Raw genomic sequence first — 243,793 nt, forward strand, 5'->3', positions numbered from 1 at the left:
GAGCACAGGTTCAGTAGTTGCAGCATGTGGCACGTGGGCTTAGTTGCCCTGTGGCATGTGGGATCTTCCTGGACTAGGGCTGGAACCTGTGTCCCCTGCATTGGTAGGCGGATTCTTAAACCACTGCACCACCAGGGAAGTCCCAGGATTATGTTATCTTGATTGACTCCCTCTTGTAATCATGAAATGACCTTCTTTACCTCTGGTAACATTTTTTGCTCCAAAATATATTTCAATATTAATATATCTCCAGCTTTCTTTTGACTAGTGTTAGCATAGTATTTTTCCCATCAATCCATTTTTAACCTATTTGTATAGTTATATTTAAAGTGTTTTTCTTATAGGCAACATACAGTTGGGGCTTGCTTTTTTATGCAATTTAGTAATCTCTGCCCTTTAGTTTAGGCATTAAGAAACTTCACATTTAATGTGCTTAATTTTAACGTGCTCAGATATTTTTCTATTTGACCCAGCTATTCTTTGTTCCCTTTTTCTTCTTTTCCTGCCTCCTTTTCATTAATTAAATATTTTATGATCCCATTTGTCACCTTTGTTGATTTATTAGCTATAACTCTTTGTTTTCTCTTTGTTTTGTTTTAATAGTTGCTTCTGGGTTTATAGAATACATCTTTAATTTATCACAGTCTTCCTTCAAGTAATATGCCATTTAATTTATAGAATAAGAACTTTACAATAGTATACACTCATTCCTTTACTGCCAACATTTGTGCTATTGTTGTTATGCATTTTACATTTACATATACTATAAATTCCACATTACATTGTAGTTATTTTAATATTAACAGTAAACTCATTAAGAGAATTTTAAATAATATAAATATGTATTGCATATACTTACTATATAGTTACCATTTTGAATGATTTTCACTACTTTCTGTGGATTCAAAATTCCATCTGGTGTCATTTTCCTTCTGTCTAATCAACTTCTGTTAGCATTTCTTTTAGTGTAGGTGCGCTAGTAATGAATTCCCTCAGCTTTTATATGTCTGAAAAAGTCTGTATTTTGCTGTTAGTTTAAATGATATTTTTGCTGAATATAAAATTCTAGGTTGACAGGCTTTTATTTAATCATACTGTATGTCAAAGGTGTTGTTGCTTGTACTTCTGATTAAAAAAATCTGCTATTGTCCTCATCTTTGTTCCTCTGTGTGTCTTTTTTCTCTTGTTGCTTTTTTTAAAAATTTATTTATTTATTTTATTGGCTGTGTTGGGTCTTTTTTTAAAAATTTATTTATTTATTTAATTTATTTATTGGCTGCGTTGGGTCTTCATTGCTGCACACGGGCTTTCTCTAGTTGCTGAGAGTAGGGGTTGCTCTTCATCGTGGTGTGCAGTCTCCTCATCGTAGTGGCTTCTCTTGTTATGGAGCACAGTCCCTAGGTGTGTGGGCTTCAATAGTTGTGGCACATAGGCTCAATAGTTGTGGCTCACGGGCTCTACAGCACAGGCTCAATAGTTGTGGCACACAGGTTTAGTTGCTCCGTGGCATGTGCAATCTTCCCAGAGTAGGGCTCGAACCCGTGTCCCCTGCATTGGCAGGCTGATTCTTAACCACTGCACCACCTAGGAAGTCCTGTGTTGGGTCTTTATTGTTGTGCATGGGCTTTCTTTAGTTGTGGTGAGCAGGGGCTACTCTTCATTGTGGTGCTCAGGCTCCTCATTGCCATGGCTTCTCTTGTTGTGGAGCACAGGTTCTAGGTGTGTGGGCTTCAGCAGTTGGAGCACATGGGCTCAATAGTTGTGGCTCACGGGCTTAATTGCTCCGTGGCATGTGGGATCTTCCCGGAGCAGGGATCAAACCCGTGTCTGCTGCATTGGCAGGCAGATTCTTAACCACTGTGCCACCTAGGAAGCCCTCTCTTTTTGCTTTTTAAATTTTCTCTTTATCAATGCTTTTGAGCAATTATATCATGATATGCTTTGATGTCATTTTCTTCATGTTTCTTATTCTTGGAGCTCATCGAGCTTCTTAATCTGTACCTTTATATTCATCACTATTTGTAGTCTGAGAACATACTTTGTAAGTTTTTGATTTTTTAAAATTTATCAACACTTGCTTTATTTTCTGGCCCAGAATATGGTCTATCCTGATGAATGTTCCATGGGCACTTGAAAAAAAATAATATTCTACAATTGTTGGATGCCAAAGTGTTTGATAATGTTGTTGAAATCTTTCATATCCTCACTATTGTTATAATAATTCTATCAATTACCAGGAGAGTAAAAACTATGGCTGTAGATTTATCTTTTTCTCCATCAATTTTTGCTTTGTGTATTTTGAAGCTCTATTTTTGCACATATTCACAATTATAATTGTTTCGTCTTCCTGATGAATTGATCCAATTTTCATTACAAAATGTACTTCATCTCTGATAATACCTCTTGCCTTAACACCTATATTATCTGATATTATATAGATAGTACAGCTTTCTTATAATTAGTGCTTTTACAAAGTACATTCCTTTCCAGCCTTTTACTTTCAACCTTTTTCTCACTTGTAGACAGCAGTGTCCACAGAAAGCAGACACCTGTACATACCAGTTAATTAACTTTTGTTCTTTTAACCAGTCTGAAAACTTGTGCCTTTAATTGAAATATTTAGTTCTACATGTAATTTTTTTAATTTTTATTTCCATCAATGTTGTACATCCTCATGAGTTTTGGGTTTGTTTGTTTGTTTTGTTTTTGTTTTGTTTGTTTTGGCTGCGCTGGGTCTTCATTGTGGTATGTGGGCTTCTCTAGTTGCAGCACACAGGCTTCTCTAGTAGTGGTGCACGGGCTCCAGATCCTGAGGGCTCAGTAGTTGCAGTGCGTGGGCTTAGCTGTCCCACGGCATGTGGGATCTTCATTCCCTGACCAGGGATGGAACCCATGTCCCAAACTGGAAGGCAGATTCCCTTAACCACTGGACCACCAGAGAAGTCCCTCTAACATTATTTTTGACATGGCTGTCTTTAGATAGCCACTTTATTATTTGCTGTCTATTCGTCCTGTTTTCTTTTTCTCTGTCCTTTTGTCTTCTTTGGAGTTAATCAAAATATCTTTAGTATTCCATTTTAATTACTCTATTGAACTTTCTTCTCTTTCCAACATTTTATTATGAAAAATGTCAAACACACCAAAAAGTCAAAAAAGTTTTTGAGTGAACATTCACATGCCTACCATCAACAGTTTCTAATCCTATGGAAAAGAATAGAAAAGACCCATTTGGTCAACCAACCTTCCACATTGAATGCCTAATCTCTCGATTTAAACAGGGTAGAGGTAAACACATCAAAAGGGTCGCATTAATAGAAATGTAATTTTCAGAATTTTGGAAGTGAGACTCCCCCATCTTTATATATATCAAGTCTTTAGCGTGAGAGGGATCAGGACAGTCTGGACTGTGTCCAGAGTGGATGACCAGGACAAGGCAGTGACTGGATGCTGGGTCATTATGAGGAAGGAACTGACTGTGCTATCTGTGCTATACCCAGGGAAGAACAGAGGGAGTTAAGGAGAGACATTTGTAGGTCAAGCCTTCCACCCTTGGCGAGGAGGGGGAATCTGTCTTTGGGAGAGTCCAAAGCCAGGACTAGATAGATAGATAGATGCTCCAGGGAAATAAATGTGGCTTCAATAAAAGGCGCAGCTAACAAGAAAAGGTCCCAAAGATGGGCAAGACTATCAAGAGATAGTGAATTCCCCCGTCACTTGAGGTATGCAAGCATTCATTCATTCAACAATATTTATTGAGCCTTTATATGGCAGGCACTGGACTAGGCACTGCAGATCAGGTGGTGAATAAAAGACAGGCATCTTGTCCTCATGAGGTGGTAAATATTAAATGATCCCACAAAATTATAACTATCAATATTGATGCATGCAGGACATGTGCTCTGGAAAAAATTGGAGAACAGGATTAAATGTCTTCTAACTCTGAAACTAAACAGCATAGAAAAAGGAAGCCCTATATAAGAGATGGCTTCTATTATTATGTTATTATTAACATTATTACTATTATGTGTTCTACTGTTCATTCATTTCACATTTCCACATTTGGCTGTAAAAGGAGGCAGAGCCACATGAGATGGGTCTTTGCCCTTCAAGTGGAAGGGTCGCCCTGTTACAGACAATCCAATGCGAGGGGAAGTGAGGCACTGGCTACCCAGGAAGCAGTTGGAGGCAAGGGGGTGGGGGTGGAGGGGTCCTGAGGTGGGGGAAACGGTGGGGGGTCGGGGGAGCTCACTGGAGTACTGGGAGTGAGTTGGATCTTGAAGGGCAAGGAGAAAGCTGCTGTGTGTTGATTCCCCTCATTCCCCTCTGAAGACCTCCAGCAAAACTTGACAAATGTGAGGTGTCCCCCCCTCTCTCTACCCTCCTCCCCATCTCCCAGCCTCATCCCCCACCCACTTGGTGAGAAAGGGTTTCCGCTCAGCTGGGCCCCTCAACCAATTAACACTCTTTGCATCTGAAAAGCTCAAATCAGCTTCTCAGAGGTGTTAGAGATCAGAGCAATTAAGGTCTCTTTCTAATGCAAATTCTAAACCCGAAATTGAGTGTTTGTCTCCTTGAAAAATTAGGGTACCAAGTTCTATGAGGAGATAGTGAAATTCAGCAAGGGGAGGTGGTGGCTTCAAGAACTAGAAGCCAATTTGCTGGGATGCTCTCCAGAAATATTTGATTCAATTAAATAAAAATTTACTCCGCATGGCAGCGGAAGTGATATTCTTTAAACGCGATCCTCTCTCTCCCATGCACTTGCATTAAAATCCAAAGCCCTCACCACAGTCTCAAAGCCCCACAGAATCTGACCCTTGCCTCCCCCACAACTTCATCTCAGGCTCCTTTATAAAGTGCTTGTCACACTTTGTAATTATTTTATTTACTGGTTGGTCTCCCCCACATCATTAAGTAAATACATCGTCGTTACTGCTCACCCTGGAGCACAATATATAAAGTTGTCCAAGTGAAAAACAGCTCGATTGCATATCAGCGCTTGCAATTTGGAATGTGCCTTAGAGCCATTCGGAATAGGGCTCATATTCAAAACAACAGTGTTTTCCCCTCAACACCATCATCCCTTCTTGGTCCACAGTGTACCCTGGCCATTGTAGTAGCATCAGCCGTCACTGACCTCTAGCTGTATCTCAGAGCTCACTTTTCTGGAGAACAACTAACTGCTCTTTCTTTGAGATGCCCCTTAGTGTCCCAAACACTCTTCACAAATGGCTAATTTTTAAGTTGGACACTACTCACAAACAACCTTCAAAGGCAAAGAAAATTCCTCCAGCCATGGGAACAAACAGAGAGAAACGACATTTTACTTAACTAAGTTGTTTACTTTTCTTTTTCCTGTCTCCCCAGTTGGAAAGCACGGAAAGCGGGAACCTGTGTCTATCTCAGTAGCACCCAGAACAGTGCCTGGCACTTGATGGATATTCCAGAAATATAAATATTTTGAATAAATGGATTCTGAAACTCCCCATGTATAGGCTCAGTGCCAATACAATGGGTGCAGAGGTGGACAAACCCAGATTTAGCCTTGGAGGAGCTCATAGCCCAGTGGGGGTTCCCACAGGACCAAGGACTCATTTGTTCACTAAGCATTTGAGCGCCCCTACAGTGGAGTCAGAACCTCAGTGCAAAGAGACACAACATAAGCAAATTCCACCATGTGAGTTGGGGGCGGGGGGGAGGGAGGAGGGAAAGGAATCAAGAAATAACCGTCTTCCTGCTGTGGGCAATTCCCTCGGCTAGGAGGGATCCGAACACCTCCTTTGGTCATCAAGCATTGTTGGAACCAGGTACTGCTTTAGGAACTGAGATACACTAATGAATTAAGGCTGCCCTAGTCCTCAAGTGAATCAGTCCAATAGATGGTAAAAATAGGCAAAAACAAAATAAAAAGACCATACCATAATACTATGTCACATGGTAACAACAGAAATATTTATGAGTCCAAACCTCTCACAGAAGTGAAGACGATTTGCCACAGAGAGAACAGTGAGATTTATTAGAAAAGACAATTCTGAGCTGGGTTTTGACAGCTGAATAGGAGTTTTCCCTGCAGACAAAGGAGAGGAGAATGGCATTCCAGGCTGAGGGCAAACCAGGTGCAAAGGCATAGAAATGTAAAGCAGCATGATGTGTTTGAGGAACTGCAAGCCATTTGCGAGTCTTGCTAAAGTGTAAAGTGAAAAGGGAGATCTGGAGGCAGGAGAAGTAGCTGGATGCAGATGTTGTGAGGTTTCACCTGGACTTTATGCCTCATGCTACAGGGGACCAGTGTTGGGGTTTAATCACAAGAATGATGAGTCAGCTTTTGCCACATAATAAACCACCCCAAATCGCAATGATTTAAAAACAACAATCAGTGTTCATGACTTACCCATCTGGGGTCAGCTAGGGGCTGGCTGGTTCTGGCTGGGCTTTGATGAACTGGTTCAGTTCTTCATGAGTCTCTTATCTTCCTGCTGTGACCATAGGTCAGCTTTAGCATGTCTTGCTCATGGCAATGGCAGAGGCACAAGAGTGCAAAAGGAGACATGCAAGACATCTTGAGGCCTGGGCTCAGACCTGGCACATTATCGCTTCCAACTCATTCTGTTGACCAAAGGACATCACGTGGCCTGGTCTGGATTCAAAGGCATGCGCCTGCAAAGTCATATGAGGAAGGACGTGAGCATAGGGAGCAGGGAGCACTGAGGAACAGGTCTGTCAATGTGCTCCAGCACAAGCAATGAGGTCAGATCTATGCATTGGGTCTCTTGGCCACAATGCAGAGGGTGGATTAGAGGGATAAGGTGGTTTCAGAGATTCAGGCCTGACCTAAACAAATGCCCCAGGATCCCACGATTCGCTCTTCCCTCTATTACTATGTACCGAGATTTAGCCAGATCAGGCAAAGGGGAGGCTTGTCTTTAGTCTTTTGTTCGATTCTAAGAGCTCAGCCTGAGTACTTTGCTGCTTGCAGCAGTGAATAAGAAGGCTTTGAAATAAGCAGATAAAGGCTAATATTCAATAAACTAGAGAAGAAGGGTTTTCTTTAACTCTCTTGGAAAAGACATCTCTGAGACAAAAACAGAGCTGAGCTGCAATATTGGATAAGCCCCACTGATCACAAGAAAACCTAACATAGGTAATTGACTATTGGCAAATGCAACAGAACCAAATAAAGCAAGTAATTAACAATTATTGTGCTTGGAGGTAATGGAACTACAAATCCAGGCTGCCTAGGTGTTTGTCTCAGGCATTGATAAGAACAAAGTGTTTGTTGGTGGGTGAGTAACCCAGGTGTGAAATTCATTTTATTAGACTAGATCTAAAAATAGCCTTGAATCAGAGAGTGGAAAAGAACAAAATTCATCCCCACCTGCTCACTGGGGCACACGGGGAATAAACTCAAAGCTCTGGTTTTTGTTTAAAAAGAGGGAATTATGGTAGATTGTTTGCAAAAGTGACCCCCATTATTTCCCTTCCTGTATCTATGCTGCTTCGCAGATGTGACTTCCCATCTCTTCCCATCAAGACATGGAATCTGTTTCCCCACCCCATGAGACTGACTAGCTTTGACGAATAGACTGTGGCAGAGGTGACACTGTGCTAATTCCAAGCCTTAGCCTCAAGAGGCCTTGCACTTTGCCACTTGCTTTCTTGGGACTCTTGTCCCTGCCATGTGAACAAGTCCAGGCAAGGCTGCTAGAGATAAGTTAACGTCTACTCAATTGTCCCAGTAGAGGCCCCAAAACATGTGAAGAGCTCAGCCAAAATCAGCAAAGCCAGCCACAGCTGACCACAGAAGCGGGAGGGATGCCAGCTGAGTCCAGAAAACCTACTGGTTGAGCCCAACCTAAATGGCCAACCTACAGAATCTTGAGGTTAATAAACGGGTTTTTTTTAAGTCACTAAATTTTATAGCAATTTGTTAACAGTAATAGATAATAGATATAAGAATATTCTGCATCAAAACAAGTGGAAATAAGCTGGTACTTCAATAAAACACAACAATCTAAAGATCTGAAGAAACAGAAGAAAAGGGAAAAACAAACACAACAATCACCACTACTAATCACTGTGCACCTACTGTCTACTGGGTACTTTGTATATCTGAAACTGTGCTGAGTACTTTATGTATTCCATGCAGGAATCTGATTATCTCATTGTCAGAATTCTGCAAGGCAGAGTTATTTTCATCATTTTGCAAGTGGGGCAGATGAGGAAACTGAGCCTGGGAAGACAGTTTATGCAACTTGCCCAAGGTCACTCAGCTATTGTTTTCTTCACCTGAGGCAAGTGGGGCTTCTCAGAGGCTGAGAGGCCTGGGCCACTTCCAATTTTTGAGATGCTTTGTATATTGGTAAATGAAGACATGAAGAAACAATTACACAAATGGTGACATATTTTAAATCTTTACATTTATTAAGTGATCACTTTTAATATCAAAGAAAAAGGCAATGCAGTATAACTGCTAATCAGAAAATAATCATGCATTTATTTTAAAAGCATGTTAATTTATAGTAAACCACAAGCAGTGTGATTCGGTAATGAGAAGCAAATGCTACTTTGCTTTCATCAGGTCAGGGTACATTTGTGATGGGACATTACCCATGTAACCTCCCTCGGAGATAACATCAAAAGATGAAATACGAGGCCTTTGATGAGGTCAGCCCAGCCACAGGGCACCCCCAGCACAGCACAGCCCGCAGGAGAGGCCTCTGCATGGGCCAAAGGAATTCATTCTAAACCCTCAAGCAGCCCTCGGCTGAGGGATGAGCTTCCAGGGAGGGCCCTTACAGAAACTGAATTTCCTGCTCTCATCAGAGAATTAAGCCATCTTTGTTTTCTATCACAAAATGACTGCATTCTAAGATGTTTCATTCCACTATGTCCAGGCTCACCCAGAACCAAGCAAAGTAGGGATTTACCAAGAAGCCAGACAACATTGCCAGTCAACACAGAGAAGGGGATAAGGATGCAGGACTCTATATGGTCCAGAGGGTTGAGAAGGCTTCTCAGAGATAACTTTAAGGCTGGATTTTGAAGCATGCATAGGAGTCTGCTGGGTGGAGGAGAGCATGCCTGGCAGCTGGAAGAGTGCTGGCAAAGGTATGCGGTTAAGAAAAGACATGTACAACTAGGAATGGTGCAGAGGCCAGTGTAACTACAGCCCAGGGTAGGTGGGGGAGTGTGGAGGCAGATGAGGCCAGAGAGGATATTGGGGGAAAACAGTGGAGGGTATTTTACCCTAGAAGGCAGCCAAGTCTCAGTCCCTTGCGGGTATGGCCTCTTGCTGCCAAGGAGGAACCTCAGTCCTGGAACACAGCTATGCACCCAGAATAAATCCCTACAGACCTGATTCTGTCTGCTCCTTGCAGTAGCCCATCCACTGTCCTCTTTCCCAAAGACTTCAACCATCCCCCCTCTGCATGTCCCCCCTTGCTCTCCTGCAAGCTGCTGCAAGCCAAGTGTTCCTTGGAATCTAAATCCTGTATTTCTCCACTAATCTGCATAATTTACAAACCAACTCTGAGGTTTTTCACACGGACTATTCTATTTAGAACAAAAAAATGTAACAAGGTTTTGAAGTAGCAGCCTCACAGCTTTTTCATAATTTTACAAACTTGAGAGTAGAGAATGGCCAAGATGGTTGGCTTGAAAGCAGAAGAATGACTGAAGTGACCTAGAAGCATTAAGTCTTGGCATCTGGAGCCATCAGGGCCCCCTGGGATCACCAAGTCAAGGGATGGAAAATATATGACATATGGACCACCCTCCTCCCATCTGGTGCTCAGGGCAGACATTGCTCATCTATTACCGTACACTCTTTGGCTGAGCCCAGAAACAACCGAATCCTCCTGTACTCACCACTGTGGGCAGCCTCTACCCATTGGAGTCAGCCATAAATGAAAACCAGCTGGTCATTCCTGATGGTTTCCATTACACCCAATTCACAGAAGAGAAAACGGAGGCACAAGGATGGTAAGGGACCTGTCCGAGGAGGGCTTTCCTGTCCCTTTGGGCGGAGCTTTCACCTACACCACATGGCCTCCCAGTTTCCACATGGCTGCAGAGGACGAACACTTTCATGCTTCAACTATAATTCAGGGAATGACTCCAGCATATGGGGTAGAGTTTTACAAGCAACATCATTTTTCTTTTGTTTCCAGTTTAAGTTGTTATTTGGCCATGCTTTGAAATGTAGATTTTTATTATCATAATAAAGGAACACACAAACAGTAGATTCTGCCCACACAGAATAAAACCCTAAGAAATTCATTCATTCATCCATGGGCTAGGCAGGGTGCTGGGCACTGAGTTTATAAGAATACAAAGTACATCCCAGGTGCCCAGGGAGCTAAAATGCTCAAATCTCACATTCTGCTTAGCTTGGGGGAAGGTACTCAGTTCAACTCCTCCATCCTAGGGCTGAAGGGACCCAAAGATTCCACACATGCCACCCCTCATCCTGTGCAATCTTCCCTTGAGCCTTTTAACAGGCCCTTGTCCACACACCTCCAATGATGGGGAGACCACTGCCTCCCAAGGCTGCCCATTGGAACTTCAAATTGTTCTGCCTCCTACAAATTCTTTCTTATGTTAAAGGAAAATGGGCCTCCGCACGTCCTCCATGAACTGGTCCTGCCTTTGTCCCATGGGGAACTAACTTTCTGGGGACCCAAGAGAGAATGTTGAGGGGGAGGATTATCCAGTGACAGAGAGACAAGAAAAGGGGAGAGGGAAGGTACTAAAACCATTCTTCCCAATTTACGGTGTGGCAAGACCATTTCATATCCTTGCTCATAATTCTTACTCATATCAGTAGAACATCATCGTGCCCATTCTGCCCTGGTATATGCTGAGATCCTTGTAAACTCAGCTCCTTCAGAAGGCCCAAAATGCATTCTCTATGGGATCCTGTGCAAGAGAGCTCGTTGCTATGGTAACAATTGAATGTAAATTTCCCAGAACCTCTAACTAAACTATTAATCAGAAAGATGAAGAAAGGGCCAGGGAGGTAAATAAATCAGTTAAGAAATATGCTCCTACCAGGAAGGACAGGGAACAGGGCCACCCCAACTGGCTGAGGCAATAACTCATCCCTCCCTTTGATTCTTTAAATACAGAAGGAGGGGTGGCTAGAGCCCAAGGGGATGCTATCTTACTCCCCTTTCCAATTGTTTTGTCTGTCATTCTTCTGAAATCAGAGAGGCTTGAATGGTGAAAGCTGCACCTGGCATCCCAGTGAAGAGTAAGGACGAGCCCCCCTACTAGTAGGAATATCAAAGGTAAAAATGTTTGACCCTGCCTGAAAAAAAAGTTCTGGTCAGCTTGAAAGAAGCATTCTCCTGAAGTGTGGTGATGATAGCGGGATTACATTCAGTACTGATGGATAATAGAAGGATTAGAGTGATGGAGCCCAAATTTTAACTAGAAGTTTGTGGGATTCGTTTGTTGTTTTTTTTTCACCAGGACTTTATCTTGCTTTCTTTAATGTTTATATTGGCTCTTAATAAGGATTATTATGGGAAGGCTTACTAAGCTTCTTTGAAGTAAAGTAGACCCACCTAAAACCTGGTGGGTCCCACCACGCAGCTCCTTGGGGTGGTGGGGGGGGGGGAGGAGTGGGAGTGCTTGCTCTAATTAAAACGCTCCTGGGAGGAAAGGAACAAAGGGTACTCTCCAGTGCACACAGAAGCCTGCAAAGCGACCATCCATGTGACCAAGAAGGGATCTCAGACCTCAGGACAGGGAGAGGGACATTCAAGGTAAGCATGGTGGGCTCCACTGTGACTGCGTCCCTGCCGACCAGGCGCAATGGTGGCCCCACCCCTGGCTTAAGTGGAAGGGACTATGGCAAGCAGGAGGAGTGCGCTGGAGAGGAACAGCCCTGGCTCCATGGCAAACTCAGCCTGGAATCGGGCAAAGCTCTTCCCATGTCTGGGCCTCGGTTTCCCAAACTGTACAAGGATGGGCCTGGGGTGACTGAGGTCAAAGTCACCATGTAGCTGGCAGTAATGGGCCTTGATGCAAAGTTTAACATGGGACCCTCTTGCCCTACCTTTTGTTTCTCCTTCAAGGGGAAAAAGGGGTTTAATCAAGGGTGTCATCCTTGGGCAAGAGAAGTGGGGGCCGGGGAGGAGGGAATCCCACCTCAAAAGCCACACTGGGGGAGATCTTACCAGGGACTAGAGAGAGATGCCTCCAGGACTCTGACAGAGAGGCCCCCGAAGGCTTCTTTGGTGCTCTCTGACTCTAAAATTTAAGTCTCTTAACTGAGAAATGAGGAAAGAAAGGTGATAGAGGATAGAAGGGGATTTCCACCCTGTAGGCCAAGGTTGAATTAAAGTCACAAAGTGAAAATCCAAGGGCACGCTCCCCCACAGGGCAAGTCTTCACCCCAGAAAAAAGCATTTGGCTACACAAGCCACTTTGCCTGCTGCCTTCTGTAAGCATCCTCAGAGTACTATTTTAAGCTCATCAAAGCAAGGAAGCCTTGCAGGGAGCACTGAGGCCCAGAGAGGGGAATGATGGACCCACAGCCTCACAGTGAGCAGGTGGGAGAGGCGGGACTCACACTCTGGTCCTCTCCCCGCCAAGACCTATGCAGTTTCCACTGCCAAATATCCTTACACTGTCTTCCCTGGGCTCTTGCTATAATTCATGTACATTGTACAGTGAAAATGGCAGGGAGAGATCCTGCAGGGATTGGTAATTTTTCACCATGGGTGGCACAGAGTCTTCCCTGTTCCCTGGAGGAGGGAAATGAAGGGTTGATTAACTATTCGAAACATCCCTGCCTATGGACCATGTAATAAGTGCCTCGTCCATCTTCCAGGCATGAGGACAGACATTTGGTCTGCTAATCCAGTGTGGCCAGCCTCTCCAAGGCTGCTCTCGCTGGCGGCTGGGCGCCATTTTGTCTGATGAGTTAGGAATTGAGGCAAGCTCCCCGCACTTGCTCCCACTACTGCTCGACTGATTACATGGGGCCTCGCCCCTTGCTTTAATGTTCTAACGCGGAAAGAGCAACCTGCAACAGTCCAAGAAGCTCGGAGGGTCTGCTGAGCACCTAGCCATTCCCCTGACTCTTTCAGCATATTTCTTGGATCTGAATAAATCATCAGAAAGTAGGTGTAGGATCTGCACATCTCCACACCCTGAACTGTGATCTCTGCTCTGCTGTCCGCTTAGCAGGAGGAAATCTAGAAGGAGGAGGCATGGGAGAACATTCTAGCATCTTGCATAAAAATCAACAATGGACATTATTGACCTGTTAAGCAATGCCCCCTATTTGGGTATGGAATTAGTGCTCAGTGTCATCTGTTTCTCTCAGCCAACAAGAGCTCTGTGAATTACTGGACTTTCTCTTTGCTTTGGCCACTAGAAAGCTCAGCGTTAAATGCAGTTCCATGGTTCTAGATGCAAGTTTGCCGGCACACTCAGTGTGGTTACTCACCTCCCTTTTAGGAAATATTTTAAACTATTGTATCATGTGTGTTCCTTTTTTAAAAAATAATGGCTATGAATTTATCATTTTGCCCTACAAACTTGCTTATGTTATTGGAAAGTTTCTGTATTTCTTTCTTATAGAAAATTTTCTTGGGAAAGAAGATGGAGTGGACATTTATTTTTGCCTCACAGTATCCATCTTCAAAAGCCACAGCCAAGATTTTCCTCTGGGGGCCCATGCACCCCACTTTTAGTCCAGATGATCTGGGTAGACCCTTACTCTCTGGCCCAGCAATTGGCATTGCATTCCTTAGGCCACTGTGACTGGGTTGAAACGACCCCTTAATCTAAAGTAGTCCAGTCAGAATGGACATCAGAACTTCTGATGGGAATGCTGGGCAAAGAGTCTTGTCCCTTTCTGCTGAGTTTGAGCATGAAAGGATGTAGGCCCAAGGAGTGCTAGAAGTCATCTTATAACTCAAAGGGGAAAGCCCATCTGAGAATGCGTCAAACTTGACGAGGAGGAACTGAGAGAAAGAGACAGGAATGCATCCTGACGCTATTTGAGCCCCTATATCCAGCTGTTCCTGAGCCAATACACTCACTTTGGGTCAGATTTCCAGTGACTTGCAGCCCAAGACCCCTGAGCTTCCAGGGCTGGGGAAGGCTGTTCATTGTACCTGTGCCTCCAAGTCACCCTCTCTCAAACCCCCTCCTCAGGAGACCACAGGTGTCCCTGTGACCAGTTTGGTATCCTTTCTATGGAGGTGAGGATAGTCACGATCACACCAGAGCCTCTTTGGCGCCCTAATACAAGGACAGTCAGACTTTGTTGATGACCTCCCAGATCCTCCTTTCTGAGCGACTCTCAGTGGCCTCCCCTCCAGTGAAGACTGAAGTACAGTCTTGTCCTCTCTCCTCTCAGGTTCTCATTCCCTCCTTTCACTGTCTGCTGATGGCTCCCAAGTCTCTCTCCAGCCGGGCTTCTCTGGAGCTCCCCAGCTGGGTGCTCCTTGCTCCAGGCATCTCAGTCTCAACATCTCCCACCTCTGCGAGGGCACCCCGGTCATGGCAGTTTAATGACTCAGGACATGTCTTTTCTCACTCATACTCTGACTCTACCTGATTGATCACCAAGTCCAGGCAGACATCTACCCAATGTCCCTGGAGTCTACTTCTACTCCCAGTTCCTACTGTTTCTGCTTCAGTTCAGGCTAAACCCTGGTCTTCACACTGCTGGTACCCCTCCCCGCTCCAACTTACTCCCCATGCTTCCATCTGAAATTCCTAAAATGCTCCCTTACCTTGCAGTTTCCCTGCTCATAATCCTCAAGGCGTCCCTGTCACCCAACTCCTCCCCTACACGACTTGGTCCCACAGTAAGAATACTCCAGTATAAAGTTCATCTTTTCCCACAAATGCCTCATACTTTTCTACCTCCACATCCTTGCTCCCTCAATCTCAACCAACTGAACTCCTACTCACCTGTCAAAGCCTAGCTTCAATGCCCCTTCTTCTACAGAATCTTTTAACCATCCCTACCTTAAGAGTCAACTTATTCAACTTATAGACTGCCATAGATACATATGTACCCAATCCACTGCTAGGACAATTATTTTATAAAGTCACACAGGCCCACCCTTGACTATTTAAGAACACAGGACAAGTAAAAGAGGAGTCTTGCAGCCCACAGCACCTGCTCCCCTCTTTCCACCCTCTTGCCTGACTCCATCCTGCACTGTAAGGATCTTGTGTACATGTAAGGTTCTTTTTTAAGCCTTCATGCCCAAGATCCACCCCACACCCCCATAAGCCCTTCCTTATTCTCACAGTCACACTTTGATCATCCTTTGGGGGTAGGGGTGTAACAGTTTTGCAGAAGAGCCCAGTACAAGCCCTGGATGCAGGCTTGGTTCCTCTGGGCAAGAAATCCCAAGGTAGGGAGTGCCAGAGTGAGGTGCAGAAAGGGCCTGGACTCTGAGTGATCCTCATCACTTATAGGGAGTACCAGAGGAGAAGGGCAGAGCCACAGCCTCTGCAGTAGAGCTTCTCACACTTGTATGCACATGATGGGGAGACCCTGCATTTATAACAAACTCCTGGGGGATGCAGATGCTGCCGGCCACAGACCACTCTGGGAGGAGCAAGGGACTGGAGTGCCAGGCCCAGGTCCAAAGGTGGATGGACACTACATTAGCTGTACGATGTCTTCTTTGCCACTTGATGAGTCAAATACATTAGGAGCTATGGTTCTCCAGGATGAGGGAAAGAGCTCAGGAACAATAGTTCCTCACCTCCATAGCTCCTGGGTCCTCCCTGCAGCCAACGGAGGCAATGACCAGGAAGGCTGGTAGACTTGGGCCTCCTGACTCTAAGTCCAGGACTTTTGTCTACTTGGTGCTATGAGGAGCCCACCAGACCCTGCAAGCAGGTAGTAGAAGCAAATCAGGCCATTTCCTGTGTGCATATGACTGCTCATGAAAGCAAACCTCACCATCAAAACTGCAGAACTAGAATGACCCCAGGTGGCATCTTGGGGATTTGAAGGTGGGGAGACACTGCGCTCCCCCCAGGGGTCTCCTTTCCCCTGCTCTCTCTCATGCTCTAATTTCACACCCCAGCTAACTACTCCACTCTCTTCTCCCCTTAGCAATATTGCTACCATCACCACTGGGCCCCCTTCCAGCTGTTGCGGCCCCTGCAATAAGATGTGACATGAAGGCTGGGAAGCAGGGGTGGGGGTGAGGAAGGGCAGTGCCTCCTTCCCTCTGGTTGTTCTTGTAGTCTTAATAAACCACTTGAGTGTGTGTGTGTGTATATATATATATATATATATCTTCTTGCCTGGGGTCACTGAGCTTCAGGACTGAAAGTGCTCTTGTACAATTCTCTCGCTTTAAAGATGGGGAAACTGAGGCCCAGAAAGGGGTGGTGACTTGCCTGAAGTCCTACAACAAGTTAGGATGGAGCCTTGGCTATGACCCAGGTCTTCCCACTCCCAGTGCAGCTCTGCCCACTGCCCCACACTGCTTCTGGTTAAACCCACCCCTCACCCACCTTGGGCATATAAGAGACCTCCCCCACTTAACATCTGAATGAGTTTCAGCAAGCCGCTTCACCTAGCTGAGCCTCAGTTTCCTTACTGCTCAGAGGAGAGGAGCAAGTCCCACTCCTAGAGTCATGGGGAGGACTTGGGGAGCCAGTACAGGGCCTGGAAGCGTGAAGTAATATGATTAAGTAAAGAAACAGTCCTTGTATTAGTTCCCTTTGGCTGCTATGACAAATCACCACAAACCGAGTGGCTTAAAACAACACAAATTTCTTGTAGTTTTGGAGGTCAGAAGTTTGAAATGGTTCTCACTGGACTAAAATCAAGGTTTTGGCAGGGCTGCATTCCTTTCTGGAAGCTCTAGGGGAGAATCTTTTTTCTGGCCTTTTTAGCTTCTAAAGAGGCTCATGGTCCCCCTCCTTCTTCAAGGTGAATGATGGCTAGTTGGGTCTTTCTCATACGCCATTATTCCCATACGCCTCTTCTGCCTGCCTCTTACTTAGAAGGACTCTCGTGATTACACGGGGCCCACCTGAATGTCCAGCATGCTCTCTCTCTCCATCACAAGGTCAGCTGATTAGCATCTTTAATCCCATCTGCAACCGTAATTCTCCTTTGCTATGTAACATAGCATATTCACAGGTTTTGGGGATTAGGATGTGGGAGGCCATTATTCTGCCTATCACGGTCCTAAATCATCTGGGAACTTGGAGAACCTAAGGAAAACAAGGGCTTCGCTTGAAGAAAAATACACACAAAAAACATTTTAGCACGTAATCTCAGGGGATTCATGAGCACCCAAGCATGGACTCTGGTATGAACTCTTGGACTAAAAGGAGGATACGGGTCCCCCACCCTTTACGGCAATTGTCGTTAAGTATCTTTTAGAGTACACCCACAAGCACGTGTGCCTACATGTGCACACACACACACACACCCTCCTGCACACACGTGTGGACATGTATACATGTGCCTATACCTGCACGCATGCTCTGTGTGCACATAAGCACACTTACACTGATACACACACGTACATAGACATATACACACCACACAATTCTCCTACAGAAAAAGCAAGACCTTTGTTGGCTTCTCTGTGTAAGATGCAGCCAGGAAGGCACAGGAAAAGTCTACTCCTGCTTTACGTCTCCAACCAGCTCATTTCACCTCCACCCTAGCCCCTTGGGGTCTGTGGCCATTCTGTGCTTGTCACTGACATTCATCAGTGACCCCCGGCAGGTCTCCCCTGGTGGAAAGTGAAGGCCAGCTGCTGCCTGGCACGAGCCCTGTGGCTTGTTTTCTGCAGGGTGTTCAGCTTGCAAAGCTGCTTCCCTGAGGCTTCGGCTTGAGTTACTGTTCTCTACATTCGTTTTTCTGAGTGGCGACACTTTAGGGGCCCCAGCTCTTACACCTGTGCATTCAGAGCCAAAGATGGAATTGATAGAGGCTACTCACAAGGAAGACAAGAGGGTCTGACTGCACCCAGGCTCCCACATGTACTGCACACTCACTCTTGGACATGCCCATCAACACAGGGTTTCACACAAACACACACACACACACACACACACACAAACACGGATCTATTTCTGACAAGGCTGTCTATCAAGACACCACGGAAATCCAGCCCCCTGCACACATGTGCATCTCCAGCATGGCAGGTCCCAAAGAAGAGGAAGTCACAAGGGGAAGAGTGGCCTGGCCCCTTCCTCGGCAGCCAAATACACATAGTTGCCCCAAGCCAACCTCCTACACAAGCTCATTCTCTCACCCCCACAGTTCCAGGCTCCTTTGAGTTCCACTTCTTCCGCCAGAGTTCCCACCTCATCCTAGGTCCCAGTCTCCAGGTTCAGCTGTCAGTCACCATTTACTTTGCACGAGTTCTGCCACTTGATAGAGTAGTGAATGCTCCAAGTCTCAAGAGTAAAGGGAAGCGGGGTGAGATCGCTGTGATCTAGCCTCAGGTGAAATATCTAAAGTCTGGCATACTTTTGAGCCCACAAAAGATGGTTCTTGTTGGCATATCTCCAGTAACTAATTATGTAAAAAGATATCACTTTCCTTCCCAGACTTGAGTCATGTCCCAAAAACCTTGTTCTCTTTATTGCATTAACTCTGAAAGGGGCACAGTCCCAGAGGGGAGGAGAACTAACTGAGGCCCCCACCCCCACCCCTCAGCTGGAGTTGGATCCCTGTGGTTGGTCTCAGTGGGCCCTCACCTTCCCAGAGACACACAGCTCACTGGTCTACAGGAATGCAGCACACCCTTCTGGCAGCTCTTCAGAGGACAACAGTCCATAACCAGTTGGTGATAAGGTCTTTCCACACCTGGGGGAAGGGGCAGCTGGGCGGTGGTGGCACCTGGTCCCTGTACGGCTCATGCCAGTTAGCTCTGTGACAACCATTGGGCCACGGACAATGGCATGCTCCTGGAGGCGTGGCTTAGGGGAGCACTGAGGAGCTACCTGGGGTTTCCTGCTCTCAGCTTCTTTGTCCAGAGCATTTCAGCCCTGGCTGGGAATGACATAGAGATGGCGGCTCTTGGCTCAAGGTGGAGGCACTGCAGGGAGGACCTCTATATGGGGGCATGGAAAAGAGGCTGGAGGAGAACATCGAGGCCAGAGAGAAAGAGTGGAGAGGAGAGGGCAGTGCAGCAGAGACTACTCACTAGGCAATGTCATAGTTATTCCCCTTCTTCCTGGTTTTCCAGTTAACAATGTGCCCAGGCTCCATTACAGCCATCAGTGACCACAGCGTATAGTCATGACCCATGAGATGTAAGCAGAAGTCATTTGGGTGGGTTTCCAAGAAAGCCTTTTTAGTACTGTCTGTCCTCGGGTCCCACTCTGGGTCCCATGATTTAGTGGACCTTGTATATCATGCAAGCACACACACGTGCACACACAAGCACACACATTTCCTAATGAACACAAAAACAGTCTCTGTCATTTGGGATCACATGCTTAACACTGACACAAGCAATACATGCCCTAAACATCTGTTCTTATTACAAACACCGCTCAGGCACCAGGGAAATACGCTTCCACATCCCTTGCCCTGTTTCCTTGAAATAATACTGAGTCTGGAAATTCTGTGTCTGCACCTGATGACACTGGAGATGAATGCTGCTTCTGAAATCAGGAAGGACTGAGTGTCAGAAGAGCTTAGGTAATGGTGAAAATTGTTAATTCCTTTCCAGCACAGAGCATGAATGTTATATTCTTACAGACCAAAGTATCATTTCCCTGTTGTGCCAAGCCTCCATTTCCTTGCTCCTTTCCCAGTTCCAATCCCTTTTCTGGAGGTACTCACTATTAGCAGGGCATTCACAGCAGTTGCACATGGCAGCTGAAGAACATGTTGCCATACTCAACAATTCCTATCACTCTCAAATTTGTATACGTGTAAGTCTAAACAGAATGTACACAAAGCATGTGAGACATTTACCTTGGCAATCATGTAGATGTTGACTGACAGAATGCCAAGTTTTACTTTTATAGAAATGTTTAATAAGATTTGTTTAACTAAATTTTTAAAAATAAAATAAATGTGTTTTAAAAATATTGCTATACATGAATTGTAATTTATATTTTACCTTTTAATTGTTAAATAATTATGACTTTAGAAAAAATAACTTCTCTAGAATATGTATATGAGAAATGATTTTAATTCTTTGGTTTTTATGTTCACTTATTTTTTATTGCTTTTGTTGTCATCTTTTTTTTTTCCTTTGGCTGCGCCGCACAGCTTTCAGGATCTTAGGGATGAAACCTGTACCCCCTGCAGTGGAAGCACAGAGTCCTAACCACTGCACCACCAGGGTACTCCTTATGTTCACTTATTTTTAACTAACACTTTTGATTAAAATATATCCAAATTCTGTATACTTCACTACGATTACATTTTATGTTTTAATCCTTTAGATCAGCGGTTGGCAAACTTTTTCTTAAAGGGCCAGAAAGCAAATATTTCAGGCTCATAGGCTATACAGTTTCTGTCACAACTATTCAACTCTGACACTGTAACATGAAAACAGCTGTGGAAAATATGTAAAAAAATGAGCCTGGCTGAGTGCCAACAAAACTTTATCTACAAAAACAGGCAACAGATCTGCCGGTCAGAGTTTGCCAACCTCTGCTTTAGATCATTATATCATTACTGGCAATAGAATACAAATTTGTGAAAACCTTGATGATAACATAATTATTGAATTTTCCTGAGAAGCAAAAAAAAATTATGGAATATATAATAACTTATGAATTATGTGCACCTTGATTTTATTATTCATTCAGACTTTGCTAGCTTATCAACAGACTACTCAGGTATATTCAGTCAATTGTCCTTGGTGCTTTGTTGATTTTCAGTCATATAAAAATTATAGCTTGACATATATTCTAGATTTTGTCATTTTGAAGGTATTTTTGTCACAGCAATAAGATGAAGATATGTTATTTAATAGTCTGCTGGCTTGAATTAACAACTTTTTTTTTTATGTTTTTCTTTTTTATTATTATTATTATTTTTGGGGGGGTACACCAAGTTCAATCAACTGTTTTTATACACATATCCCCGTATTCCCTCCCTTCCTTGACTCCCCACCCCTCCAGTCCCCCCCACCCTCCCCACCCCAGTCCTCTAAGGCATCGTCCATCCTCGAGTTGGACTCCCTTTGTTATACAACAACTTCCCACTGACTATCTATTTTACAGTTGGTAGTATATATATGTCTGTGCTACTCTCTCACTTCGTCTGTTTCCCCTTCACCCCCTGCCCCCTCCCATACCTCGAGTTCTCCAGTCCATTCTCTGTATCTGAGTCCTTGGTCTTGTCACTGAGTTCATCAGTACCATTTTTAGATTCCATATATATGAGTTAGCATACAATATTTGTCCTTCTGTTAACAACTTTTAAATATTATAGATAAACATACAGTAGCTAGGTCTCCCTTCGTACACTTGTCCTGGTCCTTGCAAATATCTGGAGCAGCCTGAGCCCTTTAGGAGGTGACAGGCTTGTTGGCTTTCCCTTTCACCATTTTGACCTTCCTGCTTTCCTGGAACATAGACATGATGGTTGGAGTCTGGCTACTATATTGCCACCATGAAGATGAGGCCAAGTCACTGGCAGAAACTTACGCCTGACAGCACTAAACCCAATTTAGAAACCACCCACCCCCAGACCCTTACTATGTGAAGAAAATGAATCACTGTTGTTAGGTTATTTGGGTTTTCTGTTATAAGCAGCCAAACACAAATTCCAACTGGGAGGTGGCTCTCCCTCCACAGTTCTTCTGATGCAGCTATCACAGCTCCCATCACAGGCTGGTATGCATCACAGTACATTCATTCATTCATTTGAAACACATTCACAAGGGCCTATTCTGTGCCAGGGCCCAAAGTAATTCTGGGGCTACAGTGAGGGACTGGAGAGAAATATGGGGAGAGAGCTTCAGAAGAAGCTCACAGCCTCCTGATGGAGACAAGCATGGAAACAATTACAATGTATCCTTGACTTTCTATGGTGTTTGTTAAAAAATATGTCAGAAACCATAAGTCTGGGCTGGTATGGCAGCTCTGGCTATGAAGTTGTCAGGGTCCCAGGCTTCCTCTCTCTTGTTGCGCTGTCATCCTAGGGTTTCCCCATTCACCTGGTCCAAAATGACTCACCATATGTCCATATTCCAGCCAGCTAGGAGGAGCAGAGGAGAACATGCCTCTTCCCTTTAAGGGCACAACCTCCAGGTTGCACACATCACTTACATCCCATTGGGCAGAACTTTATTACACAGCTTTATTAACTTTATTAACTAGCTGCAGGGAAGTCTGGGAAATGTAGTCTTTCTTCTGGGCAGACATATGTTCAGCCAAAAAAACCTCAACTATCTATTATACACACGAAAGAAAAATCAGCCATTACTGTCACACTTTCCACAACACTTCTGAACCCCCAAAATAATGAACTCAGATATGTAGGCTCATGATTTATAGAATTACACTCCCAACAAGACACTGGTATTTAATGTTCTCACTTGCCCCGTATCACCACTACTAGTTAACTGCCTTTTGAAGATTTCATTAAAGTTTTGTTCATCTCCATTTATTATATATATGTGCACACATACACATCAACAAACAAAAAAGTAAAACAACGTTTTTATCACTTAAATAGAGTCATTCCCTAAGTGATGAACTGAGAACACCAAAACTTCAGTGGGAATTGGAAGCCAGGCAGTCAGCTAGGTTCACTCACTAGCTCAGTATCTTGGTTCAGCATGTTGGCTTTACAACCCAGGATTCCAGCCAAAACTATCTGTATTATGCCTGTGAATCCTTTGAGCTGAGGTGGGCATATAAGTGAAGCAGTCCATTTTAATGTTGCTATTTTCATTCCAAGGACATTTCCATGTGGTACTTTTACCAGGTCATTTTGAGCTGTATCAAAACGTAAAAGCTGTTTGTTTTCTGTGTAAACCCACCTTTAATCCCACCCTATCTCTCAGCTTCAATCCACTTCTTGCTCTACTCCCGCTTCACTCATGGTCATTCAACTGCAAAATTTATGACCACAGCAAATGGCCCATGATAAATGGGCCCTGGTGAAATATCTGTAAATCCACCATTCTTCTCCCATGGGAGATTTAATAAAAATGAACTCAGATAAAAATACTCATTAAGAGACTGATAGACAGTGCTTAATTTATAATTAATACATGAGAAAATTATGGTCTCTTTCTCAAGGGTACTTGAAAATATTTGTGTCATAATTTTTTACCAGCATCAAAATTGTTCCATCAATTCTCATATTTTAATAATGCCTGTGATGGGGTTTTTCTTTATACACAGAGACAGTATTCTGGGTCTCTTTTGGGTTGGTCCCTGCACTGGCAAATTTCCAGATGGCTTTGACTGGGCTGACATTTTTAGTCACTACCCTTCATTTTCCTTTATGACCTGACCTAACATTAGTAGAAATAATGAGGTTTAGTAGGTTTATTTTTGACAACTTTGGTGGCTTTAAATAAGGGTCTTTGACCCAATTTTTAAATGGCTGCAGATTTTAAGGAGTATTATCTACTAAAGCGTCAAATGGAACCTCTGGGTCAACAGTTGCCAAAAACAGAATCATTTGAGATACAAGGGGAAAATTCAAACCTTTTCTGTTTGGTTCTTTTAACACTTCCTTAGCTAATGTCTTTTACAGTTTTGAGGGGCACTAAATGGAAAATATTTTTAGTTCTCAAGAAGACTGAGCTGGGTGACATCTAGTGTGTCCTGCTCCCAAATCATTACCACACACACTCAATTTTCTCATCTGTGAAAGGGAATAATAGTAGTAGCTAATTCCCAGTGTTCGAAGATTAAGTTAAGACATGGAAAGTGCTTAGCATGATGCCTGGCACATAATAAATGCTCAGTGGATGATAGTTATTGTTCTGTTGTTATTCTTTAGGGCAAAGTTATGTCATAAATTTTTTTTTGTTTTTTGTTTTTAATAAATTTATTTATTTATTTACTTATTGGCTGTGTTGGGTCTCGTTGCTGCACATGGGCTTTGTCTAGTTGCAGCGAGCAGGGGCTATTCTTCGTTGTAGTGTGTGGGCTCCTCATTGCCGTGGCTTCTTTTGTTGTGGAGCAACAGTGGTTCAGTGACTGACAGTGCATTCCCCCGATGCAGTGCACTGAAAGAGACCAGTGTAGTTTTTATGTGATTCCTGCCAAGAAAGCATGACCTAAGCCTGCACACGAGAAAACATTGGATGGACCAAGGCCGAGGAACCTGCTCCAGCATGAAAGGCCTGTACCATTTAAAACTGTCGGGGATGTGCATAAGTAGGAAAGACTAGGGGATGGCTCCAGATTGAAGAAGACTAAAGAGACTTGATTATTAAGTGCAACATGTCAGCCTGGGTTGGTCCTGGACCAGAGAGGGAACAGAGACTCTGTGGGACAGCTGACGACAATGGGAGTTCTCTGTACAACTGATTCTGCAACTTTTCACTAAATTTGAAATTATTTCAAAATGAATTATTATTATGAAAACATGTCTGTATGTTTCTTCATGTCTTGAGGAGGCAATGGGGTCCAAACTGGAAACATAATTGTTTCATTTTAGCTGAAACTATACACCTGCTGCAAGGGAGTGGCCACCAGCCTGCATGTAGCTTCTGGTGACTCCAGGTAACATGAGATCATTAGGCAAATAGCAAACTCTAAGTCAAACCACTTCTGCTCACCAAGGATTAACAGCTAAAGAAATTGCCATCCTGGGAGGGAGGGGATATGGAGATATATGTACAAATACAACTGATTCACTTTGCTGTACAGCAAAAACTGGCACAACAGTGTAAAGCAATTGGAATATTTTATAATATAATATTTTATTGGAATATTTTAATGGAATATTTTATAATATAAAATATTGCAAATATTTTCTTTCTATCCAAATATATATTTTTATTGGAATAAATTATATTCCAATAAAGAGCTTAAAAAAAACAAAAAAAAAAAAGAAATTGCCATCCTAACCTAAACAAATAAAAACCAAACAAAATGAGTAAAATGTCTCATACACATATTGGACACAGGATACAAGACTGTGATTCCAGACTCAGGAAAAACCACAGCTGAGGCTACAGTTATCCCAGCTGACTGCCTGGAGGGAATTTCCAAGCCACAGCAAAGGGAGGGGGATCCAAACCAAGACCAGCAAACCTACTGTGTTGAGGGACAGATCAGAGTTCAAGGAGGCAGAGGCAGCTAGAACAGCAGTACAGAATGCCAAAGATGGCAGAGGTGCTCCGAGGGAGCTCCAGAGACCCACAGCAGACACACCTAGAAAGCAGATCTGTGGTTGCCCATGACTGAGGGTGTGCAAAGGGAATTGGCTGTAAAAAAAATGCCAGGAATGTTTTGGGAATGACAGAAAAGTTGTATACCTTGATTGTGGTGGTGGTGGTTACATGACTGAAAACATCTGTCAAAACCCATTGAACTGTACACTTAAAATTGGAGATAGTGTATATAAATTATATAACAATAGAACTGTCTATAAATCAAGCAGCAAACTCACTTGTGGCCTTGAGATGTCTAGAAGCCATGTTCGTGTTTGCCCTGATCATCTCTGGCCTCACCTTCACTGGACCACATTTTTTTGCTGTTTCAGTGTTCAGCAATTTCCCTTTTCCGTTCTTGGAAGCACCTTAAACAGCTCCATTGAGAACTATAGATGGAGCCTGAAGAGTTTCTCAAATGCAATTCTTGTCACCTTAAACTTTGAGACTCTCTTCCACATTCAAAAAATTGTTCACCCGTGGCTGAACTTCCTCTGCTGCCACAGAATGATGCAAGTTGGCTTTTTAGTCACATGAAACACCCTTGTCACCACCCCAAAATCAAATGGCTTCTTTAAGGTTAAGTCTATCAAAGCAGCAAACAGACATTACCTTTGTCCTATTGGCTTCTGTTTGGCACCTGTGCTAGAGGAATAAAAATGCCTTGTGTGAATAGGTTCCCAAACTACTGCCAAAACTTTTCTTTTGACCTGTTGTTGTGATAAATTGCATCAATGCACTTCCTACACTGAGTCATCTTTACATTCTTGAAATAAAACTGACTTGACGATAAGGTATTATTCTTCTGACATACCACTGGATTGAACACTATTTTATCTGGGATTTATACCTCTGTGTTCTTAAGTGTATAACGAGTTTAGCAAACAGTCTGAAGTCAGCAGGGCATAAACATAAAATGGTTTTGTGTGTTTTTTTTTTTTTTGTCCATTTGCTTACCTTCAAACAAATTCTGTCAAATCCCTCCTTCCTGCTTCATATTGGCATTTGAACAGATCACATGGCTTTCTGGTCACTTTTAGTTTTTAAAAAGTCCAGGCCAGGGACTTCCCTGGTGGCGCAGTGGTTAAGAACCTGCCTGCCAATGCAGGGGACATGGGTTCCATCCCTGGCCTGGGAAGATCCCACGTGCCACAGAGCAACTAAGCCCATGCACCACAACTACTGAGCCTGTGCTCTAGAGCCCATAAGCCACGACTACTGAGCCCATGTGCTGCAACTACTGAAGTCCACGTGCCTAGAGCCTGTGCTCTGCAACAAGAGAAGCCACCGCAGTGAGAAGCATGTGCGCCACAACGAAGAGTAGCCCCCACTCTCTGCAACCAGAGAAAGCCTGTGCACAGCAACAAAGATCCAAAGCAGCCAAAAAATAACAATTCAAAAAAAAAAAAACAAGGGAGGGAGGGAATGTGGGGATATGTGTATAAATACAGCTGATTAACTTTGGTGTACCTCAAAAACTGGCACAAGAGTGTAAAGCAATTATTTTCCAATAAAAAAAAAAGTCTAGGCCAACCTATTACAGGTTTAAAACTTCTATTACAATATAGGCAACGTCACATCCAAGTCCACTGTCAAGAACGTTTCCTTACCTAAGACTGCTGAGAAATGTTTAGGGCTCAGAACCCCACAGAAGAGCTTCAGAAGTGTGCAGGCACCTACAAATACTATTTGATCCTCTTCATTGCCAGTGTGAGTTACAGCAGGCTGAGGACGACATTCAGAACACCTGGAACAGCAGATTTCCTTTGGCAAGATCAAGGTGGTGACCACGGTCGCCTTGGGCAGAAACCTACTTGTAAAGTACAAAGACAATCCGCACCAGGCTGGCAAGGAGTTTCTGGGAGACGTTACGGATCTCTGATCCACCAACCGCCTGAGGAGGAAGTGAATGAAATGCCCTGAAATGAGCCACGTTCACCTGGAGACTGGCCGTGGTGGTCTCGGAGATACTCCCCTGCTCCATGGATCCACACTTGGCCTGCTCACCACCCTCAAGCGAAATATGGAAGAAACAAAGTGCTGATGCAGGCTACAATATGGACAACCCCGAAAAACCTAATACTAAGTGAAAGAGACCAGTCTCAAAAGACCATATACTACAGGATTCCATTCATCTGAAAGTCCAGATTAGGGAAATCTATAGCAACAGAGTAGGTTAGGGGTTGCTCAGGACAGGGGGATGCGGGAAGTGGGAGATAGAGGGATGATAGCTGAAGGATACAGGGTTTCTTTATTTTTGAGATGATGAAAATGTTCTAATATTGACTATGGTGATGGTTACACATATCGGTGAATTTACTAAAAACCACTGAATGTGGTACTCAGTTTTAACAGGTGAATTGTATGGTATGCGAATTATTTTTCAATAAAGTTATTGAGAGAGAGAGAGAGAGACACTCCCAACTACAGCATACAAGAAAAGCAATTTGCTAAGGTACAATAGATCCCTATCTGTAGGTGTGAGATGTCTGAATTCATAGTGACCGTCTGATTCATGCAGCGGCATAGCTGGGAAGGTTGGAATCAGTGATCATGAGACATAAAGCACATCCAAGTCCTCAGAAGTATGGGAGGAAGGGGATCATGACTACTGGGGTACTCAGGCCTAAGGGTATCCCCTGCCCCCCAGGTCACAGGGCTCCTCTTCCTGCCCTCCCCTCTCTGAGAATCACTTACTTGGTGCTGGTCTGGGGACAACAAAGGGAGACAGAAAAGGAATATTTCTATGAAAAATAATAATTTTTGCCTGCAGTTGACACCCTGTGGTAGCAAAAGGCTGTTTCTTAGAAATTAACTCTGAAGTCATGTTTCCTCTGGATTTCCAATATCAGAGCTTCTTCCCAGCCCTGGCTGTGCTGCAGGGGCCCATGCACTGGCAGCTTCCCTGCAGTGGGAATAAACAGCAGAAACTTCAGAGCTGGGATTTGTCTCCTTTCTTTGCCTCTGATTGGAATGAAGACTTGCTGAGGGACATGAGCTTCCTGGTGACCCTCACCCTTGCCCCTTCACCCACTCCCACTGGGAAGAGGTCCTGCCGTGCCTTAGCCCTATGACCGTCAACTAGAAGAGAAAAGAGTTCAGCCAAGGTAAGGGTAAGGCCCCTCATGGAGCTTAGGGGGAGTAGGATAAGTAAGTGATGTTTTCATCACAGGGATCTAGGAGGTTTTAGTCTTCTCCTCGGTGGTGACTCAAATGGAGGTTTTTGCCAAAATTGTTCCATTCATAGAGAGGTGTTGAGAAAAAGGCTCCTTTTGTGCATGCCCCCTCTTTTCTATCACATTCAACAAAGGGAGAGCCATTGTGGACCCCACTGTTGAGAGGCCAGGGTAATTCCCTAATTCCAGTGAAGGGGCCTGGGAGCAGCAATACCCCAACGGCAATGAGCACAGCTATTGCCCAGATTTTGACTTCTAAATACCAGTCTCCACTAAAAGGAACAAGGACTCCTTGGAGAAATGGGTAACTTCAGGGTTTAGAAAGGGAAAGTACAAATGAGCCTGGAAAGTAAGGAAGAACTCAAAGAATGATGGAGGCACTGGTTCCTACCAGTTTAAAGGCACTACCAAACACCACATCTACTGGCCAATCCCTTATCTACCGTCTGTCTCTATGAATTTGCTTATTCTAGGTACTTCATGTAAATGGAATCATGAGAATTTGTTCTCCTACGTCTGGCTTCTTTTAATTAACATAATGTATTCAAGTTTCATCCATATTGTAGCATGCATCAGAACGTCATTCCTTTTTATGGGAGAATAATATTCCTTTCTATCTATACACCACATTTTGTTTATTTATTCATGTGTTGATGGACACTTGGCTTGTTCCCACATTTTGACTATTGTGAATAATGTAGCTATGAACATTGGCATACAAGTATCCATTTGAGTTCATGCTTTCAACTCTTTAGGTACATACCTATGAGTGGAATTGATGGATCCCATTTGCTTTTTTAATTCCTGTTTCACTTTGTTTTGAAAGTTTCTCTTATAAATAGCATACCATCTAAGAATTTTTGTCTTAAGGAAATGTAATCCACTTACCTTAATTGTTGTAACATATATTTAGTATTATATCTATCACCTAAAGATAACTAAAAGCTTTTTTTTCTGATAAGAACTTTTAAAACCTATTCTCCTTGTCAAAAGGCACAACCTCCCAGTTATAAAATAAATGTCATAGGATGTAATGTACAGCATGGTGACTATAGCTAATAATATTGGATTGCATGTTTGAAAGTTACTAAGAGAGTAGATCTTGAAAGACCTAAAGATTATTTTAACACTTTCTTGCTCTTTCTAGTGTTTGCTGTTTGGTGTGGGATCATGTATTCTTTGCTTTTTATCTTCCCTAGAGAGAGAGAGAGACAGAGAGACAGAGTATACACACATACATATTACATTATATCTCACGTATTATACATTATAATGTATCTTATTTTATGTTACAATGTATATAATGTATATATATATGATATGTATAATGTATCTTATAATTTTTTAAAAAGTATTCTTTAATTCACATTTTTTCTAAGTATCAGACAAGAGTAAAGGGGTACTTTCTGAGTCCTCTTTGCCTCTTTTTGAGAATATTTTTAACTTTCACTATTTTGTACCACTTTTATAACTTATATTTTTCCCTGTTTAATGGGCACTTGCTCCCTGTCCTTTTGTACCAGGGCTTCCCCACTCTTGGGTTCTTAAATTTGCTTCATCTCTTGACAATTTTTAACAATTTTTCAAGTTCCTCATCCAAAAGGCTACAAGGTGGTATGTTCTTTAAACTTTTACATATTTGAGAGTATCTTTCTTGAGACTTCAAACATTAAATGTACCATGGTGGGGCATCGAATAATTGGATTGCAATCTTTTTCTTTATTCTTTTGAAAACTGAGGGCAACAAGAGTCTGAAGCCAGTCTGATTTCTCTTCCTTTGTAGGTTCCTCTTTATTCTGGGTATATACTTGCAGGATTTTTAAGATCCTGCTTCTTCAAACATTTTTATGAGGTGTCTAGGTATAGTTCCATCTTCAGCAATGTTTGCCTGGCACACATTGGTCTCTTCTGAGCTACGCACTCAGGATTCCTTCTGTTTTCTCTTGTCTATTAGATGATTGCTTCTCTCCCACCTCACCCACAGAAGCATGGAGTGTCTACGTCGTACTGCTTTATTCTCTGGTCTGTATACCTACCTTGTCATTTTAATTTCTTTATCTTTTCCCCTGCATTTTTGATGAGAGTTTTCAACCTTGACCTCTATAGCACTGATTTAATATTTTACAGCACAAATTATATTCTTTAATTTCACCAAGGGATTACTGGTGAGTTTTAATTCTGTGATTACATCTTTAGTTTCTATCACAGTGTTTCCTTTTCTCATTAATTCCTTTTTCATTTAATTTTTTTTTTAATCTCATTCTGTGGCTTTTTAAAGAATGTCTGTCCCTCTATTCCTATGGCTTGAAAGCCTTTATTTCACAGGGGCCATATCTTTTGATATATGTAACAGAACATTGAATAGGTTTTTCTTTATTGATCCAGAGTTGATGTTAAGACCCAAAATGAGGATGAAGGGCTGGGTGCCCAAGTTCAGGGGATGCAGCCCCTGTAGACCCCAGACTTGATCCTATGAATTTGTCTCCTTGGGGGATTCAGGGCATTCGTGGGGCCCCTGAACAGACAGCCAGGCCTGCATTTCTGAGAATGCTCCCACAGAGGAATGACAAAGTCCTACTACCTAGCTTCCCTCCTTCCCTTGAGGCTGGTAAAGCAGACCTTCCAGAGCCTAGGAATCTTCTTTTACAGGAAAAAGCTCTAGGGCTTCAACCAGTCAACATCATCCCTGGAGGGAAACTCAGCCTTTTCCCCAGCTTCAAACTCCTTTGCTTTTCTCCCCAGCACTTCCTCCTTGCCTCAGCCTGGGAACAAAGACATTTGAACAAATCCACAGGAACATGCTAACTGGCTAACAACTCAGGCTCCCATTGCCCTGAGGGGGTCATAGGCCTGTTGGGCACTGCCAGGGGAAGAGAAAAAAATGAACACCTTGGCAATAGCACCCGTGCCTAGATTTTAATGTATTCAAATATGTCCCCTCAAGGAGTTTGCAGGCCCTTAGGGGTACAGGGAGTCTGAGCTGAAACAATTTCTCCTAATTGCTGAAGCAGACACCCAAATAGAATCCTGGATATGAGGCTCCCATATGGAAACTGGCTTGCTCTGGCTATAGGGTTGGCAGAGACCCCCACTGTAAGTCAGGGTCTGCCAAATTGGGTTTCTCAGAGCACTACTTCCACAGAATGTCAACAGGTATTTTTGAAAATAGGATTCCAGTGAAAATAAATTTGAGATATGCATAGTAAACAGAGGGTCAGTTTCCTTTCTGCAGGACCTCTTGGCGTCTTGCGTACTAATGGCCTATTATTCAGTCAGTCATTCTGCATATACTGAGCATCTACTGTGCACCAAGCACTGTGGAAACCGGCGAGATTCCACACAGTCTGCGCCTGCAAGCAGCTCACAGCCAAGCATTCCAACAGCTTTAGAACTCAAATCCTGGTCTGGGCCAGTAGCAGCAAGGCCAACTGAAAACTTGTTAGAAATGCAGACCTCCACACCTACTGAATCAAAATCTGCATTTTAAAAAGTTCCCCAGGTGATTCATGTACATTAAAGTATGAGAAGCCTGGAATAACACATTGCTAGGGAAGAAAAAGAAGGTAAGGAAAAGGGCTACTCTGGGAAGCTCAAGACCTTTTGCTGTGGAGCCCAAGTAAAACAGCAAGCAGCAGAGCTGGGGAGTGGCTCACTGCCTCACTCCAGCATGGACCCAGAGAGGCTCTACTCAGGAGGACTGAGAAGAACACAGTTCCATTTTGGCACCAGTATTGGTTAAAGTAAGGTTCAGCTTTGAGGAAAAGACAAGCCCTAAAAATAGTGTCTTAAACAAGATAAAAGTTTATTCTTCTCTTACTTTTGAGAAGTCCAACAATCAGAAATACTGGGCTGGTATGGCATACCATAGGATCAGGAACCCATGTTCCTTCTATCTTGCTACTCTACCTTGCATTCCTAAAGTTGACTCATGGTCCTATGTGACTGCTGGACTTCCAGCTATTACAGCTGCATTCCAGCAAGCAAGAAGTAATATAGGGGATCTCTTCCTACTTTTAATGGCACTTCCTTAAGGTTTATATACCATCCCTATTTATATTCTATTGTGCGGACACGTGTGGGACATGCTCAGGGAACAACCTGGAGAGAATTTAAGAGGTGGCTGAAGAACTAGCAGAATTTAAGTTATTATTGTTAATGTAACTTCCTTTGCACCCACAGTGAGTGAAGACCAGGGAATTAAGGAGACTGTTTCCATAGGTTCATTATCCAGAGAGAATGAGATGGCTGGACACAGTTCTCCAACTTCGTTGCTTTGAAAGTTGGATAGGGTCATCTACTCAATGGTTTCTAAATAATGATAATAACATTAAGTTCATGGGGAGACTTTTCTGAACTAAAATTTTTTATTTGATACATTTCTTAAGATTAGTACTTGCAACTAGTGCTCGTCTACTTTTGAGCAAAGATTTTTTTTAACAAAAATAAGTGAACAAGTGGCAAATGGAGAAATGAATATTAATGGGAAACAGAATAAAATTGCAAGTTCAACAACTTTTCCAGGAGCGTATGGTTTTTACTATATTTTGCACACATAGAACAGAGTCATGTTTCCTACAGGTAAACTGTTTCTCGTTCTCATCTGCATCATGAACTTAAATATGCTGAAATTTCCCAGGAAACTACGAAGGGTACAATGATATCCAGACACTTCATCTTGGAATGGAGATGAGGTCCACTGCTTTAGGCCAAGGCCAAGGCAGGCCCTGAAATCTGCAAGGCCGAATCAAAGGAATCCACTGTCCTCTGTGGCCCAAACCAGAAGCCTAGGGTCATGTCAGAGTTGCCCTCTCCCTCACCCACACACCCCAGCAGTTACAAGGCCTGCTCAGGCCCCCAAATTCCTCCTTCTGTTCCCCCTGCACTCTGAGAGGCAGGAGAGCATGTGGCAAAGGGTGTGGACTCTGGAGCTCAACTGCCTGGTGAAAATCTTGGCTTGATTTAGTAGCTGTGTGGCCAAAGGCAAGTGTCCTAACTGCTCTGGGCCTCAGTTTTCACATCAGTGAAGTGGGGATAATAATAGCACTTAGCACCAAGGGCTGTGGAGGGTAAAGGAGTCCATGGACCCAAAGCCACTGAAAGAAGGCCTGGCTCACAAAAGCTATGGTGGCCTATAGCTATGGCCACCACCTTAAACAATGGAGGCCAATAACATCTCCTCAAGGCCAAGGTCTAAACCACTAAACAGCAAAAACAGCAAGTGCCCAAAGCCTTGAACCCTTCACTCACTCATTCAGAAAATTCCAGGGGCTTATTGTGAACCACAGAATTAAGTACAAGCTTCTAACCATCCTATTTGATGCTCTTTGTGATATGGAGCTCAATAGATGTCCAAGGAGGGAGGAAGAGAACAACCACAGCAACAACAAAAATGCAGGAAAGGAAGAAAAAGATGAACTAGAGGACTCCATCATCAGCTCTGCTCATTGGCTACTATCCTAAATAAGTGGTCAAGTTAGCAAATTATTTATTGACGTGTGCTTCTTCCACATCAATCATTTGATTAAATTGGTCATCTCAGGAGAATCTAGTCCCTGTGCATTTCAAAACCTAGACTATAAATGGGTTAATGTCAAAAGTAACTTACCACTCTGAGATAGGCATTTGGGACTTTCTCTGTAACTGCCCCAGGAGGACACAGCTCTGCAGATGCCCTAGTTCAGGGCCCTCAACTAGTCACTCCATAGCTGAACACCACCAATATAATGGGACTTGAGGGAGGCAGAGACATCACAGAATTTGGCTATAGTTGCTCTTCTGAACAAATCAGAGGTACCCAAGGGTAAGGGGACCAAATGTCCCAGTTTTAACAGAGAAAGTCCTGCGTCTCAGGAAACCCTTCAGTCCTGGGCAAACCAGGATGGTTGGTCCCTGTATAGACATCAGTGGATTTAGACAGGCTTTCAGAAATCCATGTTTGTTCTGAGAAGACACCAAAAGAATCAAAATTCCTCAGGACTGTAGTCTAAGGCAGGGTTCATGGTAAACTTGCTGCCTAAAGCTTCTGGGAACCTAGTTGCTTCTAATGAGGACCCTCAGTGTTAAGTGAAGTTGGGTTGAATGTGGTCAGCCTGGAGTAGGGATTATTGTTAGAATGAACAGGGCAGCTTTCACCTCTCTACACTTTATGCACAGGCCTCCCCCACAGACCAGTTAAATCAGAATCTCTGCATGAGGGACCCAGGCAACAGTGTTTTAAAGTCTCACCTGGTGATTACAATGCACAGCCAAGTCTGAGAGCCAGTGATCTAGAGCAGTGATCTGCAGATTTTTTTTTTAAGGACCAGAGAGTGAATATTTTAGGCCTCATAGGTGATATGGTCTCTGTCACTCAACCCTGCTGTTGTATAGCAAAGTAGCTACAGAAAACGTAAACAAACTCGTGTGGACATGTGCCAATTACGGCCACCTCAGAGTTGCACAGGTTTCCCATGCTGGAAAGAGCCACAAGCTTAGCCTGAAGTTCTGCTGTTGCCATCTTGAAATTCTTAATCATTTTTGAACAAAGGATCCCACATTCTCTTGCTACCCTGGTCTCTGCAAATTGTGTTGCTGGCCTTGGTGCCAAAAAAACTCGATTTATAAAAACAGGAGGAGAGCCAGATTTGCCTGGTGAGCTGTAGTTTGCCGACCCTGATATACAGAGCCTTGCTCCCAGAGTGAAATCTCCTCGGAGTATGGAGTGGAGACTGGCAGCATCAGCTCTGCCTGATGGCTTGTTAGAAATGCCGACTCTCGGGTCCCACCCCAGACCTGCTGAACCAGAATCTGCATTTTTGGCAAGATTCCTGGTGGTTCCCGTGCACATTAGTTTGAAAAGCACCGTCCAAGGAAAGGGGTTCAAGAATGAGGTTCCTCACAGGAATGGGGATGGTGAATGAGGCAGGGATGTTGCTTGAAGCTGACTCCTCAAAGGTCTGTGTGTGTGTATGTGTGTGTGTGTGTGCACACGTGCACACACACACACAGGTATGTGAAAATAATCAAAGAAACACCAGCTCTTGGTGTGCTTGCAACAGAGCCAAGCTACGGGAAACACTTTGTCCTCAATATACACGAACACACTCATGTTCACATTCATTCATTCATGCACACATGTTCTCTCACGCATGCAGTAACCTATGTCCACACCCAGGGCCACAGTTAGAGGCGCGCTGGCTCGCTCACCCACACACACATGCACATCTAGGCCTGAGCAGGGGCCACCTCCTGGACCCCACATCTGTCGCCCTCTCCTGAGTGACAGTGGTGGTGCCATGTCAGGAGCACTCAGAAGTCCATTTCCAGGTGTAGTAGTGCACATGTTGCTATCCTGGCCAGTATGTGGCGGTCTCCAGATCTTCCCAGATTGCTGGAATTATGCTGAACCCTCCCACTCATCTGTGGCAACTCATTCCCAGAACAGCCTCAGGACAAGTGAATCACCACAGTGTTTGTCATCTTGCCACTGGGTGGCTTCTATCTCTACCCTACCTCACAGGACATGAGTTGAAGGACCTCCTTTTTCAGTTGAAAGATGTCTTAGAGATCATTCCTTCTGACCTCAATGTGCAGAAGGGAGACTGAGGCCCAGAGAGGGATAGAATTTGCCCAAGGTCACCCAGCAAGTCAAAGGCGGAGCTGAACTTGAACCCTACCTAACTCTAGGGCCAGGGCTCCTCCTACCTCATGGCCCCCAAAATAAGCCCCTCTCTCGCTACTGCTAGAGTCATGATCCTACTGCTGGGCCTTCCTGGAAAAGTTAGGGGGGACCAGCACAAGATAACAGCTATGAGTGGCCAAGAATGCCCAGTGACATGCCAACCGCAGTCAAGAGGGGCCAGAGGTGCTGCTGTCCAGGCTGTGAGGTGCCTATATTCACTGCCCTCATTTCCCCATGCAGGCCCCTCAAGTGAGTTACTATTCCTAGATTCCTGGAGCTCAGGGTGATGGAACCAGGGGAGGGAGTGGGCAGAGAGGCGGGCAGGGAGGAAGCCACTAGAAAATAAAATATATCTCAGTCCTTCCATAAATAACCTTTTTTGCTCCCCATGACTGCTCTGCCCCCTACCAGGTCCACCCATTCTCCTTACCTGATGTCCAGATCCATGACAGGTGCAAGAGTACCAAAAGGAATCAGAGCTGGGGCTACCACCTCCCCCCAAAACCCACCACTGCAACCCAGTATGGGAGGAGCAGAAAGAACTCATTGGAGGGGTGTTTTCCAGAGGAGGGGATACTCCAGCAAGGCTGGCAGGGGTTATCCCGTGAAGCGGGAAGGAGGGGCATTCTAGGAAGAGGGCAGGCAGGTACAAAGGCCAGGAGGAACGAGTGCTCTGATGGGTCATTTAGCATGAGTGGGCAGAAATGCAAGGAGGAGAGGACAGAGAAGAAAAGCCCAGAGATATATATCATGGAGGCAGGAGAAGGGCAGCACGGAGGAAGGGCAGCCTGGGACCCAGAAGCACTCTGGTGGTCCTCAGGGCTAAACTTGATCCCAAGTCAGCCTCATCACAAGCCTGCCAGAAACAGTATACTAAAGAAGAACAAAGTCAGTCCTCCCTTAGTACCAAAGCGGAAACTGAAGCCCAGAGAGAGAGGTGGAGACTCACCCAAGGTCATGTTGCTGGCAGAAGCAGTGTGAACACCAGAACCTCAGCCCCCTAACTAATGATCTGATTATCAGGTCAAATCATTCCTCGCTGCTTGCAAGTTCTGCCCATGCCAAGCTGGGGTATCAAGACATTCCTACGGAAAGTGGTAAGAGCACAAGGTTGTGGATGACGGTAGCTGTTCTTTGCAAGAAAGAGCTCACTGAGAGCAGAGATGGGAGCCCAGGAGAGATCTTCGGCTGAGCAGTCGTTGGTTCCCACAAGGCCTGATGTTCCAGAAAGTGCACACCTTGAATACCCAGGCCTGTGACCCTAGGGTAGCACACCACCCAGGGGCAGCTCCAGGAGGATGCTTCCTCTGGTCTGCCTCCCTTTGCATAGTGAGGGGAGAGGGGGGAGACCCCATGGCCCCTCCAGCTCCGAGGCTGGGTGAGGCCCTCAGCCTGCCGAAGCCTCTGGAAACAGAGCAGGCAGCTTGAGGTCCCGTCTGTTGTTGTGTGTACTGGGTCAGGAGAGTTATCTCAGGAGATAAGAAGCAACTATATTTAGCATTTTCTGCCCCATATATGATTCAGCTGGAAAAAGAATGTCACCTTCACTGTAAAAATCAATTGTAATAAGGGAAATACTTCTATACTCAACAAAATTCTCAGCCTCAGGATACACAAGCATTAATTAATAATGCTGACATTCCATCTTTTCTGTCACCCCCAACCCCAATTCAACAGGAGGACACAGGGTCAAAGAATCCCATGGTGGGAGGGACAGGAAATATTCCTCCAGAAGGGGTCCCTGTGCTCTACTAACAGACCGCCCCCTAAACTCCTGGAGCAGCACTGGCCGTGGCACAAAAGTAGGGAAGGGAGCAGGTTATCCCAGAAGATAGGCAGAAGGGACCTGCCAAAGTCCAAGCAAAGCCCTTAGCTGCCCAACTCAGCACAGGCATCAACAAGGTGACCCAACACAGATTTGCCCTCTCTGACTCAGTTTCCCCATCTGTATGATAAAGAGGGAGTTGGCTCTTCCGGTTATTATATTCTGTAACTCTGCAGTCTAGACCCAGCTGGCAAACTATAGCCTGCAGAAAAAATCAATCCCATAGCTATTTCTGCATGGCCTGTGAGCTAAGAATTATTTTGACATTTTTAAAGGGCTGTAAAAAAAAGAGAGACAGACAAAGAGAGAGAGAGGTAGGAAGGAAGGAAGGAAGGAAGGAAGGAAGGAAGGAAGGGAGGAAATCACAAGGAAGGCTATGTGACAAAGCGTATATATGGCCTGCAAGACCTTAAATAAACTATCTAGCCCTTTACAGGAAGTTTGTTGATCTCTGCTTTTCGATGTTGGGTCTGTGCTCTTTCCCCATTAGAGTTCATAGAACTCTCTGGAACTCTGTGGGATAAGTAGGATTTCTCATAGCTCTGCAATTGATGTTTAATTCTCCCATTGTCCTGTGGCTCCAAGGCACTCCTAGACCTTAGCGTGTAGCAGATCTTCAGTCTAAATGAATGAGATCTATGCTTCTTGCATTCTTGTAGCCTATATGCACACCACTCAGGCTGAGTAGTTACTTCTGCATAATGGAGACTCTAACCATAGGCTTATTTTATCCAATTAATCATCATCGAGGTCTTTACTAGGATTCCATGCTAGGCTGGTGCTCGGTCCACGAGGAGCTCATAGTCCGATGAGAAAGATCAGACAAATGACAATAATACAAGCTAGACCATGCAGATAGGTACAGAAAGGAAGAGAAAGTGAAACGCACACACAAAAGAAGGAGGCAGTTAAATCTGAAGAGAATTAACATGCCACTAGATAAATGGGCAAAAGCAGGAAAAGACAATGCACAAAAGGGAATATACTCTAATAAAACAAATATATGGGAAAATCTTCAGCCTTACTAGTAGCCAGAAAAATGCTAATAAAAATTACAGAGATATCTTTTTATGATTATTAAAATCGTAAAAAATCTATTTCAAGTCATAATGCTCAGTGCTCTCAGTGGTACAATGAAATGGCTCACTCACACAATGGGAGTGAAATTGAATAACTCTTTGAAATCAATTTGGTAATAATATCATATATAAAATTGCACAAACTTTATGATCCAGCCATCCCACTTTAAGAATTGGACCAAAGAAAATAATTCAAAATAAGGAAAAGTTTATATGCTAATACATGCAATGACCACTGTAGCAGTTATTTGCAGGCAATATAAAATCTCACCATGGGATTCTCTTCCCAGGATCCCTTTTCTACACCAGCTACCTGGTTATTCAAGGATGACCCACATTTAGTAGAATGTGACCCTGCTTCTAACTACACAAGGAGTCTGCTCCTGAGAAAGAGGGACCAGTCTCTGAGGGGTGGCTGGATTAACACACGTAAAGCTTGTGTGTGATGTGTGGGTGTTTTCTGCCACATGGACAGGAAAATCAGAGGAAGCAGACCAGCTGGGGAAAGGAGGAAAGAATGAAGTTGACACAGACTTAGGATAATGCGTCATGGTATTTGCCTCCCTGTTTTGGGGGTCCCCAAGGCCCACTCAGAAGCTTATCATTGGCTTCTGTGAGATGCCCCAGTATCCTCTGCATCAAGATCCCCTTTCTGCTGAAGCTCGTTTAGGTTGAGTCTCTGTCACTTAGAACCAAAAGGTTAGTAACACACAATGGAATGATGCACAACCATTAAAAACTGTGATGAGATAATGGAAGCAGATAGGAGAAAAGCCTTTTGACCTAACACGGATAAAAAAGAAATCAGCTACAACATTACAAGTGTGCTACATATTCCAAACACGTGGACAGAGAAACTAGAAAGGAATACGTAAAAATGATAAAAGTTGTGCCAGCAGTGGGATATTTAGTGATTATTCTCTCTGTTACCATACTGCTGCATTGCTTAAAGTTAAGAAAAAATTCTGAGTGAGGAGATGAGTCATAAACTAAAACAACTGTGTTGCTGAGTGAAACAGTGCCTGCTGCCCAGACAGAAGGTAGATACAGGGCCATGGAACCCAAAGGAAAGATATTTTTAACTACCTCCACTAGAGAGTCAGAGGAAAAGCCATGAAGGACACAACATTTGAAAGAGGCTTTCAGCAACAAGAAGAACAAGGAACAAGGTATCCAGGCGAGGAGGGAATTGAGACAGAGAGAAAGAGAAACAAAGGCTTGGAGGTGGAAGAGCATCATGTTCGGAGAAAGAAGAGCCATTCCCCATGGCAAGAGCAGAAGGACAGAGTGAAGATCAGTAGGAAATGGGTTACACTGCAGAGGTTTTAAACTGGAGAGCTTTGGGTCACATTGGCCCATTTTTTTTTTATTCAGTCAACACAGTGATCACACATTTCTAAATTAGTTGCTATGCCTTCATCTCTAACCCTACTCCTCTCAATTCTGCATTGTGATGCTGGACCTGAGACTATGTTGTTGTTGGGCTTGGCTATTTGGCATCTTCTTAGCCTCTGTCAAAAGGGGGCACTAGAGGGAGGCCACAAGGTAGAGGAGAAAGGAAAACACATTGCAGGTGGGAGTATTTGCCGATTTGGCTTTAACCTATAGGTTTGACTGTTCACATACTATATGATCCAGCAGTGCCACTCTAAGGTAGGTCTTTGAGAAATCTCCACGTGCACTGGGTGACATGTCCAAGAATGTTCATTGCAGCATTATTCACAGTAGCAAAATACTAGACGCAAACTAAATATCCAACAGCAAAAGAACAGATCAATAATATGTGGCATTCCACACAATGGAATATTATACAGTGGAGAAAATGAATTTACTATAGCTATATGTATCAACACAGATGGATTTTAGAAAAAAACAATGAGTTTAAAGAAGAATTCACAGAAGATAATATAGAGTATGATACTATTTTTATGAAGTTCAAATGCTGGCAAAAGTAAATAACATATGGCTTTGGAATCTACATATATGTGCTAAAACTATTAGAAAATAGGAAGGAAATGACAAACACCAAAATCTGGACTGTGGTCACCCCTGGAGGAAGGAGATAAGATAGGGAAGATGCACCCAGACACATGCAAGAATGCCAGGAAAATTCTAGTTCCAAAGGTGGGTCACAAAGTGTTAATTTTACTATTAGGCTTTGCCATGAATATATACATCACAAAGACTGTTTTTATGTGTGTATGTGTGTGTGTAGACATATATGCATATACATATAATTACATAATAAACATCTTGAAAAATTCAACCACAAACTAACTTGTGAGCAACAAATAGTGTCCTCAGGTGATCCCTGTGGGCTCTGCCCACAAACATATCCATGACTGAGGGCCGGGAGTGGATGGAAGATGGTAGGCTGGACCCTGGCCAGCACCACATCCAGGTATCCCACCTGTCTGCAGCATCCACAGGCATGACGACTCCTGAGGGAAGCAGGGAGAGCCTTGGCCTGGAAGTCTGAGACCCTGGGTTTCCAGCTCTGCCTCTAATTACTGGGAGACTTTGGTCAAGCCCCTCAGCCTCACTTTCCCCATTTGTTCAATGGGTAGTCAGAGTAGGTGCTTGCTCAGAGCCTTTGTTCTTAGTGTTGTTGACTGACCTGGTACCTTGATGGTAAGATCTGCTGAGAGCTCAACAGTGCAGCCACAATGATCTGGGGGACTTTGGGTAAGTTACTTGACTTCTCGCTGCTTGGTTTCCTCAAATGTTAAATGAGAATAAAACTATTATCTGTCTTACAGGGGTGTTGAGGATTGAAGGAAATGATATTAGTAAAGTATCTAGCACAGAATCTAGAAAGAGGGAGTCCCTAATAGATGACAGCCACGGTGTTAGGAAGACCAAGCAGCCAGGTAACCACACCCATGCCTTATAGGGTGTCCCCCCACACTGCCATACTCCAAGAGGTGACACCCAGCCAGGGTCTTTCCAGCTTTAGCTTTAACCATTGCTGGAACTGATCACATCACTTCTGCCATCTCTTTGTTACCTCCTCAGCCTGGCATCCAATCCCCTCCAAAGCCAAACCCCAACCTCCTGTCCTGACTGCTCCCTCGTATCACCCTGTAACGTGGCTCATGCCTTGGATGTGCCCTCTGGCTCCTGCACCACTCCCATCCCCTATCTGGGACATCATTTTCCCAACTCTGTCTCTCCTGGGACAAAATTCTCTTCCACTGAGGTTCAGTAGGAATGGGCCCTCTTCCAAGAAGTCTTTTCTGATCTTGGCACCAAGGGATATAACCATGCCCTTGTCCCATGCCCCTCCACCCCCTCATTTCTGCCCCAGCTCTTCGTGCTCGTCTCAGGACGACAAGCTCTGCATCCCAGCATCATGGCTGTTTGTGTCTGCCCGAGACAACAGACACGAGAGGCCCTGGAGAGCACAGCTGCAGCTGACAGTGTCTGAGTCTACTCGGCTACACTGGCATGGATTACCACCCCGCTTCTAAAGCAAGGTGCTGGTCCTATTCACCTGAGGTTTGCGCCACGGAAAAAAATTGCATGCTCTCTGTAATAAAGCTCATTTGCCCACACATGTCCATGGTCAACAAGAAGTCCCTCCACCTCCCTTGGATGGCACAAGAAGCCCCCAGGTTTATATAGTCCAGGTCTTGGGGCCACTGCCCCTCATGGTCACGGCTGCCTATGTTCTTGCTCAGACCTGTGGGGCCATCCAAAATCAGGTCACTCTGCTGGTCATCCTACTCCCCTCTGCCCCAAGAAAAGCCATCGGGATGAGGAGACAGTCTCTGCTGAGGCTCCTGGGGCTCCCGGACTCCCATTCAGCCACCCCCACCCCAGGCCATTCCCTCAGGAGCCATGTTGTGGTGAGGTCAGGCCTCTCCATGCGATTAGGAACCCACCACGCCACCACCCTTCCCAGGGTAGAGACAGGGGAGGGGAAACAGGCAAGCAGTGTATCCTACGGTTGCACACTCCTTTTTCCAACCCCCAGAGCACAAAACCTACACCCTCTCTGCAGACCTCCCCCCTCACATCCCCCCGGGTAACCATCCCCATTCAAGGAGAGCCTCAGTTAACCTCCACAAGGCCAATTCTCCACTCTGGCCAGAGGACACCAGTAAACCTGCTTCCTTCCCCAACCAATGGTTAAACAAAGTAAAAGTCCCATACCTTTGGAAAAACAGACCAGTTCCTCCCTGGGTAGGGATACGCAGGGCTATGGTAAAGCCTGGAGAGAAGACGCTTTTATTCCTTCTGCAAAGCCCACAGGAGTCAACAAAACAAGACACCAATTAATTTCTCAGTATTTCTGTCTGTTTCATAGCCAGTGTTAGCCAAAATCCAATCTAGCCCACTTTAAAAGAATAATCTTATCTTCCTCATCCCATAAAATATAAGCTAAAAGGATAGAAAGCTGCACACAGCCGGTAAGTAATGATCTTCAGAGTGGCAGGAAAAATTCTCCGTAACAACTCCGTAAGAGTTGTTAAAATGCATCCTGTTCCCCTCGGAACTCTGTGGTTGGCTGAGGACTGAGCCCAAAGATATCCAGGCTCTCATCCTGAAACCTGGGAATGTCACCTGATATGGCAAAGGGGCTTCACGGGTGTGATTAAGTTAAAGGTGTTGAGTTGGGGAGACTATCCTGGATTATCCAGGCAGGCCCTAAATGTGATCACAAGGAAGCTTATGAGAGCGAAGCAGAGGGAGATTTGACACAGACCAGGAAAAGGCAATGTGACCTCGGAAGCAGAGTTTGGAGTGATGCAGCCACAAGCCAAGAAATGCCCACAGTCACCAGAAGCTGGAAGAGGAAAGGAAATGGAGTATCCCCTTGAGCATTCTGAGGGATGGGGGTTAGCTCTATAAGACTCAATTTGGGGACTTCCCTGGTGGTCCAGTGGTAAAGAATCTGCCTTCCAACTCAGGGGACTCAGGTTCAATCCCTGGTCGGGGAACTGAGATCCCATATGCCGCAGTGCCCTGCGTGCCTCAACTAGAGAAGCCTGTGCACCGCAACTACAGAGCCCATGGGCCCTGGAGCCTGTGCGCCACAACTAGAAAGAAGTCTGTGTGTGGCAACGAAAGACCCTGCACGCCTCAACGAAGATCCCGCATGCTACAACTAAGATCTGATGCAGACAAAATAAATTAATTAATTAAAAAAAAAGACTCAATTTGGATTTTTGATCTCCAGAACTCTAAGAGTATAAATTTCTGTTTCTTAAGCTACTAAGTTTGAGGTAATTTATTAGAGCAGCCACAGGGAACTAGGACAAACCCTGACTGCCAGGGACCTGACTTCAGTGGCAGCAACCTTCTTAGCCTCGGAGGCCTGGATAATTAGTTTCTCCCTGATTTATCTATAGGGTATAAAGAATTTGTTTCTAGGAAGAAGTGGGGAGTGAAACTGAATAGGTAAACTGAGGCCAGATCGTGAAAGACCTTAAACAAGTTAAAAATTATGGTCCTGGACTTCCTAGATGGCTTAGTGGTTAAGAATCCACTTGCCAATGCAGGGGACACGGGTTCGAGCCCTGCTCTGGGAAGATTCCACATGCCACGGAGCAACTAAGCCCGTGCGCCACAACTATTGAGCCTGTGCTCTAGAGCCTGTGAGCCACAACTATTGAGCCCATGTGCCACAACTATTGAAGCCCATGTGCCTAGAGCCCGTGCTCCACAATAACAGAAGCCACTACAATGAGGAGCCCGCGCACCACAATGAAGAGTAGCCCCTGCTCTCAGCAACTAGAGAAAGCCCATGTGCAGCAATGAAGACCCAACACAGCCAATAAATAAATAAAATAAATAAATTAAAAAAAAACAAAAACAAAAAAAATTATGGTCCTTACCCTGAAGTTTCTGGGAAACCGTAGAAGGTTTGGAATAGGGAAATGATATGAATAGATGTTTAAAATACACCTCAGGTTAGTAGAAAAGGAAATGGGAGGCACAAAACCACATGCAAGGATACAGGGAAGAGTGGTTGCAATAACACAGAAAAGGAACGAGGATGAATGGAGCCTGGACGAGAGGACAGGTGGAGGGATGCCCACAAAGGCCTTAATCTGGCAGAGAAAGTGAAGAGGAGGGATGTAGAAAGAGAGCAGGTAATTTCCACAAACTACAATCCAGGTTCCAGCAGATTCAGGTGACACACACAGGAAAAGGAAGCCATTTGATCACACCGCCCTGGATGTGTTTTTAAATGGCAAAAGCCAACCAACATAATTCACTTAAAAAGAGAAACTCTTTTTTGTTGTTGTTGTTTTTTACTTTTTTGGCACACGGAGTTAGTTGCTCTGCGGCATGTAGGATCTTCCTAGAGCAGGGATTGAACCCATGTCCTCTGCATTGGCAGGTGGATTCTTAACCACTGCGCCACCTAGGAAGCCTGAGAAATGCTTTTAAATTCCAAGAAGACCAGCACGATTCTGACTGGTCCAATGATCAGTGAAATCCAGATTGCACACTTGCTTTTGAGCCGAATTTTGAAGAGCATCCAGCTGCATTTCACATGGCCCTTATGTGATCAACCCAAGCACACAGATGTGGGGCTTTTACAAGAGAGGCGGCCTGGGAAAGAGGAAGACCCTTCGGGCTGAGTTGCAGGAGCTCATGGGTTCAGTCCTGGCTCTGCCACTGGCTGTGTGACCTCAGGCACGTCCTTGCCCCTCTCTGGGCCTGTCTCCCCCTAGATCAGCAGTGTTAAAACTCGGTGGCAGAGCTCTTGAATTCTGAAGAGGCGCCCAGGGGCCATATAGTCCTGGGAACTGCAGGGAGAGGGTGGAGTCCCTCTCCCGCCCTAAGGAGGGCTGGCCCCTTGTTGTCCTCCTTTGGCTGACATTTACTGACTACTCACTATCTGCTAAGCACAGTTCTAAGGCCCTACTTATAGTACTTGTTTGGCAGGTGAGGAAACTGAGGCACAGAGAGATGAAATGGCTTGCTCAAGGCTGCAGAGCTGAGAGAGGACAGAACTGGGATGTGAACACACACAGTCTGGCTCCAGGGCCTGCGGTTTCAGAGGCTTATTTCATGTGCCGAGTTTCGTGCTCTCCCTCCTCTGTGCTCGCAGAGTTCCGGGTTGTCCTCCAACACCCCCCTAACACACTGTCCACTTAGCTCTCCCCAGCCACATTGGGAGTGCTCTGAGGATCAGCACTGAGTCAGGTTCACCTCTGTCCCCCCACAGCACAGCCTGAACATGGACTTGGCTCTTGGTGACCATTACCAGGCGGCTGTCAAATGAAGGTCTTCTAAATGGAGTCAGAGGGAGCTCAGCAATGAAGTGGATTCTCTGCCCACTCGCTGGGCACTGCCTCTGTACCAAACCCTGTACTGGCGCTGTGGACGAAGAGAGGAATCCAACAGGCCCCTGACCTCCAGCAGCCCAGCCTGGCCAAGTAGACAGATCTGGAAGCTGATAACAGAAACCCTGTATGCTATTGTCTAGTGTCACCCAGACAAACCCCACTACATTGGAGAAATAATAACAAGATCATACGAAAACTGCCTGTGCCCCCGACAACCACCACACCCACCCCAGACTTGGAGCCTGGCTGGCCGTGGGAGAGGGCAGGCAGATGGTGACACCGGCAGGTCAGTCCCCCTCCACCCTGCCGCACGGGGCCCTTCCTTCCCTCATTCAGCCAGACACGATTGAGCAGTGCCAGGGCTGGCCCTGGGGGGCACAGACAAGATGGATCAGACACAGTCCCTGCCCTCGGGGATCTCACAGGCCAGTGGGCATGGTGAGCTGCAGACACATAACTGCCCCACTAACATGCAAGACTCAGACACCGACAAAGCACCTCCAGACGCCAGGTTGGGGAGACTCATTCGTGAATCACAACTGCTAAACACACATTTAACCAAACCTTGATTTTACAGGTTCAGAAACTGTGTGCCAAAGTAGGGAGGGGGCTTGCCCGTGGCCACACAGAGATCAGTGGCAGAACCAGGACGGGAACCCAAGCATTCTCTCCCTCTTCACACCACACCCCTTTCCCCACTTTGGAAGGTAGAAATCTTGAGGACTTAATACCTGCTCTCCCAGCAGTTGCTGAGATATGGGGAGCAACAGACAAAAGAACTCTGTGCTCCCATTCCGGACACCCACCCCCCAGGCCCACATGGACAGCTGCCACAGCCCTGGTGCAGTACCACTGCTGTCTTACCCATCTCAGACCAGGGCCTGCCTGGGGATCTGGCCCCTGAACTTCACAACTGCTCCCAGAGTTTGTCACCTGCTCAGGCACTTCTGTCCAGGGCAGGAATCTTGGGGAAGGGGAGGAGGAGGAGGCAGGGGCTCCCACTTGCTGAGCACCTACTAGGTGCTGGGATGGTGCTAAGACCTTATTGTGTGTTATCTCTATTCATCCTCATGACTCTTGTCTGGGTCGGTAGGATGACCCCACCTTTCAGATAAGGAGACTCAGGCTCAAAGAGGGGCTGTGGGGGGTCATTGCTGGACAATCACCAAGCTCTGCAAGCCAGAAAGGGTCTCGGCTTTACGCTAAAGGCCCGCGGGACTCACCGCTCATTTGTGAATGCCATTTCCTGTAGCTTCGTTCCCTTAGTCACAGCTGGGCTTCCTTATACAAGTGCAGGACTTGGGGTTCACACAGCATGTTCTCATCAGGCAACTCTCTGAGCCCCAAAGTCCTGAGAAGGAGGAAGGGGAAAGTCAGCTTCCCATTTCACAGAGGAGGAAGCTGGGGCCCAAGAGCCAGTAGGTGGCTGAGCTAGACCCCGGTCTCCCAGGCCAGTGTTCTCTGAGAACCCTAGACCCAAAGTTAATTTTTTGCCAAGAAAACTTTGGGGTTCATTGTGATCCTGGGTTGAGATGGCAGGAAAGGAGAAAGCTGCCAATAGCTTTCCACAAAGGAGGAGAGGTAGTGGAGGTATCAAGCAGGGTTCAGGGTGGGTCAGGGACTCCAGACAGAGACACCTGGTCCTGGGTCCCTCAGCCTGACTCACACTATTGGTCAGACCCAGTCATTCAGGACCATGGCTGTCCCCAGATGGAGCCAGCATCATTGCATAAACAGGCCCCATTCTCAGCCCTCTTTGTAGTGCAAGTAGATACTATGATGGGTTGCAGTTGGGGGTAGGGCACAAGCTGATTGTGGGAGAGTGTTGAGACTTCAAGAGAAGCTCCCAGAGGCAGTGCATGTGGTCAGCAGGAGCAGGGGCTCTGGAGGCAGATGGAATGTACCCTCAGGTAAGGGGCTTAGCACCCCTGAGCCTCAGTTTCCTCATCTGTAAGGTGGGGATGATGTAGACACCACCTCTGAATGGCTGTGAGGACTGGGTGAGTTAATGCACGTAAAGCACTGAGTATGGTCCCTGGTGAGCAGGGAGAACTCAGGGGACAAGAGGTGCTATGGGTAGTAACAGCGGCATGAGTGGTGTCAACAGTGGTGTCCCCAGAATGCATAGAGGCCACAGGTTTCAGACTGGGTCTGCAGGGCCTTGGGGCTCCGAGGAGGTACCCCAGAGCTCAGGGGCCACTAGACATGGTGGAATCAGGCAGGGCTGTTCCTGGAAGGGAGCAGAGCCTGGGGCAATTCAACTAATGCAGAGGCTACCTTATCAAGTATGTAAATAATGAATGTCACAAAAAGTAGGTGTGCTTAATGGTGTCAGTCTTAGTACAGTACAGTCAGCAGTGCCCCGTGGCACCCCCGCCTCTCCGCTCATGCAAGGGACCTAGGGATGTAGAGAAGTGCCAAATATTTTTGCTCATACTCTGCTCCCAGCACCTAGCACAGAGCCAGCCACCTAGTAGGCCCTCAGTGATTTTTATTGGATGAAAGAACAATCAGGCATAACTCTGACTCCAGTCAAAGGAGAGCCTCTCTTTTCTGTTTTACATAACAGGCTTCAATGTAGATTTTCCTTTGAACAGGAAAGGGTTTTTAAAAAATAAAATTGAAATCCAATGATCTAGTTCATGTTCCTCCTTTTACAGAAAGTCAGAAGGACTTGCCCAAAGGCACACAGCTCAGCAGCATAGTCAGCGAGTTCCCACGGACTCAGGCTTTCTCTTCCACCCTGTTAGGTCATCTTCCAGGATGCTGAGGCTGTGGGGCCAATAGCGGGGCTGAACCGGGCACTGCTGGAGCTGAAGCCTCTGAGTGCCTGATGCCAGAAGTGCAGGGAGGGTGAGGATTCTCCAATTGCTCCCATTGCTGGAAATGGACCTCCACTGCAGTCAGAGGTAGCGTCCAAGATTTATGCACCAGGATGTTTATCATCATGTTATTTACAACATTGAAAAGTTGGAAATGACCTAGAAACAGGTTAATAAATTATGCCACAACCTTTCAATGGAATATAATGCAGCTACCTAAATTCATCTCTTTGGAGACTGTTAAATGGTAAATTAGAATCAAATCAAGATTCAAACCTCTTAAGGCTGACACCAATTTTTTAAAATACATATATACTGGAAAAAAAAGAAGAAGAAGAAGGCTTGTTGGAAATATATCCTAATGTTAAGAATGGTTATTTCTGGAGAGGTTGGAAGGGGGTGGTTAATAGCTGACTTTTTTTTTTCTGCTACATACTTTTCTGTATTTTCCAAATTTTCTACAATAAACTTAGAGTCAGAAAGGGAAAAAAATTAAGATTCCCTGACCAGGGCCAGCTCCCCCTAAGAGGGCCAAGTCTCACTCATCCTTTGATCCAGTGAATATTCACTCAACATCTTGTTTCAGGCCCTTGTGTCTCCAGACGTTGGAAATGTCTCAGCTTAAAGGCACACAGATGCCATTTTTAATCAATTTCATGAGTCAGTCACCGTATATTAACAGGCTGTCTCTTAACTGCTCAACCAACCATAAGAGATTCTGAAAATGTTGTAGTACATATTTTGTATTTAGGAAAGCAATTTAAATGTTCAAGCTTTAAAGCCCCAAAAGATATTATTTGTGCCTTTTGCATGCTGTAGACTGTTCTTTGTTTTCTAAGAAGGAATCATTCCAGCTCTTTCCCCTGCATACACTGAAGGTTCTTTTTCCTTCCACCTGATCTTATCACTGGTGCTAACAGTCCCTGGTGTACTGTGTGATTTTGAACCAGTTACTTGACCTCTCTGGCCTTCAGTGTCCCCTTCTATAAGGGCTTTTCCAGCTTGAGATTCTTAGCTTCTCTCAGTTTCTTGGTGGTAGGCAGTTTCCAGTGTCAAAATGAAGAGTTTCAGTCTACAGACCCCTTGACTGTATCCTTATAAGATACCCCTCAAATTCTGGGCTGTTGATTTCTATATCGAGACTTCCAAGTGTTTCAAAGAAGTGGCATCCTTCAGGGGCGATGCTAAGATAAAATCAGCATCCTAAATGGGCAAATCATTCTGATCTAAATCTTTATGGGCTCCCAGTGCCTCATTAAACGTCCAAGGCCCTCAGGCTCTGAATCACAGCTCCTCTTCCCTCGCAGCCCTTCAGGAGGACTTCTGATTACCCCATAAATTACGTGGTGTCAGAGGGTATCTGCAGGCCCTTCATCTTGCAATCTAGCCGCCAACGTTTTTATGGGATATGGATCCTGCCAGGCTCCCACTCTCCTCCATCCCCATGGTTACCAGGGAGGGCCCAGCGGAACATCTTCCTTGGAGCACTAGCTCACTCTCCACTGATGTTTCTCCCCTCCCAGGAATGCATTAAATCCTGCGGAATGGAGAGTTCTTTCTACCAGAGACCTTTGTTCTCAGCTCTCCTGCCAAAATGAAGTCGGGGACTTGTGGATCCTGCTGCTTCAATGAAACTGAATGACTTTCCAGGTACTCCTACCCCTCTCGGGAGCTCCAAAGGGCTTTCCCAGGGGCCAGAACCCCAGTCTCAGGCCAGACCCCAAATAGTAGGCATGGTGACCAGCCAGCCAAGCACCATAATGATGGAGCCATCAAAAAAAACATCAGGTCAGGCAAGCCATAAAAACATCAAGTGTAAAGAAGGTCAAAATCCTCTCAGTTCACACCCTAGGCTCAAAATCTCTGTCTCTCAGCTCCAAGGGGCTTGCTTTTGATTCCCACACCTGGAATGCCTCCATCTCACCCTTCTGGCCACTTAGGTCCATTGCCTACTGTGTTACTTGGGTTTTCCCAGATGTTGACCATGAGACAAGAATTCAGGCATAAATATATATTTGGGAGGTGAGCACCCACTGGAGGCAGGAAAGGGAAGGCAGCCACTAAGGGTGCGTGGTCCAGCTTCGACCCACTGGGGAACTCTAGGAGTCAGAGTTCTCCAACTGCCCTCAGTCATTGGTTGGAGGATGCTGGGGAGGACACCTAGTTCTCTGGCACTTCTGACCTGCCATGGGCTCTAGCCAGCAGGATAAGGCCCTGGGAAAAGAGATGCAGATGCTGACACTGGAAAGCAGGTGGTCATCACAATGGGAAGGGCACAGGGATCCTCTGCTACAGCTGCTTAGACACCTGGCAAGCAGCTCACATCCCCTGGGAAGCTGTTCTGGCTACCACGTCCTGTGCAGAGTTAGGCCAGCTTGATCCCCTTTTGTAAACGTGCCTCCCTGTGAGAGCGCAGGGACTGTGTGGACCCTGCGCCCCAGGGAAGAAAGTGAGTGCCCTCACAGCCAGTGGCTATGAGGACAGGACCCACCTGCTGATATCACCAGGTCTGATGGTCTTTCTCCACCCTGATGCCCCTCCATTGCCAGGGCTGAGGTGATACATTTGCTCTCTCAAAAAGATTTGGGGAATCCAGAGGTGCCTGCTTGATGACGCATCTCATTGGTTGCCTTCCCTTCCCTACCTTCCCTTCTAGCTCTCCTACTACTTGCACTCAGGTCTACCTCTGGGGAACTCAAATAAAGATAGTAGGCAATGGGCAGAAATGGTCAGAGATATGAGATGGGAGCACCTATACAGACTGTATAGCAAGACCGAATAGTATAAAAATGTCAGTCCTTCCCAAATTAAATTCTCTGCTTAATACAATCCAATCAAAAACACAGTGGAACAACATTTAGAACTTAATTTTAAAAAAAACTTTAAGTTAATGTATCAGTTTCCTGTTGCTGCTATAACAAATTTCTACAAACTTAGTGGCTTAAAATAACACAGATTTATTCTCCTACAGTTCTGGAGGACCAGACATCTGCGGTGAAGCTTAAGGAGCTAACATCAAGATGTTGGCAGGGCTTGTTTCTTACGAAGGCACCAGGAGATAATCTGCTCCTTGCCTCTTCCAGCTTCTAGAGGCTGCCTATATTTCTTGGCTTGAGGATCCATCATCTTCCCTCCCTGCTAGTCCTGCCTCCCTCTTGTGAGAAGCCTTGTGATTATATTGAGCCCATTTGGATAATCCAAGATAATCTTCCCATATCAAGATCCTTAAGTTAAACACATCTGCAGAATCCCCTTTGCCATGTAAGGTAACATTCACAGGTTCCAAGGATTAGGACACATACATCTTTTGGAGGCAATTATTCAGCCTACTACAGCTAGATTAGACAAATAAATGCATTGGAATTGCTAAGAAACTTTTGATGAAATAAAGGGGAATGAAAGTAAAGTTGCTTACTAGATAAACTCTAAAACTCTAATAGTTAAAAGTATACTATGAGTAGAAAAATCAACAGTAAGACAGTAGCATAGAAATAGATCCAATTATATGTTAAAGATTGATTTAAGATAAATGTGGTAAATCAAATAAGTGGGTAAAGAAAAAAGTGATTATTCAATATATAGTTCAGTTGATTAATTTTATGAGGACAAATACTTTCCTTACAACTTAAAACAAACAAAAAAAATTATAGGTAGATTAAAGCGTTTAATGTTTAGGAGTTTAATCAGTAAAGTGGTAGAAGGAAATATAAGTAAAAATATTTACTAGCTTTTGGTATTAAGAAGAATTTCTCAGTGTAAAAGCAATAAAATTCATAAAAGAAAAATTAATGAATTTGACTACATTAAATTTAAAGTCTCTAAGTCAAATTTACTATTACATGAATGGCTAACAAGCTCATGGAAAAGTGTTCGATGTCCTAAGTCACTAGGGAAATGAAAATTATTATTACTGTGAGACACCACTAACCCACTAAAATGACTAAAATTTTAAAGACTTACAACAGCAAATATTGACAAGGATATGGAGGAACTAGCACCTCACGTACTGCTGGTAGGAATGTAAAATGGTATAATCACTTTGGAAAAATAGTTTGGCAATTTCTAAAAAGTTAAATATATACTTACTATATAATTCAGCAATTCCATTCTTAGATATTTACCCAGGAAAAATTAAAACATATGTCTACAAAAAGACTGGTGCAAGAACGTGCATTGGAGCATTATTCATAATAGTTAAATACTAGAAACAACCCAAATGTCAACGGGCAGGAGAATGAATAAACTGTGGTGTATTCGTACAAAGGCAGGGGTACCTCTAAGCAACAAAAAGGAATAAAGTGTATCAACAGTAACAACATGGCTGGATTTCCAAAATGTTATGTTGAGTGAAAGAAGCCAGCCAAAGAAAAATACACACTTCATGATTCCCTTTGCATGAAATGCTAGCACAAGCAAGAGGGATCTATGGTGATAGAAATCAGAGCAGTGGTTGCCTCTGGCAGAGCAGACGGGAGCTGAGGATTGACTGGGAAGGGTCACAGGGAAACTTTCTGGAGTAATAGAAATATTCTATGTTTTGATAGAAATGTGGGTTACACTGGTATATGCATTTGTCAAAACTCATCAAATGTAACATGCTCTGTGCATCTCAATAACAAAAAGTGAAAAAAAAATTAGTAGACAAAAATTAGAAATAATATTTGTTAAAAATGACAGTCTAACTGTAATATATAAAGATTATTTGGAAATGAATAAAATTTAACATCCCAAAAGGAAAAGAAAAGTAAATGTGAAAAATTTCCTCCAAAAGAGGGACTACACATACACACATACACCTGAATTTGAGAAATGATAAAAGAGGTCTTTATATATAAAAAATAGTGATAAAAGAAATACAAATGAAAACAACTCTAGATATTAAATTAATCAACAAAGATTGTTCAATAATGGTGGAACTAAATAGCTGGCTGACCTGAAACTAACGAAACATTGTAAATCAACTATAGCCCAATATAAAATAAAAATTTAAATAAATAAATGGCTGTCTGGATAAACCTGGGGAAGGGTATTCAATAACCAATAACAGTAGCAATAATCCTCCCTCATCCCAACCTTTTCTCTACTCTATAGCACTGGCCTTGGAAGAAGGCCTCAACAGCAGACATGGTAACACCCAGGTTGGAATTCTGAAATACAGCCACGGCTACCCGGGTCACCCAGGGTTTCATGGAGAAGCTCAGAGATGAAGAACCCTTGAGCCCAGCATGCTCTCTGTGCTGACCATGGATTTTTATCCTTACTCACAAATTCCTTCCCACCCTCTCTCATCTCTGCAACCCACAGTCATTACCTAGCCTTTCAGTTCTCAGTCTACACTACTCTAAGTCTTTTCAACCACTGCCACCCTCAAGTTCTCATGAAAGAGACTGATTTGATAATCTGATATCAGTCAATAATGTCCCAGAAGGTCACAGAGCCTGAGGAAATAAGGGTTTCCCTGATAACACATCATCTTATTTTCTTTGTATAAGAATGTGCTATCCATCAAATGAGCAGAGAAGAGGGAAAGGCAATTCAGAGAGGTGAAATTCAGTTAATTAACAAACATACATAAAACATTCAACTTCGTTGGTAATAAAAAATAGAAATGAAATTAAGACCCTATTTCTACCTATAAAATTAGCAAAAATTAATTTTTATTAACAAACCCAAGCTAATAAGAGTATAATGAAATTAGGGGTACTGTGTATTGTACTGCCCCTTGAGAAAGTAATTTGACAATATGTATTGAGGCATAAAAACGTCCACACTATTGACCCAGCAATTCATCTTCTGAAATGGTACATTAAGAAAAAAGTCTAAAAGAAGAATAGAAAAAAGCTTTATGTACAAAGATATTCACAGTCATTTGGAAACAACATAAATAACCCACAAGAATATAGTTAAGTAAATTAGGACACATACATAAAATGAAACATTCTATAGGCCTTAAATGAGTGTGACTCATTAGAAATGGAAAAAGCAATTCACTGAAAAATGATCAGCCACCCTAGTGATTAAATAAATGCAATTAAAGCAATAGAGATACACCATTTTTCACTTTTCAGACTAGTAAAGATTAAAAATTTTGTTAATGTCCTCCTGGGACAATGGGAGCATGCTCATTTACTGTTCGTGGGAGTGTAAATATTGTGTGCATGTGTGTGTGTGTGTGTGTGTGTGTGTGTGTGTGTGTGTGAACTATCCAAGCATACAGAAAAAACATGGACAGGAATATAATAAACATCTGCATATCTCCAACTCAGATTTTGAAATATTAACATCTATAGCACCTCTTTGAAGAGCAATTTGTCATTAGCTATCACTCTTTTAAAACTATATACTCATATATTCCAATAATTCCATTTAATAATATATATTCTCTTTGAATGTATATATTATTATATACTCGAACAATTCCATTCCTAGGAATTTAAGGTACAAAAATAGTTCTTTCTGTGCACAAAGATACCTGTAGTAAAATGTACACTGAAGTATTATTTCTAATGGCAATAGATTGGAGACAACAGTAAGTTCACACAGTGGAGAACTGGTTGAACAGACCCTGCTTCATGCCACAATAGAACACCATCCTGCTTTGGAACAGAATGAGTGATCTCAGTATATGCTAATAAGGAAGTATCTCTAAGATACATCATTGAGTGAAAAAAGTAAGGTGCAGAACAGAATGCATTGTAGAATCCCACTTGTCTATTTTTAAATATATGCATATATACATTTACATATGCATGAAAAGTTTTTGGAAGAATTCCCAAGAAAACTTTAAAAAGCAGTTACCTTGAGGAAGGCATCCTGGTTGAAAACGGAGAAGACATTTTACATCTTTATTCCTTCCTGAATTGTTTGCATTCTGTTTTATCATACACAAATGTTATTTTTGTAATTAAAAACTAATTTTAAAAGATAAGTATAAATACTGTAAAGCAAATGGGAAATGCACATGCTATAATATTGTTGCCAAAACAAGAGGAATTGCGCACTCTGCATGTAGTGTGGCTGTGTGCAAGGGGTCTTTTGGAGACAAAGGTAATCCTGCTGCGTCTGCCCTTAATTCCAGCCCTGCCCAACGCCTCCAGCATCTCGTCACTGTCCCTAAACTTCAACCTCTCCCTTAAGCACTAACACATGATCAAGTATCTCCTCATGAAGACAAAAACAAAAACTCAACAACCTCTCTGGTTCCCTCACTCTCTTGTTCCTCTCATAGCCTCTCCAAACTGGCTTCCATCCCACCCCTCCCTGGCTTTTTCCAAGCTTCTCAGTAGCTTAATTGCTACATCATGGACACCTTTCCACTGCTGACTCACTGGAGCTATCTGCAGTGAATCACATCATCACTTCCTCCTTGAAATATCTCCTCCTGGGTTTGGGTTGACCTAGACCCTCTGTGCTTGTGCTGCTCCTGGACAACTCTTAATTGCCAGTCTTCTGCCTGCATTCTTGCCCTGAACTTGCGCAGGTTGAGCCTTAGTCCTCTTCTCTCATCTCTCTGCAGTCTCCTGAGGTGAACTCATCCACTCCTCCAGCTTCAGAATCACCACCTGTGCAATGAAGCTGCCCAGACATAGCCCTTGAATGCCGTACTGTTCGTCGGCCCACATGCATCCCCAGCAGCAACATCCCACTTCTACCTCAGAGAATTCCTCTCTCCCCACTCAGCATGGTCATAGTGGAACTGCCAATCATACTAGCAGTCCATCCTGTGCCCCAGTGCTGAGTACCCTTATCCATATCTAGTCCTGGCCAATCAAAGTTCTCCTAGGACTTTGCTGCTGGCAGAAATTTGCCTCTTTCCACTGGAGATACCAAGCCTGTCTGATAGAGAGAGGCTACAAGCAGAATGAAGTCAAGCAGAGACCACAGCGTAACTGAGATGTGGTCAGACAGACAAAGCTCCAACATCATTGAACCCCTAGATGCAGCCATGCCTAACAGGACCAATCATCCTTTGGACTTTCCACTTACATGAGCCAAAAAATTGCCTTTTTGGCTTCATGCAGTTAAAGTTGGAATTCTCTCTCTCACAACTAGAAAAACCCTGGCTAATATACTCCCAAATCTATACCCGAAACTTCAAATTCATAAACACAACAGTCTGCTGGAAATCTCCACTTGGGAGCCACTGTTCACCTCAGGCCAGAACTAAACATGTCTTCCCCTCCCCGAGCAGACCTGCTCCTCCATCTGTGTCTCTTTTCTCAGCCTCTCCAGCCGCTAGACACCCAGGCAAAAGCTGAGCCAATAGGAAGCTTAAAATGACAGCTCTTTCTACCCTGTTTGAGATTTTCCAATTCAATTGTTAAAGCATCAAATATTCAGTTGTACAAGCTCCAGGAAACTAGGTTAAAATGGCATCCTTAGAAAGAGTGAGGATCAGCTGAACAGGAGCTGTGCGTTGATGCCTCAAGCAACTACTTTCCAAAAGGTTAGACTTGCTCCCACTTCACTGGCCCAGAAATCATTGCTAATGAGTCCACACAGATTGGATTTCACTTTTCTCAAACCTAATACTTTTAGCTAATGGCAGTCCCAACACTGCCATTAGAGGTGACTTGCTAATCACTGCACACCTCCCACCCCACCACTCCACTCTTCAAGAACCTTCTGTGCACCTCCTCCTCCAAAATGCTCCAGCCATCCGAGATCCACGCCATTCCCTGGACATGATGCACAGGTTCCTGCCCCTGGGGCTCCTCTGACTCCTGTCCCTCGTCCTTCTACTTCCACCTCCTCTCTGCTTCCATTCTCCCAAGGTGTGGCTCAAACTCTGTCTCATCTGGGATGTCTTTGTGACACCTTCTTGCCCAAATAGGAAAAAATGTCCTCTTACTCCAAAACCCAAAGTACTCGTTTGTATCTCTGATGCCTCTAAGAACATACTGCTTTTGGCCTGTGTGTTCACACAGCTTATCTCTCCAGGGAGGTTGTCAAGTCTACTTGAAGCCTTGCCTGAGGCTGGATGGATGTCTTCCTCCTCCAGCTCCCATTGCAAAGGGGCACGTCTCCCTTACACTGCCTATCACAGTGACTGTCACCGCCTCTTCCCAAATCCGACTCTCCTCTTGGAGTGCAGGGCCAGGCAGACTCATCTCTGTCCTCATGACAAGACCAGATGCAAGAAGGACCCCTGATGCCTTTGCCTGATGCCCTCTAGTACTGTCCACCTAACTGGATGCCCAGGTGCCTGTGGGAGCGTGAATCAATTGAACTCAGCCAGAAAGGAGCAGTTGCTGCTTTATCTAGGGCAAGAGAGGTGAGAGGACACAGTGGGAGTCCTCTGGGGGCACCAGAAATCAAGGCTAAATGCACTGGGCTGGTCACCCCTTCAACTTCTGACAGCCCCTGCCCTGGGATCCTGATGACAGGTTTGCACAAACATATCACACTGAAAGCTGCCAAGCCTTCTCCCTTAAAAACACTTCAGGAGCTAGAAGAAAAATCAGGGAAGACAAGGAGGAGCAGCTGAGAAGAGAAAAATCAAAAGAGCCAGGTGTCGAAGAACCAAGGAAACAGTTTCAAGAAAAAGAAAGTGATCTGCAGGGCCAAATGCTGCATCCAGGGAGAGGTCTGGAGAAGGAGCCTAAAGACACTGGCTCCCCTGACCTAAAAAGGAAGGGCAACTTGGCTGGCAGGGGATGGGGAGGGCAGGGTAAGTGCAGAACCACTGGAATCCTTCAGACCTGCTCCTATAACTAACAGAAGGAGAAACTCTAATGCCACTTTTCTGCAAAGTCCTCTCTGCCTTCACTGCCCAACTTGCTATCACCTCTCCACAAGCTGTCCCTCAGATGTCTCCAGATGGGAAGGATTGCCCCATCCTCTGAGCCTAATGCTTTGACTCTTGTCAAAACGAATTCTTCCTGCTGTATATCACAATTATATGTGGTCTATCCTGCCCTGTAAGCTATGAGAGCAGGATGGATGGCAGGTGCAGAGGAGGAAGGGCAGCAACTCCTGCAGACCCACTGTGTGCTGAGTCCAGGTCTGGATGCTCTCTCCACCTCTGATCTGAAAGCTCCTGGGGGCTGAGGAGCCTAAATGCACATGCCCCGGGCTCTGAAGGTGAGGTTCAAAGCAGCCGTCAGAGGCAAGATGTTTCTTTTCCTTTTAAAAACGTATCCATAATTGGACTTCCTAGGTGGCACAGTGGTTAAGAATCCGCCTGCCAATACAGGGGACATGGGTTCGATCCCTGCTCCAGGAAGATCCCACATGCCACGGAGCAACTAAGCCCGTGTGCCACAACTATTGAGCCTGCGCTCTAGAGTCCGTGAGCCACATCTATTGAGCCCATGTGCCACAACTACTGAAACCCGTGCACCTAGAGCCCGTGCTCCACCACAAGGAAAGCCACCGCAATGTGGAGCCCAAGTACCACAATGAAGAGTAGCCCCTGCTCACTGCCACTAGAGAAAGCCCGTGTGCAGCAATGAAGACCCAACACAGCCAATCAATCAATCAATTATAAAAGAAAAAAAAATTTAAAAATTAAAAGTAAAAATGTATGCACAAAATCAAAATGAGTTACTACTCACAACTTTAGGATGGCTACTATGAAAAAGAAAGAAACTAGCAAGTGTTGACTGGGATGTGGAGAAACTGGGACCTTATGCACTGTGATGGGAATGTAAAATGTTACAGCCAGTGTGGAAAGCAGTATTGGCAGTTCTCAAAAAATTAAAAATAGAACTACTATATGATCCAGCAATTCCACTTTGGGGTATACACCAAAAGAATTGAAAGAAGGGTCTCAAATCTTTGCATACCCATGTTCATAGCAGCATATTCACAATAGCCAGAAGGTAGAAGCAACCCAAGTATTCCACAGATGGATGAATGGATAAGCAAAATGTGGTATATACATACAATGGGGTGTTATTCAGCCTTAAAAGGAAGGAAATCCTGTCACACTCTATCACATGGAGGAAACTTGAGAACATTATGTTAAGTGAAATAAGCCATTCACAAAAAGGCAAATACTGTATTCCACTTATATGGAGTACTTAGAGTAGTCAGACTCATAGAGGCAGCAAGTAGAATGATGGTTGCCAGGAGCTGGGGGGAGGGGAGGATGAGAAGTTATTGTTTAATGGGTACAGAGTTTCAGTTTTGCAAGATGAAAGGAATTCTAGAGATTGATTGCACAACAATGTGAATATACTGATATATCCATCTAATTTCAATATAAAAATCATATATGATTTTTCTCTTCCAAAATCTTTTATAACAATTGATGCTCCAGGAAGGTGCTCTATGTTTATTCTGACCCAGGAGGGAAGCCCAGACACGAGAATCCCTATGAGGGGAGGCCATGTGTCTGACCCTCCCCTGTCCTCCCCATCCCCAAGGCTTCCGGTGCTGGACAGAACCTAACTCTGCCTACCTCAACTAGCTGATGGCAGAGCCAAGGCCAGGGAAGGAAAGCTAAGTGAGATGTTAGAATTTGACCAAAAGCAACTTCTTTGGTTGATGAATTAAGTTTCACAGAGCAATCCATTTTCTCTTTCCTTAGAGTAGTGATGTCTCTCTCCCGGCTCCCGGGTGGAGAAATAGCCTCACAAAACAGAGGCACTCGATTATGCTAACATAGCTTTTCCATAATTATGCATGGAGTGCTGAGGCCACTCTAGGATAAACTCATGACTGCAACCCGCTCCCTCTGCTGACTTCAATCTCAGCCCCTTCTTTCCACATATCACTGAAAGGAAGTTCCCAAAACAGGCCACTCAGCATCCCTATGCCAGACAAACCACTAAGCCACATAGGACAGAGTCAGACAAGTCTGACCCCATCACTTTCTTGTCCTCTATGGTCCCCAATTACCTTCAGGTCAAATCTGAAACTCTGCAGCCTTGTTCATAAGCCTCACCTCCTGCTACCTGCCCCATACACTGGAGGTTCCTAGTTCCCCTGAGCTTTTACACATTCTGCTCTCTCTCACTGATTGTAAAAATACTCTCATCCCAGAGCACCACCTCTTTCTCTCTTTTAGTCCTGGGGCACTTCCTGCCTTGCGCTTTGTTCTCAACTTTGATGGCTCTAAATCTGAGGCTGCTCACAGCTCAGCCCCAACAGGGTGTGGCATGCAGGAGATATCAACAAGCACTCTAAAGAAATCAACCAGCATAGGCTCCTGGAAGGAGGATCCCTTAAGCTCCCTGTGGTCTCTGTTCTTTGACAGAACCCAATACCCGATGTTTCAGGCCATGGGTGGATATCTCACCCAACCCCAGGATGGTGTAAGTCCTTCTGGGGATTTCTCCAACTGGACCCAAGGAAAGAGAAGGCATCTGTCCTTTGTGGCAAAGCGCTGAGCTACGGGACACTGGAAAATGGTCAGCGCTGTGTCCCCAACATGGAAGAAGCTGTCAGAGAATGGGGCTGACACACAAATAAGTGGAGATGAAAGACGGGAGGGGGGCCTGGCTGCATTCAAGTTCCTGTGTCCCTGAAGTCAACTTGAACATGATTTGTTGATGTGAGAGAGGCCCTTCCGTGATTTAGTGGCATAGCGAAGCCCAGTATCTTCCCGATAACCTCCTCTCCCTCTGTGCTCAACATATGTGAGCTGGGTTTCTGTGATAACCAGAAGCATCCTAACTGAGTGAACCAAATACATTCTGACTTTTGCCTCCGTCCTAAGGAATCCTGAAGTCAAGCTGGGAAGACTCCCTGTAGAAAGAGGTCCCATTTATGCCCCTCATGTGCATGGGGCAACAAGAAGTCTTGGCCATGCCTCTGCTCCTTCTTCACCTGCTCCAATCTCCCTCTACCTTCCCTTCTAGAGAATTCTATAAAATCCCAAAGGACCTATCCTAACAAGGGGCTACCTGTGCATCCTCCTTGGTTCCAGGAGTACAAGTCCAAAGGAGTGATGTACTCACCATTACTCACTTCTCGCCTGCCCAGACTTTGTCCTGAGACCTCACAAAGACAGCCTGGCCAGCAGAGAAGCCACTGGGAGGGAGGCCTGGGGTTGCTTCCACTGCTGGGCTTGGGTAAGGGGCATGGAAATGGGAAGGGTCTGTCTCAGATAATACACTGTATAAGCCAAGAGCTATTTGAAAGTCAATTTGAAGATCCCATCTCAGTGCTACCTCTCCAGCTCCTCATCTTTAATGAGATGAGACAAGATGAGACAAGATACAATAATTGGCAAGAGACAGCCTGAAGCACTGGAAAACCCCTGGCTGGTTCAGAAGCCTCAGGCTCTAGTCCCAGCTCTGCTCTGACTGGCCATGTGGCCAAGCTCAAGCCCCTTCCACTCTCTGGGCCTCTTTCTCCAGATGCAAAATGAGGGGGCTGGAAGATTTCGAAGGGCCCTTCTAACTCTGATGTTGGAGGATTCCCCTGTTACATGGAAAGGGAGAGGTAACAGGGAATTCCCAGAGTGGGAGGAGAGAATACAGTACAGACTACAAGGGTGTGGAGCCATATGGTAGGCTGGAATCCCAGTCCCAGGCACAGCCTGAGACCAATGCTTGCCACCCTAACCCAAGCCCTTCACTCCAGACAGCAGCGTGATGTGGGGGGCCCAAACCCAGAGATGAGGCCCTCATGAACAAGTTCTCAGTTCCAGCCCCAGAATGGAAGTCCCTGCAGCCTTTAAGGCATCTCTCTGCATCCTACTATGTCTCTTATCCCACTTCATCTTGGCCCTTTTGATGGCAGGGAGAAAGGCAGGGAGGAACAGGGGATAAGTCTGAAAAACAGGCATATTTGAGGGACGTTTTAGGCAATGGGGGAGGGGATATGAGTCTCCCCAGGGGACAGGAGCCCAGCTCTGCCACTGTCGGCTATGAGCCCCTCAAGCCGTCCCTTCCCCTCTCCATGCCCAGGACTCTGAACAATGAGGGTTGAGAACACTTGCCTGCTGAGGACCCTCCATGTCTGACAATCCAGGTCTCATTCTCCCGGGGATGGTGCGGCTTGATAACCTCATAATCTCATTTACTGGGGCATTTGATGACCATCCTGAAAACAGTCCTTTCCACTCAATTTACAATCTTCAGCCATCCGCAGACAGCCAAGGTGCCTTACAGATGAGACCTGTGCCACCTCCCCATGCCAACCCTGCCACAATTCCCATCCTCAGGATACAGGCCGCATCTTTTATGTGGCTCAGAGAAGTGGGGGGAGAGGAGTGTGGGCAGTAACAACCACCTCCCTGCCCCAGGAAAGGTGTGGCTCAGCAGCGCAGGCATCTGTGCTGTGGAAAGACCCCAGGACCTAAGAGTCAGCTGTGCGGTCTCAGGCTGGCCCAGAGATAGAGGAATGCACAGGGTCAGAAAAGGGGAGGCATGGTCCCCCCGCTTCTCTGCACCCAGAGCATCAGAGCTTCCTGCCAGACCCCATGTAAACTCCCTGAGTAAAAACTCCCACATATAAACATAGGCCCCAAGGCAGCCCAAATACGGGAAAAATTATTTGTGAATTATATCAACTGCACCTTCACTTTATGTAAATAGATGAAGAGTTTGTTCTACACCCACTAGACTCTGTCCTCTAAGATCTGAGCCCTGTCCTGGGACTTTGCTGATGTTCAGTCACTGAGATTGTAGGACTGTTTGTTACTGCGGTAACTTACCCTGACTAATATATTATCCAAAGTAAATACTAACTAGATTCATCTTTCCTTAACTGCACAGTGCCTGAGGTTCTCCTTGGTATTTTAAGGATTCCACAGGAAGCACTCCCATTTCTCGGGGTGGGGGGGTGGTCCTCTGTTCACTCTAGCTCTACGTGTCTGCATCCAGATCAATTACCCCTCATTCCCAGCATTTCATCACCAGCCTCCAGGTCTGGTCCTCTCCCCACAGCCCTTGAACCCACCCCCACTCCAGAATCATTAACCATTAAAGCCACATCTTCACTAAAGATCTGAGGGTCACAGCAGGAAATTACCTTACAGAATAAGAAAACATTTAAAATTAAACATCAGGCATCACTCTTTTTTTTTTTTTAATTGGGGTATAGTTGTTTTACAATGTTGTGTTAGTTTCTACTGTACAGCAAAGTGGAGTTCCCTAGGCTATACAGTAGGCTCTCATTAGTTATCTATTTTATACATATTAGTGTATGTATGTCAGTCCCAATCTCCCGGTTCATCCCACACCCCTCTTCCCTCCTGGGTGTCCATACGTTTGTTCTCTATGTCTGTGTCTCTATTTCTGTCTTGCAGACAAGTTCATCTGTGCCATTTTTCTAGATTTCACATATATGCGTTAATATACAATATTTGTTTTTCTCTTTCTGACTTACTTCACTCTGTATGACAGTCTCTAGGTCCATCCAAATCTCTACAAAGACCCAACTTCATTCCTTTTTATGGCTGAGTAATATCCCACTGTATTTATATACCACATCTTCCTTATCCATTCATCTGTTGATGGGCATTTAAGTTGCTTCCATGTCCTGGCTATTGTAAATAGTGCTGCAATGAACACTGGAGCGCATGTGGTCTTTTTGAGTTACGGTGTTCTCTGGGTATATGCCCAGTAGTGGGATTGCTGAGTCATATGGTAATTCTATTTTTAGTTTTTTAAGGAAACTCCATACTGTTCTCCATAGTGGCTGTATCAGTTTACATCCCCACCAACAGTGCAAGAGGGTTCCCTTTTCTCCACACCGTCTCCAGCGTTAATTGTTTGTAGATTTTTTGATGATGGTCATTCTGACCGGTGTGAGGTGATAAGTCATTGTAGTTTTGATTTGCATTTCTCTAATAATTAGTGATGTTGAACATCTTTTCCTGTGCCTCTTGGCCATCTGTAAAACATCAGGTGTCACTCTTACTAAAGCTTATCAGCCAAACATACCATAGGGAGTCCCTTATTGTTTCAGCTTCTGGTAAGCCTCCAGCCTCCTTACACTTAACTTATTCACTCAACAATACCAACTGTGCACCTTCCATGCTCTTGGCACCCCTCCTAAGTGCTGGGGACATGCAGAAAACGGCACAAAGTCCCCACTATTATGAAGCTTACTTTTTAGTAGGGACAGAAGACAAAAGCAAACATATGATGTCAAAGTTAAGAAACATTATTCAAAATATGAAAATAAGGCCCTTTCAGCTACAGCATTATATAGCAAGCTGTCTGTCATCAGACTTTCCAGAGCTGTGCTGTTCAATAGGGTAGCCACTAAAATTTATGGTGGCCATTTAAATTTAAATTTTAACTTATTAACGTTATATTAATTAATAAAATGTATTTAATATGATAAGTTATATATTTACATGTAATTTCTATTTATATCATACTAAATTATTTATATCACACTATATAATATTGTTATATATTATATTGGTATATACATAAAGTATATTTAATGTATCAATTAAATTTATTAAGATTTCATTTGATTTAAATAATTAAATATTAAAATTCTGTTTCTCCATCACACCAACCACATTTTAAGACCTGACTAGCCCCACGAGACTAGGGGCTATCATATTGGATGGCATAGATAAACTGAACAGAACATTTCCTTCATTCTAGAAAGTCCTTTTGGACAGCACTGCTCTAGGAGAGTAACTTTTGTTTGACTTACTATTTGCTATTGATTAGGGCCCAGACTCTAAGAAGTAAAATGCTAAGTTAAGATTGATAAGCAGCAAATGATTTTTCTCCAGCAGAGATGCAAATGATTTCTGTCTAGAGGAACGGATAACCCCAAAGATTACAGTTTTGTTGTGCTATAGGACATTAACCAACTTAGCATGTAACTTTGCAATCTTATTCCAGCGTTCTTTTCCCATTGACTATATACATCCGTTTCTCATAATTCCTCTGAACCAGCTTTGTCATCCTGCTGATTCCCTTACTATGAGTCAAACAAGTCACTGGCACATCCCACTGGATGCTTGTGTGAGAGTTACATTTTTGACTCTTTGTAAATTATACTTTGACATCAGGCATTGATTGGGGCTTGAGGGAAATTTAAGCAGAGTGAGGAGTTAGAGAGCGACAGAATGCAATTTTTGCTAGGCAGGTCAGGGGAGGCCTTTCTGAAGAGGTGACATTTGAGCAAAGACTGAATGAAACGAAGGCGCAGGCTGTTTGGATAACTAGGGGTGCATGGTCCAGCACGGGGGACACAGGTGCAAAGGCAGCTGCTGAGGCTGCCTTGTGCTTGGTGTTTGAGGGCAGCTGGGAAGCTGGTGTGGGTGGAGCTGTGTGATTCTGATGGGTGAAGAGCTATGGGAGAGGCAAGGGCCTGATCTTGTAGGAACTTGAGTCCAAGGTAAGGACTCTGAAATTCATTTTACAGATGGGTGAGGATTTTAAGGTAGGAGTATAACTTACTCTCATATTCCAGGGGTAGTGTGGAAAAACATCCTTTGTGATCTATCCTGCTGAGGCTTTCCTGGGCAGGGGTGATGGGAGGGAATGGGACACCCTTCAGAATGTGCTGAGTGCCATTCATATAGAAGCACTGTGGCTGGGCCCCTAGAGGTGCACAAGGCCCAACCTGGGAATAACTTCCCCTGACAGCCCCAGCCCCACTCACCCCCTGTGTCTCACATACAGGCTCTTAAAAGAGCTTCTCTAAAGGAGCAATTTTCTCTGGAAGAAGGCTTTGGCAGACCTTTCAGAAGGTTCCAAAGTAGCCAGCGTTCAAACGAGAGGTTTTTGTCTCATTCCAGATAGGTGAAACTGGGTTTTCACCAGACATGGCAGCAGGTCTGGGGCTTCAGAGAGCTGATGAGGTTGCTAGTACAAGTCCAAGGATTTGGGATGATAAAGTGAAGATAAGAAGGGCCAGAAGACTGGGTGAAATGGGGGATGGTACAACAAGCACCTCGAAGCGTCTCTAAGGTGGAAGAGCAAGGGCAGAGGGAAGCTGTAGCCTAGGAGTGAGATGTGACAGCTGAGTTTTCAGGGATGCAGAAGGCCCTGCTGGGTGTGGGTCCTGGCACAATGATGCCTGCATCAAATCCCAGCTCTGATACTTAGGACCTGTATGACCTTGGGCAAATCATGTACCCTCTCTGTGATGCACTTTCCTTGTGTATACCATGGTAGGATAATAGTATTCCCTTGGAGGAGTTCGTTGTTGGGGCACCAAATGAGATAATGTGCGGAGGCCTTAGAACAGTGCATGGGGCAAGTGCACTGTAAATACTAGCTGCAGCTATTGTTATAAAGGGTGATCCTGAGACTGCAGGGCTGAAGCTGAGTGTGAGTCCAGGGTACACTGAGGTCGCTTAGGATGGTGGTGGGGCTTAGGTAAGAGAAGAAGGGTGTGTTGAATTGAATGCTTCCTGCCAGAGGAGGCAGCTAGGAGGAGGCCAGGGCTGACTGTGAAAATAATGACCTGCCTGCCCGGGCATCCTCCAGGGACATCTTCCAGGCTCCAACTCCTACTCCCCTCCCCCCAGGGGAGCCCAGAGTAAACCCCAAGCCACTCAGAAGCCCTCAGTACCTCCCAGCATTACGAAGTCCCAGGAGCTTTGCATGCATCATCACATTCCGTCCTCCTACAGCCTGGAAAGACAGGTGTGATCATCCCCATGTCACACTTCAATCATGGCTAGGGGTGAGCGGATCAAGGGCTCAGCTAGCCAGGAACTTCTTCCTTTGCTTCAACCAGAGCAATTCCTTTCTGTTTGTGTCCATGTTGGATTTTCACTGAAGATATTGCTTGACAAAAGGATGCCACAGCTTGAAAAATAATGATGGAAGGACTCAAAAGACCTGGCTTTGATCACCTTTAAAAGGCTCTTAAAATTCTGACACTTTTTGGCTCCCAAACTGCATTGAAAACTTCCAAGTAACCCTTAGTCTCAGTAGGACCCAAAGAGGACTTTTGCCCAAGGTCACTGCTAAACACGCTCCTTTGGCGTCACACAGATCCACAAATAAACAGAAATGTCAGGGATTCTGGGAGGCTCTGCTCATGGGCAGAGAAGGGGAGGGCGTAGTGCCAAAGAGAGCAGAAAAAAGGACCGTGATCTTGTTCCTTTCCAGATCTCCCTTGCTCATTGTTATTCAGCAGCAGCCTGCTTTGATACACTTCGATACACTCCCCAGGAGTGACACACAGAACGAGATGATCCACGAAGCTTATCTGCTCACCCAGGCGGGTCACAGGACAAAGGGCAGGCAGAGGGAGAGCCCATTCTGCTCCACCCGACCCCATCCCACCCCGTCCGGCTCTGTCAGCAGTGTGTCCACTTTCGTTACCCCGTGGCACTTCTCCCTGAGGGAGGGCAGGACCCTCACCCCTGCTGATGGACATGGCTATTCTGGAACAATCCCTACCCTCAGACACTTTCATTCCATCACTTATACTGCTTCCTCCATCTGGACAGAGTCGGGAACCTCTCACCCTCCATCTCTGAGTGTAAAAATGACCTCTCTCTCCCATCTTTATGTCTAGGAAGTGAGATTTTGGTTAATTAAAAATTTTTATTATTTGTACTTTTCTATACTTCTTGGTTCTGTTGAATTAGCAGGTATTACAAATATAAAATCAATGAAAATATTATTTTTATGTAAATTTCTTCTTTTATTATGGCTACTTACCCTTCAGCGTCCAGGAAGAACGTCCTAATCCCTAGCCAGCAAAAGCTTCTATCTATTCCAAGGCCCCAGAGCTCCTCATTTCCCTCTCCCACATCCCTGAGCATTGTATGTCTGCAGTTAACGTGTTGTGGCCAGGTCATACCCCCTTCCCAACCAGACTGTGAGTGCACTGAGGACCAAACTGGGTGATTTTGGTCTTCAGTGCCCAACTTGCTACCTCCAGTATCTCCATCATTACCACCACCATTCCCCTTTTCCACAACACCACACTATCACACTCACCACCCACCAACATCATCACTGTCACCTCTACCCCCATCACTACAACCACCATCACCCACCACCACTACACTCACCATCACTGACACCACAACCAATGGCAACCACCAGAGTTACCACCACCATCATCACTACCATCACCACCACCACCATTCCCACCATCACCACCATCATCAGCAACATCACCATCACCAGCACTCTCACCATCACCACTATCACCACCACCACCACCACCATAACCCCTGTGATAGGCAGAAAAATTACTTTCCAAAGATGTCCACAACCTAATCCCTGCAACCTGTAAATGTATTACCTTACATAGCAAAAGGACTTTTAGATGTGATTAAGGGTAAGGACCTTGAAATGGGGACATTACCCTGGGTTATCTGGGTGGGTCCAATCTAACCACATGAGTCCATAAAAACAGAGAATCTTTCCTGGCTGTGTTTAGAGAGACTGACAATGAGAGGAGCATCAGAGAGATGTGGCATTGCTGGCCTTGAAGGTGGAAGAAGGGGGCCATGAGCCAAGGAATGTGTGTTCTCTAAGAACTGGAAAATGCCAGGAAATAGATTTTCCCTTAGAGCCTCCTGAGAGGAACTCAGCCAGCTGATAACTTAATGTTAGCCTAGTGAGCCCTGCATTGAACTTCTGACCTACAGAACTATACAGTAATAAATTTGTGTTGTTTTAAGCCACTAAATTTGTGGTACCTTGTTGTGAGAGCAATAGAAAATACAACCCCCATCAACAATACTGCCACAGTCACAACCACTCGCCCATCACTACCTTCCGAAACACTACCCCATTACCATCATCAAAAACACCATCACAACCACCATCTCCAAACCATCACCATCATAAACAGCAACAAATCACTATTACCATTACCCCCACTAAAAATACCTTTACCCTGAAACAACACCTGTCACTATCCCCTCCCCACCACCACCATAAACAACACCCCCCACCACCACACCCACATCAGCACCACTACCATTACCCCATCAACAACACCACAATCACCACTGCCCACCGATACATGCCCCTGAAAAACACCCATCTCCCACCACCACTACGCATCACTACCAATACTAACAACCTATCACTACCACTCACTACCACAACATCAGCACCACCACAATCACCAACACTCAACAATACCACCCACCGATAAAAGCACCCTCTACCACTACCATCGCCACCACCAATGCCACCCATTTCCACCATCATTCCACCATTCCTGAGAATGTGCATCATGAATGACTGGTTGGTTGGTTACATGAGTGAATGAGTAGGTATATGAATGAATAAGGAAAGGAATGAAGGAAAAGCTCCAGAATGCCTATGAAAGTGAGCTCCATCATTGGGTGATTTGTGGTGTGTAATGTAAATAGATTTGTACATCAGAGTTTCATCTTTTTAACATCTCTTTCATCTTCCCAACTACCTTATCTGCTGCCTTCTTCAGCCACTGTCTAGCACTCTCCAAAGCCTGAAGCAACCTCCTCCAAGACAGTGCCAAGATGGCGGGCAAGGCTTTGAGACAGAGGAGCTGAAAGTCTGAGTTCTTGGTGAATGAAGGGTAAGTGTGCAACCAGTTGCCTCTCAGTTCCTGAAGCGATGATGTGGGGCTATCCAATGGGCTCTGAACAACAACCTAATTTAAAGTGTGGAGCGGGAAGGGAGAAGCAGTGCCACCCAACCCAAATTCTGGGGATGTTTCTGGTGCCTTGGTTCTTCTCACTGCCTATGAAACCCCAGTCTTGTCCTTCCAACTTCCCTCCCTGCCACCCAGCATATAGCCTAACACCCTGGGACATGACTGGGAGCCAACAGATCTAAGTTCTAGCTTTTAGCTCCTGTTCTAACAGTCGCTTTCTGGGTCTCTGTCTCCCATCGGAACAGTGAGTAAATTAGGAAATATGTGTCTGGTGCTCCTCCAGCTCTGACGGTCTGTAACTTAACATTTCTACCAAGAAGATTTTTTTTTTGTTGGAGGCATCAACATGTGGATTCAGCCTCCTTGGATGTATAATTCTTCTCTGTTCACATCCTTGATGGCAGACACAATTCCAAAGTAATGACTGGCATCCAAGAAGAGCTGGAACCCTTTATCTCTAGATCCAATAGCTCAGTCATGAATTTTAAAGCCAGAAGCCTCAGGGATCAGCTGGTCCAAAGCCTGGGTTGAAAACCTTTTCAAGACACCCAGCCAAGCAGTGCCATACACCAAGCCAGGGCCAGCGTTCCTGCCATCCCTGCTCTGCTGAGCTCTTTCTGCAGCCCCAGAAAACCTGGAAGAACCAACTGGATAAACCCCAATGCTTTTCTTGAAGTCTTACCTCATACCCACAAAGCTGCTTCAGCCCACACACCACCTAAAGAGCAGAAATCCCCCCCACCAATAAAGAAGTCTTAGGACTTCTGGGGCCACGTCATCCTGTGAGCCTCAGAGAACCCAAAGGGAACAACAGCCGTACTCACATTTGAAGCATTTCCCAGGGCTGGGTAGAAGGAGGAGATAGGAAGAAGAGAGGGAGGGCTCTGTTAGTATAGCCTTCCCCCATTCTGTCTCTCTCACACACTGTCTCTTTCTGACTCTCTTTTGGTCTCTTTGCTTGTCTGTTGGTCTTTGATCATTTTTCACCTCTATCTCTTTCTGTCTCTTTGTCCATATCTCATTTTCTCTGTGTTTCTCTCTGTCTGCCTCTTCTCTCATCTCCTCCCCCCTCCTCTCTCTCCCTCCCTCTCTCTCTGTCTCTCTTACTCATCCATCAGTGGTTCTGCTCTTGGAATTTAAAAGATTGGTGCCAATTTCAAGGTCTTATTAATCCAGCTCTAGGAAAATCCTGTTCATGAAATAAGATATCCAGAAGTTACAACAACTCTTACAAAACTCCATGACCTGGTGGAGAGGAAGGAGCTCAGGCCTAGGAGCAAGAGCCCTGGGTTTCTTTCTTTCTCAGCCCTGCTCCAACCTGCTGGGTGACCTTGGGAAGCCTTCTTGGGGCTTCAGCTTCTGTATCTATTTAGACAGGCTGTCTTGAACACCAGCTCCAGCTCTGACAACCTAGTATTTGGAAGGATCCAGATGTTCAGGTTCCCCAGCTCAGCCAGTGCAAATCCTAACTGTGGGCATCATCAACCACTTGCTTTTGTGCACACTGGCAGGCAATTCCACCAGAGTTCCCCATGCCAGTAGGCATCTCTGGGCTCAGTGAGTAGAATCTTGCACGACTCCTTGCTTCTTCCTGTTTCTTTGTTTAAATGTGGATGGATATGAGTTGGGTTTGGCAGCAGATAAACCAAGCAGCCCTTCGGGAATATCTATCTGTGATAGGTGGATTGGAGGGGGCCTCTCAAGTAGCCTGGTTGGGGAGTGAATCTAAAGCCAGGAAACTAGAGAGAAGTTATTCCCTTTTTCAACAAATGTTTACTGAGCACCACCTATGTGCCAAGCACCTGACCTAAATCAGACACTGTCTTTACCTTTGCTATAATACGAAGAAGAAAGAAAGAGATTCTTCTCTACTGAATGAGTAACATTCTGTGAGAATCCAGAAGCAATAGGGTTTTGCTTTGAATGAAGAGATCAAGAAAGGCTTCACAAGAAAATGATAGCTGATCTGAGACCTGGTGGATAAGTAGGATTTCAACAGACAGAGAAGTGTGGGGGAAAGGTGCAGTCCAGGAAGAAGGAACAGAGAGCAAAAGAGTAGAGGGACCATTCCTTCAGAAACAGCTGAGTAGAGAAATTGAGTTGAGATCAGACTGTAGAGGGGTGTGGCAACCTACAAAAGGAGGCTAAGGAAATAAACCTAATCCTGGGGATGTGGGGAGCCATTGAAGCTTTTTCAGCAGGGTAGTGACAAGCTCCAATTTATGCTTTAGAAAGATTCCACTGGCCATCAATGTAGCAGCTGGATGGACTAGGAGAGACAGAGTACAAAGATTCTCTAGAAAGACCAAGAGAACACAGGAGTAGAAGTTGTGCCAATAATCAGAATAAACTTGTACCTCAGCATACACACCCCCTAGGGTAGGGGAAGAAGCCAAGTGGAGTGAGTCAGGAACAGGAAATGAGGTCTGAGTAAGATTTGGTAAAGAATTCACCTTAGAAGATAAGTCTGTCAAAGTAGGGAAAGAAGGAAGGAAGAATGACATCTCAGAAGCCCAATGAATGAGCCTTGTATTTGAAACAAATCACTTGTTATAAATCAGCATACATCAGAGCTGGCAGGTGCATCCAAAACAGTTCTGCAACCTCACTGCATGGATGGGGAAACCAAGGTCCAAGGAACACGAAGGGCTTGCCTGGGTTTTCTAGCAAACCCATGGCAGAGCCTCGTCAGCAATCAAGAGCTCCTGCCTCCAAATCCCACAGTTTACCCCCTCTCATATTTTGTCTGACTAGTGTGTGGCTCCACCTTGCCAGGAAAAAGGACAAGAGCCACAGGGAGCACAGGAAGGTGTGTGAAATTCTAGCTCCTGTGAGGCAGGCAGGAAGCTATGGTAACAGGGGGTGTTACTCCACTCAGAGTTCAATGAGGACAGAGCTAGGGCAGAGTCAGTGAAGACAGAAAGAAAAGATGAGGAGAGGGATTTTGAAAGAAATGTTAGCAGGATAAAGTGAATGATGCTCCAAGAAAAAAGAAAGCAAGAACCTGGGCATCTGAAAGGTCTGGTGATGTTGGATCCACATGGGACCTCATCATTAGTGAATAAGACCAGGTTAGAGGTAACACCCAAAATGAGGAGACTGGGGAGCTGGAGAGGGCAGAAGAGAGAAAGCTTTGTTTGGAGTTAAATTTAGAGCTTGGTTTGGACAGGCTGAGTTCTAAGTGATGGTAGAACCCCAATGCTAATTTTTTGAGCGCTTTATCATGGGAAGAGTTTTAAGCCTCACAAAACTCCTTGAGACAGCACAATTATTATCCTTACTGGATAGATGAGAAACTGAGGAATGGAGTTGTAAATAAATTTGTCCAAGGTTCCCCAGCTTGTAAATGTCCAAGCCAGATATCAAACCCAGGTCTGGCTAACTCCAAAGCCTACTCTTGTTATTAGTGTGCTCTAGTTCCGTTGCCAAGGAGCTACAGAGGAGAGAGTTGAAGAAGTAAGAAGAGATAAACTGGAAGTAGAGAGGAGAGAGAGAAAAGTGAGAGTATGGCAAACCCCAAGCAAGACAATGAGCTCAGTAAGGAGTCAGAGAGGAGCAGACAGAGGCAGAGGGAGAATAAGTAGAGTCTTTGTCACAGAAGCCAAAGTTGGAGGAAGTTTCAAACCAAATGTCAAGACAAGTTTTGAAGTCAGTCCAAAATGTCTTGTGTGAAAATGTGCTGATAACAGTGAACACAGAAGAACCTTGGGTAACAAGAAATCTCAGTGTTTGCAGGTGCCCACATTGCCTAGAAGATTCAGAAGGGAGAGTCAGAGTACAGATGAGAGCTCTAGTTGGGACAGGGCTAAAAAAATCAGATCTATGAAGGCATATCAAGAAACACGCCCTGACACACTCTGGGGAATAGCAAAAACAAACTCTGGGGATGGGGAGAAAAATCTGATTTCCAGAGTTGCCTTTTTTATTATTAGATATGTCCAGTGTTCAATAGCAACAACAACAATAACAAAAAATACAAGATGCAAAGAAAAAGAGAGAATGTGTCATACGTGGGGGGGAAGGCAATCAATAGAAACTGTACCTGAGAAATCCAGATATTTTAAATTAGCTCTTTTAATTATGTTGAAAGAACTCAAAGAAATCATGTCTAAAGAAGTAAAGAAAAGTATGAGAATAATGTCTCAGTAAATAGAGAATAACAATAAAGAGGTAGAAATTATACAGACAAACCAAAAAGAAATTCTGTGGTTGAAAAGTACTATAACCAAAGTGAAAAATTCAGTAGAGGAGTTCAACAGCATAATTAAGTTGGCAGAAGTAAAAATCAGCAAACCTGCAATTAGGTCAATTGAAATTATCCAATTCAAGAAGAAAATATTTCAAAGAGTGAATTAAAATAAACAGACCCTCAGAGACCTGTGGGACACTACAAGCATTCCAGTATTCACATACTGGAAGTCCCAAAAGGAGAGAAGAGAGAGAAGAGGCAGAAAGAACATTTGTAGAAATAGAATCAAAAACTTCCCAAATTTGATGAAAAACATGCATCTACCCATCCAAAAACCTCAACAAACTCTAAACACAATAAACACAAAGACATCCAGACGTAGACACATCATAACCAAAATATCAGAAGCCAAAGAATAATGGGGCGTCTTAAAGGCAGCAAGAGAGAAGCAACTCATGTACAAATGAGCCTCAATAAGGAGAATAGATAATTTTTCATAAGAAACCATGAACATCAATAGCCTGTGGGATGACACAGTCCAAGTACTGAGAGAAAAAACTGTCAATCAAGAATTCTATATCCAGACAAAAACATTACACAAAAGAAGAAAAAAAAACCACCTAGAGACCAATATCTCTTATGAATACAGATGCAAAAATCCTTAACAAAATACTAGCAAACTGAATCAGGCAAAATATAAAAAGGTATTATACACAAGGACCAAATGGAACTTTTTTCCCAGGAATGCAGGGTTGGTTCAATATACGAAAATCAACCAATGAGATATACCATACTGATAGAATAAAGGGGAAATAGTCATATCAATAGCCACACAGAAAGCATTTGACAAACTCCAACATCCTTTCATGATAAAAGCACTCAAGAAACTAGGAATAGAAGAGAACTTCCTTAACCTATGAAAATCCCACAGTTAACCTTACACTTAATGGTGAAAGTCTTCATGGTGAAAGCCTGAAAGCATTCTCCCAAGATCAAGATCTTCTCTTACTACTTCACAGCATTGTACTGGAGTTTTTAGCCAGGGCAATTAGGCAAGAATAACAAATAAAAGACATCCAGATTGGAAAGAAAGAAGTAAAACTAGCTCTACTTGCAGATGGTGTAATCTTCTATATAGAAAATCTTAAGGAATACACACACACACACATACACACACACACAATTAGACTAATAGATTCAGCAAGGTTGCAGGATACAAGATCAATATACAAAATACAGTAGCATTCTGTATACTAGCAATGAAGAATCCAAAAATGAAATTAAGGAAACAATTCCAGGGACTTCCCTGGTGGCACAATGGTTAAGAATCCACCTGCCAACGCAGGGGACACGAGTTCAATCCCTGGTCCAGGAAGATCCCACATGCCTCGGAGCTACTAAACCTGTGTGCCACAACTACTGAGCCTACACTCTAGAGTCTTCGAGCCACAACTACTGAGTCTGAGTGCCACAACTACTGAAGCCCATGCGAACCTGGAGCCCATGCTCCGCAACAGGAGAAGCCACCACACTGAGAAGCCCGCACACCAAAATGAAGAGTAGCCCCCACTCACAGCAACTAGAGAAAACCTGAGCACAGCAACAAAGACCCAAAACAGCCAATAAAAACAAATTAATTAATTTAAAAAAATCACAATTCCATGTGCAGTAGCATCAAAAGAATAAACCACTTAGCAATAAATTTAAGAAAAAAGTATGACTCATACACTGAAATTCCAAAACACCATTGAAAGAAATTAAGAAGACCTAAAAAAAATACAAAGACACCTCATGTTCATGAAGTTAATATTGTTAGGATGGCAATACTCCTCAAATTGATCTACAGATTCAATCCTTATCAAATATCAAAATATCAAAATTCCTATCAAAATATCAGCTGGGTTGTTTGTTTATTTTTAAGAGACTGACAATCTAATCCTAAAATTCATAGGGAAATGTAAGAGATCCAGAATATGCAAAACAATCTTGAAAAAGAAGAAAAATGTTGGAGGACTTACACCTCCTGATTTTAAAACTTACTACAAAGCTACAGTAATCAAGACTATTTAGATCTGGCATAAGGACAGACTTATAGAGGAATGGAATAGAATTGAGAATCCAGAAATAAACCCATATGTTTATAATCAATTGATTTTCCCCAAGACAGCTCAACGGGGAAAAAATAGTTTTCTTAACAAATGGTCCTGGAACAGTAGATATCCATATGTAAAAGAATGAAGTTCGATCCCTGTCTCATATCATACACAAAAATTAACTCAAAATAGACTAAACACCTAAATGTAAAGTCTAAAATTATAAAACAGTTACAAAAAACATAGGTATGAATCTTCATGACCTTGTATTAGGTTATGATTTCTTAGAATGATGCCTAAAGCACAAGCAACAAAAGAAAAATAATAAATTGGATTTCATCAAACTTAAAAATGTTTGCTCTTCAAAGGGCACAATCAAGAAACTAAAGAGATAAGCCACAGAATGGGAAAAAATATTTGAAAATTTGAAAAAATATTTGCAAACCCTTATATCTGATGTGTCTAGTATCTCAAATATTTAAAGAACCTTTAAAATCAGCAATAAAAAAACAAATATCCCAATTAAAAAGTGGACAAAGAACTTGAAGAAAGAAGATATATAAATTGCCAATAAACACATGAACATTATTAGTCATTATGGAAATGGAAATGCAAATTGAAACGGCAGAGAAATACTACTTCATACCTACTAGGATGGTCATAATAGAAAAGGCAGACAATAACAAGTGTTGTTAAGGATGTGGAGAAATTGGAAACTTATACATTGCTAGTGGGAATGTAAAAGGGTACAGCTGCTTTGGAAAATAGTTTGGCAGTTCCTTACAAAGTTATGCAAAGAGTTACCACATGACCCATACATTCCACTCCTAGGTATACAATCAAAAGAAGTGAAAACATATGTTCAGATAAAAACTTTTACATGAGTGTTCATAGCAACATTATTCATAATAGCCAAAAAGTAGAAACAACCCAAATGTCCATCAACTGATGAATAGATAAACAAAACATGGTATATCCATACAATGCACTATTATTCAGCCATAAAAAAAGACAATTACTGACACATGCTACAACACAATGAACCCTGAGAACTTAATGCTAAGTGAAAGAAACTAGACACCAAATGCACTGCATTATATGATTCCATTTCTATAAAATGTCCAAAATCGGCAAATCCATAGAGACAGAAAGACTAGTGGTTGCCAGGGGCTAAAAGGAGAGATGAATGGAAAGTGATTGCCTAGTGGGTAGAGGGTTTTTTTTGGGGGGGGGGGGGGGATGAAAATGTTCTGGAATTAGATAATGGTGATAGTTGTACAGTCTGTGAGCACACTAAAACCCACTGAATTATACACTTTAAAGGGCTAAATATTATGGTATGTAAATTATATCTCAATAATAGAGAACAGATAGAACTTTCCAAAGCAAATATTGAGTGGTTGTTTAATCCCTCAGACAAGAACTTATTTAGGTTATCTAGAAAAGAAAAGGATTTGATTCAACTGTTAAATTCTTTTAAACTTATTACTCTGAAGGCTAGCTTATGTTGCATTTTGTACTACCTTCTTACAAAGTGGTATATTAATTACAGCTGGATTTATAGAGGAATGCCTGGAAGGTTGTTATCTGAAATGTCAACAGTGGTTGCCTCTGGGAGATAGTATCTTGTGTAGATTTAAATTTATTCTAATGCTTTTATGTATTGCTTACATTTTCTATATGTATATGTATCTACTTTATAATCACTAAGATCTATAAAGCTCTTTTTGTTTTGGCAAAAGAAAAAAAAAACTGGCTATGCTGGGAATATGTTGATAGTAATTTAAAAAATTCTTTCTACTCACATGAAACCAATAGCATTTTGCTAGTTGCTCCCAAGGGGAGAAAAATGCCCAATTAGCCAAGTGATCACAATTGAAGAATTATTTTTTGGATAATGAACAAGGCCCTGTGCTAAGCCATGCTATGTGAAAGAGAAGGACGTTTAGGGCATGGTTTCTGCATTCAAGAGTCTTTTGATGTAGTAAAGGACCTCAGATATGTAAATAAATAACTGAAAGAAGACAGAACAGAAGTCTAGCAGAGAGGCACCTGAGACGCTGCAGAATCCCTAAGGAAGTGTGATTCACCACTGCAAGATTCAAAAAGATGGGACACATGATCCAGTTTGCAAGGCAGAAATAGAGACACAGATGTAGAGAACAAACGTATGGACACCAACGGGGGAAAGAGGGGGTGGGATGAACTGGGAGATTGGGATTGACATATATTCACTAATATGTATAAAATAGATAACTAATGAGAAGAGAAGAAAAAAAAAAAAAGACGGGACAGCTTTACAGTTTGGACTTGAAGGTGCGTTGGATTTCCCTTGGGGTGAAGGGGAAGCCAAGGCCAAGGGTGAGGCATTTCTGAGCCCTGCCCACCTTTCCCGCCCCCACCACACCTCCCCTTCGAGGCCCTGGCCTTCCTGAACCGCTTACACTTCTGCACACTGGCTGCTCTTTCAGGCCTTCACACTGTTATTCACCTGGAATGCCTTTCCCTCCCTCATCACCTTGCTCCCTCCTGCTATTCTGTAAGACTCAGGTTCCTGTCACTCTTCCAAAAGAATTCTCCTTGACTGAGACAGTTTGAATTCAAGGCCTTCCGCCTGTGCTCTGACAGCATTCTGAGTTTGTCTCTATTGCTACACTCTACACCCTGCATTGTAATGATCCGCTGCATTTGCTTCCTCCAGCAGATTGTGAGCTCAGGTGAAGGGAGGACTGGGAACCTGGCACAGAGCACAGAGTGCTAGTGCTCATTACTGAATGGAACACACACTGTAGCTAGTCTGGGACGTAGGGATGGTAGCCATACAGTGCTGTGTGCCCAGCACACTCTCCTACTCCCTTCTAGGAGCCCACTCTTCCCTCCTGGCTACAGGGTTGGGCCAGTAATGCCGGCTGGGCCATTTATCACTCCTCATGCCCCAGATAGTGAGATTGGTCCAGGGATGCAGGGGACCCAAGCCAGGTCACTCAGAGTCCCTCCCCCAGGGCAGCCAGGAAGAGGTACACTTTCCCCATTGAGGAGTTCAGCTGACAGTGGCCTTATTGCTTGCAAGGTAGACAAAACCTATCTGCAGGAGAGAATGACACACAAGACAAGCAGAAATGACAGGAAAACAAATGGCGTGATGGTAGTTACTAAGAGTCTTGGAGACCCTGGTTCCAGTCCTTGAGATCCCCAGAGCTGGGCTCGTTTAGGTAAGTCTTTCTTCATAGACTGGGATCTTTCAATAAATACCTTTGTGGGTATAAGCTGGTCAGGCTGAGTTTCTGTCACTTACAAGAATATCCCGATCCAGTGCTGGGGTCCTCAGTAAGACATACAGCTGAAAAGATCAGCGAAGGCCAGATGGGGGAGGATTCTAAATGCCACATAAGGGGTGTTGGAGTTGATATTACAGGTGCAATAATGGGTAATGAGTAGTCAGAGTCTCAGGAGATGACACCAGCAGCATGTAAGTTTTGAATTAGAGGGAGAGGGGAGATGGAAGGCCAGTTGGAAATGCAAAGTAAAACCACCCACATATATCAGAGAGGTCAAGGAGAAAGACAGTTGAAGAAAACTCTGATTTTTTTATGTAGGAAAGAGCAGCAAGACTTTTGATAAATGGGGAAGTAAAGGAGAAAGGTGGGCACGTCGAATGCATAGTCATTTCTAAAACACTGCAAATGGCCCCCTGTGCAAACATTAGTCACTAATACAAATGGGATCTCAGGGGTTTTATAAACAAGCAAGCCATTGCCAAGACTCACATCTGGCAGATGATACATCCATCATGTGTAAATACTTCACGTAGCATCGATTACCCTGATCAATTTTAGGCATCTATCATTTTCCAGGCCTGCAACTCGACACAGGGAAATTACAAAGAAGTAGAATGTTCTGATCATTCTACAGCTATGGCTGTCTCATAGGGAAACAATGAATAAATCCATGGCAAAAGTCCAGTGGCTGTTGAGGCATGAAGAAATTGCTATTTTGTTTTTCCTTAGAATTCTTTCTTAAACTAGATAAAAAAACCATCATTTTCAAAATTCACTACAAAACCCATACTCATTTTGGGAGGGAGAAAGATCAATAATGATACCCAAGAAAAACAGATAACAAATGCTTAAAACTGGGAGCCACAGTCATTGGACCTGACACAGCATCATGACATCTGCTTAAAGGAGGAGAAAGTAAGACTGGAAAGGTGGACAGTGGTAGGGAGTTTAGGTTTTATCGTTGTAGGCAAAGAGGAGTCATAAGAGGTTTTTTTAATCAGGAAAAAGACATGGTCAAAACAGTTCAGAAAGAGCCTTTCTAGGCAGGCCATGGAAGGCAATAAGGTCCCTGCAAGTGGGGAGAAAATCAGCAGACTCTGGATTGTCAGTCAAGAAAGATGACAGGGGTTGGACTGGGATGTGAACGAGAAGCCGTTAAGACAGAGGTGGTATCTGAGGGCCTGCAATGAGCCGGACAGTGACTGACAAGCTAAGAGAAAGAAAGCAGCTGACACTCACTGAGCCCTTACTAGGTACCAGCTCTACTCTGGGCACTTCCTACATACTATCTCATTTAGTCCCTCAAAACAGTCCTGCAGGGTAGCCGTTATTATTTCCAAATTTACAAATGTCAGAAGGCTCAGAGAGGTTAAACAGCTTGCCTGAGACCACACAGATAAATTTGGATACAAAAGCCTGGGTCTTTTTCGGTATGAGACACTACCTCCTGGTGTACAATATTTATCCCTCTAAGCTTCATCAGGTAGGAGCTGAGGCTGAGATTTAAAACTTGGCTGATGCTTCCAGCTGGTGAGTGCCCAATTCTGGACCGGAGCCCAAGCTCGACCTGCTCCCGTTTCCCCTCATCTCCCTACACAGCTGACCTGTTAAATGAGCCTTTGTTCTGTCACGTTGTGTAGCTCCCTCGTGTTCGTTGTTAAACCAGAAAGTCTTATCAGGTTTGATTTAAAGGGAACCCTAGGAAGGGCCTGGGGGAGGATGTGGGATGGGGATGTTTCTTCCTCCCACCAGGAGGAGCCTCAGCACATTTGAAAATAATTCCCCCAAAGTCTCCTAAAACCCTAGGTCTCTACTCAGCAGCCCTGGCCTGCTGAGGCAATTTCCAAAGCCCCAGCTTTGAAGGCTCACAAATCCTCTGTTCATGTTCAGACATATAAATTGCATTAGCAGAGAAGAGAACTACGCGCCTGGTGGTGTGATCTCCGGAGAAGGCACTGGAGTTCAAGTGTACACACGTGAGCACACTTGGGGCCTGGCCCATCTCCAGCAGAGCCCAGCGGGAAAGCTGGGCCTCTCCAGCCCTCTCCAGGCTGAGATGAAGGGAGCCCACTTCCCTCTTAAGAGTGTCCTAGATGTAGGGGAGAGAGAGATCTCCTGCACTAGCAGGCTCACGCACACACACTCCAGGTCATTGTCACTGGAATTAACACGTTCACCTAGAGGGTTTGCTGGAGTGTATGGGGCAAACAACTCTTCCTGCAGACAAACCAAAGACTCTGGATTTTTTCCTTCAGCACTTCCAGCTAATAGTTTATCAGAATTCCCGTGAACAAAATATTTTTCAGTCTGTTCACATTTACCTTAAATTCCTAATCCATCTTAGGTTCTGTGCTGGGTTCTAAGGACCCAGAGATGAACAGGAAATGGCCCCTGATCTCAAGTTCTCAGTCCAGAGGGGAAAGCAAACAGTGAATGAGGTCAAGGACTTAAAAGGGTTCTTGGCAGGTTTGGTTGCAAACAGACCTGGGTTCACATCTCAGTCTTCATGCTTGCTAGTTGTGTGGCCCTCGGCAAGTCATTTGAATAAATGAGCCCCTGTTTCTTCACCTGGAAGTTAAAATCTATTCAGCAGAGTTGGTATATGGAAGAGAGAGAGAGGATTGGTGTAGTACCCAGGACAGAAAAGGTGTGTCATATATGCTATTGATTATTAAGAGAAGAGAGTAAATATTTTCAATTGAAACAATTAGTGAAGTTTTCCTTGAGGAGGTAGTATCTACATAAGACCCTAAAAGATGGGTAGATTTGACACATAAAAAGCCAGGAAACACGACTGTGAGGGATTAAAGGGAAGAATACACAGGTGGAGTGCAGGGGCTTTTTAAGGCAGTGAAATCCTTCTGTATAATACAGTAATAGTGGATACATGTCATCATGCATTTGTCAGAATGTACAACACAAAGAGTGAACCTAATGTAAACTATGGACTTAATAATGTATCGACATTTGTTCATCAGTTGTAGGAAACATATTACAGTAACAGTAATAGGGGAAACTGGAGGGGGTGGTGTATGTGGGAATCTGTACTTTCTGACCAATTTTTCTCTAAACCTAAAAAACCAACAAACAAATTTTTAAAAAGCCAGGAATGAGGACTTTAGACAAAAAGATCAGCATAAACAAGGGCCAGGTGCCCATGACATGTGGCTAGAGCATGAAGCACCTGGGAGAACAGTGAGCCCAGAGAGGTGGGTTGAATATCATGTTAAGGTGTTTATGCTTTGTCCTGAGAGTATGGAGAGATGGCAAATATTTCAAACAAGGTGCTAAAATGATCAGTCTACTTTTACGGACGATCAGTTAAGACTGCCACTGAATAGACATGAATCGGTAACAAAGGCCAGGACAAGAAACAATGAAAATGTGAGTTAAGACAGCAGCAGTGGGATGGAGAAAGGGGGCCAGATGCAAGAGATATCCTAAAGTTGTCTTGGTCAGGACCTGGTGATTGATTGATTAATTGATTGACATGAGTGGGAGAAGGGGAGGAGTCAAGCAGAATGCCTGGTTTCTGGTTTATGCTAGATGGGGGGCAGGGCCATCCCTTCGGAGATCTGGAATGCAGGAGAGCTAGATCTGACGACACAATGACATGGCCAGCTTCAACATGTTTTTAAGAGAACATTATTTCAGATGTTGTGCAAAACTCTTTATAGAATTTCCCTGATCTGGTCCCTTAGGGCTGACTGAGGAACCACTACGTACAGACATGGGCCCATGCTTGTCTGTGTGCACATTCAGCCTGTTACAGAGGTCTTTCCAATGCTGAGCTGAAGGTTAACTCCCTGCAGCTTCCCCCACTGGACCAAACTCAGCTCTCGGGGGCCTCAAAGACCAGCTTTCTCTGCCCCAGGACAGCCCATTAGAGATCTGTAGGCAATGTCCCCTGAATCTGTCCTTCTTCAGCTAGACAGCTCCTAATCCTTCACTTGTTCTAACGCAATACAGTTTCCAGGCTGCCCTCCTACCCCAGACATACTCCAGGACACAAAACCCCAGGAATGTCTGGTGCAGCCAGAGTGTATAGAAATTTAACATCCGTCCTTCCAGACATTATTTCATTAAAGCATTCTGAGATCCTCTTGGCCCTTGAGGGTGGTCCCTCATATTTCCCACTCATCTCCATCAATTCCATCACCTGAGATTTTCTCTCATTTACCTCTGTTGAGCCAGAATCCTGCAACTGGATTTTTAGCTCCAAGAGTAAGACTTGATTTTGATCCTGGATAAACTCCACCCTGCTATGCGGCCATCTACAAGACTAAACAGTTGGAAACTGCAACAGAAAGAACTCTAGCCAAGCCGTTTCGAGGACTTAGAGGCAGGTAAGGGGTAGCTGAGATGGTCCTGGCCCTGCTCTGGCCTCAGCTCCTCCATCTTCCATTTGGGCATGAATAATCTGTTTTCCTGCCAACCTAGGAGAAGTGATCATACCCAGGTGATCATACCCCATCCCCCAGGAGCAACAGACCCTGAGACGTCAACTTACACATCTTTCTGCTGCTGGACAACACCCCCAATCTACCTGAACAGGAAATGTTACAGAAGCTGTGATGTGCAAAAGTGTCTCCATGTGCAAGTAAGTGTCCCCATAACTTGGCAACACACAGCCTTCCCAGGGTGAAGCACCCTGGTGGCTTCGGGGAACTCTTGGCCATGATAAATCATAACGCTGGGTGTTCGAGGTCTGGAAGATGGTCCCACAGCCAGTCAGGGCCACAAGCCAGCCTCCTCCCACTGGCCAAGGGCACTCATCTCCCATCCCAGCAGCTTGCTCTGTGGGAACCCAGCCATGTCTCCAAGAAACACAACTGCACTGTTCCCAGCTCTGAAGCCCTACCCAGAGGTTGATTAAAGGTCTAACTTTGTTTCGTTGGCTTATTTCATTCAACATTTGGCCCACTGGAAAAAATAAATTTAAAAAATAGAGGCAGGTGACGTTGCTGACCACAGCAATGATCTAGAAGACAAAGCTGAGTCATTTACCTTTAAAATTCAGTTCATTTCAAGAGAGAAACAAATATATATTAACGCATATATGCGGAATATAGAAATATGGTACAGATCTGCAAGACAGAAATAGAGACACAAATGTAGAGAACAAACACATGGACACCAAAGGGGGGGGGGGGCGATGAATTGGGAGATTGGGATTGCCATATATACATTACTAATAAGAAAAAATATACATCAAATTGTACACTTTAAATATATGCAATTTATTGTACGTCAATTATACCTCTATAAAAGTTCTTAAAAATAAAATAAAATGAAACTCAGTTCATTTTGAGTCATCGAATTCTAATAGAGGGTTTAAAATGAAGTGATCCGGAGTGACACTGGCAAAATGGCAGAGTAAGGATCTCCAAAAATTCTCTCCGTACAAGCAATGAAAACACTGGCAAAAATTATCAGAATCAACTTTTTCTGAACTCTGGAAGTTAAGCAAAGGCTTGCAACAATTCGGGGAACATTTACTCAAGAAACTTTATGTTTATTCAAAGACTTATACATGATGCTCATAGCAGCATTCTTCATAATCACCCATATGTGGCAACAACCCAAATGTCCATCCACTGAGGAAAGGAGAAATGTGGTATATCCATACACTGCAATATTATTTGGCCTTAAAAAGGAATGAAGTATTGATATAAGCTACAACATGGATGAACTTGAAAACACGTTAAGTGGAAGAAGCCAGTCAGAAAGGCCACATAGTGTATCATTCTATTTCTATGAAATATCCAGAATAGGTAAACTCATAGGGACAAAAAGTGGATTAGTAGTTGCCAAGAGCTGCTGGGAGTGGGAAATGGGGAGTCAAGCGAATGGATATGGAGCTTCTTTTTAGGGTGATGAAAGGTGCTGGAAATAGACAATGGGGATGGCTGCATGACCTTGTGCTATAATAAAAACGACTGACTTGTACACTTTTAAAGGGTGAATTTTATGGTATATTAATTATACCTTAATTTTTTTAAATACCCAGTAAACTAAAAATACAAACAACAAAAACCAAAAAGCAACAATAGCAAAATCCATAAACTGTCTCTGGTAAAGCCCATTACATAAAAATAGAATTTGGGTAATAAAGTCTAACCTTTTTTTCTTCCTTCGTGCTTAGTCTAGTTTGACTTGCTCATAGGGGCCGCTAGCACGGTCCTGTCACCCGGCGCTTCAGACCAGAGCTCCTAGCGCAAAAGGGCTGCATCCGACACCTCAGCTCCAGGGCCGTGTGCAGAAGCCACGCGTGACACTCAATTCAAGATGGCGGCAGCGGGTCGTGTGCAGAGACGCTGCGCCCGGCACTACAGCAGCACAGCTGCCCCCGCCAGAGCTCCACCCCCTCCCTGCTGACTAAGGAGAACCTGAGAAAGCCCTGCAGGTAGCCTGCGCGAGAAGCGTGTGCTCTAGAGCGAGAGCTCACACCTCTCCATTTTTTGGTCAAAGAATAAAACTTTGCTTCTGAACTGAACTTTGTCTCGTTCTAGTGGCACCAACGACACCAAGGCAGGAGGACTCTTATTGGGGCCCTACTGGAAAGGGTCAGCAACAAAACTGCATCTGTTCCTCTCCTATTTAAAACTCTTCAATAATTCCCAGTTGCTCTTAGATTGAATCAGACCCTGCATGACACCCTCTTCCCGCAGCCCACACCAGTCTCCCCACCCTGCATGGAAGCCACACTGGCCCCTGTTGAGTCCCAGGATTCGTGCCCTCTGCTGCCTGGAGTGCCCTTCCCTGCAGGGCTGCTCACTTTCTTTTTTCTTTTTTTTAAATTTATTTTTGGCTGCATTGGCTCTTCGTTGCTGCACGTGGGCTTTCTCTAGTTGCGGTGAGCAGGGGCTACTCTTCATTGCGGTGCATGGACTTATTGTGGTGGCTTCTCTTGTGAAGCATGAGCTCTAGTCACGCAGGCTTCAGTAATTGCAGCACGAGGGCTCAGTAGTTGTGGTGCACAGGCTTAGTTGCTCTGAGGCATGTGGGATCTTCCTGGGCCAGGGATCGAACCCGTGTCCCCTGCATTGGGAGGTGGATTCTTAACCACTGTGCCACCAGGGAAGTCTCTAGAGCTGCTCACTTTCAATCAACAGGTCTCAGCTCACAGTCCCCTCCTCTGTTCTTTCACTTCACAGCACTCGACTCAATCCATGTATGATTTGCTTCTTGTTATCTAGTGCCCACTCTAGAAATAAATTCCACAAGGACAGGGACTTTGCCTGCTTCGTTCACGGTAACACAGGGTGGGCACGCCCTGTATGCTTTTTATAATGAATAAGTGACATCCTCTCAAAGCTTGTTGTCCTTTGGAATTATTTTTTTTCTTCTATTCCTTGCAACATGTCTCTTTCCAAGAAAAAAATTTAGTCTAATTGATCCTCTGATTAGGATTTTTTGAATCACATGAAAGACATAAGATGATGGTGGGGCTTGGGGTCATGACACTTGTCTGATAAGGGGATAGTCCAACTCCCTGTTGGAATGTCTCAGGCCAAGATGAACTAACTGTTGTTCTATTGGCCATGTTAGCAGCTTGAGCAGCACCAGGAGGGACTGCTGCCCAACAGAGCCCTCACCTTCCTGGCAGAATGACCCGTCTTCCCTGTTTGTGGACACGGATTGAAGTGAGCCGGCCTGGTGCCTGCCCTGCACTGCGTGACTGCTGTAAGTGCCAGGCTGGGAGGTAGGGCTCCTTTTGGCTGTTGGTCAGGGGATCCTGCCTGACAGTCTCCAGACAGTTTCTGCTTAGCTGGTATCAGCCCCTTCCTCAACTCAGGCTTCCACGAAATTTCTCATGCAAATATCTCTGTTTCTCAGGCATGGAGATGATGCTCACTGAGATTGTTTCCATCTTGTTTTCATGAATACCAACAGTACTTCCTTCTATACACATCCCTGTGCGCACATTTTTGCCTTCTTACCTTTTTATTTCCTCAAATACACTCTTAACAGTAAAATCACTAAGTTCAAGAGTATTCATACTTTACGGTTTGATTACCAAGATGCTCTCTGAAAGGGCCGAAACAATTCATGCTCCTGCAGGAATATAAAGTCCTGTTTTTGAAGGCATTTCCAAGAAGTTTTTACTCCCAAATTCCAACTCACCATATTTCAGTTTTTGTGGAGGTTGAAAGTAGGCTCCCCCTCTCATTGGGGAAATTTGGCGGAGCAGGGATCTATCCTGCAGGGGAGCAGGGTGGGCGAGGCTGAGAAGGGTTCCTGCCTTACAGGTACATCCTGGGGCAAACAGTGTCTCAGGCAGTCACCTGCCTTCTGGGTGAAAGCATCCTGATTCAGGGGCCCCAGACAGCAGAGGAGGAGTTACACTGAAGCAGCCTTTGTGTGGTTCCCTGAAACATACCAGACTCTTCCAAAGAGCTGCTTGGGGAGGAGCCTTGTCAGGACTTTCCTCAAACTGTTCTCTCTGTGCCCTTCCCCACCTCCCCAGGCCCCCTCCTCTGCTGGCTAAGGTCAGGCTTATTTTAAGCAACAAAAGAGCACTGCTTCCCTCCCTTCCCCATCAAAATGGTAAAGATTTAAATCAGAAAATAGTGTTGGCAAGTGTGCAGTGAGATAGGAGAGCTCCTTTTCCACCAGTGGGAGTGTGATGGTCCACAGGAATCCAAAGCCAGAGCAATGGTCACCCCCCTCTTCTCCCAGGAGTTCTATTCCTCAGGATCTGCCCTAAGGGAACACCCAGGTGCCAGCATAGGATTCAGGGACGAGGATGCTCACTCGAGCACTATTCACAGTACCAACAAATTTGGAAACTACAAAAATATTCGATGATAGTGAAGTGGTTACACAAATCCAAAGAATCGAATCCTGAACAGCCATTCCATATCATGTTTTTGAAGAATATTTAATGACATGGGAAAAGACTTGACACATGAAGTGAGAAAGAGTGCTGCCAAATTATATCTCCACGATGATTTCACCGTTGTTAAACGTAGGTAAGAAGCCTCGACAGTTACTCACTAAAATGTTTACGCTGGTTTCTCTGGGTTAAGCGTGGTTGTAATTATTTTCTTCACTCGTTTATGCATTTCCCAAATTTTCTGTAAGAAGCATATGTTATTTTTAAATTGGGAAAAAATATTAAAAATAAAGTCCTATCATTATCCAAGGCTCAGCTGAAATTGTGCTTTTTTTCCTAGAAACCCTCCCGATGGGTGTGACAAACATTTCAAAGATGTGGCCATTAACGTGACAAGTTCCTGTACCTGTCAGCGCTGGTCATTGAACCTTAGCCCTTGCACCTCTTTTGTGGCACTCGTCTTAGTCTTTTTCGCTTTACAGTTAATAAAGTGCCCACCTGCTGCCCTCTCCCCAGCCTGTCCTCCAGATGGCAGCCCGAGGGGCAGGGACAAAGTCTCTGTTTTTGTCCTATTTTTCTAGGGCAGAGGACAGTGAATGTTTATTGAATTTGTTGAATGTGATCAATCAGGTTGTCGAGAAAACAAGAAATTCTGATTGTATTCAGAAGACCTAGATCAGAGGAGCTCATATTCCAAGCTTGGATCAAGACCTCCACTTCTGACCATGGCCTATAAGAAAGGGCTTGGCCAGCCTCTGGGCATCCACACCAACAACGGTCCACCGCATGCACACCACTCCTTGGTCACACTTGCTGTCTCCCTCCGTCTCTGGGCCATGCCATGTTCCTTTCAACCTAAGTGCCTTCACACCTATTCCCTTGGCATGTTCCCTTTGTCCCCAGAAGGCTGGCCATCTTCTTGTTATCTGTCAAGTTCAACTCCACAATAGGCTGGTTTGGTCCCCCCAATAGTTATTTTCCTTCCTATCGTTTCCCACAATTTTCATTCTAAATTTGTGTGAACATTTGCTTTATGCTTGTCTCTCCCACTTCACCAGAATCCCCAGAAAGCCAGGTCTGTCTTGATTACTACAGCTGGTCCCAGCCTCTGGCATAGAGCTTGGCACAATCGGGGGCTGAACGAATGAAAGGAGACAGATGACACGGAAAGGACCTGGCACTTAGTAGGCATATTTTTCCACTTCCTTCCTTCCCCAGATCCCAGAGCTGACCCAACTCCGTGCATTCAAGCTGGTGATGTGGCGTCAGAGTTTTAGAGCCAGCCAGGGCACAGAGAGGCGAAGAGCCTCGTGAGGCACACAGCCTGTTTACAGTGAGGGGAGGGCGTCCAGAGCCCGGGCTCCAGACTTCTGGCACAGTACTCCAAAGAGCTAGCACGTGGGGGTGGACGCAACCCCAGGCTAGGCTCTGTTTCCCCACTTCCCAAATCCCTTCCGGAAAATGAGTCCTGGTATGGTAGATGATTGTGAGTAAAGTCTTTCAGGCCACTGTCTATTACCAGGGCAGGAACCCAGAACTTTGGGCTGTTTGGATCTAGCTCAGTGCAACAACAGTAATCCCTTGCATTTTTACATTGCATTGTCATTTCCAAAGCGCTGTTGTTCTCTTGTTTTAGCTTCACAGAAATCCTGGGAGGATGGTCAAGCAGCTGATTAACCCATGTAAGACATGAGAAACAAGAAGCCCAGAGAGGCCTGTCAACTTGCCCAAGGCCACACAACTGGTCAGTGGAAGAGCCAAGCCTGGGAGCCGGGCCTCCCAATAGCTAGTCCAGAGCTCTTTCAGTACTTCCAACAGCTAGCCATGATTCTCAGATCTTTGTTTCTTACAGTACTTTTTAAAAAATATTTATGTAGTTATTTATATATTTATTTATTTACGTAAGCTGTGCTTGGGTAACTTAGCTGAGGCATGTGGGATCTTTAGTTGCAGCATGCAGGATCTTTAGTTGCAGCATGCAGGATCTTTAGTTGCAGCATGCATGCGGGATCTGGTTCCCCAACCAGGGATTGAACCCTGGCCCCCCGCATTGGGAGCACGGATTCTTACCCAATGGACCACCAGGGAAGTCCCTGTTTCTTATAGTACTTTTTAGTCGATGGCATCTCAGCCTTGTGAGTGATTTGATAAACAGCTGAGGGAGGAGCTGATGGGGTGATGGGTGTGGCCCGTCCTGACTCTGCCTGTCGCCAGGCGCTGGCTTCCATCACCCCAATCATGTGGTCTGGATCTTATGGCTTAAAGTTCCTTTCTTGGCCCCTCTGCTCTGGTCCTGACTCTAAGAGCAAAACATCCTGTATTTTTCCTCCAGGTACAGCCCCTGCAAAGCAGACAGGACAGGCATGCAGGAGCCCAGGGAGTGTCTGTGATGGAATCAGAACCAGGGATTAAGTGTATCGGGGAGGAAAGTGCAAGCAGTTTCTGGTTCAGAAGAATTTGGGCTGTGACACCGAGAGAAAAGAAAAGGTGGGGGTTGGAGCAGAATTCAGAACTTTAAGAATCTGACATACAGATCATTAAGAACAAAGAATGATAGGGAATTCCCTGGCAGTCCAGTGGTTAGGACTCCATGCTTCCACTGCAGGGGGGATGGGTTTGATCCCTGATCCCTGGTTGGGGAACTGAAAAAAAAAAAAGATATATTGAGATAAGCCCCGCTTGGATGTTAAGTTCTGACTTCCCGTTAGATTTCATGCTGTAACCTTAGTTAGGTCACTAATACCTCTCTGGGCTTTCATTTTCTCATTTGTAATATTTCATGGGAGGCGGGGAGGGGTTAAGATATCAAGCTTTCAGTCTTCCCAGTTTGTTCTGACTGACTCCCAAACTGTTGCTGTGACAGTTCCCAGGAATACTTTACATGAATGATCACTTAGTAAAATATCCCAAGAAAGTAAGTCCTCATTACCTGGGACACCTTAGAATAGTGCTTTAAGAGCGTAGGCTCAAAGCCAGACTCCTTGCGTTCAAACCCAAGTTTGCCACTTATGAACTGTGTGACCTTGGATAAGTTACTAAACCCCTCTGTGTTTCAGTTTCCTCCTTTGTAAAACAAGAATAATATATATATATCATTGTATAGGGTTGTTACATGGATCAAAGGAGTTAATGCAAGTAAAGCACTTAAAACAGGGCCTGAGATATGGTAAACATTCATTAAGTGTGACTCTTATCATTACCCAGCAAAATCTGATACTCTCCATTCCACTTAAATGAAATTTACTGATAACTAAAGCTTTCCCTTGGCCAAAATGTTAAAAACTATAATTACTTTGGATATAAATTAAGAACTATCAATACAATCATTTTGAATGTAAATCTTTCTAAAGCATAAAAAATGTCTTGCTTTCTTAAACAGGATCTATTAATTATAGTTCACCTCATTTCCTGATTCAGGCTGAACAGGAATGGGAGATCATTGTAGACGAGATCATTTCTAAAAACCTTCCTAGTCTAAGTTCTAAGATCTCACAGTTCAAACAGGTGATGAAAGCCCACCTCCATCCTGGGGTAGCTTGCGACACACCCTTGTCAGGGCCAAGTCCCTGGGGGTGGATGGTATAATACAGTCCCCCAGGGAGGGCTTGGGTGCCTGGGAGCCCGGTGTCCAGGCCATACCTTCCGCCTGCTGTGCTGTTTGACTCTCTAGGGTCTTCTTGGGCCCAGAGTCAAGGTAGACAGCAAAGTTATGCTTCCAGGCTCCTATGTTCTCCCAACGTGTTGAAACTCAAACCCGTTTGGCAAGAAATTTGGCTCCAGTGGTGCCAAGGATGGCAGTCTGCCCACTGCCCCACTGTATGCCAGGGTTGGCCTGCATGCTGGAGCTTGCTTCCCTTCTACCCAGGGCTTGTGTCAGACCAGGCAGGGACCATGGACCGCCCGGCATCCCGTGGTCCAGGAGAAGGTTTCTGGCAAGCCCACGCCAGCATTTCAGGACGCCCCTCTTGGCCCCTTTGAGGAGAGGCCCTCAGTACTGGATGGGAGCCAGCGATGGTGTGGTTCTTTGTCACTGACAGAAAACCTCTTAACACCCCAAACCAGAGAGCCTCTGAATTTTCTCCCCAAATGAGGGAAAACTCTGCGTCTTGTAACCTTACCTAAGGCAAGGTTAGACTTGAACTCTTGAAACTTCAAGGAGGAAATCTCTCTAATGGTTCACAGGAAATGGAGGGAACGTCTCTGCTCAGGCTTTAGGGTCAGACAAACAAGCCTGGTCCAAATGTGTAGTCAAGTTACCTAACCTCTCTTGCAAGATTGCTGTTTTGGGGTTTGTTTGTTTGTTTGTTTGTTTTAATGCTCAGAATGGTGTCTGGTATATAGCTTAATAAATATTAGTTGACTCTTCCACTTCCCAGAGCCTTCCTCATCCTACCTGCCCAACACACACACACATACACACATGCACATACGTACATATGCCTTTCCCAACCAGGGCCTGGAAGCCTAGATTAAAGAGGAATTAGAAAGAAGACAAGGGACCAGTCCACTCCCCACCATTTCTTCTCTTCCAAATACGACTCTTTCCCACCCCCATTGCACCGCCGAGAAGACCCAAAAGCCCACTCCCTCCTGTACCCCAGATAATAGAAATTATACTGAACAGTTCTTGAGGACTTCCTCTGTGCCAGGTGCTAAACACCTCTCATGCATCATTCCACCAGCCTAGGAGCCAGGTCAGCCATCCCCAGGGGTCCCAGCCAGGACGGGCTATAAAGACAAAAACTTCCGAGTCTCCTACAGTCCCAAAGTCCAATTCCTTTAGACAACACCATCCCAGAAGATCCCCAAGCATCATTTTCTAAGGTCAAAAATTCCTGAGAAAGTACCTTACCTTCCATGCTCTCCCACACTCCACTTTTTTTAAATCTCCAGGTTATTTAGATTTTTCCTGAACTGATATAGCAGTGTTCTTTAAAAAAAAAAATTTTTTTTTGACATGACAATTTACCAAAGTCATTCTTTTGTTGCTTTTTTACTGGTTGATCAACTTTGCTTTTCAGATGAGTTTTACTGATTTTGACAAATTGGAACTACAATAATAGCTTTCTCGTCCTTTCATAAATACAGAGACCCTCAGCTCTGAAACTTGAAAGGGAAGGAAATCATCCATTTAAATAGACCAGTTGTTTTGCCCATCAGCTCCCTTTCCCCTTCCTTTCTCTCTCTCTATACATATTAACATAATTTCATAAGACGTCTCCAAGCAGCGTTTCCACTGTAATTAATTGCCTTTCACTCAAAGTGACACATTTAAGAAGTGAAATAGCACAAAGAAAGATATATTTAAGAAATTGAGAGCTCAGTTAACTTTGTTACTGGTTGCTGTGAAAATGAGGTGCTCTTCTCTAAGAAAAGAGGAACTCTCAAGGATTAAAGAAGTTTGCCTCCTTTAGGGAAAAAAACTACAAGAAACAAATTGAAATATTATCAGGGTTGCCTCCAGGTGATGGAGTGATGGATAAATACTTCCTTGTTTCTAAAGCTTTTCTGAGCTTTCTAATTTTTAAAAAATAAGCATGACTTGTTTTTATAATAAAAAGAAAGGAAAAAACACACTCAGGGTGATGGCGGCTGAGATGAAGGTGGTTATCTAACAAGTCATTTTCCATCTCTCACTTCCTGTCTTTTCCTGGGGGAAACATCAGGGCAGAGGAGGGAGGAGGCTATGTCATCAAGAAAGCCTTGTCCTCGGTGGGCACATGGAAATTCAGAGGTTGCACAACTTGCCCAGGGTCACAAAGTCTTTGGCAAAATTGGGATACACCCTGTGTGTTGGTTATCAGGTTGTCTGCCCAGAACTTGGTGCTACACTTTCCCCAATGCTCGATGCCAATGAATAATTAGAGCTATCCTAAGCCATTCCAGAAACACAGCCTTCTCATGAAGACTAGGTTCCAGGCAACCTCATACCCATTAGGATGGCTACTATCAAAAAACAAAAACAAAACAGAAAAGAGCAAGTGTTGACGAAGATGTGGAGAAACTGGAGCCCTTGTGCACCGCTGGTGGGACTGTAAAATGGTGCAACAGCTACAGAAAACAGGCGAGAGGTTCCTCAAAAAATTAAAAATGGAACTACGATATGATCCAGCAATCCAAATTCTGGATATATATCCAAAAGAACTGAAAGCAGGGACTTGAAGAAATATTTGTATACCCATTATTTATTATTATTCACGAAAGCCAAGATATGGAAGCAACCTAAGTGCCTACCAACAGATAAATGAATAAACAAAATGTGGTTTATACACGCAAGGAGATAGTCTTCAGCCTAAAAAGGAAGGAAATTCTGACACATGCTACAACATGGATGAACCTTGAGGACATTCTGCTACGTGAAATAAGCCAGACACAAAAAGACAAATACTGCATGATTCCACTTATGAGAGGTATGTAGAGAAGTAAAATTCATAGACATAGAAATAGAATGGTAGTTACCAGGGGCTGGGGGGAGAAGGGGAAAGGGAGTTGTTTAATGGGTATAGAGTTTCAGTTTTGGGAGATGAAAAAGTTCTGAAGATCTGTTTCACAACAATGTGAATATATTTTACACTACTGAATGATACACTTAAAGATGGTTAAGATGGTAAATTTTACGTTATGTGATTTTTACCACAATTAAAAACAAAAAGACTAGGCTGACGGCATGAGCAGGTTCCTGTCTATTGTGTCCTCAGACTTGAAGAGGAAGGGTTACTACATTACTATAATAACCTTGGTAGTGCTCTCATTGGAGTCCACCGGGTCACATCGGTTCCTTTGCGTAACATGTATGTCATACCCACGGCGAGAGCCAGGTAGAGGTGCACCAGACCCGGAGGGACTGGAGCCCAAGAACAAAGAGGGAGCTGTCGCCAAGCCTGTTGACTCCTGGCTGAGAGCCCTGGGGTGGGGGTGGGAGGGAGACAAGATTGGCTTCTGAGCTTCGCTGGCTGAGCCTCTAAAGAGAGGAGAGGGTAGTTCTGCTCTGGGAAGAAGAGGGCTGCGCAGTTGGGAGAGAGTCATGGTCAGGCCCCTGCAGAGATGTGAAAAGTTTGGGACACAAGGATTACTTTCCAAAGCAGAAACCAGAAGAAATCAACCCTTTCACTGCTGAGCTGCCTTTTGTGTGCACGTCACTGATTCCCCAAGGTTTGTTCACCTTCTCGATATCTCCCTGACTCCTCCAGCCTCTGCTCTCTCCATCACCTACCTTGACCCCCACCTCTTGTGTCCTGCTGATTTTAATACCTGTTTGCTGCCTTTGCTCCTGCACTCCTTCATTTGCTCTTCCACTCATTCTTCTGTGCAGCCAATCATTCAGTATATCACAGAGGTTAAGAGCACAGACTCTGGAGCCATACTGCCTGGGTTCAAATCCCAGCTTTGCCCCTTTCCAGCTGTGTGACCATGAGCAAGTTACTTAGCTTCTCTGTGCCTCCACTTCTCCACCTCTAAAATGAAAATAAAAAGAGGGCCTATCTCAAAGGGCTACTCAAAGACTAAAGGACTTACATCCATGTAAAGTGCTGAGACCCATGCCTGGCACAAAAGAACGTTAGGCACTCAAAGTATATTAGGTACGATGGTTCATTCCTCAAACATTCAGGGAACTTATTGTACATCAGGCACAGGCAGAGCTACACTGGGGCCACGAGAAAAAGAATCTACATAAAGTGCCCTTGGGTTGTTCCCAGCCTAATGGGGGAAACAGCCTTATAAACAACTAGATATAAACCAAAATGGGAAATAAAATGCTATGGGGCAAGGGGACAGAGAGAAAGGAGGAGCCGATTTAGCGGGGAAGTCTTCACAAAAGTCTGGTGTTTGTGCTGCACATTGTAAGACAGTATAAGATTCAAGAAGCTGAGACTGGAGAGAGCCTCTTCCTGCTGGAGTGGGAAATGAAAAGATGTGCTATGTCCCTGGAGTAGGGCTGCCAGAGAAAATACAGGACTCTCAGTTCAATTTGAATTTCAGATAAACATATACATTTTTAGTACAAGGATGTCTCAAATATACCAAAAAATTAGTTGTTACCTGAAGTTCAGATATAACTGGGCACCCTATATTACTTTTGCTGAATCTGGCATCCATACCCTGGGGAGAAAATAAGCCCTTTTGAAGCCTGTGCCCTGGGTCTGAGCTGTGTTGCCACCTCACCCATGTGTGGTTTGCCACCTCCCTGAGTCATTTGGCATTGCTGACTCGGGGCTCCAGAGGGACCCTGATGAACTGTCGCTGAATCATTCAGTACCACTTTGTTATTAACAATCACCCTCCCATCTCCCAGACAGAGATGATGGAAAAATCCCACATTTGTTCATTTCGCTGAAGGTCACTGGGTCCGCCGTTTTTATGTTAGCTTCTTTATTTTTCTGAGATCACATCTCCTTTTTTTTTCCCTTTGAGATTCATTAGCACTATGATGGAAAAGAATTCATTCTCTTCTTTGCTGTTAGACAGAAAGAGAGAGAGAGAGAAAGAGGGGAAAAAAATACCGGCATAATGGAGTATCTGAAAACTGTAGCCTTGGCTGTGAAATACTCTGAGGAGACCGAGGTCTCCCTGGTGGCCCCAGAGTATTACAGGCTGGTGGCATTCTGTGCCAACTTTTGGGAGTCTCTCTCTGTAGCTCCCACCCATGCTGGGCCTTTAAAACTTCAGGTGAGCAGCAGCGAGTGAAGAGGACTGCCACCTGCAGAAGAGGAACCTGGCCATCAGCTCCCAGGTCGGATGCTGGGGAAATAAGAGGCAGTCCTCGGGACCCTCCCCTCCGTCATCCATAAAACATGCCTCGCGAAGTCATTTCACGCCCCAGCATCTGCCTGCTGTTCCAGAAAGGTACACCTATTCATTTTTCTCAAAAATGTTTATGGAGAGAAATTATCATCAAGAGAAAACAGATTCTCTGGCGAGATATTGCCCTTTGTGAGATAACTATTTCTTTGGAAATGTTGACAATGGGGAGGGTGTCTGGCTTGAACGTGGTACGCCTGGGAGGACTGGGAGGTGCCCTCTACAAAAAATCCCCGAGCAGGGAGATTCTGCCACCTCAGAAGCCTGCCTATGTGACTCGGTTGAAAGATATGGTTACAATGAACTTTCTGGGATTAAAGGGAAGTGGGAGGAGGCGTCCTTTTCTTGTCGAGGCACTCAAAGCTTGCTCAGGCTCCCAGCCAGAAGACACAAGACAAAATGTAATCACTGAAAGCAGCAACCCCGCCCCCATCCCTGTCTCAGCTGCTTCAGGCAGGAGGGCTTTAGTCACCAGGTGCCACAGACACAGGACTGAGGACGTACAAGCTTTCTAAGACCCTAGAAAAATCACTGCACACTACAAACATTCTCATCGACTCCAACATACAAAATGAAAATTCCAAAATTGAAATTTAACTAAATGTCCATGAAATACAGTATTATGGCAACTCCCTAAATTGTTCAATTTGTTATCCACAAAAATGTTATATTTAAAAACAATTAGTGGATTCTTTCACTTCAAGGAATCCCTAACTCTACACGATGATTTCTGAGAAATCATAGCCACTAAAAATTAAGTTGGCAAGATAATCTTGAAAACTAAATTATTTAAAATGCCCTCAAGACTATTTTAAAGCAAAATAATTGCATTTGTAGTGGAATATGGGAGCATTTTGATGTGTGCTATGACATGGGGTGGTGCATCTAAAAGTTAGACTGCTTGACTCCCACAAAGGTACTTGAACAGCGTTGGTCCCATGGGACAGAACCCATCAAAAGGTTTAAAAAGAACACATGGACACAGACAGGGTATTGAAGGTTTTTGTAGCCAACTGAACTGCTTTGTTCTTATAAACCCAGAGGTCATCTAAGCTGGAAGGATCCCTGGCCATCATGGAGCCCAGTGTAAAGACAGGGCCGGTCTCTGAGTCTCTACACACCAATCCTCTTTGTATAGGATGAGACACCTGAGGCTCAGAGAGGGGCAGATCATTCCATAGGTCACATAGCAAAAGCATTCATCAGGCACCATAGACACAGGGCTGAGGACCTATAGGCTTAGAGATGGGACTCCAAGACTCCTCCCTCCTAAACTTTGCCTTGGCCAAGATAACATGCCTGGACTTCCTTCTTCCTTGGCCAAAACACTGAGGCAGCCCCCTTGTCCTCAGCAGAATATCTATCTTTAAAGATCACTCATTGCTCTGATTTTGTAAGGTCCAGCTCATATTCTTAGATGCCTGTTGATGTCTGCCATCCACTTGTTCATTTTCTGGCTTTCCCAACCTTTGTCTAGGCATTCTGCTTTCAGACCTTCTGATTGCAGGCCCACCTTATCCTGTGCAAATCACTTAGACCCAGATCTTCTTTCCAGCAGGGATCAGCTAGCTGACCAGCTGGCAGATCCAGTCGCCATACCTGCAGTTTGATACCTGGACTGTGCCCTCTGCCGCCCCCTTGTGGCCACTAGGAGAGGTGCACTGCTTCCGACCCACCCATACGTGACAAGCACTTTTGAGCCAGCTTGATTACTCTTTCTGGAAAGGGTTCTTTATTCCTGGATGGCTGGCATCTGGACAGCATTCATCTCCTCCACGCCTACTCTTCCAGTTTATTGCCCATGGCAACTTCAGCATCCTCACTGAGCAATCAGTCCATCAACTACCCGGTATTAATTGAGCGCAGGTCAGTGGTGATAAACCTGGGAATGGAGGATTGCAGAGGGGATGTAAGATGTATTTCATGACCTTGAGGAGTTCAGAATCAATATGCAGAGTCAAAACGCACAAAAAGACTTTAGTAATTTGATGTTCAACTGTTCTGTGCCAAGAACTTCAAGAATTACGAAATGAGGTGAAAGAGTTGAGGAGGCCCTGGAGAGAGCAGATTTGAATTGGTTTTTGGAAGAAAGGTAGTATTTCAGGAACAAACGTGTAAAGGAAAAACACTCCTGGGAGTTCCCTGGTGGCCTAGTGGTTAGGATTCTGGGCTTCCACTGCCGTGGCCAGGCTTCAGTCCCTGGTTGGGGAACTAAAATCCCGCAAGCTGTGCAGCACGGCCAAAAAAATTAAAATAAATAAAGGAAAATACTCCTACGTGTCTCCTTGAATTTCATTCTACCACCACACTACTTCTGGCACCAGATATGTGGGTTTTCCAAACATCAAACAATTCTGTGACACCAAGTGGGTATCCAACAATTTAATCCAATACCAGGAGATCCGATAAAGGGCTTATCCCCACAAGACCATACCCACCCCTCTTCAGTTGGCCAACTGCAAGTCCAGTTACCTGTGCTCCTGACAGACCAGTTGTAACTTGGAGGTTCTCGCTACACCCTCCTCAGGTTTGATTAATTTGCTAGAATAGCTCACGGAACTCAGGAATTACTAGATTACTGGTTTATTACAAAAGGATATAACTCAGGAGCTGCCAGATGGAGGAGACCCAGGGCAAGGTATGTGGGAAGGGGACAGAGCTTGCATGCCTTCTCCAGAGCATTACTCTTTCCAAATCTGCTCACCAACCCAGAAGCTCTCCTCACCCTACTCTTTTGAGTTTTTAAGGAGGTTTCATTACATAGGCACGACTGATTAAAAATTAGCCATTGATATTCAATTCAACCTCCAGCCCCTCTCCCCTTCCTGGAAGCGGGGGCTGAAAGTTTCAACACTCTAATCTTGAGGTTAGTTCCCCGGCAACCCGCCCCCAGCCCGAGGAGCTTTCCAAAAGTCACCTCATTAACATAAGCTCAGGCGTGGTTGAAAGGGGCTTGTTCGGAATAAGAAAAGACACCCATTTCACTTTTCTGCTCTTAACACTTAAGAAATTCCAAGGGTTTTAGGAGTTCTCTGGAAGGAAAGAGATGAGGACCACATATGTATTTCTTATTACAAATCACAACATCACAAGAAGGAAAAGAGGCAGAGTATTCTGGAAGGAAGTAACAGCCATGAGAAGTAACAACTCAGAAAAACATGATGGCTAAAATAATATTTCCAAGATAAAAGATAAAATGGAGACGAACACCCTTATCTTCCCTGAGTGCTCCCACCACTTTCTTCACTTTGTTCTTCTTCTTGGCAGAGCACACACTGCCCTCGGACCCTAATGTTTACATGAGACTGCTTCCTACTATTCATTAGGACCCTGTTGGTTGCAAGCAACAGCAAATTAAATTAGCTTAGGCAAAAAAGAAATGTATGAATTGAAATAATTGAGAAGGCCATGGACAGCAGTGGCAAAGGCTATGACCAAACCCAGGGCTGACAACGTCACAGTGTCATCAGCTTTCTCAAGCGTGCTCTCCCGCTCTCTCTCTCTCTCTCCCTCCCTCTCTTCCTCTCTCCCCCACCCCATCTCCACCTCCATCTCTCTCTTCCCCCCCCTCTTCCTCTCCCTCTTCCTCTCCATCTCCACCTCTGTTTTTCACTCTGTTCTCACTCTTTGAGGGCCTCATTCTCTCCTACCACAGCTGGGCTTCCTCTAAAAATCAGGGAGGATGGCCTCCAAGGTAACCAGTTTCATGCACTTCTGGCTGTGACCCCAGAAGACTTCCCCGCTAGTGCCATCCGAAGAGTCCCTAGGAAAGACTTCCACTGGCTCCGTGATAGAGGCAATGACCCTCCTATGCGCTCCCCTTTATCAAGGAGCTAGAAGCCTGGGAAGTGCATGTGCCGGAACCCCTGCCTTCAGAGACAGCAGTTCTTCAAGGAGAAGCACTTGCTAAGATGTGAAAGGCAGAATGAGGCAGAAGCCAGATTTTCCCTCCTCTGGCACTGTCAAACTTTAGGCTTAGGCAGACATGACATTTTGCACTGGTCTCTATTTGCCTGAAAATTTTGGGCTTCAGGATGGGAGGAAGCTGCGATCATCCCTACTGGTTTCCTGAGTTCCCTCAAATTCCTATCTATGAAAGCTGGCCGCCTTCCTTGATCTTTGTCCAGACTTTCCAATGATTTTGTAAGGACTTAATGCCCTTTGTTAAATCCCTTCCTACGTAAAATACTTTGAGCAGTTCCCATTTATGACCATATCCTAACTGACACATGCATACACCCCAAGGGTGGAGCGTGGCACAGGGCTGGTAACCCTAATGAGGAGAGAAGAGGAAGGATGTGCTAGCGGCCAATCCAGAGCGACCACACTGCCCCATGAGAAACAGTGGGAGGCACGTTCCGGTGGGTGGAGTGAGGTGAGACTATGGGAGGCACTGAATGCCAGGCATTCAGACTCGATGCACTGGGGAAGCAGGAAGTCAGGTGAATATGAGGGCAAGGGTCACACTGTAGGGCAACCAGTGGTGGTAGTATGGGCCAGGTTAGGGTGTGGGCAACAGAAAGGAGACAGTGACAACAGAGGTGCTCTGGAGTGGGAGAGGTGTGAAAGCACAAAAAAAGGCGCACGTGAGAGATGAACTGAAAAAAGAAATAGGATATTTTGGTATGTTGCGTTTAAGGACTTAATAATAGTGGCCATTTATGAAGTTACAATTAATTATACATCAGAGAATCTGCCAAATTTTCTTACTTACGTTAGGTATAACCCTACAAGGCAGGAATTATCTGCATTTACAAATGAGAAAACCAAGGGTCAGGAATATTAACTGATATGCTCAAGGTCAATCAGCTAGAGGCCACAGCCAGGACTCGAACTGTCAAGGCCTACACTCATTCCACCAAGCTATGCTGCTTTTCTTCCAGCACGGGTCCTTATAACAGTACAGAGGGCCAACCTTGACCCTTACCTGGTAAGAGGCAGTGAAGGACAATCAAAAGGGCAAAGCCTTTGTCCCTCTGACAGGAAGCCCTAAGGAGACTACACTCATGAGGAAGGAATGTGACGAATCCAAACTGCAGGATATTCTGCAACACAACTGGCCTGGTCTCTTAAAACATGCCAATGTCGTAAGAGACAAAAAATAAAGACTGGAATGCCAAGCTCTAGATGAGAAGAGACTAAAGAAATGTGACAACTAAATACAAGGAATAATCCTGAATTGGATGCTGAATCAAAAAAAAAAAAAAGGCTATAAAGGACACTTTTTAAACAATTGGTAAAGTAAACCAGATATCAAATAGTAATGTATTAATGTTAAACTTCCCAAGTGCGATAATTTTACTGTGGTTGTGTGGAAGAATGCCATTGTTCTTTGGAGACGAGCGGAAACATTTAGGAGTAAGTCAAGTGCTTTCAAGTCATTCTCAAATGGATTAGCAAAATTGACAGATAAATGGATGAATAGATGGACACAACTAAAAAATGTTGCTTACTATCTGGTTCTACAGGAATGAAGTCACTAGCCACTGCAGTCGCTGACCTTTAGCACACCCTGAAAGGAGTTCAGGACAGAAATCAGGAGTGAGGCACCCTGATCCAGGAAAACTGGCAGAACGGGCCTTCAGATAGCTAGATATTTTCAGGAGGAAATTTTACGAACCCAACTTCTTGCATCTTCTCCTACCTAGAAAAGCACTAAAATCATTCATGGAGACATCTGCCCCCGTGACCAGCAGCGAACTTCTGCAGGCGAGTGCTTGATCGCACACAGCCCCTTCCCCAAAATCATATATATACTGACCCCCCCCACACACACACACACCCCTCTTTGGAGCAGTCCTCAGAGCTAACTGAGAGGCTGTCTCCCAGGCCATAGTCCTCAGTGAGTCCCCAAATGAAACTGAACTCAGAGCTCTCATGTTGCGCATTTTTGTTTTTGTTTTTTTTCAGTTGACAATAGGTAGAGTGCAGATGTGGCAAAACGTTAACAATTAAAGGGTTTGTGGGGTTGGTTGTACTATTCTTGCACTTTTTCTGTAGTTTGAAATTTTTCAAAATAAAAAGTTGAAAAAATTTTTAATGCATCCATCCCCACTCCAAAAAAAGGAGAAAAAAGAGGAGGCTTGTAAGTCAAACATACCTGAGTCCAACACGTCCTAGCTGTGTGACCTCTGAGCACTGGCGTCCTGAGCTGGAAGATGGGTGTTGGCGTCCACAGTGTGCACTTCTGTGGGACGCCAAAGCCTGGAGCATGGTAGCCAGCACAGCGTGCTCTTGTGTTCTGTGTTCACATTTGTTCTCCTCCCTTCCTCCCGCCTAATCCTCACTTCTCAGAATCCATTACACTGGCCACTGAGGGAGATTTGCTCAGGATAGATAAGAACAGCCATGTGTCCTGTAGAATGCACAGTTGAGGCGACATGACACTCTGCAGGGACATTTACCGCCTGAGAGGCAGGCTGGCTGACCCTCTGGACGTCGGGTCTTGGGGACAAAAGTCAAAAATGCCTCCACCCACGATTTGCTGGTTCACACCGTGAATTAGAGCTCAGAGACTAGCCAGAGCTTCTCAAAGTGGGATAGTTGGCCCATCTTAGCAGAATCAGCTGTGGTTCATGTAAAAATGCAGATTCCTGGGCCCTACTAGGCTCTGAGTTGGCTTCTCTGCAGTGTGTTGGCAGTGCACATTCTAACACTGTTTTCTAGGTGATTCGAGGCACACTCAGAGTTTAGGTGCCCCTGACCCACACCACGGCCAGGGTGAATGTGCTACTTTATAGCAAATTTGGTCCATTGAGGAATTGAATTCCTGTGGTTAGAGCCTAATAATAACATTAAAAGGTTATACCCGCCACAAAAACGTCCACAAATGGGAATAAAAGGAAATACGAACTGAAGTTGTACATAAAGATAAAAGCAGGAGACTTGGGAAAGCAATGTTTCTCTCTGGGTTTTGCCAGCTCCAGACTCAAAGTATGTGAGTGAAAAGCTGCCCCAGCCTTGGGGGAGAGGGGAACCCCCAAATCCATCACTGTCTGCACCTTGGGACTAGAGGGATCAGAGCAGGCTTGAGGCCCTGGCAGAAAGAGCCGCTCCACTCACCATGACTCTGGGAAGCCTCAAAAACAAACAGTTCCCTCCTCTGGACCTGTGCAGTAAGTGGTGATTCTACAGCATCTTGCAAACCCTAAGAGCTCCAGAAATTCCAGTGACAGAGAGACTCACTTAGATTCTGCCCCATCAGAGAGGATCTGATGGAACCTCTCCCACTGGCCTTGTAGGGCTTTCTCTGGGGACAGTCCTGTCACTCTGTGGGATGTCATCTGGGTGAAAGAAGCTGACAGGGGTCAGTTGGTGTCCCTGTGGCCCAGTGAGGGCTTGTTAGTGGACGTTTGGTTTGGGAGGTGCTGGGCTCTTCTCTCTTCCAGCTAGGAGATCAGATCATTTGGCCGGAAAAGCTCCCCTCTGATCCTGAGAATCTTCTATTCCAAACTGGCTCTGGGCAGGCATTTACCCACAGGGTCGGAGTTATTTTGGGAGATTCAACATCCTGCACTCAGCCCCAGGGAGGGGAAGAGAAAATTGGGCAGTCTCCACCCCCACTCCGCCCCCAAACTAAGACAGATGACAGACTGCCCTTTGCAACTTTAACTCTTTCCTGGCTCTGACTGAGAACAATGCATCTCCCTCAGGAAAGCCTCAGATGGCAGCATGGTAATCACTTTCATCCAAGAAAAAATAAAACATAGCGGGAGAAAATTATGCATGGAAAGTGACTTTTAAAAATCGTCTTTACATATTATAACCAAAATGAGAGGATGCAAATTGCATCAGAAGAACATTTTTGTGTGTGTGTGGTTTAACACTGAAGCAATAAATCACTTTCCCAACTGTAGGGCTTAAAGTAATATTGTACCTTTTCAGGAACTCCAAAGTTTATCTTGGAGATGAGGAGAATCAGATTAAAGGCCTCAGATTTATAGTTTTACACACTAGCACACAAAGCTGTTCGCATTAGAAGTCAGGTAAGCGTCATGTGGGAGGTTTCAATGTTTGCTGCCTTTATGCCTTCTTTTTCATTTGTTGCCTCCAGTGTGGGGCAGCTGGGCGTTGCCCAGGCTAGGTGCTCTGTGGAAAGAAGGGAGAAAGGCAGGCGGCAGGGAGGAGAGTCTGCAATGATGCTACAAGGGTGACCAGTGCCCTCTGGCATGCGGTTCCTCACTGGTATGGTTTACCAAGGCCTGAGGTGATAACTTATATTTAAGAACCCTGTTTGGGTTGAATCTCTATTGGACACAATTCCACACACGGTCACTCAGGGGCTAGCGTTTGGCAGGTGCTGAGCGAATCCTGGGGGTGGAGAGCAATAAAAAAGGCACAGCCCCAGCTCCCTGCCCTCCAGAAGTCTCTCAAGGACAGGAGAGGCACACATCCTGGGCACCTGGTATCCCCCAAGACAAATCAACCTGGGACTGTGAGGCCCGCCAAAGACGGAAACCTGATGGTGCTGGTGGGCTCGCGTTGCAGCCTCCCAAGCCTGCAGGAAAACGCTGCTCTCTGCTTGGTCTTCACTTGCTTCTTAACACGAAACAAAAACAGCCTTCTTTCTCCTCCGCTTCCGGTTGGCCTCAGCTCCAGCCTGCCCTGGCCCTGGCCTCTTGCAGAAGCAGTGCCTGACTTGGCCTAACCAGCCCTGGAAATATCCTTATTTCTCACTGCCCCCAGCCTCCTTGGGGCCTGGGCTGACCTCCTGCACCCCTGACCCTGTCTGGTTCCTTACTGTTACACTTTCTGCTTCCTCCTTGCCCACAGGCTCCAAGCCCCTTCTGCTGTGCCTTCAGGCTGCCTAACCCAGAATTTTGTGCCTTCAGACTCCTCTGGTCCACTTCTGGCTTTTCTTGGCCTAACCTGTCATGCTGTCAGGTGACAATGGTAGCCTTCAAGACTGCCAACAGACCAAAGTTTGAGACTGAAAAAAATCACTGCACTTGGTGGGCTGCAAACCCCTTAATCTAGGCTGCAATTGCCAGAGGACAGGCAGTTTGACCATTAAGATGCATCACTGCAGAGCAATTCAACTAATTCACTTTCCTAGCACCCACCTGCTGATCAGGTGACCTGCTGTCAACAAAGGAACTTTCAAACTGGCTCTAAAACTTTAGCTACAACAGCAAGTCCCTCGAGGGCTTGCTGGGCCACAATCCCCAAGTTTCTGATTCTGAAGGTCTGCAAGTCGGAATTTGTAGTTCTAAAAGGTCCTCAGGTGAGGCTGATGCTCTCATCCAGGGACCTCACTTGAAGAACCCTTGCCCTGGGGACTTCCCTGGAGGTCCAGCGGGTAAGACTCCGCACTTCCAATGCAGGGGACCCAGGTTTGATCCCTGGTCAGGGAACTAGATCCTGCATGCATGCTGCAACTAAGAGTCCACATGCTGCAACTAAAAAAGATCCAGCATGCCGCAACTAAGACCTGGTGCAGCCAAAATAAATAAATAAATATTAAAAAGAAAAAAAAAGTCCTGTGGTTTTCAAACTTGGCTGCACATTGGACTCATTTAGGGAGTTACAACAATATAGACTAATGCCTGAATACACCCCAGAATTCTGATTTAATTGGTGTGGAATACAGACTGGTCACTAGGTGTATAAGCTCTGTAGGTGATTCTAAGTTTCAGCCGGGGTTGAGAGGTCTGCTCTCATACATTTCATCAGCAGAGTCTGGGCTAGGGCTGGGGAACTCACTTTATCCCCCATTTGGACACTTGTCTGAGATCACCAGATAAAATATAGGACACCCAGTTAAATCTGAATTCTAAATAAACAAATAATATTTTACTATAAGTATATCCCAAATATCGCACGGACGTCCATTTTTGTTTTTGTTATTTTGTCTTGTTTTTTCTAAATCTGGCAATCCTGCCCTTAGACCCTCCGTGACACAGAGTGAGAAACAATGACCTGCCAGCTCCCATTTTATAAATAGTAACACCGAGGACCCAGAAATCATGCAGGAAGTCAGAAGATAGCCAGGATAAGAACTCAGGGGCCTTGACCTTCATCCAGAACTCTCTTTCTTCCATCACACTTAACTATGCTAAAGACACTTGTATCCTTCTCTTGTTAGGGGGTTATTGTCAGTTGCCTGGAGGTGACTTCAAAGGGGTCCGTCTGATTTATGTCCTCTCTGCTGCTGTCCTAGTCCTCACTTCCACCCCCCTTCCTATTGCTGCAGGTACCACAGAGGCTGTCCTGGGGTATTATGGCCGTTCTCAGGGCCGTATCATTAATGGTCACCTTGGGGAGGAAGTGGGCTGGAAGTGGTCCTTGCCAGATATAGCTGTGAGTGAGAGCCCATAATTGGGTAACACAAGGACAAGTGGGATTTGGCACAGGCAAACAACAGGCAAAGCATGTTGGGAGAGGCCCACTTAATTCACAGAGACACTTGGAATTAGTTGTAAATTCTCTGGGAAGAGATCAAGGCAGCAGCATAAACAGCTCAATTAAACTGTCGGCTCAATGTTCAATGCGCAGTAATGGTCAAAACACAGCCTTTAATCTAGATATAGAGGATTATCTTTCGACCAGTAATGAGACTCCTAAGATTAGTTGTACCTGAGGTGGAGGGAACAACAGAGCTGGCTCAGTGACACTGTGGACAGGCTTGCATGTCAGCACGACTGGGACTTGTGTGGAAGGGGCTACCTGGACCCTGCAACCTTCTTGGAACCCCTCTGGATGCTGGGAAGACAGGGATGAATCTCGTTCTGCTTCCTCCGCAGAAGAGACACAGTCTGGGAACAGCACCTCTGAACACATCTGCTTTAAAAATGCGGCACGTCTGACATGCTCCCACCTCCAGACCAAAGCTAAAGCCACTAGCACAAGGTCCAAGGCAGGGAGGCGGCGAGCTTTAGCCTTCTGCCATTCTACCTTCCATGATCAACCACTCATATTCACTCACCCATTCCACAAATATTGATCTCATGCCTACTAGGTGTCAGGCCCTGTTCTTAACACAGAAAATATGCAGTGAACAGAGAGCAAAGATCCCTACCCCATCGTGGGGCAAGACGAACAAGAACAATAAGTAGAACATGCTGTGTGTGAAACGGGAATGAGTGATACTCAGAAAAATAAAGCAGCGATGAGAATAGGAAGTGTTGAGCAGGGACAACAATTCTAGATATGGTGCCCAGGGGAGGCTTCACTGAGCACGTGTCACTTCAATAACGACCAGAAGGGAGTGACTGCTGAGCCAGGGGACAGCTGGGGGAAAGCATTCCAGGCAGAGGAGATGTAGTGCAAAGGCCCAAGGTGCGAGAGGGTTCAAGGAAAGCAGGGGCTGCACAGCTGGAGCAGGAGACTAGGTTATGTAAGGCTTTATCGGCCACTATAAGGATTTTGGCATTTACTATTAGGGACATGGGGATTTTCTTTTCTTTTCTGGCTGTGCACATGGCATGCAGGAACTCCCCAACCAGGGATCGAACCTGTGCCCCCTTGCAGTGAAAGCATGGAGTCTTAACCACTGGACGGCCAGGGAAGTCTTGAGACATAGGGATTTAATGGGGGATTTAATCAGATTCATTTTTAATAGGATTGCTGGCTACTGTGTTGAGAGAGAAACAGGGAAATGGGTAGGATACACCTGCAATGATACAGTCAAGGGATGAAGGAGTTGGACTGGGGCAGGAGCAGTGGAGGTGATGAGACATGATAGGATTCTGCATATTCTTTGCTGATGGGTTGGATGGAGCAGGAATAGAAAATGTGTCAAGGATGACTGAGGGTTTTGCATCAGATCTTCAATGAGGATTAATGACTCTCAAATCCATGCTTCCAGCCCTCCTGGGCTGGTACACAGCAAGGGACTGACATTAACCTTTGTATCTGTTGGGCTGATGGCACCATTTTTCTAGGCCTCTATCAATGGCAGAGCCTACCTCCAGATATTGGGAGTGCAGAGAAAAGAACTACGAGGACTTCCCTGGTGGTACAGTGGTTAAGAATCCGCTGCCAATGCAGGGTACATGGGTTCAGTCCCTGGTCGGGGAAGATCCCACACACCGCGGAACAACTAAGCCTGTGCACCACAACTCCTGAAGCCAGCAAGCCTAGAGGCCATGCTTCGCAACAAGAGAAGCCACTACAATGAGAAACCTGCACAGCACAACAAAGAGTAGCCCCCACTCGCTGCAACTAGAGAAAGCTTGTGTGCAGCAAGGAAGACCCAACACAGCCAATAAATAAATAAATAAATTAATTAATTAAAATAAGTAAATTAAAAAAAAAGAAGTTGAGACAGGGCAGAAACAGAAACAGGACCACATCTAACCCTTCTGATAAGAAAATTGGGCACAAAGAGGGGGAATATAAAAGTTAAAAATGCCAGGAACGATGGGCATAGTGTTGGGTTTGTGATGTCAAAGAGACTGGGTGCCAATCCCAGCCGTGCCTCTTGACTCAATCTCTTCCCTTCACTGGTACCAGTTTTCTCTCTGTGAAATGGAGTGACCGGCTTTCTGAAAAGAGTCTGTCCAGCTATAACCATCTATAGTGCTTTGATCCTTTTCTTACAAGTCCCTGTCTCCTCTCACCATTTGACGCACTGCTTCTCCAACATCAGCTTCCTCTTTAGGAACTTTTCTGTTTCCTTTCGGAATGATTATTTCTGACTCCGAGCCTTGTAAAATGTTGCTATTAGTTCCCAAAGGAAAACACCCATGTGTTTTTTTGCCTGCTTGAAATAAATACTACCTTAGGCCAGTTACCCCATATGTAAGCTGGGAATAACACCAGATTGTAGGGATGCTGAGGAGGGTTAATTATATACAGGACGTGTAGGGGTTGAGCAGATACACAAGTGCTCTGGAAGTTTTTGGCATAATGCTATAGCATTACAATAATTTTGGCTTGCAAATTACACCCCAGCAGAGGCATCACATGGAAAAGTGGGTATGACCCCATGGCCTGTTGAAAGTGAAATGGAAAAAATAAGTTGTGAAATATAACTTCTCTCCCTAAACCTTTGGAAAAGGCAGAGATCACTCTTCCATGTGCAACCCACATGCAGGAAACAAATTTCCAGATCCTGGGGAAGACTTTTTTGCCCAGGGTGGCCTGGCCTGTTGCCAGAATCTGGCCATCCCTCCTTCCTGAACCTAGAAGCAGAGATGGGAAGGGAAGGAGCAGGAGAGGATTGGTGGTTGGTTAAAAGGTGGGGCTCACAAGGAGGACGTCCTTGCCTTTCAGGTTTTCTATTTGAGCCTCCCTTACTTGTGGGATAATTAAGTGCTTATACAGTAGAGGAATGATTTAAAGGGTAATTTGAGATAGTTAAGTCTAGGGACACCCAAAACAAACACCTTAGCCCAGGTCAACTTCTGGGTCCTCCCACCATCCCCCAGACACCACACACACACACACACACACACACACACACACACACACACACACACACCCACACACCCACACACCCACACCACATCTTGGATTGTTTCCTGTGAAATTCTAAATAAGTAGATCTCAGGCAATGAAGGGGCTGTGTAGTTGATGATAATATCTGTGACTGTGGCGTCATATAGTGGCTTTGTAAAATTTAACTGGCTCATAGAGGATGACAGTCCTGTCTGACCAGAGGGAAAGAGCAAATAGCTTGATCCTGAAGGGACAGTTTGCAGTCACTTCCACTGCATCACTGTGTGTGGCTGAGTGGACAGAGCACAGGCTTCAGAGTAAGACCCAAGTTGGAGTCCTAGTTCTGCTACTTCCCCACTGTGGCTTCAGGCAGGGGAAGAGGCCCTCCCTGCTCAAGAGCCTCAGACTACTAGTTTGACCTCCACCTTCAGTCTTGGCCAAAAGAGCCACTGGCCTAGCTCCCTGCCCTAATAGGTCCCACTTTTCCTACAAGATACAGGAAAAAATAGATTCCCCCAAAGCCCATCTATAATGTACAAGTGGAGATAATAATTTGGACTATCATCCTAATACACCAACATTCTTAGGGAATTTCTCAGGTCTCAGTTCTTACACTTTAGGGTATGTCATGTTCTGGGGCTTGATCGGCCAAATTCAAAAGAGCACCGGCTCTAGTGGCAGTTACCTCATTTCTAGGCAGATTTTCTGTTTCGGCAGAGGATATGCTGCCTCCTGGGGAAAGCTTCACCGAGCAAGCGGTGCTCCTCACTCGGCCTCAGTTTTCTCACTTTAATAATCAGGGGACGATCTTAAATTGCAAAGTAGAAACTAGTGGAAATGACACAATTTTGGCGCCACCAGACCGGGAACCGGCATCCAGGCCCACCTGGGTGACCTTCCTCTGAGCCTCAGTTTCTCCATCTGTAAAATGAGGGCCCTGGATTAAACGGAGCCTTGCCAGCTCTTAGGCATTAAACGTTCCCACAGCTCGCTCTGGCCGGTCGGCAGTGAACAGGGTTAAAGCCACGACTTCCTCAGAGGCGAAAAGGTAAGCAAACATTCCGACCTTCCCTTAGCTTGGCTCTCAGTAGGTGCGGGGCCGGGCCCATGCCTCCTATCCTGGCCGCATCCGTCATCTGGATTGCTAAAACGCTCATTTGCATAAAGATTCCTCCGAAGATCTGGCACAAGGGGCTGAACCGGAGTCTTCGTCTCTTTAAGCAGGGAATAGACACCTTGTCCCTAAGGGGTCTCGGCACCGCATTTCCTCCAAGCTGGTCACGCCGTAAACTAAAAATGCCCTACGTCCCCAACAGTGAGGATCCCAGGGTAGCACAACGTGCCGGTCCCGGGGGAGGGTCTGGCCTCTGTGCGCTGCAGGCTTAGGCTAGCAACCTCTCGCCCTAGGTAGGCGGCTGCAAGCTGCAGGCGAGACGGGGCCGGCTGCGCCGCGGGACCGCGGCGCCCTCAGGCGCGACCCGGGGGCTGGCGCCGAGGCAGCCGCAGGAGGTGGCGCGCGCTCTAGGCGAGCGCTGCCGCTACCCAGGACCCCGGCGCAAGGGGGGCGGGGCCAGGGCCGAGGTCCGGCTGCAGGGCCCGTGGGGTGGGCGGGGCGAGGTCTGCGGGGGCGGGCTGGGGGGGCGGGGCGTGCGCCTGCCCGGGGAGGGCGGGGCCGCGGCGCGGGGCGGGCTCTGGCGGCCCGGGTGTCACACACGCGGCGGTTCGGGAGGCGGCGACAGCGGCAGCGGCAGGCGCCGCCGGGACGGGCACGGGCGCGCGGGCTCGGGCGGGCGCCGGCTGCCTCCCTCCCTCCGTCGCTCGCTCGCTCGCTCTCTGGCCCGCTTGCTCGCCGGCCGGGGGCCGAGCTCTCTCCAGCGCTCTCGGGAAGGAAGACGAGGCGGGGGAGCGAGGACGCCGACAAGTTCCAGCAGCACCGCGGATCCCGGCCAAGGCGGCGGCTGCGGCTCCGACGGGGCAGGAGCGCGCTCCGTGGCGGAGCGCACAGCCAGAGCGTCCAAGGAGGGGGGCGCCCGGGCCTTTCGCTATACGTGGGGCCGCGGCCGGGATCCCATGAGACGCGCCCGCGAGGGGCAAGAGATCCGAAGCCCGGGCGACGCGCGGCGGAGGCGGAGGGCGGTGCTGCAGCTGCTGGAGCCCGGGAGCGGCCGGCAGGAGGCGGCGGAGAGAACTTGAACTTGGCGTCGGGAGCGGGCGCCCCGGACGCCCCTCTCCGGGGCCGGGGCGCCGAGGGACCTGGGCGGCAGCGCTGCCCCCCGAATGGCCGCGGCGGCGGACCCGGCTCCCGCGCCGCGGCCCTAGGCGGCCTCTCGCCATGGCCAAGTGGCTGAACAAGTACTTCAGCTTGGGCAACAGCAAGACCAAGAGCCCCCCGCAGCCGCCGCGGCCCGACTACCGCGAGCAGCGGCGCCGGGGCGAGCGGCCTTCGCAGCCCCCCCAGGCCGTGCCGCAGGCCCCCGCGGCCGCCTCGGCGTCCTGCGGTACGGCCGCCGCCTCCTGCTTCTCGGCCTCGTCGGGATCGCTGCCCGACGACAGCGGCAGCACGAGCGACCTCATCCGCGCCTACCGCGCACAGAAGGAGCGCGACTTTGAGGACCCCTACAACGGCCCCGGCTCGTCGCTGCGCAAACTGCGCGCCATGTGCCGCCTGGACTACTGCGGCGGCGGGGAGCCGGGCGGGGGCCAGCGCGCCTTCTCGGCCTCGTCCGCGTCGGGCGCCTCGGGCTGCTGCTGTGCCTCCTCCGGCGCGGGCGCCGCCGCGTCCTCGTCTTCGTCCTCTGGCTCCCCGCACCTCTACCGCAGCAGCAGCGAGCGGCGGCCGGCCACGCCGGCCGAGGTGCGCTACATCTCCCCCAAGCACCGCCTCATTAAGGTGGAGAGCGCCGCGGGTGGTGCCGGAGACCCCCCGGGGGGCGGCTGTTCGGGCGGCCGCACCTGGAGCCCGACGGCGTGCGGAGGCAAGAAACTGCTCAACAAGTGCGGCGCCTCGGCCGCGGAGGAGAGCGGTGCCGGCAAGAAGGACAAGGTAAGGCGCCCCTCGGCTTCACGCGAGGTTCCAGGGCCACTGTGTGCACGGGGAAGCTGAGGAACCGCTCTAGATTCGAGTTCCTGCATCCACTCGGGCTAGGACCCTGCGGTCGGGCCTCCCACGGTGCTTCCCAGTTCTGCCTCTGCACGCGCTTTGCCCCCGATCGTCGGCCTCCTGACACAGTCTCTTTCGCTGCTCCAAAAACGTCCTCTTTCTGAGCCCACAGCCAGGTGCCCGCTTCGGAAGTAGCCTGACGGGAGCACCCTGCCCAGGCTTCCCCTGGAGAGAGAAACCCAGCTAGCCCTTCAGTCCTCCCGAGGAGGAAAGTCAGAGAGTCAGAGCCGTCACGGACTTGAGCGTTTACTCTTGTCTGCCTCCTCTTCCCCCTGCCCCTGACTCTGTAGATGGGAAACTGAGGTCCAGAGCTGGGAAGGGACTCGCCGGATATTACACATTTTCGATGGCGGATTCAGACCGGCTGTCTCTAAACGGATATATGTAAATCACTCCAGATGCCCTGTTCTGACCCACCCTCCGTACCAGGTTTCCGAATGGGGCGGCCTTTTTTGTGCTGGAGCTGTGCCAGGAACCCCCACGCGTGCTTTTCTGGTTGAAATGCGCTGACCTACAACAGCGCTCCACTTCGACCTGTCAGTTTCTCCAGCCGCGCACTGGAGGGGTCTGCCTACCCGGCCAGCTGGAAAGAGACCCACCCCTCCCGACCTCATCTTCCTTCCTGACCTTACCTCCACCCCATACAGCCCCAGGGATGAGGGGAACGATTTTGTGCAACCCCACTCCCTAACAAATAGACCATCTTGATCCCCAGCCTTTGAAGCAGGCTGCTTAATTACAGCCAGATTGGGCCCTCTCCTCCCCCTTCACACTCCTGTGACACTCTCCTTTCCCCCATAAAATAATACTTGTTCTGTCTACTTCTGGTGGAAGGCAGTGTTTTGATTACATCTGAGGCCCAGTGCCCTACGATCGCTATCAGGGCCCCCTATCTTCTCCCAAAGGTAAACTTTTGCCCAGGTGTGGGCTGGCGGAGACTGATAGAGTCTGAGTTTCTTTTAGGACTGGATGTCCAGCCAGACAGGAGGGAGACAGACTCCTACCTGCCAGCTGGTGCTTAGAAAGGGATCTTTTTTGTTTTCCAGGCAGGAGGAATAAGGAGATGCCCCTCCTGGTTTTTTTCTGCCTGACTTCCTCTCCCCAAGGTCCCAGGTCTCCCGAATACCCCCCCACCCCTGCTGGGTCTGCTGAAGGCAGTGAGGGCAGTCCATGGAGTCCACCTGCCTCTGGGCTAGTTTGGGGATACATCTTGGAAGCATGGACTCTGGGCTTCCTAAGCACCCAGGATGCCACACCTAAATGACAAGGAGCTGGAAGCCAGGTGGCCTTGGGGACAGAAGAGGTTTCTCTGAGAGCCCCCAGGATTACCGGTTTGTGGTTGGTCTGTGAGGGAAACAGCAGAGAGGCTCTCTGCCGCCTTATGTGTGGCCCCGGCTTGGCTAGGTGCTGGCCTGGGAGAACCTGGAGTCCCTGGGGATGGAAGAAAGCCCAGCCTAGCTCTCCAGAAAGATTGTGTCTTCCCCCTGTTACTCCATGACCACCTCCCAGGTGGGCAAATCTCCTTTCTCTCCCACTGCTTGTGGTTCTGCCTGTTCACTGAAGTCTTCCTTTATGATTTTCAAAACTTTAGTAAATTTTTTTTTCTAATTATAATTAAGACTTTCAAATACTGAGGAATAATAAGTTTTATAGCTGGAGTGTCAAGTGTGTTGAAGACTTGGCTCTGTTCCACCAAGTATTTTCACAGGTCTGCTCTGTGCTTTCCTCTGCTGGGTACTAGGGCAGGGTCCAGTGAATGCTGTGGCCCAGGCCGCAGTGTGCGTGATGAATGCTGTGATGGGAGGTGGTCAGGGAGGACCATTATTATGGTTGGCAACAGAGGAAAGCCTGCTGCTGTAGGAGACTGCAGGTAAAGGCCCTGTGGCAGGAATTCAGAAGTTAGAGTTGGGCCGGACCCCAGAGGGGCAAAAGGGCCCAGGTCAGGGAGGATCTTGTAAGCTAAACACAGTGAGGGCCAGTGAGGGGATTTAGCTGCTCAATGACCTGAGCAGATATGATTTTTGAGAAAAGATCTCTCTGGGCTGCATTTCACCTACTAGGTTGTGACTTTGAACCCTTTGATCTTTTAAGTTGTTGCAATCCTCAGAGTAGGAGGGATTGCGGCTGCCAGATATTCTTTCTGACCAGTAGGAGGGGAAGGAGCCGGGAAGGGTCCCACTATGCAGTGGTTCTCAAACCAGCACTTGGAAGACTGGTTAAAACACAGATTTGCACGACCCATTCCCCAGAGTGCCTGAGTCACCATGCCTGGTGTGGGGCCTGAGAATGTGCATTTCTAACAAATTCTCAGGTGATCTTTTCCTGCCGATCCTGGGACCACACTTTGAGAACACTAATGCAGCAGTGGTTTCTTAACCCTCCCTCTGGGTCTTCTGGTCAGAGCTGCTTTGGGTTGCAGACTCCAGATGCCCTCATCTCTGCCTTTTGTGTGGGGCTGCCTCTTAATCCGGGGCCAACACCCACCCCCCATTCTTGGCCAGGCAGCCAGGAGGCAGCCTGGTTTTCACCTTATTTCTAGGCAGACAGCTTTTGGAAGGTCAGGCATACTGCACATCCAGCCCTGAACACCCCAGAGCCCGACTTCTGCCCCTCACCCATGGATCTGGGAAAACCTCCTTCTAGCCCACTTAACCTCAGGCCCAGCTTCCTTTCGTCAGTTGTTAGGGGATAGGACAAGAACCCGCAGGGCTGTTGAAGGCCCTCGGCGTGCCAAGCCCCGTGTTTTTAACATCGGCCTGTGTTGAGAGTTACTGTGGCCTGGGAATAGGAGCTATTGGTCCACAGATCCTCCTTTCAGGGCCTCCACTGCCACCCTCCACCCAGCTTTATCTTTGGGGGCCCCTTCTGCCTCCCTCAGTGCCGGTGCCTCCTTCTGACACATACTTAGGCATCCTTCTATTCTTCCAGCTAAGTCCCAGGACACACACACGCCTGGTCACATATGCCCCACTACCAGGCAGCCTCCAGTCTGGGGCATTTTTACCTTTTAGAATCATGTGGGCGAGAGACTGTTTTCAATTTAATCAGCTTTTACCAAGCACTTATTTTGTGCTCAGAGATCTCTTGGTACAAGGGCGAGCTAGGAGGAAGGGAACAAAAGCTGCAAAAGACTTGGCAATAGTCTTTGGTCTGAGCCTCTGGAGGATATCGACACACATTGTCTTTTCATCATTTGCTTCCCAGTGTTTTTGTCTTGGGGAATTTAGTGAGGTCTTCACCTAGGAGGCAGCTTTGAGCTGGATCTAGAGACGGAAGTGAAATTTCAGCACAGGGGGAAGGCTGACGACAACCTGTGCGAGCACTCAGGTGCCCGTGCTGTGAGTGCACATGCATACGTGTGTCCATATATGTGTATGTGTGTGCACATGTATGTGTGAAGCCTTAATGTGGTGGGTGTTCTTGGAAACCAGAGCTTTCTTGCAGTGTGCCTCACTTGGGGAATGAGAGATGACAATGTGAGATAGGTGGGGGCCTGAGTTTAGACCCCACAGGGGAATCCTTGAAGACTGTTGAGTCAGGAAAAGAATAGACTCAGAGCCATGGTCGAGGAGCATCCCAGGCTGTAAACAGCTGCTGCAGTCTGGGGGAGATGGGTTTGGAGTTGGAAGGCAATTACAGTGTAGTCTGAGTGAGAGACAGGTGAGGACCTGAGCTCCTGGGAGGAGAAAAACGAAACTTTAGTAGGTGGAAATGTCATTCCTTCAGGTTGTCTTTATAAAAAAATAATGAAGACAAAGAGGCCAGTAACTTGGTAGGTCTGCTTTTGTGCAACCAAACAGGTCTCATCCAATTATGTTTTCTGCTGAAGCCTTGTTTCTTTTATCATAATTAAGTAAATGTTTCCACTGTAACTGAGAAAGTCAGGATATACCATGACATCAGTTTCCCAAGTTTTAAATACATGCTGATGTGTACCCACACAGAGTTGAGTTAAATAACATATTTCCTAAGGAATAAATAATATCATGTTCAACTTTTTTTTTTGTATACACTCAGAAAACAGTTTCTGAGCAGTGTGCTAGGCAGCGGGGAGTTCAGAGAGAACAAGTGGTGGCCAGCTTCCCAGGAGGAAAGCTTCTCAGTTTGCAGCCGAACACGAGCTTTTCAAGATCTAGTCTGGGAGACAGAGACAGGTAATGAGGCAGTGTTGCAACATGAGGCATGCCAGAACAGAATTGTGTGCAAAGGGCTGGGAGGAATTCACAACTCTGTCTGTGAATTCAAGGAGGGCTTTCCCGAGGCGGCAGCATTTGGGCTTTTCCACGCAGAGGCTTGTGCCAAGAGAATTATTGGAGGCTCTGGAGGGTGGGCGTGGTGGGGGAACTGCAGAGAGAGGCTGAAGCCACGGAAGGAAGGGAGTGTCTCACGTGTCTTTTGGGAGAGCTGGGACTTGTCTTTTGGTCCTTTTCATATCAAATCATTGATGTGTGGCCAGGGTCAAGCATGAGCTGTCAGTCATTTCCATTTGGTTAACAGCCACATTCTCCATTTCTTAGAAAGTAATTGATTGAAAAGGTAAGAGCCAAGCTTGGTAGCTGTGGTTTGGCTTGGAACACTTTCCCTTTTGAAGTCCTGTCCCTTAAAAGTAGTGTGAGAAAAATGCAGCATATCAAATCCAGTTTTTCCCATTGATTCCCCAGAAGAAAAATATATTCTTCAGGCTTCAGGCTAACCACTTAATTGTTGAATCCTCACAGTCACCCCAGAAGAAGTTTGTATACTGTATATACAGTTAGCTATTGCTGCATAACAAGTCACCCCAAACTCTAGTTTTAAACCAGAGGTTAGCAAACATTTCTTAAAAGGCCAGTTAGTAAATAATTTTAGCTCACAAGCCAGACAGATCCCATCACAACTATTCAGCTATTCTGCCATTGTAGCTTGAAAGCAGACATAGACAATATACAAATTAAAAAGTGTAGCTGTATTCCAATCTTATTTACAAAAACAGGCAGCTGGCCTGTGGTCTGTAGTTTCCAACCCCTGCTTTAGATGATAAGCCTTTATTATTGTCCATGAACCCACATGTCAACTGCGTAGTTTTTGTGGCCTCAGCTGAGCTCATTCAGGCATCTATGGTCAGTGTGGAGTGGACGTGCGACCCTGCCAGTCCTAGCTGGGCTCTCTTACATGTTTGGGGACACCTGGTTTAGGATGGCTTTGACTGCATCATTTTGGCTGTGTTCCATGTGGTCTTTCATCTTCTAGCAAGTTAGCCTTGTTCGTGTGATGATGGCAGTTTTCCAAGAAATTACAGATGCCCATACTATTTCTTGAGGTTAGAAACTGGCCTACTGTCCCTTCTGCTGCATTCTGTTGACCAGAGCAAGTCATAAGGCCAGCCAGGATTCAGGGAGAGAGGAGGAGTTGCGAAGTCCCATGGCAGAGGGCAGGGATACAGGCTGGCCACTAATCTGGGCCTTTAGTGCTCTTCGTCTCCCATGTATAGTATTGCCCCCATTTTACAGATAAAGAAACCAAGGCTAAAAAAAAAAAAAAGAAAGAAAGAAAGAAAGAAACCAAGGCTTAGAGGTAATAACTTGCCTAATGTCACACAGCTACCAAGTGATGGGGCCAGGATTACACCTGCTCAGTCTGAATTCAAAGCCTATGTGCTTTTTATCAATTTGTTCCACTCCTTACAATGATTTAGATGGAGATAGTAAGGCTCTGATATTTACTGAAATGTGTATTGTGTGTCTCCTGCTTCCCTTCACTTAATGCTCCTCTTCTTGCACCCCCTGCCGTAATTCCCATCCCTTTCAGTCTGTCCCCAAAGGGGCCCCAGAGCTGGCTTTTCTCTCTCCCTCTCTCATCTCCTTCTGAATCCTGTAAGTGAGATGTTAAATGCAGCACTTGAGTTATTTCATAGAAATTCTGCACACAGAGTTGGCACTTCCCAAGGGACAGCTGCACAAAACGTGTCTTGTAACTGTCATGTCTTCTCATTCAAGGATTGGTGAGGCTGTGTGTGCTCTTTTAAGAAAAAGAAAAGTGGTATCTTGGCCCTTGTCAACAAGGAACCAAAGTTTCCTTGAAGGAGATCAGATGAATGTCTTCTAATCTGACAACCTCAGAACATGACTGATTTCCCCAGACTTAACCCCCAAGACTTGACCTTGTCTTCTCCCCACCCCCAAAGCATTTCTGACCCATAAAATAGGCAAATCTGAAACAGGTGTGACTTCCTCTGGTCATTGAAGCAAAGTTGAATCTGCCTGTGGTCAAGCATTCCCTTGGGCAGTTTCACTTGGAGCTGACTTTCTCATCTTGCACTGAGACAGCCAAGTGGTAGTGGCCTGTGGTGAAAGGGAAGGTCAGGCTGGGGCCTGGAAAGTAAATTGGGATTTGTGGCTTTGAAGCAGAGAGCTGGGTCGCCGGCTGGCTGATGACAGCATCTCCGCTGGCTTTCTGAAGGGGGCTGTTCCTGCAGGATGGAGACGGCTGCCAGTGGTATCTGCCACCCTGACTTGTAACTTGTGTGGCTTGTGTTGACTGAGAAATTGCCACATTCAGGCCGTGGTCAGCAGCTCTGTGGATACAGGGATGAACCATGGGATGGGTAGTGCCTGCCTGGAAGGAGCTTATCTTCTGGTGAGGACACAGGAACCAAGGTTAGAACACAGCTCTGTATGGCAGAATTTATCTATAAACAAAGTGGTATGGGTGAGCTGAGAGCCATCCTGGCACAGAAGCTATTCTGGGCAGAGCCTTGATTCCTTGAATGAGGAGGTTCATTTCAACTCAGGGAAGCAAGGAAGGCTTCTTGGAGGAGGAGGCATTTGAGTCAAGAAAGAGTAGTCGCTTGAATTGAAGAAGCTTTCCACAATGGCAGTATTAGCCAGTACTTCCATTGCACATACTCTGAGCCAGGCACTGTTCTTTGTGCTCTGTATAGGCTAACTCTTACTGCTCACCAAAGTTCTTTAAGGTAGGTGCTACTGTCATTCCCATTTTACATATGAGAGCACTGAGGCAGAGAGTTTAAGTAACTTGCCTAAGGTCACCCTGCCAGTAAGTGGCAGAGGTGAGATTTGAAGCCAGATTTAAGGTATTTGTTTTGAACCGCTATGCCATACCAACTCAGGCTGCACAATCTCATGCCTGAATTTTCTCTGCCTTATTTGTGGCTAAACTTAAACTCTTATAAGAATTCCCTCTGTTAGCATTGATTCGTACATTTGGGTAAGTATTCCTCCACAGCTTCAAGGACACTTTCACACCCATAATTAATTTGATTCTCAGAGTCTGTGAGGAAGGTACTGTAACCCCTATTTTACAGATGGAAACACTGAGGGTCTGGGAAGGAATGGAGCCTGCCCTATCTTATAGCCAGTGGCCAGGCTGTTGACTTTGTGTTCTGAGCCCAGTGCCCTTTGTGCCGGGGTGGTGTGGAGGTGGTTTGGCCAAAGCTCCAGTCCACAGGAAGGGTGACGGCCTGATTGAGTTCCGGTTCTTTCCATGTTTTGATTCTGAAATGAGTTACTGAGACCATTAAGGAGCCATTGACAGAGGACCTTGCTTCTACAATGGAATTTTCCTTCCCTTCCTGTTTGGTATTTTCCAGTAATATTTCTATTAATGTTTCACTTTCGGAGGCACTGGCTTCCTGAGAGTTTGCGCTTTCTCAACTGATGAGCCAGGAAGAATTGAATTTTCCTCTAAATCATTCAGTTCCTTTCCTTTTTCTCCAAGGGGAGCTCTCTCTGGATTTCCCATTATACTGTAGAGGAAGGATCTTGGAGGTGGGTCTAGGGATGGAGAGAGAATTAGTCAGGGCCCTGGAGAATGACTCAGGCCCCGAGTTTTCCAAGCAGAACTTAAGAGTAACGGTCAGAAAGGGGCTTCCCGAGGCTGGTGAGTGGAGAAATGACTTGATACATGGGCGAGGTGTGGGGAGGTGGGTGCCGCTGGCCCACTGCTGGGCCTTCACTTGCAAGCTGAACCCCGAGTCCTCAGCTGGGCCATGAGAGCCCATACGGAGTTCTTTCTCCTCAGTCATTCATTCAACAGACATCGTTGAGAGCAGGCTACATGCTGGGTATTGTTCTATTTAGATGCTGGGGATACAGCCGTGGACAAAACATAAAAATTCATGCTCCCCTGAGTTTGCCCTCTCATGAGAGGATTCAAGCAAATACAGTATGTCAGGTAGAGTGCAGAGAAAAATAAAACTGGGGTGGGCATAAGTTTGGGGTGGGGTGCTGTTTCAGATGGGTGCTCCGAGGGCTTTGCTGAAGGGTGTGATGGTGTGATTCACACGACTCTCAGAGAGAAGTGCATTCCAGGCAGAGGGAACAGTCAGGGCAAAAGTCCAAGGCAGGAGCACGCCTGGCTGCTTCAGGGAGATCAGCATGACTGAGTGGAGCAGGTGGGGAGGAAGTGGGGAGATGAGGTCTGAGAGATGGGACAGGGAGGCTGAGTGTTTTGGGTCTTGGAGGCGCTGAAAGGGTCTCCCGCTTTAACTCTGGGTGAAATGGGAAGTCAGCGGAGGTTCTGAGCAGAGGAATGACGTGATCTGACTTTTGGGTTTTGAAAGGATCACTCTGGCTGCCTAGTGGAGGATAGACTGGAGGGGACCGGCCAGGAGGCCAGTTGAGGGGAGCCTTCAACCATGGAACTGGGGTGCTAGCGGTAGGTGATGAGAGGAGACCAGATTCAGGACATGTCCTGAAGGTAGAGCTGCAGGATTTCCCGACAGATGAAATGTGAGGGGTGAGGAGAGTCACGGATGACTCCAGGTTTTAGCTTGAGCAGCTGGGAGGGTGAATTGCCATTAGCCGAGATGAGGAGGACCCTGAAAGTGCAGTCACAGTCCAGCCAGTGGAATTGATCCAAGCAACTGAGTCCTGGGACTAAGAGCCAAACATGCTCTGAGAACCTGGAGAAGACATGGGTGGCCTCTGTCTGGGGCTGGGGAGAACCATCAGGAAGAGGATGTCATCTGGGAAGTGGGTCCAGAGGAAGGTACACATGAGGCATCCCAGACAGAAAGGGTCCTGTCCACAGTGATTGAGATTGGAAAGGGAGCCCTGCTCGGTGCAGGCAGGTGTGACCAGAGCCTGGGGACTGCCTGGTGTAACTGCAGGTGATAGAGGAAGGAGGCCGGGGGTCGAAAATTGCCCCAGTTCTCCAAACTGGGAGGCCACCTGCTGTGTTGCCTGCCTGAGCTAGGCACCAGGGCAGGGTAAAGATAAGGCTGGAGCCTGCCTGTTTTGCTTAAGCAAAGCATTTCATTGCAGAGCACTTGTGATTGCTGGGAAAGTTTTTCTCATCTGGGGCTTGCCAGTATGTGGGCTATGGGGAGGAGGCAAACGGAAGGAGGAGGACTGGGACTTCCCTGGTTTCTACAGGCCATGGCTAAATTCTGAAAATGAAAATGACCAGAAAGTTCTTCACAGTGAAGCTCCACTGTTTTGTGGGACGTGCACTCCCAGCAAGCCAGACAGCCTCATAATCCTCCTGGTGCATTCCAAAGCCACGCATGTGATTTGGAATCCACGTGGCATTCAAGGAATGATACAGCCCCTACCTGCCCTCCCGTGTGGGGCAGACTGGAGTTGGCTGTGTTCTGAGGCAGTTCCTCAGAACAGCAAGCTTGGATTTTTTGATAGATTTCAGTGTTTATCTCCGTGTTAACTTTTTTCTCCCCTTTTCAACAAAACTAAGACAGATTTGGTATAGAAAATGAAGATAAGCAAAACTAAAATAGAAACCAACTTTAATTCTACAATTCAAAGAAACCTCTGTTAATGTTTCACTGTTTTTCCATCTAGCCTTTTTTTCACTGTGTATATACATGTATATGTGTGTGTGTGTGTATTTCCCTTTACAAAAATTAATATTGTGTGTATCTGGGTTCTTTTTGCTTAAAGACATGGAAAGATGTCTGCATTGTCTTAAACATTCAACAACAGTAATTTAATGTCTGTATAGTATTCTGTTTGCCTATTTAGGCTCTCCCTAGTTTTCACTAATTTAACAGTGCTATAATGAACATCTTTGTAACTCAGTTCTTTGCATAAATAAGTCTGTGATTATTTCTCTGGGATTGATTCCCAGAGGAGAATTGTTGGGTAAGAAGGTAAAAATTTTGATACATGCTTTCAAATTGTATTCTAGAAAGACCTTACAAATTTTTGCCTGCTTTACTCTAATGAAATTTAATTTAATTTGCAATTTCTTAGGTCACTAGTGCACGTGTCTGTTGACCACTTGTGTCTCTTTTCCAAAACTGTGTACTTGTATCTGTCTATCCTTTCTGACAGAGGGTTCATCTTTTGATTGATTGGTAACCGCTCTCTGTGGATTAAGCATGGCAGCCCCTCGCCTGCCATTTGGGTTGCAGGGTATTTTTTTACACATTTGTAATTTGCCTTTTGGCTCTGCACCTGGTGGTTGCTGTTGTTGTTTCCACTGAATGGTTTCCTATTGCTGAATCAGTCTTGATGTTTTTCTTAATTCTTGAGTGTGCTGCTTGGAAAAGTTTTCTGTACTCCAATATATTTTCATCTGATACTTTGATGGTTTCTTTCTCTTTTAATGTTGACATTTTATTTATTTTTAAATTTTATTTGTTTTTGGCTGCGTTGGGTCTTTGTTGCTGCACGCAGGCTTTGTCTAGTTGTGGCAAGTAGGGGCTACTCTTTGTTGCTATGCGCAGGTTTCTCATTGTGGTGATTTCTCTTGTTGCGGAACACGGGCTTAGGGCACTCGGGCTTCAGCAGTTGTGGTGTGCAGGCTCAGCAGTTGTAGTGCACGGGCTTAGTTGCTCCGCAACATGTGGGATCTTCCCAGACCAGGGATTGAACCCGTTTCCCCGGCATTGGCAGGCGGATTCTTAATCACTGTGCCATCAGGGAAGTCCCAACGTTGACATTGTAACCTGGAGTTTGATTTCAGGGTATGAGGTAGGGTTTTAATTTTACTTTTCAAAATGACCAGTCTGTGTCTGGACATCACCTCCTCCTTGCTTGCTCTATGAGCTGTCTGTATTTCTTCAGGTGCCTTTTTAGACTTCAATATTTTGACTCTGTCTCACCTTGACTGCATTAAGGTCTCATCAGCTATTATGATAATGATAGTTTCACCTTGTCTTTATAAAATGACACCTTCTGTCTGCAGATGCCCAGGCACTTATTATACATTCAACTCTTGACACCTGAGGGAGGTAACTGGGTATTAGCACTTCATTTTTGCATGCCAAACCTGACGCAGTGGGTGGGATGAGGCCAGGAAAGCTTCGCCTCACCTCTGACGGAGTCAGCGTCCCTCTCTCGGACCAGGGGGCCGGCTGTTAGATGTATCTGGGGCAACCACTTACTGTCTGCCCTGTTTTTGTGGCCCTGTCTGGGTGTGTCCATTTCAGCTTTCACAGGTGACTTTTGCAGCGTTCACTCATCCATGCAGCAAACATTTTTTAGATACCCACCAGGTTCCAGCACTGGGCTGAGTCATGAGGGCCATCAGCCGTGAGTGAGCCCTGGTGGTCTAACTCAGAGCCCAGGAGGGGATATTGGAAAGGCCCAGGAATATCCCTACTGCAAAGCATAAAGAGTTCAGTGCCAGGATACAGAGGCAGGTAATGACGCTGAGTAACGAGACACGTTGGAGCCTGAAGTAGGCGCGGGCAGCGATATAGTAGACCTTGCGTAGCAGAGCTCAGACTTGAAGGATGGGGAGGACTTGAAGGTGTGGCATGTGGGGACTATATTATTTTGGTGATTTAGATTTTTTTCACACACACCAAAGTCCAGTGCAAGTGACGTGAATTCACAGAGTTCTTCCTCCACCCCTAACCCTTTCTGTCCCCTCAACGCAGGTGTCCTGTGTCTTTAGTGAGTGAGAGACCCTTTCTGAAGCTCTGTTGCATGTTCTTTTCCTGGCTCAGGTCAGTGTCAGGATAATCCATCTTGCAGTGTCTGCTGTGGGGTTTGTGACATTAATGAATTGGTGTTGATGGAACAGATTAAGTCCAGCAGTGTTCACGGTGAATAAATCAAGAAAAAAAAGATGCAGATGTTTGAACACTGATGAACGTTCTATGGTTCTGAGGGGCTGAGGGTGTCTGCCCAATGCACTGTGCTGTGTGTCACACCACGTCCATGAACCCTACCTAGACCAGCCCTGGCAGCACAGTAGAATCACCAAGAGAGCATTCTTCAAAAATTTTAGTTGCCTGGGCTCCACCTCAGACTAATGACACCATGGTTTCTGGGAATAGAGTCTTGGCACAGTATTTTTGGAAGGTCCCCAGATGATTCTGATATGCAGTCAACGTTGAAAATTGCTGTCCTGGACCTTAGTTTGGGGTTCCAGGGGAGCCTGGGGATCATTCAGTCCAACCCTCCTGCATCCATGCCTGAAAACTGCCAGTGATGAGGGGTTTGTCACATAAGCACACACTCCTTTGCACAGCTAGGCTTTCAAGTTTTTTCTGCTGTTCCATCCAGTTTAGTACAGGTTTGTTGAGTACCTGGTGTTTATGGGAGCTCTGCCGGCTGACTTCTTTCTCTCTGTGGATTCTGTTATTGTTTTAGTTGGACTCTTTGAGGTCAAGCAGAACCAGTCTAACCTTACTTCTTCCACATGACGACCCTCAGATGTGTGATCGTATCTTCAAAGGCAGAGGGAAGCTGCAGGCTGTAACATTTCCCCACAGAGCCGGATTCCCAGCCAGGACACCAACTGCTAAGGGCAAGTACCCTTCAGCATCACCGTGTGGAGGGCGTTGATGGAGCCCCAGTCTGGGAGCTTCCTGGGCAGGAAGTGGCAGGCCGGAGCGGGTTCTGCGTGGGTGGGCTGAGGTTGACACTGAGGAGTTAATCGTGCCAAAGCATGACCGGATGGAGAACATGGTTGGATTCAGTTCCCGGGTGGATTTTGGGGGTCTCAGGGCAAAGAGAGCAGGAGAGCAGCAGTCAGGAGGTGATTCCGGGGGAGAGGGTGGGATCTTGCCATCAGGACCTCCCTGCTGAGCAGGGAGCAAGCAGAGCAGAAGCTGCCAGCTGAGGCGGGCATGGTGTCAGGGCCCGGTATGCTTGGTCCTGGTGCTTTGCCTTTTGGGGGGCTAGGTGACGATGCTGCACACCACAGGTGCCCAGGGCTGTTGATCCAAACACGACAGGACCTTCGTGGCGTCCACTGTGGTGCTGGGAAATGAGCCCTGGCTTTAGGGTCAGAAGTCTGGGCTCAGATCCTGGCCCTGGTGCTCGGAAGGTTAGTAATTTGCGACAAGTGATTAGCTTCTCTGGGCCTGGAATGCCCCATCAGTCCTAACATGGGCATAATAATAATGGATGGTGTTTCCTGACCGCTCACTCTGTGCCTCACGCCTATGGAACACTTTCTTGTGTGTGATCCTCATGGCTGGTCTTTGAGGGGGTCCTGTTAAAATCCCCTTTGTACAGATGATGAAACATTCTGGAGATGAGGTTCAGGGGCAATACATAAGGTCATTGTGAGGATTTAATAAAATTATTTGTTTAAATGGCTAAGCACCATGTGTGGCGTGTAGGAAGAGCTTTATGAATTCTTTTGGCCACAGTCTGTCCTGGGCCTCAGCCCAGCCTCGAACTCTGGGCTTCCTATAGCCATAGTCAAGCCAGTGAGAATTCCCTTTCTGGGCTGAGGTTGTCCTCAAGAAGTAGCCCTGTCCTTACCTTGACAGTCAGCTTGTGGTTGACCTATGATTCCCTGCAGTGGGAGAGTGGAAATGAAAACTCTACGTGGATCACCACTCTGTTCTGAGTGCTTTATGAATATTAATTCACTGAACCTCCTGACACACCCTAGGATATAAGTTCTATTAAGAGTCCATTTTACAGATAGAGAAACTGGCAAACAGATGTGTGGGTTGTCTTTTTTTAAGTATTTTGTCATAGGTGACGCAGCTAGTAATGGGCAGAACTGCAGGTGGGGGTGTCGAGCCCAGGACGTTAGTTTGTCTTCTGTCTGCCCTTAACCTCTGTGCTACACAGCTATAGGGAACAGTGTCCGAGGTCAGTTCCGTATCATCCGGTGGTCCCAAAACCATGAGGCCAGAGCCATTTAAAAACCATAGTTCTTTACCCCTGATAAAGCATCTGGTTTGGGCCAGGCACTCTCCATATGTCTTCTCAGGATAATGCTGCCCAGTGAGCATCAGGAAGACTTCATGGAGGAGGAGGCACGGGAGCTGGGCCTTCATGGACATGTAGAATTGGATATTAAGAGATTGATGGATGTGAGGAGGACATCCTAGGAGGGGCCTTGTGAGTGGTCCAAAGTGACTGAAGGAGAGGCTGTAAGAAGACACTAGAGAAAAGATACAAGAGTGAGAGATAAGGCCAGGTGTTGGAAGGCCTGAAGGGCCAGGCCACAGAGTTTGGTCTGTTCTTTGTGGGTAATGAAAGGTGATAGAGCACAGGAGTGACATGGTCAGATCTGTGCTTTAGAAAAAACCTATCTGTCTCCATCTTAAGAGGAGGGATTAGAGAGGGTGGGGGGGGGAGCCTAAGCCGAGCCTGGGGGTGGGGAGCCCCATTAGGAGGACACCAAATGCTTTCGGCAGTGGCAGCAAGAGCCTGACCCCAGTCTGCATCCTTAAGCCATGAAATACTGCGACGGACTGCTCAGGCAGCTCTCAGATGACATTGGTCAACGGAGGGACATCGACCGAGGACCTGTCCGAGGGATAGATTCTCTGGATCACTGTTGTCAATAGCTGAGATGTGCCCTCTGTGGAGTTTGTAAGTTACGCAGTCTAGCACGGCTTTTGTCCACATTCCCTCAGAGTCAGACGGACCGTGCGCCAGGGATCCTGGGGCCTGGGTCAGGAATGGAGATACGTCTCCATCTATGGTCTCTCTGGATAGCTGGGTGGGAGGAGGTCTTGTATGAACCAAGCAGCACCTCAGCTGCTTGATTCTGTAGAAACACAGGGCAGGAAAGGGCAGAGCCACTGAACAGCTCCTCCATGAGGGACGTTGTGTGGGGTGAAGGAGGTGGGGCAGCACTCCGTGTTTGTTCTGGGGGGCCCCACAGAGCTAGTCGCCTGACCTTGAGACGGACGTTCAGCTCTCCCATCTGATGGCAGCACCTCAGGGAGTTGGAGGCATCCCAAGATGTCCAGGCAAACGGTAGCAGGTGGAAGGAGCCACAGTTAAGCTCCTGCTGGAGCCTTCAGAAGAAGGGAATGCAAAAGGGAGAAGGGAGCGCTGGAGCTCTGGCTGCCACTAGGATGCTGCCCTTTAGAGGACGTCCTCCACGGGAGGAGCTCTGAGAAGCAGTAAGTGCTCAGGAGCCTTCGGGTCCCCAGGGGGGAGGAAACATTAGCCTTGATGAAGATGTTTGCTGGGCTCGGTCGAAGGGCCCCCTGAGTATCCCTGGCCAGTTCCTCCCTCATTCACTGCTGCATCAGAGACCCCTCTGGCCGGCAGAGCACGCTTCCCAATTCCCGAAGAGATGCTTTGTAAATAGAGATCTAGGAGTAATGTGCCATCAGGCCAGCTCAGGGGGCTCTTGCCACATGCTTGGGGCACACGCTTGGGGAATTCAGCTGTCATACAGCTCCTGCTTGCAGGGCTTCTGCCCGGCTGGGGTGCAGAAGCCATCTGTGGCGTGACTGTCAAGTGATGAGATGGTGGGAATTGGGGTCATCACTTCCGAGTCACCCGCAGGACAGCTGAGAACACTGTTAAGGCCTGGGTCACACACGCAGGCCTTGGGCCTGACGTTGTCAACGTGCAGACCCCCAACCCAGGCGTGCGTCTGGGGTCTTGCCTGCCTTCTCTTGTCCTGCCCAACCCTGATTTTTGTCTGCACGCTTGATTCTGGTTCTTTATCACCCGCAGACTAGGGCGGAAGAGGGCCTGGTTTTGAAAAAGCTGAGGAACTTTTCTGAATCCAGGCAAATGCTTTGTGTTGAAGAGTCCTTAAAATGATTAGACATGAAGCCTCCAGAGGAAGCAGAAATTGCTTCTGACAGCTCACAGAGGAGCCCTGAATGAGGAGTTAGGAAGTAAGAATCAGTGGATGCGGGTGAGGGCACATTTTACATTTTTGGGGGGGAGGGGTACTATTTAATTCCTCTCCTCCTAAATTAGGAATGCCTTTTTTTTTTTTTTTTAATCTCTCAGATCCTTTGGGGAATGGTTATTCCAGAAAATATCATAACTTCTTTGCTTTTGATGGTTTCTTCTGGTTTTACCTATTTCTCAACAACCTAGCAAGCACTTTGGAGCATTGGATGCCTTCAAGTTCAGTGGCTGTAGTTCTGCCTGTGCTCAAACGTTTCTTACTCTGCAAGTAAATTTCAGTTGTACACCTTCATTCAACCAGAGGGTCGTTTTGACTGGGATGTTGCTGGTGGGTGGGAAAGAGACTTTAAATTTGTAAAGGACACTGGAACAAAACAAGAAGTTCATGCTGTCTTCTGTTCCCCAGGCTTTTCTTTAAAAAATTCAAAAAGGGAAATCAGGGCTTCCCTTGTAGGAAGAAGCCAGGCTTCCTTAGAAAATCTGTATTTTTGAATTTCAAAGGCTTGTTTGAATATGAAATCTAAGGTCATCTTGTATTCACAGTCTAAAAATCAGGAAGAAGTGAGTTAGATTTCACTATTAAGTTTATCCCTGCAGCCACTAGGGGCATGACATTTTCTACTCCTTAGTTCTTTAGCAGTAAAAGAGAATCTTCCCCATTGCTGAATAAAAGACCACTTGAGCCCTTTTGCTGAAGAACTGTGGCAAGTTTCCCTGCATTGGTCTGTGGTTGGATGGTCAAGACTGACAAACATTGACAGGTGGACCCAGAGTCACAGGATGTGTCTTCGGGATTTATAGCAAGCAGCGTGTGTTTTAGATCGTCGTGCACTCGATTTTGAAACACTCCAGAGTGCCTGCTCCGATGCTGGCCTAGGGTCCGGAGAGCAGCAGTGTGGCGCAGTGAGGGAACACTGACTGTTCAGGCTTAGTCTGGGTTCAAGTTGAGGGTCTGTGGCCTTGGGCAAATCACTTGACCTCCCTGAGCCTATTTTCCCATCTTTAAATGAGGGTGTTCACCCCTGTCATGAGGTCAGCCAATAAGGCCAGTCTCTTTTAGGACCTTATAAATCAGGGTTGGCTTAAAAATGTTGTAAACTTGGTTCCAAGTCAGAAAGAGTCACGGGAAACTGAGGGAACAACACAAAGGAGCTGAACAGTTGCTACTCTGTGGCCCAGCGGTTCCCCAGCTAGGAGTTTATCCTAAGGAGAGAGTGAAGAGAGTCACAGTGATTTAGCTACCAGTATCCTACAGCATTTGGAAAAACAAAAAAAGTGGAAATCACCTAAACATCCAATAGGGAAAATGGCGCGGGCCTATGGTGGAAAGGAATGCAGCCACCCGAAGCTGGCTGGAGCCACTCAACTGCAGAAGAGTCAAAAGGGGAAAGGCTCACCATGGAAGACTTTAAAAGTAAGAAACTGAATACTTGGATTCTCCCTGTACTCAATTCCCACCTGCATAGGTAGAAAAAAGGCCAGAGGTAAATAGACCCAAATGTAACTAGTGGTAGTTACTACAAGGTCGGATATTTTTCCGTATTTAAAAACAAACGCTAGTTAATCACAAAGGTACATTTTTTTTTTTGCAGATAAACTGGTGACATGGCAAGGGCCAGGGGGATGGGAAGGTGAGCCAGCGCAGGCTCTCTGTCTCCCAGCCGAGCTCTGCCCAGCCTCGTGAACGAGCCGTTGAACTTCAAAGCCAGGGCTGAGAGCCCGTCTCATTGTGTTGGAATGTGGGCAGTGAGGCTCACAGGAAGTGATGACAAGCCCTTTGTTATATAAGCTCACCAGGCTGGCTCGCTGGTGCCAGCGCTGGCCCTCGGTGCCCGATCAGGACATCGTCTGCCTGTGTCTGTGGTCACAGCCCTCGCCTGGGCAGGGCCCTGTTATCAGAACTGCGCAGAGCACCGGAAGCCGCAGTGCACACCCTCTCTTGCTTCACTGCCACTGGCGCGTTGGGCTATTGCATGCAAGGAGAGGGGCCAGCGTGGAGGTGTGGGCATTTTCCCTTGCCTCTTCAGAAGACGTCTGTCCTGGCTGTCTCCAAAAGCCAGGGCTACCTGCTCTTCATCTGCTTCTGTTTCTCGGTTTCTGTCGGTCTGTGCTGTGTGTACAGCTGTGGTCCTGATGAAGCCGTTAGTCCCCAAAAGGGGGACGGTTCCCTTGGACTGGGAATGTGGCAGCTCCAAAGGCAGCCTGCAGCTTCCCCTGCTGTTAACTTCCACACAGGAGGCAGGCCGAACCGGGCTGTGCACGGGGCAGGTGTCCACAGAAGCCGTGCAGTCTTGGAGTTTGCTATATGGAAGGGTGTGTGCACGCACGCGCCGTGGGTGAGGATACTGGAATATTGCAACCCTTGCACTTGCCCTCGCACCAGGGATTCTGAACAGTGTTGTACTGAGAACCCATTGTATGCTGTACTGTGCTGGGTGCTCTAGGTACATCACTAAGCTCTAATCCTCCCAGGAACTCTGCAAGAAGGTTATTGTCCATTTTTTGTAAAAGAAAACAGACTTGGGTCAGGGGATATGGCCAAGGCCTGTTCCTGTTTTTATTGACATTCCTGTCTTTTTGGATACCAGGGACTCAGCATGTACTCACTTTCTATTTACACTGGCAGTTGCTGGCTCAGAACTTGGAACATTGTAACCACTCTGGATGAATTGAACCTTGGGGCTCCATGCTGGGTGGCTTTGGACGAGTCCCATTTCCTCTCTGGGCCACAGTGTCTCCATTTGTAATGGCTAGGTGTTCTTCACTGTCACCAGGCCCCGTCTTTTCCAAAGACTTGCCAGGGCAGCCACCCCCAGACCACAGATTCCTGTGGAATGCGGTTGGTCTTGTAAGAGGTCTTTTACTATGGAGCTAAGGCCCGAACATCAGGTGACTGTTGTCCCCAGTTAACGAGACACAAGAAATAAAGTTGCGCAACTTTATAATGAAACCACATTTTTTACTGCCATTTCAATTCACCCAGTGTTTAAGGCACGCGTCCTGCCCTTGGCAAGCTCACGTGTTTCATTCCTTGGCGTGAGCTCCCACCTTTTCACCTGAATTGGTTTGAAAAGCATTGGGCAGTTTCCAGAAATTAAATCCACTCTAGGGGATGGAAGATTTACCATCCCAGGATGTTCAAAGAAGTGTGTGGCCTCCTCTGGGGGCCCTACTGAGAGAAGAGCCCCGAGGGGGGCTTTGGCAACAAGGTTGTTTGTCCCAGGGGGGCCTCTTGTTCTTGTTTGCACGTGTCAGTTCCCACGCGTCAGCAAACTTTCTGTAAAGGGCCAGTGATAAGTGTTTGAGGCTTTGGGGACAATATGCAGCTCCTCAGTTGTTCCCTTGTTGTTAGAACACAGCCATAGACAATACCTAAATGAGTGGGTGTGGCTGTGTTCCAATAAAACTTTATTTACAAAAATAACACTTTGCAGACCTCTGGTCTAAAATGTTAGGCACATCTCTTCATAATCGCAGCCCATGTTGACTTGTTCCCTCTGTGTTTTGTACATACTTGCTTTGACCTCCTGACTGTATGGAAGTTCCCCACACCCTACTCCCACCCCTCCCCACACCCGTGGGTTTCTTGCAAGCTGTCTCTGACCTGGACATGCTATAGGAGCTTTCATCAATATTTAGTTGCACAGAAGTAGCCCACGTTCTCATGTCAAAAAGTACGTCTTTTAAAAATGCACCATTTTTTCCTACAACTGTGTTGTCCTGTATAGGCTCTCTTGTTGTATAGTCTGGCTCATTATAAAGATGTAAGAAATTGATATGTTGTCAAATTGCTTACCCTTACAGCTTTTTAACTGCTGTGAGAAGAAAGCCCCATCCCTGACATCCCATAGTTCTTGAGTCTTGACTCTTCTGGCTGGTCCTTCATCTTTTGTCTTCCAAAAGTGACTCTGGACATGTCATTATTTAAACGCTCTGCATGCCTTTATCCTGTCTAGACTCAGCATGACATCCAAGATGACCCTCACCTCTGTGAGAGGCTTCCTTTTACCTTGTGATTCCTGGCCAGCCGGTTGGAAACCACTTGCCTTGTGCCAGCGTTTTACCTCCATGTCCCTGTGTCTTTACCTGTAATGTACCTTTATCCTCCTCATCCTTCCCATGGAAGCACCTCACACAGGGCCTGACCTGGAATGGGCCCAGGAATGCTTGTCAGAGGAGTGGCTTCAGCGAGGATGATTGAGGGCCTGATGTGCTCTGAAATGCCCAGAGTCCCCAAACCTCCAGTGACTCCAGCACAGGGAAACACCCAAACTCCAGTGCCCCCCAGAGCAGCCAGCACACTCTAAATTATGGCACCTGGTGGGCCTCCAGCAGGTGGAGTGCCTTTTGTGCCCACCTTTCTGGTGTGGTGGTGAGACTTACAGAGGGTAAGGAGGCGGGCATCTGGGAAGAGCAGCTTCCTCCCTTCAGGAGCGGGTAGGAGTGATGAGAATAACACTTACCGAGCCTGGAGCACCTGCTGTTTGCAGAGCTCTAAGCCAGGGACCTGCATGTGATCTGCACAGGCTTCAGGACGGTGGGACTTAGGGATCCTCCAGCTCCTTCGGCATTGGGCCTGGCACCTAGTAGGTGCTCAAAAAATACTTTTTGAATGAATACATGAATTAGACTAGAAGGAGGTTTTTCTTGAAAGATTTGTTGTGGCCAGATGGAAGGGCCACAAATGCCTTACTAAGGAGTTAATTGAGCCTTTGCTCTGTAGGCAGTGGGGACTAAAGGACAGGTTTGTGCAGGGAGGGGCGTCTGTGCAACGTGTGTCACGCTTACCCCATTATTTGCCGTTTCCGGTGTGGCCGAGATGCCAGATAATGAGGTGTTGGGCTGCACAAAGCGCTTCCTTGTGCGAGAGAGAGGCAGGGCCAGCCTTGAAGCCAGTTGGCTACCGGCCTCCTCCCTGTAATTCATGTGCAGCGTCAGGCTGGAGTGGGTTGCCAGGCAGAGCCAGGGCTTGCCTGCCTCTCCAGGTCACCGCCTCAGCCTGCTGGCTCCAGCACAGGGGCCGTGGCCCTGACGCGAGGCCTGCCCTTCTGAGCTTTCCCTGCTGCCAGTGTGTTCCGGGAGGATTAAAGGCAGCCGGCCAGCTCTTCCCAGGACTTGCTGACTCAGTTGATGGTTCCTAGGCAGGGGAGGGGGGAGTACCATTGCCTTTTGATTTCTCTCCCCTCATCACCCCCACCACTCCAGCTCTGCATTCCCAGGCTGGGTCACCTTGGGCTTCTCCCATTTAAAGGCAGCTGGTCCCACAGCTAAGTGCTTTTGCCCTCTCATCCCCCAGAGACCACTTTTCCAGGGCAGATGCAACTCATTGTTTTTAGGTTGGGAAAAATGCACAGTAAAGACATCAGTCCCTGGAATCTAAGTATGTGGAACCGTTACCTTGTTCATAGGGGGCTGTTTTTGCAGTTCCTACACGTGTACTGGGTGAGCCCCCAGGCGTGGGCAGGGTGAAGAATGCAGAACGGGGCATGGTGGAGGAGGTGGAGAGAAGCTGGGGAGCAGGGCAGCAGGCACAAGGCGTTCCACTGCACAAAAATATGATCAGGGTCGCAGGGGCGTCTGATTGATTCTGGGGTCGGGGTGGAATCTGGGCAGGCTCTTTGGAGGACGGTTCAGTGTGGCCCTGAAAAGTGGCTGCGGAAAGAATGAGACGTAGTATAGGCAGAGGGCACAACGTGGCCAAAATCGTCAAAGTCAGCAAGTACAGCTGGGGTCTGGTTGGAAAGTCATGGGGCTGGAGTTCATAACTGGAACAGGTGGGGCTGTGGGTGATCTGGCAGATGGGGGCCTTTGAGTGGCTCTGAGGCCCTGGCGAGAGAGTTAGCCATGCGGTTCTATAATGTAGTCATGGGTCTGAGGCACCCCTGGCTGGGCCTCTGTCACTGCAGGGACCCAGAGAAAACCCAGGGCCTGGCTCATGGTGAGAATTAACAGGAATTTGACATCTAGGCTGGGCCGGGTCACCGCAGGAAAGCCCATGCTTGGCTAGGCTGGAAATGAGCCCCTGCTGTTCCGGCTGTGGCATCTGCTTCCTTGGGCTGGCCTCGGAAGAGACTGTCACAGTGACTTCTGAGGGAGGCCAGCAGACGGGCAAGATGGAAATGCCCCTCCTGGGGAGCGGGGGCGCGCGGACCCTCACACGGGCACTTAGTTTGCCCTGGGCCCTCACACTGGTATTGTCTCAGCTGCCCCAGCAGGCAGAGAGAGCAGGGATTTCCAGGTCCCACTTTAGGAATGGAGAAGCGAATTACCTGACGTCCCCCCAAAGTCAGGGAGCCCCCAGGCAGGGCGGGGCCTCCCCACTCCCAGCCCAGTGCATTCGTCACCATGCAGCACAGTCCTCAGTAATTAAAGGGCATTGGTTTTTCATTAGGAAGGAAGTGAAGTTTGCGGCTAAATGACAGCTGAAGATGGTGGGTGATTTCTGGCTTCACTAATATATATTAAGCGCCTACTGTGTGCCGGGTGCTGTGCTAAGCTCTTCTTTGCTTCATTCTTGCGACAACCCTTGTCAGTAGGTACTTGTCTTATCCCCAGTGAGTGGAGACTGAGGCACAGGAGTTTGAGTAACTTACATAACAAGCCAGCAGGGGACAACGTGGCATTTGAGCCCAGGCGGTCCCCCCCCCCGCTCTAACCTGACTCCCCCAGTGCTTCTGTGAGGCCAGACGTGGGCACGATCCCCTCATCGGCCTCGGCAGACTCCTAGCGTGCTTTATAATTAGAACAGACTGCAGCTCCTGCTAATGACTTCCTCATGAGATGCAGACCCAGAAGCTCAGGAGAGTATTGAAGAACGAGAAAGGAAATAGGTAGAGAACGAGGTTGTTTACACTAAGGCCCAGAGCACTATTTATAAAAAGTACCTTTGCAAGCCGTCTTCGACAGGCGACATTTTAGCAGTTGGCTGACTCCTGCCATTACTCTGTCTCCTCTGCTGTCCTCGGTGCATTCGGTACCAGCCTCACCTACCACCCCGTTATGGAGGACAGCTGACATCATATCCCTCCAGCAAAAGCACACAACTCTGATCTGATCATTGGCTTCTCAGAACCTCCAGTGGCTTCCTATTGCCTTTTGGAATAATGTGGAGTTGCTTTAACCTGGCATTCAAGGCCTCCTACAAGGTGGTCCCCATCTCCTTTTCCTGATATGCCTGAGAACATTCTTCCCTAAATTCACTGAATTTTGACCCCTTGCACTTTGCCCTTGGCCATTCTGAGGCTGGTGTGGCCATCCTCCCTCCCACCGCTCCATCCTGTCTGGCAAATGCAGCTGCAGCTCAGATCTTGCCTCTTGGCAGAATGCTGGCACAGCCTCTCTCGTCTGCCCCTCCCCCCCCCCCCCCCCCCCCCCCCAACCTGTGGGTCATGCTTCTGGGCCTTGGTTGTGACGACCTTGCCTGCCTCACAGGTAGTTGTGTGGTGCTGTGACTGTGCCCCTCCCCTGTACAGAGCTCCTCACTGGGTGATGGATTCACCTGTATGTGTGCACGATGATGTGAAAGACAGCTCAAATACCTTTTGGGGCAAAGGTAAGATGAAGGTTCTACATTAGTGAAAGGGCTTTCTGGGTATCAGACATAAAGGGCTTATTTCCAATTGTGTAGAAAACAAAGGACCTGGTGGTGACTGTACTTAGACCCTGCATCCCTGACTGCAAGAAACTGAGCTGTGCCTTTTTAGCCTGGAGAAGAGAGGATTTGAGTGACGATAAATGTCCTAAGCTCTCGTCTCTTCCAGTCCCTGCAAGTACCAGGTCTTCTGGAAGTTAACTTCCTTCTAAACATCTGTGGGGCAGGTATCTTCTAAACCAACCCTGGCACCTTTCTCTGGAACAGCTGCATTCCCCTCCCACCCCTGTGCACTCCATCACCCCTCATCTTGCTGACTGCATGTTCCACCTCTGCTTCAAAATGTTGACACATTCTCTGTTCACAGTAAAGCCCCAAAGAAGAGCCCTCAGTCCACCCCCAAACTCCTTTTCTATGTGTCTTTGTTATACACCCACCCCATAATGCCTTCAACATTGTAGCCTGGCCGGTTTACTCTCCCCTCACATCCACACCCCCCTCCAGATGTCTTAGTGCTGATCTGCCTGAGCCAGTGGGAGATGTGCCGTCTCCTCCAGGAGGCCACTCAGCTGCTGCCAGCTCTGCCCACCTGCCCGCGCTCTCTGGTGACCGGGTCTCATCCCCTTTAGCAGGGTGGCCAGAGCCTGAGGGCGGGTCCCCGCTGTGCATCCCCACTTCCCTTCCACCTCCCACTGTGTAGGTGCTAATGCATGTCTAAGGGGGCCACCCTTCCACAGCCTGGCTTCAGCGATAACAGCCTTGCCAGCCATTGTGTGGCTTCACACATGGTCTCATTCCCACCTGAGACAGTTCTCAGGTGACCACGTCTCTCAGGTGACCACGGTCTCTGTTTTCCCCGAGAGGTGGCTCAGCCTCGCCCAGGGTCAGACGCATTGCCAGCTGGTGACCCAGACGGGACCACAGCCTTCCGTGGCTCTCTCTGCCTCTCTGAACCTGGACGTTCAGCCACAGTTTCTCTGAGGAGACTGAGCCTCCAGAGAGAGAACACTGGAGGCAATTTGCACATTTCTAAGGACGGATAGTACATCTTGTCCTCTGAGAACAGTCACACTGCAAGGCTCAGGCTGCACTGTACTCCTGTCTGTGGTGCCGCTTTAGAATGTGGCCTCAGAACCTGAATCAGCCATTCTGGCTCAGAAGACGACTGTGGTCCAGGGATTTGTGGAGAGCAGGGCAAGGCTGCCACATCCTCTGTCAAGAGCCCCCTGGCGGAATTCTTCCTTCTCTCCCCTCTGCCTTCAGCCCTGAGCTACCCTGGGGAGGGCTTGGCGTATTGGAACCAAGTTGCTGGACGTGGCCGCCTCCAGGGCAGGTGGTTGACGGTGGGCCCCAGGCCAGGGGTGTCTTGGACTTGCGAGGTGCCTGAGCTTCCCTGAGGTGTTTCTTACATCAGAGCTGTTTCCAGACAACTGCGGGTTGTGTGGTCACGTTAAAGAGATTGTTCAGAAAGCCAGACTGGCATCTACAGGAAGTAGCATTACAAGGGGACCTTGTGGCTTTGTGACCTCTGCTCTGTAGGTGGGGGAGGGGCAGGGGATCGTAAAATCAGAGGGTTTGAGCCAAGAATCATGGGATCCATTCATTTACACACCCCTTGGCCACAAGAATAGGATGGAGTCCCTGGTGCTGGGGCCATGACCCCCTTTCTTTGGATCCTGCAGCCTTGATAGCTGCAGTAGCAGAAACAGGCTGATGACAGATTAATTCCAGAACCAAAATATAAGTCTTGCACTTGGCTTTCTCTTGGGCTTATCACTTAAAGTGCACGTCTTTTTTTTTTTGTGAAGGAGCCCGGTTTGTTCGTTTTCTTATTTAGATGCAATGGCAAATCTGAAGAAAGTTTTGAAATTTTTTAAGACCCCTGTTACCCGGTTTGGGGACTACAGTGGACGTCTAAAGGCCTGACAGCGGCATTTGACAGAGCACTTTATCTTAAGGACGGTTTTCATCATTCTAACAACGAGTTATCCACATTGTTCAAGAGAAGAAAACGGAGTGTGGTGCACTCTTTCCTGCGCTGTGTTGTGCAGGGCTGTCACGCCCTCCCGCCAGCCCAGCCTGCCTGATAAGCTTCAGGAGTTCAGAAACCTGTTCTTCACGACGGACAGTCTGTCTCAGAAACTTCCATCCCCTCACGTCCTCCGGCCCCTCTCCAGTCTGCTCCCAATGCCTTTGTTCTTTCTTGGTCAGACACTCCCTTCCTGGGGCTTCCTCTGCCATTTTCCAGCTCTTCTTGTCACCTCCCATTCACCACCGCCCTGGTGGGTGGCCCCTGCCCACGGTCACTCGGTACACTCAGCTTTTCCTTGCCCTCCGGCAGACCTGCTGTTTTCCTTTGCTGTGTGGCCTTGAGCAAGTTTCTTAATCTCTCTGAGCCAGTTTCCCCACTTGTAAAATTCATTTTTTTAATTTACTGAGCGCTTATTATATGGTGGACCCTGCCTTAGACACAGATATCAGAAAGATGAGTAGGCATGGACCCTGTCCTAGAACCCCAGTTTAGGAGGTTTTAATAATCATGGTAAGATGACTTCATGGCTGTTTAGGAAGAGCAAGTGACATTCTGCCGTGGAAGGGTGTATAAACTGTAAAGTACAGCGCACATGGAAAGAGTATTTGTTATTGGGGCTGCTGGGTCCATCGCTCTCACAATAGAAGGTCATTTTTGAGTCTGGTGGTCCCGTCAAGCCTGGTGCCTGTGCACCCACCCTGTGCTGGGGCATGTGAGCCCTGGTGTGAATGGAATACATGGGCCTGGGCACCCATGCGTGGGGGTGGGGGCGTGCAGGCGTGGGAGGATGGGACCTGGACAGCCGAATCCAGACTATAAAGTAAGCGAGCGGGGGGAATTCTGGGAGCCATTTGGAGTTTTCCAAATGTGGTTTGACCTGATTTTTAAAAACTCTTATACGACTCGTCAGGAGTTAGTGAAATGGCCTTTAGTCAATGGGAAGAGAGCCAGATTTGGAAAAAAAAAAACTCGTTAGTGTCACAGGATGTGAAATGTCACTTCTTAGCCCTCACAGCTATTTGTGAGCCTGTGTCAGTCCCCCTGACTGGCCTGGGAACTCCTGCAGGACTGCAGTAGTGTCTCACTCTGCTCATGTCCCAGAGCCCAGCACAAGATCTTCCCGAAGTCTGCCCAGGGAGGCCGAGTAGAGATGCATATAGATCTATGGGGCTCAGAGGAGGGAGAGTTCACTTCTCGTTGGGCTGGGGGTGCCTCAGAGGAAGGTACATGTGTGCTGAGCCATGATAGTGATAATACAGTTGAGCCCCTACTGCTGCCAGGCACTGAGGTGGGCTCTGTTATTATCCTTACTTTACAGATGACGAAACTGAGGCCCAGAGAGGTTGAGCAAGCTTCCCAAAGTGACACAGCCAGGATTTGAACTCAGCTCTAACTCCAGGCCTCATGTTCTCAAGCACGGTGCCTTGGAGCCTAGGCAGAATTTGAACGTGCAGTTATTAGAGAAGGCAGCATCCTTGGAGGGCACAGCATAGGTAGAGAGTCATAGCAGGGGAAGCTGGGGGCTGGTGACTCCTGCGGTTGAGTGTGGAGGGGGGAACAGAGAGGGGCTGATGTTGGAAACAAGCAGACAGCCCTCTCCAGCACGCAGGTGGGACAGGAAGCTCCTGAGTGACATGGGGTCTCCTAGTGGGCATTCCTCCACGCAGGCTGGCAGACAAGAGCCCTGTGAGCTGGCTTTTTCTCCAATTCTTCAGGCCCTCATCACCTCGTGTGAGCCCATTCTTATGTGTCATAGAAGCTGGCAGAACCCTTCTCCACGAAAAGTGAGGGCTCTCTGAGGGGTGGCACGTGGAATTGGTTTTGCCCCAGCCCACTGTGTGTGACCCCACACCAGCCCCTTACTCTCTCTGGGTCTGTTTCATCACCTCTGCGGGGAAGAGTTGCCTTAGTAGAGTCACTTTCAAGTCCTTTGAGCATAACATTAAGAGCCAGAATCTGGGACAGAGCAGCTGAGTTTGAATCTTGATTCTAACTCTCTGCCTTGGTGACCTTGGGCACATTACCCAGCCACCTGGTGCCTCAGTTTTTTCATCTGCAGAATGGGAACACCATGAGAATCTACTCCATAGGAGTTGTTGGGAGCATCAAAAGAACTGCACGTAGCCCCTGATTGCTGCTCTCAGTATTTATTGTATCGTGCTTGTCCCATCCTTGCTCTCTGCAGCCCCTGACTGACCCTGTGACTCTGTGGAGGGTCTGGGGCTCAGAGGTTCTCTGGCCACTCGCAGAGCTCCTGCAAGGCCAGGGATGCCTGGGTTTGCCCCTTCTGCTGAGTTCATTTGTGCTGTAGACACATTGAGATCATCACTGCCACTCGCTACCCAGCCTCGGCCAAGGTCTTGCAGCATTCCCCGGGGCTCTGGGGGTTCCTTGTGCCCCAGTCCTGCGTGGGCAGAGCTCTGGGCAGGCGGCACATTTTGGCAGGTCCTCGGTGGTGTTATTGGTAAAGAGTTTCCTGTGACTACTTTTGTTAGGGCTGAGGAAATACAGTTTTTCCAGTCCTCTTTTGTTTTTCCCAGATGCTAATAAACTGTCTATAATTTGGTTAAAATGCTCCTTCTCAAAAAAACAAAAAACAAAACGGAGTTGTTTTGGCAGTTCTGTTCCCCTGTTTAGTTTGAGATCATTGAGGTTGGTCTGGGGAGAGGGCCTGGTCCCATGAATTAGAGTGTGTTGGGTGAATGTGTTTGATATTTATTTCTGCAGGGTCTTATCTTCCTGAAACAGCGGGGCATGAGCACCTGCATCCCAGGCTCTGGGATGGGAGTGTGAGCCCATCTGTGTCTGCTGTGGTGTAGGGGAAAGCTCATGGGCTGGGATTCCTTGCCACTTGACTCATTGTATGACCTTGAGCGAGTCACTTCCCCTGGGCTGGGTTTGTGAAATCCTGTGGATTATTGTGAGATAATAGTGGGATTACACGTGCCTCTCTTCTGCTAGAGATCAGTGATTCTTAGTCTTGACTGCATGGTACCACAACCTGGGGGAGCTTTTAGAAAACGCTGATTCCAGGCCCCACCTTAGACCGTTTACATGTTATTTGGGGCTTAGCTTAGGCATCTGTGCTTTGTGAAAACTCCCTAGGGGTTCTAATGTACAGTCTATTGAGAATCGTAGGACTAGCCCAGAAGTAGGCACACTGCAGTCCTTGGGCCAAATGCAGTTGCCGCCTGTTTTTTTTTTTAAATAAAGTTTTATTGGCACACAGCCATGCACATTCATTTAGTGGAAGTGAGAGAAGGGGGTATACTTTTATAAGGTTGAACCAACCCCTGCCTCCCTTACCCTCAGCCCCATGCTTTGGGATACCATAAAAATCCCAGGAGGAGCATAGAGATTCCAGTGGCAGAGGAACTTAGTCCAGGTCCTGCTGGCTCAACCAGGTGCTGCCTGGAGCTCCCTGTGGCAGGGAGCTCACTGCCTCCTAAAATAATCCTGTTCTATTTTGAACAGCTATATCTGGTCAAATAGTCTTCCTAAAATTCAGTTGAAATCTTTTCCATAACCTCCACCAATGGGTCCTCATTCTGTCCTCCCTGACCCCACAGAACACGTCTGCATCTGGTTCCAGGGATTAACTACCCATCCTACACAGCGCACACACAGCCCTGAATCTTATCTAGAGCGTACACACTTCTTGGTCTCTTTAATTATGCTCATGAGACATGAAGTCCAGGCTCTTTATCATCCTGGTGGCAGCTCTTAATTAAAGTGCAGGGCCCAGAGCTGGACATGATTCTCCAGGGACCGTTGGATTTGTGCAGATTGGAGGGAGACAGTCCCTCCCTGGTGATGGAAATCATAAGGTCACACCACTGTCAGTGCGGCCAGTGGGCAGGTTGGCTTTTGAGAAGCTGTTAGACCATGTGAGCACAGCATCGCTTTAATAAAGGTCCCAGGCAGCTGAGACCCCTGGATTCTTGCATATCTATGGCAAGTTATGGCATTATTTCTCCTTCCTGTCCACAGTTGGCCTTGTGGAGCGTCCGTGTCCCTTCCTGGCTTGCCCCAGAGGTGAGAGGCACGCAGCCAGCCCCCTCACCTGGCAGATGGGAAGCGTGGCTTGAGAGAGATTCGTGGGCTCTGGGTTTGTGACGTCGCTGGGCCAGGAACGAGGTTACTATTTTCAGTGGCAGAGGGTGAGCCTCATTATTCCCCCAGCTCATTAATCAATGGCGGAACCCGTTTTACCTGTTAGGTGCCCTGGTGTGGGGAGTTCATGAATGGGAATCCAATTTTCTCTTTCAAAAGCAAGCCACCACTCCCCTTCTTAAATCCGGGAGGCAGTTCTGGGGAGGGTGTCAGTATTCTACAGCAAATTTTTTCTTGTGGGGACGAGGCTGCGGGCAGCCTTGGCGGGCCCTCCCTGCCTTACTCGCGGAGCAGACTCACCTGCCAGGGGTGTAGGGAGAGCAGCAGCAGCAGCTGTGCCGTCTGCCCGAGCCAGTGCCTAAGCCCGAGACGCCGGGCCACAGCAGCTCCTGTGAGGGCACCAGGGTGGATGGGGAGCTCAGGGCCATCGGTTTAAACCTGTTGCCCACAGGTGGGAGGGTGGGCGTGACAGAATTGTGGGGAGAGAGGAAGTGTGGCCAGACCACTCAGGTGGACCAAGTCGGAGCCCTTTCAGATTGGCTGGTCAGCTGGGGCTGTGGTTTAAATGTCCCCAGGGAATGCATACTTCTGGGTTCTGTGGCCCCCTCCCCGGTTAGGTGGCCCAGTCACCTGCCTTATCCCCATCCAAGAAATGGGCATGGTGGAGCCCCCATAAAGGTAAAGAGGTGCTCTCTTTTATCTTAGTGGACCACTGCTTTGAGTTATTCCTGGAATCTCCCTCCCCCTTCCAGGCACCATCACCACCACCTCTGGGCTGTGAGGGCCTGTAGGAATTTCAAGCTGGCCACCCTGACCCCAGGGCCACCTCCTCTACAGGTGGAACATCTTCAGTTCCTCCAATCCTCGTTTCACGTGTGGACACTTGGTTTTTTCCAGCCGTGCTTGGCTTACCCTCACAAGGTGAAAAATGAACCAGTTCTACCACAAAATGCCCTCCCACTTCACAATGAGAAAAGTGTGACTTACTTTGAAAATAACAGTGACTTATGGCGTGCTGGGCACTGTCCAAGTATTAACTCTTGTTAATGAAGCAGGGGGCCAGGGTTCAGGTTCACCTTCTGGCTCTCGTTCCCTTCCTTTGCTGAGTGATGCTTCTGTGTGCAGAGGTGTGGGGTTGTAGGGAGGGGGCCCCAGGGTCTCTCCACTGCCTCACGGCTGCTGTGAACGCCTTCAGAACAGCGCTAGTGTTCATTCCTTCTAATGTAAGGACACGCCTGCGCTGTTTTTGGTGGTATGTTGAGGGGAGTTGGAGGAGGTTGGATTCTGGGCAGAAAGGAGGAGTCAGTAGGGGATGGAGGGAGGCAACTGCTAGAAGCTGAGCACACAGCACGGCGGCTGTAGGAGGAAGCGGCTGCTTCCCCAGGTGTGGCCCTGGCAGGTTGCAGATATTTTCCAGTCACAGGGCGGCTGAGGAAGAGGAAGGGAGACTTCCAGCACCCAGCTGACTGAGGGAGTGTCAGGGTGGCCCTTGCCCGGGTTGGCACATCTGAGCCAAGTTGGCAGAGCTTCTGCTGCTTCTTTTCAGAGCTGCCTTCAGAGAGTTCCTCCTGCTGTTGGGAAGGAACCCAGAATCTTAGAAACTCATGCAGCAGGCTGTGGGTGGCACAGAAGAGCCAAGGGTTGGGAGGGAGGCCGGCCAGAGTTGAAACATGCACTGCCTTGTGTGCTCTGAGGCCTTGGGTAAACTACGAAACCTCTCTGGGCTTCGCTTTTCTCACCTGAAAACGATGTTGTTAGGGGGATGAAATAAGGCAGTGTTAAGTCTTGCCTGACACGCAGTAGGCGTTCCCTCTGTCGTCAGCATCACCTCTGAGCCTCTTGCCAGTGCTAATCCTCTAACCCGCTCAGACGCTTGGAGGGTTTGGTTTAAGGTTCTCAGGTCCTGGCACCAGAGGACCCTAGTCTCCAGACATTAGTCCCTGGGAGTCAAGCAGGGCCTCGTTTCCTGGCAGAGAAGTGTGTGAAGAGAGGTCGCTGATGATGAGGTAGGAATGTCTCCTGATGGTGCGCTGTCCGCGAGGGGCCGGGCCTCCGAGATTGCTTGATTAACACAGCAGCAGTGGATCAAAGTTTGCTCTTTTGAAATTGATAAGCCTGGGACTCCGTTCAGGATACCTTTGCCTCCCTTTAAGGACAGAACATTTCCGGTGGCGGGTGATTTATGACCTTGTTTGGAAGGCGATTTTACTGTGTGCACCAATAATTAGGGCCACTTTGTGCCTGATTCATGAGGCTACTGTTAGGTGCTGTGTTGGCATTTCATAGAGGCCGGTCCTCCGTGTTCTAGAATGTGCCCTTGGAGTGAGCAGCAGGAAAAGCTAGTCCCCTTAAGTAGCGGATGTACGCCAGACCATTGAAACCCAAAGGAGGGCTTGATTTTTGAAATAATGTTGGAAGGACTGAAATGCCCCTGTGGTCTAGTGCTTCCCCCAAAAGCATAGTGATCTCCAGTGGAATTAGAAAAATGAAAAGTTAGGGAGTTTTTTTATGACACTAAATTCATTCACTTTAAAGAACTGCGCTTTATTCTTAATTTCCTTTTAACTGTTTGTTGTTCTTTCCTTTAGAAAATGTCGGTGAGGACACACGGTATTTGGGTTGCTTGCAGTGTTGTGGTCCTGTGTCTTTTCCCCTCCTTTTTTTTGGGTAATTATAGTGGTCCCCGAGATCCAGAATTCTGGCCCTGAGGACTCACTCTACCCTTCACATTTTACAGATGGGGAAACTGACGTCCTGACAGGGCGTGTGCCTTACCTTATGGTGCCTAGCTGGATAGAGGAGGGGATTAGAGTTTGGACCTCAAGCTCCCCGTGGAAAGTTCTGGATGTGGAGGACCATCAGGATCAGCTACAAAATCTGTGGGGCCCGCTCAGTGCAAAATAAGAATTCACAACCCCTGTATTCAAAAATTACTACTAATTTCAAGGTGGTGACAACAGAGCCTTAAGCCCAGTGCAGAACCCTGTGTGACTGCACAGGCCACATGCCTGTGAAGCTGGCCCTGGGCACCATAAACGTCACACTCCCTGAAGTACTGCCATTTTAAAATACGAAGCTATAGTACTTCACTCAAGAAATGAAATGCATTGGACTGTGCCTTTGAAACTCCCTGAAATCCCCACTCAGAGCGTTTCCTCTGCTCTCCACAGCCCTTTGTGAGGAAGCGTGAGGTTAGAGAAAGAAGCCAGTGAGAGGAATTACAGAGGTGAGGCCCCTTATAAGCCTGGAGGAAGGAGGCAGGACAGGTGGTGGTTATCAGGGCTTTTTCTGCCATGTCCCCTGCTAGTGTTTGCTCTGGTGGCGCCATGTCTTCAGGGAGAGGTGTTGTGCATCACTGAGGACCAGTGGGTCTGGGGTCACCTGTCACAGGAGCCTGGGCCAGGCAGATAACTGAGTTGATGCGAAAGGCCAACGTTCACGGCCGCGGCTGTCGGTCAGTGCCCTGGCTGGACTTTGCTCGTTGGATTTTTTTTGGTTTAGGGCAGACCACGGCCCTTCTCTCTTTGCACATTGGCTGTGGTAGAGGGCATACATCTGACCTTATAGCGTATCTGGGAAAAACAGGTTGAGGTCCGTGGCCTCCTGGAGCACATGGGAGGCTGGGCATGTGTGCCTTTGTGGACATGCGTGTACATTCATGTCTAGGTGCAGGTGCATGTGCTAGACGTGCATGTATATATTTACTTATTTTATTTACTAAGCACTTAAATGATGCCTGCCTTGTGCTATGTGCACAATTCTGAGCATTTGACAAATATCTAAGATACATAATTCTCACAGCAAACTCATAAGGTAAATCTTAGTATTATTGCCAGTTTATAAATGAGGAAACTCAGGATGGAGAGTAAGTCAGGTGGCTTGCCTAAGGTCATGCAGCCCGTTGGTGGCCCAGCCAGGACGTGTGCAGGTGCTTGAGGGAAAATGTGCTTGTTTCTCGTGCCCTAACCGCAAGGCGCCCCTTATTGGCGTGGACGCAGGCATACCCCAGAGAAAAATGGCCCAGTGGACTCTGTTGATTCATTACCTCATTGACTCATCCAGCATTTACTTGGACCCCTTTATGCCAGGCCGGAACTGGGCATGGGGGTGTGGATGGGAAGAGCCACTCGGACCACCCTGTGTTGAAAGCTTCGGACACTGTGGCATCACCCTGGGGTTCTCAGGGCAAAGGCTGCAGGTCTGAAATCACTCACATGTTTACAAATCTGGCACCTCTGGGTGGGGCGTCCGGGAGCAGAGAGGGTATGGGAGAATGCGTCCGAGAGCCTGGAAAGCCCAGTGGTCCTGAGTCCACCAGTCCACCCCCCCAGGCCTGGAGGGCCTGACCAGAGAGGAGCCTTGTGGAGCAGCAGGTGATGGGGGCAGGCGAGGGGAGGGAGGGAGCAAATGTGCACGCCCACATGTGCCTCGTTGTACTGTATTTTCTTCCAGTCCTTTTTTTTTTTTAAAATAAATTTATTTATTTATTTATTTTATTGGCTGTGTTGGGTCTTTTTTGCTGTGCGCGGGCTTTCTTTGTAGTTGCGGTGAGTGGGGGCTACTCTTCGTTGTGGTGCACGGGCTGTTCATTGCCGTGGCTTCTCTTGTTGCGGAGCACGGGCTCTAGGCGCATGGGCTTCAGTCGTTGCAGCACATGGGCTCAATAGTTGTGGCTCATGGGCTCTAAAGTGCAGCCTCAATAGTTGTGGTGCACGGGCTTAGTTGCTCCACGGCATGTGGGATCTTCCTGGAGCATGGATTGAACCCATGTCCCCTGCATTGGCAGGCGGATTCTCAACCACTGTGCCACCTAGGAAGCCCTCCAGTCCTTTTTCTATGCACTTAAATATACTTCCCTCCCTCCCTCCCCTCCCCCCTTTCTTTTTTTGGTGTTGCATTTTAGAAACATTGAATCCTCCTATTAGTTCTGTTTTGAAACCAGATTTTGGTCAATTGCTGAGGTGCCAAGAGTAAGTTTTTTTAACCAATAAAGATTCTATAACCTCTTTTTTCTGGCTGCAATAGTGGGTGTCCTTAGGCAGCTCACCCTTGCCTGGAACGGGTCAGACCCCCGGCTGCAGGGTCAGAATTTTCTCCCTTCTGCACTTTTGGTTGTAGCTTGAGCCATACATGTCTGCACAAAGGGATTCGTTTTTAGACTGCATCAGGAAAGGTGTCACTGAAGACCAGTTGCTTTCTCCACCTGTGGGGTCGGCAGCCACCACAGGCTGCCAGCGTCCGTGGCTGCAGGGTGGGTGAAGTGTGGGCAACACAGTGCTCCGGTGCTCTGTTAGCCCATCCACACGCAGGCTCACCGTGGTAGGGTCTGTGCCCCTGAAGGCCTTCCCAGCTGCTCACGTGCTGCACCAGCCCTCTCACTGGACAGCAGCTTCGGCTCTCCCTGAAGCTGCCAGGCAACATCATAGGCCTCTGCAGGGACTAGTAGCCCATCAGGGTCCCCATTTGGTTTTGTCCATGTGCTTCTTCAGGGAGCTGGCCACTTGTTTTCTGAAACAGTGGCCCTGGCCCAGGAGAAAATGACCCGGGGACTTCGTGTGGAGATGCTGCCTGCACTAGGGAGGGTGGCTTCCGGGGACGACCTGATTCAGTGATTCTGTGATTCTGTACAGTCCCCACTGCCTTTGCTAAGCCATTATCTGATCAAAACCCTGGGAGGGAGATGGCACAAGGGAGATCCTTCTTCCCATTTCCCAGATGAGGAAACTGAAACTCAGAGGAGAGCAGCGACGTGGGCAGGCTAGGGGCCAAGTAGGACAGGAGCATGGGGCAATCTGATTGGCCCTCATTGCTTCAGCTGGGGTAAACTCACCAGGTGTGAGGTTCTTCCCAGCCCCAGGCAGCCGATGCTGTCAGCCTTCACCAGGTCCTTCCTGCTCACTGTCTGGCCTTCTCCAGCTGGCTTGTACCCGCATCTTTCCCCAAGGGCTTCGTGCAGGACCTGGGATAGGGCGGCACCTTTCCCCACACTCGTGAGGCAGCCCGGAAGTCGGGGCGCAAGAGCAGCCTCCAGTGGTCACTCCCGGGAGTTAGTTGGTGTCTGTTTCCCTTGCCCCCTCACTGTTGGTAAAGTGATTCTGGCAGTGGGTTGTATAGACAGTGTCCCAGAGTTTCCCTGTTGGGTGGAGTTTTGGTTTGTCCACCTTGATAGCTTGATTACCCAGCTTTCCTGCTGCCTTCCGCTCCCTGGCCCGTTTCCCCATCCCTCCCAAGTGTCAGCTCCCAAATAAACCACTTGCACCTGAGTCCTGGCTTCAGGGTCTGCATCTGGGGGATCCCAGACTAAGGTACCTGGCCTGTGGCATCTCAGGGGTGGGAACAGCATCCTTTTCAGGTTCTCCAGTGCCCTCGCCCGTGCCAGCCGTGTGTTATCCATTGGTCCTTTGACTCAGTCTCCTCCTGTCTCTGGAGGAAGATGTTTTCACAGTGTAGGTGGGAGAGCACAGGCTCAGAGAAGAGAAGAGTCGTACCCAGAGCTCCACACCTGGTGAGAAGCCAGGAAGCACTGACGCTCAGGTCCCTGAACCCAGTACTGCCCTGTACATTGCTGCCCACCCCTGGTCCTGCCCAGCACACCTCGTGGGGCCCTGCTGTGCCCAGGGGCTGGCTGCCATATGGAAGGAACCCACTCCAGAGCCTGACTCCCAGCAAAGAGCTTGTCACCTGGCACATCAGGAGCGTGGGGTAACAATGGTTGAACAAGCCACTGACGCCGTTACAGACGGGTAAGACCTTGCAAAGTTCTGTCCCCGGTGTCTTTCCTGTACATTAGGAGGGTGCCAAGTACATAGAAGAAAAAGTGCTTTGTGGTTCAGGGACAGCTTCTTAGCCTAGAGGACTGCTCGTGAGAAAGAGTTAATTGAGGCTCGGTTGCTGGAGGATTCGAGAACACGCATTATTTTCAAAAGTGAATCACCATTTATTGAGCACCCACTATTAAGCTGAGTATAATTGGAAACCCTCAAATATGGTGGTGGTAGTGATGGCCGGTGCTGCATGAACTCCATAAAAAGGCAGTGGCTCTGGGGGAGGGCAGCTGTTTAGTGTCTTAAAGGCGCTCCTGTTGGAGAGGTGCGTACGTCATCCTGATGGTCATCCTCATTCGGAGATGGCGGCCCTTCACTTGGTGTGGGTGCTGCACCGCTGTGGCTGATGTTGAAATGCTGGGCACCCGCCTGAGCCCTGTCTCCCCCTAGTCCCGGCTCTGAGCACGGAGCACAGGCTGGTGGGAAAGACCCCTCGCTCCGAGGCCCAGTGTTCAGGGGTACCGTGGCCCTCAGGAAAGGTCTGGGCTTCTAGGCTCTGCATTGTGGTTTATATACTGTTCCTGTGAGTCCACTGGAGACGTTGTTCTTATCGGACAGAGCCTCCTGTTACCGTGAGAAAGCTCCACAGGCGTTCCGGATCCTTTCTTGGGAAGGGAACAGCGGATGGGACCGAAAAATGACTCAAATTCAGCCATCGAACACACCCATTTTGGAAGCAGGCAGGCTATAAATAGGTATGTAGGTCACCAAATGACTTAGATTTTCGTGCGGCTGGGATTTGGTGGGAGTCTGGTTTCGTCCCCCTACTAGTGAGCATTCTGTCACTGGACATCCAGGTGGCCTCTGCAAGACCCTTCCCCTCCCCAGGCCTCAGTTTCCTCCTCAGTAAGAGGAGGGAATCTGTCAGGCTGGATCATGGGTTGAGATGATAACCAGAAGTGACATTTCTCGGGGCTTGCTGCGTGCCAGCCCCGTTCCGAGGGCATCGCTCAGATTGGCTCATATAGTCCTCACCCCGCTGTCACTTCATAGACGAGGAGGTCGAGGCACTGGGAGGTAACTGACTTCCAGAGCCATCCCGTGTCTCTGCTCCTGATGACACGGCCTCCTACCCTTCCAGCCCTGAGTGCCCTGCCTGGGGAAGAAGAGAATCCCGGTCTTACCTTTCCTGTCCCAGGTCTGACCTGAGAGCACTTTCTAGGCAGTGGCCCCAAACCCCAGGAGGGGTACTTTACCCCCTTGATCAGAAAGCTTGGAAGAAAGGACTGTCTGGGAAGGTGGGTGCAGGTTGATGGGGTTTTCAGGAGGGCTGGGCAGTGCTGAGCCCGAGCTCAGGGGAGGACGAAGGGAGGCCCAGTGGGTGACCCCAGGTGGACTGAACCTGGCCTGGGCCCGTCTCCCATAGGGAGCCATCTGCGGGAATGGGTGGAGGTCCTTGCAGGAGCTAGGGCGCTTTTCTTGGCGGGGGGCGGGGGGGTTGACCTGGGAGTGAGGACACATTTGATTATCTGTTTCTGGCGTTGACCTTCACTCCCCCCTCCCCAGGACCTCCTGCTCCCCAGTGATTTCATGCTTTTCAGGCTGTGGAGAGTGGAACATATTGGGGTTCCATGTGAGATTTCCTTTGCACGAGCTACACACATAAAAGTTTGAAACCCACTGGACTAGAGCATCTCCCAGGGCCCTTTTAGCTCTGACCTCCCATGTGGTCTGCAGATCCCCAGGTGCTTCTATCCTCAGGAGGGATGCACTGAATTCTCTGTCCATAGGCCCTGGCTGAAAGCAATTAAGAAATTCTAGGATTGAGCTATTTCTGAGTTCAAAATAAAACCTCCCACTGCTTGAGAGATGCTGAGAAGCCAGTCGCTACCACATAACAGCAAGGTTCTGGGGTAAACAGAGGGCCGGACCGGGCTCTGCTCCAGCAGCCTCCCACCCAGGACCTGCAGCCTTCTCCACGGGTGAAACTGAAGGAGGGCGGGGTGTGCGCATGAGACAGAGAGGGGGGCTGAGCAAGCAGGGCCCGAGAGGCGCTGACGGAGGCTGTAATTTGGAATGCATTTTTCCTAACAAGTTGGAGCCTGCAGGTGTCTAGGCAAGCAGCTGTGGCCTTGGGAGGGGCAGGACTGGAAAGAGCAGTGGAGACCACCGCCTTCTGACATGTGGGCCAGCCAACTGGCTGGTCTGTAAAGAAGCGTCTCCCATAAAGCACCCAGGGTCTGCACAAAGAAACCAATGGCAGCTGCTTGAATAGTGACGACAGACGACTGAACCACAAAGTTGTGAGCTCCCGCCCCTGGAGCCTTGTGGGCGGAACCCTTGACCTCCATGCATGGAAGAGGGGCCTGGAACCTTGAGTCAGACCCTTGAGGAGAGAAAGGGAACCGGTCCTAGGTTGGTGTGGAAAAGCACCCTCCCCACCATCTCATTTCCAGGAGTTTCAGCTGGGTGTGTGAATGTAGCTAATTAATCTTCCCCAAATTAATTTTCTTAGCATGTCAGAAATGATTTATTGGGGTGCCTGTAAGGAGAGTTGGCCTTTGCTGGTCCAAGCCAGGGACAGGGAGAGGAAAGCAGGGGCTGCTTGCTCGTATCTCTGCATGGGGCGAGGTGTCCTCACAGCCCTGTGTGTGTCACAGCCCAGTTCTGTGGACCCCTCTGAGCCCTGGACGCGGGCGTAGGCCAGGAACACACTGCTGTCTCAGCTCATGGTGGGGTGGGGTGGCCCTGAGGTTCTCCACCTCTTAGCCAGGTGCCCCGACGAGGTGCATCTTACCCAAAAGCATAAAAGGGGAAAAAGGAATCGCTCACATTTTTCTTTTTTGTGGTTGAGAAATGTGACAGCTGTTGTCATGCCTAAGTGCAGCCAATTTTCTCTGTGTAATCGCTGGGGCCTCAGCTGGGGTTTTTTCTCAAGTCTTTGTCTTCCCGACTAGATTTTCAGCTTCTCGTGGGCAGAGACCCCAGCTTGATCTGGGCTCCCAGGAGGTGCCACCAGAGCCTCCGTAGTCAGTAGTTGGTTCTTTTTAAACTACTGACACATCCCCAAATCATGTCCGTGTTTGGTCTTCACAACACTCATGTGAAGTTGAGAAAGCAAACAATTTTGCCCCGTTTCACAGATGAGTTGCTGAAGCTCAAAGAGATAGAGCAGGTTGCTCAGAGTTACCCAGCTCGGGTCTGGAACTCTCTGTCTGGGCTGTGTCTGCTTGGCAGTGTCCTTTCTGGGGTGCCACCCGCCTTTCTGTGTTTTTGCACAGCCCCAGGCAGCTACTGCAGCCCAGCCGCCACGGGTCAGGCTTGGAGCTTTGGAAATGCCACCTGCCTCGGTCATGGTGGGGGTTCTGCACACAGCCACTCACCTAGGCATTCCTGGAAGCCAGAGTTCTGCTGTGGGGCAGCCGAAGCCGTGCGAAGTAACCGAGCACAGACGGGTGGTATCCAGTTAGCTGACCTCTATCCAAAGCAGACACCCATCTTAGAGCCTCTGGTTGGACACTCAAATGGCAGGAACTCCAGTGCCCAGGCATTGTGTCCTTTTACTGGCTGTTAGATGTCCTTCCTGACTCACTGAGCTTGCTTCTGTATAGTTCTGGATCTGTACAGAACATCTGTCCACTGCCCCTTCTCCAGGCAGCACCCGGTCATTGGAAGCTCTCTCCAGACCCCCAAATCCTTGTTTTGTTAATGCCATCTCTTGGTCGTCATGGCAACAGAGCCTCTGTCTTGGGGACATCAGGCCTGCAAGGGCCTGTGTCACAGTGGTTCCCAAAGGAAGACCAGGATTCCAGCCTGCCGGTCCCCTGGTGGGGGCAGAGGCAGGGAGCCATCTGGCCGCTGCTGCCGTCTCATGCCCTGCGCACTGTTTGCTCACCGTCAGGGAGCCCTCCTGACTCCCAGGGTCGGGGAGAGAGGGCCGGGTTGCCTCTGCTCCAGAGGGCTGTATGGCTCCTGGGTTTCAAGCTGGCAAGCCAAGACACAGTGTCGCAGGCTGTCCGTTCATGGTGTCCCCCCTCTCCCCACACAGCCAAATGGCAGGCCAGTCACACACCAGCCTGTGTTTTCAGCCAGGCGTGTTGAATTACGATAGAGTCAGCACCCATCGCCTCCCTAAGGCAGAGAGAGCACCTCTCATCTTAGCTGTTTCTTAAAGTGGCTCGAATGCGGGAGGGCTTGGTTATTTAATCTGGGGCTCCTGACCTTTCTGAAATGTGCCCAACACTTCGTGGGCATACATAAACGTGATGGAGGGAGCAACAGCTTTTTCAATTATCGGATTCCCAAAGAGATCCATGACCCCCAAACCATTAAGAAAACTAACGCATAGTCTTAACAGTGAATTGTTAAATTAAGAAAATGGTCCAACTGGGACCATGTAGAACATCCCCAGCTTCGTTCACATGCAGTTTGCTCTGGAGTAGAGCGGAAAGAAGTCATGGGCCTGGAAAGGACCCAGGACCTCATGGGGTGCTGCTGCCTCACTTTCCAGAGAGAGGAGAGCAGCACAGGGTAGGGGAGTCCTCTTCTGCCTCATCCTGCAAGTGGCTGAGCTGGGGCAGCCCTGTGCTGTCAATTCCCACAGACAGCAGAGCATAGGAAGGTGCCAGTATGGCTGGAGGAGGTGCCTGTGAGGCCATTGGGGGCAGTGCAGGCCACCCACACGTGGAAGGTGGCAGCTTCTCTGCCTCCTGTCCCTTCTTTTTAGCAGGTTTGAGTGATTTTTAGCCGCAGTGGCTCCTCTCCGCGGTCCCGCCAGCCCTCCCTGGAGCCAGGTGATCTTCCTGGAGAGTTTGATGAGAGCCAGGTAGTCTTGTTCTGAAAGGGTCTATGCCTCTGAACAGAGAGCCTTGCACATCCTCACAGCCAGGACCAGCTTCGGCCTGGGCTCCCCTCATGGGGCAGAGCAGGGTCTTGCCTCCACCTTGCTCAGGAGCGTTGGTCAATCCGGGCCAGCCCTCAGGATTGCACAGAGGATGCCATTACCTCCGCGTCTCAGATTCTGGAGATGGACCAAGGCATGTTGGATCATCTCTCACTCCAGTTGACCCCCAGGGAAGAAAGCAAGAGAGAGCTGCATTAACACCGACTTCTTGCTTTACTTTAATGAACAAGGCTGAGAAATATTTGGGAAAAGTGGAATTTCAGAGTAATATTGGGAGGCTTAGCTTTAGATTGGTGGGCAAGGGGGCTGGCTCTAACTTAGCGTTTCCCAAACTTTACTCATAAGAATCACCTGGGTTGCTTATTAAATACACAGGTTATTAGGGCTAGGAATCTTGTTTTTTTAAACAAGCGTTCCAGGCTGTTCCTATCTTCAGGCAAGTTTGGGAAACAGTTTATCTACTGTACTGAAAATAACCTGTGAAGAGGAGTGCTTTGGAAAAGCTTAGTTTTGCTTATAGTACATTAATAAGTTTTTCTTGTTTGAAAAATGTTAACATTACAGATGTCTCCTTTTATTTTCCTGTCATTACCTCTCTCCCAGTCCCTCCCTCCTGATACCAGAGGAGGTGTCAGAAGTGTCTGTCTCCCCAGACATTTTTGTTACATTAAATAGAGATACAGATTTCTGTTTAATTTTTATAAATAGGTATCATCTTGGTGGGTTTTTTTTTTGGCCACACTGTGCAGCTTGCGGGATCTTAGTTCCTTGATCAGGGATTGAACCCAGGCCCCCAGCAGTGAAAGCACCGAGTCCTAACCACTGGACTGCCAGGGAATTCCCAATCATCTCGTATTTATCATTCTACAACCTGCTTTCTTTCCATTCAAAGCTATGTCGTGGAGCACTATGTTTGTGCATATAGAGCTATGGAGTGGCTGCCTTTTTTTTTTTAACCTGCTACATAATATTCCATAGTATGAAACTGGCATGGTTTATTTAGCAATGCCCCTACTGATGGACATAGCTGGTGCTCGCAGTTTCTCTTTATTGCTTGCCCCAGTGAGTATCCTTGCCCATGTCTCCTTGTGCACATTTGGGAATAAATACTGCAAAGTGAAATTGTTGGGTCAGTCCATGTGCATTTTTGGATTTTAATGGATTCTGCCCAAAGTTATCCTTCACAGTGGCTCTACCAATTACCTTTCCACCCAGAGCCCATGGAAAGGACCTGGTTCTCCACACAGGTGCAACTGTCCCACTAAAGCATATGAACGTGTGGCCAAGTAGAGACACCCACTTTCTTCTAGTGCTTCCCTTTGGGGATACCTTGGAAGATTACCTCCTATCATGAAGCTGAATCCCCAAGAACAAAACACCCAGGCCTCAGACTGCTGGAAGGGAGGGACCAGTTCTACCCAGCAGTGTGTGCAAAGCAGAAAGGAGGCCTGTGGAGCTGACTCCAGTCTGCAGCCAGTTCCCACAGCCTTGTCAGAGAGATGTTTGGTGTCCTGGAATTCTAGAAGCCCCTGGACTGCAGTGGGACATGTACAAAACAATGGGAGGCTGGAAAGCTTTCTCAAGGGTCCCCCCTCCCCAGTTTCACTGGTTTATAAGCCTGTAAAAGTCCTTCAGGGGCACTGGCTAACCTGGGGTCTCCAATTTTGTTTGAAAGCAAGAAAAGACCCACCTGGGGCTTAGCCATAACCCTGCTTCTTTTTTCAGAGATGGGCGAGTATGCCCACCCCAGGAGGCCAAGAAAGCAAAAGAAGATGTGTTCTACTAGTTAGGCAGCCGCACTCTGACAGCCTGTCTTTCTGCTGCTCAGCTCCATGGTGGATTTGTGGGACCAGTGGCCTGGGTTCTGCTCTCAGCTCTGCACCTGCCCTGTGTAAGGCAAACAGGCCATCTGAAGGGTCCAGTGCTCTGTTGGGTCTTTGCCAATCCAAGATCAAAATTGAGGAAAGCTTCTCATGTGACCGGGTGGCCTGACCTGCAGGGGAGTCCCAGCTGGCTCCCTTTTGCTTGAATCGTTTAATTAGATTTAAGGGACTTGTCCACTAAGTGGGGCATTTTAAAGCAAAGCAAAAGCAGCCCCACTAGGAATCCAAGCCCACTTTTGGAGAAACTCATTCGCTTTCTTTTAGCTCAGAAAATCAGCATCCTTCACTCAAGCCTCCTTCCTGGCCATCCTGACTCACAGTCCTGACTCACAGTGTCCCCAGGCAGCTTGGACAGTGGTCACACTGCCCAGTGCTTGCACCTGAGGCCTGTGGCACATCGCACAGCACTCTGGTTAAACTCCCCACTTAACTCTCCTAACACCTGGTTAAATTTTTACTCCAAAACCAGGACGTGATTTTGTGAAAGGTCAGGCAGCTCAGTGAGTGTTTGCCAAGTTTCATGTTGCTCAAACCTCAAACTCCCTCCCCTCTACCAACCTCACTTTGAAGTTTGAAAGCAAATTGATTAAATATACATTTTTAGGAACCTTCCGATTTGCTTCTTAAACTAACAGAATTCTAAACTTTTTTTTTTAAACAGAAGGATTTTCAACTGTCAGCAGGTATAACTGGAACCATATGTCAGCAGAGACCAGGAGCATTTCCTGGTTTTAGGATTTGTAAGTTCTTATTGAAACGGAAGTAAGCAGGGCAGGCAGCTGGAGGGCCCCAGTGACAGCCCTAGCTCAGATCTCATTTTAATTAGAAAATACAGATAGCGCCTGCTGAACCGAAGGCCTCCCAGAGCTCCCGTCCCAGGGTGAACAAAGATTTGGTTTATATCCTGCTAGCCTCCGTGTTTGCAAATTACAGAGCACTTCCGAGAGGAGCTGGAATGTTGATTTCTAGATTACGCAGCCCAATGCCCTCCCCAGCTAATCCCCCCAAGTGATTTTGTTTTCTTGGGGAAATATTTGCTCCTTTCCTCATTGCAGAATAGACGGAGGGTGTTCACGCTGAAAAGAGACAGTAAGGAAGGCGCGGATGAGAGAAATGAGATTAGCTGTCATCCACAGCAGGTTCATCGTTTTCTCCATTGGGTTTCTGGCCCCTTGAACTCTGAGACGCAAAACCCTGCATACACCAGATCGGCATCTGAGCTGTTCTGTATGACAGTGGTTCACGTGTCTAATTTTCTCCCTAATGTGTTCTGCAAATGGTAGAGTAGAAATATCATATGAAAGACATGGAGGGCCGTAGCACTCCCTCTCCCCCGTCTCTCCCTGCCTGGTGTCATTTGAGCTCAGTGAGTCTCCAGAAAGGCCACGATTACAACGTCAGCATCTGGAAGCGCCCCCGCTGGGACTGGGGCCTGACCCACAGCCATGGTGGAGCGGTGGCAGCAGGGCTGCACAGGCTCAGCCTCGGGTCTTTCACCGATAAGCCTGCTCTTGTTCGGGGAGCAGTGACTGTTGTGTGTCAGGCCTTCCGTCGGCCCTCCCGGCCACACGCCAGTGACAGGGCTGCTGCCGCTGTCCCTACGCGGGCATCACATTCCCGGCAGCTGGAGGTCACTCGCTCACCCTGCCAGGGCTGCTGCCACAAACTGCCATTTACCCGCCAGACAAAGGGGGGATTTTCCCTTCCCCTGGGTTTACAAGCCCCTCAGATGCCTTACATTCCAGAGCTGGGAGAGAGTGGAGGCTCCTGTGGTTTCTAATTAAACCCACAATTTAAATAACAATTCATGAAACCCCAAGGGTTGAGAGAAAAGCTAACCTACTACCCCCTCCCGAGAGAGGCAGCCGGGTGACCCTGGCTGGGAGGCTGAGGACTTGCCCTTTGCCAGATGTGTGACCAAAGGGGCAGAAGTCACAGTGAGTTTGCGGTGAAGCAAGGGTGCAATGAAAGGGAACAGGTTTGGCCGGTTCCTGTCCTTTCCCCTCTGGTGAGGGTGCCCTTCCTGAAGGTTAGGTAGTCAGAAACGGGAGGAAAAGGTGCTGTGTTTACTCTCGGCCTCCAACTGAGAATTTTTACCCTCCTCCAGGGAAAATGTGGAACCTTGAAGTGTTCAAAACTCAGGTTCTCACACTCTCAGGGGACTCCCCTTGCTGCCTCCACTGCCTAGCCCCAGGTGACTGTTCTATTTGTTGCGGTACTTTGCTGTTTTCTGGAATACGGACGAGTGAGGAGGCCAGGAAGGGCTCTGGGTGGCAGAGGATCCAGCCGAGGGTCTTGGTCAAGCCCCTGCCCGCTCTGGACCTCATTTTCCTCATCTCTTATAGCAGGATCTTCTGATGTGTTTCTTCCAAAGCCCTTGCTGGCCTTGGCAGTCTTTCTATCCATCCCTGAGCTGCTTTTGTGATTTCATTGGGCCTGTCTGGGGCCTCAGTCATCTTTGCAGAGTGTTGATCTCACCAAATTGTTGTCTGATTACCCAAGGCATGGTTGGGTTCCAGGTTTGGGGGAAATGGAATGCTGGACGTAATTATCTCTAGGCAAGCTCTTCTGTGCCTCAGCCAGCACCAGGAGTATGTCAGCATTTCTAGGCTTTCTGCGAGCTCATTTCCAACTTTCCTCCATTTCCATTCCATTAAATTGAGCAAGTCACATTCCCCAAAGACACTATCCAAGTTCTTCTGTACTGAGATGCCCTTCTGTTCTCTCTTCACTGTGCCCAAAGTGGCCACCCTGCATGTACAGGCTCAGGCCCCTCCCTTACGATGGAGCACTGCAGCGTGGGTCCCTTGTTACCCCTGCAAGAATCAGAGCCACTTGAGGGTGGGCACCAGCTCAGATTCCTGCCTCTACCTCCTACTTCTTGCTCATCTGGCACAGGCTCAGTTTATGTTTGTTGGAATAAAGCCTGGCTGTGAATGGAAGTGAAGTAGAAAGCCACAGGTGGACTCACACTCCTGCCATCTTCCCTGCAGGTGACCATCGCTGATGACTACTCAGATCCCTTTGATGCCAAGAATGATCTCAAAAGCAAAGTGGGAAAGGGGGAGAGCGCTGGCTACATGGAGCCCTACGAGGCCCAGAGGATCATGACAGGTAAGCAGGGCCCTTGGCACAGAGACTTGCAACTCAGCAGGGAGGTGGACTAGCCACGTGGTCGCCCACAAGCCCCTGCAGGGGAAGGTGTGTACTCACAAAGTAGTGGAGGGGTGGAGGCAGCACTGTGTTGAATCTTTACCACAGTTTTATATGTTCATGTTTCACTGACCTTAGGAAGGACCTTAGGGCATGCTGACAGTCTAGATACCAGGGTACCAAGTACAGTTAACCAAGGTAGGGACTGAGAAGTAAATGGGGAGGAGGGGGGAAGTTCTCTTAGGAATTTCTAACTAAAGAAAGATATAGCATTTGAGATGGAAACGTTAACTTGGAGCTTCCTAGTAGCCAGGGCAAGAAAAGAAATAGGCTGGGTCACTTTGCTTTTACTACCTTGTAGAAGGGGGCAGATTAGATCATTGGGGACAAAATGATCCCTGGCCCCATACAAGAAAATCTTTGTTTTAGGGCTGGAAGCAGCTTAAAGAGCCATGGCCTATGTGGAAGATTTATAGGAAGCACAGAGACTTTCCTCCTATGGCTGTTTTCCCATTGGCCTTTGATGATAAAACCTGTCAGAGCAATGGTGTGGGTCCCAGGAGAATGTGGCCGGGTATGCGGTATCCTGGGAGGTATGTTTTTGCCAGGATGATACTTGGAGCGTCTTTAAAGAATGAACAGTTATCCAGTATCAGCCATCTTGCAGACCCCGGGCATAGGCAGGTGGTAGGGAGATCAGAGGCAGAGGAGAAACCCCCCATGAGTGTCCTCCTGGCTCAGGAGGATGGTTCAGGCCCAGAAGAGCAGCTGTGTGGGTTGGCCCCCTCGGACCCTGCACAGGACAGTGATGTGAGCAGAAGCACCACGTGCTGCGGAGTGTGGGCAAGTAGCCCCCCGCATTTTGAGGCCTGGTGAGTTGGTGCCCTGTGTGTCTCGGGATTTGGGATTCAGGTGCCTCTTTCTGTGACCCTCTTATTATTTATTTGTGTTCATGTCTTTGAGCACGTCCTCTTGATTCCTCCTGAATTAGAAGGAGGAAGGGAGGGAGTTCCCTGGCCGTCCAGTGGTTAAGACTCTGCACTTCCCCTGTAGGCAGCATGCGTTCACTTCCTGGCCGGGGAGCTAAGATCCTACATACGGCGTGGCCAAAAAATAAAAGTAAAATAAAATATTAAAAAAAAAAAAAAGAAAAGGAGGAAGGGTAAGGAAGCGACAGGTACTGAGCACTTAGCACATGCTGGGCCCAAGCTGAATGTTAGCTCTCGGGCTGCGAAGACCCTGTTAGATAATTGCTGAAGAATCTGCGTGTGAGTCCAGGACTCTGCCTCATGCCCTTCCTGCTCATGCAGAGCAAGTCTCTGGCCACCAGTGTGGCCTGCAAAACACCTGGCCACTTTGTGAAGGGCTGAGGCAGAGAGCAGTTGACAAGAGGGACTTTGGCCAGACTTCTGGAGAGCCACCTCTTGTGCCCGCTCCCATCTTCTTAGTCTCTAGCGGCAAAGCGGCCTCTGTGGACAGCGCAGCCTGACAGCTGAGCGTGTGTTTGGGGAGGGAGCAGCCTGCTGTCTTCCAGCAACTCAAGGAAGCAGATCTGCTGGTGGAGTCTGCACCTCAGGCCCGCAGAAACACCCACTCCCGCCATCATGTCCCATCACCTCCACCCACGTGCCAGCACCGCCACCAGGCTCAGAGAAGCAGCCCCGAACCCAGCTCAGCCCTCAGGGTGGGCGGTGATGGCAGCCATGGCCCCGCACCTCCCTGTAGCCCCCCTACTAGTCTTGCATTCAGTGGGCCTTGGCCCAGGTTAAAGGAGTGGTGGGTTTAGGAGTGACTTTGGGACACTGGCACATTCAGACGTCAGAGCAGCACAGAATCTTCGAGGTCATCCAAACCCAGCAGCCTCATCTTACAGATGGGGAAACTGAGGCTGGAAGGGATAGGGACTTGCCTGAGGACACACAGGAAGTTGGAGGCAGACTGGCCAGCGTGGCCTGTGCTCAGCAGGGCAGTCTTGGGGGTTGAGTGCTGAAGGAAGTGTTAGGTTGAGCTTGAGGCCCAGGTGTCCGAGCATGAAGAAATGGCAGGAGCCGTTGAGGCTGGAGCCTGGTTCCAGGCTCCATGTTGGGCCCTTTGACATACACGCTCATTGAGCCTCCCCGTGTCCCTGCACAGGAGGCATCTCATTTCACAGGGAGGGAGACTGAGAACAAGTCACTTCCCTGGGGTCACACCAGCAGAAGGGAGAGGCCCAGACCTGCATCTACAGAACGTGGGGGTGGGGGGAGGTAGCTGAAGGCGGGGGTGGGAACATCTGCCGGGAGCCCAGACTTTGGGGAGGGGCCCCCACTGCTCAGCATGCTTGGGGTGGAGCTAGGCACCTCCTGGGTGCTGTTGTGGACCCCAGCAGTGAGGAGCTGATTAGCTGGGTGGAATTGTCCTGTAGGACTTTGGCTTTTTTTTTGACTTCGGCGTTTTAATGAGGCACACCCATGGGGGCCAGGTCCAAGGCAGGGCAGTTTGAGTTTGCCAGAAACCTGTTAAGATCTCAGGCATTCTCTTTCCAGAGAAGCATCCTTCTATTTGCTGCTCTGTGCTTTTCTTCCTACCTTGGAGACTATGCCCACATTTACCCACGTTTTTGTTTTCAAGGAAATAGGTGATTCAACAGGACGTTTTCTGGGTGTAATGACCTTGCAGCAGCTCTCTTTGACTTGGAATTCCTTGTGTGTAACGTCACCATCACTGCAGTGACTGATGGCCGGCATGGGGGCTGGGTTAGCCAGCACCGTGTAAATGCTCCAGGAAGTGGCTCACTGAGCTGCCCGTGAAGCTCCCAGGGGAGGGGGACGTGACAGAGGTGGGTGCTGGGGCTGGCAGTGGAGCAGGGGGTGGCACAGAGCAAGTTACCTTCAACCTTGTAGGGTGACCTTTTTTTTCTTTCTTTTTTTCTTTTTTTTTTTTCTTTTCTTTGCTGTGACATTTATGTGTATAAGTGCACGTAGCTTCTGGCAATGGGGTAGGCATCTTTGGTACGTAAGAATAATGCTGCCGGGGGAATTCCCTGGAGGTCCAGTGATTAGGACTCCGTGCTTTCACTGCCAAGGGCCCGGATTCAGTCCCTGGTTGGGGAACTAAGATCCCACAAGCCTCGAGGTGTGGCCAAAAAAAAAGAAGAAGAATGCTGCTGGGAAGAGCATGGTCTCTCTGCCTGGTTTGAAAGGAGACCAGACTGGAGTCAAGCAGATCTGGGATGGCTACTTGTCACCGAAGTGACCCCTGGGCCTCAGTTTCCCCCTGAGAAGTAGTAGCCTTGGAGTGGGCAGTCAGTTGTTCTTCTGGCTGCTTTTGACTGTGAACTGGCTCTTTGACCCTGGGCAGCACATTCTGTGCCTCAGGTGTTCCCTGTTTAAGGAAAAATAATAACAGCAGCAGCAGTGGAGGCCGCTGCTCATACTTATTTACAGCACTTGATGTGAATTCTCACTGGATCTTCACCATCACTCTCTGAAGGGTAGGTGCCCATTTTACCATAAACTGAGGCACAGAGACTGAGTAACTAGTTCAAGGCAACATAGCTGGGTAGTCAGTTGGGGAGCTTTCTGCCAAGGCCCTGTGTAAGCGCTACACAGGACTTCTGTCCAGGACCCGTCCAGCCCTGGTGCTCTCCCTGCAGCTTGATTTTCAGACTCCCCAGTGCGGTCGACGTGGCCTGTGATTGACTGATATGGCTGTGTTCTCTGTGACCTCTGCACCATGTAGCAGGTGGTGGGGAGTGTGTGGACCCAGCCCACTGGCTGTAGCTAGGACAGAGGGCGTGGAGAAGCATGCCTGCTTTTCCGGGGGCTCCTTTTATCCCCTTCCCTCTGTCTGCCTCAATTTATCCTCTCCTACAGACTCCCTGTGTGTCACCCGCAGGAATTAGGTTCTGGCTCCAAAGGAAGCTCTGCTTTCCATGGAATCTCAGAGCCCATGTATGCTGGGGCCTCATTTTCTGCCATCCTCACCTCTCGCACCCCAGCAGGAGCTCTGGAGATATCTCCTCAACATCCTAGGGCTCTATGGAACCCAGTTGGAAAGCTAGTGATCCAGTTCAAGCTTTTCTTTTTATAGGTAGGGAAACTGAGGCTCGGAGAAGTCATGATCCTTTTGAGATTTTTTTAACACACTGATTAAACGTGAAGCTGTCTTGTGAGGCAGTGAGTTGCCCATCCCTAGAGGCATCGAAGCAGAGGCAAGACAACCAGCACTGGGAGATGACATGAAGGTAGTTAAGTCTCAGATGTGAGGTTGGCTCAAGCTACCTCTGAGGTCTGTGTCAACCCTGAGCTCGAAGATGTCATGATTCACTGTGCCCTGCCCCATCATTGGACACCCAGGACCAGCCCACAAAGGGAGCACCTGAGGCCAACTCTGAATAGGAGAGGATCTGGTTGGGGCTGGCTGCTTCCTTTCTCAGTGCCAGCCTGACTCACACCAGCTGTGCAGTCCTAGCTCCCCTTTTCATCTTCCTTGGCCCATTCCTTGAGGTCAGATTCTGGTCTTGGCCTTTTCCATGTGTGAATTGAAGAGGAAGGATGTTACCACTTCCTGGTTTCCTTACTGCTCCCAAGTCTATGTATTTGGTGTCCCCAGGCCAAACCTCCCATTGAGCCAGTAGAATCAGGCCACCTCTCTCCAAAGCCCTGCCTTGCAGCCCATTCTTTCCTTCTTCCCTGAGACTTGATCCTGGGGCATGAGGGCCCCTGATGCACAGAGAACTGCTGATGTGGTAAGAAGGGTATTGGGCTCTTTTTACTTCATTTTTTTTTCTTTTGGTCGTGCCATGCAGCATGTGGGATCTTAGTTCCCTGGCCAGGGATCAAACCTGTGCCCCCTGCATTGGAAACTGGAAGCCTTAACCATGGCACCGCCACGGAAGTCCAGGGTTCTGGGCTCTGAGTCGGGCCAACTTGGGTGACTGTGTGGTCAGGATGCTTAGCTTGGGGGCAGCATTGTAAAATAGGGCACACAACACTGATGTGAGTCTTGGGTGGAGGAACAAACTTGGTGCATGTGCTTGAGATTATTGATGTTAAGGGACAGATGGCCTGTTCGGTCCTTCACATGGTTTTCTGTGCTGTTGAATTCTCTGGCCAGTCCCTGTAGGGGCCCCTGCCTGCTTGGAGGTGGGTGGCCAAATCAGCAGGACACCGGAGCAGGTGCTCCCCAGACCCTCTGTGGTACCCTTGGTACCCTGGAGCCCTTGCCAGGCTCTGCTGTGTTAGAATCTGGACCATGTAACCTGGGCAAATACTGCCCCTGCCTCTAGGAATATCCACGAAGCAGGGAGACAGGCATGGACCCTGGTGGCTGGTTGGTGCGCAGAGGTGAGCCCGTGAATCTCCAGGAGTTCAGAGGAGAGACAGCAGCTTCTAGTTTGGGCCATCCCAGCAGGGTTGGAGGTGGGAGGTGGCAGTGGTGGGGATGAGAGCTGGGCCTGGCAACCAGGCAGAGGGAAGAGCTTGAGCAGAGGCACGGAGGTGTGGCAGGAGATGAGGCTTTTGATAGGATCCCGATAGGAAAAGCATGTGGGGCAAGAGCGTGTAAAGTTGGATTGTATCATGGGGCCCTCGTTAGCCTAAAGGTGCAGAATATTTCTCACCTGGAATCCTCCCTCCCCAAGCCTTCAGCCCCAGGAATTCTGAGAGGTGCCCAAGGTGGTAGTAGTGACAAGGACAGTGGTAGTTTTTTCAGAGGGCTTTCCTCCGTGCCAGGCACTGCTCCAAACACTTTCCGTGATTAGCTTATTTAATCCTCCCAAGGAGCCTGTGAGGTATTATAGGTACTACTATCATCTCCATTTTACAGATGAGAATACTGAGTCTCAGAAAGGTTAAGCAGCAAAACCAGGAAAAGCACTGCCCTCTGGAGCCCTTGCCTTCAGCTAAAACACTTCCACATCCGTCCTAGACTCCCAGCCGGTCGACAGAGATAACTGGGAATTTTACAGTTGCTTCGGCCTCGTTTTTAGGTGTGACTCGCAACACCCACCCCTGTCCCCTCCCTGTCCTATATAAAATTGCTCAAAGTGTCATCTCACAGGATGAATCATGTATTAATTGAAAGCATTTCCATGTAATTTTTAATATGTAAGCAATTACACATTAAAAAGTCCTTAGCATGTTTTATTATTAAATCAACTTTATAGCACAATAAGAGGAAATTAAAAGAAAGCCATTTCACACAGAGCCCCACTGCCCTGGTGCAGCTGTTTTCCTTGCTCAAGACTAGCCTTCTGCCCTTTTAAATTCCATGTGCTTGTAGGCACGCTCCAGGCAAAGCCAGTCACCCATTTTTAAGGTAGGGGTGGGATGGGGTAAGGAGGGTGTGTCCTTTCGTATCTTCCCTTGGCCTCTTCTAGCAGCAGCGTGCTTTTCCTCCGAGAGAATGGTGGTTGTGTACCATGTTGAAGTCTCTGTATTCCAGTGGTAGCCTGGAAGGAGGAAGGAGGCAGGAAATGTGGATTCTAGCCCTGGCTCTGCCCTGGTCTGCTGTGTTTCCTGAGGCTGATTGCTTCCCCTCTCTGGGCCTCAGTTCCCTCACCTGAAAAATCAGATTCTGCCTTCTTCCCTGGATCTTTATAAGCCCTTAGGTTCCAGGCTTCTGTGGTCGCATCAGGCTTCTCCAGCTGTCCTGAATAGGACTGCAGCTTTCCCCACGCTGCCCACACCCAGATCTTTCCAGGTTGTGAGGAAGAGCTGGCCCTGGCACCGTCCCAGGAGTGCATGCTGCCCTCTGCTCTCAGGACAGACGGGGCTGGGAGTTGCTATTCTCGAATTCCAGAATAGAAGCCCCAAAGACCGGAAAATGCTTCTCAGAAAAGGGGCCCTCTGAGTCTTGACTGGCCATCAGAGAGGCCACTTCCAGCCACCCGACCTGAAATTTCAGCCTTCCTCGCATGTTCACCGTCATCTCTGCCCTCCTGGCTCCAGGCAGCACTATTGGGTTGTTTTTTTTTTCTTTTTTTTGAAGTATAGTTGATTTACAGTGTGTTAATTTCTGCTGTACAGTAAAATGATTTAGTTATACATATATATACACCCTTTAAAAATATTCTTTCCATTATGGTTTATCACAGGATATTGAATCTAGTTCCCTGTGCTCTACAGTAGGACCTTTCTGTCTGGGCCCTGAGCCCAGGCCCTCTGAGCTCTACAGGGCCCACGCACTCTGCTCCCCGAATGTCTGTGCACTCGCCTGTCTTCCTCACCCCACCTGCTCTGCAGCCCTGCTACCTGAACAGTCTCCACACCCTTCACTCCCCTCACCCTCTGCAGGCCCTGGGCTCCTCCCTGGCGTGCCTGCTCTCCAAGTCACCTCAGGCATCAGCCTGTCCTGGGGGTCACAGCCCTCCACCCGCCGGGGGGTGCCAGGAGGGAGCCGTCCTTGAAGAACAGTCTTTCCACCTAGCGTCCTCTTTCCACTTGAGGCTGAGAGGGGCGAAAGCTGACCAGAGCCACACAGCAGCAAACCACAGTGAGGGTCTCCTGGCTTCTAACACAGAGCTCCTGGCCTGGTTTTGAAATGTTTGGAAACCTGCCCTTGCCTCCTCCTGCCTGACAGATAGAAGGCTTGCTCATGGCCTGTGCATAGTTCCCTGGCTGGTCTATCGTTTACCAGAATGACTTACCTACTGGACAGGAAGGAGATAATCAAGTGTAAATAGATTTTGTATTAGTCACCCGATGACTTTCCTGTTCTTGAGAAACAGCACAGCTCACACACACGCCCAGTGGTGCTTTACCTGCTGAGCTCCAGGCCCGAGGAGGCCTGGTGGGGAGGGGAGCTGCCGAGCAGGACTGCAGGAAGCCCAGGTTCCCATGGCGACCCGTGCGCCCACACTGGCAGTCGCGTCCTCTTCTCTCACCCCACGTGCCCCTTGCCCTTTTGACCCTTGACACTGAGTTTGTTCAGCTTTTCAGGAAAGTTGCGACAGGACTGGGACAGGCCGTGGAAAGCTGACAGTCATTGACGGCTTTCCTGCTGTGTGCCAGACCTCGGTCCCGGCCCTCCAGGTGCCCCCCGGCGCATAGGGGAGGTTGACAGGGTCCCAGACAAACACGGATGTCTTTTGTGTAAAACAGGCCAAGCAGAGCGACACTAGAAAGAGGACAGAGGAGAGGTGGTGGGGTCCTGAAGACTGTGTGGGCCGCGCAGAGAGGGGGCGTCGAGAAGGGCCGCACTTGACATCTTGACTCAAAATTGCCTTCCCACCAAGGCCTTCCCTGGCCGCTTACCTTACGTCCCAGCAGCCCATCCCTAACACTTCTCACCCCATCCTCTGCTTGATGTTGTTCCTTAACTCCGCTCACTATTTAGCATACTAATTGACTCACACTTTATCTGTTTATAGTCTGTCTACCACTAAGATGTGGGTTTCACAGGGGCAGAAATGGCTGCTTTGTTCCTGCTGTAACCTCAGTAGCTAAAGTAGTATGTGGCACAAAGCAGGGGCTCAGTAAATAGTTGTTGAATGCATGAGGCTATTAATGAATTCCAGGGACCCACGGCTAGTGGACACATGTGCTAGGGCCCCCTTGGGAGCCCAGAGACATCCCTTCCTCCTTTGAAGAGCACCAGATCTGGAAAATCCAAGGTTAGCCAGTTGCTAAATGGGTGGAAAAGTAGAGAAGGAGCTGGCTTGGCCTTGGGCAGGAGACCCTTGGTACCTTTCTCCATCTTGGAGACCGGTTCTGTCTTTATGCTGGGGGGCTGCCTGGGATCTCTGGTTGTACCTCCTCTCACTGCTCCCTCCCCAGCTGAGAGCTCCTCGAAGGAGAGGACTGGGTCTTACCCATCCTCATGTCTCCTCTGGGCCCAATACATATTTACTCATTGAATGAATGAGCCCAGGAATACAAGTCTATGTGGAGAATAAATGAACAGAAAGGAAGCAGTAACAGTAAACAACTACTTGCTGTAAACAACTTTATCCATTTGCCAAGATACAGTTGTCTGAAGTCACAGGGCCTTAGGGAGCAAAGTGTGACGCATTTGTTCATTGGATGGGTGTTTGCAAGTGTCCACTGTGTGTTGGCACCGTTCTGTGCTCTAGGGGTTGAGCAGTGAACAAAGCAGTGTCCCTGCTCTTGTGAAGTTCTCACTGTGGGTGCAGGATCAAAGGGGAGTGTTACGTAACTGTGATTTCCATAAACTCATTTCTGGGAACTCTGGCACTGAGAAGTCTGTATCCCAGACACTCTGCAGTCTCTGGTCACTGAAGCTCAAGGGCTTTCTCAAAGTCAAGGGCAGAGTGGAGACTTATCCCCAGAGCCCTGGCCACCTTCAGGAGGTAGGGTGGTCTCAGTGCTGTCTTCGAGGTTTGAGGGGCACAGTGGCTGGCTGCCGTGTTCTTCTCTCTTCTTGGCCTCAGTGCAGGAGCACAGACCCTGGAGGTTGTCATGGACTTTCCCAGAGCAGAGAGCACCATCCTGTGTGTTGGCACCAACCGCACAGGTGTCAGGGCCCAGACCCCCAAGAATGTAGCCCCTAACTCCTCTCTCTCTCCTGGCAGCTGTGAGAGAAATAGGCATCCTCCCAAAAGTAGAAATGAAGGAATGGGGATGTGAAATAGAGGAGCTCACCTCCCCATCCTTGCCTCCTGCCCTTCAGAATCCCAGAGAGACGTTAAAAGATACGCAGGCACAGAAACTGATGGAAATGCCTGTCCAGAAGTAGACTCAGGTCAGTTGGCAGCAAAGCTCCTGGCATCCTCTGCCCACCCCCCCGCCCCAGCGCACCTCGTGTGTGGGCAGAGCATGGAGGCTCTGGGGAAACACCACCCATCCTGAGCAGGCTAGGAAGTTGTTTCGGAAGTTGTGCCGCCTGAGTGCGTGGGATGGATTAGAGCAGAGAGAAGCAAAAGGCAGGGAGACTGGTTCCGTGGTGCTGTGGCTACGCCAGTCATCCGGGCCAGGGGACTGAGGCCGGAGCCGGGGCTGTGGCTGAGGGGTGCTGCAGGCGGGAGTGGGTGTATGGGGTGGAAGATCTTGCCAGCCTTGGGGTGCAGTGGATGAGAGAGAGGGAGGAGCTGGGATCCTGGTGAGTGGGAGGATGAGCGTGTCAGTTACCCAATGGGGGCTGTCCTATCCAAGAAGGGGAGGAAGGCTCTTGGGGGAGGATTCAGTGGGTTCAGATGTGGCACTGTTGCATTCATGTGTTTGAAGGAGGGCTCCAGGGGAGAGGAGCTGGTTTGCAGGGGCTGCCCAAGGAGACCACCTGCCATAGTTTCTGCCCCTCCAGAAGCCTGAAGAGGGAGATTTAGTGATTTGCCCCACACCCTATTATTTTGACTAATTAATTAGTACCCTCCTCTAACTAGGGCTCAGCTTGGCTTTCTGGAAGTTTGTAATGATGACAGAGGGCTGTATTTAAAGGGCCCTTTTACAGATTATGTCGGGAATCTCCCTAAGGCTCTGGGAGGAAGCAGTGTCATTATTTCCATTTTGCAGATGAGAAAGCTACGTCCTGGACGCTAACTAGAACTGTGCCCAATTCTAGGCCCCCTCTCCCTGCAGGGTCAGTACCTGGCCGTGCGAGGGAAGGATGCTGGGTAACAAGGGATTTGCGTTTTTTTGACGCAGTCTTTCTGTCCATGGGGTAACTTGGCAGGTGCCTGAGGTCCAGTCCTCCTCCACCGCCACCTCCTCATCCTCTTCTTCCTCCTCCTGGGTGGTCCTACCTTTCAACTGTTTCACCTGGCTTAGTCTGTGTGTTTTAACGTGGTGCTCTGCCTCCTTTTTGGTCCTTTCCTGAAATTGGCAGTGTGAGCATCATAAATAAATAAAACGCCTCTTTTCTCTCCCTTCCAGGACGCAGGCTTCTAATTGCACCTGGTGACCTAAAAAGTGAGGCACTGGAGAAGGGGTCATCTCCTGGGGCCCAAGTCTCGCTGTGGGTTCTCCCTGGTCCGGCTCCCCAGTCACTCTTTGTGCAATCTCTCTGGTACAGTGCTTACCACATTGCTTTGTAATTTATCTGCTGGGTGGGGGCCCCCGGGAGGGCAGGGAACACAGGGCTTGGAACTCTTGCCCTCAGACTGTCGGCGCCCAGTGCTTGAGATATTGGCCTGGAACTTTCCGGTGAAGAATGTCCCCAGGTCAGAATGTGCTGGTTTTGGTGGAGTGTTGTGAAATGACTGGTAAACTCTTCCCCCAAGATTATAGCTTTCGGGTTCAAGCTGGGTCTCGAGTCCCCGGCCGGCTCACCGCCAGGTCCTGGCCCGTGGGGTCTCCTGTCTCTCTCTGATCCTGGACTCAGCCCACTGCCTGTGCCTCTGTAGGTTCACTCCCATCGCCAGGTCTCCACGCAGGGAGAGGCACGTGCATGCCTGTCCCCGAGCCCCAACCGCAGAGCCCTCCAGATTGGGGGTCCTTTCAAGTCCACGCGGTCCTTGTCACCCTCCCTTGGCCCCTGGTGTCACCAGCTGCCTCTCCCTGCCCCCTCAGCTGGGTGCCCGAGTGTCTGCGCTCTCAACTCGCTCGTGCCTTGCTCTAGCACCAGCGCCTGCCGAAGCCAGGACTCCTCTGGCCCAACCCACCCTTCCCAGCCCGCAGGCCTGGCCCAGAGCCAGGTGGGGGAGCGTCTGCTCCTGTCCGCCGCCTCTTCACTGGGCTCCAGCTCAGTGCCTTTGCTTATGCTCTGCCTTCCCTTCTAAGCCCAGCTCAGCCTGCCCGCTCCGTGTCGCCTTCCCTGGAAGCCCTTATACCCCACCAGCTAGCTTCTTTCTAAGTCAGAACGGACTGCGCAGCATCCGGTCAGCAACCCTGCCCTGCAGAGCTCCCTCCTCAGCCTCCCTAAGGCCCGAGGAGGCAGTACGTGGGGCTGTTTCCATGTTACCGGTGAGAAGGCAGGGCCGGAGCCTGGAGCCGCCGCCAGGGGCCGTGAGGAGGATTTCTGGCGACCCCGGAGCTGTGCCCCCAAGGCCAGGCAAGGGCAGGGCAGGCGGTCAGTGGGGAGGGGGAGGACCACGGGCTGAGGATGGTGGAGCCTGCATGGATCCGGGGGGGCCCGCTCCCGCCCTCCTCAGTGACAAAAAGCAGACACCTGAGGGGGGGGGAGGGGGGGAATGTTGCTCCAGCCACAGCTCCACAGCCGCGCGGGGAGCTGAAGAGCAGCCAGTGGGCCGCAGCACCCCCTCACGCCTCCGCCTCCTTCCTTGGCCTCTTCTGGGGCTTCGTGGCCGTTCCCTAGCTCAGCGCTGCTTCTGCTGAGCGTCTGCCAGGGACCGAGTTGATGATGGGTCCAGCTGCTCTTGAGGGAGAGGAGGTGGGGTGGTTGGAGGGTGGGGAGGGTGCCAGAGCCCGTTAAGGGAGAGGAGGGGCAGCCCTGCCCGTCGGGGCGAAGCTGAGGGCGGGGCTCTGTCCGGAGTCTGTTGAGCGCCTGTGGTGCTGGGCGTTTGGAGCCCACCTGGGCCTGACCCCTGGCAGGCCGCTCCAGGGGGAGGTGGCCCGGGCCGGGGGACTGCGTCAGTGGCTGAGGAGGCCAGGGGTGGGCGTAGAAGTGAGTGCCTGGGGGCGGTCGGGGAGGGTGTGGACGGGTCTGCTTGGGTCGGGGAGGCGGGGGTGGGGGCGGGGCCTGGAACAGACCCCTCCCCCTGGTGACTGGGCTGGCAAGGGTGGTGGGAGCAGAGGCCGTGAGGGGCATGGCCCAGCCCCGTACTCCGAGGGGCCTGGAAGCAGGCGCTGCAGGAATGCCTCGACAGACTCCAGGGGGGCCTCAGAGCTGTGAAAAGCACCTACCCAGGGCAGCCACCTAAGCTGTTGCCCTGCCTGCCTCTGCCCCGTCCTCAGCCGACCCCCACCCCCAGCTCAGCCTAGGCTTTCACGCAAAGGAACCTTGTTGAGTTGAGCCTCAGAGGAAACCAGGCAATGCTTTCATTATTTTCATAATTTACACCCAGAAATGAGGAGACGGGGTTTGTTATTAATACGCTCAGCCTGTTTGCCCCCGAGACGTGAAACTTTTCATCTGGACCGAGATTTGCTGTAAATCCCTAGGCTCCCAGTGCTAATGAAAAGCTCCAGGTTGCCCTTTGGGCCCCCGCCCCATGCCCTGCCTCAGGCCTGCAGATGTGCAGGAGAAGGGCAGAAGCTCCGGGGCTGAGACTGAGGAATCACCTTTGGTTCCGTGAAACCCTCGAGCTTCACAGCCGCCCCGGGGACCTGGTGCCCAGTCCTGGAGTGTGCGCAAGTAGTGCTTTATCTAAGATCTGCCGTCTGCTTTTAGCTGACTTTGACCTGAACTGTGTGTGGTGCTGTTTGGAAAGCTTGAACTCGGGTGTTAAAACCTTTCCCCTCTTTGGAAATCATCCTTCACAGAGTGAGGATTTTAGAGCCATGCTAGACTAGGGGACTGTCTGGTCCCCCCTTGTTTTATAGGTGAAGCAACAGAAGGCCTGGAGGTGGGGTGGGGCTGCCTACTGAGTGGTTGAGAGGTGAGGTCCTAGCCCAGGGCTCCTTCCAGTCCTCACAGTGTGGTTCGGTAAGTGATGCAAGGCCTCTTGAAGCCAGTGTCCCCTTGTTTCTAGGGAGTTCCTTACCTTAAATGGCCCCTCTTCCCTCCTTCCTGCATTCCTTAGGCTTTGCAGTGGCTGGCACCCTTGGGAGTTGTCACCTCTGTGCAGTCACGGGGGAGAGCGGAACACCTCACCTCCACCCCACCTTCCTCTGCGGGAGCCCCATCTAGGTCCGTCCTTCGCTCTGCCCCTGGGGTCCCGTCTGCAGGAAGTGATGTCTCTTCTTTCTCTGGGACACAAGAGCCTACGAGGAAAACATCTTTGTTTCAGGAAATCTGTGGGTCTGTGAATATTTCTAATTAGTATTGTCAGATGAGTTGGCCTTTCTTTCGTTTTTTTCCAGGACCTTGGCTATCAGTTATACATGTGGGGGGATTGTCATAACAGTTTATATTTACTTCTCCTCTTACTGGTTATAAAGCGCTTCCTTAGACAGCATCTTATTTCATCCTCAGAACGACCGTGAAGGCAGCTCGGTCATTCTCGTTGAGATAGAGAAACTGCAGACTAGGGAGTGGAGGCGGCTCGCACAGGGTCACGCGGCAGCAGGGCCAGCGCGTGTGCTCAGAGCTGCACATCCAGCGCGCGCTCGCCATATCACGTTAGGCCCTGTCCCTGCCCCTTTCTTTCATTGACTGGACCCTGAGCTCTGAGCTGGGTCCTGTGGGATGGGTCATGGGGGTTAGAGACAGCTGCGCCGGCCCTCCAGGGCTCATGGGCTGGAAGGGAAGGGGACGACCTCTTATCTACAGAGGCCTCAGCGGGGAAGTGCGGGTGAACCCCTGCGTGCTCAAGTCAGTATTTGGACTTGTTGGTGGACGCTGGGGGAGAGAGCCCTGTTTGCTGGCGAGTGCGTGGCCTCCAGGGGAACCAAACTCGGGTTCCCTCTGGAGCCAGCCACCCCTTCTCCCACTCTCAGGTCAGGAGCTACCTGTTGCCCCCGTGTCCTCTGGCCGCACCTGGTCTCATCCTGCAGTGAGGCCAGACTGCAGTGGACCCAGCTTTCCTGGATGAGGCTTCCAGGCCAAGCCATCCAGAGGGCTGGGCCCGCAGGAACTGCCTGAAGCTGAAGGACAGGACTGCCCAGGCCTTCCCCATCTACAGAGAGCCTGTGTGTGTTTGCACACAGGGCAAGGAGAGGCGCAGTCATGTCTGGAAAGAACCCTGGGTTTGACACCAGACTCGGAGCTATAATTATCATCTTTAATTACACGACAGTGCCTCTGCCAGGTAGACGTGCTGGACGATTCTCTCCTTTCCTGACAAGGGTGGTTCCATCTCTCTTTATAAGCACTGACATAAACAGCACACACGCACTTCAGATTTCAAAATCATGAAAGGCCCATTCCGAGTCGCCTGCCAAGGACCCCTGGCTTCTTTTCCTGGAGAAAGGGGCCAGCCAGGTGGAAGCCATGCAAGTGCTTTCTTGCCTGCTACTGAAAAAGAATGCCCGCTTACCTCTGCGTTGCCTTGGTCTCTAACACTGGAAGAAAAGAACACACCTTTTTCCTGATGCTTCAAAAAAGAAGAGTAGAAAACCACATAACAACAGTCCTTGTGTTTGTGTTGACATCCTAAATACATCTGTGCCCCTTTGATTCTCATACCACCCTGGGGAGGTAGACAGGGCATGTGGTGTTATCCCCATTATGTAGGTGGGAGGATGACAGCTCAGAGAGGTTAAGGCACTTCCTGTAATCACACAGGAAACCTGGACTGGATCCCAGTACCTGACCATAAGCCAGGCTTCCATACACACAGGGCAGTTTCTGTGGTTCATTTTGGGAGCTCCCTCAGCCCCTGATACTCTGGGCCTCTCATGTGGCAGGTAAAGCCATTCTGGCCCAGAGTACCTTGCACATTATAGGGCTGTGATGAGGGCAGCCGCCAGAGACTTTGGAGGGCAAATCATGCCAGAGTCCCCAGATGGACAAATTAGCCCCCGGTTGTAGACAGAATCCTGCCTGGCCTCAGAGCAGGTCCACCAGGGCAGGAGCACACAGTGCAGGAGACATGGGGGCCCCATGGAACAACCGCCCAGGCTCTCTGCCTCCGGCCCTGTTCTCTGGGTGGCCAAGAGGTCCCTCAACCCAGCCAGTCTCTAAAACACGAGAGGAGTGTCGGTCCAGCACCCTGCCCCCCACCCTGGGTCCGGGTGGGGGTCAGGGTGCCCTGAAGACGTGAGTGAGTTCAGGGCCTTCCAGTGTCAGTTCGTGTCATAGTGACGTGGGGAAACTAGAAGAGGTGGGCGTGCCATGTTGCACATGCAGATTCCTGGGCCCCGCTCCTTGTAGGTGCTCGCTGGGGCCCAGGAACCGGCATTTTAATAGCCGGCTCCATGACTCTGGGACAGATGATCCCGTGATCTGAGAGGCTCTGCTGTAGCCTGGGCTCACCTTCAGCTCCCGGCACTCTGGTCTGGTCTGTCAGCAGCACCCCACTCCCCGACTCCGTGCCTCCTTCTCTGTCCGCCTCCGCTGCAGGGGTATGGACATCCATTCTGGGGTCTGCTTGACATCCCCCCTTGCGAGTGCTGAGCACGGGGTGGCTGCGGAGAGGAGCAGAGACCCCTGCTCTGGGAGTGGGCAGTGTAGGGGCCCCAGCCTTGCGAGCTCATCTTGTTAGCTCCACGGAGCTGTGATCTTACAGCGACAATCTTAGAAATCTTTGGGTGGCCGGGGTGGAGGGTGTGGTGTGGCTTGGGGGAGGAATCGTGAGCGGAAGGACTCCAGAGCTCGTCCCAGCTCCGCTGTCTCCTGGTTTGAGCATGGGCAAGGCAGTGCCCCTCTGGCAGCAGTTTCCCCACCTCTGAAGTCCAGGCTTCGACCTGATCCCGAGGTGATTTAAGTGCTGCTCTGCTCTGGCGGTGGCGGCAGCAGCAGTGAGACACTCCAGAATCGCTCCGATCCCACAGGGCCTGGGGACATGATCCCCCACACACGGAAGCCCTCCGGGGCCCTGCCTGCTGCGCTGCCGCCTTTGTGTGCTTGTCAGCAGTCATAATCAGACCTCCGCACGGCCTGTTTCACTTGGTGTCGGCAGCTTCCACGCAGCAACCTGGAAACCTGTTTGTGAGCTGAAGCCACGCCAGAGACTCTGGGGGGGTGTCTTTTCAGAGAAGCCTGCTTCCAAATGGAGCAAATTTCACCATGCCCACTTAAGAAAAAAATTTTTTAAACATATATTTTGAAGGGCTGTCGTTTTACATGAGCACCGTCCCAGTAAAGAGAAGGCAGCATTTGAGCTCCTGGGTACCCCGTGTCCCCCCAGCCGCGTCATTCTCCCCTGAAGAGGGGGGCTCTCGGAGAGGGGAGGGCAGTATTGGGGATCAAGGCAAGGGCCGCAAGCCAGCCTTCCCGCTCACCCTTCCCAGAGCCTGCCTTCTTGCTGTCACCACATGATTTTCCCAGACGTGGCCCGATGGTGTTACTTCTCCGCCCCGAGACCTTCACTGAGCCCCGCAGACCCAGGTGCAGACTTTCCAGGCCTTCCTCAAGCCACGCCTACCTCTGAGTCCCCCTCAGGGATCCTGGGCTCCAGACAACACCTGCGACACCTCCCTGCTCTCCTGCGTCAGTTCTCACCATAACCTCCTCCTCCCAGGAGCCTTCCCCAAGCCCCTTGCTCCCACAGGACTCACATAATGCTTCTCGGCCCTCTTTTCCTGTTCTTGCTCTGGGTCCTGAGCGAGCCTCCCTCTCCTCCAGCAGCCTGGACAGGGCCTGAGTCATTCCCCAGAGTCTAGCACGGGGCCCGGCACTCGGAAGAGCTTGTTGAGACGGGATGAGAGCAGGCCTTTCCTCCGCACGCGTCTGGGGCTTGCCTTTGAAGTTGGTTTGATGGCTGCAAACGTAACAATCAGTTGGGATGTTGCGTCTCCTGTTCGTCCCTGAAAAATGAGCACTCGCACACAAATAGTGATTTTGAGGCTGTCGGAGCACATGCTCTCCTGAATGTGAAAACAGGCGACGCGGAGACAGTTGGCCTCACCCTGGGGGGAGATGTTGCAGGCCTCTGGGGTGTCTGTGGTTCGGGGAAGTTTGCAGTTTATGGAGCCTTTTGTGATGGGGAGGTCCAGGCCAGCGGGGTAACAGTCTGGTCTGACCCTGGCCCTAGTGCTTCCCCCCTCCCTCTGAGCTGACGGCTGCTGGTCACTGGGGCCTCGGAACTGTAACTCTTGAGATCTCAGAGCAACAGGAACACCCTAAATCCCCGTTGTGTTTCCCTTTACAAGAAGGCAGGTGAGCGGGGTGTCGCTTTACAAGGGAACGAAGCTCTGCCCCAGCAAGATGCGTGCCCGTCACACGGCTCGCCTGCCTTCCGGCTCTGTCGGCTTTGTTATACCCCATGGGTACCAGGAGCCTGAAGGAAACGTGGCTCCCATTGTCCCCACCCCCACTTCAGGGCCCTCTGTCCTTCAGTGGGGTCTTGTGTGACCTCAGGCCCCCACAGCCCTGTTGTCCATTCTCCCACTTGCCCTCATCACACAGTGAGAAGCTCCTGTCCACCCTCGACAGACTGACCGTCAGCCTTGGGCTAAAGGAGCAGAGCCTCAGCCTCTGTCTCTCTTTCCCGAGTGGGAGGCACAGGACTGCAGGCAGGCGTGGGGCAAGGGGTGGTGGGCCTTAGAGGGGCGAGAGGAGGGTGGCGGCAGACATCGCTGCCTAGGCCTCTCAGGTCCACCACAAAGAGATGCCTGGTGTGGGGGTGGGCTGGCAGGACTGCAGGAGCATTTTGTCCATTCACTGGTCATTTTGCAGCCCCTATGCCATGACACTGACATAAATGAGACCCTGGGAGGCAGCCACGGATCCAGGTTAGACATTACAGTGTCTTGGACTTCCCTTTGTGGGGTGGTGGTCCCCACCAAGATGGCACAGTCACTTGGGTTCCAAGGGAAGAGGAGGCAGGAAAGGCTTCCCAAGAGCTGAAGCACTGACCCAAGTCTTGACAGACAAGCAGGCTGGGAGGGGGGCACCCACCAGTGGGTTCACGGGTGCTTAGCTGGGTCCTGAGGAAGCTCAGAAGTGGGTGCTCTGGGGGAGGGGGAGAGACGATCTGTGCCACGCCCAGAGGGAGGAGAGCAGCCCCGGGTGGCCGGCATGGCTGCAGCTTCAAGGCCTGTAGAGGGCACGTGGGGAGATGTGCGGGTGCGGGGTGTTGGATGGCCAGTTCACAGAAGGTTTTCTGAGCCCCTGGAAGGAGTTGGGCCTCTACCCCAAGGACTGTTGGGAGTTAATCAACTGTAACCCACCTCTCACCCACTTCGCACCCATCAGCTTGTCTTTCCCCTGAATCAAATGGAGCTCACTGAGACCCCCCCCTGCTGGGACCAGGTGGGCACGGGGCCATTTGGGGCACACAGATGGATCCCACGGAGCCTCTGCTCTAAAACTGAGGTCAAGTGGGGACATTAGTCCAGGGTAAGAAGTTGGGGATACAAAGTCACATGGCAGTTAAAGCCAGCGCGGGAAGAAGTGTCTTCAGGCCTCGAGTGCGCGAGTGGGCAGCAGAGGGGCAAAATGCCTCCTGAGGGCGGTCAGGGACGTCACTGAAGGAGCTTGAGCTCTAAGCCTGGTCTGGGAGGCCTTGAGGAGCTGAAAGGAGAGGTTATTTCTGGGGGGGCGCGTGGGGTGGGGAGCACGCAGTGACCGTGGCCCAGGGCCTGGCACAGAGTGAATGTGCTGACTTTGTGATTCTGAATGTGTCTCGCAGTCAAGGGATGGGGAGCCAGCTGGTGGTGTAGAAATGAACATTTTAGACTCTCGCCTAAGTGTTAGCTGACCTACCAAATATTTTTTAAAAACTGCACTATTTAAGTCCTTAAAGCAGGCTTCCGCCATCTGGGTACTTATGCACATAATCACAACTCCTGCACACACCCAGGCCATGGGGCCTGGATTAGGGACCCTCCATCCAGGGTCGGTTAGGCTGCAAGGCTGTTCTTCCGACATGCTGCTTCTGCCTCCTGAGCAGGCTTCCCCTGGGAGCCCTAGCTGAGCTCGAAGGCTGTCCTTGCAGGTGAGAATCTTGGAAGCTCTCCTAGGGCTTAAGGGCAGAGGTGGGCTTCAGATCCTCCTGAAAACTGAGACACTCAATCAAGCCTGTGGACAGGTGGCCCACCCTGCGTCTGCTCCCAGCTGTGGACCGTGCCTGGCTGCAGGCACGCAGAGTGGCTGCAGTCACTCCAGCGCGAGCATTTTTCAAAACAGCCGTTTCAGGTTGTCCACCACATAGAAAAATCTCCATAAAGTACCCCAGCACATCTCATTTTAAACAGCGGGAGCTTCCTGGTGAACCTTGTAAGAGGAATTAGTTGCAAATTAAACCCCCAGGAAACAGAATGATTTGACCTATTGTATAGAATTGTTGGACGTGAGCCAACTGGATGTTGACAGACATCTGCCAGAGATGATTTGGCTCTTAGAATAATTGCTCTTGAGCCATTCCTTCTGGCAGACGTAAGGGAGTGCAGTCGAGGGTCTTACGGCAGCGACCTTCTCTACAGAGCAGTTGAGAAGAATTTCAGCACCCCTGTTCTCTCTGCTCTCCTTCCCTGCCCCCGACAAGGTCACTCCCACTGTTTGTGTCCTCAGCATCATCAGTGATGGAAGCAGGCCAGGAGGAGGGAGGCTTCCTCCGTGTGAGGATGAATGAGGTTTTCATGGAACTTGGGTGACAGAAGTCTCCTCACCAGGACCGCTGAGGCCCTGTTCTCCCTCAGGCTCAGAACTCACTGTGACCACTGCCTGCGAAGGAGCATTTTTACAGACCGGCAGCCAGTGGCCAACAGCTGCTGGAGGACACAGTGGTCAGCCCCGCTGTGTTGGCAGGAAGACTCAGAACAGCAGAGCCTTCTCCGCGTCAGTGGTGGGCAGGTGGTTGAGGTACCAGGCCCAGAGGCCAACAGGTTTAAGCACCAGAGGAGAGCTTGCCCTGACGACGGGTTGAGAAATGCCTAGGGAGGATGGACGTCCCTCCCGAGGCACGGCCTCTTTGTCTCACTAGGATGGATGAGCGTGGAGCCCTGGTGGTCACGTGGCCGGTGGCCGGTGCCTCCTTCCGGGGGGACGTGAGTGAAATCTGAAGTGCGTGTGTGTCTGCATGTGGTGGCAGCTGTAACGTGACAGCTGCCACCGCCCAGCCCCTCCTTCCCCTCTCGCCGCCCCCACCCGCACTTCCGAGCCAACAAGGAAGCTTGTCTGGCAGCACCAACTTAGCTGTCACACCACATCAGTTTTTGTAGGTTCCCAGCTAGTGGAAAAGTGCCAAGTGCAAGCAGATGATATACTTAATGAAATGCTCAGGAAGGAAGCTTCGGTTCCAGTTACTGGGGGCTTTCTATATAACATAAAGGCACTCCTTTCCCCAGAGTGTTTCCAAATTGTTTGGTGGTAGGTGCCATGCAAAAAAACGTGTCATGTTTCTAAACCCTGGAATCAGATCATGTCTTTTCAGAACCGTAACACACCTTGTAGGGGTCTTCCTTTTGGGGATAAATGTGGCAAATATTGAATAGTGAGGTAGAAGTTGATTCTGTTTATTCAGCATCAGTGAAGGGCCCAGTACATGACTGAAATTACAAAAGAAAAATGAAATGGGACGTCTTCTCCTTAAACTGATGGAATGGCGAGTCATTTATACCAGATGTCAGCTAGAAATAAGGCTGTGTATCTATCTGTGCACATGTATGTATACACTGCTCTAATCTGTAACGTCTGCACAGGGTTTTACGATCTACAAGGCTGTTTTTATATCCTTTGTCTGGTTTTATTTTATAACAGCCCCGTGAAGTTGATATTAGTATTCTCCCCACTCCACAACAAAGGATGCCGAGGCTCTACTGGGGCAAGGTGACCCCCAAAGGGGGTGAGCTGGTAAACGGCAGAGCTAGGTCTTGAACCTAAGACTCCTGAGTCTGGTTCCAAAATGTGCACATCGGTCGGTCTATTAGAGTTGCCAACATGTGTTGGTACCTGGGATTAAAGCACTGCATTATTGGGGGAAGTGGGAGGCCAATCATTTGAATTATATTTGCATGTATTCCAAGACAGTCAGGGTCTGAAACATGATGGAGCTGGGGGAATGGGTAGTGCAGAAGACAATGCTGTTTTCATACACAGCACTCTTCTTGCTCATTGGGTCGAGTGACATCATTTGGCTGTTGAGGAGCTGGAGGCCCAGAGAGGTTGGAAGACTCGCCAGGGCACCCAGCTTGGAAGTGGCTTGGATATGAGAGTCAAATCCAGATCCCATGGACCCTTTCTACTCTGTGCTACTGGGTTGCTACAACCATGTACAAATGTAAAATATGAAAAGGAAGGAACAGTATGAAAAGGGTTGATTCAGTAAATAAATGAACAACTGAGGTCCATCGTCTGCCTAACGTTTAGTCACTTTGCAGACGTGGGAGCTGCAAGGAGCCCAGGGTCTGCTGGCTGTGAACGCGGCCGGGCTCCTGACCCCCAGCCCGAGCTCTGCCCATTGCCCGCCGGGTCTCGGCTCGTCTGAATTTTCTGAGGGTCTTTGAGCCGACACATAGGAATGCTCTTGAGTTGATCTCCGTCCTCTGTTGCTAGCGTCATCTTTGGAAGAGAACTTTAAATTCCAGACTGCGGCAACCCCTCCCTACCAAGTGAGTCTGCAGTCTTGGGCCCATTTCAGAGATTCCATATTCCTCAGCAGTGAGTCCACGTTAGTCCTCCAGTTATTTTTAGGTGGGAACTTTATATTTTCTCTTTCATAGCACTTTGGCCTCCCTGCCTAGCAGGGGTTATATTTGCTGTCTAGCATTAATGTTGGAGCTACCTTATTTTTAGCTTGGTTCGTTTTTCTTCCTGTGATTTCTTTTTTCTTCGAATTTAATACACACTCAAATAGGCTTTCTCTCTGGCCCCACCCCCCACCCCAGTTCTCATTCACTGGGTCCTATGACTTAGTCCAAAGGTAAGTGCTAAGTCTCGTTTTGTTCCAGGGAAAAGGAAGAGAAAGAGTCTTCAGCAAGCCTCGAGTGTCTCTTGTCACATGGGCTGCTACTTGTCATTTTATTAAAATCTCTTCACCCGTCCCTCACCCTGTGTGCCCCGAATAAGCAATGCTTTTGACCCCTGCACTCCACCCCCACCCCACCTCTGCAGAGAAAACCTGCTGACCAGGGTAGCGTGGGGGACTCAGAGGGGCTAGGTTGTTAGACTGCTAGGGGGCCTAGCGTGTGAGCGTGTGACTGCATGTGTAAGCACATGCATGTGTATGCGTGTATGTGTGTGTACCTATAAGTACACACACACACACATTCTGGTGCTCTGCAGACCCTGTTTCCATCTCTGGCACCCGTAGCATCTGATTCTGGCTCACAGGCACCCCACAGATGACACTTGCAGTTGATACAATATGTTGTCATCGTTCAGTTCGTGTATACCCCTGCATGCGGTGGCAAGGCCGCAGGGAGCGTGTAGCCTAAAACTTGAGGAAGCAGGCCCCTGGAGGCCTGACTGGCCCAGCCCCCAGCACAGGGTAAGGTGAGGTGGGGCCGCGCCAGGGCCCAGCTCCCCCCTTGGCCTCCTCAGAAGCCTTCAGCGGCTCCCTGTTGCCTCTCCATAGAGTGTGATCCTCTTAGCCTGGTGGTGCTTAAGCAGATGACACACATAACCACATAGCCCCAGAGAAGACTGTGTTTTAGGCTGTGAGCTTCTCTAGGACGAGGGCCAGGCCTGACGGATCAGCGTTTCCCCGTAAACCAGCAGCACGAGGGCTCCGGAGGGAAGAGCGAGTGAAAGAACGAACTGGTGAAGCAGGTTGCTGCGTCCAGCCCTCCTCCCTCACCCGCTTGCCGTGTGGATTTCCAGGGGCAGGATCTCACTTCATTTCCCAAAGCACCTTTCTTGTGTTGGAGCTGGAATCCCGTGTCACTCCTATGGATGTGAACTTGCTAAGCTGCTTGTAGTCCTTCTGATGTCCTCAGCAAGGAGCCACCTTTCAGGAGGCAGCCTCTTGCAACTGGGTTGAGGTCTAGACCTGCTTCCCTGACCACCTGCCCCCTAAAATGGGCAGCCTGTTTGCTGTCACGCATCTCAGGTTGAGTTTGGTTTACAGCTTGCGGATCAGTGTTGGTTGATGGGAGTTACCGTGACGCGTCACTGAGAAGAATGGATAACAAGCCCCTGGGAGGGTGGGGGCCCTTTGCAGTGAAACCGTGGGTCCCAAATGGTTTCAGGGATCAGGCCTGTCCTCTTAGCTGTGTTTTGGGAAAGCTTTCATTGTTTGTGGTGCCGAGACTGTAACTACAGTTCTTTAACGTGTCTTTAAACATGGATTACCTCCACAGATGACCAGGGGCATGTTTGGGGGCTGTGTTATAATTACAGTGTGCATCTTAGAGTTAAAAACCAAAACATGATCTCCTCCAAACTCTATTTCCTAAACTTCAAATGTGTAAACATAACATGAAACACTAATAGTTTAAAAACAGTCACAAAAGCAGAAGCTGTTGATGGGAAGCCTGTTCCACAGGAATGTTCAGTAGGAGATGAGGGAATTCCACAGCCGTGGTGCTTCCCAAAAGCTGCAGGGAGCGAGAAGGACAGCATGCACGGGCGCTGGTGAAGGCAGATGTGGCAAATCCCAGCGGTGCCCCACGACCTCACTTACCTACTCGTACTGTCGCAGCCTCAGTTTCCCCATCTGTCCTGCAGTTAATATAAAGCTGCTGGCACCGTGCCTGGTTCAAAGTAGACCCTCAACAAGTGCTGTCATGAACAATAATAATAATAATAAAGGGGATAGTTTCATGTGCCACATTTGCGTGTGAAACCTCCTTTAAAAATGTTTTTTTAATTATTTCATTAAAAAACCACATGCTCTGGTAAGAAAACATACAGGCATATAGGAAATTAAAAGATGAACTCTTCAGAGACAAGAATCGTCATTAATAATTTGTTTTATATTCCTTTAGCTCTTTTCCCACTGGCTTACAAAAATACGCATCTCTGCATACAACCAGCGTTTTTTTCCTACATAAATGCTATCCTACTAGACATCGTCCTGCATCACAGATCTTGTCCAAGGTCATTATTCCTTTTGAATGGTTCTCTAATGTGACACAGTGTATTCAGTTGTTCCCCTATTCATAGACTTTTAACTTGTTTCAAGTTTTTTGTTCTTAACATTCTGCAGCAAACATCCATGTGCATTTATTTCTGCTTGTGGTTCTGGGTATTTCTGTAGAATTGATTTCCAGAAGTGGAACTACAGGCTCTAGGTATTTAATTTTTGTTAGATTCATCAATTTTGTCCCTGAAAAGGCCATTTCCAGTTTATACTCCCTCCACCAGTCTATGAGTTTGGTTCCCTTCCTAAGGTAGACAGATGTTTTAAAAATATTTTTTCCTGTGCTAAACTCTGAATGTGCAAAAGAGTGCTTATGTTGTCCTTTCAACCAGTATTTATAGGGGATCTGTAGAGCCACGTCCTGTGTTGGGACTCACAAGATGGATTAGACTTGAATTTGGCCCTCAGAAGCTGGAGTGGGGGTGGGAGCTAAGTGTGCAGATGGTTCGAACCGTGATAAAATCTCAGGGTCACTGGGCTGAGGGACCCTCGCCACTCACGTTGAGGACGTGTGGGGGTGGTAAGCACCGCCCTAGCTTCTTGAAGCAAAGGGCTAGTGACAGTGTCCGATTCATCTTTGAGCCACTGCACCACCTCTAACACACTGTGGGGGTTCGATACATGGGATCCCAACCCAAACGGAAACTGGGACTTGGGGTTCTGGGTCCCCCAGAGGGGAGCTGCTTGGAAAAGGCCACCAGCGGTGAGAAGGCTGTTTCCACTCAGCATCTCATGGCGCCTCTGCTCTCATGTTCCAGGCGTTGATGGCATCTCTCACACAGCATGGAGTCTCTTCAGGACACCTTTTTAAGGCCCCAAGAGGGGCTGTTCTTATTTCCCAGCATAAAAGCATTCATTATCCAGATGTTTCCTTCCAAAAATTCTTAGGATGGTCGTATGGATGGCGTAATCTGTGATAGCTGTTGACAGGAAAAGCCACTTGAAAGCAGTTCTGAACAGTGGTAGCTGTCGGGTTCCTAATTCTTGTTTGCAGCACCTCACACACACCTTCCCCTTCCCCACTCCTCTTTCAAACAAAACAAAAACACTGCATCAGGTTTTTTGTGCTGTGACACCGAGAAATACAAGATGTAATAGTAAAGTCAGAAAGACCAGTAGAGCAGGAATCAGGTGGGTTTCTCATTCAGACTTTTGCAAGTCCCTTTGATTCTGAGTTTCCTATTTGCCCTATTAAATGGGAATGCTAGCTGTGACCATTAGGATCTGTCTATAATCAGATGGTTATAAGAACCAAATAACACACAGGGCTTTGTGGACCAGAAAGTTCTATATGAGATGAGGGAGTCTTGCTGTTGGTCTTTTTTGTTAAAAAAAGGGTTGGCCCTTGGCAGGTGGTCATTGCTGGGCCAAGTAAGGATCCCCGCCGAGATCCCCACTGTTGCGGTGGCTTTGCTACTGTGAGGTCTCCTGGGGGTGGAATTGTGGGTTCCTCTTAGGGTGCTGGTACTTGGCTGCGTCCTTAGTTCTTTGGGGCCAGGAAAAGTGGCAGGTCCCCTCTAGGTTGTGATAAAGAGGTTTTCTTGTAGGCCTGGCTCTCTGTGTTGATACGCAGTCTTTTCAGGAACTGTTTGAGAAGGGGAGCAGACAAACAGCCCATCCTAGGACCACATGGTAAGCATGTGGGGAAGAGTTCTTCATAGAGGCATAAATTAGAGTTCTCCAGAGAAACAGAACCAAAAAGAGAGATTTATTATAAGGGACTGGCTCATGTGATTATGGAGACTGACATGTCCCAAGGTGAGTCAGCAAGCTGGAGACCCAGAGCCAATGGTTTAGTTCCAGTCCAAGTTCAAAGGCCTGAGACCCAAGACAGCTGATGGTATAGTTCCAACCCAAAAACTTGAGACCCAGGCAGAGCCAGTGTTTCAGCTTGAGTCTGAAGGCAGAAAAAAAGTTGCTGTCCTAGTACAAATGCTGTCAGGCAGGAAGAATTCTCTTTATTGGAGAAGGGTCAACCTTTTGTTCTATTCGGACCTTCAACTGATTGGACAAGGCCCACCATTAGGGAGTGCGATCTACTTTACTCAGTCTATGGATTTAAATGATAATCTCTAATGTCTGACCAAGTATCTAGGCACCGTGTGGCCGACAAACAAACAAAATTAATCACAGGCAGGAAAGCACAACTTTGTGTTGGAGTAGAGCTTCTCACCACAGAGGGTTCTCATGGGATATAGGGGTTGAATTTTAGAGGTATTTGCTGGAAGGTGGTTAGGGTGCCGAGGTCAGGGACCCTGCTCGCTGCAGGATGGGTGCTCATGTGTATGTCCCCTCTTCCTCCATGTGCTGGAGCCACAGCACTGGAACAAGAAGCCTGTGTGAGCATCCACTCTTCATAGAGTCAAACTGAGGACTCTGGAGCCAGAAGGGCCTCCGAGACCATCTGCTTCACCCTCTCCTGCCTCACTGGCAAGTGGATCAGGCAGCTGACCAGGGTCACACAGCCAGTGAGCAGGGGGCCAGGCTGGTCCCAGGCTGGCAGCCTCCTCATCACCATCCAGAAGTCTGAGGTTGTCTACAAGTCCCCAGGGAGATTAGTTCCTCTCTTGAAGCAGTTCCAAAGCAAGGAAGGCTGGGTCAGAGAGCTTGCCAGATCTCAGCAAGTTGCTTCCGGCTGGACAGCTGTGCTGGGCATGTGGCACAACGCCAGCAACACCCCTCAGCATGAGCCAGTGACCCCCATGACCAGCCCCAGGGCTGCCGCCTCCACCAGATGGGTACGGGTGGGGTTTGACCAATTTGGCTTCAAACCTGGCATGTGGGAAGGGGGGCTGTTAGGTACAGATGGAGTGAAGGGTCATGCCTGGAAGGGGGCCCTGGCTCTGCCCTGGGAGGCTGGCACCCTGCACCCGATGCCAGTTTGTAATCACTTGCTTAGGGCCAGCCAGCCTGGGACCAGGCATGCATTGGCCACCCCTCTAAAGATCTAGAATATGCTTAAATACCTCCTTGATGGGCAGCTCTCTTCCTCCTGATATCATCCTTTGCTTTCCTCCCAGACCGCCTAATGATTCCTGTAGGGACCTGTGTGTGGTCCTGGTCAGATAAAGCCCAAGATGACTTGAGTTACCCTGACTGATGAGCAAACTGATGACCAGAAGGAGGAGGTAACCTCATCATTCAGCATGGTGAAGCTAGGACCACGTCAGCTGGAGCTAGGACTCAGTTCTTCCAGTGCTTGCTTCCCTTGTTGACATGAACATGTTCATGTTGTTTTGGACCTGGTGGAGTGGCAGGAACACCAACTAGTGTTGGAAAGGCGGTGTAGACAGCTGCATGTAAACGTTAAAAGCATGGGCTTTGGAGTCAGGCTGCTTCCATCCCTGGCTTGCTGTGTGACGATCTTTCAAGTGGTGATGCCAGCAGCATCCTCTTAGAGGTGTTGTGGGAATTAAATGAGAACCCGGAGGCAGTGCATTTAGCACAGACCCTGGTACACCACATACACTCAGCACTCTCAGAATGTATTGAGAGTTGAGTCTCCCAGACCTTGGCTGAACCACTCAGGCTATCTGAGCTGCAGACTTCATACCAGTCAGCTGGGGAGGGGGCTTGGGTGTGGTCATGTTTCTTCCCCAAGGCTCTCTCTGGGAGGTTCTGTGAGAAAGGGCAGGTGATGCTGCTCGGTGAGGGGTATAGCCAAGCTGGTCTGGCATGAAAGCCTGTCCCCCGTGGCTTTATCACATCAGAGTGTGGCCCGAGGCCTCTCTGGAAGCTGAGACCCCCCCCCCCCCCCCATGCCCAGCAGACTGGAAGATCGCACCAGAGGGGTGGCTAGCCCTCTCTGTAAGTACAGTCCATCAGTACTCAGAAGACACAAGGCTGGACCACGTCTGCCTCTGTTTGCGGAGGCCCCTGGCAGTCCCCGCTGGGCCCCGGCCTCTGTCTGCAGCATGGGGGTCAGGGGACGCCCGCCCCCTCAAGGTTGACCTGAGGGTGCTGCTGCCACCCCGGCCTCTGCCCCTTATCCCAGTGGAAATGCTTGCTTTTCCACTTTTGGGAACTGTTTGCAGGAGTGTTTTTTTCTTTCTGGAGCCCTGGACATCCTCTCTCCACTTCTTGAAAGGGTAGAGCCCTAGTTGTTTGGAGGTTCGGACCTTCAGGTCATCAGCAGCTGATCACCACGCCCTGGTGTTTCCTGCTGGCTTCTATAAAGGCTTTTTTCTGAACGTGCAAACCTGATTGAGACTGCTGGCCCACATTTTCCAGTTTCCTATCCCTCCTGGCATTCAGGGCCCTGCACAGCCCAGCCGCAGTTTCCTTTTCTGGCCACTCGCCATCTCCTCTTCCTCAGTCGCCCTGGGCTCTTTGATTTTGCCTCCAGTCCCCCAGGCTTCCCTCTGTCCACAAGTTGGCTTGCGCGCGTCCTGCCTCCGTTGCCCTCTCTCCTGGGGCCCCGTCTTCATCCGTCTGAATCTTCCTTCTTTGCTTGAGTATATTCTACCCTGGGCCCCCCACTCGCTGTCTGTGACACCAGGCAGGTCCCCCGGCTTCTGTGGTCCTTGAGGGGCCTCTTTGCACGAGAACTTGAGATCCTCTGAAATGCCACCTCCTCCCTGAGGGTTTTCGAAATCCCCAGGACTGCCTCTGCTGTACGCCTCCTCCGAGCTGCCACCGTCTGTACCACTTTAGAACGGGGTTGGTCCCAGCGGAGGCTGTGAGGCTGCCAGTCGCCTTCGCCGGTCTGTGTCTTGGGGACGAGGAAGGACATGCAGCCAACACCCAGCACAGTGCCTGGCCCAGGCAGGCGCTCACCAACGCATAACTGTCACTCACTCAGCGCCCATGGGCGTGGGGGGGTCCCGAGTCTCCTGCTGAACCACGGGTCCTTTGGGGGCGGGGGGAGCCTCGTCTCACAGCACTTGAGTGCTCAGCATCGGCCTGGGGTCCGCCTTAGCACCCCGTGAGGGCTCAGGGGTGTTTGAGAAAGAAAAGCAGGCCGGCTGCCCGCTGGCCTGTGGACGTGGGTCTTCCGGCGACATGGAAGCAGCGCGGGGTCTCCTGAGAAAGTTGCAGCTCTACGTGCACGCCCGCTGCCGCACTGCCTGGGGCCCGGGAGCAGCCGGGGTCTGGGCGGCGAGTTCGCCTCAGGGAGTCTCCGCGGGGGATGGCGACAGAACGCGGCCTGCAGCCGCCCGGAGGCCGGTGCACGCGAAGGCCAGTCCCTGGAAGAGCGCGGGGGGCCGGGCCGGGCGGAAGGGCCGTGACTGCAGACGGCTCCCGAGAGCTCCGCGAGAGGCCGGCGGGGCCTTTCCCACCGTGAGCGCAGCGCTTTCGGTGTCATCAGGTGTGTGCACTTGTCTTCCCCGGAGAGGACCGCAGGACACGGCCCTGGGGAGGCCCCGTCCCCGTACGGATGACCGAGGGAAGGCAGCAGAGCGGACTCCCTGACTCAGACCCGGGCCTTCCCCTCGCCCTCGGGCTGAACGTGGAAGAGCCAGCGGGGCCGGTTCCACAGGGCAGCCCCAAGCCCGCGCTGCCCCCGCCGCCGTGACCGTGGCTCTCCTTCCGCACCCCTGCTCTGCGGAGCTCACCCTCTTTCTCTGGGGTGTTTCTGTGCACGCCTGGAAAAGAGATGGTAAGAGGACTCCAATTAGTCAGTCTCCTGGCTTCTAGACAACTCCGGAAACCGGCCTAGATGGAGGAGGAGGGGGTGGGGCCTCTGCTTGGGTTGGGTTGGGTTTGTGTCCAGCTCTGTCTCCCAGCCACCCTGCCCTGCCCTTGCTGCCCGGCAGCGTCCACCCCAAGGACCCCTGCTGTCCCGTGCCACCACCTCGGCCTCCGGGGGACCCCTGAGTTCGGGCGTTCATTGAAGACCCCTCTGCCGGAGGGCCTTTCTCCAGCAGATGTTCTAACAGTTTAGATGAGGAGCGCGTGCCCTGCCTTCCCTTTGATGTGGTGCCCGGAACTTGGCTGGGTTTCGGCTGCACATCTAATTAGGAACAGCCGCCCGCCCCTCCTGTGGGACTGCTCACGCGGGCTGTGGTGCCGGGTGTGCTTTTTAACACCTCAGACCTGACTGAAGTAGATGCCCCTGCCTCCAGAAGGTTACAAACAAGGCAGTCCGATAAAAGGGATGTGAGGAAGTGTCTAAGAAAGGCAGGAAGAAGAGCTCTGGTCTAGGAGTTAGAGGACGTGGGCCCTCGTCCTTCTCCAGGCCTCAGTTTCCCCATCTGTAAAATGTAGTCATTAGACTCCTGGGCACGCACCTCTCCCCGGTGTGTTTTGTGTCCATAGGAGTTGATCTGGAGCAAAGCTCCTATGTGGAGGTGAGAGATTGCCAAAGCAGCAGCTAAAATCAGAAGTTGTGAATCCAGAAATGGAAAGTTCACAGTTGGGTGGTGAAACCCTTCCATTTCCAGTGCAGGGTTGCCGGGTAGAGTTCGTAAGCAGGCCTTCTGCAGCTCTGGGGGATGAAGAGTGATCTCACAGGAGGAGGGCTCTTGGAATGCTATTCCAAGGACGCCCCAGTAGTGGTAACTGAAATGAAATCAACATTCCCAGAGTGCCTTCTGTGCACCAGGCGCTGTCCTAAACACTGAACGTACATGAATTCGTTTGATCCTCATGACATCCTGGATACTGTTGTCCCCTCCTCTGGAGATGAGGAAACTAGGGCAGCTTGCTCTGGGTCCCCCACTGGGGCCAGGATTCGGGCCCCAGCAGTCTGGCAGGATCAGTGCTTTCAGCCACCGTACTGTGCTGTTGAACCTGTCACTTACCTGGACCAGGACTTTGCCTCCCAGGTGGCTGGTGCAGGGCAGCCCCAGTCAGTGGAGGTTGCATTGTCCTAGCAATGCAGCCCTAGACCATGCAGGCCTGATGGCACAGCCGGGCAGGCCCACCGCTGGCTGAGTAGAGGTTTCTTGGGCTGAGAGGTGATGGCAGGGCCTGGGAATGGAAGCCTCCTTGGCCACACATCTCTCCTGAGCTCTGCCACCCTGTGATTTGGGATCTGGTGTGGATTCCCAGACAAACCAGCTGGGAAAATTAGAGGTGAGGGGCCTGCAGGCCAGCGTCTGTCATTTCCAGCTAGGCCTCTGCACGTCTGTGCCAGCCTCTGCCCGCCCAGCTCCACCCTGCCCGAAGGTTCTAGGGCACCTCTCCTTAGACGGTCTTGGGGGTGCTGCCCTGTGGCATTCAAGGCCGTCCAGAGCCACTTGCACCTGCCTCGGCTCCCTCTCCCACTGGGCTCCCTGGACAGCCCACCTTCCCCACGTACCCCTCATGCTTCCAGCCCCTGTGCCTGTGCTTCTGTCCTTCCTTCATCAAACGCCCATTTTCCCAGCCCTGCCATCGTGCCATGACCTCACTCTAAATTCTTTAAGGCCCTCCCGGATTTCCCCCAACTGAGTCATAGGGTCACGTCTGCTCCCTGTGGAGGACCCTAAGCGCCTCTGTCTGTGCTGGGGGCTCTGGCCCTCTCTCCCCGAGGGCTCTCTGAAGACCAGGATTGTGTCTGCTTCATCTCTGTCTGCTCTCATGCCAGGCATTCAGTAGATGCCTGGCTGGTGGTGAGGAGAGGTGGATGCGGGTGTTCTGGGGAAGACTGGGTGTACTAGCAGTGTACACTGATTTCCTCAGCCTGTTTCCCAGAGGTGAAGCCGAGCCCTGCCCTCCTTTTTCTGTTTCTGAAAGGAAGGTAAAGAGATAAAGAAATGATTTGCTTCTTCTAGTCTTTTTCATTAGATATGTGTCCTTCTGCTTTCAAAATACAGATTTGAGGCTATGCATAATGAAAGGAAATGTGTATAATGAGGCTGTTATAAATGACATCAAGATCCACATAGAAGGAAGGGCTAGTGGAAGTGAATCTACCCAATATCTAAGCTAACCTGGCTATTGAGGTTAAGCATCAAAATTAACTCTGACCTTCCTGACAGCCAAAGGAAATAAACAAAACAGACACACACAAACAAAAAACTGTGAGGGGGAGGCACAGGGGTGGTGCACACCAGGGTAAAGTGTAGCTTTTTGCCTGTGGACTCGGGGAACTCTAAACACTCAGAGCTATTCAAGAGGCCCCTGGTTTGCACCGGGCTCTGTCCTGGCCCGTCACTCAGATGATCCCCCGGCCCTCCTTGCCTCTCAGGGCCACAGCCCTTGGTCAGCACACCAGCCTCATCCTCCTGGCTCTGTGCCCTTGGTGAACACGCCCAGCGCCCCTTCCAGTTCTAAGATTCTCTGATTCTGAAAGAAAGTGCTCTATTTTTTTTTCTTTCTTCATTTGTAGTTCTACTTGAAAACCTTTCTACTACAGAGGTCAACAGAAATCCCTACCCTGTCAATTTAATGTTTCTGCTCCCTGCCTGAGAGGCATAAAATCACAGCCTGCCACCCAATATTAAAGGTCATTTTCCATGAATTTATAGATGGTGATGTCCAGATAACTTGTGACTTAAAACATACGGTTACCAGCTCCCCTATTAGATCAGTCTCTGGACCGTCACAGATAGGTCTGGGTAATAAGGAGGACAGGCCCAGTTATTAGGCAGGGGACAGTGATGTCTGGTGAGCTGGCCTGGCACAATGGCCCTTGACTTCCTGGGGCTCATGGCAGACCTCTCCTGGGAGAGGAGATGCTCCCTAAATGGGTGTTTTCTCAGGCAAAGGCAGCTGCTTCTGAAACAGCTCCTATAAGCCCAGTGTGCTTAAAATCATATTTACTTTCATGTGATCCTCTCTTAATTACATTTTTTTCGTTACCAGCATCCTTATTCATTATTTAAAACAACTTTGAGAAATTATTATGCAATAATTCCTCCCTCTATACACAGTAGCTGTTTACCTTCCTGTATCAGGTTTTCCTCCCTTTATTCATGTGTGTCTGTACTTAAAACATTGCTGTCATCAGAGTTTAGATATTATGGGCAAAGTGTATGGTGGTGGTGTTCAGCAGTTCCTAAGCCAGGAGTAGAATTGCTTTGGGGCATTGTTTGCATTGCCCAGGACTTGTTTAGAAAGCCCCCAGTATACGGTTTGCTCAACACATAAACAGTCTTGTATTTCACTTTTTAACTTAGCATAATTTCATGCACCCTTTTCCATGTAGCTACATAATCTTCAGATTTATCATTTTAATGGCTGCTTAATATTCCATCCAGTTAGCGTGCTGTAATTTACTTAACTGCTCCCTATTGTTGGGGCCTTAGTGAAAATGTGAATTCACCATGTAGTACAGGGGGAAGCTTGTTTTAATGATTACCATTATAACATCCCCTGCCCTAACTGCATGCCATTACTAACCCAGCTTTGGTAAGGCGCAGATGCTTCTGGAACAATAAATCCTGTCGGAGAGGTGTGTGCACAAGTCCCTCTGATTTAATAGCTAATCTGTTCCCTGCACATGTTTTCCTTTTAGTCTGGCATTTATGTAGAATATCCATCTCTTCTGAATATTGTGTAATACTAGACTGTATGCATTTGCCATATTGTTCCAGGTACCTTATCACGGTCAGAGACTTTCATAAATTAATTGGAATTTGGGGGTGAAGAGGGGTTTCTGGCTGTCAGTTGTCATTCATTTATCCCACCCACATTCATGGAGTATCTGTTTGCAGCTGGGCTCTGAGAGACAGAGAGAGAGAAAGCAAGGATGTTCATGATTATTGGGGGCCCACAGAAGCGCATCCATGTGGCCCAGGATTACATGGTGATTTGCGTGCAAAGTGCTTTGTGACTGTAGAGTACATGTTCGTGGTCCTTGGTCCTGCTTGTGAAGGAGGGTGAAGTGGAAGGTGGTTTTCCGAGGTCAGCGTCTGTCAGCCGCATTCCCAAGGTCCCCAGCCCTTGGAATTCTCCAGAGATAGGAGGGTAGACTTAGAACCAGGGCAGCAGAGATGCAGATGACGACGACCCCACAAAGCACTGATCAGACAGCTTGGTCGATTTTGTAATTTACAGAGTTGGCCTGAGAACCATGTAGTGAAGTTTTCCCCTTTTCATTTTCTTTCTTTCTAAAAAGAGAAGGTTATTCTTATTTGCTGAAGAAAGTATCTTGGTTTGCTGCTTGCACCCCGCCTCCACCCACCGGCTCCCCAGGACTTGCCATCTCCCTTTTTAGCAGAGGGAAAGCAAGCCTTGGGCTTGCCTCCCGGCAGAAGTACCCACCTAGTTGGTTTTGTTCTTATTCATTCTTTTTATGTTTATCATCTACTTTTGGTAAGCATAATGGCTCATGGGTTGGCAATTAAAATTTTCCTTTTTAAGTGCATTTATTTACTCTCAAAAAATGAAGCAATATCAATAAAAATGGTAAATAATACCCCAGGTGGTACTTGAAAACGGCAAAATCATGAAGTCAGTATGTACTCAAAGTTTGGGAGATACTGCCATAGTGCTATTTAAGGTCAACAGTAAAAGTCACTACCCAGCATCAGTTAGTTTCTTTTGTATCAGGGCCTTTGTCCAGGGTGGGATTTTTGTCAACCCTATGAGCTGGCCTTGGATCATGAAGCCCAGTCTAAAAGAATGCTCTTCCTCGGGAGGGCTGATGTCATTCATGTGTTTTGTCAGCTGCTCTTCAAGGCACATGACTCCCGTGGGCTTCTAATGTATCTTTATGGTGCTGGAACTCTGATTTGGAGAGTGCCTCAAGACTCCGTTGAAAACAGCTCACTCTTACCACCCTCACGCTTTTTTATCAAGCCCCACTGCCCCCTCCCACCTCCTTGGACCTGGCACTCCAGCAAAAGTAGCAGTGAATAGACACACAGTGGAATATTATTCAGCCTTAAAAAGAAATGAACTTTCTTTCTTGGCTGCGTTGGGTTTCCATTGCTGCGTGCAGACTTTCTCTAGTTGTGACGAGCGGGGGCTACTCTTCACTGCAGTGTGTGGGTTTCTCATTGCAATGGCTTCTCTTGTTGTGGAGCATGGGCTGTAGGTGCTCAGGCTCCAGTAGTTGCAGCATGCAGGCTCAGTAGTTGTGGTGTGCAGGCTCAGTAGTTGTGGCTCACCAGCTCTAGAGAACAGGCCCGTAGTTGTGGCGCACGGGCTCAGTTGTTGTGGTGCACGGGCTTAGTTGCTCCACAGCACGTGGGATCTTCCCAGACCAGGGATTGAACCCGTGTCCCCTGCATTGGCAGGCAGATTCTTAACCACTGAGCCACCAGGGAAGTCCCAGAAATGAACTTCTAACGCCTGCTACAAAATGGAAGACCTTAAAAACATTATGCCACGTGAAATAAGACTGTCACAGAAGGCCAAATACCATATGATTCCACTTATATGAGGTGCCTAGGTGGTCAGAGACAGAAAGTGGAAGGGTGGTTGTCAGGGGCTGGGAGGGGAACTGGGGAGTTAGTGGGGGACCGCTGCAGTTTAGGATGATGAGGAACCCCTGGAGACGGATGGGGGTGAACGTCTCACAACAACATAAATACACTTAATGCCACTGACTTGTGCGCTTAGAAATGGTAAGTGGCAAACGTTATGTATAGTTTACAGGTGAAACAAGAAAGTGGGCCGTGAGCACGTTCTCTCCAGCTGCGCTGCCTCCGCTTGCCCTGTCCCCCTCGTTTCCACTCGTCCAGGCTGTCGGTTCAGATGTCCTCTCTCCTCCTGCCTCATCCCTCCCAGGCCCTGCAGGAGCCCCCTTGATGCAGAGTATGACGGTGATTTAGGTGCCCGTTGTATCTCTTCTGGAAGCGGTGGGCTTGCCGAGAGCAGCCTCAACGGCAAACCCTTTCCTTTCCCCCAGTCCTCATATGGGCCCCACACGCAGTGGGTGTTTTATGGTCAAAGCAAGAAAAGTGCCCCTGTTTGATGAGGAAGCACGTGATTGTAGCATGCTGGCATCTGTCATTCAGCCACCACTGTCCTCTCAGGAATGAGCAACAGCTGAAAGGAACGTGCCCTGTCTGGGGCCTCATCTAGATGGGCGGCCGCGCCTCAGCCCACACTGGAGCCAGGCCTTGGCATCCTCTCCAGAAGATTAAGACCTTTCCCTTCCTTATTCAGAAGTGAAACTGGACATCTGCTCTCAAGTTTCTTGGCTGTATTTAGTGTGTTATAAGACAGGCAGGCCCTGGGGGAGGTAAAATGCAGGAAAAGGGTCATTCATGGGGCTTTGTGGGGAAGAAATCATGACCCTGGGTCCCCTGGCAGTGGCTCTTGGCTTCTTAGGTCTTTAAAATGAATATGTGAGCTGGGTGGAAACCTGAGAGTTGTTTGGCTCAGTCTGCACATTTTAGAGATGGAGGTGACAAGTCCAGAGACCTGGGAGTTGCCCTGCTGGGAAGACCACCCCTCCCCCCACCCACCCCGCCATCTGTAAGCAGTGGGGCTGAGAGCTCTGCGTGTCCCGGGCTGGTGTCAGAACACACCCGGAGCATCACACTCATGTCTGGGCCCTGCCCTTGAAGACTGTGGACAGTGGCAGGGAGGCTTCTGGTCCTGTTGTTTGGTCCAGAGCCTGAGATCTTGGTGAGGAAGACTTAGCGGTGAGAGCAGAGACGCTGCCCTCGAGAGGCAGGACGGAAGTTAAATGCAATGAGGGGCCTGTTCTTTGCGGCCCCCACCTCCCTGGCTAGAGACTCTGAATTCCTGTGGGTGTCACCTGGCAGGTCCCAGGTGAGGAAGCGTGTGCTGTGTGTGCTTTACATCTCTGCTTCCTTCTTTTTGACTGCAGAATTTCAGAGGCAGGAAAGCGTCCGGTCCCAACACAAAGGCATCCAGTTATACGACACCCCTTACGAACCTGAGGGCCAAAGCGTGGACTCTGACTCCGAGAGCACAGTCAGCCCCCGACTGCGGGAGAGCAAGCTGCCCCAGGATGACGACAGGCCCGCCGATGAGTACGACCAGCCGTGGGAGTGGAACCGGGTCAGCATCCCCGCTCTGGCAGGTAAGGAGCCAGTGGACCTGCTCAGAGACAGCTGACCCTCATGGCACTCACCTTTGTAAAGGGAGTACGTGTACAGGTCCCGGCCTGCTCAGGTAAAGCACAGGGGCTCTGAGGGCCCCTCAGACATGAGGAGGGTCCAGGAGGGATCTGCAGAGGGGCTTCTATTGGGCCTCGTGAGCCCAGTGGCTCCACGCTGTCATGCAGCTGCTGCAGGCCTACCTGCATCCAGGACTGCTGTGTTTTCTGGCCCAGCTTCAGCGCGAGCCCAGTCGCAGAGCACAGGCCGTGGGCACATTCTGACCTCAGGGGCTGACCCCCTCCCCTGGCTTAGAGCCCCTTGAGTGACTTGGGTGCCTCTCCTCTCCCATAGCCTTCTAGAAAGCAGTCTGCCACCTGTCCTAATTTGTGTTCACATCCTTTGGACCTCCCAGTCCTTAGGATCCCAGGCCAAGGTTATGATCTAAAGCACAGAAGAGGCATGGTGATGATGAGAGCTGGAGAATGACCTGAGTGTCCAGCAGTGCTGGTTACATGGAATATTGTACGTCCCCTACAAAGTCATGTTGACAGAGAGTCTATAACAACCTAGGAAAATGCTCATGTTTACTGTTAAGAGGGGAAAGTCAGATGCAGAAACATTTTTATGCATCTAAGAGTTTAGGCATATAAACAGAGACATCGAGTGACTAATTTAATTCTTACCACATTGAAGGTCCTAAAGGGAGAGTTTTTATTTTCAATTTAAGATTCATCTTGCCTTGAATCTCCCGTTTTCATGCACAGCTAGACCCTTTCTCCCTTCCTAGTCCCCTGAAGTAAGGCCTCTGCCCTCCACTCATCTTGATTCCCTCAGTTGAAGTTCTGACTGTTCTAGTACATCCTGCTCACAGTTCCCTGGATATAGCGCACCGTGCAATCCCACGCCTTCTGCCTTAGTGCCCTTCCCTGCCGTGTGCTATCTGGAAGAGTCCTGTGCTTCCTTTGCCGTCTCTGTGAGCCCTCCCGGTACATAGCCACACGTCCCACAGGCTTCCTTGCTGCCTCTTTGGGCCTGTTGAGCTTCCTGCACATGACGGGTGGGGCATTTCTCTCACCAAATAGTCAGTGCTATAGGTGCTGGGGCCACCTGCCAGGCCATGAGCACCGGCCAAGAGCCAGAGACAAGTAGTCATGTGGCTGAAGATCCTTGGTCACCTCAGGTCTCTCCCATGCATTTCACAGTCTTCTCTGTCCTCGGCACCAGGGAATACAAGAACTATCCCCTGGCATGGATGATAAAGCTGTGTTCTTCCCAGGTGTGGGAGACGCTAGAATGGGGCTGACGCTGCCCCAAAGGTGGCTCTTCACAAATACCAGTTTGATTAAAGGGCTAAAGGGCTCATGTGACAACTCTCCTAGACACCGAGAGCCTGTGGCAAGAGATGACACTGCAGGTGGGTGTGGTGTCTTGCTCTCTCCTGGACTGACCACCTTGCAGGTCATGTTACCTTTGATGCTCTAGTCTAGCCTGGTGCTTTGCTGCTCAAAATGTGGTCCCTGGACCAGCAGCATCACATCACCGGGGAACTGATGAGAAATGCAGGGTCTCGGGCCCCACCCCAGACCTGCAGAGTCAATCTGTTTTAAAAGACCCCCAGGTGATTCATGGGCACGTTAAAGTGAAAAGCACTTATCCTACAGGACATCATCTCTTCAGAAGGCTCTCAGGCCAGAACTTGCCCGCTTCTGCCCAAAGCTAGCTTTAGAACTACTATACATTTAGTTTTTCACAAAGGATCACAAGGTCTCAGATAGAACTATCTCCAAGTAAGTTTCTGAGCCACAGGTATCCATTCTGGACTTGGTTTTATGTTGCTGAGTTGCTGTCATAAGTGTCATTATAGGTCAACTTCTTAGGCTGCTGATAGAAGGCAGATGCAGAATCATGTCCCCACCTGTGTCTCATCAAGTCACTTAGCTCATCCTGCTCTTGTGCAGATACGGATTGTGCTTTTCTCCAAGGAGCTTTTGGCTCGGTTCTGATTTCTGGGGCATAGAAGAAGGAAGCTGTTTCCCTTGGGCTGGAGGGATGCTGTGAGCAGCAGCCTTTAGTCTTGACCGGATCCCTCCCTGCGTCTGTGGACAGAGCCTATCGGGTGAGGCGTTGCAGGCAAGGAGCACCCTCCTATTTCCTAGTCCCAAAGTGCAGGTGGAATGAGGTGGATGGGCCACCTCTCAGGTAATACGAATGAGTTGAAACAGCTCAGTTGGGTTGCTAAAGTGCTGCCACAGTCCTAGTTGTAAACCTAGAAGGCTGGCTGCTTAGAAACAAAGGATAATGTTCCCATCTAGTGTGTGTAGCACGTGCTTTAGCATGGCATTGGTGGTGTCCGGGAGCAAGGCCGTGCTGGGCTGTGCCTTGCCCTCCTTATCACAATACCTTTCTGAAGTGCCCCCCTTCAGTTTCTCTGGGCCCTAGGGAGCTCTGTGATGGGCTCCAAGAGCCTGGGCTAAAATCCACCGGGCAAAATTGTTATGATCTCTTTCCATCCCTTGTGTTCTGACTGCATGTTTAGCTTACATGAGGAAACCTGGTTGGTGTTTTCAGGTTGCCAAAGGTGTGGAGTGTGGGGACCCCCAGAGGGCAGAGGTAAGCCCACCAAGAAGGAGTCATAGGGATTTAGGGTCCCAGTGAGTGGTAAGAGTTTCAGGTATGCCCCAAAGTGTATAAGGAGCTTCCTGTCACTGAGATTGGCCAGCAGAAGTTTGAGGCAGGATTGGTGTCAGGAGGGCTTTGCCCTGCAGTGGGAGGTTGGCCTACTTCCAGGGCTGCTTCCACGCTTCATTCCTTCGGACCCCAGCATGCTGATCAGAGGCTGGGAGAGGGGAAGGCCTCTGAACTGTCTCTGCCATTCAGTCTTACAAAGCAGACGTGCTTTCTGCCTTTCAAAATGCTGTCCTGCACTGCGTTCATGAAAAGAGGCTCTTCTCAAAGGGATGCTTTGGTGTTCTCCGCAGAAGTAGGCCTTCTCAGCCAGCGCGGCCTTTCGGGGAGGCTCGATGATCACTTCCCGGTTGTTGTGAACACAGCTGTTGCAGGGTGTGAGGTGGTCCTAGCATCTTGGGAATGATAGTCTTCCCTTCTCTCAGAATTCTGTGCCCAGAGGATACCACACGCTCTCCAAAAGCCCTGGGCTTTCCTTGCCTGCCCTCCCTACGGGAAGCTGATGGTGACCTCAGCCAGAACCCCCGCCCCCACCCAGCCAGCACCGGAGTCTCAACCCACACACGTGGCCTAAGTTGATCCCAGCCCCAGGACAGATGCCTGGTCAGTTTTACCGCCAGCTTCAGGGAACAGGAGTGGTGTGGCTTCCATCAGGCTGTCAGCCCCCTTGCCACCCGGCAGACACACCTGCCTTCAGAGCTGGCTGGACTCAGTTCCCCTCCTGCTTTGACTCACCGCCTGGGAGTCTTTACAGTCAGCAGGTCCAGCCCCACTTTGTAGTTCCCTGCCCAGCGTGGGGCAGGAGAAGCAGCCTGGATGATTCCACGCTGTCTCAGGGTGGTGTGGAGGGTCTGACCAGCCCCTGGGCTTTGTGGCACGAGTTGTGGGATGGGCGGATGGAGCCTGCCCAGGAGGTGGCCGCACAGGAGCTAGGCAGGGAACCTGGAGAAGCAGGCGAGGGCTCGGGGTGGCATGCGTTTGAAGCCTTCACATCTCTGAGGGACCATTGGAAGCACAGGGGTTGAACCTGTCCTGGGGCCTCTATTTCCTTACCCAGAAAATGTGTCCACCGCAGAGGGCCCTGGTGAGGCTTAAAGGGCACTGCATGGGGGAAGTGCTGGTATTTACAGAACACTTGTGTGTGCGTTATCTCATGTAATCCTCACAGCCACGCCCCGGGACCTTAGTTTCCTCCTTTTACAGATAAAGGAAACTGAGGTCCAAAGAGAAGAAATACTTGCCCAGGAGCTTATAGCAAATCAGCTGCAGAGTTGGGATTTGAACCTGGGAAGTCCCACTCCAGAGCCCAAGCCCTTAGTGGGCTCTCTGACACCATCCAAGATGCTGCATGTAATGTGGCTGGAGCTGTCGCCTTCTCAGAGCCCATGGGAAATGTCACATGCCTTTCATCGCCCTGGCACCAATTTCTCCCTGCCTCTACAGCTGGTAGGATACTGCCCAGATTGTATGTTCCCACTTGGAATGGTTCCTGCTGAGGATTCTGTGGGAGCCCAAGTTCTGGAGCTTCATGCCTGCATGGGGTGACCAGAGCCATCCCACGGGTTAGTTATGCTCTGCCACCTCTCAGCACAGGAAGGGGTCACTGCACCATGGCATCCCACTCCCCCTTGTCCAGCTAGGGAAACTGAGGCCCAGGGAAGGGACGAGAATTGCTGGAGACCTCATAGCAGAGCCAGTCAGGAGGACACATCAGTGTTTCCTTTTAATTCAGTGGGTCAAGTTAAAAGCTACGTCCTTCATGATTTGCAGTTGCTTCTGAGAAGCGAGTGATCAGAGTGCTTGCTCAGGGTGCCGGGTGGCAGGAGAAACAAAGTCATTTTATTTTTAGACTCATCTTCTGGAGATTTGTCTACCTTGAAGCTACTTTTCAGGCAATGTCCTGGGTTCAGCCAGTGACAGGCCTAACTCTCAGCAAAAATAGAAGACAGACATATGACTCAATGCGGAACATACTTATTTGGGGTACTTGTCTGTCTTCCCCACTAGCTCCTTGGCCAGTTTCTCTGTCCTGAAAAGCTCAGCACAGTGCCTTGGTGTCAGGAGACATTGGGACAGTAGCAGAAGTCAGACAATACCAAGTTCACGTGTCAGTTCCACCACTCACCAGCTGTGGGACCTCAATCTTCCTGAGCTTTAGTTTTCCCGTCTATAAAATGGGGATAGTCACCATCCTTATCACACTGGATCTCTGTGGTGATCAAGGGAAAAGATGGGATGAAAAGACTTCATAGACTCGGAAGGGTCACGTGTGAGGGAATGGTTGTTGGTGCCCAGGGAAGCCTTGCTGTATTAAATAAAATTTAATTTTATGTATTAAAACAATAGCTGCATAAAGAGGTACTTAGGGGGCACAGAGGGCCCATTTGTGAAGTTCATTCCCAGTTATTCCTGACAATGAGAGGCATGGGTAGCGTGGAAAGCAATGCTTCTGTAGGAAATACTCCTTCTCGATTCCAGCAATAGTTCTCACCATCAACCACCTGGTTCTTCCATCCTTTATCCAGTCCCTCCTGAGGATTGGGCCACTGGTCCCTAGGTGTGAGAGGGTCTCCACTACCTTTCTGCCTCCAAACCCTCCTTCCCCATCTGGCTGTGACGTTTGTTGATTGGTTCACCCAGAGCGTGCAGCAGAAACACCCTGAGGAAGCATCAAACATTACAGGGGCCCACCCCCAGAGTTCCTTATTCAGTATGTTCCAGAGATGAGGCATGAAAATTTGCATGTCTACCAAGGTCCCAGATGTTGCTGTTGCTGCTGATCTGGGGACCCCACTTTGAGAACCTAAAGCATACTCAGTACATCCTATGTGTTAGGTCCTGGAGTCAGGGAGGAGTTGGGGAGGGGGTGTCACAGCTTGGCTCGGATGGTGTCAGTGCTGTCTCCTCCAGGAAGTCTCCCCTGACGTGACGAGTCCCTTTCCCACCCTCACCCCAGGTTGGGCTGGGGCCCCTCTGTGCTCCTACCGCATCCCGTACAGGTGTGCATTGTTTTATTCTGGGACAGCCAGATACGCACTTGTCACTGTCAGCTCGGGAGGTGCTAATGCTGTGTTGGTCACCCTTAGGCAGGTGCCCTCTTGCGTTTTGACATTTTCCCAGCCTCATCAAGTGAGGCTCAAAGGGCAGAGGAAGAGGAAAGTAAGATCCCAGGTATGTCTGTTTCCTAAACGACTGTGAGTCATCTCTGAGCCAGCTGAGTTGGCTAATTTAAAATAATCCTGTGAAGATAAGGGAGTGATGGAGGAGGGGCAGGAAATTAACAGAGAGTAGTGAGCACCAGGTACAAGGCGGGCATGGGTTAACCCTAAGAAGTTCTGCGAGGTGGATGGGGTTTCATTGTCATCACACAGATGATACTGCTCAGGCTCAGAGAGGGTGAGCGGCTTGCCCACAGTCACACAGCTAATGAACTCGGGTCAGGCTCTCTCTCTGCTGCTGCATTGATATCGCGAGTGTGTAAAGGGCAGGTCTGAACATTCCCTTTACCTGTGCTGGGGCGAGGTGGCTTGGGCTGTTCTGAAGGCAGAAGCAGTTGCACCCACTCTGTGCTCAGCCCGGTGACTTGTCACTGTCCCGGTGAAACACAAACGCTCTGAAAGTGCTAGTGCTGACGTTGAGTGTATCAGGCCCGCTCCAGGCTCGCTGTTCCCACAAAGCCCATGACTCATCCTTGTGTGCTCAGAATAAACAGGCTCAGCCTCTGCAGAAGGTTCCATGGGGAGTCTCAGACCTGCCACCATCACCTGGCACGCCCAAGCGCGTGCCATATCCTCCTCCCCATTGGCTCCACTGGGGCTCCTGCGATACTTCCTGCCCCCTGCTCAGCTTCCCAGAATGCCCTGGGCCTGGGAGGAAATTAACAATTGTGTTTGTACTCGGACTCGGAGCATTTTGCTATGTAATGAGTAACAGTTGTAATTAATGTTTAACACGTGTGAACAGCAGGTCTGCGGAGAGAAGCGGGGTTTAAACAGAGAACTGGGATCACTCACTTCCTTTGGATATGTTACTGAGGGACAGGTTTTTCCAGTTGGTTTTTCTGTTTGACATATGAGTGAATTCATTTAGTAACCTACAAAAGAAAAAGAAAAAGAAAGAAAAACACTGGTGTTTCATAGCTTTGGTTTGCCTACTTATTATATTGATAGAAATGTTTCTTCTTCAAGTGCCTTTGTCTCCCGTGTGGAAAAAAACCCAAAGGTTTAGTAGAATATCTTGGCTCTTCTGCTTGGCAGGTTAGAGGTCTTCGTATGGATAGAGATTTTTAAAGCTCTGTGAGGTCAGAGACTCTGCCGGCCTTGTTGACACCTGGGTCCCCACGTAGATCCGTGCCTGGCGCATAACAAATGCACAGATATTTGTTAAATTCTTGAATAAATCAGGTCTCAGGAAAACCAACCCCAAGTTCTCTTCAGGACACAGAGTACGTAGGTATCACGCAGGCTGCTCACACACAGATGGTATTTCACATCATTCCCTCGTGCTGTATGCCCGTCTTCTCTCCGGATGAGGGTGGGGGGCCTGCACGAAGAGGGGCGTTTGTGAGTGGCTGTTGACTGCCGTGGCTGCTGCCCCTGGTCTGAACTTGAGGCTGAGAGTATGTCCCTGGATGTTTGAGGATTGGCCCAGGGGTCTGGATGCCACGTGGTGGGTGGGGAGACCAGTATGCCAGTAGGTGGCAAGCAGCCCCCTGGGAGCCGTACTCCTGCGTGTCCCCTCCTGTCATTCCTCCCTCCCTCCGGCCCCCACCATCTGTGGCGGAGAAACATACACGCAGCTGGGCTGGGGCTTTGGGGCTCCTGGGAGGGAAGACTCATTTCCACAAATGCCCAGCCTGCTGCGTGCAGGTCCTCTGCGACTTGTGGATGAGGGAAGTCCCTTTCCCGGGCCTAGGATTGATTCTAAGTGTCTGTGGGTGTCTGCAGGTGAAAGTGTCAGGAGACACGACATGAGACCTGAGGGGGCGTCCTCCATCTGACAGTGAGCCCAGCCCAGAACTGGCAGAGCTGTAGGGTCTGGATTTAAAGCCCCATGCTGCCACTTTCTAGCGGGGTGACCTGGGTCAAATTGCCTGTTTCCTCATCTGTAAAACCAGATGGTAATTGGTGCCAAGAGTTGGGGGCACAGTCCGTGCTCAGTGGACTCTTGCTCTTGGTATCTTTATTGTTACTATTGTTGTTTTTGAGAACCTGTTGCACTGTAGACAGGATTTTGCTGAACTTGTTAGAGCCCTCTGGGATTCAGAAGACGTAGGTTCAAGTCCAGGTTCAAGTCTAGCTGTTGACGTGGGGCCAGTCAGTTCCTTTTGCAGCTCGTCGTTCCTCATTTATAAAATGAGTTATGATGGTGGAGATGGCTTGCTTTGGCAGCTGTAAAGGCCGCGGCATTTGGGTCATTTCATCATTTTCATCAGGATTTATTCCTACTTTTCCAGCAGCCAAGCAGCAGCCCTCGGAGCAGGGTCTTTGCATCGGGCAGCAGTGTCCATGTCTCCTTTTTGGGGTGCAGAATAGGAGGACGAAGGCATGCCTCCTCGTACCAGGCGCTCATCCCCAGTCCAGGCTTGGGTGTGTGCACATAGACAGCGTTCCTGGAACCCAGGCTGCATCCTGGTGCCTACCTCAAGGCTTCCCCGGGCCCTGCTTCTCGGGGAGTCACCACTGCCCGCTTTCATAATGAGGACCTCTGTTCTCAGGCACTGCCCACAGGATGTGGCAGTGTGGTGCCCTGGGCCCTGCAAGGGGAACGCAGAGTCCTGTTGTTGGTGATCTTGGAAAAGCAAACCAAACCTTTGTTGAGCTGCCCGTCGTCTTACAGCCTACCTGGAGGTACAGCCTTCACTCACCGGGGAGAGGGGAGAGGGAGGCCTGCTCTTGAGCTGCAAGGGAGAAGGGGGCTTCACCTCTCTGGGCCTTGGTTTCTCCAGCTGTAAACTGGGAATTCTAATACGTGTCTTACTCTGAGGAGCAGGTGAGGTGACACAGAATGTATGCTTAGAAAGTTGAAGCAGCAGAGGACTGTCGTCATGGGAACAGAGTCTAGGTCAAGTGCACGTGTTTGCGTGTCGTCGTGGAAGCGTATGGTGTTCCCGTAGACTTTGGGTTTTGGGAGCCCCCACCTCCCCAGACCAGTGTGCGGTCTCCCTCCTTGCCCCCTCTTGGGGGCTCACGACCGCCTGGGCTGCAGCCCCTTCTGTGCCCCTCCACCCCTGCCCCCCCCCCCCCCACTCCCCACCTGTCCCCCCACCACAAGACCGCCAGGGTCGAGGCCTGGCCGTCAGCGGTGTGGAGGAGTCAGTGCCCAGGACTGTGTGGACAGGGGACTGTGGGCACCTTCGTTCTGTTCTCTGTGCCCTGTGTTTTCAGAGTCATAGGACATCTGGGAATAAATACTAGGCCTGGAACACTGTCCAGGCAGCTCCTGTCAGCCTCGTATTCGTTCCCACCTCATCCACACGGGGCCTGAAGAAGCCTCTTTAGCACCTGTGAGCTCCGTGCACAGGGTTTTGTTTTCAGCTCTCTAATCCTTGTTGCCTCTGCTTAAAGGACTCTGTCCTGCACTGGAGACCTGGGAGGGCTGGGGGCTGCAGGCCAGCCAGAAAGAAGCAGCCACTGGACTTGGAGCACATTGCAGGCCTCACCTGGGGCCCAAGGCCCTGGACACCCTTTGCTCCCCGCTGGTTCCCTGCGAATGATCCCTGTCCTTAGGGGCCACCGTCCACCCTGGTGGTCAGCCGAGAGGACGGGGGGGATGTTTGGCAGACTGTCAGCTCCTCCGCCCCTGCCCGTCCCCAGAGAAAGGCACCCCTAGGGGAGAGGAAGCTGCCCGGGGCTTCCGTCCCGAAGCAGAGGGACAGGGGCTGGGGGCTGGAGCCCGCGGCCCGACGTGGCAGCCTGCTCCTGTCTGCTGGGGCAGGCTGCTTGCCCACGCCAGGCCCCATTCATAAAAACAAAGTCGCACCAACCTCCTCGGTTTGTTGTGAGGCAGGGTCCGAAGAGAGTGTCACATCGAGTCCTCACATATGCCTGCCCATGCACGGGAAGCACTCAGTAAAGGTCATTTTTCAAAACTCTTTTAAAATAATTTGAGGGGGAAGTCCAGTTCCTAAGTTTCCTTTCTTTATTGATGAATGAGGTTTTTTGGTCCTGCTGACCATAAATCTGGGTGGAGATTCCTTCACTCAACAGATTCTAAGCATCTGCTATACATCGGACACTGTTCTAGGCACTGAGAATTCAGCTTTGAAAAAAACAGAATATGTCCTGTCCTCTTGGAGCCTCCAACTTAGGAATTCCAGCACAGGTTGGAGAAGAAGGTAGTTTCTTACATAAGGCACTTTATCCTCTGGAGTACATGAAAAGTTGCTGCTCTGAGCATGGATGTGACCATGGGGAGAAGGGACCACCAAGTATAAGGGGCCTGCCTGAACTTTGGTACATCATCCGTTACTAACCACCTCCATAATCCTTTATGGTATAGGTGTTGTCAGCCCTGTTTTACAGAAGAGGCAGCTAAGGCTCAGAGAGGTTTAGAAACTTGCCCAAAGTCACACAGTAGTAGCAGAGGCAAGGTTCAAGCCCGGATCTTCCTAACTCCAGAGTCCGCACCCTTTCCATGATGCTGAGCCGCTGCAGTTCCTCTGTTCTCTGGCCTTGTTGCAGCCTACAGGCTGCATGTCAGGCTTGGTGAAGTTCAGAAGAGGCTGAGTCATGAGGCCCCATCTCCATACGGTTCTGAGAAGACACCTACATACTGCACTGCATTACAGACTGGGGCGGGGTCAGACAATGGCATAGACAGGGCAGGTGGTGTTCACAAGAGGAGAAGGGAATTCTACCTGGGGAATATAGGACAAAGCTTCCCCCCAGGAGGTAGCTTAAAGCTGGACTTTGAAGAATGGCTAGGATTTTTGCGCCCAGAGAGAGTGAAGAAAGGGATTCTACAGCACAGGCACATCATAGCAGAGGCCTAGAGGCTGGAAGGCAGATGATGGATTTGGGACCAGCTATTCTTTGTGACTGCAGCCTAGGGATGGGTGTGGAACCCAGAGGGGTTTTTTTTTTAGGGGAAGATACATCCAGAAGGTCAGGTTGTCACCAAGTCACAGAGGACCTCAAGCACCAGAGTGAGTTCTCTGTCCCAGGGAACTAGGAGCCAGCAAGGGTTTCTGAGCCCAGAGAGCTGTGCTTTAGCAGCCCTTTGGCATTTTGAAACCTGATCTCTCTGGCCAGACCTGAATGATAAACAGGAAGGAGCCAGACCCCGAAGGAACACATTTACTTCATCTAAGCAAACATTTACTAGGCACCATCTTTATGCCAAGCACTGCAGTCAGTTTAGGGGCAGACAGGAAAACTGGAGAGGAAAAAGGGGAGTAAAGTAAAACCCCGGCGCCGCCCCCACAGAACACCCAGGCTGCCTGGGGACCCACTGAGCCACAGGAGAAGGGCCAAGTGCCATGAGCCGCCCCAGAGGAAGGTAGTTCTTGGCAGGTGGGATCAGGGGAGGCTTTGTGGAAGGAGGGCTTTTGTGCCAGACCTTGGAAGCTTCTAGACATCATACAGATGGTGGTTATTTCAAAGACTAAATAAGGAACCTCCTTGGCATGGGTTCGATCCCTAGTCAGGGAATTAATTGATCACGGCCAGAAATAAAGACTAAATGAGTGAGGCACAGCCCCTGCCCGGCCAGCCCCGCCCCTTAGCTCTGAGATCCTGGAGGAGTTCTTCCTCCCCCTCTCTGGGCCCCCACTCCCTCGCCTACAGGGTGGCAGGGTCGTGATGGTTAGAGCTCGCGTGGGTGCCTGGAAATGCCGTCTTCTGTCATTGACATTGACCCCACTTCAGGGCTGGTTGGTACACAATATATGTGTAGGAAGACGGCCACCGGCGGCAGAGTTTAATCTGGATGGAGGAAGGGCCTCCCAGAAGATCTGAGCTGGGTCTTAAAGACTGAGGCATGTCATCGGACCAGAACTTTTGGAGGGACATTTGGGACATCATGAAGGGCCACCTCCCCTGTCCTGGAGACAGGTTGTTGGAGCCATTAACTGGGCCACCTCTCTAACTGCCACCAGGGGTCTGGTCCCCATCATCTCACCGAAGACAGAAGGGCTTCAGAGGCCTGGCCCTGCCCATCTGAGTCTCCCCTCCCTCCCGCAGAACTCTGACTTCTGTTTGTAATTGCCTATAGGTGGAATTAATTAGATACTGTCATTCTAACAACTCACAGGGGTGGCATATTTTTTCTCTAAATGCAGATATTCTTTTGAGGGCTGTGTCTTCCTTTATCTTTTGCAGAAAATCACTAAATTAAAAGAATTGCCTTTTTAAATTGCAGATTAAAGAGAAACTTAATTAGAAGGAATGAAAGTGGTTGTGTTTGGAGCTTTTGTTCTTAACATTTTTTTTTTCTTGTGCTGCTGAATCACTGCACTTGGAGTTTGTATATTTTTATTTTAGGTGGAATGATTTGCCTAATTAAGCCTGTCATTCATCACCACCTGTTCCCTCTAAAATATATGGCTATATTATTAAGCTTGCAAGCGAATGTATAAATTAATTCAGTGGGGAATTACAGTGTTGACTGGGACATTATTAGGTTTTATCCAATTTATCTGGTATGAAAACCGATATTTTTCCCCAGTAAAGTGAAACAGCAGCTCATTAAGTTTCTTCATTCAGTCGTTCCTTGAACACCTATTATGTTGTGGGCATGCACTAGGGATGGGGGGTTGGGGCAAATATGGTGCAGCCCCTGCCCTTGAGGGGCTCATGGGGAGCCAAATGAGGAAACTGGCGATTAGAGTACCATAGGCTGAGATCAGGGTGAGTCTGGGAAGGGGGTGAGGCCAGGGAAGGCTTCCTGGAAGAGGTGACTCCTGAAGAGCAAGTGGAGACAGGTGGACGGGGGGAGGGGGAGATGTCCTGGTAATCCGGGCAGAGAACATGGCCCGGAAGGGGACATGGTGTGATCTGAGACCAGACAGGTTGCCAGGTCGCCGGTCGTGAGAACTTGGGTTCCTTTCGTGATCGGTGTTGCACACTCCGTGCCTCTCTTCTCACCTTCTGTGCCAGGAGATGTGTAGTGGGATTTTGTGCTGGCAGAAATCCCCAGATTCAGGTTTTAGCCAGTGCAACACCCAGGTTGTCAGAGGTGAAAGTACCTTACAATTCATCTGGTCTCTCCCTGTCCTCTGCCTGTGGCAGAATGAAACCTGGAACCTCATCTCCCCCCTGGCCGCTTCCCACACCCCCACTCTGCTGCCATCTGCGGCTCTATTCACCTGTAGGGCCAGAGGCCTGCTGAGCTGCCTCCTCTCCCTTCCCGACAACCAGAAAGTCAGCAGAGGGGAGGCTTCGTGGGAGAGTACACACTGGTCCTATGTCCCTGACCCCATCTCCGGCTGTGCTCTGATCTCCATCTCAGTGTGGCATCACACAGGAGTCTGCCCTGATTCACCCCACGAGTAAAGTCCTGTTGGAGTCACTTCCATCATCCCTCTCATCATTGAGGGATTCAGCCTCTGTCCCCTTCCCTAACTGATCTCTCCACCACCAGGGTTGCCCCTAAACCCACCCACCATCAGCACTTGGAGAGGTCTCGAAAGCCCAATCTGTAGAATGGCATTCTTTGATTGAACCCATGCATAGGATCAAGTACCAGCTCTTTAGAAAGGTGACCAGGCCCTCACCTGTCTACCTGATCCCAGTGCTTGCCCTTGCCCAAGGTCACCCATCCAGGGCTCTGCTCAGGTCAGAACCTGCTTCACCTCTTCCTCACGCCCCCTCCCAGAACATACACCACATTTGACTGGTTGCCATGAGGGCTGGTGTGGTTCAGTGGGAGCCCTGGTGGAGGAGCTGGGCTGCTGGGAAGCCAGGGAAGGGCCTGTGGTGACGTGTGTGCCAGGGCCCCGCTCTGAGCTTCATCCTCTAACCACCACTGTGATAGCCCAGCTCACCAGCCAGACGGAGGAGGCCTTTCTCAGACACCCAACCCCAGGATGTATTCCCTAGAAGGGCCTTGGGGTCATTGCCAACTTGCTGTCTGTCCCTGTGGTTTGAAACAGGACAGAATCGTAGCTGGAGAGCGGGGCAGGAGCCCCCCGGCAAGTCCTCACTCTGCCCCTACTCCACACTGCCAGTCCTGGCTGATGTGCTGTGGATCTGACTAAATTTCATTGTCTATTTCTCCTCACTCGGACCCTGAGCTCCAGGGGCAGGGATTTCTGTTTTGCTCACTGCTGTTTCCCCAACCCTGAACTGTGCCTGGCACACGTGAACGAGAGTCTAGGGTGGACAGCCTTCTGGACCCCACTGCAGTCATGAGAGTGACCACACACGCGTGGGTCCAGCCTGTTTAGAGCCTTCCATCGGCGGGAACCCCCTGCCCGCTGTTTTCTGTAGTGATTAATGGAGAAGAGTGTCTTGGAGGGATGGAAGTGCTGTGCAGTCCTGATGGATGATCTTGCTCCATGACTGAGACACACAAGTTCATTCACAGTCCTCCATCCCCGTGGACAGCGCATCACCACTGTCAGGGCAGGGGTTTCCTGCCACCTTCCGTGAATGTGAGGTTGGTTGCCGTGTGGCCGGGGACGGAGGACGGCTGGCCATATCCACACTTGCTGGTTGGGGGGAGATTTCTCCCACTGTGTGTCCATGGGCCTGCAGTTGGACGTGGCCTTTGGAACATGGTTCCACAGGTTCTGGCCCCGTTTACTCAGTGCACTGTGTGTGCTGGGCCCGTAGGATGTGGTCCCTCATGTGATCTCCACGGCAGCCTGGTAAGGTAGCAGATGGGACCTCAGAGAGGTTGAGTAGCTTAGCCAAGGCACCCAGCTAGTCACTGGCCAGCTTCGGAGGGGGACTCAGGTCAGTTTGGAAGCTTCTGTGAAGTGCTTAGTACTGTGTTCACATGGAGCAGACGTGATAATAATAAAAGAAAACATTTATAATAGCATCGATTGAGCACAGACTAACTGCACGCCAGGTGCTCTGCTAAGATCGCTGTGCATCACCTGGCAGAATCCTCACGATGACCCCATGAGGTGGGTATGGTCATTATCCCTATTTTTCAGAGGAGGAAACAGAAGCCCAGAGAAATAACTTGCAAGGTGGACTAGCCAGTCTCCAGGAACACTTCTGGCAACTCCAGTTTTAGCTCAGTATTTTCTGCTTTTTGTGGGGTGTCTCCAGGGTCCTGCCCTCAAGAGGCATCCTCCCCAGCCCGTGGGGTGAACGATGCTCCCACAGGTCCACGGTGGGGAGGGAGGCACACTGGAGGGCCCGTCCCGCTGTGCCAGGCACTGCTCCAGCCTCCCCTGGCTGCTGGGTCCAGGGCAAGGAGCAGACTTGTGTGATACAACATGACCCTCCATTAGAACTCTCTAGGGCTGTCCCAGGAGAAAGGGGGCAGCTGTGGCCAGTGCACCCGCAGGTGGGTTGCGAGAACGGGAGGAGAAGACAAGCCACTTTGAGGCAGGTTTTTGGCAGAAAATGAGGAACAGTTTTCTCCCTGTGAACTGTCTAGGGGACTGAGCCCCCTCTGGGAGTCCCCTTTGACAGGGGTTGCAGGAGGGTTCCTTTGGGGACAAGGCAGAGCTCAGTGGCCTCTGGAGGTTCAACCAGCCTCCCACATCTTTTGAGCCATGTTTGTTCATTGCCTGGAACTGTTCCGCCTGCAAATTATAAAGCCCCAACAAGAACCATCAACAGTGACCCCACTGTACGCCACGCTTGGGCTGAGCTCTGGGTAACCAGGTCACCATGCTCTCTCTCTCTCCCCCACAGCCCAGTTTAACGGCAATGAGAAACGGCAGTCATCCCCCTCGCCTTCCCGGGACCGTCGGCGCCAGCTTCGAGCTCCCGGAGGGGGCTTCAAGCCCATCAAACATGGGAGCCCCGAGTTCTGTGGGATCCTGGGAGAGAGAGTGGATCCTGCTGTCCCGTTGGAGAAGCAAATGTAAGTTCTCAGGGAGCAAAGCCGGGTCTCAGCAACCTGGAGTCACTGTCAATGCTCATAGAAGCTCAAGGCCACTGTCAAGTTTGTCCAGTTGGGATTAGAACGCGTGTCTCCTGATTCCTGGCCCTGTGCTTCCTCTCTCCACACTGTACTGCCTGCCTTCCTTTGGATGGCTAGTAGGAAGGACTGTGAAATCATCCACGTGGTGCACCCCTCACTCTTATATGTGCTTTTCTAATTTCATCATGCAGCAAGTGAGTTTTTGAAAAGCTGAATGTATACTAAATCCTGCTGCTTAATTGTATATTTATTTTTATAGCTGTAGTGTTGGTTTTGCCCCACATCTGCTTGATATTAATTGGGCAAGATCTGGACACTCTTGGTTTGGGTTTTCCCCAGAGATTTCCCAGCCTTCACTGGCGTCCGAGTCCCATCCCGGCGGCCCCTTTCCCTCCCCGCCCCTCCCCAGCACTGCTCTCAGTGTTTACTGCCCCTCCCCTTGACCATGATGACCCTCTCCGTTCTCTGCTGGGGTCTCAGGTCCCTGCTCTACTCTGAAGCCTTCAGTGGCCCCCCCATCACCTCCAGGATAAAGTCCCATCTCCCCTCTGCCACTTGCTCTGTGAATTGCCCCCAGGTTGTTGTTTTCAGTTTCTCATCCCTCTACATACCTACCTACCTTAGAGTGAGCTTCTCCAGGAACTTAATAAAACACATCCTGGGTCCTGTGCTGGTACCATCAGGTGTATCATCCTCTTAACAAGCGAATGTGGGATAAATGGGATAAATTGCAAAATAAGAAAATCTGGGCTCTAAGAGGTGAGGAGCCTTGGCTAGGATCTCATGGCTCAGAGTGCAGAGGTGAGATTCGAACTCCATGACTCGACCCCACACTGTCCCCTCACTTCCCTCTCACATACGCTTCTCCCTCATCCTTAGCACATGGCCGGCACAGAGTAGGCACTCCATAAGCCCAAGAGATTAGCTGACACCGAGCCAGTTCCTTGCAAAGTTTCATCATGTGCATCATGTACTATATTAGTCTCCGCCCAGGAGATTCTGGTCTCGCCCAGCCGGCAGTGCATCCCTCACAGGAAATGTTCCCTTGCTGAGCAGGATGCAGTTTTCCGAATGATGTCCTGTGCTCCTGTGCCCCTTTTTAAGCGTGTGCTGCAGCCTCCTTTGTGACAGCCCTGTGCCTGCTGTACTGAGCACTTTGGGGGGTTGGGGGGGGGCGCTCCCAGCGGGTGTTGTGTTAATTATTTCTCACAGCCACACAGATTGGGTGGCAGGTTTTGCTTATTTCTGATCAAACTGTGTGCTTTTTAATCAACAAACAAAATATGATCCAGAGACGTCTGGGAGCTGCTCAGCATGCATCCCGACCCAGGTCTGTCTGGGGTCAGTGGCCCAGCCTACCCTCTTCCCACCCCCAGATGCAGCTTCATGGGCCCCTTGAGGGCAGTTCTGCCTTTCTTTTCCATTGCCACCCAACAAGGCCCTCGGCCACGTCCAAAGTCATAACTGACGTTTCCTCCCCCGTCTCATCTGAGATTATTCTGACCTGCTGGAGGTCCTGCCTCATCACCCGAGAGGTGTGCTTAGGTAACATCCCACTTCCAGCAGAGCCTGAGGACCCAGGCAGAGAAGTTCACTGTATCCCCCACCTGGACTGATGTTGCCTCAGAGTTTAGGGGGCACCTTCAAGCCCTGACTTCTCTCCATCCTAGCACAGAGGAGAGGACACATGGGGACACCGAGGGGTGTACCCCAGTCTTAGAGGGTTGTTGAGGGTGGGCAGTCACACTTCTGCCCAGGCACCCATACCACCTGCTTGCTCTCTTGGGACAGAGGAAAGACTCAGGGCAGCCCGCCATCTCCATCCTGCATCATTAGTACCATCAGCGTATAAACATGTGCCAGTCATGACCTCCTCTGGCTCTGGCCCCTGTTGGGAACATAAGCTCCATGAGGGCAGGAACTTGTCTGGGTCACCACTGCGTGCTCAGTGCCTAGAACGGTGCATGGCACATAATAGGTGCTCAGTGAATAGCTAGCTGTGCACTCAATGGACGAAGTCCCCAAAGAGCTGTCAGCACGTCCTCTCTCCCTTCCATCCCCTCCCACTCTCTCACCCACCACAATCTGCTTCCCTTTTCTGCCCGACTCACCAAGTGACCTCCTCTGACCTCTGTGGCAGCCAGCACAGTAGACGGCTCCCTCCTTTGGAGACACTCTATGCTCACAGTTTTTCTTCCGTCTCCCCCACTACCTCCTTGCCTCAACCTGACCTGAAGGTTAGCCTGTCCGGAGCTCAATTTCCAGCTACGTGCTCTCCCTGGGTAGTCTTCTCAGGATGCTGGTGCTGATTCACCAATACACATCCCCAGCCCACACCTCTCCCAGAACTCCCAACGCCTACATCCAGCTGCCTTCTTGGCATCTCCACTTGGCTGACAAATGGCCATCTTGAATTCAACATGTTCGAAACTGGACTCCTGATTTCTCCTGGACACCCTCTCCTCCTCTGCTTCCCCACCTCCACAAACGGCATCACACCTACCTAGTTGCTCAAGCCACAACCCTGGAGTCAGCTTGATGCCTTTGTTTGCATTATACCAGCATCTAGTACATTACTGAGTTCTGCCAGTTTTCTGTCTAAACATAGCCCAAAACCATCCATTCTTCTCATCTCAGGTCCTTCCATCTGGACCACTGCAGAAGCCTCCTCACTTGTCTCCTGTTTCACTTCCCCTCTGGCTGCTCTTCAGAGCAGCCTCACTAACCTTTTGTAAGATCATCCAGGGCAAGTATCTCTTAAGCATCTCTGTTTAAAACTCTCATTGCCCTTCCTATGCTTAGAATGAAATCAGACTTCTTCCTTTGGCCCACAGGCCTCGGGAAACTGGGCCCTGCCTCCTGCTCCACCCTCATGCTGTACCAGTTCCCATACTCATAGTGCTGGACCATTCCTGCTGCCTTTCTGCTCTGTGAACACCCAAGCTCATTCCTACTTCTGGACCTTTGCACTTGCTGGTTCCTCTGCAGAGAACGTGTTTTCTTTGGCTCTTTATGTGATTGGCTCCTCCTCACAGTGCAGATTCTCAGGTCAAAGGTCATCTCCTCGGGGTCCGACCCTGTCCATTCATTCCACAGTAGGCACCCCCCCACCCCAGGCACTGGCTTATCACAGCCCCGGTATTCTTACACAGCACTGTATCTGAAATTGTTTCCTGAATCTATTTGTTGACTCTCCATCTCCCTGCATCAGCCCTGTGAGATCAAGGATATAGTAAGTGGTGAGTAAATATTGGATGAGCTCATGGGTATTGGTTGAACTGGATGGTGATGGTTGAGGCCCCTTGGTTTGGGCCTGAGGGGCCAGCTCTGCAAAGTCCAACACATCCCCAAGATGGTCTCCCGCCTGGATTCTCTTTTCAATCCAGGCAAAGCCTCCTCTGGTCAAGGGATCGGCCCCCAGCCATGCCCCCCATCGCGCAGGACCACCCAGGCCCATCCTGTCTCCTGATAGCTGTCTTCCTGCTGGCAGTCTGGCCAGTGGCTGCCCTCTCCCCACCCTCCAATCCAATGTCCTTTGCCCCTTCTCTCAAACTCCTGGTTCTCCTTTGATCCTCGACCCCAAGTCCCTGCCTTTCTCTCTCTGTGGAGTGTCTGGAGCAGCTGGGGAAGGAAACAGCAGCTTATCCTGTTTACCCACCAGGGATTACCCTTAACGAGGATCCAGAGCCCCCTGAGGCCGATCTGCCACCACCTCCCTTAGAGCCACTTGTCCTATGTTCAGGGAGGCGGACGCGGGCAGCACTTCCCTGGTGACTACTTCCAGGCCTTCCCTGAGGACAGCTCTGCTTCAAAAGCTGAAACTTGTTTTCTTAAAAAAACAGTGTTTTCTCAGCTCACTGGGGCTGTGTTACACAGGTGAGATTCCCCAGGAAAACAACCTTGGCAAAACTATTAACTCTTACTTCTAAAGTTAGCTCCATCCTTGTCTAACCACTTCTCTCTTTCTTAAGCATGTCCTGAGCCTTGAAGTCTCTGGGAGTGTTTTAATTATGCCAGCCCGTGCAGTCCCCAGCTTCACATCCTCTTAATTTCTGTGTAAGCCTAGACAGGAAGGCGGGTCTGCATTCTGTACCTCCCCCTGCCTTTTCCCGCAGCGAGTCACTGTTCCAGATGTCCAGCCCGAAGGCTGACCCGCTGTGAGCGGTCACCTCCTGGGCCATCAGTGACTCGGTCACATGCTCATTGGACAGGGATACTCACATCTCCCTCCCTCGCCGGTCCTTTCTTTCCTAGAGCTGGTTGGTTTTTTTTTTTTTTTTTTTTAAGGTTATAATTATGTCATCCCCACTGCTGCTAACTGTTCAGAACACTGCCTTAAGAATAGCAGAAAGTGCAGAGAAAGACAGTGCGACGCTTTTCTCCAAGCAGCATGTCTGTACCAGAACTCTCACGGGTACTGTTCACAGGGCACTCCTGGGCCAGGTCCAGGAGGCAGCCTCCCCCATACACCTGGGAGCTTAAAATGCAGTCTTCACAGCGAGCAGCAGCCTGAAATAATGATAGTTTTGGGGAAGGGACTCTTGGCCGTCAACACGTTCAGCCTCTTGCAGCTGATGCGCGTAGCTGCCATTTGTTGAAACTTACCCCATCCCAGGCTGTGCATCAGCCCTTTAATGCATCACCCCCTGTAATCCTCACAACCCCAGAACAGGGGTGGAATGATCCTAACGTGATACGGAGCCGAGGTGCACCCAGGCTCAGCTGCTTGCCCCAGACTGCCAGGCTGGCCAGGGGCAGAGCCACATCTGTGCCTCAGCAGCCAACGCATGGTCCATCCTTGACCGTCCAGCACCTCTGGTTCCCTTCCTGACCCCACCTCTGGCCACCTTCCCACTGATCCAGCCCCTCAGAGACCCTCATGTAAACAGAGACCCGTTCTGAGTACACCCACTGGCCAGCATCTTACAATCTTCACTCTGCCACTGAAACTTTGCCTTCAGCTTTTCCACTCTTCAAAGTCAGCGTTCCCCTTTGTGTCCTGCAGTCAGGGCCTTCGACATCTGCCCCTGCACCCCTCCCTTCTGGTTCTGCTGCTGACCACGTGCTGTCCGGAAGCAGTGACGCTGGCATCCCCGGGTGCCCCGTCGATGCCAGAGGCGCGTGGCAGGAGCACTGGTGTGGCCACCCCACCCCAACTGCCTGCTCTCCTGAGTGATGAGCACGGCCCCCTTGTCCCACAGATGTCACAGAGCCAGCACACGTCCCTCCTGTCAGCGCTCTGAGGGCTTCCGGGTCACTCAGATGGAGAAAGCCAGAGTCCTCGCGTTGCCTTGCGCACAAGGCCCCCGGCCCGGCCCCGGCGCGCGGCCTCTTAGGCCTCAGCGCCCACCCCACCCCCTCGCCTCACTCCAGCCACGCTGGCCTCCTTGCTGTTTCCAGAACATGCCAGGCGCTCCTGCCTTTGCTGCTCTTCTGCTAGATATGCCCTTTTCCAGCTGCTGTCCTTTGTGGCTTCCTCCCTCTCTTCCTTCGGGTCCGTGCTGAAATGTCGCTCTCTGCAGAAGGCTTCCCTGGCCGCTGCTTAAAATGGCAGTGCCTCCTGCCCGCTCCAAGCCAGGCGACCCCGTTTCATCTTCCCCGTAGCACCCACACTAGCCCGTACGCTTCATGGTGAGGAGACCCCAGGTTTGCTCACCGTTCTGTCCCCAGGACCTGCCTGCAGCAGACACTTGGTCGCTGTCTGGTGAGCGGCTGAACACCCGGGTCCACACACGTGCACGTGCACGCGCACGGGCACACGCACACATGCAAATACACGTGCACTTCCTCGTGACCGGGAGGCCTGGGACAGCAGCCTCTGCCCTCCGGGGGTGCCGCGCCTCCTCCGGGAGGCGTGGCTTTCGGGGTGTCAGCTGTGCGGGTCTGGCGCGCTGGGCTCCGACGCCCCCTCCTCTCCGCAGATGGTATCACGGAGCTGTCAGCAGAGGAGACGCTGAGAACCTGCTGAGACTCTGCAAGGAGTGCAGCTACCTTGTGCGGAACAGCCAGACCAGCAGGCACGACTACTCCCTCTCCCTGAAGTGAGTACACCTCAGCCCCCCCCCCTCCCCGCCCCCGCCCCCGCCCCAGGCCCTCGGCAGCCTCCGGCGACGGGCAGCCCGGCCCCGGGGTCTGGGGCAGAAAGACCCGCCCGTGTCCCCCTGGGAAACGTGCCAGCATGAGTTATTTCAGGCCTCGCTTTTCCAATTTGATCTTATTCTCCTGGGATACAGAGGAGTTTTGATGTTCTCTGTTTCTGCCTCCCCAGAAGAGGAGGGGCATTTTCCTAGGATTTATATTAAATATCCAAGAATAGCTTTCACATCTGCGGTGAGCCAGGGACTGTAGAAGCGCTTAGGACTGTAGAAGCAGGCCTCACCTCTCTCTCTCTCTCAAACCTCACAACAGCCCTTTGATGAGAAACATCTTGTCCCTGTTTTGCAGATAAGGAAACTGAGGCTCAGAGAGGGGCCATGGCTGCAGGGCCAACACTCAAAGCAGGGTGTTTCACTCCTCACTGCTCCTGCTGCCGCCGTGAGGACCACCCTTTGCTGTTTGGGAAAGTCTCACTTTCATGTGTCGCATAAAGATTGTGTGGAACACTGGGAAAAGCCAGGAAGACTCTTACTGGCGTTATCACCTGTAGCTACTTCGTAAGCTGTCAGGTCTTTCTGGATACGAGGCATTGCTTTCAGGATAGGTGGCCATGAAATAAAAGGGTTTTTTGATTGAGGGCTTCATCATTCAGTGCAGTTATTGAATTATCTAAAACCCATTTTACAGACAGGAAAACTGAGGCCTGGAGAGAGGAGGGATTTAAAGAGTTAGTGACAGAATTGGGGTATAAACCCAGGCCCTTCAGCCAGCACAGGCCACCAGGAGTGGTGCAGCCCTCTGCCTGCTTCCTTTCTGCTCTACTCGCCATTATTCAAGGCCCTGTGATGGAGAGAGGGCCTGCTGGGATGCGGCTGTCAGAAGAGCCCTGTGCAGGCCAGGCTGTGTAGTCAGTAGGGTCAGTGCAGCCAAGGAGAGAGATTGGCCTGTGCTCTCTGCTCAGGACTGACCCCACCTGAGAGGGACAGTGATAAAATGCAGAGCAGAGCCTGGGCAGGAAGCAGAGGACTTCCACTGGAAGTCCACCTGGAGAAGGGAGGGTGTGTGGAGACATGGGGGAACCACAAATCTCTCAAGGACATCAGGTCAGAAGTGGTAGGTGGGGGAGTAATGGGCAGGCAGATTCCAGGTCAGTGAGAGGCACAGTTCTCTAACAGTCAGAGCCGATCAGGAATCAGAGATATCCAAAACTGCCTCAAGAGGTAGCGAGTATCTCATCCCTGGGGGTGTACAACCAGGAGCTGGACAGCCGCCACATCGGGGAGGATGTGGAGGGGATTTCTAAGCAGCTGGGAGGGCACTCAGGACAAATAACACGTGCATACTTCATTGTCCACCATCAGGTCTGATGGCTTATGGAATCAGGCCGGTTATTACAGCCAAGGAAAATTCAATACGATAAACCTGGCTGGGCAGGAGGAGGCCAAAGCCAGAGGGCTGTCACGGCATTGAGGAGAGGGCAGCGGCAGGAGACAGGTGCACACGCTGGCCGTGCTGCCAGGGGCCAGCAGGTCTTCAACTCCCCACTACTCCAGGCAGCCCCTCCCTCCCTCACTGTTCGAGGTAACCTAGCAACCCAGGTGCCCATGAATGATGCTTCCAGATCTTCACCTTCCCACCTCAAGGTGAATTGTACCTTTCTGGGCTGCAAGAGGTAAAAGAAGCGGGTGACATCAGAGATGGACTCCCATGTCGGCACCCTTCCCTGCCGACCTGCACAGCCTGCCCACCCACTGGCTTCTTCACATTCATCACACTGGCAGTCTTTGAGTTCCTCAGTGGATCTCATTCTTGCTAGAATCCCATCGTCTGGGACCAGGCCAGAGGCATCTTCCCAAGAGGGCTGATGGAATGCACGGAGGAGGGGGTGGGGCGCCCCATGCCAGGCCCAGCTGTTCGCCATGAGGGCCAGGGCCCTGTCGCAGTTGTGTTTATTCACTGGGCGTGTGCTGGGCCCCTGCACTGGGCGGGCCCGGCTGGACCCTGGGGCCCCTGGTGACCCCACCACAGCCCTGCCTGCAAGGGAGTAACAGCCTCCCGAGTTCCCAGGATGTGTCAGGGCGGAGGCGCCAGCACGGGAGCACACGAGGAATCTCTAGCCAGTAGCGGGAATACTTATGTCAGCGGTGGCTGCATGGCCCGTTCCTCAGTGCCCTGTGCCCGTGCCCTCTGTTATGCGAACAGGCCCAAATGCCAGCTCACAGATGGGTCTTCAGAAGAGTGTTTCTGTCACAGTCTTAAGTATGTAATTCCCTTTTCGTCCCTGGTTTGCTCCCTTCCCTGGATGGTAGGACCACTCTCGGGACAGAGAGCACCTTGATTCTCTTTTGCCCTGTAACAGGCTTAGAGTCCGGGGGCCGGGCTTCCCCACTCCCTGGCCTCGTGGCCTCGGCAGCCACATCCCCTTTCTGAGCCTCGGTGTCCTCATCTGTGCACTGTTCTCCTTCCAGACAGAGATGCTTTTCAGTGCCTCTGGCTCTCCGGATTTCCCGTTGGTGGGCTCAGCCACCCATTGTCCTTGGAGTGCTGCAGCCAGATGCCCTGCACCTCCCAGGCGAGGGGAGGAGGTGGAGGAGACCGAGGGTGCAGCCCAGGGGCCTGTGCTGGGAGCCCGGATCAGAGCACTCTGCTGTCAGGCCCAGGATTGTCTTCCTGGACCCGTCCTGTCAGTTCTCATTATCAGGAAGTGCAGTTTGGATGACTGGTCTCTGCCCACGGGTGCTGGAGGTGGAGGGTTTCGTTTTGCATGCTTGTCTAGAGCCATTAGATCCTAAATGCCGGAGGGGTGGTCTCACCTGGTCAGCTTTCTCTTGAAGAAGGCCAGAAGTGGGGAGGAGAGCTAGGCCATCCACGGCTGGCCAGGGCAGCCCGCTAGGCAGAGGTGGGCTTGTTTTCCAGAGCAGCCCTCGCTCCCAGTGACCAGGTGGACTGCCAGCTAGGGAGTGACACCTGGCATTCATCACCTCAACCACAAATGGAACGGCCCTGGTCCTGAATGTCCCAGCTCCTTGGAGCAAGCGCCAGCTCTGCCAGCCACCGTGGAGGTTAGGGGTCTCTCATCCCGAAGCCTGCCTGGCAGGGGCGGGTGGGAAGTGACGTTATCAGGAGCTCAGCGCAGACTGACTTTGGAATCGCAGCTGCGTCATCACGCGAGCCTTGGGTCCTGCTATGAGGATATCCTAGGTGGAGAAAGAGTCTGGGGGAGCCTGGTCCCACAGGACAGGGCCCTCCACCCCTTCCGTCCTGCCCTCAGCAGGTATTTACCAGAGCCCTCGGCACCAGGCCCTAGGCCGGGCAGCAGAGGGAGCAGGGGTGAGCTCCGGCCCAGGCTGCAGAACCCCCAGTCCGGGCCTCGTTGCTCACGGGTCTGCACAGGGCGCCTCGGGGGCCGGAGCTGGCACGGGGGTGAGAGGGTCTGGAGCAGCCAATGGGCAGCTGTACACTTGTGCCGTAAAGAAAGGGTAGGTGTTCCCCGGACGGGGACAGTTGGTGGGCATCTCAGGTGGAGGGGGCAGGCCAGGCAGAGCCCTGGAGATGCGGAAGAGCCTGCGCAGGGCTCACACCCTGCAGAGGAGCTGAGACTCGGTCCTTAGGATAGAGCCATTGAAGTGCCCACTCTCAGGCACCAACCCGTATGCTTAAGCCCCGCTTCCACCCTGCGAATCTACAGCACTTCATGATTTAGAAAGCCTGGGCATTCACCCTGGGACAGCCCCACGGGGTGGCCAGAGCAGAGATCACAGTCCTTGTCCTCAGCTTAGGGTAGAGGAAGCCGACCGGCCAGCCAAGACTGGAGTGGAGGCAGCGGACTCCCGGTGCAGTCTCCCCACCCCCGCCCAAGCACTCCTTACGCTGGCCAGAAGGTCATCAGTGTTGAACCTGACGTGACCTTAGAGGCCCAGCTGGTCCAATCCCTTTGCTTCATGGCTGAGGAGACTGAGGCCCAGAGGGGATTGATGACTGACCAGCTACCCAGCTGGCAGCTGACCACACTGACAACAGAGATGGTGACTGCTTCCCACTGCAGGGACCACCCCAAGCTGCCACTCACCTGCCCCTTCACTGAAAACCCCCTGCACCCGTGGCAGTCCAAGTGGCACCTGCCTCCCTCACCTCCTCGCATCCAAGTCCCCTCCGTGGCAGACGCCCCCACCCGTGAGGCAGTCTTACACAGGTGCTGCCTCGTTGCTTTTGAACACTGCCCTCATCCCCTCCTCCTTCACAGCTCTCCCTCTTCCCATCTTCAGCCTGACCTCACAGGGCATCAGGCCCTTGGCGCCCTCTTAGCCATCAGCACGCACATTGGCCCCAGCACAGACCATTGACCCCTGGTACACTCACCCTAGCCTCGGGGAAGCAAGAGGTTGAGAGCTTTTAGAAGTTGGCAAGAAAACATCACTCTCTTACACAGTTTCCTGTCTGGAAAGGCAAGCAGTGGGGGAAAGGGATGAAAAATCTCATTAAAAGGGTTCTTTAGGCACTTTGGACTATGAATGACTCTTTGCAAGTTCTAGTTTCATGAGCTTTTGCAAAGGAATCTGGACAAGATGAGGGAAATGGGACTTCAAAGACCGGAGGATTTGCAGCTGGGGGCAGGGAGTCAGGGAGAGCGCAGGGTCTCCTCGTATGCCGGGCAGGCTCTACTAGCTCTGGGCCCATCCCTGGGAGGGGGCAGAGTGGCCCTCCTGAGGCCTCAGCAGGGATGCCCCTGCTCCTCTGACAAGGGCCCAGCCCAGCTCTCTTTAGGTCCTGAGAGTCCCAACTCCAGTGGGGGACACGGCCCCAGGGAGCCCTGAAAAGGTGCCTTCAGCTTTCAAATCCTCCAAGGCAAACTGCACAGCATCCTTGCAAATGTGGCCCAGATTCTGACCTCAGGAGACATTTCTGGGGTCTGATCTTTTTCCATCAGGCTGCAACTCAGCCCTCATCACTCAGGAGCCTTTCTCAGACCATAAACTCTGCCCCTTCAGTGCCGTGTTACTTACTGGGCTCCAGTCTCCAGGAGTTCATAGCCCAAGTGGGGAAGAAGTGGTGTTTACACTGGCAACTCAAATACTCGTAGACCGTGTTTAAGGCTACCCAAGGCAGAAAGTGCCTCGAGAGAGGGAAGGAACCAGAAGAGGGAGTATTTGCAGGCTGGGCAGATCTTAGACCTGTAGACAGGACAGAGCAGGCAGCCAGGCAGAGGGAACGGCACGGAGGCAGGGAGTGCAGAGCTTGTGTGAGAGCAACAGCTAACACTGATAGGAGCCAAGCAGAGGGGTGGCCCTGGTCATCAGGCTGAGGGATCGGGGCTCCAACCTGCAGGGCAGGGAGCGTTCCTGAAGCTTTTGAGCAGGGCTGCAGTCACAGCCCCAGAGCTGTATTCTAGAACCATTTGTGAACCAGGGTGTCGAGTGGAACACCTCTCTGCCTCCGTCTCCCCGACATGCCCACAGACATGCCACCTGAGCTGGCACAGTCCAAGAGGTGGGCAGCATGTGGGCCGGCGCCCCGGGGGGAGATCCAGGGCAGCCCTTTTAAAGATGCAGGGGGAAAAGCATGGGCTCTGCAGCCAGAGATACCTGGCTTCGAATCCTGTCTGCATCTTTACCTGCTGTGTGGTTGTAGGCAAATGACTTCACCTCCCTGATCATCACCTAGAAAGCCACACAGGCCACTCTCATGAAGTTGTTGTAATAATTAACGCAGCTCAGCAGATATATGCCAGTCTTCACTCCTCCCAGCTTTCCCAGAGCCTTTAGAAATTGCCATGGAGGCAGCAAGGCGGACAGGGCTGCACCAGGTGAAGCGCCCTCGGGCTTTGTCTGAGCTGTATCTGCTTCTGGATGCCTTGGGCGAGTGTCTTCCCCGTGCCCATGGAAAGAGGGTCTGGCGTTTGATTCGTAAGTTTGCTTCCAGGTCAAAGGCTCCATGGTCTGGGACAAGCTACCTTCCTGCTCAGTCCTAAGGGTGGTGGGAAGGCCCCGCCTCCTCCAGGCGGGGAGGAGGGGGCGGGACAGTTTATCAAGAAAGTGCCTCCTGCTCTGGTTGCTAAATGAGGCCCGTCAGGTTCTTGCTTAGAGCTGGAGGTTTGTGCTGACTGCTGGGCAGCGTCTTCACCCAACAGCTGCTTCCTGGGAGGGTGGTGGGCACAGCGGGGCCAGAGAAAGCGGCTGGGCTGCGTTCCAGGGGCGCTGGGGGTGCATTTCTGTTAGAGTTGTTTTTCTTTCTTCTCTCCCCTCATTGATTTATATTAGTAAAGGAGAGAGTTTTCAAACAGTAGGCATGTCTGGGTCTAGGCAGGCGGGTGAGTGATTAATCTTAGTTTGTTGCTGCTGACAGCCAGGAGCAAGAAATAATAAAGGTTTGTGGGGCGGGGAGGGGTGGGGGGATGAGGAAAGGCTGCTCGTCCTTCGTCGTGGGCAGGGAGCACGGACTTCACGTCCCTCTGCTGTCTGAGCGCCCCTTGTCGGGTCGGCCTCTGAGGCTCCAGCCTCTCAGTTGCATGGGGGCTGCCCCTGTGGCCGAGCCCCCAGACCACAGTGGAGCTTCCCCGGCCGTTGTTGGGTTCCCTGCCCAGCACGACCTTCCGCTCCTGGGGATCACCTCAACAGGCATTCCTGTCCATCCTCCTCACTGTCCTGGTGACCCACTAGCTCTCCCTCCACGTCTTCAGACATTATGAGTCAATTGCAAATATTACCTGAACCTGGTCCAGGGCAGGAGCTCTCATACATTCAGTACACTTGAGCAGAAATCCTGAGATGCAGGAAACAGAAAAAGACCTTTTACATCACCTTGGCCCAATGCCCTGTACAGGTAGAGAAGCTGAGGCCAGAGAGGGGAAGAAGCTCATTTGCCTCCTGGCTTCCCAGCCAGGCCCTGTTTTCTGGCAGCATTTGTGTTGGCCTGAGACAAAGGGCAGGCAGGGGAGGGGGGGTTCTGTGTCTTCGCTCTCACTACACGGAGGATTTCACATCCTTTCAGGGCTGTTGGCGGGAAAATGAACTTTCTGCTCAATTAGTGTGCCACGTGTTTTCTCCTTCTAAAAGGTTTAAAGGAAATGGTGCAATTAGGGGCTGCTGCTGTAGGCAAAACAGAAGCTCCTCAAACGCTCCGTGCAGGAGACTAAATGAAAACAGTGAACTTTAGAGATGGAGGTTTTCAGAAGCCCCATCTGACCGCGGATGTGTCTGGAAGGCAGAGTGGGGTAAAGGGCTGGCTGCTGGGGAGGCTGCACCAGTTCGGCGCAGGACTAGGGCAGGGGGAGTAGAACAGAGGCCGTGTCTTGTTAGAATTGAAGAGGGTGAGAAAGAGCGAGGAGTCAGGGGCCTCGTCCAGATTTCTGAACGGCCGGGTGAATGGTGGCACCACCAGCTGCAACGTGGACCTGGAATGGTCAGTTTTGAAAACCCCAGGACACTCGTCCTAACTCAGCTGCCCTCTTTCCATCGCTGCCCAGAACCCAGAGGCAAGAGGTGCCCGCACTCACACCGCCAATCTGTTATCCAGAGCACCTGGCAGCCTGGCAGCGCCCAGCGTGCCTGCCAGTGGGCTGGGGTTTCCCTTCGTGACCTGCTGCGTCTCCACTCCCAGCTGAGCACGCAGCATTGACCTTTGCTCCCCCGAGAGCTCCCTGGTCCCCTCCAGCGTCTGAGCCACCCCGATGACACTTCCAGCTGGTTTTTAATTATCTCATATCAGCCCGCATAAATCTGCCTGTGTGGCTCGCCTGCCGGGGGAGGCGTTCCAACGGCCCGTCCGTCGCCAGGAAGCCTCTCGTGCCCTGGGACAGCTTCCCTTCTGAGGCACTGGGTGGTCTCTCCAAATGAGAAAAACATTTCTTTCCAATCACGTTTCTAACATCTTGTTAGTAGGACTTATTTGATAATATTTTTGCAAAAGCCATCTGGGAATGGCTTGATTGGGAACTTGGGAGGGCATGTGGGATGCTGCAGGGACAGGCCATGGTGACAGATGCAGACCTTGTATCTGCCATCAGTGAAGGGACAGCAGCATGGAGAAGGATGCAGTCAGGGGCCAGAGGACCAGGGCCTGAATCCCACGGCTTCCACCAGCCATGAGGGTCACCCAGCGAGTTATTTCCTGTCTCTTGAGCCTCGGTCCTGAGGCTCAGGGACACGGCGGAAGGGAAAGCTCTTTGTAAACCCAGAGTGGCTGTATGAATGCAGGTGGGGTTATTTACGGAGCCTTGTGCTTTCCCCAGGGAAGTATTGGGGGTCTTAGTTTGCTAATAGCTAGGTAAATAACTCAAAGGCCCCCGGAGGAAATATGGTCAGCCCCCACCTAGAGGCATTTGGCAGGGCTTGAAGCAACCAGCTTCATTCAGTAAAATCCCAAGGTTTCCTGTTCCCTAGACCTTTCAGGCCCTTGCAGCCAGAGGGTCTTGAATCATCCAGGTCAAGACCTTGGCTTTTGGACGAGAGAAACAGGCACAGGAAGGGAAAAGGACCTTCCCAAGGTCCCGCAGCGAGTTGCTGGCAGAGCCCTGATGTCTCAACTCCCACGCCCGGTTATTACCCTTCTGAGCCCCATAGCACTATATTTGCTTCCCCCATTTTCTCTATAAATGTTCTTGGTATTTGCGGTAGATTTATAAAATTGGATGTCAGGTTTTATAGCTCTCGTCTTTGCTCCCACAGTTCAAATGCTAAAGCTATAAAAATGGTGTTTTGCTGTGTATGAGTGTGTGTGTGTGTGTCACACTGACATGTGCACACACTTCCATTTTGTGCCTCAAACCTGACATTTTCTGGGCAGCCCCCCCAACAGTGAGCAGCCGCCATCCTCCTTCCAGCCGAGGGTGCTTTCTGCCACTTTTAATACCTTTCTTTTTTAAAAGATTGCTTCACCCAGGAGGAATATCAAAAACAATTGGTTTTGGCAAAGCTGGCTTATTAGAAATGCTTTAATTAGAAATTTTGTTTTTTCTACTTTTCTTTTAAAAATCCACATGCTGCTCATGGCCCTAGGTGGCTTGGGGACCAGCCTGTCACATTCTCAGCACAGACTTTCAGGGCGGGGGCAACAGGTCAGCAGTGTAGATGTCCCTGCTGCGTTCTTACCAGGCACCCGGCCTTCAGCTGGCTGGGGAGACAGAGGCACATCAGTCTCTAAGCTTGTAGTCTGGGCAAGGGGATAAGGATAGGTGAATGCTGTGATGGAGAGAGGTGTAGCAGAGAATAAGTAAAGGGAGGAAGAAAGTGAGTCTGACTGGGGGCATCTTGAAAGGCTTCTTGGAGGAGGTGGCATGTGAGCAGGGCCTAGGAGGATAATAATGTATCGGGAAGGAACAGCAAGCTAGAAGTATGATTAGGTTTGGTATTAGAGGAGAGGTCTCTGCAGTGTCCCCTCTCCCTGTGGTGCCAACTTGAGTTTTCAGTTGTCCCCTCTACGTAAGCCCCGCCTTGGCCCAGGTGACTAATAATATTGTCGACAGAAATGTGCCTTGTAAACTTTGAAGTCCCAGTCAGCTCTCTCTGTCTCCCCACAGCTTTCTGCATTTCTGGTCCTTTATCTTTGCCATAATTCCTTCCTGCCCTTCAGCTTGCCAAAGAGCAGCTCTGTGCCCATCATTTCCACCTGACGCTGAAGGTGTATACCCCGCCCTGGCTGAACACAGCCTCCCAGGAGAAGACACATTTACACAGTGCCAGGCAGGCACTTTGCATTCCCTGGTACTGGTGTTAGAAATTGATTTGAAGTAGCGTATCTTCTGAGGCAGGTAGAATTCTGCCAATAACAATGATTAAAAACTCGGGGCGGTATATGAGTTCTGACACGAGTGATGATGAAACCATTGAGGCGGCAAACGCGTGAGGTAGTGTATGCTGGGCACACCCACATTTCAGGTTCACTGTCTCCGAGTGGGAGCATAATCCCATTTTGAGTTCGGATTTTCAAGCTAGAAAATTACTTTTTTCTGCCCTGAATTGTTCAAATCTTACCCCCCCCCCCCAAAAAAATCTTTTGTGACAAAATGAGGGCTTGACTGTTTTACTTTTGTGGGAGTTGTGCTTTTAAAAAGCAATCAGTTCCAATAGTAAGTAACTTTTTGGAACTCAATTACTTGCAGCCATGCTGAAAAAAACTGTAATTAATGTGGTCAAACCCTAGCCAAATAATAAAACGAAAGCTTTGTTGTGTATCAAGGCAGAAATCAATTTCATTAGGGAGCAAAGAGCCACCGATTTCATTTTGACAAAACTCTCCACCCTGTGGACGGAGGTTGTCAAGAAGCTGCCAGAATGAATGTCCAGCATGAGCCGATTCGCCCTCCAGAGCCCAGATTATTAAGGGCTGTCAGTGACCTTTCAAAATTACATTTGCAAACCTGCCAAGTGTAGCCACAGCCAGTGGGCTTTTGCATCTTCGTGTTCTTGGACTGGCACCCCTTTAGGTTTTGGTCGAGGTGCATGTTGTCTGCACCTGCACTTGCATGCCAGTGAGATCTGTCCCTTGGGATCAGGAGGAGGAGGAAGACAGAGGCAGACTCTGGAGGTCAGAAGACACTAGGACGGAGTTCAGTGAAGACTTGGGGTGTCCACCTGGTGGCGGAGTCATGACAGCAGAGCTGACGGCCAAGTGGGACAGACCCACTGGGGGCATTGTCCAGTCGCAGGCTCCCAGGATATGAGAGATTGTGAGCAGCAGGGGGGACCAGGGTGAGAGAAGACAGGAGCTTCTGCCCTGTGAGGACAGCTGGATCGAGGAGCAGTCTCAGGTCTGTGCCTGCTTCTGTATTCTGCTCTCCAGGGGGCCTTCCCGGGGCAGGCGGAACAGCTCTGGCTGTGGGAACCACGCTCAAAGCTGGTGTCAGTAAGCTGTGCTAAGTCACAGCTCAGAACATAGAAGGATTTTCCCATGGGCAGAGCCATCAGAGGTTGGAAAAGGTTGTCGCCATAAGGAGTAAGCGCCCCAAGAATGGGGGTAAGCAACAAAAGCTGGACATGAGATGTGAATGTGGACTTTCCAGCATCAGAGAGAGCTAGAATGGTGGTTCTCAAACTTGAATATGTATCAGAATCTGTTGAAGAGCACATTAAAGGCTGATTCTGTTTCCAGAGAGGCCCAGGGTGCCACAGGCAAATCCCCAAGGACTTTGATGTAGGCGTTCTGGGGCGCATTTGAAGAAACTCTATAGTTGAGAAACCTGCACTCCCCTTTCAGCCCTGGGACCCTGGGGCATCTGTAATGAAGGTCAGTCCTTTTGTTTAATATCTGAATAGTCATTCCTTCCTCATTGCGTGCTGTGAGCATCTCCTATGTGCTAAGTTTCAAAGATTTAGAGGTTTGTGGGACCTCACTGGTCACCTAGTCCTCTCCCTTCGTTGTATAGGTGGGGAAACTGAGGGCAGGAGCCAGGGCTGGGACCAGGTCCCTGACACCCAGTTCAGAGCTCTTATCACTTGCTTTCAGTGACTTAAGGGACCATCATAAAATCCTCCCCATTTCCCAGATGAAAGAACTAAGGCCCAGATCCCCAAGAACTGTTGGGAGCTTTTCCACTGAAAACCACTGTCACCATCATTCACACGACCTGCAAAAGGCCTTTGGCCAGGGTGTCTGGGTGGCTTAGAGTCAACTGCGTGCCTTTGAAATTCCAAGGAGGAGGAATGGACCCTCAGGTTAGAGGCAGGGCCACTGAACAGGTAGATCTGTTTTAGCTTGCAGTTTTTAAAGGCCCTTCTGGATTTTCATTCCTTACTTGTTTAAGTAAAACTTGTTTACTTAAACTGTGTTTAAGTAAAACTTGTTCAAGTAAAATCAGGTGCTTTGTGGGCAAGTCCCCTTCTTTGCTGTGCTAATGAATCAGTTTGCAAGGGAAGCCGCCAGGAAAGGAGTCGGGTCCAGAGGATAGTGAGGGTAAGCACTGGGCTTTAAGGACAAGGATGAGAACTGGGGTGAGGGGACATTGCTGCCTCCTTCCCCTCCCTACACACCCGCCTCCACCTTGTCACAGCCATCACTGCCTGCTCAAGGCATTCAGAGGCTACGGGTAGTGCCCGAGAATTCCCTACAGCTGAATTCACTGGCAAATGGGAGAGAGGCTCCACCCCTTTCTGGGCCTCAGGGTCATCTGTAAAATAAGGGCAGGAAAACACACGGACTCAAAAGCCCCTGCTTGGTGTCGTGTCTCCCTCAGAAATGTTGAATACAGAGTGGTACACACAGTACGGCCATAGACCAGTATTTTTTGAGCAGAGAAGCCTCTTTTCTCACCATTCTGTTTTCACGTGGACCCCGGTGTGTAACAATGTGATTTTGAGAGTGTTGTGAAATACCACTCAATGTTTGGGAAAACTGATCTCAGGGACATAAACACCGTGCCCATTGTCACCCAGCGACAGAGCTGGGGCCAGAACCCAGGCCTCCCACCCCAGCCAGGCGGGCTGCCCAGCTGGATGAGGTGGCCCTGCTGCCAACATGGCCGTGAACGGCAGGCCAGGCAGACGGGGAGACACGCTCAGCGACCAGCCCCGGCAGCACGGAGCCAGCAAGGCAAACCAGATGGGCAGCAACTGGTACTCAGGCTCCCGCAGTGCGGGTGGAGACAAAGCCATGTCAGAACCCCGAGCCTTAGCACCTGCCAGACTTGCTCACGCACCGTCCAACTCAGACCTCAAGACGGTCCTTACCGGTGGGCCGTGAAAGCTCCATCCCACAGATGAGCAAACTGAGGCTCAGAGAGAGGCGCAGCTCAGAGTGGCAGGCGGGGACTCGGACCCAGGTCTGGGTCCCTCCGGGCCTGCAGGCGGCGGTCCCTTTGCCCTTGTCTTACCTTCTTAAGCAGGGAGTGCTCCCCTCATCTCATCTCACTCTCCAGCCCCAGCAGGCTTGACCCCAGGTTTCCAGCTCCCTTTCTGCCTGTAAAAGCCGCTCTGCCCCTCAGTCCTCTCCGTGGCAGCTGGTGCTTACCCCCACAGCTGCTTTTGCCCGGCATCTGCCCAGTCCCTGTGCTGGACCTTCCTTCGGGTACCATGTGTTCCTCCTGCACCTGCTGGTTGGGGGTGACGTGGGGGTTGGTCCTTGGAAACAGCCTGGAGCCCTTTGCAGCCCTTTAGCAAATTCTGTGTTGTGTCTTAAGCCCTTAAATAAGGATCTAGACAACAGCTTATCAGGTGTTCATGCTTCCTTCACACAGACATTCTCACTTCTCCCTCACAACTACCGTGAGGGTGGACTTTTGTTACTCCCATTTCACAGATGAAGGTTTTGAGGCACTGGCGTCTAGTGAGTTGCCACTATTGAAATTTGGGGCTGGGTTGTTCTGTGTTGTGGGGCTGTCCTGGCAGCATCCCTGACCTCCACATATAGATGCCAGCAGCTCACCTGTCTCCAGACATTGTCAAATATCCCCAGGAGGGAGGTAAACTCGCCCCAGTTGCGAATCAGTGCTCCAGGGAGAGTATGGCTGGAGAGGGGCTTGTCCTGCTAGAAGGAGACACCCCCCACCCCCCCACCCCGGGCCTGAATGCATCTGTCCATCCTGTTAGCACGGGTGTCAGGAAGCCTGCTTTTGCCACTGTGCTGTCCCCAAGCCTGGGGATTCGCTGTGCCTGTGTGAGGACAGCCATCCTGCCCTGCCTGAGTCCTCCTGGCCGATCCTGGCTTACCCCGCACACCCCTGTGATGTCTCCCACTGGCTTGAGAACTTAAGTGCTGGAGGAACCCCCTCTACCTTTTCCAGATGGGGATGCTGAGGCCCAGGGAGAGGGGACCTGCCCAGCCAATGGCATCAGTGGGATCGGAGTTTGAACCCAGGCATCTGACTTCAGTTCAGCCACCACCATCAACCCCACGTGCTTCAAACACAGAAGCGTCCTTCTGTTCCTGAAACGTCTTCTTTCCCCTTCCTAAAGCTCTGAAACATTTCACGTCACCCCTCCCTCCTGCCTCCATTTCTCTCCTTGCAGTTTTCGTGTGCATTTGAGGGCGGCTGAGGACAAATAGGACCACCAACCAGAGAGACTGCAAAAGTCATCCAGCCTGTCCCCCATGCATCGTTACCATCCCACTTACACACACCCCGATGATGGGAGACTCACTTCCTCAGCTGTCCGTCTGGATCATTAAAATCCTCCTGTCTGACACTTTGTTAGTGTACTCCTGAGACAGTTGCCCCAGATCGGTTCATTTTGACCTACCTGCTGCTTTGTGTGGCACAGAACAAGCCTTATGCCTCTCCATGTTTGCCACGAGAGGCATCTGCCAGCTCTCCTGCCTGGAGATGGCTTTTCATCATGATTTACTGAAGGCCCTCACCCTGAGCCGCCAACTTAGAGCTTGAGAAATGCCCAGGCTTCTTGGGGAGACTAACCGCTGCCGATGCGTTTATTGAAAGTCTAATTATTTGGTTGTCAGTGAAGTCGTTTGGCTCAGTGGTATTCACATTTAGATATTTGTTCGCTATAACTTGGTGCATGTATCTTTTGCTTGTCACCCTGAAATCTGTTTCAGAAGGCAGTGGGTGGCGTGTGACCCTGTAAAGCCCCTTCCTCCAGCTCCCTCGATCCCTAGGACGTCTCAGCTGGAAGGGGCCTCCGTGCCCCCCACCCCACGCATTGCACAGTTGGAGAACCCTGTCACACAGCTAGAAGGACTCACATCCTGGTCCCCTGGCTCAGAAGGCCCTGGTGTCCTCTCACTGTGACTCAGGCAGATTGCTTCCCCCTCTGGCCCTTGGTGTTCTTGTGTGCACAGTGGGTGTCTTGCAGATAATGCCAACCCTCCCAGCTTCTTTGTGAAGCCACAGGTCGGTCCAGTCACAGACCAAGGGCAGTGGTGGTGACCACATTGTACACCTTTGTGCTGCCAGGCTCCCAGGCCCTGTGCTGGAAGTTCACAGCTTGTGCGGATGCCAGCCTGCACGCTGTAGGCCCTTGGGTGATATCAACTCAGTAGTTTTGCCCTGAAGGCCCCCATCACTTGAGATCTGGGAATTTTTCTGCCACAGTAGGCCCAGGGCTCTCCTCAGAACATGCTTCTCTGCAGGTACTCATGAGTGTTTCTGGAGTGGCTGTACCTTGTTCACGGGTGTGGCGAGGAGAGTTTCTCTGTAGACACTTACTCAGCAAGCTATCCCATCTCCCTGGAGGTCAAAATGTCCTGAATCAGAGCCATCTGCTTGCAGAGGCAGCACTGCCAACCGTAAAGCAGGGTTATGGCAGGAAGTACCTGTTTTGTAGGCCCTTAGATGGCCATGGAGACAGGAGGTATCTTGCCATGGTCACCCTCCAGGCTGGCTCCCTCGGGATGCCCCCTCGCCCAAGGTCACAGCTGATCACATTAGAGCCAGGCCTGGAACGCACCCCAGTTAATTCAGCACAAACATCCGTATCCCTCTCCACCCCGACTTGGGTGCACACTTGTGGGATCAGAAGGACCTGATGGGCTGGTCTCATGCCCTCTCCATGCTGATCACAGGGCCTGTGTTCCGAGGGCGAGAGCTGGTTGCTGTTGCCGTGCTCATGGAGAGCAGGGGACACCTCCCTCCCCTGAGAATCATCCTGCAACCAATCATTGAGGGCATTCAGATGCCCAATCTCATCCTTTCTCTTCTCTTACCAGTCTGGCCCCAGGAATCTTTGCACAATGTAAGATTCAACTTTGTAATTAAAATGACCCCACAAGAAGAGGAAGAGATATAGCCACTTTGAGATCTGCTGGGCCTCAGAGCAGGGAGGGCCTGGGCCCTCGGGAGATGTGGTTTTAGGAGGGAACTTGTGTCACATTGTTTTGTTTAGGCCTGGGCAGGGGCACTGGCTGGCTCTGTCCCCAGGAATGATTTCTTTTAGAATCCCAAGGAAAGAAAAAGGTTTGACCCATTCTTCGCTGTGGCTTCCCTCAGGTGAGACTTCTCTTTCTGATTTGAGAGGCAACTGCCTTTGTATCCCCTGCAGGGGTGACCCTGTAAGTGCTCCCCATGGCTCTGCCCCTAACCAAGCTGGCTCCTCCTGGGACCAGTGCTGACCAGGCAAAGCAGCGACTGTGTCTGGCCTTGGAGGAGGCAGCTTCTACCCTGGCTGGACCACACTCAGGGACCTGGTGGAGTGGCCACCAGTATGCCCTCCGGAGCTTACAGTCCAGAGGGGAGGATGCATGGGGCCTCATTTCCTTGGCTCAGGATAGACCCTCACCAGATAGCTGCTGGATGGATGGACGGGCAGATGGACAGAGTGCCCAGCTATGTGCTAGGCATGTGCTGAGGGTCCAGAGGAGAATATAGCTTGACCAACTGAGAAACACAGTGAACCGAGTTCCTGACCTCAGGAACTCACAGAGCCGCAGGGAAGCCATATATCAAGGCAGAAAGAGTCCAAGGGCCCACCTGGACGCCTGGATCTGTCCGATTGGGTGGCTGAGCAGGGGAAGATGAGGCTGCAGTGGTAGTTCAGGATCCTGAATGCTCACCACAGGCTTCCACGTCAGACAGACATAGTGAAATCCTGGTTCCATTGTGTCCCATGGGACAAGGCACACATTCTCCTTCAACCTCATTTTCCCTATCTGTAAACAGTGGTAGTTACACCAAGCAACTTATCAACCTCGCCGTGGGCTTACATGAGATAACGTGTGGCAGCAACTCAGCTCAGTGCCTGGTGCACAGTGGGGATCAAGCATTCATTCTGCAGGGCATTGGGGAGCCGTGGATGGTTTTGAGCTGAGGGGCGATGTTCCGGAGCATTTCAGTGAAGACAGCAGCTCCCCAACCACTTTTCAATAGAGGTAAACCAGACATCACCTCCATGTGTGGATTTCTGTAACCAGGTCCTACACGCTAGTCCCCAAGGGCAATTTCCTTGGCTTCTCCTGCATAAATATTATATGCAAGTATTTTTAAGTCATTTCATTGTGAAAAGAAGCGATTTAACATAACTATTACCCAAGATTCTTCATGAAATATGCATCAAGCAATTAGGTCTAAAAGCGAGAGGTGAGGCCTCGCACCCTGCTCGGGCCGGCAGCTGCGGGCTGAGTGGTGTTTTATTAAAGCCCATGATTGTGAGACGAGGTGGGGCCTGTTATTAGGCCCGGCGCGCCAGGCACGTTTGATAATCCTGGTGATGAGGAGGTGCTTTTTGTGATGATAATGAACGATTTGAACGCCCTGACAGCCCCAGCCTCCGCCAGCCTTACAAGACTCATTAGACAGGTCACCCAGTGGCGACACCCCTAATCGCGACTTAGCTCTCACAAGATGTCCTATCAGAGGAGACGGGGCTGACACAGGAGCTTGGCAGGCAGCGGCAGCCTGTCTGAGCTCCCCAGGGACCCATGCCTTCTCAGAAGCAGCGAGGGGAGGTGGGTTGGCCCGGGACCCAACCCATCTTGCTGTGTGCCTTGAGCCAGAGTGCTGCTCTCTCTGAACTCAGTTTCCACCACGGTACCCCAAGAGGGTGAGACAAGATGGTCCCCAGGTTGCGTCTTGCTCCAAAAGCACTGTCCAGAGCACTACAGCATCCCCGTACTTGCTGGTTATCTGATGCACCCTCTCTTCTCTCTGGAAATTTTAATCTTTTCTCTTCTTGTGCTGGATGTTGTCTTCTAAGTAGAGTTGGGAGTCATTAAAGCCATCCCTGGCAGCTGTTTTTATTTTTATTTATTTATTTATTTTAAAGAACTTTATTATTTTTTAGCTGCGTTGGGTCTTCATTGCTGCATACGCGCTTTCTCTAGTTGCAGCTAGCAGGGGCTGCTGTTCAGTGTGGTGCGCAGGCTTCTCATTGCAGTGGCTTCTCTTATTGCAGTGTACAGGCTTCAGTATTTGCAGCACGCAGGCTCAGTAGTTGTGGCACACGGGCTTAGTCACTGTGAGGCACGTGGGATCTTCCCTGACCAGGGATCGAACCTGTGTCCCCTGCATTGGCAGGCAGAATCTTAACCACTGCGCCACCAGGGAAGTTCCTGTCAGCTGTTTCTAAATCTTCAGCTGTTGTTAGGTGGCACCTTACTCATGGGGACCTTGCGACTGATCAGGGTGTATCACTCCAGCAGACCCCGTGGGTGTGTGTTGACAAGGCTCTCTCTGCCTGACCTTTGCATAAGTCAGGGTTTGACCGATTATCTCAGAAGGAAAGTCTGCTCACCTCGCAGGACGCACCCCCTCTCTTGATGGTCCCTCTGTGGCTGGGGGCTCCGCTGGTCAGAACACACGGTCCCCGGTCCCTGGGATGGCCTTTCACCGCCAGCCGCTGTGCTGCTCTGACCCACCGTCAGCCCTGCGGGGTGGGTACCATGGGGGCCGAGGCTCGGAGCCAAGGAGTCACTTGCTCAGCCTGATGTCTCTTGCCCACCAGCCGCCTGGCCTCACGTGGCGTGTCGAGGGCTAAGCAGGGCGCTGTCCTGGAGCCGGACGGCGCTGAGGTCGGGCGCGTGGGCTCTGAGGAAGGCCCACCAGGGAAGGGAGCAGCAGCGCCACTGCCGATTGCTGTGTGACCCCGGGTCAGCCACCTCCCATCTGAGTCTCAGCGCTCGGCCCACGGCCCGGCTCACAGGAAGTGCCCAGGATACATAAGCCCTGAGGGCCATCCGGGCCGATACCCTGTGAGAGCGGGACTAGGGTCCCGGGGCAGCAGCGGAGGGGGCGTGAGTCCGCCTCGACCCCTTCCTGCAGGAAACCCTCACTGTGTGGGCAGCAGAGTGGGCTCACATACACGGAAGCCAGGACCTTAGGCCCGGAAGCGCCCTCAGCGGCTATCCAGTTAGCCTCTCCATGGACCCAGTGGGGGCAGAGACAGAGCCCAATACAGCCTCGGAGCCCAGTACCACCCTCTGAGGTCCCGAGAACCAGAGGGTGCAGTGCGTGAGCCTGGGGGAAGGGCCGTGCCTGCAGGGGCTCCAGGGTGAGGGCCCACTCGTGGGCCTTTCTCCCTCTGCCGGGAAGGGTCAGGCCCTGGACTCCGGGGTCACGGGCCTGAGATCTCTGCCTTGAGCTCTGAATTTCATAACTGCCTGCCCCCGCAGCACAGCCCAGCTCAGGGTCATAAACTAGTGTGTACTGAAACACGAGCGTCAGAGGCACGGTGGGCCTGGAGAGTCAGGAGGGACGGCAGGGAGGTGCCGGCGGCCGCCTGCATCTGTTGAGGTGGAGGCGTCAGTGTGGAGTTCCTAATATCTGGTGACCTCGAGAGCCCTGGACCTGGGAACAGAGGAGCTTCAGCTTCCGTCTCTGGCTCTGTCCTGTGTTGCCACCATCCCTGCCCACTTCCCTCGCTGAATATTTTAAGAATGGGTGTGAAAATATCCTGTTAACCCATGTGAGTTATTTTCTTTAACCTCCTTAGAAATGAAATCATCTCCCCCTGCGACGTCATACCTGCAGTGCCATCAGAGCTTTGGCATTCAGACCAGCTCACAGCTGGTTGCTGTGGTCTCACACGTCCTGCGCTTTGCAGCCCCAGCTGTAGACTATGGTAGCTAAAGCCCCAAATACCACCACACACAGAGGGCGTGACATGTCCAAGGCCACACATACCCGCCCACATCACTCACCTCGAGCTCCAGCCCTGCTCTCTCCATACACACCCCTTCTCCAGGCAAAGCCGAGCACGTGGCCTCCAAGAGGGCAGAGCTTTTTAACCATCCCTAGTTTTCTTAGCCACACAATTTCAGCCCTGCATTCAAGCAATTACAGTCCTTTCCAGGCCAGCGCAGATTTACCATCTCTCCAATGGAGGTGGGTAGCAGGTAGCCGAGTCTTTGCTCAGAGGGAGTTACAGGTTTTGTCACTTAATGTGCGCACCAGTTCCTTTCTAACGGCTTAAGCAAGTGCGCCTCCTGCTTCTCTGGTGTGACGAGGCAATTCTCCAATGAAGTGACCCTTCACTGAGGAGCAGAACTTGCCACAGGCTTTGTAATTAGAACATTGTCAGCCTTAAAAAATCTTGATTTAAATTTCAGTTCTTTACAGGAATTATTCTCTCTTGAAACATAATTGCTCTCTGAACGATTTCCTTTAAGCTGAGGGTGACATCTCTAAATACATTATTATGAGCAGATGTATTGCTCAGTGCCTGCACTTCGTTAAGCATTTGCTCTGCCCATTTGAAAATAGTCCTGGAGTCCAAATTGACGCATTAATAGAGCAGGCGCTGGTAAGCATGGAGAACCCAGTCCCTGATGGAAGAGATGTGGGTATAGCCGAAGCAAGAAGAATCAAAGCTCAGCAGGTCTGCAAACTGCAAACCTGTGTCTACACGGAGCTCTCAGCCTTGCCCAGGGTGAGCCTGGTCTCCTGGAAGCCGGGCCCCTAGGGCTACTCACAAGTTATCAGTGTCCAAGGATGGGCTCTGGAGAAGGTGCAGGAGGTCAGAGCCCCAGCTTTCTCACTAAGTGACACACACTCAGTAAATTTGGACTGTGCTTTGGAAACCAAGCATCCACAGGTGTGGCGGCTAAATCTTGGAGCTGAGTGAGCAGGAATAAGTTACCTGATGTGGCCAGAGTCCTGGGTGGGAGGCAGGAGAGATCCGCTAGGGCCAGGCGGGAGCAGTACCTCACCTAGCATGCTGGTGCAGCTGGCAGGCTTGAGGGTCACGGACGTAGGGCTCTGCTTTGATCTCTAAGGAACCCACCCACTGCCCATTTCTGCAGACTCTGAGCTTGGTGGGCCCGGAGCCAGCACACTGTTCTGGAGCTCTCAGGGGAATTGAGAAGATGGATAAGTAATCACAGTTCGGTAAGGCAAGTGCTAATGGCGGCGGTATATCCTCCATGCAGTTGGAGGAAGGAAGGAGCTCTGCCAGTGGGAACCTGGAAGACTTCCTGGCAGAGGAAACACTCAGGCTGGGCCTTGGAGAAGGAGGCAGGCAGGGGTTACTGAGCAGAGAGAGGCAGCACAGAGAGGAGAGTGCCTGAGTTGAGGCAAAGCCAGGGAGCACACATTCTTCCCACTTTGTTGGCTAAAACTAGTCACATGACTACAGTGGATACAGAGGAGGCTGGGAAATGTAGTCCCTGATGGGCAGCCCCTTCCTGATGACAGTTCCATACTCCTGAAGGGAGAGCATCAGTTTTTGGAAAACAGCTCACCGTGTCATCCTGCCACACAGTTTCCTTATCTGTAAACTGGGGGTGATGACCCCTGTCTTACCCACTTGTCAGGGCACTGGGGACTTAAACATTGTGCCTGCCAGACAAGGCTTAAATTCTCATCTGCATCAGTAATGGGAAGAGGGGCCAAGTTTGGGGGTTTGTTTGTTTTCCCAAGGAAGTCCCTCAAAGCTCCCGAGGTCGGAAGAGTCTCCTGCAGCTGTGTTTGCTGCTGGTTCCCTATCTGCTGCTGGGATTGAGGGGGCTCTTAGGTGCGGCCACATTTCAGCGGGTCCCCGGCCCTGTTCCTGCCTGGGAGAGGTGCCGCTCAAGGCTGCTTCTCGGCTGGGATCTCTTCTGTCCCAGGCTGCAAGGAATTTTCTCACCTTAGCAGGAATTTGGCCAGAGGGAGAGTTCTCTCTGGTAATGCGTATGAATTCATGACACATCTTGGTTCAGAGCGTAAGTGAGTGGCTCTCTAGGAACTGCTTTCCTGGTTGATCCTCAAGCCTCCCGCCCCGTCCCTCCCCGCCGAACAGCGTGGCAGCCTGGGCCTTCGTCATTCTGCAGATCCTAACAATCTCTGCACTTTGTTCACAGGAGCAACCAGGGCTTCATGCACATGAAACTGGCCAAAACCAAAGAGAAATACGTCCTGGGTCAGAACAGTCCCCCGTTCGACAGTGTCCCAGAAGTCATCCACTACTACACCACCAGAAAGCTGCCCATCAAAGGGGCCGAGCACTTGTCCCTCCTCTACCCCGTGGCCGTGCGGACCCTGTGAGCCCCACCCTGCCCTGTGACGGGGCCCGGACGTGGAGGATGGCCCCCGCCGACCTGCCCGGCCACTGTTGCCAGCCGTGTCCAGTTTGTGTCGTGTGTATGGTACTAGCACACCACTGCATGTCTCTAGAATGCTGTCCCCACGCACGGGGGCTGGAGGAGGCCTGGATAAAGACTGAAGGACGGCCAGCGCGCCACCCCAGCCCCCAACCCCAACCCCTCTTCGAGTTTCTGTGAATTAAAATATTTGCAAATCCAAAGAGATGCCTTCCAGGATGCACCAAGGAGAGCAGCTCCGAGGGGCGGGGCGGGAGCTCCTGGGGTTGCGGCTCTTTGTTCTCCAGCCATCAGGAATTCACACCTGTGTGTGGGGTGCAGTTTTCCCACCGGGGCTCCAGTGGTGCTGGGAGCCAACTGCTGGTGCTTTTCGAGCCCTGAAGGCCCTGGGAGTCCCGCCTCCCCTTTGGGGGTGTGTGTGTGTGTGTGTGTGTGTGTGTGTATGAGAGAGAGCACACACATGGGGAACATGACCACACACAGATGTAAGCCCACAGATGTAAGCCCACTAATCCACTTGCAGTCACTCAGTGTAATCATTAAGAGTTCTCCAAGGAATCATTGTGCAGTCCAAAAAGGACTCAATTATTTATGAATAGGGTGTGTAAATAAAATAGTCATTTAATATATATTCTTATCCCTTTTTTTAATATACTGCAGCGGGTCTCCGTGGGGGGCAGTGCTTACCTGCGGGTTTCGTCCCCAGAGCAAGGTGTGTGTCCTCTGGGCACGCGGGAAGGAGGCAGAGCCCGCAGCTCAGAGCTGCGGCAGCTGCTGGGGAGGGGTTTTCTTTGCCCCGAGAGTCAACCTGCAGGAAGGAGTGTTCAGGCTCCGGCAGTGGCAGCCTCACGTGTTGACCCGGCAGCTGCACTCCCCCTTCTGCCCACAGCAGCCTAGCAATGGCAGGTCTGTGTTAGCCCCTCAGGTGCACAGCACCCAGCAGTCCATAAAGGGCTCTCCCCATTACCGGGGGTCCGTGCTGCCTTGTGAGACACTTAAGGTGTGGGGAAAAGGAGGCTCAGAGAGGGAAAGTAACCTGTCCAAGTTCACACAGCCCATAAGCAGAGGACACTCTTGAGCCAGTGCTTTGGCTCTGCGTGGCCTTGCTGTTACCCTGCTCCTGGAAGAAGGCAAATCCTTACCTCGGGGGACTGGACCTCTTGGTCGTCTGCACTGCCTCCACACAGATAAGAACACCCACGCACACACTCCCACACTCCACCCCTGTCTTGCCCATGCCCTTGACAGGAGCAGGGGTCTTTCACATGGAGCAGACCCTCAGTGAGATTGCTGTTACTCAGTTCCCCTTCCTTTCCCTGCCACCCACCCACCACCACACCACACTTAAATGCAATGGAAGTAATAGAAGAATCCCACCCAACAGCATGAAAGGCATGGCTTCCATCCACTGAAGGAGGTACAAGGGATCCAGATAGAGCAGGAGTGTCGGCACCTTCACCAAGCACACGGCAGCCTGCCTGCCGGGGGTCTGAGCAGAATGGAAGCTTGGGGACCGCTGTCCCCAGCAGGAGGAGGCTGAACCGAGTTTGAACATCACCAGCACTGCCAGGCCTTCGGAGATGCTTCCAACTCACCGTTCAGATTAGAGGCGGAGGCCCAACAAGGAGAGAGGACTTGCCCTGGCTGCCTGTCAAG

General features: G+C 49.3%; 1 protein-coding gene across 3 annotated transcripts; it reads left to right on the forward strand.

The window, feature by feature from the left end:
- Window positions 1-112,973: 112,973 nt before the first annotated feature.
- SHB (SH2 domain containing adaptor protein B) lies at window positions 112,974-242,340 on the forward strand. Of its 3 annotated transcripts, none has more exons than XM_057721167.1 (6): window positions 112,974-114,310; window positions 160,747-160,867; window positions 198,181-198,396; window positions 213,916-214,087; window positions 220,069-220,188; window positions 241,898-242,340. In XM_057721167.1, the coding sequence occupies exons 1-6, from the start codon at window positions 113,600-113,602 to the stop codon at window positions 242,079-242,081; spliced, it is 1,524 nt and encodes a 507-aa protein (XP_057577150.1). In that variant the 5' UTR covers window positions 112,974-113,599; the 3' UTR covers window positions 242,082-242,340. The 3 variants fall into 3 exon arrangements, with proteins under 3 accessions (XP_057577150.1, XP_057577152.1, XP_057577151.1); XM_057721169.1 differs by lacking the exon at window positions 241,898-242,340 and adding an exon at window positions 220,592-220,914 and having other exon boundaries at window positions 113,466-114,310; XM_057721168.1 differs by lacking the exon at window positions 220,069-220,188 and having other exon boundaries at window positions 113,466-114,310.
- Window positions 242,341-243,793: the final 1,453 nt, after the last annotated feature.

This window comes from Hippopotamus amphibius, chromosome 2 (genome assembly GCF_030028045.1).
Source record: "Hippopotamus amphibius kiboko isolate mHipAmp2 chromosome 2, mHipAmp2.hap2, whole genome shotgun sequence".
Lineage (NCBI taxonomy): Eukaryota > Metazoa > Chordata > Mammalia > Artiodactyla > Hippopotamidae > Hippopotamus > Hippopotamus amphibius.

What these genes read in the sequence shown, in the direction of transcription:
- SHB (XM_057721167.1), top strand. Translation starts at nt 113,600, where the DNA reads ATGGCCAAGTGGCTGAACAAGTACTTCAGCTTGGGCAACAGCAAGACC. An exon ending in GGCCCAGAGGATCATGACAG is followed by an intron (nt 160,868 to 198,180) that starts GTAAGCAGGGCC and finishes TTTTGACTGCAG; the next exon opens with AATTTCAGAGGCAGGAAAGC. An exon ending in GACTACTCCCTCTCCCTGAA is followed by an intron (nt 220,189 to 241,897) that starts GTGAGTACACCT and finishes CTTTGTTCACAG; the next exon opens with GAGCAACCAGGGCTTCATGC.